This window comes from Vulpes vulpes, chromosome 10 (genome assembly GCF_048418805.1).
Source record: "Vulpes vulpes isolate BD-2025 chromosome 10, VulVul3, whole genome shotgun sequence".
NCBI lineage: Eukaryota > Metazoa > Chordata > Mammalia > Carnivora > Canidae > Vulpes > Vulpes vulpes.
This window is the reverse complement of record NC_132789.1, coordinates 57,566,523-57,810,315: the sequence shown is the minus strand read 5'-3', so window position 1 is coordinate 57,810,315 and position 243,793 is coordinate 57,566,523. Positions and strand designations below refer to the sequence as shown.

At 39.8% G+C, this 243,793-nt stretch overlaps 1 protein-coding gene, 1 long non-coding RNA gene, 1 other non-coding gene and 2 pseudogenes across 5 annotated transcripts; 3 read left to right on the top strand and 2 right to left on the bottom strand.

Annotated features, from left to right (window-relative positions):
• Positions 1–14,524: 14,524 nt before the first annotated feature.
• Positions 14,525–172,542, bottom strand: LOC112914874 (uncharacterized). The gene is made up of 10 exons (XR_011994881.1): positions 172,461–172,542; positions 170,960–171,028; positions 166,671–166,695; positions 139,837–139,990; positions 139,086–139,147; positions 129,002–129,073; positions 128,873–128,897; positions 44,868–45,039; positions 20,815–20,968; positions 14,525–19,442 (listed from the first exon to the last, which is right to left on the bottom strand). It is a non-coding gene; the product is annotated as an uncharacterized lncRNA (long non-coding RNA).
• On the bottom strand, positions 98,985–99,091 carry LOC112915087 (U6 spliceosomal RNA). The gene has a single exon (XR_003233986.2). It is a non-coding gene; the product is annotated as a U6 spliceosomal RNA (small nuclear RNA).
• Positions 125,252–126,073, top strand: LOC112914873 (14-3-3 protein zeta/delta pseudogene; annotated as a pseudogene).
• E2F7 (E2F transcription factor 7) lies at positions 171,275–213,849 on the top strand. 3 transcript variants are annotated; one of them, XM_072724435.1, is made up of 13 exons: positions 171,275–171,356; positions 173,731–173,823; positions 181,202–181,480; positions 184,443–184,611; positions 188,937–189,227; positions 190,589–190,747; positions 192,196–192,330; positions 201,747–201,932; positions 202,407–202,479; positions 205,150–205,651; positions 207,140–207,395; positions 208,982–209,403; positions 211,095–213,849. In XM_072724435.1, exons 2-13 carry the CDS (start codon positions 173,731–173,733, stop codon positions 211,299–211,301), a joined length of 2,772 nt encoding a protein of 923 aa, XP_072580536.1. In that variant the 5' UTR covers positions 171,275–171,356; the 3' UTR covers positions 211,302–213,849. The 3 variants fall into 3 exon arrangements, with proteins under 3 accessions (XP_072580536.1, XP_072580535.1, XP_072580537.1); XM_072724434.1 differs by lacking the exon at positions 171,275–171,356 and adding an exon at positions 171,679–172,456; XM_072724436.1 differs by lacking the exon at positions 171,275–171,356 and adding an exon at positions 172,649–172,851.
• Positions 192,341–196,835, top strand: LOC112914927 (small ubiquitin-related modifier 2 pseudogene; annotated as a pseudogene).
• Positions 213,850–243,793: the final 29,944 nt, after the last annotated feature.

Here is a 243,793-nt window from a genome sequence, read left to right as displayed (position 1 = left end):
GAGTATAACATGGCTGTCAAATAATTAATAACTATAGGCCTGCCTTCATGTGAGTTTAGCATTTGATTTTATAGTACATGTACAGTCCCAGGAACCCCAAATCAATAAAACTTAAAATAGTCCCAGATTGGAAAATGGCTGAGCTACCTAAAAGAAGAAAATAATCTTGCATGAAGGAATGCGTCTCTCACAAGATTCCCATATATAAAGCCCCACTAACCATGACTTCACAATCCGAACTTACAAAACACATGAGAAAACAAGAGCCCCATGAACACGGGTCAATAGAGACATAATAGCACAACATGGAGAAACAGACTGTCAAAAAATTCAGATATCAGAATCAGTGGACACAAACTATAAAATAATTATGTTAAAAATACATGAGAAATAAAAGATGGAACAAAAACTATGAGAAAGGAACAAAAGATCATTTCATTTTCTAACATTATGACAGACAAAATACACTGAATGATCCATTAATTGAAAGAATTAAAATGCTGGATACCATATAAAGAAAATATTTTTAGCACATCATTGCACTATCACAAAAGCAAAGAATCTGCAGGTCCTTCAAATGCACTGAAAATTGAAATCCTAAAAGGAAAAATGACACCAAAGCTGGCTATTGCCCTAAGGATTTCTGCTGCCTCCCTGGAGATCTTGAGGTTTCATTTAAATTTCTACATGAGACCCTTGTACAAGAGAAAACAAAAGATGGGAGTGTTGGGCCCACCTTAATTAGGAACCTAATAAAGGTTCTTAAACCGTAACACCAACCCCCTCAAGGCTACCCCTTCCGTGTAATAATGAATTTGAAATAAACCCATCACATAGAAGGGGAAATCCAGGACGTTTCCCTAATTCAGCCTTTGCATTTGGTGGAGGAGGAAAAAATCCTCTCCTAAAAATGTGTATCCATAAGCCAATATACATGCAGATTTGGTTGCAAATTCATACTACTTATATGATTGAAAAAAAAATACCTAAATGGCAAAATGAAAGGGGTTCTGGGTTAACAAAATCCTCCAAGTTACTGGCAAAAGGAAATAAGAATCCTCCTTGAGGATCTTACTTTCGACATGGGTTTCAAAAAATTCCTAAAGATGAAGACCTATGAATAATGCAGTTTACACTGAAATGTCATAAAATACATTTTAAAAAAGTAAAAGTACCATGAATGAAAGCAAGTAGAAATAACAGTTGCAAAAACAAACCCACAGAGATCAGACATTGACAATGTTCAAATATAGAAAATATTATAATTAACATATGTAAAGAATTTAATGAGAAGCTTCAATATATGAGCAAAGAATGACCAAAAAGAACCTAACAGCACCTCTGCAAGTAAAATATACAATAGTTGAAATAAAAATACTCAATGTTGATTAAACAATACATTAATAGCATGTAGCCAGGAAAGATAAAGAGACAAGAACTATGATGAGAAGTGAAAACATATAAAGTCTAGAAAGAGATGGTCGCATGTACATCTATTTAGAGTTACAAAAGGGAAAATGGAAACAATGGGAGAGAGGATCTCTTTAAAGAGATAATGCCTTGGAATTTCCAGAATTACTGGAAAAACACAAAGCCTCAGTTCAAAGAAACCCAATATCTTCCAAGTAGGATAAATAAAAAGAAATCTACATCTAGACCCACCACAGGAGAATACCAACTTAAAGGAGAGCTTAAAAGCATCCAGAGGATAATAAACACGGGTGATTGGGTGAATGTACATTTGCCAAAGGCAACTGCACAAGCCAGAAGACAGTAGAACAATATATCAACTTAGAAATAGCAATGTAAATAAATATCAACTTAGTGTTCTATACCCAGAGAGACTATCTTTGGGTGTCTTTTGTTGTTGTTGAAGATTTTATTTATTTATTGGAGAGAGAATGAAAGCTAGAGAGATTACAGAGGGAGACAGAGAAGCAGACTCGTCACTGAGCAGAGAGCCTGATGTGAGGCTCAATCTCAGGATCCTGAGATCAGGACCAGAACTGAAGGCAGTCGCTTAACCAACTGAACCACCCAGGCACCCCAAGAAACTATCTTTGAATTAGGTAAATGAAATAGACATTTTTAGACAAAACAGAGAGTTTATCACCTAAAGATCTTCAGGAAGGGAAATTCTAAGTTTTATATATATATATCAGAGATGAAAATCACATTGATTGGAACAGTGCTATCAATAGAAGCATATATAATCCTATATTTTCTAGTAGCCACATTATGATAATTAAAAACAGGTGAAATTAATTTTAATAATAGTTTATTTAGCCAACTGTATTAAAATTATCATTTTAACATATATCAATATAAAAAATTACTGATAAGATAGTTTACATTTATTTTTTCATAATAAGTCTTTGAAAAAAAAAATAAGTCTTTGAAATCCAGTGTGTCTATTTTATACTTATAACACATTGAAACTGCAATGCTAACATTTAAAGTAAAATGTAGTCCTATGAAAATAAGACGTTTATATTTAACAGAAAACTATTTTCCACTCCTTTTTAAAATTTTTATTTTTTAAAAGATTTATTTATTTATTTGACAGAGGAGAGAGCACAAGCAGAGTGGCAGACAAATAAAGAGGGAGAAGCAGACTCCTCACTGAGCAGGGAGCCTGATGCAGGGCTTGATCCCAGGACCCTGGAATCATGAACCAAGCCAAAGTCAGATGCCCAACTTGACTGAACCACCCAGGTGCCCCTCAACTCCTTTTTTTTTTTAAATTTAAATGCAAATTAACTAAACTTGAAACAACATTGAATTCCTCCGTCTTACTACATTTCAAGTGTTTGATAGCCATATGTGACTAATGGCTACCACACTGGCAATGAAGATTTGGAGACTTTGTGATTTACAGTGGACTAGTGGGGAGATATCTTGATGAATAAGAAAATTTATTTAAACATTGCTTTACAAAACAGCAACAGTCATCGTCATCTTCATTGCCATTATCATAATCGTCATTATTTTTTTAAGATTCTATTTATTATTCATGAGAGACACTGAGAGAGAGAGAGAGAGAGAGAGAGAGAGAGGCAGGCAGAGACACAGGCAGAGGGAGAAGCAGGCTCCATGTAGGGAGCCTGATGTGGGACTTGATCCTGGGTCTCCAGGATCACACCCTGGGCCAAAGGTGGAGCTAAACCGCTGAGCTACCTGGGCTGCCCCATAATCATCATTATTATGGAAGATTTATAACCAGCTAAGAACTAAATAATGGGGGAAATAGCCTATAAGGCAGAAGGCAATTAAAATGAAGGTATTTTTAAAATATATTTTTGAGAGAAAGATGAAATCCTTTAGACTTTGTAAAATTAAATATGTATGTTAAAATATATAGGGTAGGGTGATAGAAGCAAATATAGCAGAGTAGGGATCTCCAGGAACCATCTCTCCCCTGAAACACTAAAAGTTTGGCAAAACATGCCATGTAAAAGAATGATGTTGGATCTTTGCCTTATACTATGTACAAAAACTAACTCAAGATCGGTTAAAGATCAAAATTTAAGGTCGACCACAATAAAACTCTTAGAAGAGAATGGGAAAATCTTTTTCTTCTTCTTCTTATTTTTTAATCTTCTTGACCAGTAATTTTTTGGCAATGGTTTCTTAAATATGACACCAGAAGTACAGGCAATGAAAGAAAAATAGATAAACTGGATTTCATAAAAATAAAAAACTTTAATGCATCAAAGGACACTATAAAGAAAGTGAAAAGACAATTCAGAGACTGGGAGAAAATATTTGCAAATCATATATATGATAAGGGTCTAGTATCAAGAGTTTATAAATAACTCTCACAACTCGACAGCAAAAAGACGAACCCAATTCAAAAATGGAAATTTCTCCAACGCAGATATCCAAATAGCCAAGGACATGAAAAGATTCTAAATGGCATTAGTCATTAAGGACATGCAAATGGAAAGTACATTGTGACACTGCTTGCAGTATGTGATAGGAGAAATCCACTGGGATGGCTATTTAAAAAAAAAAAAAGAAGGGGTGCCTGGGTAGCTCAGTCAGTTAAGTGGCCAACTCTTGGTAGAAACTTAGATGATGATCTCATCACTTGTGGGAGAGAGTTGGGCTCCACACTCAGTGGGGAGTCTGCTTGAAGAGTCCCTCCTTCTGCCCCTCTCCCTATTCACACGTGCTCTCCCTGAAATAAATCTTTACAAAAAAGGAAAAGGAAGATGAAGATAGCAAGTTTGTACAAGGCTGTGGAAAATCTGTATTCCTTGCACATTGCTAGTAAAAATGTAAAATGACAGTGTTGTGGAAATCAATTTGGTGCTTCCTCAAAAAGTTAAGCATGGAATTACCACAGGATCCAGTAATTTCCCTCATAGGTATATACCCCAAAGAATTAAATATAGGTGTTCAAACAAAAACTTGCACAAGAATGTTTATAGTAGTTCTATTTCCAACATAGCCAAAAGGTAAAAACAGCTCAAATGTCTATCGCCAGATAAATGAATAAACAAAATGTGAAATGTCCATTCCATAGACTGTTATTCAGCCATTAAGAGAATTAGCATGCTCCTGATAACGTGCTACAACGTGGATGCACCTTGAAAACATTACACTCAGTGGAACAAGCCGGACATAAAGGACTACATACTGTATGATTCCCTTTACATGAAATGTCCGTTAACAGGCTAATCCATAGAGGCAGAAAGTTGGTTTGTGGTTGCAGGGGCTGGGGGAAGAAGGGAATTGGGAATGACTGCTTAATGGGTACAAAGTTTCCATCTGGGGTGTCAAAATTTCTGGAACCCTATAGTTCCAACTGCACATTGTGTGCAATGTGGGCCAGCTGTAGATTGTGAATGTAATTAATCCCACTGAATGTACTTTAAGATCATTACAATGATGAATGTCACATCATTTTACCACAATTAAACGTGTGTTTTAACCACTAAATGATTAGCCGAGGACATATAATTTCTAAACACAAGGAAGTAGACAAAAAGGAATAAAAAATGGAAAAGAAGCACCCGAAAGAAACTCACTGAAAAATATATTCAGTGTGATTAATAAGTTATACACTCATCTGTATGTGTATTTCATGCTTCTCTCAAAAGAACAAGATATCATTTAAAAGACCCAGGCTCTTCACAAATGTTTATTTTTAAACTGTATGGATTACACAGTAGATTAAGCAGAGCCAAAATAAAAGAAATACAAGAATCAGTAGACTGGAAGATAGAACTGATGAAATCACTGAGAAGGCAACACCATGGCATTTTAAAGAGAGGACAAAAGTCAAAGAGAAAAAAAGGTTAAAGTCTGTATCATCGGAATTCCAGGTGGGGAAAATAAAGAGAATTGCAAAGAGGTAGTATTTACTGATGAGGGATAATTTTCCATAATCGATGAGAATTCTTGTTTTTCATCCTTTCATTCAGAAAGTGCCACAAATTATGAGACAATGAATCTCTATTTCTATTGAGATTTAATATATTTGAGTCAATACAATATCCAGCATTCCTAATTTTTATCATAAATGTTTTCCTCAAGGAGCCTGGCAAATATTCATAATAAATGCTAACACACACATGCTTCCTGCAACACTTGTGCCTTTCCCAATTCAGAAATGATGTCAATGTACTCTCTTGTAGTTAAGGACTAACAATCTAAATCTATACTAGGGCCTGGTAAGCAAGTATGGTGATAATTTGGAGAAAAAATGATGTTGAACAGAGGTATTTTTTCCCTTGGTTCCAAATTCTACCTTATGTGGGAAAATTTAATGACCACTGGATCTAGCCTGGAAACTCCTCCCAAAGTTTAAACTGTATTGCTTGTTTATTGCTGAGAAAGAAATAGGTCTATCTTAGATCTGGAATATCCTCATTAGGCCAAAAATGAGGTACAAATGGAACAGCAACAGTTGAACAGGAACCATTTTGGTAAATGTGGGACGTGCGGTCATTGCAGATACGGTAGGTTGAAGAGTTACATGGTACCTATTGATCAGGTGCATTAGTTTAAAATATAGGCCTGTCTCATTTACTCTTGCCACTTAACATAAAGTTGAACCCAGTAAATTTACTTAAGTAATCGATCCACCTAACTAGCCTTTAGATTTATTACTTAAAAAATATAAAACCACCATGTACCCCGATTGTACTTTCCCTATACTTCTTGATTTGCTGTGCTACAGGACCATGCTTATTTCTTGCCACACTTTTGGGTATTGATTTATACTAAAATTCTTTTTTCATGACCATTTAAATTTCATGACCATTAAAAGAGGCCATTTAAGGTAAGCCAAGATGTACAAGCCTTCCTCCAACACACCTTTATTGATTATAATGTATATAACGTGCCATTATACCAGGAAAACAACATCCTACTAATCATTTTCAAGCATATTGCTGTGCTCCCAAGACCCTGAACTTTCCCTTTCCGCTATTAGGTGTGTTGTGAATGCTTGTTTCCACTTTAGATCATTATGCTTTGAGATTAATGATAAGAATGTTGAGCTAAACAACATTTAGCACCTGAAATTTACAAATAGAAGTTTTGCGTAAATTCAGTATAAGTAACATACATGAAAATGATTTATAGTAAAGCCAAAATTCCCTCTAGCCTGCTTACACAACCTCAACAGAACATCTCAAATCTCATATAGTCAATCCAATTTTAGATAGGCTGAGGACTGAAATTGTCAAGGAATATACTAGGAATTTAGGTCTTAATAATATCATCATCATCATCATCTTGGCTTATTGAGAAAATAACTCTGGCCTAGCCTAGTAAATCTGTGAAGCACATGTAGGTACTGAACATTTGAAATACAGTTAGTTCAAATTAAGATGTGCTATAAGTAAAAAATCCACACTAGATTTTTAAAAATTAATATGAAAAGAACAATGTGAAATATGGCATTAAAATGTTTTATATTGATTACATGGTGAAATGATAAATCAACTTTGGACACACTGGATTAAATATATTATCACAATTAATTTCATTTGTTTCTTTTTAATGTGGTTAGTAGAAAATTTTAAACGATATATGCAGCTCATATTTGTGGATTTTATTACATTTCCATTGCAAAGTGCTGTAGTGCATGGTCAAAGATAAAGTTCTTGGTCAGTCATGGCTGTTCTTTTTGACTCAAGACTCCATCAAAAGGGCACTCATTTGGATTAAAACCCCAAAACACCAATTTTTTTTTAAGTAGGCTCCATGCCCAGCATGGATTCCAGTATGGGGCTCGAACTCATGACCCTGAGATCAAGACCTGGGCTGAGATCAAGAGTCGAATACTCCTGTCTAAGCCACCCAGGTGCCCCCAAAAACACTAATTTAAATTTTTAAGTATTAGGCTAAGAGATTTAGCATACAGATTAATATTGGGGTTTTTTTTTAGAGTTTTTTTCAAAGACACGTATGATTGTGGCAATATAATTTCCAAAGACTTTAATGACATCTTGAAATTTTGGGAATCAATTTTCTTTTGTATACGACTTATCTTCTGTTTCACCTTTATAACATATACATTCTATTAAGTATACAATATGTGTATTTCTGTTAACTTAATACTTACGGAACAAGTCAGTATACAAATTATATACTTTATCCTACCTTATATTTTAAGAAAAACACTAAGTTCTAGTAACACTATGAAAAACAATTCTTGCTCTTATTATGATTGGTCTTATTTTACAATGCCATAATAAAGCCTGTGGCTGAAATCTGGTTTATACAGGAAAACATTAAAGATACTAGAGAGAAGAATATCAATTTGGCCGATTTTAAGTCATAGTAAGCTAACACTTCTAAACCTCATTATTTGCAATCAATTATCCTGCTACAGACATTACAACATTTTCCTTCATTTCTAACTTAGTAACGCCAATTTTATTTTTGTTTGCTTTTGTTCTTACATTTTACTTTCCAGTTTTCTAAATAAGAGTGTGTTTCTTTTATAATTTAGATAAATGTTTAAAGTAACAAAGCTGTATTATATCTCCAAGGAAAGAGAGTGGAGTGGACATATACAGTTTGTCACTGACTATTAATTAATCCTCCCTCTTTTCGGTATAGCCTCGGTTTTCCTTCAGGAGCTCTCCTCCCCCAGTCTCAGCCCAGTGTTTGGGTGGAGCTGGCTGCCCACCTCAGTGGTTCCTGTGTGACATCCCCTTGGCCACAGGATGGCTCATCAGAGCCAATTCAAAGTTAGTGCCCAGACTTTTACCAGGCAATCAACAGAGAGACACTCATTTTTGCAGAGGAAATAGGATGTAAATCTAGAGCCATTGTAAGTCATCTTGCACCTCTAAAAATGGAATCAAAAGCAAAACAAAGGAATAGAGACATCACCTCTTTCATCTAAAAGTGGTCCACCTTTGGACAGTGCAGATATGTGTGTCAAAAAACTACTCAGAAGTCCTTAAAATAGTTTAAGTTGGGTTTTCTGTCACAAGGTTGATTATCTAGCGAAAACACACCTACAGGGCTGTGGCATTTGTTTGAGGAACATCCTGATGAATCGGTGCCTGTTCCAGCAACCACTTTGATTAGTTGTTGCCCACATCATTCTTATTGCTAAATACTGTAAATATCACTCTGCTTTTAATAAAAATAATAAAAAAATAAAAAAATAATAATAAAATAGGACTTGGAAACATGAACAAATGAAGAATAAGGGTAACATTTTTGGTGACAAAAAGAGAATGAGGAAGGGCAAACTACAAATCTATTCACAAAGATCTAAAACAGGTACTTTTACCATCAAGTCATAGAAGATACCAACACCCTTTCAGCCTGAGCAGGTCATCTGCCCTGTTAAGATGTTTCCTCTTTCATTAAATGAACATTCAGAATAACTGCACTGCCTCTCTGGTAACAACGTAAGGGATGGAATTCATAGAGATTCTAGATAGAAACACTTCCGTAAACCATTCTATGTAAAGAAACAGTAATAATAAGGACAAGTAAATGTTTCATAAATGAAAAGTATTATTGCTACATTTGATTCCTACATCTGATTTTTAGGTTATTTATATTCCTTGTGTGTTGAAAGTATATGTCAACTCAGTTGCTTGTGTAAGGGAAGAGGTACTTTATTATTATAGATAATAGTAGTATTTCAATCTTATTGCCCTTAAAATTATTTCAGTTGTACATTCTGTTTGCAAAGTTTGTTATTCTCTCACTATTCTCTGCAATACCAATCACAAAAATATAAAGTTATTTCTACCACCACCCCTCTTTTAAAGACATTAAGACATTCTCTGAACCACAATATGTTTCAATATTATTTGTTACCTTGAACCAGATTGAACCAGATTTCCTTTTTTATGCTTTAATTTTTATACTTACTTGGTTATTCTTTTTTTTTTTTTAAGATTTTATTTATTTATTCATGAGAAAGAGAGGCAGAGACACAGGCAGATGGAGAAGCAGGCTCCATGCAGGGAGCTCGATGTGGGACTGGATCCCGGGTCTCCAGGATCACACCCTGGGCCGAAGGCGGCGCTAAACCACTGAGCCACCAGGGCTGCCCTTGGTTATTCCTTTAATGAAAAGAATATTTATGTTTTTCTTGTTTAAAATGTGACTCATTTTTGTAGAAACTTTGAAATACACACATAAAATCTGTCTAAATGATTATTATCTCGATCCCCAAAAATAAGGACTAATAACTTTAAAGGGGGTGTCTATTTTAAGAAGTATTTGTGGAATTAAAAAAACCCTTCCATGTCATTAAGTGATATTACAAGGGAGTCTCTAAGTCATATCTTAACGTGGCATTGATTACCCATCATTGTTTGTACTTGAGCATATCCCATTTTAGAAAATGAATTAGATTTCATATGAAAGGGTCAGTCACACTAGACGGTTTCTAATGTCCGCCAGGCTAGACACATGATATTTAAGTACGAAGGGGGCATGCATCCAATGGTATTGCAGCTACATGAGTGGTAACTATGATGGTAACTACTTGATGGTAACTAGGGATCCACCAAGAGTTCTAGCATACTTACTCTTTATCCCATTTCTTTTTTTAAATTTTTATTTATTTATGATAGTCACACAGAGAGAGATAGAGGCAGAGACATAGGCAGAGAGAGAAGCAGGCTCCATGCACCGAGAGCCCGACATGGGATTCAATCCCGGGTCTCCAGTATCACGCCCTGGGCCAAAGGCAGGTGCCAAACTGCTGCGCCACCCAGGGATCCCCTCTTTATCCCATTTCTTAAAGCATTTTCAGGAAAGTGGCAAATTTTTAAAATTGAACTTAGAACATGATAAAATGAAATTTATCAATTGATAGATAAAATAAGAGACCATCTGCTCACTGTAAATCTTTGGTGAGGTGCATCAGTGGTATATACATTCCCATGTTTGCCATTTTCTCTTGGCTCTGATAAGACCTGACACAGTAGTTCAAAATATGGCACCACAAAGACAAGAAATTATTTTGATCAAATTCTAGCAAGATCTTCTCTTTGACAGGAGAGGGAGGGAGGGAGGGAGGAAGAGAGAGAGAGAGAGAGAGAAAGAGAGAGAGAGAGAGAGAATCCATGGAAAATTATAAAATTCAGGGCACCTGGATAGCTGAGTCAGTGAAGTGTCTGCCTTCAGTTCAGGTCATGATCTCAGGGTCTTGGGACTGAGCCCAGAGTCAGGAGCCCTCCTCAGTAGGGAATCTGCCTCTCCCTCTGCCCCTGCCCCCGCTGGTGCACTCTCTCTTTCTCTCTCAAATAAATAAATAAAATCTTTAAAAAAAAGAAAATTCTAAAACTCAATATTTTAAAGTTAGTCATACTTTGAAATCCCTATAAATACTATCCTCCAGGGACACCTGGGTGGCTCAGTGGTTGAGCATCTGCCTTTGGCTCAGGTCATGATCCTGGGGTCCTGGGATCAAGTCTTGTATCAGGAACCGGGAGCCTGCTTCATCCTCTGCCTGTCTCTGCTTCTCTCTGTGTCTCTCATGAATTAATAAATAAAATCTTAAAACAAAATATTATCTTTAGATCTGGTGCAGGATTTAGAATGGCTCTGTCATTTGCTTTATAGACCCAGACAACTCATTTAGCTTCTTTGTGCCTCTGTTTCCTCATCTGTCAGTTCAAAAGTTCAATAAGATGGTCCTTTTCAACTCTACAATAAATATAATTCCATGACACTATTAATGAGTGCCATTAAATAGGGATGGTTGACACTACTCAATATTCATACTATTCACTTTCAACTAAGTCTTCATCACTACTCAATAACCCTTATATGTACCCCTTAGTACATTCTCCACAGTAATTGTCCCAAAGCCTCATTAATCTCGGGTCCCCAACCCATCCCACTGGGCAAATGTGGGCCCAACTAATGAATTCTCCAAGTAGACACAGATCAGCTACTAGCTACTGGTTTGTAAGAAGCAAATAACATAATGAGGATACCTCTCAGGATAGTTTTGGTAATAACCACTTGAAGCTGAAGAGCCACTACATACACACTGGTGATGAAAATCACCATTTGGAATGCAATGTTTTTTTCCACATTTTGATTCATCTGTCTTTTTTTTTTTTTACATGCATCTGTTTGATGACCAAGTGTTGGAAATAAACATAAATGCCACAAAGAAGGTTGATGATGTACCCATTATGTTAATTAAATCCTATCCCCTTATTTTTGTTCTTCTAAGAAATTGCTAAATGATCTAAGTGCTAAAATTAAATGGCTGGTCCTGAGAGTAAGGCCATTTTACAGTAACCATTGAATAGAGAGAATATGTTAAATTAAAATAAACTTAAAGAATTATACACGCTGACCAAGGTGGGAAAATTAGTTAAAATATCTGCCAAGAGAAAGTGGAAAGTTCTAAGATACCAGATGTCTCTGTGGGTTCCAAATTTGGAATTCTTTGTCGCCTTTTAAATCTTCCCTCAGAAGTACCAAGCCTTACAATGCATGTGGTTTGGCATATGGGCTGTTATTTTGCATTTCTAGACTCTGAGTCTGCCTTTTCAATCAGTATCCAAGCTATTTTGCTAAGTTCTACGATATCTTGGGATTCATGGCTCTCAAGAACATGAAGCAAAGAAATAATAATTTATTTTTTCCTCCATTTCATTATAAAAATCTGCAGACAAGATTTAAGATCCAAGAAAGCATAACTGCTATCTTTCTTTTCTTGCTGTAAGTCCTTTTGAATTTCATGTGTGGAGGGTGGGTGGGTGTGTGGAGAAATCAGGAATAAAGATGCCTCCCCATATTAAAAAAGCCTTAATTTTTTAAAATATTAAATTATCAGGGAGGGAAATTGGGATCTTCCTCTAGAGTCATATTTCCCCTTTCAACGTTTCCCTATTAAGAACCCACTGTGACACCTATACCTGATTTCAGGTAATCAAGACAATGAGGATAATGTAATAGGAAGGACAATCACTCGTTTAGTAATAATAGTCAAGTCAAAGATGAACAAGTGACAGGAGAAGAAAGAGCAATTAAAATCCAAATAAGAAAGACTTCTAACATAAAAAAAGTAAAAAAGAATAAACAAAGAAAGGAAAAAACACCTATTTTAAAACTAAGACATTCATTTTTACTTACATCTTATTTCTCTTCATTTTGGACCACAAGAATATTCAGTTTTGGTCACTAGATGGTTACCAGATTTTCTATAAATACAATCTTTAAAGAAAAACAAACGATTTACAAACAATTGGAAAAAACTGGTAAGTTATTCATGTTCAAGGGTATTTTTTTTAAGATTTTATTTTATTCATGAGAGACACAGAGAAAGACAGGCAAAGACATAGGCAGAGAGAGAAGCAGGCTCCCTACGGGGAGCCTGATGTGGGACTGGATCCCAGGGCCCCGGGGTCACACCCTGAGCCCAAGGTAGACACTCAACCCCTGAGCCCCCCAGATGTCCCTATATATAAATCAATTGTTTAAAATGTACCTAAAATCTAAATGACTAGTTTCATACCTTCCTACTTACCAGTAAGTAACATATGAATAGTGTAAAATGTCCTTTAAAAAAAATCCTTTCTTCTATCAGTGAAGAAACTGTTAACACAAAATTGAGCTTAGAACTGCTTTTTTGTAAACATGCTAAAGTACGATTTTAGAAATACTGACAAACCTCTTTGGAAAATGGCCTCTGTAAATGAAAAATCAATTCTGGCAGGATCATTATACATATTAAACATTCATGGGAAAGGTAGGACAGCTAGCAGAGTGTTTAAAAGTAGAAACAAGAGGATAGAGATGACCTACATCACAAACTATATCCTGGCAGAGGCTTACAGTTCCTGAAATTAGAGGAGATAACCAGAAGTTACCAGATGAATAGGCTTTGTCTCCCTTTTATTTTGCACCCAGACAAAAGCAGCCCTAGTTGGGAGAGGGGGGCATTGATAAAGATGTATTTTGAAACTAGGAACTCTTAGGTTTAAAAAAAAAATGAACTGAGAGAGCACATAAATATAAAGCTGTGAATTACATGACAAGTTATGGAACAATAAGTGAGACCTGCTTTCTCTCTGAACCGATAATGAGGTTTTCTGAGCAGAGGGCTAGAACCGGAGGTGAACATCCAAAGGCTCCCATTGCTGAGTCATTCCAGACAGAGGGAGAGGCTGTGGAAATCACAGCTGGGAAACTGGCAAAACTTAATTACTCAACAGCCTTCGCTACTTCTTCCTTGCCAAAGGAACCATAATGGGGAGAGGGAGTGTCAATGTGCCCAACCCCAGGAGATGACTCTGGTTTGTTTAATCCAATCTCGAGGTAATCATCTGGCCAATATTCTGTGCAGCTATGGGGGTAGGAATGGAGGAACACGTGATCCTCGTTTTGGGTAGGAATGGAGGAACGTGATCCTCTTTTTGTCAATGAGTCATGAAGTGATGCTTCTGGGAGAAATGTGTTTTCCTAAGAAAACTCCTGTTCCCCAGCTCATTCTCCTAATCAAACACGGTGTCATGAGGCCATAATGCTTCCTCAGCAGTCATCTTGTAATTTAAGATGTGGGACTGGAACCAAACATCAAGTTGAGGATGGCAGAGAAGAGAGATAGGAAACTCCTAGTTCCTTGAAGTGAACTTTGGGCTTCTTTACCAAATCTAGAACCACCTATTCCCAGACTTCTCACTGTGTAGGAAAATTAAAGCCCTTCATTTTTGAGTTCTCTGTTAAAAATTGGGTTACCTAAAAAAAAAAAAAAAAAAAAAAAAATTGGGTTACTTGCAGCTGAATGATCCTGATAGACTTAGATTGTAAAAGTAAGAAAACTCCATGATTCTAGGGTGGGACAGTCACGGTCCACTTTGCAATGGGCACCATGGGGAGAAGAGAGGAAATCCAGAAAATGTTGTGCTGATAAACAAAGGAGAGGGAATCCATGCCCAGGGGTCATCTTTGTGCTACTTCTACCTCTGAGTTCCACAATTGTGAGAGGACACATGTTTTTCATTATTAGAAGCAACACCAGTGACGGAAAAATGGTTCATAAAATAGTCAACAACTCTTCAATCAGTTCTGTGTCTTGCCTGTGACATTTTATTTCATTTGGCACTTATACCAATAAGTTTATTAGAAACAGACATTTTGTTTCTAAGAGACATCAGGGAATTCAGTAATGCCTAGAAATTTCCTAAATGATAGTTCATATATATTGAAGCCTCAGGTATGTTTTATGCTTGCATTTAAATATATATGTGTGTGTGTACCCACATGCACCAGGATACACAGGGAGAGACTGTACTAAAATCTCTAGAGAGGTTGTGGTTAAATTTTAAATTCCCCTGATTCTAAATTTCTCAAAGCAGTAAGTATCCACAGTGCCATGTACTTACTGGAGAACTAGTATTAAAGGACCTAGAGGAAACTTTTAAAACTCATTGTATTTTCTAGGTCTTTATATAACTTCCTGCTCATAGTCAATATAACTTTTTGTGTTTTTTTAACAAGCTGAGAAGCAAAAATAGGATGATGCTAATCAACATGTAAATATAACTGTAATAAGAATGTGGTTCTCTGCATAACTTGGAGCCTTATTTTGTCATCAGTCCTCTGTTCTAGCTTCGACTGTGGTATTGATTTGGGATATAAATTTTCTCAGCTCTTCCTTTCCTTGTAAAGATTCCACCAATGCTCAAATTCTGTCTTTATCCTTTTGCCTCTATTATGAGTACAAAAAATAGGCTGGAGCATCTTTTTTTAGAGTGAAAAAAGTTTTCACACTTGCATAACTCATGCAGTTGAAATGGCCTGAAATCAACAGTCCCCAGAAAAGCATCTTTGAAAAGACACCGAGGCTGAAAATCAGTAACTGCAAAGAGGTACTTTGAAAAGAATAGTAAGAAAAAGCTACTGCGAAACTGTGCTGGAGAGATAAAAATATCTAGCATGAGAAGACATTCACTTTGGAAACTTTATGGTTTTCAAAGTTTTATATGTCTGAGTTGTGTGTGTGTGTGTGTAGTTTTTTTTAATCCCTAATGTTTTCCTGGGATACAGATGTTTGAAGTTCCCAAATTGGGTCTGCAATTCTCGGGAAGAAAATTAGATTTCCAGAATAGCTTTCTCACTGAATAAAATATTAAGATAATTACTTAGACGGCAGAAGAAATGAGCAAGAATTGAGCATGTCTAAGTGCCCAAGAAAGGTGAAGGAAAGGTCTGGAGACGGGAGCAAAATGAGCAGCTACAGGAAGTAGCAAATACTTTGGGTTTGGAGGAGCAGAGAGAAGAAGCAGGTAAGTAGCAAGAGGGACTGATGGGAAAGGGGGATGATTTGGGGGAGACGAAATAAGAAGCTCCTCTCTGTGTCCCTCACACACATTCTCGGTCTCTCAGTGTGTCTCTGTATCTCTGTGTCTTATCTCTCACTCTCTACTTTCGCTCTCACACAAGTAAAGCCACGGAAGGACCCCGTCCTCCAGTCCCTGTAGGATCTGGCCTAGAACAAGGAAGGCCTGCAGTGTGTGTGGGCAGTGGTGGGGTGGAGGAGGGGGAAAGGGGGGCAGATAAAGGGAGTCTCTGTGTAAGTGAACATTCCCAAGAAAACATGACTGCTAATAGGCTCATGGACGCCCCAGGGACAGGGCCTTGGGCATGTCACTATCCACATTTGGCAGTTCTCTCCTTTACATTTCCACACAAGACTTGTGGGAATTTCTTTTTCCCTTCTCTCTGACCCATCTGGAAAATATCACAATGTCTGTGTTCACTTCCTACAGTTGTTTCCATCCTGGGGCAGAGCTAGGTTTTGCTGTTCTTTGCTTTCACGCAGACCCGTAAGGTATATCCTCACCTCTGCCTTCTTCCCTCTGCCGGCAGTCCTCTATGACCACAGAGCCTCCTATCCCCTGTTATCTTCTTTATTGAAAACAACTTTGTTGCCTAAACTTGCCCAAGTTCATATGATGTCAATGAAACCATCCTTTGGAACGCTGAGCCCTCATTACCCAGGGTCTGGTATGATTTGGATGTGCCCAGGTATGAATACGAGCCAGGGTAATCATCAGCCACTTGAACCAATCTAAAGCAATGCTTTGTCCTTGGAGTTTTGGGGATGCCAGAGTGGTCACAGGTCTGGATAGGGCTCAGCAGTAAAGGCCCTTAGCTAAAATGAATCCTGCCTAACATATATAAGAAATGTATTGGAAGGCTACGAGGGTAGGATTAATATATTCACAGAATTGACAGAAGATGAGAAAAATAAAGCTCTGTCTGGACAAGAGGGTTTAGAGGGCTGGGAAGGAAATGTCAGCAGTGGCCTCATATTAGAAACATTCATATCGTCATGAGTGAGAGCCAAAGATCACTTCTGCGTTTGATTCAATTAATTAAAATTCAAGGCCAGTAAAGACATTCCACTAGCTGAACAGAGGTTACATGTATTCTCTTGGGCAAAAAAGGGTGAGGACCAAGAGCCTCTAGCCCCGTTGAATTCCATGGGAAGGAGTACAAACCTGGATTTTCCTACCTTTCCAAACAACACACGTGGGAGAGAGATAACTCTCTACAACAAAATAATCATGCTGCTGAGAACTATAAAGAAATGCTGAATAGTCCAAAATTATACTGGTACACTACACAGAGTTTCCTGTTTCCTAAAGTTTCACTGTGTCTGGTACATGGTAAGTGCTTAGTAAATATTTGTGGAATGAGTGTAATAGCTCAGCCTTTCAGAGGCCCTAGTGAAGGCTGACCCTAGGCCAGATGATATAAGCAATTATTTATGTTCAGCCAAATATATCTGTCCATTTTCTCTCTTTCTTTTTTCTTTAACTGACCATCACATCCTACTTTTATTACCTGCCTTTATGGCAGAAAAGAGTCTTAGTGTTATTTACTGTGGACTGTTGCAATATCACAGGTATTAAAGGACATCATAGCACAATTAGCACTAAAGAGTTGAAAAGAATGATTCACATGCTCAAAGCATCCATTGTTTAGATTCAATTTGTTTGACCAGTACAATGAATTCTCTCTAGGGTCCTTCAAAAAATAATGTTCTTTTCTTTCTGCTTATTGGAACAAAGAACTTTCACTGAGAAAATGAGCACACTCCACAGCAAGCTCTTGTGGATCTAGTATTTAAGGAAGATATGTACCCTTAATTTCCATAGCATCCTTGTATTATTTACTGGACAATCACTCAAATATATTTTGGAATATAACCCTTTATGTAAGAATAGTTTTAGATAAAGGAAACTTTCCTAGTTTTGTGGTTACCTTTGACTATAAATAAAAGATAACCCTTTCTCTCATGGAAACTGATCATAATCAGTAAGTGTTATTTTTATATTGTCTTTTCCTACTACTATTTTTACAAATGTTGAAACAAATGGTTGAAAGAAATTTTGTCAATAAGAAACAATACCAGGCATCTTTGATTCCTAAGCAATGCTCTAAAAACCATTATTGATGGTTGAAGTAAAAAGATGGAAAATTATAATTATTGTATTTTAGTTATTTGAACAACAATAAACATTTAATTGTAACACAATCTGGAGAATTATTTTGGCTTTAAATATCAAAATTGATCCATGTATGCTATAATCAACTGATAAAAATGAAGAATATAAATTGGCAACCTGGACTAAAATTTTTGACAACTCCAGGTAACATAATGTACCTTATGGATCTTTATATCCTCTGTCTCCTTCAGAACTAAATTCACCTTTTCACTTAGCTCTTATAGTCCTTATTTCAATTCAATTCAACAAGATTTGTCTTTGTTTGTTTGTTTTTTTATTTATTTAGGGGCAAAGGAAGAGGGAAAGAGAGAATCGCAAGGAGGTTACACACCAGTATGGATACTGATGCAGGGCTCAATCTCACAACCCTAGATAACCTGGGCCGAAATCAAGAGTTGGACTCTTAACTGGCTGAGCCACCCAAGCACTCTTCAACAAAATTTGTTGAGTGAAAGTTTGAGTTTGGTGCTATATTAGGCAGAACAAGACATGCAGAAGAGAGTAAAATAAATTCCCTGCCCTCCAAGAGGTTATGGTCTGATAGACTAGCTGAGGCAAGTACAATGATATTGAGGCAAAATAATAAGTATCAAAGTGAAGTACAAACTTGTATCTCCAAATATAAATGGGCAATTCTGTGGAAAAGGATATAATATGTTTTCAAAATTGGCCAGTCTTCCATGACCCGTAAACCCATCTGTTGGCTGGCTGGCCGGGAAATAACTATACTGTAGAAGTAATCTGGCCATGGCCCCTGGGAAACCTCTGGTTTCAGATCCTTGTGAAGCTGGAGGAAATAATGCTTACCACCTCTCTGTTTTACAGGCTTATTCTGCCAATAAATTGTATGATAACTTTAAAGGCCCAAATTTCATGAGGACATCATAAAAATGAAATTTGGTTAGTCAATTTGACTCTTTACGGGTACATAAAAATGTTGTGAGTGCTTCCACACATTTCTTTGTATAAAAATCATCATAGGATTGAAAATGCCACCTGATATTCCCCCATAAACGCTGTAAAGAACACTGTAACATTAAATAAAAAAGGGTTTGCTCTCTGGCACAGAATTAAAGTGGGCAGAACCAGTGGTGTAAGTAAGGATAGATCCATGCCGTGAGAGACCGCTGGTCCTTTCCAGACACCAAAAAGGAAGATCAGCCTGAAGAATTATTGAATGTCTTAGAAATAAAGGCGATTACTCACCTTAGTATATAAATGTTGATCGAAGGGGTTGATGTCAAGTTAATGGCAAGATTTCAAGAATAATTTGAAAGTTGGTATATAAAAGTTGATGGAAAGAAATTGGGAAGAAAGGGATCCCTGGGTGGTGCAGCGGTTTAGCGCCTGCCTTTGGCCCAGGGCGCGATCCTGGAGACCCGGGATCGAATCCCACGTCGGGCTCCCGGTGCATGGAGCCTGCTTCTCCCTCTGCCTATGTCTCTGCCTCTCTCTCTCACTGTGTGCCTATCATAAATAAATAAAAATTAAAAAAAAATAAGAAATTGGGAAGAAAGGATCAAAGAAGAGAAAAACCAAAGAAGTTAAAAGAGAATAGGGTAACATAGGGAGCATGACAGCCATATTCAAATGTACAAAGGGCAGTCATGAGCTGAGAAGTCAGAACTTGAACAAAAGGATGTCTAGAGATAAAGTGCTGTGATTTGGGGTTGACTGGAAGGAAAACTCTCTAATGATCATGATTCTACAAAATTAAGAGTAGGCTATTTTAGAAGGCAATCATTTTCCATCACTGGCAATGCTGAAATCAAGTCTGAATAACCACATAATACTAGGAATAATAAAAGAAGAAGGAGAGGAAGAACAACCATCACCATTTTTTGAATTCCTTATCATGTCCCAGGCTCCATGCTAAGTGCTTTACATGCATTATTTTGTGCAGTCCTCACCACAACCCTATGTTGTATACTATTATTTCCATTTAAAAGAGAAGAACCTGGGGCATGAAGAATATAAATAACTTTCCCAAGGTCATATAGGTTGTAAGTAGCTAATCAGAGATTTTAAATTTAATTCTGACCCCTAAATCTATCATATCACATGCCTATCACATCTCTATCATTAGAGATGTTGAGTAAAGATTTATTTTTTAAAAAAAGATTTAAGATTTATTTATTTACTTATTTGGGAGGGAGGGAGGGAGGGGGAGAGAGAGAGAGAGAGAGAGAGAGAGAGACAACACAGAGGGAGAAGGGGAGAGAGGAGCAGACTCCCCACTGAGCAGGAAGTCCAATGAGGGGCTTGATCCCAGGACAGATCATGACCTGAGCTGAAGGCAGTCACTTAACTGACTGAGCCACCTGGGCGCCCCAAGTGAAAGATTTAAGCAGCTTTTATTTTTCCAAGGGACAGATAAATCAGTGATCTTATGCTGTTCTTGTTTTTTGTCTTTCAAACTCAGAGGTTCTATACTTCTACAAATATGAGGCACAGACAGATTAGATGACGTATGAGTGTTATGAAGCTAGTTACTGCCAGAACTGTGATTGAAACCTACTTCCTGCATCTCAATCAGTCCAGCGCTCCTTTCACAGTATCATCCTGCCTTCCAAGTATGGATTTAGGTGTAGGGAGGTGTAGGGAGAGGGAAAGCATGGACATATAATATGGCAAAATTCTCCCCAACTACTGCTGAGTATAGGCAAAACCAGAAATGGCATTTGCCCCTCACATGGCATTTGCCAACCTGTTAAAAAAAAAAAAAAAGGATGCAAAAGACAGCTTTGTGTTTCACAAGTATGTGAGAAACTCCTTAAAGCTTAAGAAGGGTTGAGATGCTGCAAATGGAAGCCATGGTGCTAGCTCCGAGAACACTTACATGGTAAGGGTAATATGGTAACTCTTCCTTGGATTTGTTGAACTCCATAGTACATGAGCTAGCTGATAGCCAAGATCTCTTGTTTCTCCCCATATTCTGTTTGAGGTAGAGTATACTTTTTGATAGTTTTTCTCCTTAAAACTTCATAATAAACCTGTCAGGGAATAAGAAATATGTTATTAGTGTATGCCCATTTTATATTTTTAAAGATTTTATTCATTTACTTGAGAGAGAGAGAGAGAGAGAAGGACCAGGGGAGGGGCAGAGGGAGAGGAAAGGAACAGAACCCCCAATGAGTAGGGATTGAATCCCTACTGGGTCAGGGCTGCATCCCGGGACTCCAGGATCACAAGCCAAGCAGAAGTGAGGAAACTGACACCCGTGAATGAGATGTAAGTGAGCCAGGCACATAGCTGGTACATGGCCCAGCTGAGAGCACGCAGCTACGCCAACTCGCAGTGCAATGCTCTTTCTCTGACACTACATTGACTTTCTTTTCTAGGCCACAAGGCAGAAAAACACAGAGGACTTCAAAAGCCAGTGCAATAGTCATATGCATGTCTTACATTTCCTTTATATGCTACTTTATTTTTCAAAAGAGAATCTGGCTTAAAGTATAAATATCACATTTTTTAATCCACCCATAGCATTTTTATGCCTCAAATGTATATCTATTTAAGTTAACTTAATGATTACAAAAGACGTATTTGGAAACTTATTATATATGTAGATTAACTTATGGGTTCATTTGGAAAAAATGAGAAATTACTAGAAAAAAGCAGAACAGACTACATTTACAAGGAAAGAGGAATAGACATACTTGTAATTTTAACATAATTCAATGGCATATCCCAGTGGAACATTATTTTTTAAATCAGTTTTTTGTTTTATAAACAACCATTTCTTCATGTACCGATAATTGAGAGTGCAGAAAGTGATTTTCTCAAGGGCAATGAAGTCTACGTCATGTGCATCATCTATTTGTAGGGCTTAGGGCCAGAGGAAGCCAACAGATTTAATAGTAAATAAACATTAAGAAGACTAATATTGAGAGTTTGAAAGGCTATCACCATATTTTTACTGAGGTCAAGGAATCCAGACTCCCTAAAAAGCAGGGTGGTAAGGAAAGGGAAAAACAGGCTTATATAAAATTGAAGACAGCAGGTTAACATTTTCTTTTCAACCTGTTTCATTGTTTGAGCATACTAGCAACTCTAGAGAGAAAGTCTCCCCACCCACTTTGAATTGCTGAAGCAAGCATGCTTAAAAGAAGGGAACATCTTTGGATTATTTCTTTTATCAACAGAAAATACACTTCTTGGTCATAAATATTAGAGACCACAAAGGCTAGCATTCAGAGCAAAACTATGGAGGAAAAAAGTCTGCTTCCGTGCCAAGGAAAAAAAGAAAAAGCTAAAAAACAAGTTAGGAATGAAAAGCCACATCGAATTTTTTAATGTAGGTAACAGATTGCTAGAGGTTATAGGCTAATTCTAACATGCTGGATACTTCCTTTCTTGAGGGTAAGTAGGTGATGGAATATAATGGATAACCTTGGGACATTCTAACCAATAGTATAAAGGCTGGGTTTCCAAGGTAACAACACAATGCATGCTCTAGACAACTAGACTGAACCAATAGGGAAGAAATAATTTAAAACAAAATAGTGCCAATGAAGGATATTACTCAGCATGGTCATAACTGTATATAGAACCCTCCCCCCTCTAAAATAAAATACTCTAAGAAGAAAATGTATAAAATCTAACAACACAAAAACATATATAGATCCTGGATGCACCCATTGGGCCAAGAGACACGAAGTTAAAAGTGTATATATATATATATTCTCCTTCTTAAAGATAACAAAATAAGGACTTTCTGGGGTTAAATAACTTTCCCAAGGTTATGCAGCTAACAAGGGGTAAAAATCATTTGACAGAGCTGTCAGGACCAGTATCTGTACACTTCTACCGAGAGGTCTCCACCTAGACCTGGGGCTGAAATATGTCAGGGGCCAAATGGGCACCTGTGTGAAGGAATCCCCATTTGTTTCAGTAGCTGAAGGAAGTTCAGTGTCATCAATTCTATATAAAGCCATTTTGCTGAGGCTGACATGATTGGATGTACTGACCTAATACCTCAGGAGAAGGACTGGGATATGGAATGGACTTGGAAGCCATATGCCTGTAAATGGTGCTTAAACCATGGGTTTTGAATGTACTACAGATCATTGAGAGGGAGAAGCCTTCGGGAAGACACTTGGCTGCCAGAAAGAAGGATCTGAATGGTAGGAGGAAAACCAGAAGAAACTGGTTTTGTTTTGTTTTGTTTTTAAAGATTTTATTTATTTATTCATGAGAATACACAGAGAGGAGAGAGAGGGGCAGAGACACAGGCAGAGGGAGAAGCAGGCTCCACGCAAGGAGCCCAACATGGGATTCGATCCTGGGTCTCCAGGATCAGGCCCTGGACTGTAGGCGGCGCTAAACCGCTGAGCCACCAGGGCTGCCCAAGAAACTGGTTTTGTAGAAGTCTCCAGCAAGGAAACATTTTCAAGAAAGAGGGAGTGGTCAACTCTGTAAAATATTACAGAAAGGTCAAATACCATTACAAAGTATTTTAACTTATACAGTATTCACAGGATAAAAGCCAACTTCAGAAACAGTCCCAAACCTGAAAACAACAACAACAACAACAACAACAAAACAAAACCAATAAGCCCTCCTGATTATAAGACTCTATCTGACATAGAAGATAATCCACGGGATATTTTTTCCATCCTAGCATTTATAAAGAAACCATCATACCCATAAGTTTGGCAGCAATTCAATTTCTACAGATAGGAAATAAGATGACATAAGCCTTTTCAGCTCTCATACAACATATAATCCAAGAATCTTAATCTTCCTCAGCCTCTTTTCCTAATTAAATGACGAAATCTCTATGTGTGTCTTACCTGAGCCCCCAAAGTCATCTTTTCATCTCCCATGCAGCTCATCATTTCCTCTTCCCTTGCACTTCATTCCTACAGTGATGTCTGAGAATAATGATGATGATACTATTAATATCAACTCCCATTTATTGAGCCCTTACTATATGCTAAATATAATGTTGAGTACTCCATAGGACTTATTTTTAATCCTCAGAACAACAGGGTCAGAGACCCAAGTCCACATAGAAGGAGGGAGCAGAGCCAGGACTCCAGTCCACAACTGGCTGGCACCCACCTGGCCTCGCCACCACTGCACCATACTTGGAAGCCTCTGCGAAGGCATGCCATGGCCAGCTCTGTTCCTGCTGCAGACGCTGTGTGCATGGCCCCCTTGCCGTACTGCATGGAGACCCTGCTATCTTCCTCTGGGTCTAAGGATAGGCTAACAGGCATCTGCTGTAAAGGCTACTATATTTGCTTCATTCACAAATAATAACTGTAAGTGGCACTTTCGCATCCTATCCCTGGCATTAATGCAAGCACGGTTCTTCATCTAAGACTTCTTGACCATTTTATGAAATAAGGCACCACCATTTGCTTCAACGTGGATGGAACTGGAGGGTATTATGCTGAGTGAAGTAAGTCAATCGGAGAAGGACAGTGTATGTTCTCATTCATTTGGGGAATATAAATAATAGTGAAAGGGAATATAAGGGAAGGGAGAAGAAATGTGAGGGAAATATCAGAAAGGGAGACAGAACATAAAGACTCCTAACTCTGGGAAATGAACTAGGGGTGGTGGAAGGGAAGGAGGGGGGGGGTGGGGGTGAATGGGTGACGGGCACTGAGGGGGGCAACTTGATGGGATGAGCACTGGGTGTTATTCTGTATGTTGGTAAATTGAACACCAATAAAAAATAAATTTATTAAAAAAAATGAAATAAGGCACCAGAGATCCAGGCCCAATGGACCCACAAACTAGTCTAGGCATGTCTGAAACCAAAAAAGAATACAACTTAGACCCCAGCTAAATCTCTGACATGTATAAATCTGCTTGAAATCTCATTTGACAGTTTTAAAATGCTGAGTTGCAGAAAGACCTGAACTTTTAAGGAAGACAAGGTTACAAAGCACTGCTGTAGGACGAAGAGAAGGATTGGGGGCTCCCATATACAAAGAATATAGGCCCGAAGCTTGGGGACAGAATGGGAAAAATTGAAAAGGATCTTTTTTTTTTTTTTTTTTTTTTTTAAAGAAAAAAAGGGCTTCAAATGTTCAAGGAGCATTAAGTGCCCAAAGGAGATCTGCCCTGCAGGGAGAGTTTTTTAAAAGAGGAATTTAAGGTGACCTAGAAGTTAAAGGGAAAGATAAGAAAAGCTTCATCAACACAAAGCTTCAGCTAATCACAGTTTACAACTTAAATTGTGAAAATTCCTTTGTTTTCTCTGATAAGAAAAATTAGGTAACTGACCCAGCCTCACTTTCACTTTGGCTATCCAGAAGTCTGGTACTGAGTTTGAGGCTTAATTATAGCAATAATAATTACAATGTGGGTCTTTTTTATATTTATTTATTTATTTTTTACAATGTGGGTCTTTACAGACTACATACTCGCTTCTTTTTCTCTTTTTGAAATCCTAGGTTTACCCTATTTCTAAATTTATATTTGTATTTACATTTAATCATTTAAAAATATGTAACTTTTGGGAGAAAAATTTTCATCATAGACAAATAATGGAAGATGATTGATATATGATGATACATTGATAGATATGTAGACTCACAGATACATAGGTGATGCCTGAGAGATCATTGACATATTGGTATAGAATACAAAGAAACTTGGCAGGCTTTGGTGATTGATTGTGAGAATAAGGATATTTAAGAACAAAAGAGCCAAAAATGACTCCCAAGTACTCCAGCTCCAGTGGCTAGGGAAAAAATGGTATCAGTCAAGACTGAAAAATACAGCCTGAGAAGCTGGGAAGGATAATGAGTTCAGTTTGTACATATTCAGTTTAAAAGGCCTGGAAGTATCCAGGAGGTAGTTAAATATATGCATCTAAAGCTTGGAGAAATGTCCTGAGCTTGAGATATACTTTTTTGGTTTTTGTTTTTTCTTTTTCCAGCAGCAGTATATATAACGTACTTTAACCTAGGAATAAAAGGAGAATGTCCCCTCTTCCTGGACTTAGCCCTAATAAGAGGAGAAAGGATTCAAGGACAGATTCTCATGAACAGCAGGACTAAAGGGGAAAACAAAATAAGAAATTGGCAAAAAGTTCTGAGTGGAACCAGGAAAGCACAGAATTTGGAAAACAAAGGGCTGAGGGTGTCAAATGAGGCAGAGAGGCCCAGTAAGAAAATAATGAAAGTACTAAAAAAATAAAATTACTCCTGACCTTATGGAAAGTAGTCTTAGTAACATGGTGGGAGCAGAAGCCACTCATTTGAGAAGGAAGGATGTGAAGAAGGGAAGGGGCCGAAGGCAGAAATCCCCACAGAAGTCAGAGGGTTTGAAGGGGAAGTTAAAAGCAGGGGGAGGCTTGTGTTTTGCCTTCTGGCTGGAAGTCTGTATGGAGACCTTGTGATAAGTGATTAGAAAGGATAAAGGAAGGTAAAGGAGTCCAGCGGCACACCCTCCAGCGTGGCACATTGGAGGGCTCCCCTGCTTTCCCCCAAAGGGTCCACAGAGGCCCTGAGAGAAGCAGTGAACCGGAAGTGGGCCTGGGGAATCTTCCCCAAGAACCAGACGCCACCAGATGCACCCCAGCCAACGCCAATGCCCGGGGGTAAGATCAGCTTAGGTGTGCTGCATTTAAAACTAGAAATGGCTCTGAGAAAACTCAAACCAAGAGCCCTGCCTCCATGCCAGGGTCTGCTAGCACCCCCTACACTGCAGTTTTCTTGAAAAAGAGGAAAAGAGAGAACTGTTCTTAAGAATGGGGAGAAATTGCCCTGATAGGGAGCATCACTTTGGCTTGAATGACCATTTATCCAAATGACAACTCTGGAACCACCACAACAAAATACTTCTAAGAGCTGGGAAAGACTCCATACTTCAAGGGGATAAACTGAAGGTTTTCAAGGGCTTTGTTTTCTGGCTCTATTTTTCCCACTATGAAGGCAATGGAGGTTGGAGAGCAAAATGAGATCACTTGTAGAAAATGGAAACACATTCTCGTTCTTGCATATGTGAACAATACTATAAAAGTTTTCACTTTTCTGTGCTTGCAAACAAAATGTCCTTGGAAACAGAGCTGGGATAATGGTGGGATCTGAGTTGAAGAGGATGATGGTAAAGCAGCTGCATGCAGTTTCCATTAACATGAAGTAGAAACCAATAGGAAAGCAGAAAACAGGGATAAGGAGGGCCAGGGTATGTCATTCCAGGCGCAGAACCCTCTGAGTGACAGGATCTTTTTTCATGAAGTTAAAAAAAAAAAAAAAAAGGACTTATAGATGCCTTTTTCTATAGAGAAGCCTTTTTCTAAGAGAATTCATCTTACAATTCTGTGGTTCTCTGCGTTTGAGGGGATGCAGCTGAAATGATACCTCCATGGAGAAGCCTGTTGGCTGTGGTAAAGCAGCAGCAAGGAGACTCCATAAAGAGAGGATGTAGGGGAGCTGGCTTATGATGGAATGAGGTTTGAATAGGGGAAGCAGCGGAGCTGGGGGCCCCTCTCATAATAGGAAGCATAGAGCATGACACTAGGCAAGAGATAACTACAGAAATGAATACGTCTGAGGGCATAAGGGATGAGCCAATTTTGACATTTCGAAGGGAATTGTGGTGTAAATGGCTTCAGTATGGATACAAGTTGAGGTCCCAGCTACAGTCGGAGGCCTTGTGAAACCAGCAATATTTGACCTAATTTGAACAAGGTCAAAGCAAGCCAATCCTCAAGGATGGACACCTGGTCAGTTGGTCTGTGGGTTCTGAGGTTGATTCAGGTTAAAGGTCCTGGGTGGGACTGATACAAATTTCTGAGTAGAAATTTCAGGCCAGGGAGCAGTCTCTGCTATCCTGAGCAGTCAGCCCAGGCTGCCATCAACCATCACCTTCTGTGGTCACAACCTCCCTCACTGTGACCAAAGCACAAATGTTTTTCAAATCACCAACCCTTCCACCATCCAAAGTCTCTTTTGTTCTCTTTCCCCAGTGACTCTGTTTTGTGAAATGTCATCTACTCTGGAGAGGCGAATATTGATCAGAAGAGAAGTCAAGTGGTTAAGAGGTAGGAAATGCATCAAAGCATTAAGCAGTAAATTCTGGGGAAACTTCACAGATTATCAGCCAGAGTTTCTAGAGACCTGTAGAAAAAGAACAAAACAAGAGCAAACTGGAAGAAATGCGAGTGGTTTGCATTCTTTTGACCTCAAAAGTGACAGCAGCCAAGGACACAGAGGGAAATGTCACCGAGTAGAGGCAAAAGTCTTAAGTTCAGTTATACATGTTCCCTTCCTGGTCGCCTCCACCTAGTCATAATGGCATCACATGAGGAAAAAGCAAATGAAGAATTAGATGATAATTCGAGGCATGGTTACTCTTAGACTTGGTAGCTTGAACTTGGAAGGAGGACTGGGGCAGTGGTGCTCAACTTGCCTGCAGATAGGAATCACCTGGGAGATTTAAGAATCTGGATTTTTTTGTAAGTCCCCCAGGTGATCCTAACAAGTACCCTAACTTGAAAACTACTAGCCTTGGGAGTATTCTGAGGGAAGTTTTTACAAGAGATGAAGAAGGGGAAGAACATGACTTCTACACAAAGGAGCTAACTTAAGCTTGTGCACATCAGGATTTCTGAGGCCCATCCATGGAAGCTTTGTTTCTCCTACCAGTGCAGGTTAAGTAAAGAAATCATGTAGGTACCTATTCTGTGGGTTCACCTGGTGCATGTAACATCATCCCCAGCAGGAAGGGAACTGGAGAACCCAGGGCGAGGAATGATGGATGTCCACACTCCTGGTATTGAGGCGTGGGGAATGCCACTTGGGGGGGGGGACCTGTGACTTCTCCTGCCGCCCATCTCATCCCTCCAGGGGCCCGGGCTCACTCCAGGTGGGCAGTAGGACAGGACACCCACATCGTGTAATGGGTAAGCACTGATTGACTCATCTGTTCTGGTTTGAAGCCATAGTACCAGGTCATGGTAAAATAACCAGCATCCATTCCACCAGGAAGGTGATGTAGAACTGAGACTCGATAAACAAACTGAAGTTTCAGTCAAAAAATGATATGGTGGGGGTTGGAAAATGAAGCTAAGGGCAAATAGGCAAAGCTTTGTCAAGATAAAATGTTCTTTCCATTCCTAAAATTTTGAAAACAATCCTCTGACCCTGCTAGATCATCTACGACCTTTAAGGACCCAGATGACCCAAGAAGGAACAACTGGTCTCAGAGGAGATAATCGCCCGCATGACACAGTCAAAGATCCACTTGCCAAATGTAATGTCAGGCTCAGGACCCTCCACAATAAAAGCGTTTGACCACATTTCGTGTGCGCTTTCATTTTATGTCTTGTTTTTTTTTTTCTTTTTTTTTAAAGATTTAATTTATTTATTCATGAGAGACACACAGAGAGAGGCACAGACACAGGCAGAGGGAGAAGCAGGCTCCATGCAGGGAGCCTGATGGGGGACTCGATCCTGGGACCCCAGGGTCACGCCCTGGGCTGAAGGCAGACGCTCAACCACTGAGCCACCCGGGAGCCCCTGTGACTTGCTTTCTTACTTGTTTATAGTTGTTATTTATTCTTAACCTGGCGATGTGACTTATTAAGTCTCCGCATGGACAAAGAAATTTAGCTGTGAAGACTTCCTCTGACATGACATTTAAATCACTCAGAACTAAATTTTCCAATATTCCAGATGAGACCAACTATTAAGCAAATAGAGCACACAGGAGGATTTAGGAAATTTACACATGGCTTTCAAAGCGTGGCCGTCGAGGTTATTTATATGAACATCTGCCTTGGCCAAGACAACAGTTTAATCTCAAAAGAGCTGATATATGTGCAAGTGACCAGCCCGGTGCCTGGTGGGTAGCTGACAGCCATATGGAAATATGAGTCTGGGTTTTACCCTTAGAAGGAAGCAGTGGACGTGATTCTAATGATCGGAAGTGAAAGCGAGAACATCTGGGAGAAGATGACTGTTCACTTTAAAGTTAGAAATGTCAAAAAAGTCTGATGGTAGGTTTTCTCTGATGCAGCAGGGCTGCTTCCAGCTGAGCTTCAAAGGCATACGCCAGAGTGTATTCCGGAGATCGGATACAAGTTACCGGCCTTCAAGCCACCATCCCCATGTCAGACAGCTTTATTGTGACCCTACTAGTATCACCTTTGTTCATCTTACCTCCTGTCTACTTTACCTTTCCAGGTTTGTGAGACTCGCAGAATGAGACACTCCTGTCTCATTCCTAAATTGCATTTTACATTTCCACCTGACATATGCTGACACCTGTGTAGTTCTGGTATTTGATAATGTTCCTTTCCTGGCTAAGTCTTGGGAAGCTTCGTTATCTAAGAACTGGCCTCACATCCAGCACTAATATGGATCCACTTCACAGTACTGGACCAAATGACTTGAATCAGACACACTCTGTAGACTTTAGACAGCAAACTTTTTAAATTCTGAAAAGAGAAAAACCATGTCCCATGCCAACTCCAAAATAAATAACAATAGTGATCAACAAGGATGGGAAACTCCTTAAAATAAGATTAAAAATATTAATATATTTAAATATTATTTTTCCTCTTTCTCTTCCTGATCTTTAAATCTTTAGAGTACCCTGAATTTGGTCCATTTTTCTTTTTTCACTGTACTCACTCTTTAAGTGATTGTATGGAATCTTGTGGCTTTAAATATATTAATTCTCTGTTGACTTTCAAAATTTATATCTGCAGGCCAACGCCTTCTTCTGGGCTCCTATGTTATATATCCTGCACCTTGACATCTTCACTTGGAGATATGTCACTTTCAAACATGACATGTCTGCACTTGGACTCTTGATTTCCCCTCCAAAGACTACTCTTTCAGTCCTGCCCATCTCTGTGGATGACACCACCATCTACCATGTTGGAAGAAACATGTTGTATGTTGTATCCATGGATCCTTTTGTTTTTTCTTTAAAAAGGCAGGAGAGAAGAAAGGAAGAAAGGAAGGAAGGTAGGTAAAGAGAGAAAGGGCTTGGGGAGACAACCAGTTAACAGGCGTATAATGTTGTATTGAGAAGCATGTAAGCAGAAACAAAATTTTAAATAGGATTTTGGTGCACAAAGCACTTTCAAAAGCTGCCTTTGGGAATTGTTTATGCTTTATTTATTGATCCAGATTTTAAACTAAATCTTAAGAATGAGAGACAGGCATCACAGAGGTCAACACTTTGAACAATGGATGATAGAGTCAGTAATGCCCTTTTAAAACATCTCTATGACCTGACACACAATCAAGCCCATCAATATTCCACTAAAGCAAACAAACAAAACAAACAAACAAACAAACAAACAAACGGTACTGAAAACAATTACTAGCTGTTTTGGAAACATGATTGTCATGATACAAAAGCTGAGTAAAGGGATCCTTGGGTGGCTCATTGGTTCAGGGCATGATCCCGGAGATCGGGGATCGAGTCCCACGTCGGGCTCCCTACATGGAGCCTGCTTCTCCCTCTGCCTGTGTCTCTACATCTCTCTCTCTCTGTGTCTCTCATAAATAAATAAATAAAATCTTAAAAAAAAATTAAAAAGCTGAGTAAAGTCAAGAATAATAGTTCACATTAAGTACAGCAGATTCAGGGTGCAGCCGTTTGTGAAATATCATCTAAACGCATGTTGGGTGATGTTTGCTTATTTGAAGACAGGTTTTAAAACCAAATCTAATGAATCGAGAGCTCCACATTTTGATTTTAAAATGTGCTGAGAAGACAAGGAAAAATCTCTAACACCTTTGCCTTTTTGCTCTCTTCACAGGTGTACAGTCATCACTGAATGCAGAGCCTTGCTCAGGAATTTAATCCCACATGATCAACATCTGGCTGTGATTAGCATTTCTACTGTCGGTTTGTCAAGACAACAGTAGAACCACTTAATTCTCTTCACTGCTCTCACGCACCCTCAGTCAAGTCTGCGTATATTTATCGGGTGTCCTTTGGTACAAGACCTTATGCTTCACCTTTGCCCAGAAGTTGGTCCTCTGTACTATCACCATCACCATCACCACCATCATGTTATTAACCTTCAACAGAAAATCAGCTACAGAGCATGAGTTTTATCAGATCATACATTTTAAAGGAGGGAATAAACTATTTTTTTGAGCATAAGTGGTACTTTGTTCACCTCCTTTAATTTCGGAGATATTTTTCTTCCTTCTTTTTTGCTCTGTCATGCTGACTCCAGCAGTTTTACCAGATACCACAGACTAATGGCTGTGGGACTGCTGCCAGTTGCCCCGTAGACATGTGCTTTCCATCGGCTTATCTTTACTCATTATTCTGTTCCTAATATCATTGTGCAAGGAATCTGAAGATTACGAAATAACAAGGTTTTCCAATATGTTGCTGTGTTTAAACATGTGATAAATTAACAAGGGGATAGTGCAATGAAAGCATTTGCATTTAATTTCCATTCAAGGCACAGAGCTAATACACCAGTAGAGAAAGAAAGCCATTTGGTTTATTCTCAAGAGTTTGGGTGAGCACAAAACTAAATAAAGCTGAACCACAACATGGTAGGATTTATTAAAACTGCATGACCAAACAGTAACGCCCTAACCAGGGACCAAACTGCTCTTTCCCCCTCTTTTTAAATTGTCAGAGCCTAGATGCAAAAATTTCCATAAATCTAGCAAAATATCACAATGAAAGAGCATTTTGTATGCCAATGTCCCCTAAATACATATTTGTTAAGGACAGTTTTCATTAAGAAAAAAAGGTGAGAGTTACACAAGAAAAGAAGAGGAGAAATGTTGATCTCATGTCAGTTATTTCACTCAATCACCTTGATCAATTCACGTGTTTTGCAGTGTTCCTTTCCCATTTGTAAAAATATTACAATAAAATAAAACTATCTTCCATGGTGAAAATAAGAAGTCTTCTGAGGTGACACTGATAAAGCATATTTAACTTTTTAAAGAGCTGTTTTAAAAGAAGTATATGAAGAATAAAGTGGGTTTTCAATTATGTATTAATAGTTCAATAGGAAAATCAACATTTCTGTAGATAGTTTGTATGGGATTTGTTGGATAGATATTGCTGCTTTGCTAGAACTAGGCACAGGTCCAAGAACAGAGATTTAAATCTTAAATATGAAACACTCCTTTGTTTTACTTTTCTCATTCTTTGCAAAGCTCATTTTGTGCCTTTAAAAATATTTACTCAAGGGATACGATCCTCAGAAACTATAACCAAGAAGTTGCCAACTTGTTATTTGAGGGGATGCCAAAAATACCCTTGCAAAAAAAAAAAAATCTCCCCATTTCCTGCCTGAAATCTAACAGTTGTGATTCACTCAGTCGTGCTGATGGTTGACATCTTCCTACAGGTGAGGAAGGAAGAAGGTAGGACTACTCAACCACAAGATCACTACGTTGTACTGTCATTCAGCCTTTGTTTCTCCATGTTATTCGTAAAGACATACTGATGTTTTCAAATGGTTTACTGAAACCCAGCTATATCATCAATATACTATGTGTTCCCAAACTTATTGAAAGGAGATTTCTTAAGAAGTTCTTGGATGAAGCTGAAAGGATGTGGTAGCTAGGGTTTCAAACAGAGTTGACAAAAGAAAGCAACTACCAACTATATGTCCCTGTACACTGGATATCCTGGGAACCCACAGAGAGAAAAATCAGATTGCCTTTTAGTGACCACTCATTTGTTTCTAAATGCTCATGTATTAAAGGATTTTGAAAAATCATATTTAGAATTTAACCAGACATTTCTATCTTTAAAAAAAAGTTAGGCCATGTACCCATCATTGACACACTCTCTTTCTCCATATCGCTCCTTCTTGCATTCTCTTTTTTTCAGTCATTATTTAGAATTTCAAAAAGTTCTAAAATGAACCTAAAAAGTTTCTTCCGCATCCTTAGACATAAATTGTTAAGGCTTTAACATTTAAATTCATCTAAAGTAAGCTGTTGTTTTCTCTTTACATCTTAATCTACAATAAACTATATTCTTCATGTTGTTTAATAAGTACTTTCCCATTTTACGACCACTGTTTATGTTGGAGAAAACAGAAACAAAACAGGAGTTAATTAGCTCTGCCTCCTTTTGTCAACTATTATCATCTGTTAACATAACCAGTTTCCTCCAAATTGAGGGTGAGAAATGAGGTCTTTGCTTTTCCTTAATAATCTTAAAGGATTAATTGACTCATTCCACTATGTGCACATATAAATTTGATTTTTAAATGCTTATCAATAAAGAAATAAAAAAGAAGTAGTGGCCCCAATTTTACATCATTCTGAAGGCACGGGTCCTATTATTTAGACAAAAATACTTTATTTGAAATCCATAATATTTTTTCAAGTTTGGATTAATTTTTATTCTTGCAATGTCCATTAGGTTCTGGGCACATACAAATAATAGGAAATTTTCCAGAATTATCTTGATGACTAGCTTTTCAGGTGTCCTTATCAAGAGGTCTCATAAAATTATTTTATATAAAAAAAAGTGCTGCTGTAACAGATACCTAAACATGCAGAGGCAGCTTTGGAACTGGGTAATAGACAGTGGCTGGAAGAGTTTTGAAGTGCTAGAAATATGGATGTTAAGGGTAATTCTGGTGAAGTCTCAGATGAAAATGAGGAGCATATTATTGAAAATGAGAAAGTGCGAGGGGCAGGGTCCCCCTACAGAGCCATGGGATGACCCTGCCAGTCCAGTGGGCCTGGAAGGTGGGACATTGAGCCAAAGAGAATTATTCTCCAGCCTTCAGATCCAATTAAATTTTTAGGTGTTGGACTTGCTTGAAATCTGTCACCCCTTCCTTCTTTCCTGTTTCTTCCTTTCAAATGGGAATGTCTCTCCTATGCCCATTTCACTATTATATTTTGGAAGCACATAACTTGTCAAGTTTCACAGGTTCACAACTGGAGAGGAATTTCGCCTCAGGATGAATCATACCTCAAGTCTCATCCATATCTGATTTAGATGATATTTAGATGAGACTTTGGACTTTAAAACTGATGCTAAAATAAATTAGGACTTTAAGGACTGTGGGTATGGAATGAATATGCTTCGCATGTGAAAAGGACATGAATTTGGGGGTTCTGGGAGTAAAATGCTCTGGATTGAATTGTGTCTCTCTCCAAATTCATATATTGAGACCCCACCCCCCAATGTGGTAGTATTTGGGATGGGCTTTTTGGAGGTGCCTAGATTTATCTTTTTTTCAAGATTTATTTATTTATTTATTTATTTTAGGGATGGAGAGAGAGGGAGAGAGATAGAGAGAGAATGAGTGGGGAGGAGCAGAGAGAGAGGGAGAGAAAATCCCAAGCACACTGTGTTGAGCATGGAACCCCACATGGGGCTGGGTCCCATGACCCTGACATCACGACCTGAGCCAAAACCAATACTTATACAACTGCACCACTCAGGTGCCCCTGGAGGTAACTAGATTCAGATGAGGTCAAGAGGGTGAGCCCTCAAAAAAGTACCAGAGAGCTTGTTTTGTTTCTCTCTTTGTCTCCCCCTGCATAAACTAGGGAAAGGCCATGTGAAGACATATCAGAAGGTAACTGTCTGCAACTCAAGGAGATAGCTCTCACTAACCAGACATTGACCCAGCTGGCACCTTGATGTTTGACCTCCAACCTCCAGAACTGTGAGCAATAAGCTCCTGTTGTTTAAGCTGCCTCATCTGTAGCATTTTGTTATGACAGCTCAAGCAGACTAATACAAGCACCAAAGTGTTATTTCTTGGGGTTCTTAATGTTTTTCCTCAAGAAAATGAGAGATAAAAACTTAAAATGATAGAGCTAAATAATAGTCAATGGTTGATAAAAAGAGATTCATTTATCCTTGAAATAAGTAAATTAAAATAGCATGTTTCCCTTATGACACAACAGTTACCTACAAATTACTAAACCATTTCTTTTTGTTATCAGCAGAAAAGTAAAAACTACAATTCTAGTAGTGATTGCTTTTTTCCCTTCACCAAAGGGACTTTTCATTTATCTCTGTCTCTCCAGCTTGTTCATGGTTCTCTGTGGCATGAATATCTGATAAAACTCAGAAAGGGATAGCAAAACTTAACTTCAATGTTTTCCTGCTGAGCTTGAGAGTGCTTTGCAGACACTAGCAAGATGAAAACCTTAGCTGTAGCATCAGAAAGGACATCTCACTTTATCCTCTCCTAAATTCCTATCTCTGTCAGGACAGTAGCTCTAGAGAAGGTACTGATTAAGAAATTCGAGGTAGGTTTTCCATCATACTTAAAGGGATTATGTCTGAAAATAAGTTCATTTGGTTTCTACATTAGCCTTTCATAGATCATAAACCTTCACTAGAATTAGTTTCTTTTTAATTCCCTTAAATTGAAGATTTTGAGGTATTGACAACTTACCCAAAAATGGACAATAGGTTAAAATTGCTAATTATTATATATGGGATAAATATATTGCCATGTAGCTTTCCCCACTCAGATTTTCCTTTTTTTAAAAAGATAGAATATTTTGGAACTATGCAAATATTGAACACCATGGGATTTTGTTGTAATTGTTTTTTAATTGCTTATGAGAGACTTCACATGATTTATGCATAAATAGCTTTGGGTGTTTTCTGAAGGCTTACTTCCAACATTATGGCTGTTCATTCATCCTCTCATGGATGGCTTTGTTACTATGGGGTCTCAACTATAATGCTAAATCAGTTTTAGAAGACATCTATGGTGGTGTCCAATAGGGTATAATGTTGAATACAGGTCAACTCAAGTGGACATAAGGATAAAGTGGGTCCTGGATTGGGAGGAAGACAGATTGCTGAGTAGTTGTTGGCAGAAGGAAGTAAGCAGATATTCAGTTACCAAGTCAAGGATCAAGATACGAACTTGGGCTTCAAAATAAGGTGACTATTCACAAGGTCATAGTGAGCTAGTATTGAGGAGTCATCAAGTCGAGTCACCTGCTAGTAAAAACACAGGTCCTTGAATCACTCCTGTCTTAAGTCAGGATTGACCTCAGAGCCTAGGTGCAGCTAAACCAACAGGAAATGTTAAGGAAGGGAGCATAGCACAGGTTGCAAAGCAGGCCCTGACGGCCCTAAACTTTCAGAGATTATCCATCAGAAAATCTCAAATGGGGCAGCCCCCGTGGCTCAGCGGTTTAGCGCCGCCTTCATTCCAGGGCCTGATCCCGGAGACCAGGGGATCAAGTCCCGTATCAGGCTCCCTGCATAGAGCTTGCTTCTCCCGCTGCCTGGTGTCTCTACCCCCTACCCGCCCCCCCCTCCCGTGTGTCTCATAAATAAATAAAATCTTAAAAAAAAAAAAAAAAAGAAAATCTCAAATGAACACCACGTAAGGATTCAGTCAGAGCTCTGCTTAGCACCAAAGCCAAAGGAGAACTTCGTGTTACCCTCAAGAAAATATAAAAAATATTTGTTCATGCATTTGACAAATGTATTGAGTGCCTACTGTTGTGCTCAGCACTCTGCTGTGGATAAAGTGATGAACAAGCCAGAAAGTACTTGTACTACTGAAAAAATGAAAGAAACAGGGCTCGAGGGGAAAAGCAGAGGACAGATCACGCAGGGTGTATAAGCCAGGTTAAGAAGGCTTCTTCTAAATGTAGAGACTTTTAGATAGACCAGTGATTGGTTCTTAGTTTTTTTGTTTATTTCAGGAAAGATCACTTGGTCACTGAGTGGAAAATAGTTTTTAGAGTGTGAAAATAACAATGAGGTAACTTGAATTATTTAAATTAGCACACACTTGACATTTGGAAATTATTGCAATGATCCCAGGGAGAGGTGTTGGTGCCCCAGACCAGGTTGCAGGTAACAGAATATCAAAAACGCTCTGTTTACATCTTTAGAGGTAGAACTAGGAGGATTTGCTGAAAGATGGAAAAATGAGGTAAGGAAAAAAAAAAGCTGAATCCAAATTTTTGGCCTAAACAATTGGATGGATGGTGATACCACAGTCCAAGATGGAGAATAATAGTGGAGGAGTAGGTTTGGGAGAAAATAACGATGGGTTTCACCTGTAACATATAAAATAGAGACACTAGCTATCCAGGAGATGGTTGGGGCTAAAGAGAACTTAAAAGTATGTCCCAGTTTTCTTCCTAGTTCTACTCTAACCTTGAAATGTCATTTGAATGTCTCCTATTTATTCATCAGTAAAATAGATATTCTAAAAATATGTTTAAAATAGAATTTGCCACATATTTGCCAATGCTTTAACATCCTTTTTAAAATTTCTTCCCTGAAGACATCTGAAAATGTGACATGGAAAATCTTTGTTTTTATGAAAATAGCTAAGCAGTACAACAAAGACAAAAGCATAGTCCCCTTAAAGATTTCTAGTTAAAAAAAAAGAAAATCATAAAAATTAATTATATTAACTAATGCTAATGCATATTTCTTATTATAAAACTAACGAAGTTATTGCACAGTTTTTTTAATTGAATTGAAAGCATATTTTCACTTTAAGACAAAAATAGCTACTGCCAAAATTAGACAGTTATGGGTATATAGCAGAAAATAAACATTTGAAAACAGTTTGGCATATGCCTATGTCCCAAATTTATACAAGCTCCGAATATTTCACACCTCCTTAAGACAAATGCAAGGTTTATGTCGAATTATTCTTTCTTTACAAAGGTGCCTCTACATTTGAGCCCAGATCTGATAAGATATATACCTCCCATGTGTAATAATAAATATTCATATGAATCATGCCAAGGAGGCTATAAAAGAAATTACATCATTCTTTTTTTTTTTTTTCCTTCTCTTGCCTCATGAGATTTTCCTCTAATTGACCACAGAGAGATAAGAGTAGCCTGGTTGAGGCATGTTATTCGATTTGCCAAGATTGATTTAACTGCTGTAGCTGAAAGGCAGCCACCTCCTCCCTCTTTTCCGCCTGTTCATTGACCTGCTGTTGGGGGGGCAGGGGGTAGGCTCCCCCACCTGGGGCTGGAGACAACGGAGATCAGCTTTCACATCTCCCATGCAGAAAATGGTCCCATTTCCATTGATCAGTTCTGGGTGAAATATAGTGCCCCGGCAAGATAAAAAGCCCTCTTATGCTGGTAAAGAAGTTCTGCAGTGTTCGAATAAGTGTGAGGGGGCATGAAAAATACTAACAGGAAGACCTGGCTGCCCTGAATCAGGTGGTGGCCATCGCAGGTGGCTTGCACTATTTCACTTACCACACCCTTGACTCTGGGGTATTCTCCATCCACCTTCAATTATCACAAAATGAAGCCACTTCATCAACACTTAATGACCGTGCATTCCCTATCCTCACTCTTCCTGTGCCTAAAAAGATATTTCTTTCTTCTTGGTAAAGAAAGCAGAGAATCTTTGGAATAATATGTCCACACTTACTTTTCTCTTACTTACTTTTTCTCTTTCTCTTGTAAAATGTAATGTGTTTGTTTACACATAAACTTGGAAAAAGAAATTTCTAGAAGGAAAGTATTGCTACATCTAAGAATAACATTCAGATATATTCCTGCTTCAAAACTTTCTAAATTATTTAGGGAGTCAAGTTTTAATAGCCAGAAATACTCCAAAAGTCAAAGTCCTACTTTAATATAACTTTTTTTTTCTCTAAATACTGAATTAGAACTGTACTGGTATTACACACAATCACATATGATGGGGTTAGAGAGACTTCCTCATTGTCATTGTCAGGATAGATTCACATTTCACTGTACCTTAGAGTGCCCTGAAGCCCAGAAGAGCAAACAAAGCTTTGCTGTTTACAGAGCTTTTATCAAGTTGCAAGGTTCTTTGTGGTCCCAGGGACCAAAATGGTGGAGGAAACAGAATAGGAACAATATGGGGCAATTTTCCACCAACTTTCTTTCTCAATCACTTACATCCACCTATCTCTTTGCCTTTCATACTAGTATCTCACCTTAAATAATATCATTCATTCCTAAAGATTTCCCTGCTGCCTATTTATTGATTCCCAAATGTGTATATGCAGATCTTTTTTCTGTACTCCAGGCTCATATATCTGGCAATCTATAGCTCCTCTCACCTTGGCTCTCCACAGCAACACCAACTTAATTTCACCAAAATGGAACTCGGTCTTTCTCTCTCCAAACCCTTCTGCTCCTCTATTCTCTAGGACAGACAACATGTCATTCCTGATAGAAACCCAGCAGATGGGCAGCCCAGGTGGCTCAATGGTTTAGCACCACCTTCAGCCCAGGGCGTGATCCTGGAGACCTGGGATCGAGTCCCATGTCGGGCTCCCTGCATGGAGCCTGCTTCTCCCTCTGCCTATGTCTCTGCCCCTCTCTCTGTCTCTCATGAATAAATAAATAAAATTTTTAAAAAAGAAAGAAACACAGCAGCAGTCATCCCAGATTCCAAATCTTTCGTCCACCCATATCTATTATATGACCGAATCCTATTGGTTTGAAATTCTTAACATCTCTTGTATCCAACCCCATACTAAGCTACAATAATAGGATTTGTACCTATAGACATAGTTAGGCATAAAAAAAAAAAAAGAGTATGGCCAGATCCACTTGGGGGGCGAAGGAGATTGGGAATGCCATCATGGAGGGGGTGATCTTTCAGCAAGGGTTTAAAAGGAGGTAAGTATGAAGGCCATTCCAGGCAGTGGTGGCAACATAACCAAGGGTTGGATGAGACAAAATTGCAAGCCTTTCAGTATGACTAGGACATAAAGCTGGGTGTTATGAGGAGAACCTGGCAAGAATGGAAGGTGAAGCAGTAGGCAAGGCCTGTAGGCAAGGCCTATGGAATATCGGTTATTCCAAGGACCTAAGCAGAGGAACAAGATCAGACTTGACTTTTAGAAAGCTCACTGGTGCAGGATAGGGGGTAGATGAGAGAGGGGACAAGGCTAAAAGAGGAAGTTGTTACTATAATTCCTCTGGCAGGAAGGTCAGTCTAAACTACAAGGGACAACAGAAAGAGGCAGTGTTGGAAATCTCTGATCTGCAGAGTAAAATAGGGCCCATGGAGCCCTCAGTGATATGAGCTCTGAGCAGCTAGTTTACACCTCCCTCTCCGCCGTCGGCCTGGCCCTCCACCTCCAGCCACTGCTTCTGGGTTCACACACACACACACTGAGTGTACAATTTTTTTTTTAACCTCTGTCCACTAGGCTTTACAGATTTGCCCTTCCCCTGCTCTTTTCCCTAAATAAGCACCCATCACATCTTCTAAGAAAACTTCTGATCCCCCTCAAATCCTAAACTTTGGTAAAGCTCCCTTCCCCACCCAGCTCATCTGATGTCCTACTTCCTCTGATATGGGACTCTTCCTTCATTTTCTCACACCACGATGATCCTCTGAAGATTAACTGCACTCCTTTTCTGATACAATTACTCAGCGCTTAACACACATGAGCTTCTCTTTTTAATGTACTTTTCATCTGCATAGTTTTTAGTTCTTAGCTCTCCAATTAAACTCCAGACCCCTGAGGGCAAAGTCCACGCCTTTCTGGTATTTGTTTGTTATTATAGGGGAGGAAAGACAGAGCTATGTCATACCTGGCTATACGTTGACTCAGCAAATAGTTTTAAAATGCTTATTGACTTCATTAACTTTTCTTTCACACATACACACACGCACATTTTTAACTCTCTAATTATATTGGATATTTGATGTCTTGGTAGTCCATGTCACAAGAGTAGATTACAGGTAAGATCGTGTTATAACAAATTTCTTTCTCATTCTTTCAACATGTATCCAAAAGTCTGTGCAGGGTCTAGAATAAACATATGCTCTATTGCAATGGACTGAATTGTGTCTTCCCAAAATTTCCATGTTGAAGCCACAACCCTCAAAGTGACTGTACTTGGAGATGGAACTTTTAGGAGATGATTAAAGTTAAAAGAAATCATAAAATCGTCATCTGATAGGACTGAAGATTTTAGAAAGAGGAAAATTGTCTTGCTTTCTCTCTACACACATATGCTCCAAGGACACACCATGGGAGGGCACAGTGAGAAGGTGGACATCAGCAAGCCAGGAAGAGAGCTCTCACTGGAACCTGACCATGCTGACACCCTGATCTCAGACTTCCAGCCTCCAGAACTATAAGAAGATAAATTCCTGTTATTTGAGCCACCTAGTCTATAGGATTTTGTTATGGCAGCCTGAACTGACTCATACATATACGAAAGCTAGGGCTGTCAGAAAGTTTCAGCGTAAGAGATTCCAGATCATTCGGAGCCTTGAAAAATAATCCTGGATGTTAAATGCCATCACATTTTTTTCAATCTGGCAATTCACAGCTTATACATTCACCACAGATAGCAACAGATGATATGGTCTTAGATGAAAAAAGCAAAATTTTAAGTGTAGACTCTCAGATAGTGATTAATGAAAATGCTTGAAAAAAAGAAAGAAGAAAGAAAGAAAGGAAGAAAGAAAGAAAGAAAGAAAGAAAGAACATTCTTGATAAGACAGTCAATTCAAGCGTACTCTTTCCTTGAAGGTCAGATTGTGGTTTCACTCCCTCTAAATGATAGCAATCAATTCCCAGTGGATAACAGGGCATTTTGTTATGTTCAAGGTATTGGAAAAGAGGCTATAGTTCTCATGGAATAGCATCCTAGATATCTAAGACCACACAGAAGATGATTGATATTGGAAAGCTGGAACTCCATCTCAATACGAATTAAAACTATTCTCTTGGGTGTACCCACTGGGAAAAAGAATATGAGAGGAAAGACCTCTCAAAAGTTTTCTTCCTATGGACCAACTAAATTCTTGGGTTATTTGTAAAATTTCTAGTGCGAAGGTGTGGTAGAGGTTATCTGGACACAGAGGACAGAAATGCTTTCTACAATACTCTGTCCCGTCAGATAGTACAGCATCCTTCTCTTGAATATGTCCATGACAGTCAAACTCCTTAACTTCCATTATTGAACACTAAATCTTAGGATCTTAAGTTTAACCAAAACATGTTTAAAAAAGAAAACCTTCTTTTGCAAACTCCTCTGAAGCAAGATAATATGATTATGTGGTTGTTAAATCTCCACAAATGCCCTTCAAATATTTAGAGAGTGCAATGACACTTAATAACTGGCTACACAAAGCCTATTCCTTTTCTGCCCTCTTGGTCCAACTCTTTTGTATGCACTTATGCTAATTTTTTAGTTTTATTACAGTCAGGAAAACTAAGTTTCTAAATGATCACTTTAATAAATAAGACTATGAAAGTGATTAACAGCTTTTAAAATTATTGTCAGTAGACCTCAGCCCTTTTTTTTTTTAAAGTAAGTTTGCAAAGGAAAATTAGAAAAATGCAATGGGGTGCCATGGGAGAAGGGAGAGTCTCACTTTTTCTTCTTTAGAGTTTCTCTTGATCATTAATCACTCAGATCCACTACAGAACAACCCAACATGAGGGGTAGGAACAGAGGAAAGAACGAAGATCCCCTGCAAAATGAACACATGAGTTCATTGTCCCATTGGATCCTCAAAGGAGTCCAGGAAACACAAAAGGTTAAGAATCACTGAGAGGAAAAGCCTTCAATCAACCTGAGACTCTAGAATGAAAAGGGTTAAATGTATTAAGTGTCACTAAGTTGGCTTAGAAAAAGAAATAAGGAGATTTCATTGGACTTTCAACCTCTGTAGACAATGGAAGGTGTTTGTTCGACTAATGTTCTAAAAACGACTTCCTGACAAGCAGTGGGCTGCAACACTTGTTCACAATAGTCTACATTTCCCACACAAGCTGCTGAGAAAATTCTGATTTCCGTGGACTGTTTCTGAGGAGTGCCATTATATTACAGTCGAGAAAAGGAGTGGGAGGGAGGAGGAAAACACTGCTTTCAATTCTCTTACAATCTATTTTTAACACGCCTGAGAAGGTTTTGAGCTATTAATGTAATGAGGCTAGATTCAAAAACAAAAAGGAGCAGTAGGGCAGTAAAGACCCAGCATGGAGGGAGTGATGCTGATTCCTTTAGGATGCCAACAGCTGTTTCAATATCACATGGATGTTTACAATAATCATTAGCCTACATTTAATCGGAGGAAATCTTGATAAAAAGCAAATGTCTCATATGAATGTGTTATCTTTGCCCCTGATATTATTTTTTCATGGCCTATGATAGTGTTTTATAACTCTCTGCTGTCCATCCACTGGTGGTGGAAATTTTACATGCTTATCAGGGGAACTTTCTCAATCCTCCACCCTGGTGGTGCTCTAGGATTTGGGTTTGGTTTCTTTTTCTTTTCATGAAAAAATAAAATATATAGACTTGATCACCATGGTTGGGACTCAGGAATGTACTGCATGCTACAACTGTCAAAGAAGAGCTTGAGCTAGTGCAGCATCATTTAAGGTCAAGACGTACTGAATTTTATAACACTGTAGTATCTATATAGTAATGCCCTGATGTTAAATTTCAAAATGACAATGCAATCAAGTCATGAGTTAGTATACAGCTGAGGACCTTAGGCATATTCATTTTTAATTATATTTTGCAAGTTCTCCCTCTCTTCATTTTCCAGAAGGCCAGCATGCCAGCCTTCCTCCTTGTTAACTAAACAGGTCTTAGTTATGAAAACTGTAATAGTAGTAATAGTAACCAACAGAATAATACCAGCTGAATTTGTTAAATATTCAATGATGATCCAATACTGAGCACTTTGTAAAGGACATCTCATTTAATCCTTGTGTGTGTGTGTGTGTGTGTGTGTGTGTGTGTTTCCATTTGCAGATGATAAAAGTGAGGTTCAGGAAAGTTCATTACTTGACAAGGCATACTACTAGTAAGTAGTAGAGCTGAAATTTCAAATCAAATTCATCTTATTCCAAGTCCCCATGTTCTTCACTCCTATGCTATACCACCTTCAACCACAGTCCTGGTGGTATACCCTGTGAATCACAAGAAATTCATATCAAGCAAGATAAACCACTTTCTTCTTAGAAAACCTTACCTGGCACCAGGACTCAGAATTTACTGCTCAGCCTCTCTAGTCCTCCAACTGAGGTGAAGACAGAAGGAAAAAAGAGGGTAGGTGAATGGAGGAAATATCCAATGGCTCTCATCCTGCTCAGTCAGCACCTTCTTATTTCATGGCCATCTTAGTCTCGATGCTATCATTCAATCTAGGAGAAGAAACTTCATGCAGTTAGTTACTCCAGCTCCTCTGAAAGGATTTTAATAATCTGCCAAATACCAAACCATCCTACTGGTATGGTTACTGCTCTGACTGTGTCAGCATACTTAGTGGAACCCTATAGAATAGAACAATGAGATTTCTTAACCAGGGTTTATTTGATTCTTTAATGTACCTTTATCATAAATGCATAGGTGTAAAAAAATAATTCATTAAAATGTCTTAAAAGAGGCATAACTTGAACTTGTCTAAAAGTTAAAAAATAATTAGAAATGAGAATAACTGGCAATGCTTTAACCTGAGAGAAAGGATGATTTTTTAAAAAATGAAGATTGCTCAGATTCATACAGAGACTCATGGGACAGATTTCTGGGTTGTGAGTCTCAGTTGTTGTGTTCGAGACTGTCTCCAGGTTCTGGTTGTTATACCCAGACTCAATTCTCAACTCTCAGCTACTCCGCTTTCTCTCCTTGACCCACTTACCTTCTGTTTTGAACTGTCTCCTGCCTACAGATTGTAGATGATAGGACAAAATTGTGATTACTGATAAATGGACAATCTCAACAATATTAAAATAAGCAAAGGTAAAAAAAAAAAAACCCTGCGATGTCTATGTCTAGTCAAAACAATGTTTAAATTTGTTTTATTTTTATGAAATAAATCCTATATACTTACCTTGAATAATTTGAAAAATAAAGAAAATATAAAGAAAAATCAGCCATATTCACAGAAACTAGAGACAGCCACTATTAATTTTTCTGTACTTCTTTTGATATTTTATACATATATGTATATATACATACATACATACATATATATATTCACTCATTCATTTAACAAAGATTACTGAATACCTACTTTGTGCCAGGCAATATTCTGGGTATTAAGGATATAGCAGAAAGAAAACAGGCAAAAAAATTTCTACCTCATGGAACTTATTTTCTAGTTGGGGAAGACAAAGGATAAAGCCCCCAAATGAATAAATTATATGGAATATTAGAATATGGGAATTACTATGGAGAAAAATATACCAAGGAAGAGGGATAGGGTGTATTGGTTGTCATTTTATTTATTTATTTATTTATTTATTTATTTATTTATTTATTTGAGACGCACAGAGAGAGAGGCAGAGGCACAGGCAGAGGGAGAAGCTCTGATGCAGGACTGATGCAGGGAGCCTGATGTAGGACTCGATTCCAGGGCCCTGGGATCACAACCTGAGCTGAAGGCAGAAGCTCAACCCCTGAACCACCCAGGGGCCCCTGGTTGTCATTTTAATTAGGGTAAGTCAGTTACTAAGAAGGTGACATTTTTTAAAAAAAGATTTTATTTATTTATTCATGAGAGACACAAAGAGAGAAGGGCAGAGACACAGGCAGAGGGAGAAGCAGGCTCCATGCAGGGAGCCCGATGTGGGACTCGATCCCAGGTCTCCAGGATCACTCCCCGGGCTGCAGGCGGCTCTAAACCGCTGAGCCACCTGGGGCTGCCCAGAAGGTGACATTTTAGCAAAAGGGTAAGAGACAAAGCCAGACATATTTCACAGAAGAACCTCAAACTAACATGAAATACAAAAATAAGTCTTTATTTCTTGCTCAGTTTTGTTGGTGACCTGTGGTAGCTTTGTTTTAGGTAGCCACCACTGGAGTGGTTTCCCTCGATATATCCCTTATTCTTCTCCTGAGATCAGTGGGATCATTGAGGGCTTTTTATGACAATGGCAGAAGCCCAAAAGGCAAGAGCCACAACTCAAGCATATATTAAGCCCTGGCTTGCTTGCACCATGCCTGCTAACAGATCACTTGTCAAAGCATATGGCCAACCCCAAGGTTAAAGTGCAAAGAAGTATTCATATGGAAAGGTAAAGATATAGGGAGAAAGTGAATCATTTTAAACAATAATCTAATCTACGACGGTCCTCCCTATCTTGTTTACAAATATCCATATTCCTCTCATATGCAAGTAATACTCGAACCCCATGTCAAATCTCCCCTCTCTCCAAATCTCATCTATTGATAACATTAGACTCCAAGTCCAGGATCTCATGACCTACATCAGGTCTCCATGTGCCACCTCTTGATTCAAAGACCCATGATCTAAATATACAGATTATCTCCTTTATCTCATCCAAAATATAATAATGGAACAAAGACTGGATAACCACAATAAAGAGGCCCATTAGAAAAGGGGGAGAATGAGAGGCGCATGGCAATCAGCAGTCCGTTAGCAGTTCTTGAAAGCCCCTGTAGATGTATTGCCATGTCTTTCTGAGGGAAGATGTTGCTTGATTTGGCCTAAATCCCAATCCCTGGAAGTTTCTGCTTTGTCTATTATTCTCAAGAACTGTTGGCAAAGCCCTCTGTGGGTGAGGTCAAGATCCTTTCTTTTCCATACTCTTCCTTGGCCACTTCTCAAAAGGACACTGGAGAAGATACCATTCCTGAATCCTGAGTTGTTTTCTCAGTCTGCTTTCTGCCCACAGAATGTTGAGAGGTAACTTTTGTATTTCACATAGTCTAAGTCCCTTTTAGTCTATGCTGAGGTTATTTTTGCCAATACAATTTCCTCCAAAATCTATGTTTTTGATTCCAACCAAGACCATTTGTCAAAAATCACATCCACAGTTCTTTCTGAGACATATCTTTCTTTCTAGGCTCAATTATATGTACTTCAGGCACATCGGCTTCTATGAAGTATAGTTAATGCAATATAATTATAATTTATTTCTCAATCACAAGTTTGCAGGCCATTGATGCAGCTCTACTTCACTGTGCAGATTCATGTTATAGGGAAGCTGGGGTGGCTTGACTCCATGTGTCCTTTATTCTCCTCTTGGCACCGGCAGGCTATTCAGAGGCCATATTTCACGGATGACAATGAAAGAAGTGCAAGCATGGCTTCCAAGTGCAACTTGAAAGGGGAATGAAAGGGTAGGAAAGGCACACAGATACCTAACCTCCTTAGTTTACATTTGGCAGATCACTTCAGCTCCTATTCTGCTTCACCAAAACCAGTGATATGGACCCACAGAGCTGCAAAAGAGCTGAGAATCCCTGGCTGGGAAATTGCTTCCCATCAACTCTACACCGGTAAAAAGGAGCTCAGATCTTTAGAACTTAATGAGCCTTTTCTACCAATATGGAGAAAAGTTTCCCTTTATAGCCTTACATAAGAAAACCTGTAATAAAATATGTAAAGTATGATGTTACTTCCATGATCTATACAGAGAGCTCATTTGTGGAAAGAAATGTAGATGTATATATGGTTCTAGATCTAAATGAATTGAGACAAAAATCTGGAATTATGTAATAACTAGTTATCAATGCATAGTGAGGTTGCAGATAGTTTTATTTTTTCACATTATACAGCTTTGAGAGATTTGTGCTTTTCAAAATTAAGTAAAATTTTTATGATGTGAAAATAATAATGTTCTATAAAAAGCTCAAACAATTTTTCTTTTTTAGAGCATGGTGACATTTGCTGCTTTCGCTGAAGATCTATAGTAAAGCATTGTCATTCTTCTTTACTTTCTCCTTAAAAAAGATTCATTCTGAAAAAGAAGTATCCATTTTTAATTTCTGTCATCTCTTTGGGAAAGATGATCATGCTTTGATTTTTGCTCTGCTACTGATCTTGGTCATTTTTTGAAAATTCTCACAAAACTCTACATTACTCTGGCTATATTGATAGTTGAGGGCATTACCTTTTCGTACACAGAAAGAGCAGGGATAATAGGTTTTCTCACTGTCATTTTATAAGGAACTATTTCAGGTGGCCTTGGTGTCAAGTCCTATGTCAGCAGATATGTTCCCAAGAGACAGAAGAGTTCAAGGCACATGGAAATTAATGTTCTAATCTTTCACTGCTAGGTCTCCATTCTGAAGAGACTCATATTGAAAAATAGCCACTGTCATCTTACATTTGGTCATCTCTACTCACAAAAGAGACTGAGTGTGTACTGCCCAAACCATTCACTTAAGTGCCTTCTCATGAGGGTAATTTGTAAAGCATACTTCAAGTATTTCCTTTATGAATGATTTCTTAGCAATAGTGAAACTGAAGGCTTCAATCACCAGAAGCCTAAATAATGAGGTTTTTGGTTTTATTCCATATTTTATTTGTCTAAATCTAATTTTTTAGGCCCAGTCTTATTTTTCTTTTTTTAATAATAAACTTATTTTTTTATTGGTGTTCAATTTACCAACATACAGAATAACACCCAGTGCTCATCCCATCAAGTGCCCCTCACCCATTCACTCCACCCCCCGCCCTCCTCCCCTTCCGTCACCCCTAGTTCGTTTCCCAGAATTAGGAGTCTTTATGTTCTGTCTCCCTTTCTGATATTTCCCACACATTTCTTCTCCCTTCCCTTATATTCCCTTTCACTATTATTTATATTCCCCAAATGAATGAGAACATACAATGTTTGTCCTTCTCCGATTGACTTACTTCACTCAGCATAATACCCTCCAGTTCCATCCACGTTGAAGCAAATGGTGGGTATTTATCATTTCTAATGGCTGAATAATATTCCATTGTATACATAAACCACATCTTCTTTATCCATTCATCTTTCAATGGACACCGAGGCTCCTTCCACAGTTTGGCTATTGTGGACATTGCTGCTAGAAACATTGGGGTGCAGGTGTCCCGGCGTTTCATTGCATCTGAATCTTTGGGGTAAATCCCCAGCAGTGCAATTGCTGGGTGGTAGGGCAGGTCTATTTTTAACTCTTTGAGGAACCTCCACACAGTTTCTCAGAGTGGCTGCACCAGTTCACATTCCCACCAACAGTGTAAGAGGGTTCCCTTTTCTCCGCATCCTCTCCAACATTTGTGGTTTCCTGCCTTGTTAATTTTCCCCATTCTCACTGGTGTGAGGTGGGATTTCACTGTGGTTTTGATTTGTATTTCCCTGATGGCAAGTGATGCAGAGCATTTTCTCATGTGCATGTTGGCATGTCTATGTCTTCCTCTGTGAGATTTCTCTTCATGTCTTTTGCCCATTTCATGATTGGATTGTTTGTTTCTTTGGTGAGTTTAAGAAGTTCTTTATAGATCTTGGAAACTAGCCCTTTATCTGATATGTCATTTGCAAATATCTTCTCCCATTCTGTAGGTTGTCTTTTAGTTTTGTTGACTGTATCCTTTGCTGTGCAAAAGCTTCTTATCTTGATGAAGTCCCAATAGTTCATTTTTGCTTTTGTTTCTTTTGCCTTCGTGGATGTATCTTGCAAGAAGTTACCATGGCTGAGTTCAAAAAGGGTGTTGCCTGTGTTCTCCTCTAGGATTTTGATGGAATCTTGTCTCACATTTAGATCTTTCATCCATTTTGAGTTTATCTTTGTGTATGGTGAAAGAGAGTGGTCTAGTTTCATTCTTCTGCATGTGGATGTCCAATTTTCCCAGCACTATTTATTGAAGAGACTGTCTTTCTTCCAATGGATAGTCTTTCCTCCATTATCGAATATTAGTTGACCATAAAGTTCAGGGTCTACTTCTGGGTTCTCTATTCTGTTCCATTGATCTATGTGTCTGTTTTTGTGCCAGTACCACACTGTCTTGATGACCACAGCTTTGTAGTACAACCTGAAATCTGGCATTGTGATGCCCCCAGATATGGTTTTCATTTTTAAAATTCCCCTGGCTATTCAGGGTCTTTTCTGATTCCACACAAATCTTAAAATAATTTGTTCTAACTCTCTGAAGAAAGTCCATGGTATTTTGATAGGGATTGCAATAAACGTGTAAATTGCCCTGGGTAACATTGACATTTTCACAATATTAATTCTGCCAATCCATGAGCATGGAATATTTTTCCATCTCTTTGTGTCTTCCTCAATTTATTTCAGAAGTGTTCTATAGTTTTTAGGGTATAGATCCTTTACCTCTTTGGTTAGGATTATTCCTAGGTATCTTATGCTTTTGGGTGCAATTGTAAGTGGGATTGACTCCTTAATTTCTCTTTCTTCAGTCTCATTTTTAGTGTATAGAAATGCCATTGATTTCTGGGCATTGATTTTGTATCCTGCCACGCTACCAAATTGCTGTATGAGTTCTAGCAATCTTGGGGTGGAGGCTTTTGGGTTTTCTATGTAGAGTATCATGTCATCGGCGAAGAGGGAGAGTTTGACTTCTTCTTTGCCAATTTGAATGCCTTTAATGTCTTTTTGTTGTCTGATTGCTGAGGCGAGGACTTCCAGTACTATGTTGAATAGCAGTGGTGAGAGTGGACATCCCTGTCTTGTTCCTGATCTTAGGGGAAAGGCTCCCAGTGCTTCCCCATTGAGAATGATAATTGCTGTGGGCTTTTTGTAGATGGCTTTTAAGATGTCGAGGAATGTTCCCTCTATCCCTACACTCTGTAGAGTTTTGATCAGGAATGGATGCTGTATTTTGTCAAATGCTTTCTCTGCATCTAATGAGAGGATCATATGGTTCTTGGTTTTTCTCTTGCTGATATGATGAATCACATGGATTGTTTTACAAGTGTTCAACCAGCCTTGTGTCCTGGGGATAAATCCTACTTGGTCATGGTGAATAATTTTCTTAATGTGTTGTTGGATCCTATTGGCTAGTATCTTGTTGAGAATTTTTGCATCCATGTTCATCAGGGATATTGGTCTGTAATTCTCCTTTTTGGTGGGGTCTTTGTCTGGTTTTGGAATTAAGGTGATGCTGGTCTCATAGAATGAATTTGGAAGTACTCCATCTCTTTCTATCTTTCCAAACAGCTTTAGTAGAATAAGTATGGTTTCTTCTTTAAACATTTGATAGAATTCCCCTGGGAAGCCAACTGGCCCTGGACTTTTGTGTCTTGGGAGGTTTTTGATGACTGCTTCAATTTCCTCCCTGGTTGTTGGCCTGTTCAGGTTTTCTATTTCTTCCTGTTCAAGTTTTGGTAGTTTGTGGCTTTCCAGGAATGCGTCCATTTCTTCTAGATTGCCTAATTTATTGGCATAGAGCTGTTCATAATATGTTTTTAAAATCGTTTGTATTTCCTTGGTGTTGGTAGTGATCTCTCCTTTCTCATTCATGATTTTATTAATTTGAGTCTTCTCCCTCTTCTTTTCAATAAGGCTGGCTAATGGTTTATCTATCTTATTAGTTCTTTCAAAGAACGAACTCCTGGTTCTGTTGATCTGTTCCACAGTTCTTCTGGTCTCGATTTCGTTGAGTTCTGCTCAAATCTTAATTAACTCTCTTCTTCTGCTGGGTGTAGGATCTATCTGCTGTTTTTTCTCTAGCTCCTTTATGTGTAAGGTTAGCTTTTGTATTTGAGTTCTTTCCAGTTTTTGAATGGATGCTTGTATTGCGATGTATTTCCCCCATAGGACTGCTTTTGCTGCGTCCCAAAGATTTTGAATGGTTGTATCTTCATTCTCATTAGTTTCCATGAATCTTTTTAATTCTTCCTTAATTTCCTGGTTGACCCTTTCATCTTTTAGCAGGATGGTCCTTAACCTCCACGTGTTTGAGGTCCATCCAAACTTCTTGTTGTGATTTAGTTTCAAGGCATTATGGTCTGAGAATATGCAGGGGGACGATCCCAATCTTTTGGTATTGGTTCAGACCCGATTTGTGACCCAGTATGTGGTCTATTCTGGAAAAAGTTCCATGTGCACTTGAGAAGAATGTGTATTCAGTTGAGTTTGGATGTAAAGTTCTGTAGATATCTGTGAAATCCATCTGGTCTAGTGTATCATTTAAAGCTCTCGTTTCTTTGGAGATGTTATGCTTAGAAGACCTATTGAGTATAGAAAGAGCTACATTGAAGTCACCAAGTATAAGTGTATTATTATCTAAATATTTCTTCAGTTTGGTTATTAATTGATTGATATATTTGGCAGCTCCCACATTCGGGGCATATATATTGAGGATTGTTAAGTCCTCTTGTTGGATAGATCCTTTAAGTATGACATAGTGTCCCTCTTCATCTCTCACTACAGTCTTTGGGGTAAATTTTAGTTTATCTGATATAAGGATGGCTACCCCTGTTTTCTTTTGAGGATCATTTGAATGGTAAATGGTTCTCCAACCTAATATTTTCAGGCTGTAGGTGTCCTTCTGTCTAAAATGAGTCTCTTGTAGACAGCAAATAGATGGGTCCTGCTTTTTTATCCAATCTGAAACCCTGCGCCTTTTGATGGGGTCATTAAGCCCGTTCACGTTCACAGTTACTATTGAGAGATATGAGTTTATTGTCATCATGATATCTATTCAGTCCTTGTTTTTGTGGATTGTTCCACTGAACTTCTTCTTAAAGGGGAATTTTAAGAATCAATAAATTAAATCTTAAAAAAAAAGAAATTATAATATTATTATCAATATGGTCACATTTCATGTGATACAAAAGCAAAACATCTCTCTCATGGAGCTCCCAGTCTTCCCCTGAATTATTTAAAATCCTGTTCTACTTTACATTACATTACTTTACATTGCCTTCTCTTCCCTATGGGAAATGTCATTTATATCTGCAACACACATGGTGGCTAATAATGTAGTTTCCAGAGTAAGACCACTTGGGTTTGAATTCTAGCTCTGCCAATTTCTAGATTGAGTAATTTACTACCCCTCTTGGCTTCAGTGCCTTACCTGTCAAATATGTAGTGAGAATTATATAAGTTTTTTGACATAAGAGCTTAGTACAGTGCATCACAGTAAGTGCACAATGAATGTCAACTATTAATTGGATGCTTCTAGATGCCACAGGTGTTCTCCTTGAAAGCTTGTCGTCCCAAATCAGGCAGATGAAGCTGCTTACTCTACGATGATCTACCACTAGCTATTACCATGCAGGTCACCTCAGTTCTCCAGTGTAGGACTATCCTACTGTCTCTAAGGGGCTAAGGTTGCAAAGGATATCCCCTAGTTAGCCACCCAGAGTTTCAGCTTTAACTCATCAGCTCTTTAAAGATCACTTCCGGTACCTTATAGAACAAGAGCCAGCATCCGCTGTGCTTGATTAGAAGTGGATCAGATAGTTACCTTTCAAACCAATGTCTGGTTCCATAAATGTCCCCATGAATTTTTTTTTTTTAGCCACCAGTTCATGACACACGAAGGTTATGATATTAATAACCTCTTTTCCCTAGAAAATAGGGTTACCTACAAATCCTGAAGAAGATTACTATCTCATTCAGGCTGGGAGACTTCAGAATGGGATGCAGACTTCTATGATGCAAAGGTGTCTACTCCCCGAAGAAGTCTCCCTAAAGATGCACCTTTAAGCATTCCACACCTTCATTTATGGAGTGAGAAGCAACTAGGTAGACTGTCTTTGATGATCCTACCATCATGTTCTCTTATGAAAACAAATAAAAAAAAACTCCCACAAAATGAAGTTCAATCTCTGTTGAGGCATATCACTACAATAAGATAAAAACATTTATTATTAAATATTTATGATTTATTAACAACATGGTAAGTACTTCATAGGTGTCATGAAGTACTTACTGTCATAGGTTAACCCACCACAACCTTCGGAGGTAAGCATCATTATTATTCTGTTTAGAGAAAAAGAAACTGAGAACATAAGTAACTTAAAACTGTACAGGTAGTTAGCAGCAGAGATGATATTCAAATGCCATATCTGTCTACTTATCCAATCTGAGACATCCACAGAGTAACAAGTGGTCCTAGTCTATGAAAATTAATGAAAAAATGTCTTCCTTTGCAATTAAAATATATTTTGGGAGTGGAAGAGTGATGGTTTAGGAGAAGGTGGCCATTAGTGTTGAATGTAATAGGTATTATGTATATAGAAAAGGATCCATGTTCATGTGGGAAAATTAGGTAGAATTATAAAATAAATTCAATAATTTTCATAGATGTTAAATAATATCTCGTTTCTCCTTAGGAAAAATTAAATGAAAGGAGAGAGTGAAAATAATTAGCTTTGAACTAGAGATGGTAATAGTTTTCTACATGCTCATAGCCTCTTCTAAATAAGTTCTTCTGACCAAAGCCTCTAGGACTCTGTTTGAACCACATGACCTGCTTCCTTCCCCTGATTGCAACTGCTGACCCAGAGAAGGAACCAGCCCACAGGTTAAAATGAATCAATCAGATATCCACTCTTAAAATTTAGAGAACTATGGCAACAGAACCAATTGGTAGTTGAGTCACATTCATGGTAGAGCATAAGAATAAAGACGCATGTATTCCAGCTGGAGTGACTCTGCTCCTCACCCTTCCAAGGGAGGCCTTATTATTTCGTTCTTGCAATAAGCTCTTTATTCAATGCTCAGAAGAGGTTTCTGTTCTTGTAACCAGATAATCTCTGACTATGAGAACATTCACTAGTGCATCTGTTACATATCAAGGTCTGTAGTATCATAAAAAGCATCCCACTGAAACGAACAAGGGGTGGTGGAAAGGGAGGTGGGCGGGGGATGGGGGTCACTGGGTGATGGGCACTGAGGGGGGCACTTGATGGGATGAGCACTGGGTATTATGCTATATGTTGACAAATTGAACTCCAATAAAAAAAATAAAAATAAAATTTAAAAAAAAAGCCCCCCATTGTTTAAGTACTTCTCTTTCCATTTAAAGATGAAAAAACTTGAGATTTGGAGAGAAAAATATTTCCAAAATCACATAGCAAGAATATGGCAAGTCAAGGATTCAAACCCTGATCTGATTCGAAAGCAATAATCTTGCTAATACATATTCAGGTATCCCCAATTATACTTATTTTATATTTGTGACATGTAGTATTGTCATTTATTATATATGATTATACATTATTTTGTATTTTGAATAAAAGTAAACAAACAATGCTTAAATTGGTGCTAACACAACTTCACAAAATTAAATCTTTCCCAAGCCATATATTTTTTTAAAGATTTTATTTATTTATTCATGAGAGACAGAGAGAAAGAGAGGCAGAGACATAGGCAGAGGCAGAAGCCGGCTCCATGCAGGGAGTCCGTCGTGGTACTTGATCCCGTGTCTCCAGGATCAGGCCCTGGGCTGAAGGCAGCGCTAAATTGCTGAGCCACCCAGGCTGCCCTTTCCCAAGCCATATTAATCCAACAAGAGACTTTTCTTGTATAATAATAATTCACAATAAATGGAATTTAAGCTTCTATCTAAAATTTAAATATCTGGAAGGAGCACTGTTCCCATCCTTTCAATGACAACAAAAAAATGTCAAGTAATCTGCAAATTCATTACTGTTATGGAAAATTTGAGGTCTTTGGGCAACACATGAACTCAAAATATAAAGAAACACAGGTGATAAGGAGCTCATTAAGCCGTTGCTTTCCTAAAGAAGACACTGGGCATCATGTAAGATGATAAGAAGAAAGCATCTAAAATTTTTAGCAAATTGCCAAAAGCCACCTATAATCTATTTAGTATGAGAATATAGTAACCCTTGGAGCCACAAACACAAAGGGAACTTTCACCCACTCACAGGCTCTTCTCCAGAGACACTATCAGGTACTCACAGGAAAGATTTGGGACAAGAAAGGAATTAGGAAAAAGCCTTTCTTGTAGAGAACATCCACTGGAACAATGGATTCTGCTCCTCATCTTCCCTTTCTTAAATTCATGAGAGAAGATACAACAAACCCTGTCACTCTTGGATAAAATGGCAAGACCTATTGCAGCTGGAGAAAAGAAATAGAAAAGAATTAATGCTGTCCCTCCAGAAAGGGCAGGAAGTCACCCTAGGCTCAGATGTTTAGTGATCTCCTGCAGATCAAGGAGGAAAAGAATCATTGAGAAAGTCTTACCCCAAACTCAGGGACAAAATACTTGCCTATGATTGTTACTTAATGAGTACACAGAAAATGGCCTATACATTCACCCAGAACAACTATGATAGCAAGCACAAGGAACAAGGAACAGCAGGCTGCTGCTGAGAGACGAACAAGAGATTGGAAAGAGACCCTGTCCAACACTTAGGCACAAAGGGAAGACCTAAAGCTGAGGGTGGCAGAGATACTGAAAAAATCCCCAGCAGCCCAGCCACCACCCTAAGGACAAGGAATTTAAAGCCTATAGTGTGCTGAGTATCACAACAGCAATGAAGACACATCCAGCTCAAATCCTGATTAGACTGACTCAATATCCCCTCTTTTTCTAAAACCAAGCAAGAAAAAAAGGTGGACATTTCCAAGCACAAATAATTATAATTTCAGTCTCTACCATACTACCTTAAATGCCCAACATTCATACAAAAAATATAAAACACAAAAAGAAAAAAAATAACAACCTGTCACAAGACAAAGTAATCAACAGATATGATCTAGATGTTGCAATTATAAAAGAATTTAAAAATGACTAATATGTTAAAAGCTCTAGTGGAGTCGACAGCATGCACAAACAATTAGGGAATTTTTGCAGAGAGATGAAAATTATGAAACCAAATCAAATGAAAATGCTAGAAATAAAAAAATATATATGGTAACAGAGATGAAGTATTACCAGGGGGCTAATCAGCATACCTGAGGCAGCTGAGGAAAGAATCAGTGAAACTGAAGATCGGTCAATAGAAATTACTCAAAAAAACACAAGGAGGAAAAGACTGTAAAAAGCAAAAAGCAAAAAAACAAAACAAAACAAAACAAAACCAGAACAAAACAGAAAAGAGAATCCAAAAGTTGTAGTAAAATATTAAGTAATCTAACATTTAGGTAATTGGAATCTGAGGAGAAGAAAGAGAAAATTGAACAGAATAAATACTGGCAAAAATAATGGCCAACAATTTTCCCAAATTTATGAATGACATCAAACATAGATCCAAAAAGCTCAGAGTACACCAAGCAGGATAAATATTTTTATTTTATTTTATTTTATTTATTTATTTATTTTATTTTAATTTATTTTATTTTATTTTATTTTTAAAGATTTTATTTATTTATTCATGACAGACACAGAGAGAGAGAGAGGCAGGCCCCATGCAGGAAGCTCAATGTGGGACTCAATCCCAGGGCTCCAGGATCATGCCCTGAGTCAAAGGCAGACGCTCAACCGCTAAGCCACCAGGCATCCCCAGGAGAGGTATTTTTAAATGCCTAGATATATTATACTCAAACTGATGAAAGCCAAAGATAAAGACAAATTCTTGAAGGCAATCAAAAAGAACAACATATTACATAAAGATTCAAAGATAAGAATTACAGCAGATTTATCAGAAACTATGTGAGTCAAAACCCCAAGCATAATCTAGAATGACAATTTTAAGGTACTAAACACAAAATAACTGTCAATCCATAATTCTATACACAGTGAAAATAACTTTCAAAAGTAAGGGAGAAATATTTTCTGAGGCAAAATAAAAAAAGAAAGTATATTTCCAACAGAAACAACTTTAAAGGGAATTCTTTCAGCAGAAGAGAATGATAGATACCAGAGAGAATTTCGATCTATACCAAGAAATACAGAGATAAGGAAACTGAATAAATGGAGATGCGTACATAATTCTTTGTCCTTCATCTTCACCTACTCTAAAAACTGTCTGGGGCACCTGGGTTGCTCAGTCAGTTAAGCATCTTCTTTCAACTCAGGTCATGATCCCAAGGTCCTGGGATCCAACTCCATGTCAGGCTTCCTGCTCTGTGGGAAACCTGCTTCTCCCTCTCCCTCTGGCATTCCCCCACTTGTGCTCTCTGGCTCACTCTCACTGTCAAATAAATAAATAAAATCTTTTTAAAACTTTAAAAAAGTTAAAAATAAAAACTGTCTAAAGCAACAATAGGATCAACATTTGATGTGTTTATTGCATATATATAAAAGCAAAATATATGACAACAGCTCAAAGTATTGAGCAGGGCAATGAATTGGGAATACACTGCTATTAGATCCTTACACTTCACATAAAGTAATATAATATTATTTTATGTAAGCTGGAATTGGTTAAAATGTATATTTTAAAACCTAAGGCAATCAAAACATTTTAAAAGATGTAAGAAATAAGTCAGTAGTGGAGATAAGATGGAATCATAAAATTCAATCTTTAAGGAGCATAAAGGGGCACCTGGGTGGTTCAGTTGTTTAAGCAACTTCCCTCAGCTCAGATCATGATCCTGGAGTCCTGGGGTCAAGTCCCTGTGTTGGGCTCCCTGCTCAGCAGGGAATCTGTTTATCCTTCTCTCTCTGCCTTCTGCCCCTCCCTCCCATTTGTGCTCTCTTGCTCTAGCTCACTCTCTCTCAAATATACAATATCAATCAATCAATAAATGGAGCAGAAAAATAAAAACAAAATAATAAACAAATAGAAAACTGCTACCAACATGGTAGATTTCTATCTAATCATATTAATAATTATATTAAATGTAAAGAATCAAAATACATCAATTAAAAAAACTGTCAGATTGGATAAGAAAGCAAGATCCTATTATAAAACTCACTTTAAATAGAAATCTATATATAGATTAAAAGAGAAAGAGGGTAATGATAACCATGAAAACACTAATCAAAATAAAACTGGAGAGGACAATATTAAAATTAGACAAAGTAAATTTTGAAACAAGAATATTACCAAAGATGAGTGTTATATTATCAAAAGAGGGTCATATCACAGGAAGACATATCTTAAATGTGAATATACATAACAAAAATGCTTCAAAAACACACCAAGCAAAACTTATAAAAGTGCAGAGAGAATTTTTAAGGCAGTGAAAATATTCTCCATGATACCGTAACATCCCCGATGGATGGATGTCACTATGTATTTGTCCAAATCCATAGAATGTATGACACCAAGAGTGAACTATAATGTAAATTATGGACTTTGGGTAATAATGACGTGTCAGTGTAGATTCACCAATTATAAGAAATGTGGGGGACGTGGATAATGCGGAAAGCTGTGAATGTGTGGGGATAGGAGATAGATGGGAAATCTCTGTATCTTTCTCTCAATTTTGCTATAAACCATAAACCGTTCTAAAAATTAATTCAATAAAAAATGCCTAATTCTTATTCAAGGAAGAATAAACAAATCCCCAATTATAAATACTTTAATAATCCTTAATCAATAATTGACAGAATTAGTGAACACAAAGTGAGTAGAGATATAGCTGACATCAAGCTTAATAGTAAAAGACTGAATGAATGCTTTTCCCCTAAGATTAAGAAAAAGATAAATACATCCACTTTCACCACTCCTACTCAGCATCATACTGGAGGTCCAGGCAAAGCAGTAAGGCAAGAAAAAGAGATAAAAAGCATACAGATTGAAAGAGAAAAAATGAAACAGTCTCTGTTTGTAGAAAACATTCTTGTCTATGTAGAAAATCCCAAAGGATCCCCCCAAAAAAGGAGCTACTAGAACTAAAAAAATTAGTAGAGGAAGGACATAGGATACAAATTCAAATGCAAAAATCAATAAAATTTCTATATACTACCAATTAACAATCAGAAACAAAACAAATAAATAGCTTGGGAAATTAAACAATATCTTTTCCCAACTGATCACTCTAACAAAGTAAAAAGCTAAAAGACTACTTAATATTTTAAATATATAGATAAAAAAATCTTAGTGTTAATAAATGTTGGAAAAGATTACTTTCTTCCTGTATGATGAATTTAAGTATATTATTCGTGTTATTTTAGAGATATCCAACATACTATTTCCTAGAAAAAAAATTTGTTTCAAATTAAATTTCCTGAGACACTTGGGTGGCTCAGTGGTTTAGCGTCTGCCTGTGACTCAGGGCATGATCCTGGTATCTGGGGGATCAAGTCCCATGTCGGACTTGGCAGAGTCTCCCTCTGCCTTTTTCTCTGCCTAGGCAGAGTCTCCCTCTGCCTTTTTCTTTTCTGCCTCTCTCTCTCTGTATCTCTCATGAATATAAATAAACAAAATCTTAACAACAAATTAAATTTCCTATATCAGCTAAAGAAATATATTTTGAGTTTCGCTGCATCATTTTCAACGGCATTTGTACTGATAGATGTTGTCCACGTCTTTATTTTCTACATTCAAAATACTATAGGAACAAAATGTTTGTTGCATGTATATCTTTTTTATCACATTTAATGATAATTTGGCTCTAAAAGCCAACCCACTGCTGTGTTGCCTACTGTATTGTAGACAACTACGTAGCAGTATGCCAAGCCTGCTCCTCCCCTGATCAGAACTGACATCACTATCCATAGCATCTTGGTCCTTCCTTTGACTAGGCTTGGAAACTTTGTCAGCACAGCCACTGCCTAACGGCCACAACCAGGCAAAAAGAGTTGACATAGAAGTTGAACCTTATTTAACATCCTAGAGTTACAACACCAAGTCCAAATTCCTTCGGGAGTTAAGCCTCTAAAGTCAGCATACCCTGGGATGCCTGGGTGGCTCAGCGGTTGAGGTCTGTCTTCAGCCCAGGGTGTGACCCTGGAGTTTTAGGATCGAGGCCCACATCGGGCTCCTTGCATGGGGCCTGCTTCTCCCTCTGCCTGGGTCTCTGCCTCTCTCTCTGCATCTCTCATGAATAAATAAATAAAATCTTAAAAAGTAAAATAAAATCTAACATACCCTGACTGCCCACGTGTCCAGCAAAATTTTCTTTGGTCCTCTCTATGCCTTCTCTGCCCCTTCTTCCACACCCAGCTCAGTCTCTACTTCAACCATAGACTCTTCCTTCAAATATTCAGATCCACAATGAATACTCACTTTTGGTTAATCAACACTACATTTTAATAGTCTGTCCTCCTTTGGAGTCATGAGTTATGCCTTTGACTCCCCAAATTAACAAGCATCCCATCTTATGATTATTTTATGATCCTCCCATCACAGAGCTGAAAGCAAAAGAGGAACTCAACAGCTACCACAGGCGAGTTTGATGAAATGGGAATGCCTAATAAAAAGGACCCTGCTGATGGTGTGTTAATAAAGAACTGCTGCTGTTTAATGTTCACTAAACATTAAGAATACTCTGCAACAACTTGTTCATATTATAAATCGTGTATTTTTTTCTTTTCCAAGCAATTTCGCATATCTTCCAAATTTCCCCACAAACATCATTGAAATGGATGTTCTGTGTCCTCATATGTATGCCAGGAAATATAAAAGGGGATGGGAGGGGCGCCTGAGTGGCTTAGTTGGTTAAGCGTCTGCTCAGGTCATGGGCTCAGGTCATGATCTTGAGTCCTGGGGTTCAGCCCCACATCAGGGTCCCTGCTCAGCGGGGAGTCTGCTTCTCCCTCTGCTGCTCCTCCCTCACACACACCCTGCTCATTCTCTCTTTCTCAAATAAATAAATAAAATCTTTTTTAAAAAGGAGGGGGGATTAGAATGAAGTGAACCAAAATGTTAATGATTAACCCTGAGGGGCACATTTACTATGGTATTTATTTGCATCTTTATTTTTTGTATTTTACAAATATTCAACAAGTTAGAGTGAACTGTTTTTATACGTGAAAAAAGAAAGTTAATTCGAAAAATATTGTCACTCTTCACTGTCTGAGGGATCAGCTCTTCACAGGTCACAGTGTCCTACAATAGATCCTTATAAGATTAATTAGGATTTTGCAAATCTTCTATTGCTTCTTGTGCTGAGAATAAAGAGCAAGATGAGATGCTGGTCACTTCACTAAAAGAAGCACAGTACCAGCACTTTAACCACCTACCCAGCCATACCCACACAAGTGTCTTTAATTCTAAAATTAGGATTTCTCTGTGGGACAATCACAAATCAAGTACTTTTTGTCAAAATCTTCTTTGACAAATTATATATATATATATATATATATATTCTTTTCATTTTATAATCTTTCTTTCTTTCTTTCTTTCTTTCTTTCTTTCTTTCTTTCTTTCTTTCTATTTTATTATTTATTCATGAGAGACACAAAGAGAGAGGCAGAGACACAGGCAGAGGGAAAAGCAGGCTCCCTGTGGGAAGACAGGGAGGACTTGATCCCAGGACCCCGGGATCACACTCTGAGCCAAAAGCAGATGCTCAGCCACTGAGCCACCCAGGTGCCCCTGTCTCTTTTCTTTCATTTTATAAATGTCTCATCACTCTTCCTCTGCTTACTCTTTGATGTCAGGGAAGCCTATCCTAGATTTCGTTAAATCAGTTGGCAAGTTTCATCTAATGACCCTAAAGGAAAAGGAATAAAACTAATTTTATCTTAGGAATATATAAAAGAAATACTCATAGAGCTTACTCTTTTGTTCCACAAACCTCAGAAATGATTATTTAAAAAGCAGTGCACAGTTCTAATTTATAAAACAGTATCTGTGGCCCCTTAAAATATTATTTTACTTATAGATTTTTAAAATATTTTATTTTTATGTAATCTCTATACTCAGTGTGGGTCTCAAATGTATAATCCTAAAATCAAGAGTCAGATACTCTATGGACTGAGCCAGCCAGGCACCCCTAAAATATTTTCATAACAGGTCATTCATACTTTGTGTTAACTTTATTAATATAGAAGTCTTGACAAATATTAATCTGTCCTTCAAACAAAAATAGAAATCAAACAAACAGAAAAGTTTCAATTTTATTTTACTACATTAACTTCACTTCTTCGTATGCATGGACATAGTATATAGTTAAGTCTAAGACCCCTAAGAACTAAAGTCAAGTAAAGGGACACTGATCTTATTTACCCAAAGAGTTCTTTTCAGTTCTGTCTCTTTGTTTGGTTTCTGTTCCACAACTGACTTTATAACTTAGTTTATAATTTCTCTATTAGCAGCAGAACCTGCAACTTTTTGAATGATCACAGTAATCCCCTAGAGCCATTGTTCACAATGATTTTTTTATTCAAATGCTGGCACCGCAGGGAGTTTTCTTCTCCAGTACATTGAACTTCTGACAGTCCATATGGTCTTAACGAATTTTCCAGGTGCTGAACACCATCCAACCTGTATTTTTGGCAGCCTACAGAGCTACTTAAGCCTGCCTTTGTCATTCATCCTAATACTTCTTATGATGTTTTTTTAGAGGAGGAAGTTTGAAGTGGTAGGTAGAAACAAGTTTTAAATGCTTATATTATCAGCACAAAAGCACTGTCAAGGAGAATTCACTTTTGAGAGAGGAAAACAAAAGCTGTTCATTTAATATCTAAAGAGAAGTATAATTGCAATATGTGTTTGAGATGTTATTATTTGTACTTCTAGATTACAGGGACAAATTTGCTGTCTTTAATCCACTACAAAAAGTAGTGCACAGTATTTCCTATCTAGCTTATAAATCTGGATAAGTTTAGGATGAGCACCTAATTAGCCCGATTGTCAACCTTGCTTATTAAGGGATTCCAAATTGATTTTAGACTGTTATCTGAGGGACGCCTGGGTGGCTCAGTGGTTAAGCATCTGCCTTTGGCCCAGGGCGTGACCCCAGGGTCCTGGGATCAAGTCCGTTGTTGGGCTCCCTGCAGGGAACCTGCTTCTTTCTCTGCCTATGTCTCTGCCTCTCTCTATGTCTCTCATGAATAAATAAATAAAATCTTAAAAAAAAAAATAGAGTGTCATCTGAACTGAATTGATTGCTAACTAGTTGATGATATGGATGGGTGGATAATATTAAGACTGCCTAGAAAGTAAGAAAGTATTTTTAAAATCTTCAAATTATATTTCAAAGTTAGTGTCCACACCTTTCCCATTTTTTTCTCAATTTATTAAGCATCTACTTTACATATACTGTCTATAAACCCTAGGAGGTAGCATGAGGAATACCTTGATTTTACAGAACAATGACTAGTGCCCAATTTTCTGTAACTCTAAAACCACACACTTAAGCACTTAGGCTATGCTTGCCCGATTTGAAAAATATATTGGTGATTATAGTGCATGTTTTTGGCATTTAAAAAAATGGCTGCCTGGAGGGAAAAAAAAACCCTCTTCATACTTTGGGTCCACAGTTGTGTAAGTCAATCTTGTGAAAGACAGAATTTCACCTCCCACTGCTGATGTCTACAAGGCCAAATATTTATTCAGCTAGGCCGCAGCCTTTGGTGCTAAACTCAACAAATTGGTCCCCCCCGCCCCCCACCCTGGTATTTTGAGTCTGGCACAAAAATTCAAAGAAGAAAAGACAGTTTAAAATTCATTTCCGGGGATCCCTGAGTGGCTCAATGGTTTAGCACCTGCCTTTGGCCCAGGGCATGATCCTGGGGTCCTGGGACCGAGTCCCACATCGGGCTCCCTGCGTGGAGCCTGCTTTTTCCCTCTGCCTGTGTCTCTGCCTCTCTTTCTCAGTCTGTGTTTCTCATGAATGAGTAAATAAAATCTTTAAAAAAAAAATCATTTCCATGTGGCTACTAGTCCAAGCTGAGATGCAACTCAGCTCCCCCAACAGATACACCAAATCTACAGCTACATATGGAGTAGTTCCCACTAAAAAAGAGTGCAAAGTAGCTGAAGAGCTATTTCACAACCAGGAATAAAAGGGTGACATTGAGGCTGATAGGCGAGATGCAATCTGTCAAAAACCCCGTCCCCAGTGAGGTGACCCACAATGGTGGGGTGATATCACGGTCCACAGCATCTCCCTAAAAGTGAGGGGTTTATGCCCCACGTTTGGCATCTCAACACTTTGGGCCTGCACCGGAGAGATGAGGGCCCCAAAACATCTGGCTTTAGAAACCAATGGGGATTTCATTCAGGACCCAGGAGGCTCTGAAGATAAGATACTCCTTTTGAAGGGCTTACACACAAACTCATGTATCATGGGACCTAGCACAAAGGCAGCAATTTGAGCACTGAGTGGATCATTTAACAGGAAAATTCATTTGTTAATTGCAAAGCACCTCTCAGAGGGGCAGGGACCAGTTGGGACTCTCTTTAGGGACACAGGTACTGTTGAGGGTGAATTTTGTACTCTTCCTATACCTTGTTAGTGCAAGTGGGAACACCCAGGCATAGTCTTGCTAAAGCTATAAGCATGCCCTGCTCCCAGCACAGTTTCCCTGCCTTAGTAAAGCCATGGGTGTCCTTAACACTCTTCCATAGCCTTGCTAAAGCTATGATTATGAGCATAATCACCCAGGGGCCACCTCTTGATTCCCTGACCCTGGTAGCCAGAGGGTCTTGCATTTCTTCTTGTCCCCACAGGACTATACCAATCAGAAAGGCAGTTCTTGGCAGGCTACCAAACCCAGGGCACTGCAGAGACAACAGACTGAAACATCCCCTAGCCCACCTATAAAATAGGCCCCGATTCTTGTTTTATACCTTCAAGGTGAGAGAAAGGCTTCAGGTCTGCCCCACATCTAGGGCTACAGAGGAACTTTCAGGGAACATAGGAGGGATACACCATCTTTGAGCCCTCCTATGGCCTCTACACAACAATGACAGCTTCCAGAAAGGATCTTACACACTCATCTGAATCCCTAAATTTTGCATCTGATGCCCAGAGGATACCTTCAGATCTCCTAGTCTGGAGGTCAGCAAGGTTTACAGTTGTGGTTCCACAGGACTGTATATATTTGCATACTTTAAGCTCTGCTGCCTGAGGACCTGGCTATCAATCATCCTGAAACTAGATGTGACTGGAATCACTGTCCTGGGGATGCTGACTGGTCTTGGCACATTCTCATCAATGGGGACCGATGAAGAATTAATCAAGCTACTTAGACAATCACAGAAGTTTAAGAGACAACCAAAAGCTAGAGTAAGGTTGAACAATAAAGTTCATTTCCTATATGAGGCCACTCCTTCATGACTGGGAGAGATAGCCATTTTACCTAATATATAGAAACAAACACAAAGAGTCATGCAAATTGAGAAACAGAAGAATATGTTCCAAACAAAAAAAAAAAAAAAAAAAAAAACAAGAAAAAAACTCAGAAAAATATCTTAATGAAGCAGAGATAAATAATGTATCTGATAAAGAATTCAAAGTAATGTTCATAAATATCCTCACCAAACTCAGGAGAATGGATGGACACAGTGAAAACTCAACAAAGACATAGAAGTATATAAAAGTATCAGACAGACATCACAGAGCTGAAGAATGCAATACAATAATGGAACTGAAAAATACACTAGAGGGTTTAACAGGAGATTAGATGAAGCAGAACAGTCAGCAACCTGGAAGACAGGGCAATGGAACTCACTCATGCAGAGTAAAGAAAAAAAAATTAAGTGAAGAGAGTTTAAGGGGCTTATAGGACAACATTAAGTGTGATGCCATTTTCATTATAAAGATCCCAGAAAGAGAAGAGAGAGAGAAAGGGGCGGAAAACTTACCTGAAAAAATAATGGCTGAAAACATCGCTAACCTATGGAAGGAAGCAGATATCCAGTTCAGGAAGCACAAAATGTTCCAGACAAGATGAGCTGATGAAATCCATACCAAGAAATATATAATTAAAGTGTCAAAGGTTAAAGAGAGGATATCAAAAGGAACATGAGAAAAACAACTTTTTTTTTAAAAAAAAAAAAAAAACTTTTTATGTATTAGAGACCTTCCATGAGACTATCAGCTGATTTTTTCAGCAGGAGCTTTGTAGGCCACTGCACAATATATTCAAAGTGCTGAAAGAAAAAACTTCCAACCAAAATTATAATTCAGAATTGAAGGAGAAATAAAGACTTTTCTAGAAAAGCAAAAGTGAAAGCTAAAGGAGATCATCACCATTAAATTGGCCTTAAAAGAAATGTTAAAGAGACTTCTTTAAGCTGAAAAGAAAAGGCACTAATTAATAACAAGAAAACATAATATGAAAGTAAAATGTAAAAATCTCATTGGAAAAAGGCAAAGATATATATATGTATCATATATATATCTCATATATATCTTTAATATACATATTATCTTATATATATTAAAAGTAGTGGATTAACCACTTATAAATCTAGCATGAAGGTTAAAAGATAAAAGTAGTAAATTTATCTATAATTACAATAATTAATTTAAGGATACAAGTAAAATATGATATCAAAAATGAAACATGGTGGAAGGAGGAGCAAATATGTAGTTTTTAGAAGGTGTTCTAATTTGAGTTGTTATCAACTTAAAGTAGACTGTTACATATATAGGCTGTTTTGTGTATATATATATTATGTATGTGCATATATATATTTATATATATACACGAGATATATATATATATATATACACATTTTATATATATATAAAAACCATATGGTACCCACAAAGCAAAACTTATAGCAGATACACAAAAGATTAATGAGAAAGGAATCTAAACATAATACTAAAGAAAGGGATCAAACCAGAAAGAAAGAGAGCAAGAGTAGAAAGGAGCTACAAAAATAGAAAACAATGAACAAAATGGTAATAAGTACACAACTTTCAATAACTATTTTAAATGTAAATGCTCTAATCAAAGGTCATAGGTGGCTGAAAGCATTAAAAAAAAAAGATCTGAACTAATCGCTGATTGTCAAATAAAGGTATAAAACTGCAAAAAAATAAAAAAAATAAAAAATAAAAAAAAATTAAAATTAAAATAAAAATAAAAAAAAAGATCTGCCTATATGTTGCCTACAAAAGACTCATGTCAAAGCTAAGGACACACACAGACTGAAAATGAAGGGATAGAAAAAGATTTTCATGCAAATGAAAATGAAAAATAAAAGCTGGGATAGTTATGCTTACATCAGATGAAATAGACTGTAAAACAAAGACTGTACTAAAAGACAAATAAAGGTATTATACAATGATAAAAGTGTCAATCCAAAAAGAGGATATAAAGGCAGCCTGGGTGGCTCAGTGGTTTAGCGCCTGCCTTCAGCCCTTGGCCTGATCCTGGAGACCCAGGATCGAGTCTTATACCGAGCTCCCTGCATGGAGCCTGCTTCTCCTTCTGCCTGGGTCTCTGCCTCTCTATGTCTCTCTCTGTCTTTCTCTGTGTCTCATGAATAAATAAATAAAATCTTTTTTTAAAAAAAGTAAAAAGAGGATATAACATTTGTAAATACTTATGTACTCAACATAGAAGCACCTAAATATATAAAGCAAATATTAACAGACCTAAGGGGAGAAATTGACAGCAATAGGGGACTTTGCCACTCCCCTTAAATCATGGACAGATCATCCAGACAAAAATCAATAAAGAAACACTGGCTTTAAATGACACATTAGACCAGATGGACTTAATACATATATACACAATATTCCATCCAAAGGCAACAGAATAAACATTCTTCTCAAATGTACATGGAATGTTCTCCCAGATAGATCCCTTGTTAGGCCAGAAAACAAAAACTCAATAATTTAGCAAGATTAAAACCATATCAATATTCTCCAACTACAAACATATGAAGCTAGAAATCAATTACAGGAAGAAAACTGGAAAAATTACAAATATGTAGAGATTAAACAATATGCTACAGAACAACCAATGGGTCAATGAGGAAATCAAAAGGGAAATCACAAAATACCTTGAGACAAATGAAAATATAAATACAACAATTCAAAATATACGGGAACAAAAAGCAGTTATAAGAAGAAACCTCACAGCAAGGCTGTCTTAAGAAACAAAAAAAATCTCAAGTAAACAATCTAGGTTTATTACCTAAAGGAATTTAAAAAAGAACGAAGCCCAAATTTAGTAAAAGGAAGGAAATAATAAAGAGCAGACTGGAAAGAAATGAAATAGAAACCAAAAAGAAAAAAGAATAAAAAATGTCAATTATACTAAGAATTGGTTCTTGATAAACAAAATTGAGAAACCTTTAGCTATAATCAAAACAAAAGAAGAAAGCAAGCTGAAATAAATAAAATCAGAAATGAAAGACAAGTTACAACTGATACTATAGAAATACAAAGGACTGCAAGAGACTATTATGAACAATTATATACCAACAAATTGGACAACATAGAAGAAATGGGTAAATTCCAATAAATATGCAATCATAAAGACTAAACCAGGAAGAAATAGAAAATCTAAACAGTTTGATTACTAGTAAGGAGATTAAATCAATAATCAAAAACCTTCCCAAAATGAGTCCAGGACCAGAAAATGTCACTGGTGAACTCTGCCAAACATTCAAAAAAGATTTAATAGCTTTGCTTCTCAAATTCCTACAAAAAATTGGACTGGAGGGAATGCTTCCAAACTCATTTAATAAGGCCAGCACTACCCTCTTACCGGCAGCAGACAAGAACACTACCAGAAAAGAAAATTACAAGCAATATCCCTATGAACAAAAATGCAAGAATCCTCAGTAAAATATTAGCAGGCCAAATTCAAGAATCCATTAAAAGGGTAATATACTATGATCAAGTGGTATTTATATTAAAGATGCAAGAATGGTCCAACATTCACAAATCAGTGTGATATATCACATTAACAAAATGAAGGATAAAAATCATGTGATCATCCTGATAGATACAGAAAAAGCATTTCACAAAATTTAAACTCCATTTATGATAAAAACTCTCTACAAAGGGGGATATAGAGGGAATGTACCTCAACATAATAAAGGCCAAATATGACAAATCCATTGCTAACATCATACTTTCTAAGATCAGGAACAAGACAACAATGCCTTTTTCACCACTTTAATTCAACACAGTATTGAAAATCCTAACCACAGCAATTAGGCAGGAAAAAAATAAAAGACACCCAAATTGGAAAAGAAGAAGTAAAACTGTCACTATTTGTATATGTTATCTTATATATGGAAAACTCTAAAATTCCACCAAAACCTGCTAAAACTAGTAAACAAAGTCAATTAAATGGCAGAAAACAAAATTAATATGTAGAATTCAGTTGCACTTCTATACACTAAAAATGAACTCTCTGAAAGAAATAGCAATATATATATAAAGAAAACAAGCCCATTCATAATTGTGTAAAAAACACCTAGTAATACATTTAATCAAGGAGGTGAAAGAAATGTATACTGAAAACTATAAGACAGTGATGGAAAAACTGAAGAAGACACAAATAAATGGAAAGGTATTTTGTGCTCATGAATTGGAAGACTTAATATTGTTAAAAAATGTCTATACTACCCAAAGCAATCTATATATTCAACGCAACCCCTGCCCAAATTCCAAAGGTATTTTTCACAGAACTAGAGTAAATAGTTCTAAAATGTGTATGGAACCAGGAAAGATCCCAAATAGCCATAAGCAATCTTAAGAAAAAGAGCAAAGCTGGAGGTGTCATGGTTCTTAATTTCAAACTATACTACAAAGCTATAGTAATAAAAACAGTATGGAATTGGCATAAAAAGAGACACACAGATCAAAAGAACAAAAGAGAGGACCTAGAAATAAACCCCTACCTATATGGCCAATTAATTTTTGACAAAAGAGGCAAGAAAATACAATGGAGGAAGAGCAGATTCTTCAATAAATGGTTTTGGAAAACTGGCATTCACATGCAAAAGACTGAAACTAGATCACTATCCTATACCATACACAACAATTAACTCAATGCATTAAAGATTTCCATGTAAGAAACTGTTAAACTCCTAGAAGGTAATATATGTGGTAAACTCCTTGACAATTAATCTTAGGGCTGAATTTTTTAATCTGACCCCAAAAGCAAAAGTAACAAAAGCAAAATTAAACAAGTGAGACTAAATCAAACTAAAACTTCTGCACAATAAAAAAAAAAAATCAACAAAATTGAAAAGCTACCTACTGACTGAGAAAATAAATTTGTAATATCCAAAATATCCAAAGAGTTAAAATCCACTATATATAAATACTCAAACAACTCAACAGCCAAACATAAACAATCTGATTAAAAAATGGGCAGAGGATCCAAATAGGCATTTTTCCAAGGAAGACATATAGATGACTAACAGGCACATGAAAAGATGTTCAACATCACAAATTTTCAGGGACATGCAAGTAAAACCATAATGAAATATCACCTCATACCCATCAGAATGGATAATATCAAAAAGAAAAGAAATAATAAGTCTTGGAGAGGATATGAAGAAGAGAAAACCTTTGTACATTATTTGTGGGAATGTAAATTGGGGTGGCCACTATAGACAACTGTGGAAGTACCTCAAAAACTTAAAAATAGAACTATCAGATGATCCATCTAGTCCATATCTTGGTATTTATCCAAAGAAAATAATTTGAAAAAATAATTTGAGATTATTATTTGGAATGATACATGCACCTCTGTGTTTATGCAGCACTATTCACAATAGCCAAGATATGGAAATAACCTAAGTGCCCTATTGATCAATGAATGGTAAAGAAATTGTGGTACACACACACACACACACACACTCACACACTCACACACTCACACACACACACACACACACACACACACGGGAATACTACTCAGCCATAAAAAAGGATGAAATCTTACCATTTGTGACAGCATGGACCTTGAGGGTATTAGACTAAATGAAACGCTTGACAGAGAAAGATAAATTTCTTATGATTTCACTTATATCGAATCTAAAATATAAAACAATCAAGCAAACAAGACAAAACTCATAGATACAGAGAATAGATTGGTGGCTATCAGAAGGGAAGGAAGGGGGCTTTGGGGTGTTGGTGAAATAGGTGAAGGGGGTCAACTGTATGGTAATGCATGGTAACTAGACTTATACTGATGATGACTTTATAGCACATACAAGTATCAGATTATTATATTGTTTGTTATATATAAGGTTATACACCAGAAGCTAATATAATGCTATACAGAAATTTACCTCAATAAAAAAATATTCATTTTTAATTTTGGCAGCATCCAGTATCTAGTTTCTTTCTTTCTTTTTTTTTTTTTAAAAAAAAAAACATTTTACTTATTTATTCATGAGAGACACAGAGAAAGAGAGGCAGAGACACAGGCAGAGGGAGAAGCAGACTCCCTGCAGGGAGCCCGATGTGGGACTCAATCCCTGGACCCCAGGATCATGACCTGAGCCATAGGCAGACACTCAACCACTGAGCCACCCAGGCACTCTAATACCCAATTTCCAGTAATGAGATAGGCAACAGAATTAAGAATCTAAGAGTCCAGAGGTGACGTCACTAGTGACACTGTAATAGGCAGATCATTCCATGATAAGATGTACATGTTTGTAGCTGCATTGTCTTGAGCCTAGTTCTGTGCCTTGTTTTCCAAACTTGTCTTGGTTAAGTTTAGTTAACTATAACCAGTCTCTGCGTCTTATATAGAGAGCTAAAGGATGATCATCTACTTACCCCTGCACCATACTACTTTGTCCCTCAGGTTTCTCCAGCAGTGATTATAGCATTATCAGTTGTAAATCCATTCTTTCCTTTTTTCTTTCAATTGTAATACCTCTGATATGTAGCTAAGCAGATGACCACTCAGCCAAAAACTACTTTTCCAATTTCCTTGGTTCACGTAACAAAATTCTGGCCTATTGGATGTGAGTGGAAATAACTGTTACAACCTCTGTGTCATGCTATAAAAAAGGAAGAAAGAAAGAGAAAAAAGTATTCTCTCCACTTCAACTTCTCCTCTTCTACTGCTGACTTAGAAAGTAGACATGATGGTGAGAGTCAAAGCAGCTACTTTAAAGCATAACCTGGAAACCACAAGTTGAGAATGGCGGAGCAACAGTGTAGAAGGATTATGGGTCCTGGGTGACATGCAGCCTTTAGCCCTGGTCTGCTTGCCCTTGGGACCATTACTTGGACTTTGTTGAAGAGCCAGTCCTGCATTCAAACTAACGTGGCCATTGGCACTTTCAACTACATCACACAATTTCTTGCCAGTTATCCTCAACCTTGGGTAGTGCTGAGGATTTCTCATGAAAAAAGAAACAGTGCTTCACATACCTCTCACTTGAGCTTTTTGACATTCAATCACATCAGCCAAATATAATAGCTACTCAGCAGTAACAGAAGTAAGAAGAAACGACAGGGGGGATGGCTCAGCCATTTTTGCCACAATGGCAGAAATGGGAGCCTCAGCGTTATGTGAAGGAACAGCAAATTCTAATGAGCATAGAAAGGTCAGACCTTGGTTTAATATGCTGCTTAGAAAGTGGTATGAGGCCTTTCAGTAGTACTTAAATAATATTGTCATGCTGGTTTTCATTCTGACACACTACCTAAATAGAAGCACAAATAAAATAAAACAGCTGTGTTGTGGTCTATGATACTCACATTTGTTATTGACAAAATTGCAGTTGAGGTTTTTTTTTTATTAATCATACTGAACAAATGTTCCAAAAGTAATTCTTTCTTTTTCCAATTAAACATAATCTCTATTCCATAAATTAAAATTAAGCAAGTTAAATGCAATGCAGCTATGGAGATCTTTCTTTCTTTTCTCAACTCACAGTTGACCGTTCCCTTGTGCATAAGATGAAAGGGTAAGGAAACAAGTGGCTTTGCTAAACATTTTGGTATGTGAAGAAACCATTACAGCATTGATGCTATGGGACTGCAATCACAGTCACATGCACATGAACCCTGCTGACTATAATAAAATGCAGTGCATGTCAGAACATTGATTTGACCCAAAGTGCTTCCTAATGGAGGTTTTACAGTGCATATATCTCTACTTTCTTTGGGGTAAAAGGAAAAACTTGGAATTTTTTTCCATCTACGGTTCATGTTCCATAGCTACAGAGAAAGAAGGAGGAGGAGGAGGAGGAAGAGGAGAGGCAGGAGAAGGAGGAAAGAAAGGAACCCTATTTCCATTTCTGCTCTGTTGCAAGAATGTAAAAGTTTATTGCTTCCAGGAGTAGAATCAAGTCATTAGTAATTACAAGCACTAAAATAACTATTGCTATTAATTTTATTTATCCACCCTAAATACTAGAAAAAATTTTAAGTGTAGTTGAAATTGTCAAAAAAAAAAAGACCCACACATATGATATATCATAGAAGTATCTTCTTGAATCATATCAATTTCCTTCCATACGTATTAGAAATCCAAGAGACTTGATAACTTCTTCCCTCTGTTCTGATACTTATCTGGACAAGTACGTATCTCTTAATAGCATGAAGATGACCTGCTAAGAGCTCAGCTGCCAAAGATGATTGCTTTAAAGTCCTTGTAATATCAGCCTAAAGCAGCCTAAGAGATGAGCAAAGGGATTAATCACAGACCTTTGAACATGGGTAAGCAAACCACAGCCAAATGGATAAGGTTTCACAAAGAATGTGTAATCTTTGGATGCTGGGGCTTCTTCTACCACATACGTTCCATAATGGCTATAAATTCCATTACCACTAAATACCCACTGGGTTCTAAGCCAAGAGGAGGAGTGAAATCCTGTCTATACAATGTCAAGGCAGCCAACTGATTCAATTTGTTTCAACAAGAATGTAACAATAATTCTATATGCCAGCCAGTAGGGTAGGTAAAAATACAGCACTGACTAAGTTACAGTTCCCAAAGTCTGCATACTTACAGACTTTTGGTGATTATAGACCTTGAAACAAATCATTTTAATGTGTAAATGGCACAGCAGTCAGCAACAGGCAAGTAGTAAAAGTGCCTGGGTTAGACAGTTTTATTTCTATGTTATTTAAATTCCCAGTGCCTCAGTTTCCTTATCTGTAAAATGGGAATAATAACTTGTACCTACCTTAGGGGGCTGTTTTGAGGATTAAAGGAGGAAATATAGTTAAATCATCCAAAAGGAAGCCTGGTTAGAGTAAATAATAACTGCGAGCTATGGTGATTGTTATAAATTGTAGAGTCCTTTGGAAACACAGAAGTGAGAATCTTTACCACACATGAGTGTTAAAGGAACACTTATGGGGAAGAGGATGCCAGGCAAAAAAGAGGGAGGTTTCTGGCAGAGGCAAAGATAATGATGAAAGACATGAGAATGTGAAGCCACATGGCTAGTCCCTCCCAGTATTTCCAAACTGCAAATTCAGAGGAAGTTCCTCAAAAGTTCAATCTGACCATTTGCTGTTCTATATATGAAAATCTGGATGAAAGATTTAGCATTTACCTGGGTATGTTGGCATCACAGGGAAAGGGGGAGTTGGGGCAACACCAGATTATGCAAACCCATAAGTAATGGGAATCCTGTGAAGCATTTTATGAAGGAAGTTGAATGATCTGATTTGTCTTCTTAAAAGATGACACTTCCTCTGCAAGGACAATGGATCAGAATGGAGTTAGAGTAGAAGCAGAGGTACTACTCAACAGGCTGTCATGGAGGTTTGAGTGAAAAAGGAACTTTAAGGGTAAAGACCTGGAATAAAGAGGGTGGATTCAAATAACATTTTAGATGTAAAATCCTCAAGACTCAATGTGTGAGTAGCTGTGCGAAGTAAAGGAGAAGGAGGCATTGAAAATGAATCCAGGGTTTATCTTTGAGAAATTGAGGATATGGCCCATTCCCATCTTCTGGAGAAAAAAAAAATGTATTTCAAGGGAAAGATCATGAGTTCAGTTTTGAGTAGTATAATCTGAGTTGTCTATAGGACATCCAAATGGAGATGTCAAGTGAGCCTTTCGACAGTTGTGTAAGGTTCTCAGAAGAGAAGTCTGGGATGGAGTCTTAAACACACACCTGATATGAGACATTCTGGTAGTAAAGTGAGATTGCCCAGGGGACAAGACAAGAACATCCTAGGATGCAGCCATAAGGAGCTTCAGCGCTTAAAGATTAAGAAGAGAAGGGGAAATCTCCAAAGGAAAATGAGAATTAGGTAAAAAGATAAGAAAATCAGAGAATTTGAGTTTCATAGAAGACAAGGAAAAGCATGTTTGCAAAAAGGAGTTGATAAAATAACCCCAAAACTAAAGAGACTTCAAGTAAAGTGGGAACTGAATATTGTCCTTTGAAATCTTTAGGTCCCTGGTGGTCTTGGCAAAAGCTGATTAATAAAATGGTGTGAGTGGAAGTAAATGGTGCTACAATGAAGAGTCTCCGGGAGATGACAAGGACTGGCTGTGAACTAGAGGAACCTGAAAGGGCAGCAGCTGGGAGGTCTTTGAGGAGCCCAGGAAGATTTGGGTGGTTTCTTTTTTAAGATAAAAGGGACTATAGTATATTCAAATCCCTGAGATCCATATACAAAATTCTCAACTTTTGAGGCACAGATCAACTATCCCTCCTTGCCAGGAACCTTTCCCAATCTAAGTTAGGTGATGTGACCACAGACAATAGTCTGCAAACCTCTATTAAATCACTTATCATGCTGTAATTATTGGTTTATTTTTTGTTTCACTCACTAAAATATAATGGATTTAAGGGCAGGGATTGCATATCTACTACCATGTCTGACATATTCAATTCATTAGTCTAACAAGGTCTAGCTCATGAATAAAACCAGTTCCATTTATCTGTTAAGCACAAATTTCTAATTTTCCCTATTAAAAAAAATATATATGGTTTGCTTCCCTCCATATCTAGGCCTTTTAAAAAACCCAGATAGTCATTCTCTCTAGCCAGACTTTAAAAAAACAAACAAAAAACAAAAAACCCATAAGAGACTCTATTTAACTATAGGGAATAAACGGAGGGTTGATAGAGGGAGATAAGTGGGGGATGGATGATGGTCTTTAAGAAGGGCCCTGGTGATGAGCACTGGGTGTTTTATGTAAGTGATGAATCACTAAATTCTGCACCTGAGGGACGCCTGGGGGGCTCAGCGGTTGAGCATCTGCCTTCGGCTCAGGTCTTAATCCCGGGGTCCCGGGATTGAGTCCCGCATCGGGCTCCCTGCATGGAGCCTGCTTCTCCCTCTGCCTGTGTCTCTGCCTCTTTCTCTTTGTCTCTCATGAATAAGTAAATAAGATCTTTAAAAAATAAAAAATAAACAAATTCTACCCCTGAAACCAATATTACACTATATGTTAACTAACTAGAATTTAAATAAAATTTTGAAGAGAATAAAAGGGCTCGATAAAAAGATTTCCAGCCTATATTTGAACTTATTGAAATGTGTTAGAACAGATAAAGCTTATCGATCAAATTTCTTCTCTAAAACTTTCATGTAAGTACCATATTTTATACATTTTTGTGTCCTCTACTGGACCCAGCAAGGCACTGAACATAAGCTAGGAGTTTCAAGAAATATTTATTGACTGATACTTCATTTATCTGCATGAAATTTTACATACACAAAGTAAAAAACACTGCCACTGAATATCGTGGCAAAACAGTGATTTGTCTTTGGTGTTAGTGGAACAGCTTGTGTCACCCATCAATCTGACAAAAGAATGTGCACACAAAACAGCAGGTAAATGAATCATGGTAAATTGGACCATCCATTTGCCACATAAAATAGATATATTGGTCTCCTTACAATATACAATCTTCTTTAGTTGTTAGGTAATTAGATTACCAGCTTAAGTTCTAATTGTTTAAATTTGTTGGTGTTGGAAAAAAATAATAAAGTTAATCTGCTCTCAGGAATACTTCTGATGGGCAGAAAAGCTGTATAGCAACATAAAATCAGAGCCTTTCCTAGGAACAACAGTTTACAAGGTGATCAATCTATTGGTTTTTAGGATGAATCCATACAGGACATCTTCCTCTTTTTGCAAAGTACAGTTATTGTATTTTGTTGCTGCTCCTACTGCCTCAGGCACAGATGTACTAACAGAGCTAAAAAGTCAGAAAAACAGCTAGAACTCCAATGTTCTAATATTCAATCTTTCTTGACTAGAGAAATCTAGCAAAGAATGACATTTCCTTTCCCAGTACATCAGATGAATGTCACTAAATGTACATTTCTGTGACAGAGGTCAGTGATTCATCTATACCTGTGTTTTCAGAAGTGAAATAATAGTTTGTGGAGGGAAAAAAAAAAAAGGAATAAGGCACATTTCAAGCTAGGAACCCAGGACAAGCTTGGTTAAAAACATTGGGTCCTATCATTAGAAAAATGATACTTGTAGATTTAAGGCAAAGGAAAACCCTTCTCTCAGTCATTCTGGCACAACTGGGGACCCAACAGAAGTTGACAATCGCACCCTTATTTCAAACTATGAAATAAGATACCATGCTGGACTAGAGCATTTAAAGTCTATGTGATGTCTGAGAAAAATGGCTACATGAACACACAAGTCTAGGTTTCTTTCCAAAATCTCACTAAAGTGACCAATAGAATATTCAAATTGGAAATGTTGCCTTTGCACCAGACACTAGAAGAGATCTCCATTGCTTCATACCAGAAATAAAAAAGAGTAGAAGGCTTCCTGTGGGAATCAAAATATTAGACAATAAATAAGAAGATAATTCGGCCAATCCTTATTAACTAAAGGACACATCCAGAACAAGGATAGAAAGCATGACTATGGTAGATTTCTTCTTTCCTGCTTTGTGGTCTAATAGCACAGGACCACAGGCCAACACTGGAAGGCTCCATTGTTTGCCTGTAGCAAAGGTAGAGCCAAAGCGGGCATGGAATTACACACATGGACTATGGGAGACAATTAATCTATAATTTGGCACAGAAACACAGCTCCGTGCCATAATCCCTACAGCATCAGCTCCCTCCCTGATCCTCTTATCCTGGTAATTTGTATTTTTGTTGATCTGGTCCTTTGCTTCTTCCCTACTTCCTTCTATCTAGATTCAGAGGACCTCCGCATAACATTTGGCAAGAACAGGAAGCATACCAATTTCTAACAGAACCCACTCAACTCCTACAAAGGCTGGCAAGCACAGGCAACCTTCTGGAAGTAAAAGAAAACTGAAAAATCATGAAACCTAAAAAATTTTGGAGTACAATTAAAGGGAAGCACTTAGAAAAATTACATATATCCACTAACTCAACAGGTACTTTTTTGGGGAACTTGTGCTCTAGGCACTGTATTAGTTTAAAAAGAGAAAACAAAACAACCCTAATACTTCCTTCCATTGTGAAAGAAACTGGTTGCCTCTGATGCTGATTTACTGCCAGAATCAAATAAACCTTTAGAAAATGACTAATCCAGGCATGAGCAAGATTCAAGGGACGACTGAGTTGACAGTACAATTAAGAGGGACAAATCAAAGATTAATAATTAGTTGGAAATGAAAACATAATCACTAAATTAAAATCACAATGGAGGCAGTTAGAAACAGAAAATCAGATCAGTAAACTCTAAGATAACTTTGGGAAATTTAGCTAGAACTCCCATGAAAGCCCTAAGAAATTTTACTATGAGAGAAAATAGGAGAAAAAGAGAAAGAAATAGGTGCTTCACCTAGGATCAATAGGGAAGGAAGAAAAGAAGGAAGGAAGGAAGGAAGAAAGGAAGGAAGGAAGGAAGGAAGGAAAGAATCAAAGCAAATAATAGAGGGAAAATTTGCTGAAGAAAGACCTTACTTCTTTGTGAAACTGACAAGCTATTTATAATATTTATATGAAAATTCTAAGGACCTAAAACACCTCCAAAAATGTTGAGAAAGAACAAAGTTGGAGAATTAACGCTATCTGATCACAAGACTTCCTTTAATGCTACAGTATTCAAGACAGTGTGGCATTGGTGAAAAGCTAGACAAATAATGCATTGGGACAGAATGGAAAGTCCAGAATGGATTCATCTTTACATGTTCTAAAGACTCCAACAGAAGCAAAAAAAAAAAAAAAAAAAAAAAAAAAAATCAATTCAATAGAGGAAAGGAAATTCTTTTTTAACAACTGAGCAGAAATAACTGGCTAGTCATATGGAGAAAATGAATCTTGACTCTTACATGCTATACCATACAAAAAATTAATTCAGAATAGATTACAAACCCAAATTTATAAGCTAAAATTATAAAGCTTCTACAAGAAAAGATAGAAAAATATTTTCACAAGTATATTTGAGGTAAGCCAATACTTTTTTACAAAGCATTAACCATTAAAAAACCCCCAAATTAAAAAAAACCCCGAAAATTAGTCTTTATTAAAATACAAAACCACTGCTCAAAATACCTAAGTAAATCAATAGGGAAAGCACAGACTGGGAGAAAACATTCACAATAATAATTTATAACAAGATATGTATATACATGTAACAATTTATAACAAGACATGTATATCCAGAATACATAAGAAATTCCTACAACTCAAAATAGAAACACAAACAGTACAATAAAAATGGGGAAAGGGGATCCCTGGGTGGTGCAGCGGTTTAGCGCCTGCCTTTGGCCCAGGGCGTGATCCTGGAGACCTGGGATCGAATCCCACGTCGGGCTCCCAGTGCATGGAGCCTGCTTCTCCCTCTGCCTATGTCTCTGCCTCTCTCTCTCTCTCTCTCTGTGTGTGACTATCATAAATAAATAAAGATTTAAAAAAAATGGGGAAAGACTTAGATACACAAATGGCAATAAGAAGGAGAATTTCGTTCAACACCATTAGACACTAGGGAAATGCAAAATAAGGGGCACCTGGGTGGCTCAGTATCTCATGAATAAATAAATAAAATATTTAAAAAAAGAAATAAAACTAAACAGCAGGTACATACTACATGCTGGAATAACTAAAATAAAAAATACTGACACCAAATGTCATTGAGGATATGGAGCAATTAGAATTCTCATACATTTTTGATGGTGGTACAAAATGGTACAACTGTTTTAGAAAATAGTTTGATGCTTTCTTACACTGTTAAAAATATACCTATCCATTCTCCATGTATTTTTCCAAAAGAAGTACAAATATGTGTCCATAAAAAGACTTGTATAAAGATGTTCATAAAAATTTGGTTTACAATAGCCCCAAACTGGAAACAACCCAAATGTTCAACAGATTTTGTATTTCACCATATATAAATTATACATCAGTAAAAATAAAACTAAAAGTTATAAGAGGAATAAAGTCTTGAGTGTGAAAATTCAATATACTTCAATTCACATACTTTATGTCCTAAGAAAACTCAATTAATAGGGGCACCTGGATGGCTCAGTCAGTTAAGTGCCTGCCTTTGGCTCAGGTCATGATCCCAGGGTTCTGAGACTGAGGCCGATGTCAGACTCCCTCCTCCTGCTCTTTCTCTCTAACAAATAAATAAATTAAAATCATACTTAGTATAATTTTCAAATTATAAAAACAAAGATGTCAGATGGCCCAAAATGGAATAAAATCAAGTTGCACAAGTTTTTCTTTTTGTAAGATTTTATTTATTTATTACATGAGAGACACAGAGAGAGGCAGAAACATATGCAGAGGGAAAAGCAGGCTCTCTGCAGGGAGCCCAATGCGGGACTTGATCCCGGGACCCTGGGATCATGCCCTGAGCCGAAGGCAGATGCTCAACCGCTGAGCCACTCATGCGTCCCCATAGTTTTCTTTCAATAGCACTTAATCATAGAGTACTATATACCACAGATTTCTTTCTTTGTTTTTTTCTAAAGATTTATTTATTTATTTGACAGAGAGTATGTGCATGCAAGTGAGGGGAAGGGCAGAGGGAGAAGGTGAGAGACTTCAAGCTGACAGCTTGCTGAGCATAGAGCCCAACATGAGGTTGATCCCACCACCCCCAAGATCCTGACGTGAGCTGAAATCAACAGTCTGACAGTAAATGATTGAAACAATAAATAAGTAAATAAATAAATAAATAGTTAAATAAATAAATAAATAATTGAAACACCCAGGCACCCCAAATGCAATTTTTTTTTTGCAATTTTCTTTCTTTCCTTTTCTTTTTAAGATTTATTTATTTATTGGGGGGGGGGTGTTGCAGAGGGAGGGGAAGAGAGAGTCCCAAGCTGACTCTGCACTGAGCACAGAGCCCATTGCAGGGCTCAATCCCAAGATCATGACCAGAGCTAAAACCAAGAATTAGACTTGAACCAACTGCACCACCCAGGTGCCCTATTTTTTTTTTCAATAACACTTAAAATCATAGACCACTACAAAATAGCATCTTTACCATTATAAATTAGAAGATAATGGGTCCAGAATTAACTATCTGGCAAAGTTATCAATGTGTGAAGACAACAACAAAAAAGACAATCTCAAATGTGGAAGAACTCAGAAAATATACCAGCCACTCAAATATCTTTCCAAAAAAGCACCTATTTTAAGCCAGTGTGAAACAATGGCATGAGAATGAGAGATTAAGGATTAACTATGAGAAAATTGTCATAAGAAACAATTAGCCAATATTAAAATTAGAATGATATATCTAAATACCAGTAGTTGTATAAGATACACACACAAAACTCATCACCAAACACAAGGTTTTATAGTAATAGGGATAATTTACATGAAATAATTCAAAACGAAGGAAAGAACGCAAGAGTCTAGGTTTATAACACTGATATGAATTTACAATGATTGGGCAGAAAGAAATAAAAGGACCAATCCCCATATTTCCAGGTAAATTGGTTACAATTTTAAGGTAACCAGTAGTTGAACTACAGTTTACATGTCTTCCAAATCACAGACTGGATTCCAAATCATTGTAGAAGATAACTTAAAATAAATTTACAAACAAAAAAAGTTTTTTAAAGGCAAGAAACACATACACATGTAGAGAAGATACAACAAAAAAGGTAAATAACTCACAGTCCTTTACTTTCAATTCTATGAAGGACTGCATAGCTGGTACACACAGGAAATGTCAGAGGCAGCTCTTATTGCATAGGAGAAACAGAAAAGCATGCTGATTTCCTATTTACCCCACTTCCATGTAATATAAACCAGTTCATGTCCCTCATAAGGCTGACCCTTGAATGTTATGAATTTGATAATTTCAATTTCAATCTCAATATATTTTTCCTGCTTTACTTCCCCCAAACACTCAACTTGTATCTCATTCCCAGAGGACGTTGCCTTCTCTTGGTTGTAGATTGTGGGAGAGAGGAAAGAGAATGGGTTCTGGGATTCAAGGAAATCAGCATGTCAGTCCAGTCTCCATCATTTCTAGCTCATTCTGACATGTATGTATTCTAATTCCAATTTTCTCCTCCATAAAATTAAGATAATACACCCCTCAAAAAGACATTATGAGAATTGAATGAGTATCATTTCTTGAATAATGAGAATGAGAGAATGTATCAAGTGGACACTGGTCTACCAGGAAGATGGCAGGGTAGGAAAATCCTAAACTTGCCCTGTCCCATGGATACAACTAGATAACACTCACATCAGCATAAATAACTCCACAACTAAAGGTAGAGAAGAGGCCACATTGAAGAAGGTAGGAAAGGTGAACAGCCATCTGGGAGAGAAAAGAACTATGGCTACCCATGGTGGGGAGGGAGCCAGTGGTTCAGAGAAGGGCAAAAACAGACTTTCACACCAAGGAGCCCAGGAGTCAGGGAGGATGAATCTCCATAATATTTGCCTTTGAAAGCAAGAAGAGCTTTCAATTTCATGAGTTCTTATAACCAGCAGGACACAAAGCCTGGAATTTAAAAAATCAGTGGGTTCAGCTCTGGTAAAGCCAGGAGGGCATTAAGAATCAGCATTTCCGTCTATAAAGAGGCAGCATGACAAACAGCCCTTGCAGATACAGTGTAGAACCAGCAGTTTCAAAAACACAGATGGGGTGGAGGGAGCAAGGTGGGCAGACTGTAGGGAGAGTTGCTTGCTTGTCTCAGAGCACAGCCTGGAGAGACAGGAATCATGGGGAGACCACTCCAGGAACAAAGGAGCTAGCAGGCTCCATTTTCCTTACCTGCCCCCCCCAGAAGAAACAACAGCCACCTGCAGGAACCAGCACTGACACTTGCTATTTGACTTGCTCACATAGAGCACCCCCTTCCACGCTGCACTGAAGTGGATCCACTCTTCCCAGTCTCACCTTAGTCCCCACGCCGTGGGGCCCCTCCCCCAGAAGACTGGCACAAACCTTGCCAACACCACATCTCTCAACCCACTCATTTTGCGGGATCTCCATTCCTGTGGCAAGCAGTGGAAGACTCACTCATAAGCAGGACACTGTGCACTGTGTTAAAATGCACTCTGCCCCTTCTGGGGACCAAGTACCACCCACACTAGGCAAAGAGAGTCTTTAAAGACAATTGGACTGAAGGAAAAAGAGGCCAGGACTCAACAGCAAAGCACAGGAGATACACATAGGAGATTCTTCCTACATGCCAGGCCCTGGGGAACAGGGGACACTGCACTGCAGGACACTACAGGACATTTCTTCACAAGTCTATTAAGACTTAATGGTCTTCACCATTAAGAGCAAGGAAAGAGGGGCATCTGGGTGGCTCAGTGGTTGAGTGTCTGCCTTTGGCTCCTGAGATCAAGTCCCACATCAGGCTCCCTGCAGGGAGCCTGCTTCTCCCTCTGCCTGTGTCTCTGTCTCTCTTTGTGTCTCTCATGAATAAATAAAATCTTAAAAAAAAAAAAGAGCAAGGAAAGAACCTGACTTTCGTAACAGAGAAACAGACACAGAGTTAGACTAAATGAGAAGACCGAGAAATATGTCCCAAATGAAAGAATGAGACTAAACCACAGCAAGAGACCTAAGTGAAATGGATATAAGTAATATGTCTGATAGAGACTTTTAAAGTAATGATCATAAAGATACTCACTGGATTTGAGAAAAGTATTAGTCTGTAGAAGTTGGGACACACAGCAATCTATGGGACAGAATATGAGTTAATTCATTAACAGACATTAGAAGTCTTCTGGCTAAGCCTTCCACGTAACTCTCCCCAGCCATATCATCCTGCCCGAAAGATATTGTCAATAACTCAATTATCTTCTCTGGGAATGAGTTCTTTTCCCCAAAGCATTGAAAGTATTCAGTGGAAGGAGGAGTTCCAGAGGAAGGCTTAACTGGTACTTTTTCCCCTTGCTTAGTAAGGAAATTTCAAAAATTCCTTATAACTATAGAGAAGCATGTAAGATATCCTCCCAATAAGGAGAGAGGTAATAAGACTTTGTGTGGTTTCTAATGTCTGTACTTTTTCTAATAAGTAGATCAATTGTTAGAGAAAAGAAATAGAATGAGGATTGATTACAAGTAAGGCTTGATCAGGAGTAGCATGGTGGTAGCCAGGGAGGAAGACAGGAAAAAGCAAAGAGAGTGGTGCTCTGGGTCTGAGAGGCAGCAGACAACCTGAGCCCAGTTCTGGGATCCCTTTAGGGTAGGGGAGATATCCAGGCCATAAATAATGGGAAGGACTGCCATGAACAAGATGAACTGGGGCCAGCCTAGAGGACCCCTCCCTGTACCTTAGTTTAGAAAGAACAACTGCCTCTCACAGTGATTCTCTGCTCACTGCTTCCAGCATGCCCCATAATCATCTTTGAGCCCTGGAGAATATGCTGGTCTGCAGCTACACTTCTAGACATCTAATGGAAGAATGGAGGCACACATCAGAGATGCTGCTCCACCTGTCGGATGGTGAGAAAGTCCGGAACCCTAGGGTCAGACTCAGGACACTAGTATTTTCTAAACCAAGGGCAGAGATGGTTGAAAACCGTGACTATGCTCTTACCAATAGACACTGGAGACTACTCTTCCCGCCTGCCCCCCATGCCAAGTGAAGTCATCTAAACTATTCAGGGCAACCCTGAATCCTATGATGAATACAACTTATTTGGGTCTTATAGACACCGATCGGGTTTCCCTGCCTCATATTCAATCCTTCTTCCAGATGACAGGCTTTAAAATACTTGATAGCAGCTATCATGCTCCCTCTGTCTTTCTTCCTCTGGGCTAAGCTTCCCTTGATCCTTCAATTAGATAATAAGCATGCCTGAATGGAGCCATTTGGACAAAATTCCCAACAGCCTCATTGAAGCAGGGAACCCCATCTGTAACCATCAGTGTAAACATTAAATAGGGAAATCCCTTTGATACTGTCTACAAGACAGCCATCAACACAGTGGGCCCTCTTAAACAAAGCCATCAGTGTTGGAGTGATGAAGATTACACAAATTAAAAAGCTGCACCCAAGTGAAAAAAAAAAGATTGTTTTGTTTTGTAAGTAAACTGTATATAATTGTTCACAATGGTTTACTAGGTACTGGTCTCAGAGTCCATGAAAAAATTGTAAGCTCTTTGAGACCAGAGCCAGGATTTCCCATTAATTCCCAATCACTTTCCTAGCTCTTTCCTTTCCTTCTAACTTCCCAATTTCCTAGCACTTTGCTACCTTGCCCAGACATGGACACACAGTTTGCACTTGATATATTCTTGACAAGATGTTTGTGGATTGACTATATGGTTGGTTTTTATTCCATCATCTTTAAAAGCCGAAGGATAGAAGTGTCTACCAAAGCCTGCACTGGGGTATACAGTCTGTGCTAAGAAACTGGCATGCAGAATGGTGGAACTCCAACATGGGATAAATTCATTTTTCTGCATAACCACCCAATTCACCAACTTCCACAAAGCTCTAATAAACTACACCCCTTATTTGATTGGCACTGGGATTATAGACCTGAAAATGGAAATGAACTTTAATTGAAGAGTGTCTTTGATTCCTGCTTTCCAAAAGGACCTATATGATCAATGAGAGAAATCTGACATGGCTTAATACAAGAGCAACTAAGGAAGAAACAATTAGAATAAGTTCAAATGTAGTTACCTATCATAAAACTAATTTAACCATTAGCATCTTTATTGAATAAATATTTATTTAATATCTGCTGCATGACACAGTACTAGCCTGAAACCCTGAATACAATTATTCAACTATTGCTAATTATAATTAGTGTATTATTGGTACAATAATTCTGCATTAGAAAAATAAACTCAAAATCCCAGTTATGACAGCAAATATGTATTTTTTCTACATTATTGCTAAGGATTCAGCTGGGTTTGAATCAAGGTTGTGTTGAGTTCTGGTTTGCACCAAGAATTTTCCTTCTGAGACCAGGAGCTACTAATATACAATCTTCACACAGAGGAATGAGAGAGGGGCAAGTGGAAACATCATGTCTCTCAAGACAGCTTTCTGTACGTCAAAGAAAGGCATATAACCAAGTACAACATCAATGCAATAAGGAAATAAAACCTGCTTACTCTTGTGGGAGGAATTAAAGGCTCACATAGCAAAAGATATGTAATTCCTTTGTAAGGATGAAGAGAAGAATTAGGAAAAACAATCCAATCTACCAAAAGGTATGACTTACACTCATGAGTTCAAGTGAGAGGAAAAAAATAAATGCACCCATAATTTAGTAGGAATTCATTAAATAGAGCTACATATACTGAATATATTTTAAGGTCATTTTTGTGGCTATTGGAAGAACAAGGAGGAAGAATGTAAGCAGACCAGTTAGGAAGCTATAACAATTGTCTAAGAGATGATGGCTTGGGCCATGATGATGACAGAGGTGACCAAGAGCATTAGAGTTAATTTATATTTTAGCAGACTTGGTCATTATTAGCTATTGTAGCGGGGGAAGAAGCATGTTTGAAGAATATCACTTTAGCTTCTGGCTTGGATAATAAGAGAAATGATGCTGAAATGGGGAAACATGAAGGGAGAGTGTTACAGTCTTTGTGATTAATCCCAATTCATTCCTTCAAAATGATTAACCTAAGCCAGTTGTCCTAAACAGGACATGTTCTTCCCCACTCTCAGGCTCTCGGGAAATGCCAGGTGGGGACTTTTGGGGTTTTCCTAGTGACAGAAAGGTATTTTTCATTAAGGGTCTTAAATGGTGAACATTCTAAAATGCATGGGACAGTCCCACAGAACAAAGGTTTGAAATGTCCTCCCTGGTCTTCCCTGAGGCACCAATATACCCCTGTTGAGAAGTCCTGGCCTAGAATTATTATGATAATCTCATTCTAATCACCAATGATTTGGTCAGGAATAAAGGTATGACTCTGTTCTGACAAGTAGGACAAACATCCTGGAGAGCTTCCATGAGAGATTTCCCTAGTTTTAAAACGGAGAAATGGAAAGAAACAGTCCCATTTCCCCTTGAACACTGGAGATGATGCCTGGAATGTCTGCAGCAGAATTAGTAGAGGCCAATCAGAAGATGCTACAGTAGATATGGAATAAGTAATTCTAGGGGATTATAATTTAGTTAGGGAGAAGTGATTGAGTAACCATGAAATAACCAGAGATATCATAAATAAATATTTACTTAATAACTTTGAGATATGGAACTGTACCGCCTACACTTTTGGAAAAGGTCAGTACACTCAAGCAGGTACTAACAAGTGTTCACTGAATTACAATTATTCAAAAACACATTTCATTTTTACAATTGTTGGCTAAAGAACCATTTTGTGAACTATATTATATGTCACCCAAGGCTACAAATTGGAAACCCACAGATATATATTTGAGTGGCGAAATGTTTCAAATTTTTTAAAATTATGCAGTTGCCAATATTTAAAAATTGGGAGATTTCACGTTAAAATCTGGACTGCTAAAAAAAAAACTGGACTGCTAGATTCACTTGAAGACATAATGGCTCTGGTCCCATTTTCCTACCTATCAACGACAAGCTGGAGCTGAGAAGAGAGCACTGCCCTCCATCCTCCAGGCTCCAATAGCAAGTTTCACCGGCATATTGAATGAGCATCCCTTAATCTCTTTGGGATTAGGGTTCACTTCTGTTCAATCAGTGGGTTGAGTCAAGTGACCCGGTATCGATATTATGTGATCCCAAAGCCTGTCATTTACAATGATAGCAAATTAGTGAAAATTCAGATTGTTTTTCCTTTCCTGTCCACGCCTCCTCCGTATTTATCCATCATACTGGCTGATGCACAGTTTAGTCTACATGTGCTGCCTGGTTGAGAAGGGAGTGGTCAAAGTCATTCTATTCAGCCTCCCTGTGGTTTGGTTAAAGATAAACCTACAGTTTTCTCTGTTTACGAAAAAGAGAACACCTTCCATTAGTAAGGTGAAAATCTAACAAATTGGGTGATCAAACAATGGTGCTCACTAGCAAAATGACTTAGCCAGCAAGAAGAACACTGGCTCATCTTTCATCTTAATACTGAAGAAAAGGGTTATTGGTTTAAAAAAATTTTTTTTTTTTTTTTGGTTTAAAAAATTTTTTTACCTGCTTAGTGACCCATTCAAAACAAACAATTATTTACATTTGAAAATACTAGATAATAACAGATACTTCTAACTGGATAGCATGACTTTCATTTATGATCTCTCATTTTCTTTTTCAGTGAAAGAATATTACCTGTTTTTGACCCCATCAAGAAGCTATTAAGAACGCATTTCCAGCTTTTGTGGCATCCTGCTGTTCTATTGACTCTGTTGCACTAACCAACAGACCTCCCTCATTCAATCCATTTAAAAGACAAACAAAGAGGTTAGGCATCAGAATTTCAGCTTATTTTCCCTTCTCACCTACGGTTTACTAAAATAAAACAGAGCTATGGTCAATAGCTTATTAAGCAACAAATGTAAATTTTATACAGGCTCCCATAAAGCTACCCTCTTCTAAACTCTAGAAACTATGTATCTGAAATACTCTTTTGCAAAGCACTATATTTACAGGCTTTGTATTGACACCTACTAGAAGATATTAATATAAAAAAGCAAGACTTGGTGTCTCCAACTGCAGAGAAAATAGGAAGCTGACTCTCCTGAGAGCAGTGAATTTGGCAAATACCCTTTATGTCATTCAACCAAGGCAATAGATGTAGTAAAGAAATGTAAATCAGTTGCTCAGACGGTCTTGGAAATACCGTGACTGTTATGGTTAACCTATAATAAGGATGAAAAATGAGATCACCACTCCATTTGTCTTCAAAAATTTTTCTGTCTTGAACATATAATATTCTGATGCCTTTGTGGCATAAATATAATGCCACTCTTTTTTATCCTCACTCAACGGTGTGTTTAAAGAGGGTGTGCAATTAGAGACAGACAGGCAGCCATAAGTAGTAATGGGGAGAATAATCTTTTTTTATTCATTCAAAGTGTCAAAGAAAAGATGACTTATGTTTTAAGATTATGTTGATTGGGGAGTCTTTTTCAGCTATAAAGAAACATATTTAAAATAGAAGAGTACAAAAAATAAAATAGAAGAGTACATTTAAAAGTTTTCAAATGCGATTATACTAAGGAGCCATTATCAAAACAAGTCTCAACTTGCACTTACAGGGAAAGATACCTTTTGCTAAGATATGTGGAAAAGTTGCTTTAGGTTCTGCATTGTCAAAGCAGTGCAGCCAGTATGTGGTGTGATCCATGACTGTAACTGTATCCTGAGCAAGACTTCACTATTCTATATACCACTTATGCTCACCCTTGAAGAGACAACAGAATTTTAATAAAACCTGAATTGATATAATAAGACAAAGTAGCACTGGCAAAAAGTCTGTCTGTCATTTTTTCAGAGGTGGATAGCTTCAGGATGCTTACTTTATCTACATTTTGATAAATTCTATTCACAATATTATCTACTACTTTTGGCCAAAGTTCCAGTGCTGTCTTTAAGCTTCAAAAGTAGAATTTGAATTCCATTATTCCAAACTGATTACTTTAATCTTTTCCACACTTACTAGAAGAATATAAGAATCCACCCTGAGTATAAATAAGCATATATTATTATATAGCACTGATGTAATCTAGAATCTTGGAATGGAGTCCATTGTTATAACTTTATTCTGGAACAAATTAGCTTATGGCATGTATAGCTAAGTGTGTTGAGAATGAAAACTTGTCCTATGAATTCTTTGTGTAAGAAATTTCTAAATGTGAAATTGGGTGATTTAATAAAATATAGATAAGAAATCTCTTAAAACTTCTTAGGGAGTAAGTTCAGAAGTAAGGTTATAGAATTTTAAGAAGACAGCAAACAAGCCTCTAAGTGTTTAGTTCTTTAATTAGATAAAAAAATATAAATCAAATACTTAACAGCTTTCAAAATTATTGTACAAATGGGGCTCCTGGGTGCACTCATTCAGGTAAGTGTCTGTCTTTGGCTCAGGTCATGATCCCAGGATCCCAGGATCGAGCACCGAGCACCGCATGGGGTTCCCTGCTCAGTGGGGAGCTTGCTTGTCCCTCTGTACTCGCTTTCTCTCTTTCTCAAGTAAATAAATAAAAAAACCCAATAAACTGGGGCAAAACATTGAAACTAACAGAATTCTTGAGTTGGCTATTAAGCCAACTTTTATTTCTTCACATGTTCATTCATTCACTTATTCAATATCTATTGAACCCTTACTACATACTAGCACCTGAAAGAAGTTTCAAAAATACTAAGCATACAGCAATTTACAAAATCATTTCATACATATAATTATATATAACTATATATCTATAAAACACTATTCTTATATTCCTTATATTCTTATGTCTATTCATAAAAAACATAAAACATGTATTAATCTAATTAGCCAGCTAGGAAAGTAAGCATGAATAGAGTCTGGCCCAGTACTTCCTCACCTAGGAGAAAAAGCTTTGGAGCTGCAATCTACCTGGGGGAGACGCTGTCACTTATGCCTTTCTGGGAGGGATTAAGAAACCAGAGCAGCTGGGACCCATTTTCAAATCTAAAACTGACATGAAAGGCTTTACATGAATGACTAAAAACTCTAAGTTCAGATAAGCTGGAAGAGCCTAAGAAAGGGATGCATTAGTCTTGGTGTTAAACCAAAGAAAATTGATTAGATCACAAAATGGGCAGGTTTCACTTATGATCCTATAAGCCTAGGCAAATGAAAAACAAAGATCTGCACCCTTATTTATCAGTCTTCTTGCATATCGTACTCAGAATATTCTTAGAGGTTATCTAAGAAATGTCACAGGCTGAACTAAAATAACCAAGACTACAATTTGTGTTGACATCTTTCGCTTTTCAAAATTTTCGACAATTTTCCACATATGCCATTCTTGAAATATAAAAGATCAGTAGCTTTTTGCTAATACAAGGTAGTATTTGCTGCTTTGTATTCCTTTGTCGTCTTCTCCTGGGAGTGCCCCTTCATTGGTTAAGTGGTACTTTTTCTTGAACATCTTCATAAACAAGAAGAGTTTAATATCAACTTACAACAGGACCTTATATTATATTCTTAGATATCAAGGTGTATTAGTCCATAGTTTAAATTTGGGTTACAGTCAAATGAGATTATAAGAGTCCTAGGAGTCTAGAGTGCTATCAAATTAAAGTGAAAATAAAGAGCTAATCCTATTTTATTTCCCATATCTCTATAAAGAATGTCAAATGATGATAGTGATGACTAAGTTTCTAGACATATGGAACATAGCACCTATGCAACAGTGCTTTGATGTTTACGAAGTGTCAATTTCTAAAATAAATATAGAAACCTACCAGTTAACACTAACACCTGCTACCATTACATTGTAGAAGCGTATAGAATTAGTAAAAATAAAGAGAAACAGTATATTGCTTAATTGTTGACAGCTAAAAATGTTTGCTTGTTAACCTTTTGCTGATTCTAGTCAAATACAGTCTTCTACTGAGCCTGGCTCCAGATTTCACTTGGCAGGAAGACCATAGTGCTATGGACATCATTTCATTTTTTTAAAATTTATTTATTCATGAGAGACACATAGAGAGAGAGGCAGAGACACAGGCAGAGGGAGAAGAAGGCTCCATGGGGGGAGCCCAATGTGGGACTCGATCCTGGATCCCATGATCACCCCCTGATCCGAAGGTCGATGCTCAACCGCTGAGCCACCCAGGCGTCCCTGGACATCATTTCAATATCACAACTTCAGGTTCTAAATTAAAGGCATTTCTATATTCCATACATTTCATTTACTTAGAAAAATTAATATTACATTGCTGTTCTCTGATGGTAGTAACATGCAATACTCATATTCTCTAAAATTTTCTTTGTATAAAAAGCCAAAGAAACATTCTCATTCATGAAGAACAGTTATTGGTGCTAGCATTTCTAGAAAGCCTACTCTCTTGCCCTTTCTCCTGTGGGTTCCAATACAGATCAAGTTTGCTTTACCTTTTTTTTCAAATAATGGGGATCAACTTAAACTATGAAATGCATGTAGAACTCTCTGGTATTGGCTGCATTAGAGCAATAGTAAAGATCCCTAATATGGTCTCACTCTATCCCAGAATTTAGACCCTGGAGCCTACCTTGGAAAAGGCGAAATCCATAAAACTATCTTACCCAAACACTTGCATGAAGCATCATGGACTATAACATCCCCCGTGGAATGCCAGAAAGAGGATGTGCATAGTTACTTTACCCAACGCATAACATGAGCCAGTGAATGACCTCCTGCCCCAATCAACATGTCCTTCTCCTTCATGTGGAAAAAACAGTGAGGGGTACAGAGAAAATTAGCACATTTTCCTTTCAATTCTGTCTTCCTTCCAGGGTTTGGGTGCAGTCCCTCTCAAGAAAATGAAAGAAAAGATGACTAAGTTGTCCCCCAGAAACTAATTTTATGGAAATGTATTATAATGATTGCATATTACTCATGCTTTTTTTTTTTTTAAAGAAAACCTATTGTTTTGCCATTATAACTTTCCAAAATTAATAGATTACACAAGATTATTTGGCCAATATCTCTCTTCTCCAATAAAAGTCACTAACAGTTATGATAAAATCAGCCATCTGTTCTATTGACTTGATAGAAAGTCATCATAGGATGTGCAAATTTTATCAATTATATCACCTCATGTGTTTTTGAATATTTGTCTAACAAGAAACTTGATTAATGGCAGCTGAGATGATCCTGAGGGATACTGGCCCATGTCATCATTGGAGGAAGCTCTCTTAGATTATTTCATGCATGCATTCACCCACCACATGACAGGTGGTGTTCAAAGCACTAGAGCAATAGGCAAGTCTCTGTTCTCATAGACTTTCATTCTGGAAGATGCTTATAGTCAATAAGTAAAAGAAATTCATAAGTGAGATAGTTTTAGGGAGTGATAGGTATAATGGAAGATACTGAAGCTACTTGATATGATAGTTACTGGAGATCCCCAACGAGAGAGGGGATGGGGAGGATGTTGGATTAAGTGGTCAAGAAAAGCTCTCCAAGGAGAAACCGTCTAGTCTGAGACCTATATTAGAAGGATGCATACAGAGTGAGTATGTTAAAGATCATAAGACACAAAGTCTTGGGGTGCCTGGATGGCTCAGTTGGTTAAGTGTCTGACTCTTGATCTCAACTCAGGTCTTGATCTCAGGGTCGGGAGTTCAAGCCCCACACTGAGCTCCATACTGGGCGCAGAGCCTACTTTAAAAAAAAAAAAAAGTCACGAAGTCCTAAAAATAAGAAGCTACTGTTTCAGCTTTTATAGAATCCAGCCTATTCCATTCTAAGAAAATTTTGCTCTATATGATGTTACCATACAGTTCAACAGCTTACTCCTTTGTAAATAACACATGGCAAGCCAGTGGGAAATGGCATATAACTAATGATGAATCCTGTGGTGTTGATCCATGATAAGGGATGAATGAATGAATCCATACCCAGTGCCTACTAAATGCGAGGCATTGATAATTGTTCTTTTATATTCTGCTCACTTTGAGCAAATACATCTTTGTTCATGTAGTGAATTCATATCAAGTTCCTCTATGTGCCAGGTACCATATTAGCATTAGAGTCAAAAATTAACCTGACACAGTACTCCCTGCAGTATACTTCTGCTCAGCGGAGGGCAGTTGACAATTCAACAGGCAATCGTGATTTGGCGTCATCAGTGCCATCAAATGAGTAAAACTGAAGTACCAGAGGTGCACATGAAGTTGCTTTTAGGCTCCTTGAGGATAGGGGTCAAGAAAAGCTTCCTAAGATGAAGTAACATTTAAACAAGACGTTAGGGATATGTAGGGAATAGCTAGGCCATTGGGCCAAAAGTAGCTTAGGGAAGAAAATAATTACAAGTCCTTCTCCATGTCTGGAGCCATTGAAGGAAATGGTCAAGAGATAAGATTGCAAAATCAGCAGTGGAAAATCACACAGAACCCTGTCTGCTGAGCTAAGAAATTTGGATTTTTATGTGGCGGCAACAGGGAACCACTAAAGAGCTTTAAGTGGGGGGAATGACATGACAGATTTGTGAGTTTTTTAAAAATCTCTCTAGCTTCAGTCTGGTGATTCCAAGGTGGGGGGGGGGGGGAAGGAGGCTGAACACAAAGTGAACATAATCCATTCAAATAGTTTGCTATAAAAATTTGAAAACCCCAACTGAGCTGGATTTCCATCCAAATCTCACAGTGCACCACTTTAAACCTTACTTATGAACTTCACTCACATTTTTAATACTCAGGTGATGAATTTAATCACAGAAGGTTGCATTGTATTATTTACTTCATGTATTTTGAAATGTGAGTTTTTCACTGAGTCAGCATGGCCATATCGCTTAGCTCAGGAAAACATGTCAATCCTTATGCCCCTCAAAACTGCCATTAACACACATGGCATCAAATTTTTCTAGGTGATGTGAAATTAAATCATGACTCTTTGCAATGTATTCTAATCAGCTACTCCATTAACTGTTTTCAAATGGTAATCAACTAGGCTCCAAATGAACAGTTATATATTCAGCTTGCTCCATGAATTCTATGAATGCATAAACCGTAACAAGTTGTAATTATATTACTTTCAGAAGTCATTTACAGCAATTGAACAAACTAAGAAAAATTCCAAGATTCTTGTGTGACAGCGCAATTAAACAATATGAACTGCAAGACTCCACTTCATATTCTAAAATTTAGTTAAGATGTATTTTCTGAGAAAAGATCGTTTTGGAATACAGACATTGTTCAGGTTAAGGCTTTATAACTTTAAATTATGGACCACCAAGCAAAATTATCAGAAAATTTTTGTTACGTGCCTTATTAAATACATTTCTCTAACAGGGAGAAATCATCTCTTTCAATACAGAGGTAGGTGTTAATCTCTGTAGCAAGAAGACTACTTGGGAAAAGCTAATTCTTACTTTTATAGTACCTACTATGTGCCAGGTGCTGAGCTAGGGACGCTATGTTTTTGACCTATGTCATCTGTTTCATACTGAATACTTGATAGAAGAACCCAACTTCCTCTAGTCAGAATCCCTCAATTTCAAGTAGTAGTTATAAGAGACTAGTAGCATTTCAATTACCTATTGCTACATAACATACCACATCCAAACCTTAGGAGTTTAAAATAACAACCACTATTTATTATCCTTCATGATTCTGTGGATTGATCAAAAAGTTCTGCTCTGTGGTGATGGCTTGGGCATTGGGTTAGTTGGAAGGTTTTTATAGGGACCTTGTTCCCATGGCAAGGAGTTGGTGTTGGCAGCCAGCTGAGAGCTCAGTTGGGAGTGTTGGCCAGACGCTTTGGTTCTTCCCTATGGAGGCCTCTCTACATGGTTGCTTGGACTTCCTCATAGCATTGGAATTGTGTCCCAAGAAGAAACATTCTAAGAGTGAGCATTCTAAGAGTATAAACCTGGCATGCAAACACTTATTGTGGTAGGTAAAAAAATGGCCCCCACAAAGATAGCCATGCTCTAATCCCTGAAACCTGTGAATATGTTATCTTCACACAAAAGAGACTGCAGATGTGATTAAGGTAGAGATGGGAAGATTAGCCTGGATTATCTGGGAGGGACCAATGTAATCAGAAGAGTCCTTGTAAGAGGGAGGCAGGAATAAGACTGATTTGAAGATGTTATACAGGTGGCTTTGAAAATGCAGGAAGGGGCCACAAACCATGCATATTCACAGGTTCTACGGATTAGGGCACAGACATTTCCGAGGTTCATTATTCTGCTTATCATATTTCTCCAAAACTGAAATCTTTGTGACAAGGAGAGGTGAGAAGTACAGCATTAGTCTACTCTGTGCCCTGTCTAGGAATAAACCCTCAAAGGAGCAATTAGCACAGATAAATGCATCATCATTCTGCTGCTCACTAGCTCCAACAGCATTCTGAGGAGACAATTTATTTGAGATGTTACTCCTCCAAAATTAGTCACAGTTGGGTATTTCATAACCGGCTCTGCTTCATCATTAAAGGGCAAGTCTCCAACGAGCAGCAATGCTGTTTTTATAATAACTCCATAAACTGCCTTGACAACGAAGAACAAAACCTGAAAATCAAGTATTCAAAATGAACACATGACATCATTTAATGGACTGTGTACCCACAGCAGTGGATACATCCCTCTTCACTCTGCAAACATTTTGCACTTTTGTTTCTGCTCTGGATCTACTAGTGGCTTTTTCATTGTCAAACGCAATGTAATTAGGGCTTCTGTGGTGAACTGTGATTACCCTCTGTTTTAAAACACGTGTCTCCTACCTATAGATGCACAGAGACTAAGATGAATAGGTAGGCGGAGACAGCTATGCTTTTTAAGAAATCCAAACGCCTTACTGATACATTTTAAAATATTAATTTTTAAAATATTGTATTGGACTCGGTTGGGGTGCCTGGTTGGCTGTCTGTAGGGCATGTGACTCGACCTCAGGGTCATGAACTCAAGCCCCACGATGGGCGTGGAGCCTACTTAAAAAAACAAAATAAAACAAAATGCTATTTAAAAATGTATTGGACATGCTTGACAAAACAAAGCTGTAAAGAAAACAAAGCTTAAGAATTAAGCTAAGGAATACTGAGATATCCCAAGTGAGGAAAATTTTATCCCAACATCTTTGTTAATTGTCATTCAAGTAGGAGAAAAATAGATAAATGAGTTGGTGTAAAGACGTTTTATATTCACTGAAATCTTTTTATGATGCAAGTTTAAATTCTGTTCCCGAAAGGAAAATTTCGGAGTGCTGCCCATACCACCACCAACGATGGAGAGAGCCTGGGGAATATTGGAACCGCCTGGGAAGAATTAAGTTTGGAAGCTTTTAGTGAACTTCATAACAGTGAGGTGGAAGGGAGCCTCCTTCTGGTCAACTACGTAGAAGAGCATGTCGGTTTTTACTGAAAGTTCTCTGCCTATGTTACAGCTGAAATTGCAACAAGCTTCTCTTACTAAAAAAGATTCTGCAGTATTAATACAGGAAGAGGAAAGAAAATAATCACCCCGAACTACCTCAGCAGAAATGTGCCCAAACATACATGCACTTCAAAGTAAGGGAAGTTCCACAGTGTTTCAACTGCTAAATAATCATTTTACACAATCGTCAAATTCCAAAGAAAACATAGCCTACACATTAAATACGTTCTCAAATTATCAGTAGGCTTAGGAACAAATTCTATAAGCTAAATAATTTGTAACTGAATTTTCAAATGACCTTTTCTTTATTAAAATATGCATTAATTTAACGTAGTCTAGATGTAGATTTCTAACTTTTTTTAGAAATAAGGGATGCTTCACAAATTTGTGTGTCATCCTTGTGCAAGGGCCATGCTCATCTTTAACGTATTATTTCAATTTTAGTATATGTGCTGCTGAAGCAAGCACTAGACTTTAATATTTATTATAATAAATGTACTATAGGAGCATAAATCCTGATTCATATATTTTAATTTACAAATCCATCAGTTTGATTAATGGAGCCATTTTTCTCTCCAATCATGTTAAATTACATCCATAGCCAGAACCCTGAAGTAAATTATGAGCTCATTCAGGAAACATCCTGCCAAGAGAGTATTTGGCACACAGTAGGCAGTCAATAAATATCGAAAACGATAAACATTTATTCTATCAAAGCATACATAGCAGTATAGATTTTCAACCGCGTGTAAACTCTTCAATTGAAATGTTAACAACAGCCCAGTCGGTCCCTCATCCAACACACCTGAGAGTTGCTTTCCCTTCCATTAATTGAAATGCATTCAGGAGAGAGACGTTAATTAATATTAATCAAGCCTACCAGGAAAGTAAGGTGGTGCTATTGCCAATGTACTCTTGAGACCATATAATCATGATTTTAGAGTCACTGCATTCTTTGTTCCTTCAGTCTATGCTGATATTTAATTGCATGTGATAATGTAGAAATAATCACTGATCGAGAAAAATCAGGTTCTACCTGAGGCCTACCTGGGTGAAGTCCAAGTCATTGTGAGACCTTATGTCCAATTTACCCCGGGTTCTGGTTTACCAGGTAATGACCCACCATGCTGCCATGCATGCCTGGCCTGTGTTAGTAGAGCCAGGCACAAGAGCCCTAACCCGTGTCCAGGAAGCAGAGGGAAGTCTTTGATTTCACTGGGAGGCCACAGGGCTATTGCTTGCATCCCCTTCTGGACCCATAAAGTTCCTATTTGTTGCAAGAGCATTTATTTGGAAAATTAAGGGACAAAGGGCTTGTTTGCTTTAAGAAAAGCAAAGAACAATCTCAATAATTTATGAGAAGTTTTATTTGATTACTGGGTCAGTGGTTTAATTTTGCATATGTTCTCATGAATGTAACCACTGTGTTTTATGTGAGGATCGTCTTGTAAACTACATGCACTGGCAGAGGAAAATCAGTTTGCAGCACCCAAGACAGTAGGGAAATTGGCAGCCATGGAAAACACCTGTAACGCTTTCCTCCCCAGCTTCACAGCTAACCACCAGCAGAGGAACACCCTTGCTCAAACACTCTCCTCGGCAGTGCTTAGCTCTTCTGTCAACCAATTACCTTCTGGCTAAATTTTGATGTGAAATAATGACAGCATTTACCCTAGTGCTATTTTGTTCAAAATATTACCTAATTTAGTAATCTGTTTCTCATGTCTCATGTGCTCCTATCAATGGCAAGTTAATTAACAACAGAGAAATTCTGTGGGGTGTGTGTGTTCGCATGTGTGCTCACACATGCATAGGTTGACTTGCTTTGTTTCAGGTGGCTGAGACCTACACTCTAAAGTGTACTTATAGGAACTTAGAGCCTTGTATATTTACCTCATTCCTATCAGGGATGGGAAATCCAACAGTGCGGACAATTCCCTCCTGAAGTTGCCATTATAATGCAAGTGGGTGCTGTCAATAAACTCCAGACAGCCTTTTTGGTTTTTGTAAGCAATCTTGGACCCTGTGGTTATCAAAGGGTTATGATAGCCCTTCATGGCTGCAGCTACTGTGTGTGATAAGAACCCACCAGATGACATGGTACTGGGCATATTCCCTTTAATCTCCTTCTCATATTGCTGAAACTATGCAAGACATATATTTTATCCCTATTTTATAGATCAGGAAAGTGAACTTCAGAGAAGTTTAAAGTGGAAAAGATGATATGTGAACCTAAATTAGCCTGACTCCAAGGTTATGCTTTTTCCACTATATGCACAGCCACTGACTTTATATACTTCTAGGATTATAGCCAGCCACCCAACCTTATTTTCTAAGCCCTGCTTTTCTGAGCAGTTAATACTCTTGAGAGACAAATGCTCTACATATAGCTTTCCAGCTAGAAGTAGACACAGTCATTTACTCACTCTGCTGAGCTAAGGCCCAGAGAGTATCCCTCCAACCACCTGAGATATCGAGAGGGTAGGAACAAGGTTTATGGAACACAATACAAATAAAGCTTCTCTCAGCCACTCCTAAGAAAAATCTGATGTGCATCATTCACTCATTCATTCAACAATTATTTCCTGAGGGACTCTTTGCCAGGCACTGTTTTATGTGCTGGACTTAAAATAATGAGTAAGAGATAGTGTTCACTCTCAAAGCACTGGAAGTATTAGGGAGACAGTCTCGCAAAAGAGCAATTTCTATGTAGAGTGATTAAAAACTACATTGGAACAAGCATGAGATTAGTAGACACAAAGCAAGGGTGACCACTTGCTATGGAGTGTTTACAACAACTTCCAGGAGAAAAATAGCATCCCAGCAGACTTTTAAAGAACAAACAATTGGTAAGCCTGGCCATTGAAGTGAGACAGTTTTCTAGGCAGAAAGGACAGGATACACACAGACCTAAAAGTGAGAGGGAACCTGCATGTTCCAAATCCTGCAAGGTCTCCTGTGTTGCTGGAGGGAGTAAGTGTAGAAAATAATGACACTGGACAGTTAAAACAGATCATGAAGGTTCTGGTGAGAAATGTTAGGACTCCATCCTAGAAGGAACATATTCCCGGACCAAAAACTTATGATTTACATCTCTTAGCCATCCTATTAGAGTCTAAGAGACCTAGGACATTGCTCACCTAACCCAACTTAGGAGCAAAACACTATTCTTATAAGATTTTTCCCTTTGCGTTCCTCACTCAGCCCTAAGGAGTAATTGTGTTGTTTTTTTTTTCCTTGGCAGTGACGTGATTTTCCAGCAGTCTCACGAATACTCATGAGAGAACCGGGAGGGAACAAAACAGGGGAGGGTTGGTGCCAAAGAGGGTGTCATTCATTTGTTCAGTCATTCATTTAACCCAGGCAATGCAGCAATAACCATTTAAAGCAGGAATTGGCAATCTATCACCTGTTAAGTATGTCCTATCACCTATTTTTGTAAATAAAGTTTTATTGGAACACACCTATATGTGTTCATTTATGCACTGTTTGTGACTACTTTCACGCTAAAAGAGTGGAGGTGGTTTGTTGTAACAGAGACAATATAGACCACAAAACTGAAAATATTTACTATCTGGTCCTTTACAGCAAAAGTCTGCTAAGCCCTGCTTAGTTGATTTAAATTCCAACTCTGCCATTTGGGCTCTGAATCTCAGTTTCCCCTTCTCTGAAGCAGAGATGATAATAATTATGTTGTCTAATAGATTTTCTGTGAAGATTAGATCATTTTATGTGCAAAGTTCCCAGCATAAAGTAAGCACTGAATAAACATTAGTTGTTGGTGGTACTTATTCCTTCACCAATATTGCAGGTATGGCTGGGAAACTGGACGAGGACTACACTGGACATTGCATCCAGTCTCCCTGGCTGCTGAGACGTTTTAATGCCTGTTGGGTAGGCACATGGAGAGTAGAGTATCCAGGTGTGGATTACGCAGGAAGAGTTAAGGCTGGGTATAGACATTTGGGAGTTAGTAACATATGATATATTTAAAGCCACAGACCTGGATGGAATCACTGGAAAAAGCATATGTGGAAAGTAGAGGAGGGCCAGACACCAAATCCAGTTGAGGTTTGTGAACATAAATTTAAAGTTAGCCTAGAAAGCACTGTTGCATTTTTTTCCCCAGCTACATTCAGTTGTACTGATCCAATGATGGAATAGGAACAAAGTTGAATTTACTCAAGGCTGGATTTCTCCCAGATCAAAACAGTAGGAGGAGTAAGGCAAAGGAGCTGAATATGTATACATGGAAATTATTTAACAATAGACCGAGAAATTTTAACCAGGTAAAGGTAAAGATGGATGTTGGCCAGTGAGATAACAGTAAAGTCAGTGGACTGGGGTTCCTAATGGCATCCAAGAATTACTGGAGTAGATTACTCTCACTTAGTTACACTGGAGTAAGTGAACTGGAGAGGTAGGAAGAGACCGTCAAAGAATAAACAAAAATAGTGATGGTGAGAAATTTAGTAAACTAATGGCTAAAATCCATAATGCGTGGGGGCGGGGGGGAGTGATGCGGAGGAGAGTAGATTGCTTTAAAAGGTGTGTGTGTGTGTAGGGGGGGAGATGGCAAAGTATATAACCTAATTCCATGTGCTTCAAAGACCAGAGGGATTAAAGAGGAAATGGAAGTAATGGTATAAATCCAGCCTTAAAGCAAAACTTGGGCACCTACCCCAAATAACTTCAGTCACAGATAATCAAATAAGAGCGAAATGCTTACATAGTAGAGGCTACATGTAAATAATGTAAAGAGAGGTCATTACTAAGGTAACATTAGCCGCTGTAAGAAATAGATACAACCCAAATGCTCAGGGGCTTAACTTGATAGAAGTTTACTTCCTGCTCAATAAACTCAATAGAAATGATCCCTTGGAAGAGGAAGGGCTCTTTTCCATGTAGTTATTCAAATACTCAAGTGGATAGAGACTCTTCCATCCTCAACACATGGTTTCTACAAACTGAAGGTTGCTGGAAGGGAGGGGGTAGGCGGATGCGGCAACTGGGTGATGGACATTAAGGAGAGCGCGTGATGTAATGAACACTGGGTATTATATAAGACTGATAGGGGATCTCTGGATGGCTCAGCAGTTTGGCACCTGCCTTGGGCTCAGGGTATGATCCTGGGGCCCTGGGATCAAAGTCCTGCACTGGGCTCCTTGCATGGAGCCTGCTTCTCCCTCTGCCTGTGTCTCTGCCTCTCTGTCTCTCTGTGTCTCTCATGAATAAATGAATAAAATCTTAAAAAAAAAAAAAAAAAGACTGAGAATCACTGACCTCTACCTCTGAAATGAATAATACGTTATATGTTAATTAATTGAATTTTTAAAAATGTAGTTTTTAAGGCTGCCATGGTTATGACATCAAGACAGTAAAAGAGAGGGAGATGAAAAAAAAAAGAGAGAGAGAGAGAGAGGGAGATGAGCACTGCATTATGGCTCAGGCCTGGAAGTGATTGACATCATTTTCTATCATTTAGTAATGTGGCTGGAAAAGGAGTCTATATTTTGTGCCCAGAAATAAAAGGAAATAAATTTGGTGACTTGCAGTAGAAGTCTAGGGAACAGTTTAATCAGGAAACTTTTGTGGAACTTTATCAGAAAAAAACAATAAATCATGGTATATTAAAAAATATCATGGACTCAGAAGTATTTGAGAAGTATTTGGCACTTGGGTGGTTCAGTCCAACTCTTGGCTTCGGCTCAGGTCATGATCTCAGGGTGGTGAGACTGAGCTCTGTGTGGGCCTCCATGTTCAGCATGGTGTCTGCTTAAGAGATTCTCTCTCCCCCTCTGCCCCTCCTGCCATCCATTCTCTCTCTCTCTCTCTCTCAAATAAGTAAATAAATAAAATATTCTTGAAATTTAGCTTTATCATATATATGAACTTGAGCAAGTCACGGAAACTTATTAATCCTTATTTATAAAATCGTGATAAATAGTTTTCTTGCCTTAAAAGGTACTCAAAAATATCAAAATAAGATATCATGTATTAATAATGTCCTATAAATTCTGAAGCACTGCGTAAATGTGAGTTATTATTACTACTACTGTGAACATAAACTGTTATCTGCCCCATTCTTGTTCCTTTAAGTTAACTATATATTCCTGTGCAAACTTGCATTATAATTTTGTAAAAAGCTGCTTCAAATACCCACATTTCTTATCCAAAATCCTCATACGTGCATTTCGCTTGTCCCCCTCAGTTCTGACTCTTGGCAAACCCAACCTTCCACTTCTCGACTTTGGTATTACACTTAATTTTCATTTTCTGCCTATCTCCTAGTATCGAGACTCAAGTTCTAAGTTTCCATCTTGTTTTGCCCTGTGACACATCTACAGGGAAAAATCTATACCTGTTAACTCCTCTGCCTTCACAGAGAGTGACCTCGGTGCTCTGCTCCATTTTCTGTCGATGGCCACTGTGCTTCTGAAAGACTCTTCCATAGTCTTTGTCCTGCACAACCCTATAGGCCACTGTTCATATAGTTGACCAAATTATTATAATGTTTTAGCAGATGGCAGCAGATATCTATCAAGACAATATCCCATCAGATAGAAGTTACTGTTTTGAAGAAAAGGCCCCTTTTCCTCATTCACCCTAAGGTACCACATGGACTTGTGGCTGATCCCTTATGTGAGGTCTAGTCCTGTCCAAATGTGAAGGAGAGTCATGTGACCTGTCCAGGACGAATAACCCAAAACTCAAGAAGACTGCACCTAAGGGATGCCTGGGTGACTCAGAGGTTGAGCATCTATCTGCCTTCTGCTCAGGGCATATATTGGTCCCAGAATCGAGTCGCACATCGGGCTCCCCGAGAGGAGCCTGCTTCTCTTTCTGCCTATGTCTCTGCCTCTCTCTCTGTGTCTCCATGAATAAATAAAATCTTAAAAAAGAAGAAGAAGACTGCACCTAAAAGGCTCAGAACTGTGTCAGAACCTTGTCTCTTAGGTAAAAAAAAATTACCAGTTCCTAATGATATAGAATTGTTGATTAAAAGAGCAATACAACAGTAAAACATGTGTTATCTATGTGCCTAAGTTCATTATTACACAAAGCAGTATGTAGATTTCCTATCTTGATGGGTTGGTTCTTTAAAAAAACAAACAAACAGAAAACCTTTGTTTCAAAGCCAAACCCAAATACTCCATTCCATCACAGTTAAAGTGAAAACAATGACCCCAAGTGTCCATGCTTTTAGACAACAATCTGCTTATCTTCTGGATCACAATTTACATTGATAAGTCTATATAACTAATGTCCAAAGATCCTCCCTAGTTGAAAACCACAGCTAAAGTCAGATATTTAAAAAAAAAAAAAAGTCAGATATAAATATACACAGTGAACAGCAGTCAAAACATAACTTTTTTTTTTTTTTTAAGATTTTATTTAGTTACTTGACAGAGAGAGAGAGAAAACACAAGCAGGGGGAGCAGCAGACAGAGGGAGAGAGAGAAGCAGGCCCCCCACTGAGCAGGGAGCTTCATGTGGGGCTTGATTCCCAGGACCCTGGGATCATGACCTGAGCCAAAGGCAGGTGCATAACCAATTGAGCTACCCAGGTTCCTCAAAACACCCATAACTTAAGAGGAATTGGCCCAAGGTAAATAAATAAGGAACATGCCTTGGCTTCTATCTATCTCAGTACATGTTAAGGAAATAATTCCTTTTCACACTACACTATGTTAATCAATTTACCTTATGTAGCCCCTTTCATCTCTGCCTATTCAATCACAATCATCTTTAAAGACACAGCTCGAAATCTACATTCTTAAGAAAACAAATAACTGTGTGACCCCATTTATATGAAGGATCTAAAGTACTCAAATTCACAGAGTCAGAAAGTAAAATGGTGGTTATCAGGAGATAGGAGGAAGGGGAGATGGGAATTGTTTAATAAGTATAGGAGATTCTGTTTTGCAGGACAAAACGGTCCTAGACACCTGTTACAAAGTAATGTGAATATACTTAACACTATTGACCATACACTAAAAAATGGTTAAGATAGTAAATTTTATGTTATTTTTTACCACAATTCCAGACTTTAACGTATGTTACAAAGCTGTAGCGATCAAAACTGTATGGTACTGGTACAAAAATGGACATCAATAGAACAGAATAGAAAACCCAGAAATGAGCCCACAACTTTATGGTCAATGAATCCTACTCAATGGGAAAAAGACAGTTTCTTTAACAAATGGTATTAGGAAAACTAGATAGTTACATGCAAAAGAATTAAACTGGACCACTTTCTCATATCAAACACAAAAATAAATTCAAAATAGATTAAAGATTTAACTGTGAGACCTGAAACCATAAAAATCCTAGAAGAGAACACAGACCTTTCTGACATCAGCCATAGCAATTTCTTTCTATATATGTCTCCTGAGGCAAGGGAAACAAAAGCAAAAGTAAACTATTGGGATTTCATCAAAATAAAAAGCTTTTGCACAGCAAAGGAAACCATCAACAAATTAAAAAGCGACCTATGAAATTTGAGAAGACATTTGTAAATGGCATATTTGATAAAGTGTTAGTATCCAGAATATATAAAGAACTTATAAAACCCCCAAAATGAATAATCCAATTAAAAAATGGGTAGAGACATGAATAGACATTTTTCCAAAGAAGATGTATATAGATGGCCAATAGACACATAAAAAGATGCCCAACACCATTGATCATCAGGAAAATGCAAATCAAAAAACTACAATGAGATCACTTCATGTCTGTCGGAGTGGCTAAAATCAAAAACACAAAAAATAGCAAGTGTTGGCAAGCATGTGGAGAAAGGGGAACACTTCTGAACTGCTGGTAGGAATAAAAACTAGTGCAGCCACTCTGGAAAACAATATGGAGATTCCTCGAAAAAAGTTAAAAATAGAACAACCCTATAACTCAGCAATTGCACTACTAGGTATTTACCCAAAGAATACAAGAATACTAATTCAAAAGGATCCATGTATCCTGATGTTTATAGCAGCACTATCTACAAGAGCCAAATTATGGAAACAGCCCAAGTGTCCATTGACTGATGAATGAATAAAGAAGATTTGGGGTACACACACACACACACACACACACACACACACACACATGCACGCTTACATACATACATACATACAACAGAATATTAGCCACAAAAAATAATGAAATTTTGTCATTTGCAATGATATGGATGGAGCCTGAGAGTACTATGCTATGCAAAATAAGTCAGTGAGAGAAAGACAAATATAATATGATTTTACTCTATGTGGAATTTAAGAAACAAAACAAATGAACATGGGGGAGGAAATAGAGGCAAACCATAAAAAAGAATCTTACCTATGAAGAACAAACTGAGGGTTGCTGGAGGGGAGGTAGATGGGGAGATGGGCTAAGTGGGTAAAGGGGATTGAGGAGGACACTGGTTGTGATGAGCACTGGGTGTTGTTCTGTAAGTGATGAATCACTGAATTCTGTACCTGAAACTAATATTACACTGTATGTCAACTAATTGGAACTTAAGTAAAAACTTTTTAAAAAAAGAAAAATAAAATTTTAAAATTCTTCATTCTTCTGAAATCCTTTGCTAGCCATCCTGCCTGAGATGATCCTGTCCTCTTCTCCCAAATTATCATCTGTCCTGTTACTTCTTGTTTAGTTGTGTGTCTACTTGCAACAACTACTTTCATCTGAAACTGTTAACTTGGTATTTTTAATATAACAAGTTTTTATATATGTGAACTTTTATGAGAAAATGATAATGAAATTATTTTAAAATCAGTGTCTGCATCTTCTGTTATATCCTCTCTGTGCCCAATAAGCACCTACCATTTTAACTAGTTGAGTCATAGCAGGACCCGTAAGATTTGGAGAGCCAAGGCTGAAATCCGATTTCAACGTAAAGGATAGTGCGAGAAACAAATAATAGTAAAAATCATCAGAAAAGACATTACTAGCAGTCAAGGACAATAAGCAGATGGTGGCCACTTTCATTTGCTCATCCTTTTATTCAATAAAAGATTACAGAGTTCCTATGTGGAAGATACATCCTCGTTCTATAGGAATAGGATACAGGATGATAAGAATCTCTGCCCTTAGGAATGTCTAATACTGTAGTTTCTGACTCTCTCCCAAAAAAAGCTGGAGCAAGAGTGGCCAGACATGTTGGTCCAGGATCTCAGGGTTAAAAGCCAGATATAGTAGAAACCCAAGGACAGAAACACATGCAAGGGAAACAAAGAGAAAAAGGAGAAGTTACGTTGGTTATCAGGTACAAGAATAGAGGACAAACGCCAATGTATGAGACAAAGACAAAGGTCAAGTAAATAGTAATGGAGCAAGAATTCATGACCAAGCCTAGACCAGGGTAAAAATTGGGTCTTTGGCCATTGTCAGAAACAGGATACCCAGATTTCTCTCTTACTGCATGCATTTCCAATTACAGTAGGTGGGTTCCCAAGAGTTAAAGGCCCCGGGTCAGGCAAAGTGGGCAAGTAGAATAAATCTACAAGCAATCAAATTAAAAATACTAAGTGCCACAGGCAGGTGCCAACTGTTATAAGATGCTGCAAGAGGCCATATAATAACATAGCAGTCAGCCCAACTCTTGATGTCAGAGTTCCTCAGTTCAAATCACAACTATGCCAGTTATTTGTTACGTAATGTTTGGCAAGATAAGGATATGTCTCAGTTTTCTCGTTTGTAAAATAGAAACAGTAACCATACCTGGTTTACAGGTGGTGTTGTAAGAATGAAATGAGTTAATTTATGTAAAAGGTTGAAGAGAGTGTCTAGGACATAGTAAGCGATATAAAAGTATTACCAATTCTGAGTTAAAAGCATGAATGATCACTTCCAGATGTAAGGTTTAGAAAAAACTTTGTATAGGAACTGGCATTTGAATTTACTAGTGAATGATTAGGTACAACTTGAATGCACAGGAAGGGAGCACAGGGGCAGGTCAAAGTGGCTCAAACTATATTTAGAGGAGAAAGAGAAAAAAGATGGTTGGAATATAGGGCATATATCAAAGAATAATAGGAGATAGAACTAGAAAGGTATTTACAGCCAGATAAGATGAATGCCAGGCCAAGCAGTCCAAACCTTATCCAGAACGCAAGGCAGAAGCACTGTGGGATTCTGAACAAGGGAGGGGTGCAATAAGAGATGAATTTGGAAGTCCTTTCCTGCACAGACCATGAAGGCACTAAAAGCTATGTGCCCAGGCAAGGAGTACAATTGCTCAGGAGAGGTATTAAGGGTCAGAGAAGAGTTGTACACAGAAGGCATCATTAAAGTCCTGCAAAATGTAGAGTTGTAAGCAAGTATCCAGGGAAGGGAAATAAATAAAATCTATAAAATGCATAATCTATTAACATACCAAGTACATGCAGTGTGCTCCTCTGTGACAACAGAGAATTGGAATCTCTGTTCATGACATTTTTTGCATCTATGTGGATTGCTCATCTCTATGCATGTTCCTTAAGAAAGAATTCAAATTCCTCCAAAATATTATCTCAGTCAGGATCCCCAATCTTATTTCTCTCCAGCCTCCAAAGCACATCCCATGCTACAGCCAAATGGTATGGCTATTCTCAACCAGTTATAAAAAAAAAAAAAAAAAAAAAAAAGACATTCTAAATCATAAAGCACCAGGAAAACTTCAGGATTTATCTATTGTTTTCTTATTTTTTTGTTTTCTTCATTTCAGGCCTTCGTTCACCCAGTTTTCTCCTCCTAGAAGAGTCCTTTTAGTCCTTTTATCTTCAACTACCAAATTCCTATTTAACCGTTGAGGCCCAGCTGAAACACTGCTTTCCTCATAAAGCCATCCTCGTGAGGAGCCATCTCTCCAGCAGGAAATGATCTCTCTCTTGTCCGTTCTCTCAGCACTGGATATATTACTCTCATATCACTAGGATTCAATGCAAAATGCAATAAATGCTATTTGTGAACATGTCATAACTATATCACTACTGATCGGTTTTCTTTTCTTTTTTTTTTTGAGAGTGTGTGGAGAGTGTGTGAGAGCAGAGGTGGGGAGGGGGAAAGAATCTGAAGCAGGCCTCATGCTGGGCATGGAGCCCAACGTGGGGCTCCCTCTCAAGACCCTGAGATCATGACCTGAGCTGAAATCAAGAGTCGGAGGCGTTACTGAGTCATCCAGACACACTCATTACCAATCAATTTTTAAAAATTGTAATTGTGGGCAGCCTGGGTGGCTCAGTGGTTTAGCGCTGCCTTCAGCCCAGGGAGGGATCCTGGAGACCCGGGATCGAGTCCCACATTGGGCTCCCTGCATGGAGCCTGCTTCTCCCTCTGCCTGTGTCTCTGCCTCTCTCTCTCTCTCTCTCTCTCTCTCTCTCTCTCTCTCTGTCTCTCATGAATAAATAAATAAAATCTTTAAAAAATTGTAATAGTGCTCGAGAGTTTACAAACACTTCTCATCTATGTATGTGAAGAATAAACCAATCCTATTAACCACTTATTATTTAAAAAAACAAGAAAATTTTTATTATTCTCATTCTTTCCTGCTGATGAAAGAACAAATGAATTACCCAAGGTCACACCACATCAAGGCTTGAGCCCAGATCCAGGGAATTTGATCCTGCATGTTCTCTCACCCGCAAAGTTCCTCCTATACTCTCCCTATGTGAACCCTTGATCTCCAAACCTCCCAGTGAAAAATTTGAAAATATGAAAAATTTCATATTTTGATGACTTTTCTCATTCTTATTTTCTTGAATCTTTACAGAAATCCAATGCTTCATTGCATCTTTATTTTAATCTTTATTGCTTTTTCTGGTTACAATAGTAACGCATGCTAACCATAAAAATTCAAATATTTCAGAAAAGCATTACACAGAAAGCAAAGAATCCTGCAATTACTCAGTTCATTGGCACTCCTGCTCTGCTAGCACCACGCCAATGAGTAGGATCTCCACTGTGGGCTACCCTCAAAGGCAGAGGTTCCAACACCTTTACCTTTTTAGTTCCCAGGTTATCATTACTCCACCTGCCATAGCAGACATTTCTGCTATCACCCACTCCATGCCTCCAGCCCATTTATGATAGAGCTTCAGGCAGCCTGACCACCTGATCAGAGGTGCAGTCAAAATGAAGCCTATTTGCCACCCTGGATACAGCAAACACGGAGGAATTGTATTGTCCATCTCCGAGGAGCAGACTGGATCCGGCCACACCGTACCCAACCACTACTAACTTAATATAGTTTTCTTAGTACAACGCTCAGCAATATAATAGATAATCTGTCCCACTTCCATCCAGGGAGGGAGCGAGGATAGAGGAATCCTCAGAATTTCACATGAATTTATAATATTCGATGACTTTCACTTAAGTATCTTGCTTTTCCCATCACTCACTTATAATAGATAGTTTTTCATTTTTCACTTGCTAGCTTCTGAGCTAGACCAAAAGGGACAATCTAGCAAAGGGGGAAGATGATTGAGTGGTACAGGCACTAATTCATGAAGTATAACATTTCTCTCTGCCAAATCCTTTCCCTTGTCAAATTTTTGCTGGAATCAATAGGTTATTTTTGGAATCGTTAAACATAGTACTGAATCAGGCAAATTATGCTATGAATAATATCACAAGAACTATTCAGAGAAAGAAAATAATAGATGATTAAGTGCCTACAAGCAGTCTTCCTAGGATAATGTTTTCTAATGAATTATATGACGTGTATATTTAGGGAACTATTTTTCTCTTGAGAGGAACGCTGCTTTATTTACTTGGGGAAAAAATCCGAATGATGCCCCCCACAAATAGTCAAATTCTTGGTTTTCAAATAAGTGTTTTCATTTAAATAACAAAGGTACAGGGAGAATAATATTCAATAATCTAATTTCATATTTTGAGGACTTTTCTCATTCTGATTTTCTTGAATCTTTACAGAAATCCAATGCTTCATTGCATCTTTATTTTAATCTTTATTGCTTTTTCTGGTTATAATAGTAACGCATGCTAACCATAAAAATTCAAGTATTTCAGAAAAGCATTACACAGAAAGCAAAGAATCCTGCAATTACTCAGAATTGCTACACTTCTACAGTCTCCAGCTATAGTTTCCACTTTTCTCAATCTGTTAACCCTCTCCTGACCTCTCGAGATCAGCCCAGTTCCTCCTTCTGTGTTACAGCCCTACCTTCTCCAGTTCACGTGCAAACATCCCTCATAATTTAAAAAATATCCTTGACCCTTCAGTATCTTCTAGCCTTACAATTGTCTCTCATTTCTTTCTCATCTGAGCATCTCAAGAGTAAGTTTTGTTTGTTTCTCAGATCACTATGATCTGATTTCTTTCCCTTCTAGCCAACTAAAGCCATAAGGTTCTAATGTCCAAATATAATAAACACATTTGTTATCTCAGAAATCCTCTCTCCAGCTTTAACACTCTTAACCTCTCCTTCCTTAAAATATGTATCTCATTGGTTTGATTACATTTCTCTGTCCTGATTCTCTTTCTGCTTCTCTGGTAATGTTTTCTTGATCTGCTTTATCATTCCATCTCCCTCTGTTTGTCGTTCTTAGGGTGAGGCTTTGTTTGTGGTCCATTTCTCTTCTTGCTCTGCATAAGCAGCATCATTTGAGTTATCTAATTGATCTCAAGGTTTTTACAACCACCTATCACTGATAAACCCAAAATCTTATCACCAGCCCCTCCCAGTATCTTCAGGTTCCACATTCACACATGTACCTGTGTTTCCCAAAGGCACCTTTAAATGGACATTGTCCAGAGTGAATTCAATCATTGCCTCCACCCTCTACCAATCCAAGAGACCTCCTGCTCTCATCCACGTGTCAGGTATTGACACCCTTGTGCACCTGCTCACCCAAGCAAGACACTGGGCATCATTTCTCACTTTTTCTTCATTTTTCTTACAGACTTAACCTTCCAAACATATTTTGAATCTGTTCCCCTTTCTCTCATTTAAGCTCTATCCTTTCTTTTATACCTCTTCATGACACTAATTTTCTAGATCCCAGTCTTGGCCCCTCAGATACATCCCATACTGCTTTCAACATAAATTTTAGAAAATTAAAATCTGATCCTATTCTTTCCTGCACTAAATGACCAATGATCCCCCTCAGCTTTTAGATGAAAATTCAAGCTCTTTAGTATCGCATTAAGGTCTTTTATAACATGGCTTCTGTAATTTTTCTACTACCATCTCACAATTTGTGATCGAGCTATGCTAAACTACTTATGATTCCCTGCATACATTATGCCCTTGTCTTTATGTATGCTATTCCTTCTTGTTTTTTCTGTTTATATTCACTTGCCTGTGTAGTTCTTACTCATTCATTTCTTTTTTAGGAGAACAAAATAAAAGTTAGCTTTTACTGTTCCTGAGGCTCAAAGGACGTGCAGACTGGATTTCTGTTCTGAGAACAGTCTATTAGACTTCTGCAGAACAAACTCCTGCTGGGGCAGAGGAGAACTAAGAAAAGCAGACAAAATATTTTTAAAGATTTGATTGAAGGCATATGAAAGATTCCAAAACAGTGAGGGTTTAAGGGACAAATATCCAAGAAAGAAGGGAAATGTGGAAAGGCGAGCTCAATTTTCCCCTCAAAGCATTTTCTGGCATGGCTTTAAGTTAGTACAGCCACTTTGGAAAACCATTTGGGAGTATCTACTAAAGCTGAACTGCTCATACCCTATAAACAAGCAATACTACTCTTAGGTACCTGCTCCATAGAAATGTGTAGCAAAAGGCTGTAGAAGAATGTGCATTAACAACATTATTCACAATAGCTCCAAACTAGAAACTGATATTATTAGAATAATGATTTACATTATACTTACACAATAGACTGCTATACAACACTGAAAATTAGTGAACTATTGCTATACACAGCAATATGAATGCATTTTCTAAGTAAACTTTGTATGAAAATGCCACATACAAGAGGATATACTATGAGACTTCATTTATATGAAGTACAAAAATAGATTAAACAAATGCATGATGTTTAAAGTCCAGAGAGTGGACTTTGTAGAGAAAGAACTGGATCCTGGTAATATTCTAATATTTGATCTGACTAGAGTTGACCTGGAGGTATACACTGTACGATCATTTGTCCAGCTTTATACCTATAATTCATGCAATGTGTGGTATATATGTTATATTTCAATAAAACAAAATGTCTTTTTTAAAAAAGGAAAAATGACATCTGTATCTAAATAGAAAATAGTATTATGGACAATTGAAAAGGGGATAGAAATATAAAGCTATGTTTTAGAGAAACAATTTTGAGAAATTATATAGCTCAGTGTATACTCCTTAAAACCTATTACCATGGGATCCCTGGTGGCTCAGCGGTTGAGCATCTGCCTTTGGCTCAGGGCATGATCCTGGGGTCTGGGATTGAGTCCCACATCGGGCTCCCCGCATGGAGCCTGCTTCTCCCTCTGCCTATGTCTGTCTATCTGTCTGTCTCTCTCTCTCTGTTTCTCATGAATAAATAAATATTTTTTAAAAATTAAAAAAATAAAACCTATTACCACTAAATTACTGGAAAACTATCAACCGCAGATAAGTGTCCAAGACATACATATTATTTACTACCACAAAGAACTCATGCAGAAATATATTTGGACACAATAAGAAAGCTTCTCTTTCCATAAAATATGCTATATTTTTCAGAGAAAGCCCAAATCAAAAATGGTTTTCAATTTTTTTCCAGCTGACATCACCTGGGAGATGCTATTCAATTTCATTTGTTTTAGCATCTGATGAATGGTTTGGACTGAGGCTGCTAGAAGGCTTTTCCTGGACTTTGTAATAGGTAACTCTGTGTCTTTACAAAATGCTTCACTGTGTATGAGTACTTAGAAGACATTCCAGGTTTCTCACATTCGTGTTTTGATACAGACAAGGACTGCATAGGCAATTCTGTGCTTTTTCAAAGTGCTGGAAAAATATTTCAACAGCTTCCAAGATTTTTTCCTAGTCTCGGAGGTCAGGAAAGAGCTTATGTTGAAAGATCTTTATTTAAAAAAAATAAGAACCAGATCAATTATCAATGTTAGATCAGTGTATTTAGATGGTAAAAATGGTATTCAAATGAGCCACTTTCAGCTGGTGGCCCAGCAGAAATAGCAGAAGGGAGATTAGCTGAGAAGATGTAGAATTAGGCATCCACTTTTTGGCTACCTAGTGCCTCTACCTTATCTCAAGCTGTGGCAATTGCATCTAACCTTCCTGTGATAGACAGACACTAAGATGGCTCCAAATTAGCCCTGCCCCCTGGTATTCATAACTCTGTGGAATTCCCTCCCTTCAGTGAGCAGAAATTGTGACCAGGGGATGCTCTGTCATGTTTGTGATTTCATCGCCTAAGATACTAACTTCCCTCTTGCTAGCAGACTCTCCCCATTGACTTTCACCCTTGGTAGCTTTGATGAAGCAAGCTTCCATACGGAGAGGCTTGTATAGCAAGGAGCTAAGGGTAGCCTCCAGGAAACAGCCAACTAGAAATTGGAAGTCTCAGTCCCATGGCCCACAAGGAATTGAATCCTGGCACCCCACAATCATGTGAACTTGGAAGAGGCTCCTTCCTCAGTTCAGCTTCAGAAGAGACCCCATCCCTGGCCAACAATCCTGATTGCAGTTTTGTGAGAGAACCTGAAACAAAAAACCCAGCTAAGCCATGCCTAGACTCCTGAGTCACAGAAACTGTGAGACCATAAATGTATGTTGCTTGAAGCTACCAAGTTTGTGGTAATTTTTTACACAGCAATAGATCATTAATACAGGTTCCAATATCTGCTTTACTCCCAGAAGGTCACTGAAATTTTAAGTGGGTTAGTCTCAGAGCAATCATAAATTATCATATTTTTAATAAGAAGCCCTAACTTGATAGGTTTTTGAATAGGAGAAAAGAGCAACATATTTCTAGAAATCAATTTTAATGCTATTAAATTCTGCCATTTTTGAGTGTCTGAGGTGAGCTGATGAACAGTAGTGAACTTCTAAACATTTCTTTTATTTCAGTTGGCAGAGACACTGTACATTTTCATAACCTGTGGCAGACAATATTTTTCAAAGGTGGCTGCAACAATATCCTCCATCCTATGTGCTGTCATGCAATGTGACCTCGCCACTCCTCCATCAAAGGCAGTCTTGTTCCCTCCTCTTGGGTCAGACCTTGTGACATGCATGTTATCAATAAAATGTGCAGAAGTGAGGCTTCATGATTTCTGAAGCTAGGTCAGTAAAAGCCACACAGCTTCTCCCTGTTCTTTTGGCAGTTTTCCTTCAGGGCACTTCCTTTCAGCTTGTTCCTTCCCCAAACCCAGCTGTTACACTGTGAGAAGCCAAAGCCAAATAAAGAGGGCATGAGTATCCTACTCCAGTGACAGAGCCAGCTGAGCCTAGCCTTTAAATTCGGTACCAGTCCCATGAGTGAAGAAATCCTTTACAGTTCCCCAGCATTTTGGGTGACCCCAACCTTGCAAGTTTTCCCAGCTGAATTTCCAGACATTGCAGAGCAGAGGCAAACTGTGATGATCAGTTTTTTATGTCAAAGTTGGCTAGGCCACTGCACCCAGTTATTCAATCAAACACAAATTAAGGTGTTGCTTTGTCCCCCTAGATATGTTTTATATCTAGTGTGGATAGATAGATGATAGATAGATAGATAGATAGATAGATAGATAGATAGTTTTATATCTATATAAGAAGGTAATTTTGTAGTCATGATTAACATCTACAATCAGTTGGCTTTATGTAAAAGACATTATCCGGGGTAATATGGGTTAGCCTAACCCAATCAGTCGAAAGCTTTCATAATGGAATAGATTCCTTGAGGAAGAAGAAATTCCACCTGTGGCCTGCAATTCCACAGGTGGAATTTGCAGAGAAACAATAGAATACAATTGAAGACAAGAAGAAATTCCACCAGTGGCAGCCACCGTCCAAGATATTGAAGCCTGCCCTTATTGAAAGCCTGCCCTGAAGGTGTCAGACTAGCTTAATTAGCCCCCACAATCATGTAAGCCTATTCTTTGCAATAAGTTTCTTAATACACATACATCCTGCTGGTGCTATTTCTCTGGTGGAGTCCTGATACATAAACCATCTGGCTATGCTCTGTCTGAATTCTTTGCCCATAGGAAACATAGCTTAATAGAATGGTTGCTTTTTTATACCACTAAGATTTAATTATTTTTTATGCACCAACAGGCAACCAGAACTCTTCCTGTTATTTAACCAATTTCAATAGAATTCTCTAAATCACAAGAAAATGCTGATTGTATGTACTTCACAGATCTCACATATTTTAGGCAAAATATAGAGAAAGTAGACCACATTCTGGACTCTGAACACATTATCATTCATTATATCACTGACATTGAAATTTAAAAGACATTTTTCTATCTTTAGTCAAGACTATATTAAAAATATACAAGACAAAAGCTATTCCTGGGGAAAGCAACTAGATTTGTAACCTGGATTTTCCCCTGTTGTATCAAAGCACCAGTTGCACAAATAATAATGATATAACATTATAGTGATGAACAGTATTTCTTTAGCCGTAGCTCTACCTTGTTTTATACAACTTCTATTCTCTAAAACTTTCCCTTCCTTATCACTCAATTTTTCTGAGAATGCCTTAATGAGGTTTCAATCAAATGAGTATAAACATGTTTTTTTTTCCTGCTTCCACCTGGTGCCTGCCACATTTCCCCACACATCAGCACCCCTTGGCGGGTGGTGCCCCAGCGCCAGGCCAGCACCTGCTGTCCATGGTGCTGATTTCTGTGCCAGCCACCCTGCCTCCTCCTGACACAAAGCTCGGCCCCATGTCACTGGCAAATCCATTAAGCCCAGATAGTGAAGCCAGAGACTCAGACTTGCATTTTGCCAGGTGCTGCCATGAAAGGTTTCGAGCCTTCCCATGGTGGTAGGGGCAGGGTATGGCTGAAACTTCAAGCATTACTAATGTGTCAGTGCCCTAAATGTAGCAAAGTTTCTTATTTTCTGTACTCACCTTATTCATCCCTCCATTTTTTGTACCATACTCTTTTTTTAAAGGGTACCAATGCAATGCTGCTTACTCTTTTTGATGTATATATTACTAATTCTTCTTTTGTGAAAATGGATTTTTACATTTTTATCTTTGGACCTCAGCTTCCTAGAGATAAACTCATAAGCATCATGCTGAAAAGCAAATTTCAAAAGCAGACAGCACATTGTACTCAAAATTGGTCCTCATTTCTGATTACCAAGCTTGCTTGTTAATTCTCTTTCTTCTTAGAATAAGCTCATTCTCAAAAAAAAAATTTTTTTTTAGAAGTTCTTGTAATAGACCCTGAGTAAACCTACCCTGATGTGTTTAATTCTAAGGTAAGTAGCACTGAGGCTTTAGCTTGGAAATGTCTATGATACCACATTTATTTAAGAATTTAGTTTAGGGGATCCCTGGGTGGCTCAGTGGTTTAGTGCCTGCCTTTGGCCTATGGAGTGATCCTGGAGTCCTGGGATCGAGTCCCGCATCGGGCTCCCTGCATGGAGCCTGCTTCTCCCTCTGCCTGTGTCTCTGCCTCTCATTCTCTCTCTCTCTCTCTCTGCATCTCTCATTAATAAATAAATAAAATCTTTTAAAAAAAGAATTTAGTTTAGTTGAAGGAAAGTTGTGAGTTCTTGTTTCGCTTTCAGAAGTGAAAAACCCAGAATCCCAGTTTTAATTAAAACATCTTATTTGGGCATGTTGACTTATTTGAATTCACTGATTCTACACTTGCAAAGAATATGTAGTTAAGGGATGGGCTTTGGAACAAGACTGAGTGTTTCCCCACTCTGCCATTTACTGGCTGTCAGACCTTGGAAAAGTTACTTAATCACTGTCTGTGCCTCAGTGTTCCTAGCTATAGGATGAGGACATTGACAGCATATACCCCACAGGATTTTAGTGGAACTTATTTTACATTAATAAGCACTACTGGCCAAAAAACAGTGCTTAATATATAGTAAGCTCTATATATGGATTTGTTAATATTATTTTTTATTTATTTAAATTCAATTTAATTAACATAGACTCATTAGTTTCAGAGATAGAATTTAGTGATTCATCAGTTGCATACAACATCGAGCACTCATTACTTCAAGTGCCCTCCTTAATGCCCATCACCCAATTACCCCTGTTAAAATTATTTAACAATTGCTGAGCCTTGTAACTTTACCAATCACCCAGGCAAAGGGCTTCTCATTTAATGACACTAGATGAGTAAGAATTGATGTGGTCTGAGCATGTGCCAATGGTTTTACTTATTTTAACACTTCTGTGCATTCTGCACAAAGGAAGGGAGATGCATATGTGCAAATTTTTGTACTTATTTGTAATAAGGCATTAAATTTTAGTACATGTCACAATTAGAAGAGTGTTTTTCTTGGGAGACGGTTTATAAGCAAACGTGTTTTATTGGCATATAAATATCTTTACTATGTAAATATAGCCATGCATTTTCACCAGCAGCTGGCATAGTTATATGGTGCTAATATTTTAGATATATATGTAGCCAACATGTGAGCTCCCATGTGTCAGGCTATATTATTTAATTATAGTCCATTGACATAAATGTCAGAATTATTCCCATTTTTAAAAATATTTTATTTATTTATTCATGAGAGACACACAGAGAGAGGCAGAGACACAGGCAGAGGGAGAAACAGGCTCCTCACTGGGAGCCCGATGTGGGAGTCCATGCGAGGACCCAAGATCACGCCCTGAGCCAAAGGTAGATGCTCAACCGCTGAGCCATCCAGGCGTCCTAGAATTTTTCCCATTTTGACCAAGAGGAATACCTCCAATGTAGACAATCCTACTCACTGCTAATTTTTATATTTCCTTATCTATTACTTAAAAATACTGAGGTAATGAATTAAATTAATGAATTAACAAAACAAAACAAAAAGGTATAAATAAAACTTGGATTCACACACACACATGCACACAAATATTCATAGAGGCTTTATTTCTAATAGCCCCAAACTAGAAACAACCAAATTCTCTTTCAATGACTGAAAAGGTAAACACACTACAGTATATCCAAATCATTAAACACTACTTCAGCAATAAAAAGGAATGAACTATTGATACACACAATAACTTGGATGACTCTCAAGAGAATTGTGCTGAGTAGAAAAAAAGTCATTCTCAAAAGATTATATATATAATTCCATTTATATAAATCTCTTGAAATAAGAAAATTCTAGATATGGAGAATGGGTTAGTAGTTACCAGAGGTTAAAAGAGGAGTTTAAGTGGAGGTAGCTACAAAATAGTAGCACAAGGAATCTCTGAGATGGAACTGCTTGGTCTCTTGGCTGTATTGGTTTCATAGGAATCGACACACAGGATAAAATTGCTTAGAACCAAGTACACACACATACAAAGGAGTAGATGTAAAGCTGACAGCAAAATATCAGTAAGATTATCAGTAGCAATCTCCCACTTTCCCACTTGATACTGCATTATATTTATGTAAGATGTTATCATTAGGAGCAACAGGGTCCAAGGCATACAGGATCTCTATTCTTACAATTACATGTGAATCTACAATTCTTTCAGAGTAAAAATTTTTACAAGAAAGAGGTGCATTTAAGAAGTTTCATAAAATATTATATAATATACCAATTTTTAAAGAGATTTATTTATATATTTGAGAGAGAGAGAGAACACAAGTAGGGGGCAGGGGCAGAGAGAGAGGGAAACAAGCAGACTCCGGCTGAGTGCAGAGCCTGATGCAGGGCTTGATCCCAGGACCCTGAGATCGTGACCTGAGCCAAAACCCAGAGTCGGGCACTCAACTGACTGAGCCACATAGGTGCCCCTAAAATACCAATTTAAAAGTGAAAAATCTAGATCTAAAAATAGTATGATTTCATTACCAGAATATTTACTATATCTGTTATTTTTAAAGGAGCAATTCCATGATTCTGCTTCAATAATTATTTAGTGACAGCCCACGGAGCTCCAGGCATAATAGCAGGCATTTCAGAAAAGAAAATATTATTTGGCCTTCAAGGATACTCTTGCGGCAGGTACTACAGTTCCTATTTTACAAATGAAGAAACAGACTGAATAATGTTAAGGAACTTGCCCAAAGTCCCACATAGAGTATGCAGCAGGTTTGGCACTTGTCCCCAGCCCGGTGCTTTTTCTAGCACTATACCAGATCAGATCTGTCATACAGAAATGTCCTAGCAGCACGAAACAACAGGATGAATTTAGGAACTTGCATGGTGCATTTTGTCTTAGGTTTTTATCATGAGAAAGGAGTAACTAACTGCTTGTTGCTACAATTCCTAAATTTTAAAAATTAACTTCAATTAATTAACATAGAGTGTATTATTAGTTTCAGAGGTAAAGTTCAGTGATTCCTCAGTCTTATACAACACCCCGTGCTGGGGCATCTGGGTGCTCAGTGGTTGAGCCTTTGGCTCGGGTCCTGATCCCAGGGTCCCAGGATCGAGTCCCACATCGGGCTCCCTGCATGGAGTCTGCTTCTCCCTCTGCCTGCATCTCTGCCTCTCTCTCTCTGTGTGTCTCTCATGAATAAATAAAATCTTAAAAAAAAATACACTCAGGCCTCACTACATCACTTACCCTCCTTAATGCGCATCACCCAGTTACTCCATCCCCCACACCCCTCCCCTCCAGCAACCCTCAGTTTGTTTCCTATGCACGATCCCTAAATTTTAGTTCACTTTTCCTGTCTTCAGCCACAAGAAAATTCTAATTACTCTCCCACCCACGTCTACAAAGAGCATCCTGGTTCTTTCCCTACACTCATTTCATAAAAATACCAAACCTGACTCAACCACTAAATCCTCTTTGCCCACCCCAACCACTGAGCTGCTGAAGATAGGAAAACAATAAATTAGTTTTCTTCAAGGAATGAGGAAGATGGTCCCTAGGGAGCTTTATAGGCCAATCTATTTATATCTCAATTTCCTCCCTCTAACATTGCAACTTATGTATCTTACTCTTTCAATGTTTGCCACATACCACTTAAAAAAATGTAAAGTTTTTTTCCTTAGATTTTCTGTTTCCCTCACAATGCAGTAGCATATATTGTTTAATATTCATATTTTCCCAAGATATTATTTCCTAGTAAAAAAAAAAGGAATCCATTATCTGATTTTTTTCAAGGTTGTCCTTGAAATATATTATATTATGCTAAACCAGAATGCAATTTCTATAAATGGCTTTTGTTTATATATGAACCAACCCCAGGAAATATATAGATCTTTCCAAAGGCAGTCCCAAAGCAGCACAGAGGTATAGGCATTATCATTATTCCCAGCCCTCCTCACCTCAATAATGGCCCCTCCTCAGTCTACAGTTACTCAAACCAGAAAGCCAGGAGTCATTATGGACACTGCTTTTTTCCTTCATCCCCATAGTCCATTTATTTATTTTTTAATATTTTATTTATTTATTCATGGGAGACAGAGAGAGAGACAGAGGCAGAGACACAGGCAGAGGGAGAAGCAGGCTCCATGCAGGGAGCCCGATGTGGGACTCAATCCCAGGACCCCAGGATCACACCCCGGGCTGAAGGCAGGTGCTAAACAGCTGAGCCACCAGGGATCCCCCCATAGTCAATTTATTAATGACATTTGTCCACTCTGCATCTGTAATACTTGCTGGTTCTTTCCCTTTCTGTCCCTTTGTATCACCAACCCTAAAGGAAAGTCCACCACCATCATTGTCAGGGGGACAATGTATTAAGTCTCTTCATTTTCCTTCTTCCTTCCTCTTGTGTCCCTTCAGTCTATTCTCCACACTGAGGCCTGAAAGTTCATATCACTCATCTAAAACTCCTCAATGGCTTCCCACGTCACTTACGATAAAACCCAATGGCCTGAACAAGACGGAGGTTTGAGAGTCCCTACACTGATCTCGGTTTCTCACTCAGCCCACCCTGTGACCACTCTCCTCTTGTCTCTTCAGCTACAACCACATCAGCTTCCCTAGATTCCTCAAACATGCCACATTCTTTCTCGCCAGGGTCTCACGGGTGTTGTTTATTGTCCTGGCACAGTCTTTCCCTTTTCTTCTCTCAAAACTGGCCATCTCCTCATCAACCTTCAAGTCTCTGCTCAGATGTCACTTTCCCAGAGAGTCTGGTGTCACCAGAAAACTTAAAAATGGTTCGCCATCAGCCCCTTGGTTCTCCCTCATAGCACCCCATTTTTTTTCCTTCAAAGACGTTTTACAATCTGAAACTACATTCTTATGTGCATTTACTGCTTTCTCTCTATTATATACATCCTAATAAGGCAAAGACTGCTTCTCATTTAATCACTTCATAACCATACCTATCATACCATAGATCATCCCCAAAATTGTTGAATGAAAGTACAAGTGAAGAAACCAAGGCTCAAAGATATACAATATTTGCTCAAAGTAGGAGTTAATAATCTTCTAAAACAGAACTAGAATCATAATCCCCTGTTCCCACCTAGCATTTGAGCCATTTTATTATACCTTTCTTTCTTTCTTTCTTTCTTTCTTTCTTTCTTCCTTTCTTTTTTTTTTTTTTTTAGCATGGGGTGCAGAAGGAGAGGGAGAGAGAGAGAGAGAGAGACTCCTAAGCGGGCTCCACGCCCAGTGGGAATCTGACACAGGGCTCCATCTCACAACTCTGAGATCATGACCCAATCAAAAATTAAGATTTAGACACTGACTGAGCCACCCAGGCACTTCTATCATACTTTTCTTTTCTTTTTAATTGACGATTTTATTTGTTTATTCATGAGAGACACAGAGATTGAGGCAGAGACACAGGCAGAGGGAGAATCAGGCTCCATGCAGGGAGCCCGATGTGGGACTGGATCCCAGGACCCCAGGGTCATACCCTGAGCCGAAGGCAGAGACTCAACCACTAGCCACCCAGGTGTCCCTATCACACTTTTCTTAAAGGAGTATGATTTATTGTAGGTTTTTGTGGCATGAAAGTATAAAAATTAAAGATATTCAGAATTCAAAACCCTGACTCCAAGGCTGTTGCATTCCATAACTAAATGAACCACATACCATCACCACTATTGATTCAGCTCTTTTGAATGTGATTATTAATTCTTAATCAGTAATTGTTCACAGTTATTTTCAAATTGCAAAAGACCCAGAGAATAGTTGCTGCTTCAATGTATTTTTCACCGATGTGTAACATCAATACGATACCTTATTTTACTGTTAAATTCAAAATAATCAACGTTCTAATGGAGAGTTAATATGAGTAACTTTTATCATAATAGCATAAATATTTTTTTCTGGTGATTCTGTGTACTGTTTCATTTGTGCTTAGTAGCCTTTTAGTTATCTTTGTGTTTAAATGTGAGCAACTCTGAAAAAGAATGAATTTTATGTGCTTCCAAAAAAAGTCAAAGATGTGTACTAAATTGGTTTGAATTGAAGTTTTTCAATTTTATATCACCTATTAATCACAGACTATACAACTTGGAAAAACTAAAGTCATAATGTTTGCAAGAAGTCATAAAAATGTCTAAGGAGGGTGTCTGTGGAGCCACTGTAGCCTGTGAGCAGCCAGATCCACGGACAGAGTCTTAGCCTCGCTGTTGCTGCCCAGAGACTGCTGAGCGCCCCTCTGTCCGCCGCCACCCACTCCGGACACAGAGCACCCAGTCATGGATGAAAATGAGCTGGTGCAGAAGGCCAAACTGGCCGAGCAGGCTGAGTGATATGATGATATGCCAGCCTGCATCAAGTCTGTAACTGAGCAAGGAGCTGAATTATCCAATGAGGAGAGGAATCTTCTCTCAGTTGCTTATAAAAATGTTGTAGGAGCCCATAGGTCATCTTGGAGGGTCATCTCAAGTATTGAGCAAAAGATGGAAGGTGCTGAGAAAAAACAGCAGATGGCTTGAGAATACAGAGAGATAATTGAGACCGAGCTAAGAGATCTCTGCAATGATGTACTGTCTCTTTTGGAAAAGTTTTTGATCCCCAATGCTTCACAAGCAGAGAGCAAAGTCTTCTATTTGAAAATGAAAGGAGACTACTAGCGTTACTTGGCCAAAGTTGCTGCTGGTGATGACAAGAAAGGGATTGTGGGTCAGTCACAACAAGCATACCAAGAAGCTTTTGAAATCAGCAAAAAGGAAATGCAACCAACACATCCTATCAGATTGGGTCTGGCCCTTAACTTCTCTGTGTTCTATTACGAAATTCTGAACTCCCCGGAGAAAGCCTGCTTTCTTGCAAAGACAGCTTTTGATGAAGCCATTGCTGAACTTGGTACATTAAGTGAAGAGTCATACAAAGACAGCACGCTAATAATGCAATTACTGAGAGACAACTTGACATTGTGGACATCGGACACCCCAGGAGACGAAGCTGAAGCAGGAGAAGGAGGGGAAAATTAACTGGCCTTGCAACTTTTGTCTGCCTCATTCTAAAATTTACACACACAGTAGACCATTTGTCATTCATGCTGTCCCACATATGGTCTTTTGTTTACGATTTATGACAGGTTTATGTTACTTCTATTTGAATTTCTATATTTCCCATGTGGTTTTTATGTTGAATATTAGGGGAGTAGAGCCAGTTAACATTTAGGGAGTCATCTGTTTTCATCTTGAGGTGGCCAATATGGGGATGTGGGATTTTTATACTAGTTATAAATGTTTGGCATAGTACTTTTGGTACATTGTGGCTTCACAAGGGCCAGTGTTAAAACTGCTTCCATGTCTAAGCAAAGAAAACTGCCTACATACTGGTTTGTCCTGGTGGGGAGTAAAAGGGATAATTGGTTCCAGATACAGGTGTAGTTATTGTGGATACTTTAAGGTTTAGAGCACTTATAAGGCTGTAGTAGAAATGGGTATCCCGTAGATACTACATGTGAACCACAAGTATCTGTGGAATACTCATTCTCAGTGTGCACATCTTTGACTACATTTGCAGAAGTGTTCCTTTAGTTGTGACCCAATTTACTCTGGATAAGGGCAGAAACAGTTCACATTCCATTATTTGTAAAGTTACCTGCTGTTTGCTTTCGTTATTTTTGCTACACTCCTTTTATTTGTATTTAAATGTGTTAGACAACTAAGAACAAATGTACAAGTAAAGATGCAGTAAAAATGAATTGCTTGATATCCATTACTTTATGTATATCAAGCATAGCAGCAAAACAAAAATCCCATGTATTTAACTTTTTTTTTTAGGTTTTTTTTTTTGTTTGTTTTGTTTTGGTTTTTTGCTTTTGTGATTCTTTTTTTTTTTTTTTTTGATACTTGCCTAACATGCATGTGCTGTAAACAGGGAAATAACTTGAGATGATGGCTAGCTTTGTTTTCATGAACAATCCAAGCATAATTGTTAAGAACATGTGTATTAAATTCATGTAAGTGGAATAAAAGTTTTATGAATGGACTTTTCAACTACTTTCTCTACAGCTTTTCATGTAAATTAGTTTCTTGGTTCTGAAACTTCTTTAAAGGAAATTGTACATTTTTAGAAATTTATTCCTTATTCCCTCTTGGCAGCTAATGGGCTTTTACCAAGTTTAAATACAAAGTTTATTATAACAAAATACTACTAATATAACTACTACTATTCCCAACCATGTCCCATATTCCTCCCCTACCCTGGAAAAAAAAAAAAAAAAGCTTTTTTTCAGAGACAGGGGATTGATTGGAAAAAAGTAATGTGTTCCATTTAAAATTTTGGTATATGGTATTTTCTAACTTAGGAAGCCACAATGTTCTTGGCCCATCATGACATTGGGTAGCATTAACCAAGTTTTGTGCTTCCAAATCACTTTTGTTTTTAAGAATTTCTTGATATTGTTATAGCCTGCCTTCAATTTTGATCCTTTATTCTTTCTGTCAGGTGCACAGGATTACCTTTTTTAGCCTTCTGTCTTGTCACCAACCATTTCTACTTGGTGGCCATGTACTTGGATAAAAGGCCGCATGATCTTTCTGGCTCCACTCAATGTCTAAGGATACCTTGTTTCCTTTGCTTGCATCCCACAAACTATTTCCCTCATCCTATTTACTGCAGCAAATCTCTCCTTAGTTGACGAGATTGTGTTTATCTCCTTGTAAGCCCTACCTATCCTGAATGGTCTATCATTGTCTGCCTTTTAAATCCTTCCTCTTCCTCTCTTTAAATAATGATGGGGCTAAATTATACCCAAAGCTCACCCTACAGACTATTTCCTCAGTACCTTGCAGAAAACACCAAACAAAAATACCATTTTAAAAGAGGTGTATTTTTTTTCTTTTAGAATGTAAGCTCCACAAGAGCAGGGACAATGTTCTATTGTGCCTAGTACACTGTAAATGCTCAATAAATATTGATGATTGGAGGCAGTGAGTCTTGATGATAAGGTTGAGAAACTGAAATCCCAAATACAAAAAAAAAATGTCTAATGAGTATTTGAATATCATAGACTTCTTTGATTTACAATTTTATAAAATTTGAAAATTGTTCTTTCTACTTTACCATATTTCTATGGAGAACAATTCCACTCAATTCTGGCTATTTTTACAGTCTCTAGGCATGTATCTATCATTGTTATAATCATTGCTTTATAGTGATCCTCTATTCTTATATATTTTATTCATCTCCTTCATTAGATCACTACTGTCTTTGAGGGAAATCACATCTACTGCTATTTCTTTTGACACTTTCCACAAAACCTCACAAAACGCTATGCCCATTGTAGCAACTTAATAAACATTGGCTCATTGCCTGAAGGAAGCAATTGACAACTCAGTCATGAAGAATTCACAGTGGTGCATAAATTTATCAATTTATTTTTTACATTCCCATGAGAGGTGATGCACCAAAATACTTTCTAATCTTAGGTGAGATCCTCTTGGTAATCAGAAAAGAAAAGGGAAAAAAAAATGTCACTTACATTTGTGGCTGGCTAATTTTGTGATAACAGGCCTTTCAGTGCATAGAAACTAAACTGCATGAATGAAAATGGAAAAGGATGTGTCTGATTGTGTGGGTTTCTTTAATTTGCTCCTTAACTTACTACCTAGATTTGGAATATTTGATGTCAATTTAGGAGACATATATTAACAACCATACTTCATAAGAGAAGAAAAACATTTCCTAAGATAATACAAAAATGCAAAACAACATTTGTTTGAAGATGGATGGGCTTTGAATCTGGATATTCCTGAGTTTAGATCTCGGTTCTGCATTTATTCATGGTGTGACCTTGCATAGGTAACTTACCTTCTCAGAGACTTGATTACCCCAACTGTAAAAGAGGAATAAAAAAACCTACATGTAGCATTGATATGAGGACTCAATGAATTAGAACCTGTAAAATGTCAAGTACTGCTAGCATGAACAAATGCCTACCTAATGTTCTTCTTAAATCTTCTTCCATAAAATCTCTCCTTTTGTTACAGATGGTAGTTGCTGGAAAGGTAGCTGATGAGGGGAAGAAATATATAAATGATCAGATAGTCGCTGCAACAGGTAGCAATCCTCCCACACCAATTTCTCCTCTCCTGCCACTCCACCTCCTCACTGCAGGCAAGGTTCATTAGCAACAGCAGTCTCCTCAAAAAAATCAAACTTAGGGATGCCTGGGTGGCTCAGTCTGTTAAGTGTCTGCTTTCAGCTCAGGTCATGATCCCAGGATTATGGGATCCAGCAGAGAGCTTGCCTCTCCCTCTCCCCCTTTCTCTGCCTGCAGCTCTGCCTACTTGTGCGTGTGCGCTCTTTCTCTGTCAAATAAATTAATAAAATCTTTAAAAAATAAAATAAAATAAAATCTTAAAAATAAAACAAAACAAACCCAAACTGTTAAGGGCCCTGAACAATATTTATCTGCCTAGTTTTCCTCTTTCCCCATAACTTTCATTCTTAAATGGAAGATAAGGTTATGACATCTGCTCACCAAACTCTTCAATAACCATTAGAGACTTGTCAGTCCCAAGTCTGGTCAATGCATCCTACCAGTCTCTCCCTGCTGCAGGTCCTCACGTGGTTCACCAGAACTCTGACCTTATAGCTTAGCTCTGGTGCTATCTTTCCCATGTAAAGAACACTCTGGCACTCCCATTTTGTAAAGTTGAACTATTTACTATAGTTCTCGTGACCTTCCATAACTAAAACCCACCCGCCTATCTACTCTTTTCTCTTGATACATCTTTTCATGAGATCAAAGAGTTGTTGGTAAGTCCTGGACATGTCCTAAACCACATGCCTTAACTATTACTGTTCTTTCCACTTGATATGTCCATTTCCACTTTCAACCATTAAAATCCTAACCTTTCTATAAAATACAACGAACACATCTTACTATTTTTGGTTTAACCTATCTTAAACTTTCTCATCCCTTCTTCCTTATCTGAACACAAACTCAACATTCAAGTTCCAAATGTGGAAGCCATTTTCTCTTTGAAGCCCTCTACAACCTTCCCACCTCCATAACCTCAAGTAGAAGTGACCACCTGACACATATTCCCCTAAGGGTCTCCCTCCATCACAGTGCTAATTTCACTTACCCATATCTCCCCCATTTACACCCCAGGGACCTCTGAAATGCCCAATCAAAACATCAAGGTTGGAAACTGCTGCTCTACATAGGAAAATTGACTAAAATTACTCAAGTTTGCAAAATACCTCATGAAAATCCCACCTTAAGGTTACAAGTATTAGTTTTTCAAAAGACTGCCCATGGGAAATATTCGATAGAAAGAAATCTTAAATATCTTCATCCAAATATGAGACTGAGGCCAGAAGGAATATGAACAAACGGGACAGAAGACAAGAAAGAGGGCATACGCATTTGGGAAAGATTAAAACTAATACATACTGCACTCAGCAAACTTTGTTGACTGTAGACTATATTCAGAGCTCTGTGCAAAAAGTTATTTTAAGAGCCTAGGGATTATGATGATATCAGATCTGAGAGCTTTTTTTTTTTTTTTTTTTTTTTAAATAAAGGCAGACTGCCACACGCAGCACCTCATCTGGATGTGTCTGGAGTCTGGGAAGCTTCATTCCCAGACTTCAGAACAAATGTGTTCCCTACAAATGGACCTTGAGAGCTTGTTTGGAGGTTCTGACACAGCTACTCCAACACCCTCCACTGAAGAACAGTCCTCTTTTTTCAGGGAAGATTGTCCTCTTTGACTGATCATACAGCTTTGGGAAGGTCACACATGGAGCACTGAGAGAGGAAGGGGACACCCGCCTAGCCAGACAGAGGGGCCAAATCAGCCCTGGTGATCGATGGAGTGACAGATGTCACAACCAGATTGCCCTCACATCTGAGAGACATTTCTTTAGAGAGAGAGATGGGGGAGGTTGAGAGGGCATGTGCACAAGAGAGAGACTCTTAAACAGCCTCCACACCTAGCATAGAGCCCAGTGCGGGGCGCAGTCTCACACCCTGAGATCCTGCTCTGAGCTAAAATCAAGAGTCTGGCACTTAACAGAATGAACCACCCAGGTGCCCCCCGAGAGACATTTTTGAGCCTAGAATCAACACGAATTGGTGACTGAACATGAAGTGGAGTGTATGTGAGAGGGAGTAATCAGAGGTGATGACTCAGAAAGCAAGAGGAGGAGGATAGTGCAGTCACTAACCAAGATAAGGAAACACAGAGCAAAGAGAAAAATGGTATGGAATATATAATGAAGTGTGTCGACGGGAGAAGGGGGGTTCCAGAGGCCACAGGTGGAAAGAGGGGCAATCAGTAAGACAAGGGCCAGGCAGGTGAGGTCAGCATGGATTGAGACGAAATGGCAGTGAGAGTTTGGGAAAGGATGGCAGGCCAAGGAAGGCATCCTTGCCTTCTGGCTGATAATCCTGAGTCACAGAAGAGTCAGAAAACTATCTCAGGGCCTGGAGGGACGTGGTAACGATGGAATAGGACAATGCATCCGAGTCTGGTTCCAGTACTCCAAGTGGGACTCTGATTTCACAGTTCTACAGTGTCCTCCTAAAAATACTTTCCTAGATGCCTTATCCTGGAGGAACTCTCACTGTGGTTCAATGTCATGGAATCACTGCTTGGGGCGTAAGACATAATCAAAGGTATCTGGCTTTCAAACTGTGCTCTATAAAGCTCTAAGGACTTCATGGAGGGGCTGCAGGGTCCAAAGAACACTGAAGGGATTGAGGTCTGAGTACCTACCCTCATCCAATCAGTGAGATACCCTCTGAATTTGTTTTACACGGGGGCTTCTCAGAAATAGGTCCCTACTAAAAAGAATTCCACAGTTAAGAAAAAAAGTTTGTTTTTTTAAAAAAGAAAAAGATTTAGAATTAACTGAAGTATCTTAATCAATAATGAATTATAACTTAAGCAATTTGTTATGCATCATAAAGCAATGTGGTTTATAAATTTTCCATAAACTACAGTAGATTTAAGAGTATCCCATTAATAATGTCACTATCAGTGACATTTCCAGCTGCATTTTTGAGTGAGAGAAAAAAGAATAATGATATTACTAGTGTAGTAAGAATTTCACAAAATCCAGCTATATTCATGGGACTGTGTTATTGATATGAAAGTTCTCCTTCATAAGTGTTGATGGGAATAAATGTTGACAACTGGTGATTTCGTGATATCCAAAGCCCTTAATACCTGTAGAATATTCAATTCACCCACTTCCAATCCGGGACCTGGGAAGAATAAATGATTCACTGAAGGCTCAGAGAGTGGTGTCCTTTCTAAGGCCCCAAAAGTCAGACCTGTGGACACCCTTATACAAAGGAGTTTCATGTAAAGGTTTCATAGTGATAATGATTCAAACAAGGCTAAAACCTATTCAGAAAAGCCAAATCAGAGCAAGAGCATCACATCTAGCAAGGAGAAAGGGAGGAGCAAATAATTGAAGTATGGGTCAGGGTGGTGAGGAAGGAGACTGACTCAAAGTAAATTCAGGCCCTTAGATGTGTGGAGCGTGGGAATGCCAAGCTTTTCGGCATTAGCCAGGGCAGGCAAATGGATGCTTGAGTCCACCTCAAAGAGCATTTACTTCTTTAAGCCTCAGCAACAATGGCTTTTTAAATCTATGCCTCAACTTAGATAAGAACTCATGGGAAGCTTCAAATAAGCAGAAGAGAAAAATACACTTTATAAGATTTGATTAACAGTATGGTTTCACAGGACCCTCAGCTACAACTGTCTGTGAAAATCATAAAATATTTACTGGTGTATCTTATTTAGGGTCGTGTTTCCGCATGTACTGTCTCAGCCCATCTTCTAGGCGTGATGAGATTTGCAAAGTAAATAAAGATAAACTCAAAATGGATGAATGATCTAAATGTGAGACAAGATTCCATCAAAATCCTAGAGGAGAACACAGGCAACACCCTTTTTGAACTTGGCCACAGTAACTTCTTGGAAGATACATCTACGAAGGCAAAAGAAACAAAAGCAAAAATGAACTATTGGGACTTCATCAAGATAAGAAGCTTTGGGATCCCTGGGTGGCGCAGCGGTTTGGCGCCTGCCTTTGGCCCAGGGCGCGATCCTGGAGACCCGGGATCGAGTCCCGCGTCGGGCTCCCTGCGTGGAGCCTGCTTCTCCCTCTGCCTGTGTCTCTGCCTCTCTCTCTCTCTCTGTGACTATCATGAATGAATAAATAAAATCTTTAAAAAAAAAAAAAAAGATAAGAAGCTTTTGCACAGCAAAGGATACAGTCAACAAAACTAAAAGACAACCTACAGAATGGGAGAAGATATTTGTAAATGACGTATCAGATAAAGGGCTAGTTTCCAAGATCTATAAAGAACTTCTTAAACTCAACACCAAAGAAACAAACAATCCAATCATGAAATGGGCAAAAGACATGAAGAGAAATCTCACAGAGGAAGACATAGACATGGCCAACATGCACATGAGAAAATGCTCTGCATCACTTGCCATCAGGGAAATACAAATCAAAACCACAATGAGATCCCACCTCACACCAGTGAGAATGGGGAAAATTAACAAGGCAGGAAACCACAAATGTTGGAGAGGATGCGGAGAAAAGGGAACCTTCTTACACTGTTGGTGGGAATGTGAACTGGTGCAGCCACTCTGGGAAACTGTGTGGAGGTTCCTCAAAGAGTTAAAAATAGACCTGCCCTATGACCCAGCAATTGCACTGTTGGGGATTTACCCCAAAGATTCAGATGCAATGAAATGCCGGGACACCTGCACCCCGATGTTTCTAGCAGCAATGTCCACAATAGCCAAACTGTGGAAGGAGCCTCGGTGTCCATCGAAAGATGAATGGATAAAGAAGATGTGGTTTATGTATACAATGGAATATTACTCAGTCATTAGAAACGATAAATACCCACCATTTGCTTCAACGTGGATGGAACTGGAGGGTATTATGCTGAGTGAAGTAAGTCAATCGGAGAAGGACAAACAGTGTATGTTCTCATTCATTGGGGGAATATAAATAATAGTGAAAGGGAATATAAGGGAAGGGAGAAGAAATGTGTGGGGAATATCAGAAAGGGAGACAGAACATAAAGACTCCTAACTCTGGGAAACGAACTAGGGGTGGTGGAAGGGGAGGAGGGCGGGGGGTGGGGTGAATGGGTGAGGGGCACTTGACGGGATGAGCACTGGGTGTTATTCTGTATGTTGGTAAATTGAACACCAATAAAAAATTAATTTATTAAAAAATAAATAAATAAATAAAAAATAAAAGACTGGATGTAGGGAACAGTTGGGGAGGGGGGGAAGGGGTGCCTGGCTACTGGGACTTGAAACTGAACTTTGCTGACAAGATACAAATTTAAAAACCAGAAACAGCATCTTCGGAGCAAGTCATTGTATACGATATAAACAAAGTTCCCTGGGAATGCAATTGTTAGAGGGCATAACACAGTGATAAAGCAAAGACAGAGCGAGCAGTTTTAACTACAGGCAGTAACCATAGGAGAGGAGTGCTCTAGAGCACTTAAGAGATAGAATTGGACACAATGGATAGACCAACACTCATTTAACTCCAGATTTAGAGTAGAAGTTGATCAAGCTTGTTAGTAAGATCCAATGTAGAGACACCAGGACCTGCCTGTCACTTCAATAAACTCTTGTTCCTCTCTGTCATATCTCCTTCATTCATATGCTTGGCAACAAAAATATTATAATAATTTATACCATCATTAATAATAAATATAATATTTAGAATAAATAGAATAATAAATAGAATAAATAGAATAATATAGAATAAGTAATTTCATTTAACTGTCATAATAAGCCAACCAGTGTCATTAGGAATAATGGTGCCAACAGGTATCTTTAACTTTCTCTCTCTCTTTCTCTCTCTCAGCCACTCTCCATTGTTTGATATGGAAAGCTGACTTTTTTGAAATGTGCTAGGCCAACTCACTATAAATTCTCCTTCCAATCAGCTTGCCAGCACAAGCCACCTCTAAATAGAAATTCTGAAACTATCTCTGATTATTATCCCTACACATGAGGAGTTAAGACTGAAAAGTTAGGTGATATGCTCAAGGTCACATTGCCAGGATTCAAATCCAAGTGCTCTGACCATAGATACACACAGAACTGGAAGACTCAGAAACCTATTCCAGTAGCCATGTGGTTTGCCCTCATGAATCTGGTAGGTCATTCATCCCCACTCAAGCAACAGGCATCCCCTGAAATGCAGTCGTCAGCTGTTACTCATTCTTGTGATTCAGCTTCCCTTCATCTCAGCACCTGTTGACTGTGTTCTCCCTCTATCACTGCTACTTCTCTTGCTGTGCCTCATCTTAAAAATTCCCAAAAAGTGAGGATCCAGTATAGTTGGTAGGTAATTATCCAAAATGGAACCCTCCTATAGTATGTTGAAACATTTGAGGAAAGCCTCTGATGTGAAAGAGATAAAACAAACAGATGGAAGAAAGCAAATTGGAAAAACTTTGCAGTGAGAAGAAAACCTCAAAATGTATTAATATACTCACAGAAATAAAGAGAAAAATATATCCAAGAACCAATAGGATGGATTTTTTTAAAAGGCTATTTGGAAATAAAAGAGTTCTTGAAAAAAAATTTTTTAAGATGATAATAGAGTTAGAGTGAATAAGCCAACAGTGGAAATAAAATGATATACTAAAAAAAGAAAATCCAATTAATCCAAAAGAAGGCAGAAAATATGAAAAATAACCAATGACTAAATGGGACAAACAAAAAGCCAATGGTAAAATGGTCAATTAAACCCAACCAGATAGTTAAATGCATTACATGAAAATGGTTTAACCACTACAATTAAAAGGCAAAGGTTATCATCTGTATTGATTGGGAAAGAAATATCCAAGTATATGTTGTGTACAAGAAGCCACTTTAAATGTAAAAATAGGTTTAAAGTAAAAGGATGAAAAAAGATGTATGATGAAAGCCAGCCAAGAGCACAAAAAATGTTTTGGTATAATTGAAATGGTTCATATACTGATTAAACATACATTGTCAATATTGACTAAACTGTTCACTTAAATGGCTGTGCTTTGTTGTATATAAATTATACACACCATATAGTTTAAACATCACCATGAAGCTGATGTTTAAAATATTTTTAAATGATTGTAGAAATTAAAAACACAATAGAAATCCTGAAATAAATATTAAGCAAATCTCTCAGAAATAGAAAAATATGGAAGTGGTGTATAGTAGAACAATGATAGGAACATCAGAGAATTAATTCAGGAGATCCAACCTCATTATATAGGGGTGTTCCAGAAGAACATGCAGAAAAAGGAAATAAAAATCAACTTCAGAAAATATTAACAGAATTGAAGGATGTGAGTTTCCAGGCTGAATGCCCAACAGGGTGGATGAAAACAGACCCACATTAAGGTGCATTCTTGTAAAAATTCAGGCCACTAGGAAGAACAAATACAAAAAAAAAAAAAAGCTTTCAGAGACCACAGGTTTTACACACAAACCATCAAAAATAATGATGGCATTTCAGCTTCTCATTAACAACAGCAGAAGCTGCGAAACAACAGAGAGATGCCTTTAAAATTGCACAGGAAAATGGTTTGCCTCCTAGAATTTTGTATCCAACAAACTATCACTCCTGACTATAATTGAGTCTGAAGGTGGAATAAATACATTTTAGAATATGCAAGTCTCAAAAACTTTGCCGCTTATCCTTTCTTTCTCAGGAAGCTACTAATGGATGTTATCCGATAAGATGCCAGAGCAGATGAAGAAAAAGACTCAGAACTGAAGAACCAGAGGTTCCTATACAAGAAAGGAGAGGAAGGAAACACCAGGATAAGATCCAAGGACAGCTGGGCAGCAGGGATTGAAAGCAAGTTTTGAAAGCCGCTGCCTAAATTTAAGTGAGTTAGAAGTTCCTGGGGAAGTTATTTCCCAAAGATGAAACTGATAGAATATCAGATGTGTTCATGAGAGATTTAGACAGCTGGGTGCGAATTGGGGCTTGAATTTGTGATAAACTCATTAAAAGAATAATCATCAACAAAAAGATAATTATGAATTCCAGGAAAATCCCGATTTGTCCATAAAAAATAATTATATTACATTACTCAAGTGTAACTAGTATTTGCATAGTTGTAGTTCTTTAAATGCATACAGATCCAATGAAATTTTTCAGTACTATGAAACTTTACTGAGAGGATGGCGGAATGGATGGATGGATGGATGGATGGATGGTGTGTGTGTGTGTGTGTGTGTGTGTGTGTGTGATTGGGGTGGGCGAGGAGGGGAGGGAAAGAGAGCTAAGTCTTCACCTCCCATAGTCGGAAAGTAGTAGATAACATCTAAAACTGAAAAATTAAGAAGTAACAATCCATTAAAGTTATTGGTGCCTTTTCACAATGAGCCTTACAGAACTTTGTTTCTTTATACAATCTCAATGTAGCACTTCGATATAAGGAAATTTTTATTTAAAAAAATATGGAAAAGCCTAAAAGATAGTTTTTAATAAGGCTAAAGCAAATTGGGAGAGCAGCAGTTAAAAAGATTTATAGGAGTGGATATCACATTGCTTCTCCCGGAATCCTTCATTCCTCCTGCTGAGTAGACGCATCACATAAAAATATGACTAGCAGTAGTAAAGCGAGGCCCTCACATAACTCGTTATATTATTCGGGAGACTGACACAGTCTTTCTCTGAAGAGCTCAGCTGTTGTACTGAGAATATTAAGCATGGAACATGTTAACGCTATGAAATTAAAAACAAGGGATGTGTATGGAAAGAGGAATGAGAATGAGAGATTACAAAGAGCAAATGAAATCAAATCTGCATTAGAAGATAATTAAGATCAAGCCCCTGAATAATTCTATAGCTTCCCCAGGACATTAATGATAGAAACTGGTAGTGTTATTAGTTTTCTCATGAACCATTCCCTCAAGAGGTCAGTATCCCCACTATTTATCACTTACATCTTTTGCTGTTCTGAAAACACTCAAATATGCTTTGACCATCTGAAGTTATCAAAAACCAATCTATGCCAGTTTACTAAGATTGCCTGAGTCTAGTTTGGGGAAATATATTATCAGAACTGCCTGTGGCTTAATCTCTCTGTTACTGGTGCTTTGCTCTACTCTTTGGAAGGCCAAATAATAAGTTAAAATAATCTGGCCTGGCTCAGTCCTGCATTCCTGGAACTTTTCTTTCTGTTTTGCCCTTTACCAGACATTGGGTCATGAACTTGGGAAAGACTGGGAATACCTGGCTATAACATTAACTCTTTGGGCTCTAAGTTTGTCTACTATTGAACGGAACTGACTAAAAATCATTAGCCAGAGTCAAGAACATCTCCCCATTCTCATTATGAGTTGGTCTGTTTATCTCCTTAGAACTCCCTTTAAAAATTAAAAAAAAAAAACACTATTTAAATAAATAAATAAATAAATAAAATAAATAAATAGCAGGGCTTGAAAAAGAAAACAGTGATAACTAATTTTATCCTGACTTTAAAATACAAGAACAAAAATAAATAAAAATAAAATAAAATAAAATAAAATAAAATAAAATAAAATAAAATAAAATACAAGAACAAAGAGAGTTTAATCAAAGAGGACCTGACATTAATTCCCTTTTATCACCCACTTTCTCCATGGTGACCATCATGTTAGACCCTTTATATAATGTTATCTCTAATCATCAATATAATTCTTTATGGTAGCTATTATATCTGTAAATTACAAGTCGAGCACACCAAAGCTTTAAGCAACACAGTCTTCCCTAGAGCACCTGATGGGCCACAGAAGCAGCGTCATCAACTGGAATCCCATCTTTCCATAATTATAATCTTCTACTGTGAGGAGGTGTGTCCTGGTAACAAAATTATACCAATTCCAAAGTTGTTGCAAGGATTAAATAAATAAAAAATAACAATACAACTAAAGCTCTGAGACCGATGCCCTAAACATATGTGTTTAATACATGTTGGCTGTTATTGAAATTATTGTCATTAGAGATTTAATAAGAATAGTAATCTTACCTTCCTTTCCTTTTTATTTCCTCTTGTCCTTTGGCCAAAAGGAAGTAAGAGATGCAATATGCCTTTAAATAGAAACGGATAGGTGGCTTCATGACTTAAAGAGATTTAATTAAATGTTCTTTCTCCAGGAGATCTTCTCTGTTGATCAGTACACAGGTCTGTAGGACAGAACCTGTTCTGAAAGTCATAATCTGGCTATTTATCCAGAATTACTACCCTGTACAAAATCTACTGTCCTGTCCGGTTTAGTTCTTTGGTAAGACTGCTACTGAAGTATTCATACTGCTTCCTGTGAGTTCCAGGGCCAGCGTCATAAAGTGATGCTTATGACTCATTCCCTTCTCTCACCCACATAGAGTAGAGGTGAGACCAAGATGAAGTTTGCATGGATTTCCAACACTCTTCCATTAGCTAACTCATAGCACAGTTCTACTTGGATAAAACAGCCACCACACTTCTAGAGGCTGTAGCAATCAGCTGCCTAAGTGCAATTATTCCCCTCAAGAGCCTTTCCTAATGTTACTTAAGCCCTCAACCAATCAGGCTTCATGCACTTATCTTACAGTTTTCCCTATGGGCTCCCTCCCACATTGTGACATATTCTTAACATTCATATAAATCTCTTCCCTTCATCCTCTCCCCACAAATACCAGCCAGTTGCAGGTGAGTTTTCTTTGTTCTCCTCACATGAGCTTCTCCACACCAGGGTCTTTAATTAAATCTTCACTGCCTTTCTGACTCAATCCCTTACCTCCCACCTCCAGGCTGTTAGTGGATTCACAGCTGCTGTAAGGCTCCTCATCTCCACCTCCTTCTCCTTCTCCTTCTCTCCTCTTTAGGCCTCTCTTGGGGTTTCTTCTAACAATGATGTGAGAAGTGAGTTCTCTGGTCTTCTCCTCAAGTGGCTGCCCATAGGAAAGATTAGAAAAGAAAAAAAATAAAAGCTCAGAATCTGGGAAATAGTATTTCATTACTTATTACTCTACACAAATACTTGCCCTAATCATGACAGTGCATAAATGAGTATAGATATAATTATTCCGTTATTAGAAAGGAACATTACAATAGTGCCTCTCATAAGACCCACATGTGTGAACGTTCATCCATATATGAATTCATCCAATAAAAATACCTGATTTGCCTGGCATGTGCTAATCACTGTGGTAATGCCAGAGATACAAAAGGGAATCAGATGGAAAGTGAATTCAAGGAGGAAGGGCCAGACTAGGACCAAGGAAGCCAGGTAAGACAATAGTGCAATAGTGTAGTAGTACAGGCAAATAATGATAAGGTCCCAAAAGAACCTAAATAGGGGCAGTGGAGCTAGGAAGCAGGGCAGAGACACAAGATAAAAGGAGAGTATATCAGAAGGATTGTGGGCATTTTTTTAGAAGGATTTGGGTATTTTTTGTGTGTAAGATTCAGGGGGAAAAGAAACAAAAGTCTAGGATGCCTTCAAGATTTCTGGATAAGACTAGGTACATGATGTTATCATTCCCTGTGAGAGCGCTAGGAAAAACCAGTTTGGAGGGAAATAATGGATACAGTTTTGGAAACTGAGATACCTATGGCACATCAAGGTGCAGGTAACTACTAAGTATTTAGATTAAAGCTAGATATATAAGTCTGTTGGGTTAAATACTTGCCACAGAGTAGAACCTCAATGTCCTCAGTGGGTAGCAAAAGCTGTTTTATGAGAATATTCAGGGAGAATGGCTTGCAAGACAAAATTACCTTCACTTCAAGATACACTAAAATGTTTCCTTAGGAACATAAACCATATTATATTGGCCTGTCACAGAACTGCTTTAACTAAATTGAATCTTATTCTGATGCCATTGTCTAAATGGAAGGTGTTTAGAAGATACAGACTCTGGGAACTCATGAGTTCATCTTCTGGAATGATGACATTGAAGATCTGATCCATATTTTTTGGAGGCCTCCTCATCCACCCCCAAGGGGAACTTTTGTTCCATCCCATTCCACCCAAGACAAACTCTTGTTCCACAGTGTTTACTATGATATGTAGCAATGGCTGGATTTCTAAACAACTGGTACCCTACGGGCATTTTTGAATGCATGACCATGATGAGATCTCACCCTCTTCTCACTGATTTCTCAAAAGCTTAAGACTAAATTTAGGACTTACAGTGTAGTTAGCTCATTCCTCCCGGGTGATATTTTCTCTCCCTTATTTTTCTTTGTTCCTTCTGTCTCATACTGATTTTATGCTACTCAGTTGTATTTTCTCATATCCTTATTAGCAGTTTTAAATCATTCCTGAGACAAGATGTATTGTTTAGAAAATATTTATTCATTTACCTCCCTTTAGACTTCATGAATCCTCAGCCTATAAATAGGAGTCACATAAGAGAATGAGACGTCCAGAGAGCACACAAAAAGAACAGAAAAATTGATCATTCACATTTTAGAATGGAAACAAGAGGAGGAATTGGCAAAGGAGACTGGAAAGAAATCACCAGATGACCCTGAGAGAACCGTGCCAGAAAATCCAAAGAAGGAAAACCGACTACAGAGAATCAAATGCTGCGGAGATAAACTATAATGAAGTCTGAAAATAGTCCATTAGATCGGATAATTAGATGATGGCCAGAAATGGCAATTTCATTGACTTGGTGGAATCAGTTGCCCAACTCCTAAGGAATGAGTCAAAGAAGAAAATAAGGATAATCTTCCAGTTACAGAGTGAATATGTAACAGAAATAAAGGGCACAGCTATAAGGAATATGTTGATGACTCTCACTGCACTGTCTAGGGACAGAATGTGGCTACACTTGCTGTGAGCATCGCATAGTGTATAGAGATGTGGAATCACTATGTTGTACACCTGAAACTGATGTAATATTGTGTGTCAACTATCCTCAAAATAAAAAAAAAAAAAGATGTTTTTAAAGATAATTCTCATGAGGCGTTTGACTCAGAAGTGAATAGGAGATATTAACAGACAGCTAGAGGTTGACTTGTGACTAGAGATGAAGTTGTTTTGTATATAAAGAGGGGATCCCTGGGTAGCTCAATGGTTGAGTGCCTGCCTTCAGCCCAGGGCATGGTCCTGGAGTCCCGGGATCGAGTCCTGCATTGGGCTCCCTGCGTGGACCCTGCTTCTCCCTCTGCCTGTGTCTCTGCCTCTCTCCTCTGTCTCTCATGAATAAATAAATAAAATCTTTAAAAAAAGGAAAGATTTGAGCATATTATGACTGCAGGGAAGAACTGAATTAAGAGAATAGGAAAGTATGGGAAAGAGCAATATGAAGCAGTGCGTCAGGTTTGGGTGACTAAAGCTTAGGGGCAAAGATTATATTAAAGATTTCAGAGTCCAGCAGGTAGCCATGCAGGTAGTTGTAATATGGGACCTTCAAGAAGAAGGTCCAAGTAAATTAACAGTTCTAATTAGAGATACATGGCACCCAACCCAAGTCTTAACCCTTAAGACTAAAGTGTTGAATTTATCATCCATGTAGATAATAAAGTCATCCAGGATCATGCCATGACATGAAAGACTATGATCCAGATGCCAAATCCTCAACAAATTTGGAGTGACCTCAATTGGACAAGCTAGACAGTAGCATGGACAGAAGGCAGTGCTCAAAATGGAGGGGGTGGGTTGCGTAAAGGTAAAAGAGAGATGGTGTGCCAGGGGCAAAGGCAATACTGAGAATAGTGTTGCCCATGGGCTCTGGACAATGGGAGGCAGTTTTAAGCAGTCTCCTGTGAGACCTCTGTGAGGCAAGGCATGGAGGTGAGATTCAGAGAAGGAACTTCACGTAGGGCAAGAAAGGTGAGAGATGAACTGCCACTCTGTTATTTTTTGGAGAAAGACTAAAGATGGGGGTTAGAAGAAAATCACACCCGCACATTACACATTCCCCATTTTCCTGAAAAAAAAAAAATGGAGAGGACTATAACACAAGCCTCCAGATGATCACCTACATGCCAGTTTAAGGATGTCCATGGGGAAAGCAGATCTGAAATGTTGAAGAGATGGAAGCTTTTCCTGACACAGTACAGTGGGTAACAGCTGCCACAGTGTTGGTTACCATGATGTGACCCAAAACTTCTATGTATTTGGAAGAGGAAGAAGGAGGGAGAAGGGTAAATAAGATGACGACATCACCAGTGAGTGTCTGATTTGTTGGGGGTGGGGGGGGATAGAGGGCGGTAGAGAAACAATGCTTTTAACGCATTAGTAAATTAAAAGTTCTAATTAGAGACACATGGCACCCAATCCTTTCCCTTTAGAACTCATTGTTTGAAGAGCTCCACTATCATCCTGGGGGAAGAAACCCTGAACTAGTTTGTAACCTTTCATAAATCAAAGAATATCAAATATACTTGACCGTCTTGCTTATAACTTTTATTTAAAAAATTAGTTTCTTTCATGTGTACAGCTAAAGAAGATACATATTAGTAGCTCCAGTCACTTTGATGCTCTCATAATTCTCAGTGAGAATTTTTTTTTCTCAGTGAGAATTTTTAAAAAGATTTTATTTATTTATTCATGAAAGACAGAGAGAGAGAGAGAAGCAGAGACATAGGTAGAGGGAGAAGCAGGTTCCCTGCGGGAGCCTGATGTGAAACTCGATCCCAGGACCCTGGGATCACGCCCTGAGATGAAGGCAGATGCTCAACCACTGAGCCACCCAGGTGCCCCGTCTCAGTGAGAACTTTTAAATGAAATATAGAAGTCCATTAATGTTTCATATGGGGTTCAAACTCTTGGGCATAGAGGGGGATCCAAGTAATCAGATTTTTCTGTAAAGATGATTTTGTATTGCATGTTATCACACTTAAATCTTACAGAGCTTTAACTTAGAGCTTTGAATACTGCACAATCCGCGTAGCAGCCAGATTGACACACTAAATCTTAATGTTTCTAAATTAAAAAGTCAGTAGCTATTTGCCAACTAAATTTTCAATCTGCTACATCAATTCTTGCATAAAAACTATACCCTGTGGAATTCTACATTTTTATAGCTCTCTTCCTCATAATGAATAATGTATATTTGATGCAATATCAAGTTCTGCCCTTTTTGCTTTAATTTTTTTATATTTATGTAATTTTGTAAGCATATAATTTTCTATAAAGCTAAAAAAAGCATTCTTGCAACAGTTATTTCCCTCAGATTAAATGTGCATTATAGAAACAATTATAATATTAAAAATATTGCTGTCTTCCTTTCACCAAAACAACCCACATCCAATTTAGAATCTGAAGCAGCCAAACTGCTCTAATATTACTATCTTATACATTTGACTTACAATAGTTATGTTTTATCCATCATAATCATCTAATTTTTAAAACTGTAAGCATCATGGAATACCTGGTTCAAAGTAGAAGCAATCATTTAAAAGGAAGTTGTTGTAAGTAGATATTCCTGAAAGTTAAAAAGTGAATGCTATTATGTCCATAGACATTTTCTGCTACCGAAGTGCAGCACTCCAAAACAGAAAACTGAACCATAGAAGTAGTAGCACAGTTTACAGAAGAAATTGGACATAAAAGTTTTTATGGTATTTAAATAAGCTTTCTCAGATCCACCATCTCTTACCTGACCAGCCAGTGACTCCTACACCATCACCCCACCCGTCGTCACCTTACCTCGACTTCCTTTTAGGTTGGCAGTAAAATCTGACAGTGTTTTCTTTTATGGCTCATTTTATTGCTATCATGCTAAAAATAAGAATAAGAATCCATACTCCAAGAGTACTTTTACAATCCTTCCTCATTTTTCTAATACTTTTGTGGGAATTCTTATAATTATTTAATCCATACCACTTAACTTATGAGTGTGAACTTAGAGTTCTAATTTCCTTCCTTCCTTCCCTCCTTTTCTTCCTTTCTTCTTTCTTTCCAAATATAAGCCAATTACTCTAACACTTTGTATTAAATGATACATTCTCAGGGCGCCTGGGTGGCACAACTGGTTAAGTAGCCAGTTCTTGGTTTCAGCTCAGATCTTGCAGTTGTGAGACAGCCCTGCCTGGGGCTCCACACTCAATACCGAGTCTGCTGAAGTTTCTTTCTGCCTCTCCCTTGGCCCCTCCTCCCACTCTCTAAAATAAATAAATAAATCTTTAAAAATAATAATATATTCTTTCCCATTGATTTTATTTTTTTTAAATTTTTTTATTTATTTATGATAGTCACAGAGAGAGAAAGAGGCAGAGACACAGGCAGAGGGAGAAGCAGACTCCATGCACCAGGAGCCTGATGTGGGAATCGATCCCGGGTCTCCAGGATCCCGCCCTAGGCCAAAGGCAGGAGCCAAACCGCTGCGCCACCCAGGGATCCCTTTCCCATTGATTTTAATGACAACTTTACCACATACTAAATTCTGACATTAATAGTTCACACCTTCACAGTGCTTACGACAGGCCAGGCATTATCCTAAATACACATATCGCCCTTACAGCAAGTCAGTACAGTACAGACTAGCTTACCTCTGTTTGATGGATATGAAATATGAAATACAGAAGGTTTAAGAATTTTCCCAAGGTCATACACTACAGTGCTCTCTTCTGCTGTGTATACCTCCTCCTGAACTCTGTTCTGTCCCATTCTCAATCCCTCAGCTGGCATCACATAATTACTGTAGCTTTACCCTACATTTTGACATCTACTAGGAAAAATACCCTTCACGATTTCTTTGCTGTTTTCTTGCTGTTCTCAATCTTTAACATAAATCGCATCATTACCTTCAGAAGTTAAAAAACTACAAATTTGAGGCAGAACTGATATCTTTAGAGCACTGTATCATTCCATCCAGGAACATGCCAAAACTCCTCATTTATGTGGATCTTCTTTTTATGCCCTGTGAAAGAATGCTAAGGTTTTCTTCATGTAAGTCTCATATTCTTGCTAAATTTATCCATAGGCATTATATTTATTCCATATTTTTTCATTATAGTCTTTGCCTCTTTCAAGAAAAATATAAATTGGAAAGTTCTGTATTCATGCATATTTCTCACATTTCTACTGAATTCTCTTAATTTGTTTCAAGAAGATTTTCAGTTAATTCAGTTGGATTTTGAGATATTTATCTTCTGAGGAGAAAGATAATCATATCCATTTCTTCCTAATATCTATATTTCTTTAGTTCTCCTGTGGCATTGCTTTGATTACGACCTCAACAACAATACTAAATAAGGCAGTGAGGCAGAAAGGATTAGTCGTCCCCAACTATATAGTCTCTTCTTCATCCATAGAAAACCCTAATTTTTACATAAATACATGACTACTCAGAAGAAGGGCTACAGTTTCTGGCATTCTTGGAAACAAAGGGTGGCCATGGAACCAATTATTAGTCAACATCAGCAGAATTATCATATGGCAACGTCCATAGCATTCTTTAAAAACAGCAAATACCACATTTGTCTCCCTTCTTCCTTACTCATTGTCCTTTTCGCCATCCTCTGCCTTAAATACTGCCTTAAATTCTGATATCTGGAACTTGAGTTGCCATCTTAATTTTTTAGAAGGAAGGCCACACCCTAGGAATGCCAGACTACGTCTGGGTACCCGAAGAGGCCATGGAGTAGATCCACTTCACCACCCTTGACTGCCTTTCTCCAGTTTTCCTGAATAAGAGAAATAAAGCCAAATCTAATCCTAACAGATATGATTGTGATAGTGATGATCACCCTTTTTCCTGAAAATAATGGAAACACTACCTGTGTTTCATTACTTGGTATAGTATTTATCATAGGCTTCTCACATATATTGTTTCTTAATTTAACAAAGTTTCCCCCTAACTCTCATTGATGAAAATTTTAAAATCAGAAATGACTATTACTTTCATCAAATGATTCTTCAGCGTTCATTTAGATCAGCACCGTTCAACAGAGCTTTCTACAGTGATGTGCTAATTCATAGCCACTAGCCATATGTGGCTACTAAGTACTTAAAATGTGGCTTGTGGGAATGAGGAACCAAATTTTTAAGATAATGTTACTTCAGTTATTCAAATTTCAGTTGGAATAGTTATGTGTGGCTAATGCCCACCATGTTGGACAGAGCAAAACCAGATGATCATACAGATATTCTCTTTTAATTGATATAAGATATTGAAATAATAGGTATAGTAATGCTAAACCATCTCTGGAACAAAATCTACTTGGTAATGCTAGATTTGACTTGCTAATAAATTGTTAATGTAATAAGATGGAGAAAATTGCATTCACCCAGATTCCTAGGGAAAGCACTATATTTGTATAGAAGAAATGCTTCATGCGTCTCTTGGGGTGGTATACCTCAAGGTATATAGGACCTTGAGGAAATGTGCAAATAACAAGGATAATAGAATTTGCTCTCCATAATGAAAGGGTATAGAATATTAAGTCCCAAACAGAAAAACTGAGAGGGACAGAGTGGAAACTGAGAGGCTGAGTACTGCACGAGGGAGAAGGAGAACAAAATAAAACATTAGTGACACTATAGAAAAGGAATTGGGAAGAAGAGAAATTGCAGGTGGAGGTGTTTCTGCAGGATTCTGCATTATTCTATAGAATAATGGGATATAATGATATCACATTATATCATGTGATATAATTCCTGTTTTGGTCTCCACACATTTTCAGTAAAGTCCATAAAGATTATTAATGTTGTAAGGTGTGTGTGCATGTGTGTTTTATCTATTGGATGTCTTCACAGATATTTTATTTCTATGTCCTTCTAGACATGTGGTAGGATTTAATTTCCTCAAACTCTTGAAATTACAATGGCTCGCATTAGCCAATAAATGTGAGTGACAGTAACATGGGTGGAAGCTCTTAGTGTCTCTACATGGTTTTCCACATTTCCTTTTCTCTGCCATGGCTGTTGGTCATGTTCCAGAAAATGGAATGTCTGGCATGTATGACCTTGAATGAGGACTATACACAGCAGGGCCCACACCCGTGTAAGGCACAGTGTGCATGGGAAACAGATCTCTGTTGTTTTAGGCCACTAACATTTTTAGATTGTTACTGCAACGTAACCCAGTCTATCCTAACCAATATGGAAATTGATAGTATGGAGTAGTGTGTTGCTGTATTAAAAAGAACCAATAAGAACACTAAAATATTTGGCTCTGGATTAAGTAATGGGAGGTGGATGGTGAGGAAAACACTGTTAGAGCATGAAAAGATGAAAATCTATTTTATGCAGTGAGAAATCATTTAACGTTAAGGTAAAGAAAACAAAGACATACAGCAAATATGAGAATTATGTCCAGAAAAGAATTGTGGTTATACTGGTACATGAAACTGACTGAAATCACGTAGGAAAGAAGACATCAATGTTTTTGAGGGTTTTGAGACTAAAAACAGTTATGGCTGTTCTAGATTTAAGACAACCATAGGTCCCAAACTTCTATGGAATGGAAAGTGGGTGAATATAGCTGCTCCAATCAAGGACATAGTCCTTGATGCCCACTTCACATATAACCAAAGGGAGGAAAAGAAAAAAAAATCTCTTAGAGGTGGAAGCTAGAAACAGTGATGAAAAATGGATGGTCAAATGCGCCAACTCAGTGTTAGTTCAAGGAAAAATCTCTACATCCAGAAAAGGGAAGCTTTTCCTACTACCCAATCCCTGTATATATTGAGTGTGTGAGGGGCAGATAACATTTTAGTTCAGAAGTCTCCAGAAGCTACACACAGTCTTGCCGTAGATTAAGAAGCATTACCTCCTTCTTGGTTAAGAGACTATCACACATTACCGAGATCCTGGACTTTGACACTCATTTTATTAGACTATTGAAATTTTGAGTAGTCTCCCTTGGATAGGAAAAAAATGTACTTTGAATGTAGAAAGAGTAAACCAAATAATTGGTGACCAGAAAGGAGTTCTCTAGTAATCATTAGGACTATTTGCAAATATTGCATTTCTTTCTACTTCCAGGATGAAGGTAGGATTGTTCTTACCCAACTTGCAAACGTTAGATGTAGACATATGACTACCTTAGCCAATGGTCTCTAAGTAGAAATTCTATATATATAATATATAATATTGTATATAATATATTATATTTTATATATAAATAATATATATTATATTATATATTATATTTTATATATTATATACGTTATATATTATATAATTTATTATTATATATATAATAGAATCTATGTGACAATGCATTAAGAGCTAGCAGTCACTAAATAATTTTCCAAATGGTTGACACTCTGAAAGCCTATATTCCTGTGTGAAAAAGTCCCCAGCTGACCTTCAGTAGAGGAAGCAAGAAATAAGCCTTCATTGTCTTAAACCACTATGAATTTGGGGTTGTTACCACAGTAAAACTTCTATATCCTAACAGATAAAATGTGGTTGGGTTTTCTGAGCACACCAGGGAAGGGGGTGAGTTCTATACTCAGTGATGCAGGACCAGAGTCATCCTGTGGAGACAAGAAGACAGATGTCTTCTGGGTTATATTCAGGATGTAGGCATCTATACTCATGTGCACTCATTGTTTTCTTTTTGTGCTATGATTTTTCAGTTTTTATCTTAATTATGCTAACCTTAAAGATGGGTAGAGAAATATTATGGGTTCCCCCCCAACCCCCATGATTTGGAATAGTGAGAGGAACAAAGGAATTATCTGTTCCTTAATTACTCTTTTAAGTTCACCTATAAAACCAGTATGATCAAAAGTATTTCACTTGCAGGTGAAAGATACCTAAATTAAACTAGCTTTAGCTTAAAAGAAGAAAAAGAAAAAGAAGAGGAAGAAGAAGAAAAAGAAAATTAAAAAAAATTTATTGCACCAGGGACTCCGGCAATGTTGGGAAATGTTCTCTTTTCTTTGATTTTCGTATCTTTATCTGAGTGAGGGGCTAAATTTGTATGGGAAGCAATAGCTGTGACCATTCTGTTATGGATTCACGTGATCCCCATTAGCAATCCAGAAGAGAACTTTTCCCACAGATACAAATACAAAGAAAGAACTCCATTTGGGTCACATGCCCCACTTTGAATTAATATATACAAAGATAGTTGCAAATATGGTTCAACATGATGGATTTGTTTCTGTGGCCAGAAATCAGCATACTGTGATTTCCTGCTATCGTAGTATCATATAATGGAGGTGAGGGAGGACTCATCCCCAAAAGAAGGAGTGGTACTGACCAATTCAGGAAAAAAAGAGAGAAAGACAACAGGCAGATACATAATTTTTAGGTTAAAAAAAAAAAAACTCCATAGATATCTGCTCTCAAAAATATGGGCTTAGCTCTGGAGGGGAACAAATCTTTGGCAACATTTTTCAAATCCTTCCACAGTCATTGGTTTTCCTAACTGTACTTGAGTCAATTTTGATAATTTATATATTTTTTAGAAAATGTAGATTTTCAACTTCGTTGGCAAAAAGTTGAACAGGCTCTGCCTTATAACGTCCATCAAAATGAAAGCCAATGGCATAATGCCAAGAGCAAATCTGTAAAAGTGATTCTCTGGGGGACAGAAATAAAAGTATTTCAAGCTGCAGCTCTCTTTTGGTTTGGCTTAATCCAGGAATAAAATTGAGTGTCTAGAGAATGGATGGACTGCATATCCTTCAGGCAATTCTCCATATATATTACTTTTCACAATTGAGCTTTTGATAGGTACTGGGCAGCATAGATTTCTAGGTTATAACCTCTGACAAGAACTTGGAGCACAAATTATTTTACAATGCTCAATTTCATATGTTTCATTGGTCAGTCAAAATGGAGAGTTGACAGTCTCATATGAAAGCTGAGACATCTAACTAGGATATATGTCTGAGGAGAAAACACAGTGTAAGTCCACAGAATAAGTACTCATGGATGGAGCCAAGCTTTCCTCAGAACAAAACAACTGAACAAAACACAAGACAGAATGACAACATGCTGTGAGAGCTGAGAGAAGCTACCATGCTGCCATCAGAGGGTGGAAAAGAAAAGGGTCATTAGGGTTTCGTCAAGGGAGCTGTCGTAGGGATGGGCATTGTGAGATGAGGGGGATTTCCATGGGCAGAAGGAAAGCAGATGAGCAAGAGAGAACTTCATGAGCATGTCCACGAGATACATTTCTTGAGAGTTTAGGAAATGGATGAAGGGATAAAACAAAGGTTGGATGAAAAGAGGGACCAAAGTATTTATTGTCCAGCCACTGTGGTGTAAGGCCGTCCAAGCCAAACACTGAATGACGTGGCAAGTGGCCCTGAGGTACCAAAGTCCCCATTGCATGTCCCAGCTCCAGCTGAGCTTTCAGAATTCAGCTTTACAAATGACCCTAGATACAATCACAGGAAGCAGAGGAAAAGTTCATCCAACACTGAGAAATATTATAATGTTGTCGTTTGAAGCCACTGTGTCTGGGTGTGACCTATCCCACTAGGTATACCCTCAGGTCCGGAACTGCTTGCCTGGCCCTGTGCTGCCCTTGTACTAATATGAGTGAAATAACGGGCCTCTTCCTGGCTCTAAATCACCCTTCGCCAAGGACCTATGATTTTTTTTTTTTTCTTCTTTCAGAAGGAGGACCTCAGCGGTGTGGGTATGGAAGGAAAGAAGTTAACAGCGCCAAGTTGTTAACTGTACTGTGCCTATTAACATTCACCTTGTATGCATTTTCTTCACTTTTCCCCACATTATAAAATGCTTTCCTTAATTATGATGTCAGTGATGCTTTCAATGACTAGATGTTCCAAATCCAAGGTTCTACATTTTTCCCATTAAGATGTACATGATGGCTGACATTTCCATGAGTGAACCCTTGCATGGGCTGATCTCATGGGCTCCAAAAGCCCACTCCACTGGCTATAAAATGCTCTCGCCTCCATTCCTTAGTGCAGCCCAGTCTGGAGGTGTGGACTTCATGAATATTTGTGAAAATCTAGAATGCAATTCAAAAATGTCCATGTAGGGGCGCCTGGGCGGCTCAGTCAGTTAAGCACCTGACTCTTGATTTCGGCTCAGGTCATGGTCTCAGGGTCCTGAGACAGAGCTCAGTGTTGGGCTTGTGCTCAGAAGAGAGTCTTCTTGAGATTCCCTCTCTCCCTCTCCCTCTGCCCCTCCCCCGATGCATACTCCCTCACATGCATGCACTCTCTTTCACAAATAAATGAATCTTTAAAAAAAGGATACTAATAAAACATCATGGGAAGTTGTTGGAATAATTTGCTCCTTGATTCAACTTTACAAGACAATGGGAGAAAAAAATACCCTGATTCTTTACTTACTCCACTCCCTTCTACATAAACTGTCCTTCCTTCTTTCACTTCTAGATAATTTAGCCTTTGATAGCCACTTGCTCTCTTTAATTCTCTCTCAAAAGGCAGCATCTATTGTTCTTTCAACTGATTCTTTTTAAAAGATTTTATTTAATTATTCCTGAGAGACACAGAGACAGGCAAAGACACAGACAGAGGGAGAAGCAGTCTCCCTGTAGGGAGCCTGATGTGGGATTCGAACCCAGGACCCTGGGATCATGCCCTGAGCCAAAGGCAGACGCTCAACCACTGAGCCACCCAGGGACCTCCTTCCAACTGATTTTGATGCACTTTTCAATGTCCTTCTATGATGGAAGACTGCATTTTATCAAATTGGTTCTTTATATGTCTCTCTGGCTGTAAGGACATGTCCAGTTACCATCTTTACTCTTCCAGTTCCAGGATCAGTACACAACAAATAGCAGGCACTTTGTTATTCTTGGCAGAACTGAAATTAAGTATGAAAACTAAAAACGTTACCTGTTTAAGAAAATGTAAGCAAAGTTAAGCAGAAGAAAATATTCTCATGATTAATTTACACAAGACCTTTCTAAGAAAGAAATGATTGGTGAATATAATTAATTATAAATTAATTGTAAAAGCAATGGTGGAGAATAATAGAAAAATGAGAACCAGAAACAGCTCAAATAAAAACAAAAATTGTGATTAATTCTCAAACATAATTAATAAAGCAGTGACAAACATTGCTTTTTTAGCTTTCTAATATCCTCTATTTTTTCTAGAACTTGAAATTTGGTTTATTTTCTTAATTTTTTTTTTTTTACTTTCGAAATCTGGCTTATAATTTGACCCTGGGCAAAAAAAAAAAAAAAAAAAAATTTTGACCCTGGAAACCATTACTATATTCCAGGTCAGCATATTATCTATTAGGGGATCCTTCGTCAATAATTTCAACGCAAGGTCTTCAATGGCAAGAGAATGGAGAAAAGGAGAACAAAATAACTGACCAGTTAGGACTTTCCTCCTTTTCCCTATCCTTACAGCCATCGAGGAAATAGAGATAAATTAGAGATTGGAGACAACTATTATAAAATTCCAGTTAGTATCTTCAGGTAACTCAGGAGCTATCATAGTCACTGGGACAAAAATGGATGTTCATGAAAAGAAAAATGAATGAAATTTCTGAAAGGAAGAAGCTCTATCAGTAATTCCAAAGCCTGCCTGACCGTAGCTCCCAAATCAGTAGCCATATTTCCAGGAAGACACCCCACTGGTCGTGCAGAAGAGTAGTGCTAGACTAAGCCGGGATCTGACGCTGATTTTGTCATCCATTTTTTAAATGACCTTTATTAAAGTATAATTTACAATTATAAATTGTATATTTATACAATTATAAATTATCATAATTTATAATATATCATATAATTATCATAAACTACACTTATTTTAAGAATACCGTTAAAAGAGTTTTGACAATTGATAACTACCACAAGTTGTAATCATCATCACTATCCAGATACAGAACATTTCCTCACCCAGGAATGTTCAGTGGCTCTTTGCAGCCAATCCCACCTCACTCCTGGACCTGGGGAACCTCTTACCTGCTCTCTCTTAGTTTTTGTATTTTCTAGAATGTCAGTAAATGGAATCACACAGTATGCATGCTTCTTTGGCTTCTTTGCTGCATATATTTTTAAGAGTCTTCCATGTTGTGTGTTCTTTTCTCTTTATTATTGAGCAATAGTCCACTGCATGCTATACCAGTTTGCTAGTTCACTCACTTGCTGATGGATCCTTGAGATGTTTTCAGTGTTGGTGCTACTATGAGTAAATCTGCAATGAATTAATGAGCAAGGCTTTGTGTTGACATGTATTTCTATTCATCTTAGGTAAATACCTATGCACAGAATTATTAGATGATATAATTGTATGCTTAAACTGCAAATTTGTTTTCCAAAGTGTACTATTTTACACTTCTTCTAGTAATATATGAGTTACAGATGCTCCACATCTTTGCCAACACTTGATATTGTTAACCTTTTTCATTTTCTTTAGTCATTCTGGGGGTTAGTAGTCATATATCACTGTAGTTTCAGTTTGCATTTTCCTGATAACTAGTAATACTGAGCATTTTTTATGTGTTTTATTGGCCACTTGTGTCTTTTTCTTTTGCCAATTATCTGTTCAAATCCTTTGCTTATTTTATTATTGGATTGTTTGTCTTCCTATTTTCGGGTTGTAAGAGTACTTTATATATTCTGGATACTGGTATCTTTTGCACAAATATTGAAAATAATTTCTCCCAGTCTGTGGTATGACTTTCATTTCTTCTGTGGTTTCTTCCAAAGCATAAAGGTTTTAATCTTTATGAAGTCTAATTTATCCTTTTAAAAATAATTTATGGTTTGTACTATCAAAGAAACTATTGCCTACTCCAAGGTCATAGAGAGTATCTCCTATACTTTCTTCCAGAAGTTTTATAGTTTTGTCTTTTACATTTAGGGCTGTGATCCATTTCAAGATAACCTATGTAAATAATGTAATATACATACTGAGACTCATTTTATTTCTCTCGATACCCTGTTATTCCAATACCACTTGCTGAAAATATTAGCAGTGGATCCATTGAATCACTTTGAAGTCATAATCAAAAATCAATTTATATTCAATTTGTATGTATATTATAATTATATATCTATGTAAGTCTGTATAATTACTTCTATATTTCTGTATAATTACATATTTTTTTCAAAGGTTTTATTTATTTATTCATGAGAGACAGGGGTGGGGGGGAGAGAGAGAGAAAGGCAGAGACAGGCAGGAGAGGCAGGCCCCCTGCGGGGAGCCCAAAGTGAGACTCTATTACACCCTGATCCAAATGTAGACCCAGATGCCCCTGATTCTTATTTTTCAAGATTGTATTGAATATGCTAGACTTTATGCATTTCCATGGAAATTTGATAATAAATTTGCCAGTATCTACAAAAAAAAGGCTACAGGAATTTTGATTCGGATTATGTTGAACCAATAAAACAATTTGGAAAATTTTGAAATTTTAATAGCATTGATTTCTACAACCCATGAAACTGATATATGTTCCCATTTGTTTAGATCTTCTTTAATTTTCCTTAGCAATATATGGTAATGTTCTAGGTGCAAATATTAAATATAGGGGGATCCCTGGGTGGCGCAGCGGTTTAGCGCCTGCCTTTGGCCCAGGGCGCGATCCTGGAGACCCCGGGATCGAATCCCACATCGGGCTCCCGGTGCATGGAGCCTGCTTCTCCCTCTGCTTCTCCCTCTGCCTGTGTCTCTGCCTCTCTCTCTCTCTCTCTCTCTCTGTGACTATCATACATAAATAAATAAAAATTAAAAAAAACAAATATTAAATATAGTTCGCTAAATTTATTTCTAGGCACTTAATTTTTGTGCTGTGTATATAGTATTTGTTTCTTTTGATTTTCCAATTGTGTATTGCTGATATAAAAAATTCAATAGAATTTTGTATATTGACATTGTATGGTGCCATCTGTCTAAATTCGCTTCTAGGAGCTTTTTATAGATTCATAAGGATTTCTTACATATAATATCATATCTTCTGAAAATAGAAAGTTTTGCTGCTTTTTCTCCAATCTATATACCTGTTATTTGTTCTTCTTGCCTGTTGCAACAGCTAAGACTTCCAGGAAAATGGTGACTAGAGGTGGTAAAAACTATACCCTTGCCCACTCCTAATGTTAGAGGGAAGCCATCCAGTCTTACACTAGTAAAAATGATGCTAGTCAGATTCTTCAGACTCCCTTTATCAGGATGAAGAAGTTTCTTCCAGTTCTAGTTTCCACAGGATTTTAAAATCATTATTGAGTGTTGAATTTTGTAAGTAATTTCACTGTACCTATGGCAATAATAATCGGATTTCACACCTTTTATTATTTCTAATATGGTGAATTACATTAATTGATTGTTGAAGGCGAAATTAATCATGTGTATCTGGGATGGGATAAATCTACTTTGTTCATGAGGTGTTATCCTATCTATATATTGCTAGGTTTGATTTGCTAATATTTTGTTAAGACTTGTTCTGTCTGTATTCCTGAGGGATTTGGGTGTTTAATTTCATTATCTTTTAATACATTTGTTTTCAGAGGAATTCTGGCCTCATAAAATGATATGGAAGTGTTCTTTTCCCTTCTATTTTCTGAAGACTTTTATGTGTGACTGGTATTATTCTTTCTTAAACTTTTGGTAGAATTCACTAGGAAGTCCATCTGAGACTAGAGTTTTCTTTGTGGGAAGGCTTTTAATTACACATTCTAATTGTTTAAAAGATATAATGCTACTCTGATTTTATCTTTCTTTTTTTATTATTTGTGACTTTCACTTCTGTTCATTTTTGTTTATTCCATTTTAGCAATGCATTTCTGTCACTAAGTCTATTTTATCTGGTGCAACTGTGTAAAAAGTTCTGTAGGCTACATACTTAGGCATGAAACTTGAAGCTTTGTTTATGCTAGTGTATCTTTATTTTCTTTTAATCTCTGCTTTTATTATACTTTTATATTTTCTTTTCTTTGGTTTTATTCCATTTTTTTCTTAAAAAAAATTTTTTTAAAGATTTTATTTATTCATGAGAGACACAGAGCGAGAGAGAGAGAGAGAGAGAGGCAGAGACCCAGGCAGAGGGAGAAGCAGGCTCCATGCAGGGAGCCCAACGTGGGACTCGATCCCAGGTCTTCAGGATCACAACCTGGGCCGAAGGTGGCGCTAAACCACTGAGCCACCCGGGCTGCCCAATTCCATTTTTTTCTAACCATATGCTTTCCTTCTTGATTTTCAATCTACATTCTTAAAAAAGCATTTATCACTATAAATTTCCCTCTAAATGCCTTTCTTGCCTGTCTTTCAAGTTTTATCATTAGTTTTTTCATTACCATTGATTCTAGGTCTATTTAATCATCATTATCATTTCTTTTTGACTTAGAGTTACTTAGAAATACATATTTTTAAGAATTCAAATAAGTTGCTTACTTTTTTTTACATTTTTGTTATTGATTTTACACTAGATTGCATTATTGACAGAAAACACGAGCTGTATGATACCCTTTGCAATTTGTTGAGGCTTGCTTTATGGCCTAGCCCATAATCAGGTGGGTTGGTTGGTTTGTTCCCTGTGTTCTCAAGAAGAATATGCATTCTTTAATCATTGGTTCTATAAACCAACGGTTCTCTATGTATCTATTAATTAAGGCTAAATGTGTGACTCAAATCTTCCATATATTCACTAAACTTTTGGTCTACAACTCAAATATTTCATTTGTCCACTTCTTGTGTTATTACATCAATTTGGCTCTCTACATTTTGAGGTATTATAAATTTTATACTGTATTTTATACATTTTATTGAGTTCTATAAAGTTACAATTAGAATTTCCCATTGAAATAAGCCTTGTATCATTACAGTGTGACTCTCTTTAACAATATTTCTTGTCTTATATTCTACTTTAATATTAACATAGGAAGTCCAACATTTTTTGGTTAATATACCTTTTTAAAATTATTTTTATCCTTTTACTTTCAACCTTAGTCTTTATGTTTCAGATGTATCTCTAACAGCCTCTGTCTTTTAGCTGATGAGTCCAATAGATTTATAGATATTGTTACCTGGACTTGTTTCTATTATCCTGTTTGTGCTTTTTCCTTTGTTGTATTTTTGTGTATTTTTTTTATTCTTTCTTCAGACAAATTATTGGTTTACTTTTATTTTAAAAAAAATTTAGGGTAGGGATCCCTGGGTGGCGCAGCGGTTTGGCGCCTGCCTTTGGCCCAGGGCGGGATCCTGGAGACCCGGGATCGAATCCCACATCAGGCTCCCGGTGCATGGAGCCTGCTTCTTTCTCCGCCTGTGTCTCTGCCTCTCTCTCTCTCTCTGTGACTATCATAAATAAATAAATAAATAAATAAATAAATAAATAAATAAAAAATTTAGGGTAAACATTATGTATCGTAAATTTGCCTTTTAAAATCACTTTTAAGTGTACAATTCAGAGGCATTAATTACATTCACAATGTTGTGCAACCACCACCACTATCTATTTCCAGAACTTTTTCATCACTTGAAACAGAAACTCTGTAACTGTTAAGCAATAAATTCTTCATTCCTTCCTTCCTCTAGCCCCTGGTAACCTTAATCTATTTTCCACGTCTATGGATTTGCCTGTTCTTGACATTTCACATAAGTGGAACCATATCATTCTTTTCCTTTTGTGTCTAGCTCATTTCATTCAGCATAGAGTCTTCTAAGTTCATCCATGCTGTAGCATGATCAGAACTAAATTCCTTTTTATGGCTTAATAATATTCCTGTGTATGTATATACTGTATTTTATTTATCCACTCATCAGTTTATGGACATTTGGGTTGTTTCTACCATCTGGATATTCTGAATAATGCTGAAATGAACATATGTGTACAAATAACTGTTTGAGTCCCTATATTCAATTATTTAGCTATATACTTAGGAATGGAATTGCAATTTGCTTTCTTATTTGGTTGTTTCCTTCTACTGATTATAGATTACAGACTCCATATCTACTCTTTATTGGTTAATTTTTAGGTAATATTTTGTATTCATAATAATTAATCAAAGCTACAGTATTTTAACCCACTCCAAATCACGTAAGGAATTTAGAAACTTAACTCTGATAGCCAACTTTCTGACTTACATAGATTTATTGTCCAGAATTAGATTCTGTGTTCTTTTTAACCCCATAAAGTATTATTATAATCATTATCAGTTGTATGCTGATATGATATGAATTAAATAACCACTGAAAGACTCTAAATAGAGCATATAACTTTAAAAAACAGGATATTTGAAAAGTGAAATCTTGATCTAAGTCTTTCAATGTAAAAATATTGATTTTTTAAGTTAGTCATCAAATAAAAATAAGGAAATAAAAATTCAAAATTCTCAAAAAAAAACACACACACAAATTTTCAATACTGTGAAGAGCAAACAAAACACCAAGGTGATCAATTTCAGCTCAAGTTTAAAATCTATGATGTAAGTTGACATTAATGTAATGTCTAATTCTGGTTTGTTCACACTTGTGTACTGATAAAAAATGATGCATCATTTACCTGACTATACTAATTGGTTTCTAAACTATGTCATTTTAAGTACCCTAGATCCTTTCCTTGATGCTTTACTTGTGGCTCCGCAGACCAATATGGCTCAACCACTTCATTGGTCAGCAACCAGTCCTCAAGTACCTAACACATGGCAGCCCATTTCTAGTCACTGGGGACAAAGGACTGAATATACAGACAAAAATGGATGCCTTCATATGTGAACAGACCTCTCCAAAGAAGACATACAAATGGCCAATAAGCATCCAAAAAAATGCTCAGTATCACTAATCACTAGGGAAATGCACATCAAAATCAAAAGACCACCTCACACTCATCAGGATGGCTATAATGAAAACAAAAACAACAACAACAGAAAATAACAAGTGTTGATAAGAATGTAGAGAAATGGGAATCCTTGTGCACTGTAGGCAGGAACGTTGAATTGTGCAACTACTATGGAATAGAGTATGGTGGTTCCTCAAAAATTAAAAATAGAACTACCATAAAAAAATAGAAATACCATATGACCCACCAATTCCACTTTTGGGTACATATGACAAATGAAAGAGATATTGTGCACCCATGTTTATAGCAGCATTATCTAAATTAGCTAAACTGTGGAAACAACACAAGTATCCATAGATGAGTAGATAAGCAAAAAATGATATATACACACTTTGGAATATTATTCAGCCTTTAGAAAGAAAGGAAATTCTGACACATGCTATAACACAGATAAAACTTTAGGATATTATGCTAAGTGAAAGAAGCCAGTCACAAAAAGAAACAAATACCATATGACTCTATTCGTATGAGGAACTTAAAGTGGTCAGAGTCATAGAGACAGAACATCTGGTGGTTGCCAGGGATGGGGAGAAGGGGCGCAATGGGGAGTTAGTGTTTAATGGGTGTAGAGTTTCAATTTTACAAGAGTTCTGGAGATGGATGGTGGTGGTGGTTGCACAAAAAAATGTATGTTCTTAAAAGCACTGAATAGTACACTTAAAAATGGTTTAAAAATGGTTAAAATGGTTAAAAACATTTATGTGTATTTCTTACCACAATAAAAAAACTGAAAAAAAAAAATTCCTTGGCATTTACACATAGAAAGAAAGGAAGTGAACAAATAAAACATATACTAGGCCAAATGGTAAAAGTGTTCTAGAGAAAAGCAAAACAGGGGAATAAGACAGGGAATGCTAGGGAAGGGGGTTGGGGAGCGGTTTGCAGCAGTCAGGGAAGACTTTACCTCCCCTGCTTAGGGGAAAACTGTGGCGGAGGGGTGGCCGCTGAGCCAGGACTACTCTTCCCAGCCTTCCTAAATCTTGGCAGAGCCACATGAGTGATTCTCACCAATCCAATTTGAGTAGACATGCTTTCTCTTACCTCTAAGCCAGGGTTTATGAACCTGATATGCCCCTCTGCTGGCTCTTCCCTTTTCTGCCAACTGAAACAGAAGAGTCTGAGGCTTAAAACAGTGCTGCCCAAGAGAAATATAATGTGAACTATATATGTTATTTAAAATTTTCCAATAGCCACATTAATACACATTTAAAAATGGCAAATTCATTTAATGCTGCATTTTTGAACCCAATATTTCCAATAATTATTTCCACGTATATTCAAGATAAAAAAATATTAATGAGATGCTTTATATTCTTTTTACCCCCCAAAATCCAGTCTGTGTTTTACACTTACAGAACACTTCCATTTTTTAAGTACTCAGGAGCCACACGGGGCACCACACCGGATAATAGAAATCCAGAATATGGTGGACAGCCACCCATCAACCAGGAACATCCACATTTTATTGTTTCATGAGAGAAAAATAAACTTCCTTTGTGTGAATCATCCAAAGGTTTGAGATTCATTCGTTACAGAAACGGATTCTTTGAGGTGGCGTAGAAAATAAAATACTAAAATATAAAGCATTTGGCTTAACATTTAAGTAACAAGTAGCACAAAAGACATGTTTGGGGCCTTGAGGGTGCGGAAAGCAGACTGCTTCTAGATATCAACCAGTAGGAAATAACATCTAAAATGAGCAAAAGTGCCCATTCAGTCATTTTGGATAAGCAGAGGTTTGCAAGGCTAAAACACAAATTGTGTTCCCACCAAGCCTCTTGCTTCAAGGGGCCTCAAGTTAGCCCCATTAAGTTAAGAGAGAAATAAGTATAGGGGCAAGGAGGGGAAGAAATAGAGCGGACTGAAGGATAATTTCTAAGAACTTTGGATGTGGTTACTGGCACATGGAACTAACTAGAAATCCTGGGAATAATGTTTCCAAAGAAATCAAGGGAATCATGTTTCCAAAGAACAGCGATCTGAGCCTTAAAATGCCTGTGACTAAAGCATCCTCCTAGGGACCTCAAATACCCCCAGCAGGACAGAGGCTGTGAAAGCTGTGCTCGCTCCAAGGAAGCTGGATTCCTTACAGCTGATCTCAGCGCCAGAAAGATCCTGGACAAGAAAGAACACCCCGAGGGTAGAGCTCAGGACCACAGCAGCCAGTGAACAAGTTCCTCCCACGCAGCAAACCCCAGTCTAATGAAGGACACCTCTCCCCCGCCCCCCCCACCGCCCCCCACTACCGCCCCGCCACCCCCGGGAAGGGAGCCTGCATAAGGCCCGCCCAGCTGGAGCCCCACAGCTATGGACCAGTTACTGCTACACACCTGCTAGTCCGCCCTTTTCCAAATAAGAGTTTCGGTGTCATCCTCTTCTTGACTCCTCATTTATGGGAGATTTATGGCAGGGGAGCTGGGCAGACAGTTTGCCTCTGAATTCAGAGGTCTCTGAGCCCAAAGAACCTATCGCCCAGAGGACCCGGACCTTGTCCTGGATGTGGCACCTGGGTGGAACGCTGAGTTGGCTCCTTTAGAGGGAGGCCACCCAGGTACTTGGTGGCCAGGTGGCAGTCTGTGCAGAAATAGCTGCTATTTGCTTCTACTCTCTACCCATGGCATTATTGGGGTGCACTATTGGGGTGCAGAACCAGGGATTATAGTCTCAGCTCCCCTTAGGCCCAGTGTATCTGTGTAGCACGCTCTTAAGAGAAAGTGAGTAGAAGTGATACCTGCTTTGTCTACTGTTTCTCCTTCCAATAGCCAGAAACAGAGGTGTCTGGGGACTGTCTAAAGACCGTGCATGCAAATGGAAGGAGCCTGGGTCCAAGAGTTGCCACATCCAGGAACTCTAGTTGGCGTTCAGGGACAACATTGTCAGACTGTTGCCTGAGCGAGATTGACTTCTGTTTTATTAAATCACTGAACCTGTAAAGTTGCTTCGCTAGAGAAGCTTGCAGTGACTTAATTAACGTGCCCTTAAGAGAAGTACAGGAGAGAGCTACACATCTCTAGATGACAAGCATTCCAGGCTAAGGGAGCAGCTCAGTAACGGCGCGGCCGCTGGGCAGCAGAATGCCAAATGTGTCCAAGGATTAGCAAGGAGCTGAGCGTGGCCGAAGCAAAGCAAACACGGGGAAAATTGAAGGTGATAAGATCAGAGTTGTAAAAAAGAGGCCAGATCCTTAAAACCTTGCAGACCAGTGTAAGGACTTTAGCTTTTACTCTGAATGGGTTGGAAAGCCACTGTAGTATTTGGAGAGGAAGAGGGACATGATTTGACATTTTAACTTGGATCACGGTGGCTGAGGCTTAGGAACAAATCGCACGAGGACAACAAATAGAGAACTCAGCTTTGAGACTAGGAAAACAACCCAGGGGAGAGATAGAGGTGGCTTGGATTTGGGAGATTGTGGTGATGGTGGTGGGGGTAGTGGGAATCAGTCGGGGTTTAGTTTCTGGCTGTACCTTTAAGGTGGTACCAAAGGCTCCCTGTCTGAAATTCAGGCATAAACAATATTTATGCTCCTGGGTGGCTGAGATCAGAAAACTACATTGCGCAACAAGAGTATGAATTCGTTTCCAGCAGCTCATAAAGCGCTTGGTGTCCTCTGGAGTGACGAGGGAATAGTATTATCGTCTTGGCACAGGTATTAATAATTAATGTGCGAAAGTAAATGAAACTAACTGAAGGCCTTACGAATGCTCTCTGAGTATCCAGCCCATAAAGAACTCCTCACCGAGGTTTAATGCTATGAAAGCATATGCATCTTCGGTGCCACCTTTTATATTATCCAGGAGATTGTCATTGGCCTTAGAGACAGGTTACTTTGGCTTCTTTCAAGCAGCCAAGTGTGATTGTTCTAAAACAAACACACAAAAATCAGCTACCTCTGAGGTCAGTTTTATAGCCACAAAATTCAGTGAAGCTTCTTCACAGGCTGCCGCATGGAGGTTTCTTTCTTATTTTTGCATTGCAAGTTTAACAAGAAAATCATAAGAGAATAGTGAAAGCAAGATCATTCTTACTATCGTGCAAATTTTAAGTCATCTCTCGCTTTTACATTTGTAATTTTAGCCCTATCCTTGCAACTTGTGGTATCGGCCACCAGTAATATGGTCTTCTCTCCTCTCCTCACATCTCCCAGTCGGGCTTCAGCTGAGCTTGTAATTGTTTCCCTCCTTTAGAGGAGTCACTAGAGAAAAAAAAAGGTAAATCATTTCTATAACTGTATTTTTCCTCGACTAGCAACTTTGCTTGGCTTACACTGACATTGACTAAGGTGAAATCTTTTTGAAATTTTTCATTATTAAAAAAAAAAACACACAAGATTACAAGAAGTTTAGGAAAAGAGCAAACACAAATTACCCTAAGTGGATACTCCAGCATCATGTCACTGTAATTGCAAACATCAATAAAATATTTAACAACCATGAGACAAGTAAAGAAATCATTAAAGTGGAAAAACACATTTCCAGAGTAAATTTCAGCAAGCTTAAGAAAACAGAAGTAGCCACGTGGGAACATAATTAAACAATAAGAAACCCAGTAAAAGTGGGCTTGAACATAGGAAGAAATCCTCCTGGAGTCAAAAGGATAGGCAAAATTTAATTTCATCAGCCAAAAAAAATGTTGAATAACTAAAATAAAGAGGAATTACACACACACACACACACACACACACACACACACGGACACGCACACACAATATTAGACCATTTTGCTATACTGGTGTAGGCCTAAGGGGGAAAAAAATAAAAGCAATAAAATATTTGATATTATTCGCAAAAAACAAAACACACAAGGAGGGGAAAATACTGTTACTTTGCTTACTTAAACTACATAAAGTATAAGATAAAGATTATGTTTTCTTGTGCATAAGGACCTACAACTTTTAAAATAACATTAAGTAGAAGAAACGTAATTTTTTGGCATTCCTTTGGCTATAACACAATCACTCTTGATGAGGCTTTTATAACAGACAACATCTGGAGAAGAGAGAAAGAAAACTTAATTAAAGTATGTCTTTAAAATGTAGACCAGAAGAGTAGGTCCTAATTTGTAGGGCCTGGTAGGTTCCTGTGTGACACGGTGTCATTCTTCAGATGGGTGTTCAGCTGAATATAAGAACAGGACAAAAGTCTCCATTCTGCTGACTCAGAAGCAGCGATTTATTTCGAAGGCCTGCTCTAGATAACCAGTCTCAAGATTTTATTCGTATCTTTTAAATCTTTGACAGGAATAATAACCTAGGGATCCCAAACAATTTTATTGTTGGTCGTGCAAGCTGCTGTTTTCCACATTATTTCTCCTTTTATGAGGAGACTCTCTCTTCCTACCTTGTTAGGAATGGAGGGTCACCTCTCATTCAAGCCTTCCTCCGGGAAGAAGAAACAACTCCTGCCTTGATTCCACTCACATCTGCCCCACTCAACCAAGCCTACCCTGAGCTCTTTCTTCTTGGGGCCTATGTCTTCATAGGCCACACTGATAGACCTATTGGAAAGCTGTGAGGTCATTAGTGACTATGCCTAAGACATGGCCATGTTACTTTGTGACTAAAGGAGTAGAGAGAGCGTCTTGGGAAATATTCATTGAAAGAGACCAGACTTTGGTCCAATCACAATGTCTCTGTCATTGTTGGGTGGAGGGGGTGGGGAAGGAGGAATTAGGAGTATAACATAGTGTCTACAATCCAGATTTGGCCTCCAGCCCGTCCCCATGCTTAGAAAAGGGATAAGAAGTTAAAAAAACAAAAAACCTACCAACAGAGATTGTTCTCACATTCCCTAGTTCAACACAGAGAGGCCCTGGCCTGATATGACTTTGCTAGGGGGTGGGAGGAGAGTGAGAGAGAGCCCCTGAGGCCACCTCCCATATTCCATGCAGCAGCAAGGCCAGTCCTAAAAGCAGTGAAGATCCAGTTCTGGTTTCATGTGATGGCCGCAGTGGCCACACCGATGGAGGCAAAATGGCATCACAGAGAACCCCCGACGTGAGTGCCAATGGCTTTGGCACCTGGAGGTGGTGGCCATGCTCCCTCCCTGGAGATACCTGCTGTCACTCGTCACTTGTAAAGGCAGAAAAAAACCAACATACGGCAGTGGAGGCCTCAGGTATCAGACAAGATTGGAAGGACCTGTTTGAGAATATGTATGACGGGGACTCCCAGAATTCATGGGGAGGCAGGAGGGAGTCTCTGAACAAGGCTATAAAGTTCAGTGTATTATATGAAGTAGTACAGAGAAATTAACCCCATTTTCTTCCCCAGGGATCCGCTGAGCAAAGATGTCTTAATGTGCTACGTGGGCAACGTTGATTAAATGATTACTCTTTCCAGGAACAGTTTACATTTTTAACAGGGACTTCCTGTAGACGGCACATTAACCTCTGTACGTGAACATTTCCCCCTGATTGCTTAGAGAAGACCTGGGCTAATGCATCTCCATTTGAGCTCAGTATTCGACTTCTCTAGTTTTTCCAAGGTGGAAGGCCCTGCATGTGATAAGGTGGCTCCGAGTTAGGAAGGGTAATATCTGTAGTATTTAAACATAAGTTTCTAGTTCTGAGCTGCTAACCCCAAAATTTTCTTTCCACCACCTCCAACCCAACTTCTTTTCAGTGCACAATGGAAAAATCTTTGTGTGGTCCTACAAACGGTTACAATGAATAAATGCTATGAATATAATGCTATTAGGTAAGCGTAGAAAGTACATTTAGCCATTTATTTCTAAGCTTCGAAGAATGAAGGTTACAAAGGTCAGTCTTTGGCCTGATATTTTTTAACATTCTCCTTACTAATGTATGTACATTAAGTAATGTAGTAAGTAGAGATGTGTTCAATTTCATCAAATGTGGAAATAAAAAATGATTTCAGCAATATTCTTATATATCCATACTAAGTGATAAGGACTTACCACCAAACAGTTTTAAGATGATAACCTAAAAAAAAAAAGAAAAGAAAAGAAGATGATAACCTAAGTATCTTTATCTAATAAGTATTTGGAATGAATTGGCAGGTTCAGAGGACTTCCAAATCAGCCCTACCACTTTATTTATTTATTTATTTATTTATTTATTTATTTATTTATTTATTTATTTATTTAATTTATTTATTCATGAAAGACACACAGAGAGAGAGAGAAAGAGGCAGAGACACAGGCAGAGGGAGAAGCAGGCTCCATGCAGGGAGCCCGATGCGGGACTCGATCCCAGGTCTCCAGGATCATGCCCTGGGCTGAAGGCGGCACTAAACCACTGAGCCACCCAGGGATACCCTATTTTTATTTTATTTTTTTAAGATTTATTTTAGAGAGAGAGAGAGAGCAAGCACACGAGCCTGAGGGGCAGAAGGAGAGGGAGGGAGATTCTCAAGTAGACTCCCCAGGGAGCACAGAGCCTGCACAGGGCTCAATCTCAGGACCCTGAGACCACAAACTGAGCCAAAATCAAGAGTCAGCCGCTTAACCAACTGATCCACCCAGGCGCCCCCAGCCCTACCACTTTAAAGAGAAAGCTGGGGCCTAGTAGAGGCAAGACTTTTATTCCACGTTACCCAGCACATTCGCCCAAACTTTGTCTAGAACTTCTCTATTCTTCAAAGCAAATTCTTTCCCTCTCTAAGGCTTTGGAAATTAAGGTGAAGCTTGTCCACCATTTTCTCCAGAATCTCAATTCCAGGGTAATGGTCAATCCCCGTTTTTACTGTCCCACCCACTGCACTCCCTCCAAACCACCACCAACATCCAAATCTGCAGCATAAATGTGGTGTCATGTAAAGGGGGCCCCATTAAATACTCTCCACCATCGCATTGCCAGAAACACCTTACCCAGCTCAAAATTCATCCTGCCTGCCGTGGTCTAGAATGTTTGTTACAGCACGACTCCCTCTCCACATCCTGGCCTACAACATGCACGCCCAACTACACACACACACACACACACACACACATGCACACCAAATAAGCTATCTTTTCATTCAGTGATAACACAAATTACGTGCTCACTAAGGAAAATGACCTTGTTGTACAGTGCGAAAGATGACAAGGAGTCTGTAAAGATAAAGAATGAATTCCTCTGTTCCCTGTGGGACATGTAAGCACAGCTTAGGCACCTCTCTTAGAACAGTTGGACATCTGGATGCAATTTGAGATGGGAGCCATAACTGCCCTTTGGTATTAATATTATCTTTTTTGTTGTTGTTTTTTATTGTTGCTAAGGCTATGAGCAGGAACCAATCATGGATTTATTCTCCTGACATTGTTTATAGTCTGCCTTCTCCAAACTTGCTAGCAGTTAGAGAAACAAATGTATCGCATTCCCAGACCCATGAATGGCTAAAGAGAGGGAGGCCATTTTAAATGAGAGGCCTCAGTATAAGAACTGATAAACTGATCCACTCCTAGAGACTTGAGAATTGCCAGGATGTGAAGCCAACGTCCCTCTGTGGCCTGCATGGACAAAAATCAGTTTCTAATTCCCTTGGTGACTGGACTTTTGAGAACAGATGCTCCACCTAGATGACGGTATTTGCAGGAATGGGAGAAAAGGACAACCATGCGAGAAAGCTGAAATAGTAACTGGACGACAGACTGTCCCATGACATGAATTCTATTTCACTACATTGTATTCTTACTGTGAAATGAAATAAATCTTGGGATTTGGGACCTCAAAAGTATAAAATATTTGCTAGTTTGAGACGTTATGGATTAAGCCCTTTTTTTGAGATTTTGTTTATTTATTCATGAGACACAGGCGGGGGGGAGACACAGGCAGAGGGAGAAGCAGGCTCCATGCAGGGAGCCTGACGTGGGACTCGATCCCAAATCTCCAGGATCACATGATCTGAGCCAAAGGCAGATGCTAAACCACTGAGCCACCCAGGGATCCCAGATTAAGCCTTTTGCACAGAGGAATGTCACATGTCGTCTGTATGTACTCTCTTGATCACAGCTCTTGCTGTTCATCCTTCTGTTATACCTCTACCTTACCCATGAGTTCTCAATGACCACCTCAACTCCTTCCAAAAACCAACGACATAGCCACAAGTCAGTAGGAGTCAGCCCTTTGCAACTCCACACCTCCTCCAAAGGGTGACACACCTGCCGAATCTTCCTCTCTTCATTGATAGCAGAGGATCCATTTCTGAAACCACAGAGTCAGAAGCACTCAAAAAAAAAAAAAAACTGACGAATAAGCATACAACCAGCATGATGGTAAGGAACAAGACACTAGGCATTGAAATTAAAATACACAAGCCCAATTCCAGAGCAGGTAAACTAGAAGTCTCTGGGTGTGGGACTCAGGTCCTGGTATTTTAAAAAATCTTCCCAAGAGATTCTCTCTCTCTCTCTGTTTTAAAGATTTTATTTGTTTGTTTGTTTGTTTGTTTGTTTGAGAGAGAGGGAGAGAGCACAAGTGGGGAGGAGAGGCAGAGGCAGGGAGAGAAGTAGACTCCTTTGTTGAGCAGGGAGCCCAATGTGGGGCTCTATCCCAGGACCCCAGGATCATAACCTGAGCCAAAGGCAGATGCTTACCCAACTGAGCCACCCTGGCAGCAACCCCAAGGGATTCTAAAGCATAGACAGGGCTGAGAACTTGGGAACTACTATCGTGTGGGTACTACAATACTGTTCCAAAGTCAGTGACCTTCCAGGTAGAGCTTATAGAGGTAGAGTCATAAAATCAGCATGAAACCTGGTGTGGGAGTGTTAAAATATGGCCCCAAATTGTTTGACATTTCTTCCATCGAAAGGTAGGGTGCATCAAAAATAAATGCAAAATGGATGAAAGACCTAAATGTGAGATAGGAAACCATCAAAATCCCAGAGGAGAACACAGGCAGCAACCTCTCTGATCTTGGCCATAGCAACTTCTTACCAGACACACCTCACTGGAGGCAAGGGAAACAAAAGCAAAAAATGAACTATTGGTACTTCATCAAGATAAAAAGCTTCTGCACAGTGAAGGAAACAATCAAAAATTAAAGGCAACTTATGGAATAGGAGAAGATACTCGCAAATGACATATCTGATAAAGGGTTTGTATCCAAAATCTATAAAGAACTTACCAAACTCAACACCCGAAAAACAAATAATCCAGTTAAGAAATGGGCAGAAGACATGAATAGACATTTTTCTAAAGAAGACATCCAGATGGCTAACAGACACATGAAAAGATGCTCAACATCGCTCATTATTAGGGAAATACAAATGAAAACCACGATGAGATCCGCCTCACACCTGTCAGAACAGCTAAAATTAACAACACAGGAAACAACAGATGTTGGTGAGGATGCAGAGAAAAGGGAACCCTCTTGCGCTGTTGTGGGAATGCAAGCTGGTGCAGCCGCTCTGGAAGACAGAATGGAGGTTCCTCAAAAAGTTAAAAATAGGACTACCAGCGATCGCACTACTAGGGATTTACCCAAAGGACACGAAAATACAGATTCGCACCCCAATGTTTATAGCAGCATCATCAACAATAGCCAAACTGTGGAAAGAGCCCAAATGTCCATCTGTTCGTTAATGGATAAAGAAGATGTGCTACACACCACACACACACACACACACACACACACACACACACACACACAGAGGAATATTACTCAACCAACAAAAAGAATGAAATCGGGCAGCCCGGATGGCTCAGTGGTTTAGCAATGCCTTTGGCCCAGGGCCTGATTCTGGAGTCCCGGGATCGAGTCCCACATTGGGCTCCCCGCATGGAGCCTGCTTCTCCCTCTGCCTGTGTCTCTGCCTCTCTCTCTCTCTCTCTCTCTCTGTGACTATCATAAATAATAAATAAAAATAAAAAAATAAAACTGATCTATCATTAAAAAAATTTTATTACTATTGTTTTTTTTTCTATAATATTTCCATGTTGGCCTTTTAAATAGGATCTGTTTTTTTTTTTTCTAGGCTGATTTATCAGCAACCTAAACAGAGTACAAAGTGAAGGACTTGACTGAGTGTTCTAAATTCTGCAGATGGTGCATTAAAAAAAAAAAAAATATATATATATATATACATATATATGGGAAGTGAAGAGTGGAGAGCAGAGCACTAGCTACGGAAAGGATAAAGAGAATTATATATATATTTATGTATAAAGAGAAGTAAATGATTTGTAGGGCAGTGTCTGTTAGGTATGCTTTCAAAAGGCTGCCTCAAATCCCAATAGCAGGACATCCTACAACATGACCTACCAGGATTCCTCAAAAGCATGGAGGAGACCGTGTCCCGCCCAGCCTGGCCACTGAAGGTAATGCGGCATCCTGGAACAGACAGTAGGAAACAGGTAAGGAAATGTGAATATCGACCCCAGTTAAGCATAACATGTCATTACCGGTTGATTAATCCCAACAGAAGCACCACACAAATATAAGGCGCTAGTAAGCAGGTACAAGTGGGTGCAGGGGAGATGGGCCCTAGGCCTCCTGTAGTCTCAACCTCACAGGTTTTCAACCTGCAAACCTGAACCTGCGGTAGCAACAGCTCACACACCCCGCCCAGCTGCCTCCGTCCGGGTTCATCTTCCCAAAAAGAAACTAAGGCTAAAAGGCGGAGGCGCTGCTGCGGATCCGGCTTCCCGGGATGGGCTAGGTAAGAAGGCTTTTGGCCCTTCACTACTGGCGACGTTCTTACAAAGGAACACCACCAGAAAACTTTTCAGGATTTACCAAAAAAAAGAAAAAAGTAAAGAAAAAACCAGCTGGTGCGGCTTGCAGTGCAGGGTCCTGGGCTACCCGGCGCGCCATCTGCTCGAGCGGCCCGGCCTGGCAGCCGCGGGGTCCCCCGCGCAGGGCGAGGACGTTCGCCGGGACAGGCCCGGACCAATTCGCCGGCGCCCGGGGGGCGGGGGGGGGGGCGAGGGGGGCAGAGGGGGGGAGGGGGGGCGAGGGGGCAGAGAGGGTGGGGGTGGGGACCCGGGGGCTGGGGGGGCGGGGGAGACCGCCCCGGGGGCGGGGGGATCGTGTTCTCCAAACTCCATCTGGCCGCCCCTCCCGGGCGGTGCCCGCAGTCTCCCAGCGCGGCAAGCCCGGGCAGCCGGCGGGCCTTTTATGCATAACAAAAGCGCCCTCCTCCCCTCCTCTCCTGCGCTCCTCCCCCCTCTGCTCTCCCCCTCCCCTCTTCCCTCCCTCCCCCTCCTCCCCCTGCTCCCCCCTTCTCCTTCCCTCTCCCCCTTCTCTCCTCCTCTCCCTGCTCCCCCTTCCCCTCCTCCCTCTCCTCTCCCCTGCTCTCCCCCTCCCCTCCCCTGCTCTTCCCTTCCCCCTCCCTCCCCCTCCCTCCCCCTGCTCTCCCCCTCCCCCTGCTCTCCCTCCTCTCCTCCCCCTCCCCCTGCTCTCCCCCCTCTCCTCCCCCTCCCCCTGCTCTCCCCCTCTCCTCCCCCTCCCCCTGCTCTCCCCTCTCCTCCCCCTCCCCCTGCTCTCCCCCTCTCCTCCCCCTCCCCCTGCTCTCCCCTCCTGTCCTCCCTCTCCTCCCTCTCTTCCCTTCCCCCCTGCTCTCCCCCTCCCCTCCCTTCCTCTCCTCCTCCCTCTCCTCTGCTCCCTCCTGCTCCTCCCTCTTCTTCTCCCTCTTCTCCTCCCCCCTGCTCTCCGTCCCCTCCCCGTCCCCTCCCGCTGCTCTCTCCCCTTCCCCCTCCCCCGCCCCTCCCCCCTTCCCGCGTCCGCGGCAGGAACGCGCTCGGGGCCCGAGGTTTCCAGGTACCCGGAAGGGGGCGGGGGCGAGGCGGCAGCGCCGGGCGGCGGCGGGCAAGAGGCGCGGCGCGGGGCGCCAAGACCCGGGGGGCGGGGAGCCGGGCCGTGCCGCCTCGCCATTGGCTGGGGCCGCCCGCCGCCCGCCGCCGATTGGAGGGTTCTCAAATTCGGGCTCAAGGCGCCAGAGGAGGTGTTTTCGCGGGGACCGCGGCCGGGGGCTGGAGCGGCGGCGCGGCCGGACGCCGCGGGGGCCCCGCCACTCGGGGCGCTCGGAGCGGGGTCTGCGCGCCTCCCCGCCCGCCCGATGCCGCCGCCCGCCCGCTGACCGCTCGCCGCGCTGCTGCCGCGCCCGCCTGGATCGCGGGGGCCCGGGGGCAGGAGGCCTCCTTCCCACGGTGGGGGTGAGCGGCGGGCGCGGGGGGCACGAGAGGCGCGGAGCCCGCGGGGGGCGGGCGCAGGGTCGCGGGGACCCCGGGGGGGCACGGGGGGCGCAGGGGGCGCGGGAGGCGCAGGGATCGCGGGGGGCACGGGGACCCTGGGGGACGCAGGGACCGCGGGGGGGCGGGGGCGTCGCGGGGACCCTGGGGGGCGCAGGGACCCCGGGGGGCGCAGGGGGGCGCGGGGGTTCGGGGGTTTGCGGGGACCCCGGGACCCACCCGGCGGCCGTCCCGCCTCCCGTGCGGCTGCTGGCGGGGATCGGGGATCGAGGCCTCGCGGCGCGGACCGTCGGGGTTCCAGCCCCCCTCCCGCGGAGCCCTGAAAGGGACTGGCCTTCCCTGCCATCTGAGGGGCTCGTTGCGCCCCTTGATCCTGGGGTTTGCTCGGGGGCCGGGAACGGGCTGCGGTGAAGCCCGGTGGGTTCCCGGCTGCTCAGGTTCCCTCCCCGCCCCCCATTCAAAACCCCCCTCGGAGCCGGATTCCTCCCAGTTCTTTGCGCCAAAATTAACTGACCCAGGAGACCCTGTACTTTCTGACAGATCTGCCCTACACTCTCCGGACTTGGTAACTTTGTTTTGTGCTGTTGCTTTTCCTAAAAAAAAAAAAAAAAAATCGCATTTTTGTCGATTTTTTTTTCATCCCAGGTTTTTAAGTAATTTCCCAGCGCACTTTAAATGTTCGTGTTCATTCATGTGCTTCAGAGTTGGGGGGGGGGGGCGGCTTTACTCCTGGGAAGGTGTGAAGTTCACGTTCATGAGCAAGTAACAAAGAGGTATCTTTTTTTTTTGGAGGAGAAAACATCTGATTGTAAGATCATTCTGTAATGTAATTGTGCATTTCAGATGGAGGTAAACTGTTTAACCCTAAAAGACCTGATCAACCCCAGGCAGTCCAGACTAGATTTTGCAATCGAAGATGGGGACAATGCGCAAAAGGTAAGTGCACTTAACAACCTTAAAGCTCTAACGTATTTAGGATGGCGATGTCGAATTCAATGAAGTGTTCCAGCGTGCCATTTGTACTTGCCTTTTAAACATCATAATTTCGATGAACGTTATAGAAATGTATTTTTTTTTAAAGGTTTTATTTATTTATTCATGAGAGACACACAGAGAGGCAGAGACACAGGCAGAGGGAGAAGCAGGCTCCATGCAGGAAGCCCGACGTGGGACTGGATCCCTGGACTCCAGGTTCACACGCTGGGCGGAAGGGGGCGCTAAACCGCTGAGCCACCCAGGCTGCCCAGAAATTACTTTTTTAAAAAATGGAGGCATCCAAACCATTATTGTTGAGTTTCTCACTCATTGTGCAGTGGGAAGAGGCTAAGTTAGATGTAATGTTGGAACCAGTTTATATGAATCGAAGATGTGCTGCAATCAAAAGTTTATAATACTTAGAGTTGTCAAGAGTGGAATTAGGTAATGCTGTGCAGGAATGGTAGAAGCCTCAGTTCCCAAGAAAATAGACCTTATACTGTAGATGCTGGATTGTGAAAGTGCTGTGAAATGTTCTTCGCACCGATGAACCAGCACCTAGCGGCTGTTCCATTCACCCAAAATTATGACCTGTGCCCTTCTTTGATATATAGGGAGATAAAATGACTTAGCTCACTAGCATACTCTGAATATTCAACGGTGCTCCTGCTGGTTTTGTACTAAGCCTTTCCCTCCCTTTTTGTATCCCTTGTGATTTTTAAGACCTTGGTTGTGCCTTCAAGAAACATAATGAAATAAAGTGGCCATAGTAATGTCCAAACTGTCACCATATCGGCTGCACTCACCAGCCAGTGCCCTACTGAAAAGGTGAATGTGTAAGCTCGTTAGTGAATGTGTAAGCATTTTTAGGCAGAAGTCAAGTAGATAAATCCAGAAACTTTGGATACAAATAGGAGCATAGCAACTTACTTCGGCATTGAACTTCTCTGGGTTCCTGGTATTATTTTCAGGTTTAGTATCAGTAGTGAAACTGCCAGGTTGCAAAGTACCTGTTATGTGGACCTTTGAAGAATGCTTGACAGCTGATAACTTTGGATAGGTGTGCTGTTGTATGTTTTTTGTAGATTTCTATTCCTAGCACTCAAAAATTTTTTCTTAGGAAAAGAAGTATACCGGAACATTACTGTTCTCAAGAGGACTTTCTAAAAATGACCTATAAGCCGTGTGAGGATGGAAATACCCAGACTTTGAAATGTATAATCAAAGTTTTGGCTTTGGGAGTTTCAGAGCTAAACTCTTTGTTTTCTTCTATAATTTGGATGGGACAGCCTTGAAGGAATGTGTATACATTTATATAAAGCCTGAGTCAGTGTCCACTTCTTTACTTCTGGGTCAGTGATTTTTTATTAAGTGCCTTCCACAAGGGCACTCTACTCTAGTTAGCATCAGTGAGTGCTATGTCCCCTTGAACTTTGACAGTTTAATGCTTGTAGAGAGAAACTCAAATTGCTCAAAAGAGATCGGAAAAGCAGTTAAAATGTCTGAAATGGAATGTATGAGCAGGGATTATTTCACCTCTCAAAGAGAAGGCAAGGGATGAGAACAGTGCTTCTGTCCAGATATTGGGGGGCATGGGTTGTCTCCTTTTTACTTTGCTATATAGTGAAGGAAGGAGGATTTTAGGGATGGTGAGAACATGGGATTTGCAGTAACATAGATCTGGGTTTGATTTCCCGCTCTGCCATTTATTAGCTCCATAATCTCGAACTAATGTTTTTTTTCGGTCACTCAGTAAATATTGATGTTCCAGGTGCTGGGATACAGTGGTTTAGGTTGCCTCACCTCTCTCAAGCCTGTTTTTTCCTTCTGTAAATCAGAGCTAATAAATAGCACCTCCCTCTTCAGGTGTTTGTAAAGCACCCAGGAATACACACTGTTGGCGCTGTCCTCGGTGGTACTGACAACTCAGAGACAAACACGTAGGCCCCTGCTCTCACTTCCCTGGGAGACTTTCAGGGTCTCAGTTGCAAAACTAACCAACTGATTGGTAAGTGCCATCATAGGACCAGGGGCAAAATGTTTGGCAAAATGAAGAAGGACGAAATAAATTCACAGGGAACCTGGGGAGATTTGGGAAGCTTCACAGCAGAGGTAACATCTGGACTAAGCCTCAATGGCTGAGGATGTTCAACCTACAAAAAAACAAGAGTGAGCGAGATGGAGATGGAAGGCAGAGGAAATAGCATGAGGTGTAGGTATTCAAGAAATGTTCAAGATATTCAGTGGCCAGAAGCTAGTCGTGCTGAAGTGCTCCTTTGAAACCCTCTGAGAGATGCCTGGTACAGCGTTTTATGGGTCAGCTGGCATTTAAAGGAATTCTTTTTCCTGACTTTCTGCATGTTGGTCAACAATTCTGAGTACTGTATTATGCATGCATCTGCTTGCTACTTGAGAATTTTTTTAAACATGTAAGAGTTTTCAATCACCCAAATCTATAGAACCTGGTTATGAGATAATAAACAGACTCTCCTCTTAAGTTATTTATGGCTCATTTAGGGAGGCCAAAGGAAGAAAATGGATGGTTTGCACACATGGGTGAGCAATAAGGATTGAGCTGTTGGGGTGCTTTGGGAAGGAGATAACAGCTCAACAAGCCAGGGCTTGAAGAAATGAAAGCTAACTTAGGCAAGTGGACAGGAGGGGAACCAGTAAGAAGTAGAAATGAGCAAGTACATTTGGGGACAGTGGCCAGACTTGGTGAGCACTGGTTTTCTTTGAAGGTCATTCACCACTTTTAAGAGTGATGAAGAAAAAAGATGTTTGATTTGAAATATGTGTTTGTACCTGTGGGATTATAGGTAGATAAATACGTGCAGGAGGCATTGGTTGCCTGGTTTTAGAATTCATGAGAGGTCCTAGCCAGATACAAATGTGGGAATGGCCAAATACAGGTTGGTTTTATTTAGTTTTTAAATTCTTTTTAAATATATTTTTTTAATTTATTGGGATGCCTGGGTGGCTCAGCAGCTGAGCGGCTGCCTTTGGCTCAGGGCATGATCCCAGAGTCCCGAGATCGAGTCCCGCATCAGGCTCCCTGCATGGAGTCTGCTTCTCCCTCTGCCTGTGTCTCTGCCTCTCTCTCTCTCTCTTCTGTGTGTCTCATGAATAAATAAATAAAATCTTTAAAAAAGATCTTTTATTTATTCATTGGAGAGAGAGCACAAGCGAGAAAGTGAGCAGGGGCAGAGGGAGAGGGAGAGGCAGACTCCCCACTGAGCAGGGTACCTGATGCAGGGTTCGGTCCCAGGACCCCGGGATCATGCCCGGAGCTGAAGGCAGACACTTAACCGACAGCCACCCAGGTGCCCCATACAGCTTGGTTTCAGAGCCATGTATGTGAGCGTGGGTAAACTATCCCAGAGAGCGCGAACAGAGAAGAGTGGAGGGCGGAGGCTGTAAGAGTGGAAGAAGAGGAACCAAGGAAGGAGACTGAGAAGAAGCAGTCAGAGAAGTGGGAAGAGAACCAAGAGAGAAAGTGTGCCATTTCCGAAGGGCTGCGTGTTTGTAGAGCACAAGGTCAGCAGTCACTGCGGTGAGGTTAAGTGAGGAATCGCGCTATTGATTTGGCAAGTGAGAGTGGGCTGGGTGAGAGCAGTGGAGCAGAACGGCCTGGTGGTTGAGGAACCCCTGGGAGATGGGCAGGAGAAAGCCCTTGGTGTGGATTACCCATTCTAGAACGTGCTCTGATTGGAAGGAGAGTAGTTGTCTGATAGCTAGCAGGAGGCCTTCCTAACATGCGGTCTTCGCAGCGAGCCCCGAGCCATCGGTGGGGTTTCAGCAGATAGTGGACAAGGTAATGGGGTAGGGCAGGTTCGAAGAAAAGCAAGTGTGCCGTGGGCACGTGCGGAATGGGCTCAATCGAGATGGACCTGGAAGAGCAGCTGGCCAAATGTCGCCAAGGGCCTGGACAAGGCTGACAGCTGGATGTGCTCCTTGAGGGGCCGGGATCAAAGCTGTGTGAGACACCCGGGCCGGGCCGTCCCAAGTGCAGAGCCCACGGCCCTGGATGCCAGGCCCAGGCGCGATGCTGACCGCGAGGTACAGGCCGCCCTCGCCGTGGTGCCCAGTGCCGTGCCTGGGGCGCCCGGGGGTGGGAGGGGCGGTGGGAGCACGCAGATCCGCAGCACCGCCTCCGGGGGGCTAGCACATCACCCCACTGCCATCTAGGATGACCCGCACAGTCCTTCCTGCGTCGGGCCAGGGGCCAGGGGTCCGGCCTTTCCGTCACTGCTGCCTTTGCCGGCATCATGACAGGCCAGGCCCCCCAGAGGCTGTGATCCTGGAGGAGTCGCCCTCTCAGCCCAGAGCCTCCGGCAAGGGCTGCCTATCAGCCTCCCTTCGGTGGCCGGGGAAGGAGTCCTGGATCCCCAAGGAGATCTCCGTGCATCCCTGTGGCCACCGATGGCGGGCCGGCCTTGCTGGAACCCTCGCTTCAGCTGGGACCCCTTCTTTTATTGATAGGGAGACTTGGGCCCAGACAGAACACACAATGGGTCCCGTATCAAAAAGACACAGAGCTGAGATAAAAACCACGTTTCCAAATTCTGATTCCCTTCCCACTTACTCATGGGGTCAGGACTGCGTTAGCCAGACAGGTGCAGCAGGGTGCACTTGAGTGCAGTGGCCTTTCTGCCCATCTGAGATCTCAGAATGCAAATCTGGGTGGCATTTTTTTTTTCTTTTGATGTGGAGGTGTGGTCAATCACAACCTCGCAGGTAACCTAACTGCCCTCCTGCTTTAAGTTTTACTTAAACTGCAGTGAAAATATATCGAAGTGTTGGAGGAAGTAATCCACCTAAAGTGTTCCTCTGTAGGGAAAAAGCAGGAGCTCCTCATTCCTATGAGTAGAGGCAGGCACCCTAGAGGCAGTGCAGGAGGAGGGTGGGTCTGTCCACCTCCAGAGCCGGGGCCACACCCTCTGCCACAGAGATATTTTTTGGAAAACTGGTTTATCAAGGCATGATGTCCTTTCAGCATCTGTAAGGGGAAAGGCACTGGGCCAAAAATTGTGAGGAATGAGACCTGTGGAACTTGCTCCCCGACCTCCAGAACTGCACGGTCTCATTAGTGAGTCAAGGTACGCACCAAAGAAAGTTAAATGGCCAAGTGACGTGCTGCATTGCATTAGCTCTGAGTGCCAGAATGAACAGTAATAAAGAAGGGAGGGAGGGGAGCAGGGAACAGCTGAGTTTTATTGAGAGCTCACTATAAGCCAGGAATTACTCTAATTACCCTCGACGTTGGTATTTTTATGAACTTCATTTCCAGTTGAGAGAATTAAGATACAGTGAAGACAAGCAGCTTGCCCACGCTCCCGCTGCTGATAGGTGGCAGAGGCAGGTAAGCTGGGCCCAGAGCCTGCATGCAGAACTACTTCCCCATACCACCTCTCTGTAGGTGCCAGTGGGGATCAGTGGCCTGCTGGGTGCCTTTTGTTGGAGCTGTGATGATGACCTCCCAGTGTGCACCCAGGACAAGATCATTTCTAGATGCAGGATTTCAGAAACCTGCTGTCAGCTGTTTCTTGCTTACCAATGACTTTTATACTGAATGAAGGTCATATGTGACCTTGGCAAGTTACTTTTCTGTGCCTCAGTGTCTTCATCTGTAGGCTAGAAAAATAATAGCAGCTAGATCACAGGATTGGATGAGGAGCTAATAGATGGAGAGTGCATAAAATGGATAATAAACACTCAATACCTTCCCTTCAGAGTTCCCTTATAGAAGACTTCATCAGAATTGCACACTAGGAGGGACGTGTCAAAAGATATGCATAGAAGCAGTGCTGGCTGCTTACTGCTGCTGGGGTGGGAAATCATCACCCCCATCCCACCTCCCTTCTTTCCAGTGACACCAGGGCAGAGCCTCACCGTGGCCAGCTGGCAGCTTCTGCTGATCCAAGTAACCATGAACTCTTGCCTGGAGGTGAATTCTGCTACAGAAAGCAGAGTCTTTTCTGTTTTCAAATGACAAATCCTTATTTTAGGGGGAAGAAGCTTGTTTTCATTACTTGGTAGTTCCAAATGTAGCTTTCATATACTTAACTCCTTGATAGTGGACTAAAGGACATAATGGATGCATCGTTGAGCTTTTCTTCTAATTATCTAAGATGGTCTACTCAAAGTGTGGTCTGAGGGCTTTGGGCTAGTCCACAAACTATTGCTAAACTGCAAAAAAGTAAGAACAGAACTTGAGAGTCAAGCAGTTAGAAAGCTCTGTAGCGATTTGATTTTGCCCCGTATGGTATCAAAGCCTATGATCAGTGGTCTCTTCCTGTTGAACAGGCGTAGATTGTTCGACCAACTCAAATGGAGACTCACAAGTGGTGGAAGTTGCAAATGAGTCCTGTGAAGTTAAACCATGTATCCGTATGTGGGAGTTTGGAAATAAAAAACCCTGGTCCTTCACCATGGACAGTTCGGAAGCTCTGCTCTAGGGAAATAATAGCCCTCCTGGTTGGTTTGAAATGTGGCATTTTGTTGGATACTTTTCGGTAGATCCTGCTACTAATTGCTATATTAGCCCCGCTGAACTACAAAAGCATAGTTGTACTGCACTAGTTAGTGCAAACTTGTAAATAAAGGAGCAATATGGACTCAACTCACAGTTGCCCTCATCATCCCCAGCCATTACAGGTATCTACCAGGGACAGATACACTCATGACTCTGTTTACAGAGATGCCATGAGAAGTATGTTTAAAAACAGTAGCTGAGGGGCGCCTGGGTAACTCAGTCAGTTAGGCACCTGCTCTTGAGTTCACTTCAGGTCATGATCTCAGGGTCCTGGGATCAGCTCCACACTTGGCAGGGAATCTGCTTGAGATTCTCTCTCCCTTCACCCCTCCCCCTTGCTTGCTCTCTCTCTTTCTCTCTCTAAAATAAATAAAGTTTTTTTTTAAGCTTTTATTTATTCATGAGAGACACATTGAGAGAGAGAGAGGCAGAGACACAGGCAGAGGGAGAAGCAGGCTCCATGTGGAGAGCCTGATGCAGGACCCGATCGGAGGACCCCGGGATCACAACCTGAGTCAAAGGCAGATGCTCAACCGCTGAGCCACCCGGGTGCTCCTAAATAATTAAATCTTAAAAAAAAAAAAAAAATGAAAGCAGTAGGTGATGGTCATTTTCTCACTGAACCACTCTTGGATTCCGTGAATCCTCCTATTTTCATTAGTCCTAGCCTGATATTTTTCAGCCCTGAACATAGGGTCTCTTTGTATCTTCATGTCTCGGTGAATCATGGGAACAAAATGCTCTTAGCTTATACCTGCCCTTTCTCTTTCTTGCTAAAAGGTCTTTTTTTTTTTTTTTTAATAGGAAAACATATTTGTTGATCGCTCAAGGATGGCCCCGAAGACTCCAATAAAAAATGAACCCATTGATTTATCAAAGCAAAAAATCTTCACTCCAGAAAGAAATCCCATTACTCCAGTTAAGCTTGTTGACCAAAGGCAGCAGACAGAACCATGGACGCCCACAGCTAACCTGAAGATGCTCATTAGTGCTGCCAGCCCGGACATAAGAGACCGGGAGAAGAAAAAGGGACTGTTCAGACCCATTGAAAACAAGGATGATGCCTTTCCAGACTCCCTGCAGGTAAACAGGCTGCACTCCTCAGGCTTTACAGAATTTTTAAATTTTTACTTGATTATTGACATGTCATAAAATTCTCCACTATTCAGTTATTCTTGAGCCAAAAGCGATATTAAACTTAATGTCTCTCTCTCTCTCTCTTTACTTTTTTTGCTATTGGGGTGGTTTAATAGCATGTCAAATGTCTGTAATGGTAAAATGCCTTTAGGTAGGTAGGCAGTATCTTTCATCTACAAATCCCTGCTTATAGATATCAAAATATATCAAAACTTAATATCTTATTTATAGCTGAAATGGAATTATGTCTCATTTTTTTCATAATGAATGCTTTTTTCTCTTCTGTATGCTACTGCCTTGACTACTCCCAGTACACATTTTTAAAATGGTCATTTTAAAAGTCAAACCATTTAGTAAGTTTGATTCAATGAAGAAGTGTGGATTTTTTTTTTTAATGCTGCTGCAAATTGTAATTTTGTTTTGACTTTGAGGGAAATTTCATTATTTTTATATATGTTCAGTTCTTTAGTTTGAGGCCTTAAAGTTAAATCATCTTTAAATTATCTGTCCTCTGGGGAACCAGGGCTATAGAATAAACAGTATATATATATATACACACTTAAAAAAATTAATGGTCAATAATTTTCACTCTCCCATCAAACTTTTTCCAAGATTTGTTTAGAAAAGTTAGTTATTTCTCCATTTTTCCTCCTTTTGGGGATTTTTTGTGCTATAAAAATTACCAAAATGAAGAAATTGGAACAGGAGAAGAGAAAAAGATGTCCTGAATCTGATTTTGCGTGTTAAAGATATTACATACATGATAAGTATATTTTATATGACCAAATATTCTATCAAAAGGTAGTGAAGAATCAATTTAAAGAAGATATTCCTCAGTAATTTTTAAGACTATAAAGGGATTCTATGCCCCAGAAGTTTGAGAACTATTGTTCTTGAGTATATACATCTAGTAGTGAAATTATTAAGTCATTGGATATGCAAATATCCAAAGTAATTGCTTTCCCAAGTGCTATTTTCATCCACCAATAATACATGAACATTTGTTGATCCACATCTCCTCTGACGCTGTTGACACTGTCAAATTTATTAATTTCTGCCAATCTAATGGGTATACAGTTGTGTATTTTTGTGGCAGTCGTTTGCTTTTCCTTGGTTACTAATGCATCTAAGCCCTTTTCTACATGTTTACTGGCCACCATGTTTTTTTCCCCCTCTTTTGTGAAGTGTCTGTTCATATTTTTTGCTGATTCTTATTGGGTTCTTTTTTTACCATGCTGATATGTAAGAGTTTATTGTATAATCTTGAAAACAAACCTTTTTGTGTTCAATGTATTACATTTCAATTTGGTGCTTGTCTTTTTTGACGTTGCTTGTAATCAGTTGTCCCAGCTGTACTATTTATGCAGTCCTTCCTCCTTGTTCTCCTAAGTTGGTAGTGCTATCTCTGTCATCTGTTTCTTGGCTGTCTTCTGTTCCGTTGGTCAATCTGTGCATCCCTACACCAATACCATGTTTTAATAAGGCTTGATATCAGGTAAAGCAAGACTCACCTTATTTTGCTTCAGAGTGTGTGGGCTATTCTCTGCTTTTTGTTTTTCTGTATATACTTCAGATCGGATTTTAATGGGGATTGCATTGCATGTAGATTAACTTGAGAAGAATAAACCTGTTTATGATACTGAGCCCTCCTATCCATGAAGATAGTATATTTCTCTAAGTTTTGAGTGCTTTTTTCTAAGATCTAAGTTTTAATATTTTATACAAATAGATTTTTGCTAGATTTGTTCCTAAAAACGTCATCATTCTTATTGCTGTTGTAAATAATATCTTTTCATTTCATTTTCTGTTACTACTGTATGGCAACACGGGTGGCTTTTTAAATGTAGTTTTGCTTTTACAGCTACCTTGCTGAGTTCACTTATTATTTTTCATAAGTCGCCTAAGATACTTATGAGTTTTATATGTAAACAGTTCTGTCTTCTGCAGGATGAAAGGTTTGCTTATTCTTTCCTAATCCCTTACCTCACTTTCTTTTTCTTGTCCTCATGCACCGGCTAGGATCTTCAATATGATGTAGAAGAGGAACAGTGATAATGGGCACCCTTATCATTTTCTGGATTTTGAGGGAATGCTTCCAAGATTTTCCCATTAAGACATGTGTTTGCTGTTGGGTTTTTATTGGTACACTTTTTACTAAAGAAGTTCTCCGTTTCTAGTTTTCTTAGGCATTTTTGAGAATCATGAATGGGTGTTAAATTTAGCAAATGCTTTTTCTGAAGCCATTAAGATCATCATATCACTTTTCTCCTTGAATTTGTTCATTGAAAAGCCTTTTACTTTCTCAGGCTTGAATTGAGCCTTTTTCAAATGTGGGTTGATGAGACAAGGACACTACTTTAGTGTACTTAAAATAAAGAATAAGGAGCAGTAAGATTTAGCTGCCCTTGTTCAGTTCCATCAACCCTTAGCCAGTTGTAAAAATAAAACACTTTGGTGACACAGTGCACGCCAGTGATCTCAGACATTTATGTCAATAGAAATCACCCAAGATCTAGATTCTGATATGTCAAGTCTGGGATGCGGCTTGAGATTCTGTATCTAACAAGCTCCTGGTGATGCTGACCTAGTGAGCACATTAGTAGCGAGGGTGTAACAAGCCATAAACAACTTCGTTTTTCATTTTTTCAGCTTTTAACCAAAAGACTCATCCTCAAGTTTCAAAGGAGAAAAAATTCAGTCCAAAGAAAACAATCAGTAAAATGTAAAGAAAATTGGAGTAGGAAATTTCGTATTTTAACCAGAATCTAGGATGGTATGGACTGGGACATCCCCCTCAATTTGCCAATAACTCATTCTCACTTCTCTATGCATTTCTCTTCCATTTTTCATGCAATTTCTCTGTTAGGAATTAACTGTGACATCTCTCCCTTTTGTCTGCCTTTTATAGCTTGATGTTGTTGGAGACAGTGCTGTGGACGAATTTGAAAAACAACGGCCGAGCAGAAAACAGAAAAGTCTAGGACTCCTGTGCCAGAAGTTTCTAGCTCGCTATCCAAGCTATCCCTTGTCAAGCGAGAAAACAACCATCTCTCTAGATGAAGTTGCTGTCAGTCTTGGTATGTATCATCAGATTACCTAGAGGCCTGTCTATAGCCACAGTGGGAAACTGGTTTCCTTGGGCAGGCCAAAGTCTTCAGATGGCTTCTCTAAGTAAAGAGCGGACTCCAAGCAGTAAGGACAGAGGAACGAGTTGAGCTTCCTTCTGTCATTGAATTTTTCATCCTTATGCATAGGATTCCAGGGAGTCTTCTAGGCCTGAGGGTCAAACAAAAAAAAATTTTTTTTCTAACCTTATAAAATATTTGTATAAAAGACTCACATTAAAAATTAATATATAATTTTAATTTCATATTATTACAGACAAGATAAAAATTAAAAGTATCTTGCTGTTTGTCCTTAATAATGCTTCTGAGAGTTCAGACCTGGCATTATTTCTGTTAATCAAACAGGATTTGAGAGCAAGAGCATTAGATTTGAAGCAATAGACTGTGATATTCACAGCGCACCTGCCAAACTAGGAGAAGCACATCTGGACATAGCTCAAACAGCTAAACCTTATAACAAAGAGGAGGAGTGCATGTGTTCACACGGCTTGGGTGTGTGTAATGTGCAGTGGTGTTGGGGTTGTAAGTAAGTAGACTGCTGCCTCAGAATAGAGACCCCTAGTGGACATTGCAGTTTGTCTCAGGGTAAACCTATTGTTGACGTAATTAGCAGAAATCACAGTGATTTGAAGGCCTGCGATGTCCCCTTAAAAAATGAGGTTGTACATACAGATAAAAAGAAAAAATCAACTAAACAGGCCTTATGATACATTATATTTTTAAATTTTTTTTTGGTTCTCTTTCTTCCCCTAGCCCTGAGAAATGTGCCCCAGTAGATGATTGTCAATCTGAATTACTCAAACTGATGACTAAAAATATTTTAGTTACTGGAAACTGAGATAATAAGGAAGCAGTGGGTTGTGATAGAAAGACCATGGGCTGGGCTTTGGGTCGGATGGGGCTGGGTTTGAAGCCCAGCCCTCCAATTTATAAGCCATGAGAGTTTTAAAAAGTTAATTAACCTTTTCCTGTCCTATAACGTAAGGATCATAGCACCTACCGTTGCAGAAACGTAGCAAAGTTGGGGATAATGTTAGCAACATGCCCAGCTCGGGACCTAGCCTGGGTAACTCTGTGACGTGGAACAGTTTCTGTTCAACTCTTACTAGATCTCTCTGCCCTCCCCAGATTGCCCTCTCAGCCTCTAGGAAGAGGAAGTATGGTGCCTCGATTGAGGAGTCCAGAAGTAAAATACAGTATTTGGCATTGGTGCCAATGAAACAAGAAGGGGAATGTGACCCACTTGAATAGAGGCTTAGGATACACCCAAACAAGGCACAGGGTCCTGGAAACTAGTCTTACAGAGGACGAGGGTAAAACAATAGCATGCAGTGTCCTCCCTGGGGTTCGTGAAGCCAGCTTCCTCCACGTACCAGCCTCCATCTGGGTACCTTGCACTTAATGTCCATGCAGGAGATAAAAGGTTGGACGTTAGAAGGCTATGTTTCTGATCCAGGGGTAGGCCTGGGGGGAAGGGCAGACAGGAAACTGGACTCCTACTCCATGTGAGCTGAAGGTGCCCATGTTATGGCTGGTAGGAGCAGAACTCCAGAGATTTTTGCAAATGGCTTCCTAATGCCTCATGATCACCCACTCCTGCCAAATGAACCTGCCATTTCTCTTCACGTGAGGTCCAAAAACGGAGTCCCTTCTTGGACGCTATTTCAGTGGCAACCACTTCTTGGGGTTCAGTCTAAACTCCATGCTGTGTCCCAGGTCACAGCTATAAGAACAGATGCTAACTAGAAATGTTCAGAGCGTTTCAATCGCATTATTTCCCAGATTGTGGTCCCATGTAGATTTGACATGGATATTACAGGTAAGAAGTTAAAGAACTAGAAGTGCCTGGCTCAGGTGGGTGGTTCAGTTGGTTAAGCCTCCAACTCTTGATTTTGGCTCTCAGGTCATGATCTCAAGATTGTCAGATTGAGCCCCGAGTCAGGCTCGGTGCTGAGCACTCAGGGGATCTACTTGAGATTCTCTCCCTCTTCCCTGCCGTGCCCACTGCTTGAGCTCGCTCTCGCTCTCTCAAATAAATAATCAATCTTTAAAAAAAAAAAAAAAAAAAAGAGGTAAAAGAACTAGGAGTGACCTCGGTAAGTGGACAATAGAACAGACTTAGAAATGAATTTATTGGGCTGAGAGATGCTCTTGAGAAGCTCCATCGAGGACTTAGGGAAGCATGATAATAACTGCTAAACCCTTGAGGGCATAACTAATGCCATGACTAGGATTAATAGGATTGTGTTGATACAGAAAGGGAAAAAACCTTCCTGACAGAGCAAGCCACTCAGTAACCTGAAGTTCTTGAGATCTGTGAAATGGAACTTTTTAGTGTACCAGCCAGGAGACCGTTAAACTCGGTCCAGATTGAAAAGATGATTATCTAGGCAGGCAGCTACCTCATTGGCTTTTACCAACACCACCTATTAAACACCCATTGTGCACATTAAACATTTATCTTACCCTCCAAGTGGTCAGAATCTTCCTTTATTTTCCCCTTCTTAGGATTTCTATCTACTAGATGGGGATTTAGCAGTTTGTATCTAATACAAAATAACAAAACAGCCCAGCATATGGCTGGCCCTGGGGTGTCTCAGTTGCATTCACATGACATTTCTAATGGGAAGGTTTATAGAATGTTACACTCTAAACAAGATGTGCTAATATATGAAAACAGACTGGAATAAAAAGCCAGGCGGATCTGGACAAGGGACTGCTGACTGCCCCTGCCAGCACCTTCCAGCAGGCATCTGGCACTGAAGCCTGAGCTTCTGAGGGTGAAGAGCTTCTCAGGGTCATGAGCCGAAATGTTCTGTTCTGATTGACTGTGGAATGTGTCTTTATGCATATGATAGAACTTTACTTCACCTCCAAAGTTTCCATCGCAATTTGCTCAATTTCTTTTGTTAAATCCTAGAAAGGCCAGAAGCTACATTCACTGAGTCGGCTCGGATTATATAACCGCTCCTGGCAAGTGAGCAGAAAGAGGGCATCTTTGTAGCTGGACCAGTTTTCTGGGAGCTGCCTGCAGCCTTTTGTTATGGGGACTTAGATGAGAGCAAAGGAGCCAGTGGGTTCCAGAAGCCTTAAGGGCCTGTTGCACAACAGGATGAGTCAGAGGAAAGTTTTAAACTCTGTTTCTGCTGTGACCTCTCATGCTAGCAGGGATTTTAGGTATTTCCAATGGTGTGCAGAAAGCATTTACAAAATAATATACAAACAGTAGATGAAATTCACACCCTGTCTTAGACCTTCTGAGGTAAGGTTAATGTAAGGTTAATCCTTGTGACCTTATGAGATGAATACGAAAGCACAGAAAGATGAAGTAACTCCCCTGGATCATGCAACTAGTAAGGGATAAAGCAGGGTTGGTTCAGATCCAGGCAGCCTGACCTCAAAGCCCCCATGCATAACGGCTATAAATATTTTTGGTAAATGTGATAGGCAGCTCATAATTCTAGCTATTTTGAGAGCGTTGGGAAAGTGCGTATACAATCGATGAACTTCATGGTCAGCCTGTATTGTACATCAAGAGTCTGTGCTTCACCACTGGGCTGTTTGGCCCAAATGCCTGTGAGTGAGAACACAGGGACAGTTATCGGTGGCCAAGATGAACAAAAGGAAACTCGTATGTTGTTCAGCCGCGGCTGTGGCTTCCTCCAGCAACTTGAGAAGGGTGCCCGAGCTCTTGACTCCTGAGTTTCCAATGCAAAATAGGAAACAAAATATTTGCCATCTGTTTTCCTAACTGGTCCATTAAGAGAGTTAAGAAGATAATTATTTCACATCATTCAAACTCCAGGAAGGGAGAGAATTGTCCAAATGAGGTGTCATGCATTGGACACAGTTTATTTTACAGTCTGCATAGTTAGGAATACAAGTCCAAATCAACCAGAAGCGTTCATCAAGTGTCCGTTAGACACAGTAGTACATGTGTTGCTCAATCCCACCTGTTTATCATGCTGAAATGTTTGTGTGGCTTACCTAACAGGTCTAAAGAACAGACATATTAGTGTTTACGTAATAGAGATAGAACTCTATCATCTGTGTCTGGGTGGGTGTTTTATCCTAGCTCTTGTTGAGGATTGGATCCCAAGAACAAGAAAGAAAAATCATTTCTGTTGCTTGCATCTTTGTGAGTTGAGTTTGTAGAGCATCTGTACTTGCTATTATACGGGATATCATGTAGTTTACAGACATGGTCCAGGCCCCCAAGGAAATTTTTACTCAAAAATGTTTGCCTGCACGATGGTCAACTTTTATTTTTCAAACAGGCGTTGAAAGGAGACGTATCTATGACATTGTAAATGTGTTGGAATCACTGCATCTGGTCAGCCGGGTGGCCAAGAATCAATATGGCTGGCATGGACGGCACAGCCTGCCAAAAACCCTGAGGAGCCTCCAGAGACTGGGAGAGGAGCAGAAATATGAAGAGCAGATGGCACATCTCCAACAAAAGGAGCTAGAGCTGATGGATTATAAACTTGGAGAACGTAAAAAAGATGGCTACCCAGATTCTCAGGATCAGCAGTTACTGGATTTCTCTGAACCCGACTATCCCTCTTGTGAGTGCACTGTAACCACCCAAGTAGTGGCAGAGGGGGAGCGATGGTCTCTTCCGTAGAAATTCACTGCTAAGGTGGGAAATGCCAGACTGATAGCCAAGGAGGGAGATGCCCTCCTGTCTACTGGAGAAAGGGAGACAGATGGCTCCCCAACCGGGCTTCCCACTTGACCTCACGTCAAGCTTATCTAGTGGCAGTTCACTTGGTATTTGCTACGTTTGGACCACAGATCGCTGACAGTGCTCCCAGTTTAGATCGACAGCTCCATGCTGACTTCTGTTTGTGAGCCTGTAAAGAATTTCTACTGTGAAAGAAGTTATCTTTTCAGAGAATTAAATTTTTAAGATTATATTTAGAGTAGATTACTTAGAAGAGAACCTTTTGGGTAGAACTTGATAAGAAAGACCGATAACCCCTCCTGTCATTTGATGCTTTTTAAAAATGTGTATCTATATTGTTCTTCCCTTCCTGTTTTAACCGTGGGCCTCCAGCCTTCTCACCCTGTTCCCCATTGCTAAGATGATAAAGTACAAATATCACTCACATTTCACTTGCAAATATAATAGGAATGGAAACATGGGCCTGGTTTTCATTAGATTTACTGCCTCGTGCCTTTTCGCTCCACCCTGTGAGCCAGTTCTTATCCTAGTCACCAGAGGAGACCACCATCTGTCGGGAATGGTTTGCCTGCCATCTGCAGCAGCACACGTCTGATCAGTGTCTCTCTCCTGTTCATTCATAGCTTATTTCTTCACTTATTTCTGAAAAGCAATGGACGAGGCAAGTGCCTACTGTGTTTCAAATATTCTAGATATTGTGGGCACAGAGATATAAAAAAAAGTTCTTGGCCTTGAGGGAGGAGTTGATGTTCTGAAAACAGTCCCTGAGGTCTGCCCAATCCTACTACCCTTCTGCATTAATCTTTTCAAAAAGTTGCTTCTGGAAAACTAACTCATGGATTGCGTTCTGTGAAGTAGGAGTATAAAGCTTTAAGAGTAGTGTCAAATATGCATTTCAGGGTTTATGCCTACTGTAGAGTAATTTTATAAGCCATGAGAAAATCCGTCTCATTTCTTGGGGTGCCTAGCTGGCTCAGTTGGTAGAACATGCAACTCTGGATCTCGGGGTCATGAGTAGGACCTCCACGTTGGATGTAGAGATGACTTTAAAAAAAGAAAGAAAAGGATAATCCACCTAATTTCTTTACGAGCCATCTTTTTGTAATGTGTGTCCAGTCGGCTTCTGCCTATAACCAGAGTGATCTTTCCATCTGCTATTAGGGTTTGTGGTTCTGGCAGACCCTGAGTACCATCTTTCATGTGGTAAATTGTTTTGATGCTTTCGTTTCATTCCCTTTGTAGCATCTGCAAACAGTAGGAAAGACAAGTCCCTGAGAATCATGAGCCAGAAGTTTGTCATGCTGTTCCTTGTCTCCAAGACCAAGATCATTACTCTTGATGTGGCGGCCAAAATACTAATAGAAGAAAGCCAGGATACCCCGGACCATAGTAAATTTAAAAGTAAGGATCTTTACCTAAATCCACTTATCACTACCACAAGGGCAGGATTTCCTATGTGGATGTTTTCTGCCTCTGAGTTTGAAAAAATAATTTTTTTTTTCTTCCTGCACCCTTGGGGCTGTGAGAGGTAAGTTAGTAAATACTAGAATCCCCATTAAAGTTCTGTCTGAAGCCTCTTCCCCAGCAGTTGGAGTGGATGGTGGAAGCAGATGCCAGCCCACAGGTGCAGGTCAGGGAGGGTGTAGGACACGTTGCATTTCTTTTTAGTATCGCTGCCTCCAAGACGATATGTCTGAGTTTTCTTTCCCCTTTTTTCCTCACCCCCCCCCCCCCCCCCCCCCGCCTACTCTCCTGATGGGTGGAGATGAAAGTTGTCTGCAGGTAAGAACCAGAGGAATGACTAGGGTAGGGTAGGGGTGGTGGGACACGGCTGCTGGGCAAGGAGAGAGCTTCCAGGTTTCACACCCAGGGCGGCTTCCTTCTCTGTCAGCCTGGGTGGAGCCAAATAACCTTGGCTGCCGGTAGCCCCTTCAAGCCCCAGGAAGCCATGAGCTCTGCTTTCTCTGCTTTTTCTGTTTCCATTGGAATTATAGCCACTGTGCAGGAGAAACACCTAGATAGAATTCAGCTCTATCAGGATTGGGAAGAAGATTGTTTCTGGGGTGAATGTTTGATGTTTCTGGACCATAATCACAGCTCCTTTCCTTGATATTAGCCTCAAGGTCAAGTGGATTTCCTACCTGGAAATTAAGTTCTTGAATAGAAATTACTCTCTGGGTATCGCCCTGCCTGTCAAATGCCTTACCAGCCCTTCTGGATTTCTCCTCTAGTCCCGGCATTTTTGAATGTCTCTCCCCAAACCTCCTAGGCTCAGGGAATGCCCACCCTCCCGCCCCCACCAGGTGGCCAGGATTCAGGTGAGGATCTGCCTGTCATCAGCACAGCTGAACCTCATAACCACCTTGAGCCCCAAAACGCTCTCATGTGCCCAGGAGCACGGCCTCACAGGAGGCTCTAGGGAATCCCTGTCATTTTTACAGGCCAGCTGCCTGCTAGAGCTGGTGCCACCACCTGCCCGGAGAAACTCAGAGCAAGCTTATGCCACGCCACACATCAGAATTACGTTTATGAAGCCTTTAATTATAGCCCGTTTCCCTCCCTTGGTGTTTTCGCAATCTCAGCGCTCCCTGCTTGTCACCAGGTGCCTCTGACAAGGGGTGTGAAGTTGTGGAAGGGGAAGGACACACTGACCTTCCCTTAGTTTGTGTCCTCAGATACATCAGATACATAAATCCCAGGTGCTTGGGTGACAGAGCCATCGGCCTCTGCTGCACCCCGCTGCTTTCTGCTGGAGCTGTGGATGGGGCCGAGGAAAGTGACCTGTCATGTAAACTAAAATGTAACGGTGTCCAGACGGCGTGACCATAACTGTGTTTTATATCTTTAAGCAAAGGTACGACGCCTCTATGACATAGCCAACGTTCTGACCAGCTTGGCTCTGATAAAGAAAGTGCACGTAACCGAGGAGCGAGGCCGGAAACCAGCCTTCAAATGGATCGGGCCTGTGGACTTCAGCTCCAGTGGTAAGGTCGCATGGTTTTGCCGGGCGTCCGTTTTATTTACAATCCCCAATTCCTTTTCCAACTCAGGCAGCTTCCACACGGTGAGATTGATCTTCATTTCCCACAACCCATGTCACTGGTCAAAACTAGACGAGTGGTGTCACTCGGGACAGTGAGCGATACAGTCCCTAAGTGGTGTGTGCGGCCGGCATCCGTACCGCAAGAAGGGAAATCCTGAGAGCTTATAACGTGGGGGTTTCTGTAAGTATTACATTCTGGCTCATTAGCATTTTTCATCTTATTCCAGCATTTCTGGATGTTTGGGATTGAGGGTTAAAAATAACACTTCTTATAAACTCTCGTTGTTTCTGCATCAGCAGAATAAAGCATTATTTTCTTTGAAATTCCAGGTAATGTGAAAATTATGTCAATTACTATCACAAAACTAATGTGTGGTAAAGATGGCCTCTAAATATAGTGTAGATATAACGAACCCCTTTTTGGTAATTTATCTAACAGGTTACAAATGTCATAATTTTACTTAACTAGAGCAAAAAGGGTATTAATTCTACTTATCTGACAGGTAAAATCTGAGCAATTGGGGACTGGATCCCACTGTACCAGCTACTTTACATATAGCTATGCTGCCTGGAAAAAAAAGCCATTAAAGTTATTTTTAAATTACCCTTCCAATTTTGGTATTAGAGGCATAAATTCCTGCCACTTAACCCAGGCTTATAAAAGATACAGCTCTCTGCCTCGCTCACAGCACATTATTCACTTAGGATCTAGATGAAACCACTTAAAATCAAGTATAACTAATTCAACCCAGCAAGTACCTACTGCATGTGGACTGTGCACAGTTACTAAATGCCAGAGGTTTAAAGACGCCATCCCCGCCTGCATGAATTCTCCAGGTTTGCCATTTTCTACTCCTTTGCCTTTGGCTTCTAGTCTTTTCACCTGTGAAGCCCTCTTCTCTTCGACATGAAAATACTCAACTTTCAAGATGGGGCTCAAATGTCACCTCCTCTGTGAAGTTTGCCCTGCTCACCCAGAGCAGACAGTCTCATGGGAGGTATTACAAGTCATAGTATTGTGCTATTGTACTTGGTGAGGTGGATGGCGTGCCATTGCCCCAGCTCTGTGCATTTGAAGCCAGACTCGGTCTTTTTTTGATTTTCGACAACTGTAATAAGATATAATTCATGTAAGATATCAGATACAATTCACATGATTCATCCATTTAAATTGTACGAGTCCATGGCTTTTAGTCCAGAGTTTTGCAACTATCACCACAGTTCCCTGGAAAACAAAGTCACCATCCCCAAAAGAATCCCTGTACACATTAGCACTCACCTCCTACTTCTTCCCAACCTCTCCCTTCTGGCACCAGGAAAAAATTAATATGTTTCATCTCTATAGATTTCCCTATAAATGAAATCATACAATACTTGGTCATTTGTGACTGACTTCTTTCACTTAGCACACTGTTGTTAAGGTCCTTCAGCCTTATAGCGTGTGTCAGTACCTCCTTGCTTTCAACCATGGAAACCATGCTGTTGTATGGATATGCCACATTTTATTTATTCATTCGTCAGTTGACGGACATTTGGATTTTTTCCACTTTTTAGCTATTTACGAATAATGCTGCTTTGAACATTGAGGTAGAAGTTTCGGTATGGACATCTGTTTGCATTTCTCATGAGCATATCCATTGATGGTTCGCTATGTTTAGCATTTTAAGGAATGCTCAAACTTTTCTAAAGAGGTAGATGCCTAATGAGTTAAAAGAAGACTCCGTCTTTTCATCCATGATCACCCTATCATACCCAGATAGTGCCTTTACTCACTTTAGTTGATTAATGAGCTTCTCTTGAAGGTATAATTAGCATGTATTTGAAAATTAGAGAAACAATTAAGCTTTACACATGGTGGCCCTGGCTCTCTGGGAACTCAGAGATGATATGGGTTACATTCTGACAGACAAGACTATTAGGTTTTGGAGGGAAGGAGAGCTTTTTAGTTCAAGGAACAGATACCGGAAAAGCAAATCTGGCATGTGTTTAGAGAACAACCACACTGATTTAAGCGGAGGGCATGGGATAGGGAATAATGACATAAAATGTGATCAGTTAGGACCACATTTTGGAAGCTCCAAAATAAACCAAGAAGTTTGTCCTAAATGTAATAGGCAGAAATGACAAAGGATCTCTCACTGGATTAAAAGAGAAGAGGAGCTCAAAGGTGGTAGTGTCATTGAAGAAAATAAGGTAGCCAGGGAGCTGAGCTGGTGTTGAGAAGTCAAGAGTTGGGTTACCATGGGGACGGCAACTGGAAGACCTCTGCTCTGATCAGGGGAAGAAGTCTTGGGACCGGATCAGGAGTCTCAGCATGATTCCTGTTCTCTCTCCGGCAGAAACCTGATATTTTTTCTGTATATCTAGTTTCATTACTGACAATACCACCATCAGCATCAACCCAGCAATTGAATCTAGAACTCCAAGTTACCGTTGATTTTCTTAATTCACTCTCCACTTCTTGAGTGGCGATTCCTCACAGGTGCACTTAATATCTCTTTTCCTCCCCTCCTTCCCACCATCCTGGCCTTTTCATTTTTTCACAGCTTTTTTGGGATCTTATGACATAGAGTAAATGGCACATCATTAAAATGACAATTTTGTAAGTTTTGCGTTATGTGCACCTGTGAAATAATCACCATAAAAAAAAAAAGAAATAATCACCATAGTCGAGATAATGAACCTATCAGCGCCCCCCGCACCCCCCCCCCCCCAATCTCCTGTCTCTTTGTAATTCCTCCCTCTATGCCCCTGTCCCCCAGCCCCAGGGCAACCACTGATTGCTTTCTTTCACTTTAGCATTACACATATTTTCTAAAATTTTTTATAAGGGAATTATATACAGTTGATGCTCATTATTCAAAGTGTCTATTTGCAAATATTTTACATACTCAAATTTTTTGATAATTCCAAAATCAATACTCACAGAATTTTCTCAGTTGTTCACAGACATGCAAAGTAGCAAAAAACACCTGTGTTCCCGGCTGAGGTAGAACAAGGCAACACCCTGCCTTCTTGTCTCTCATACTTGTTTCGTACTTGGCTCTCACGGTCTAAACAAGTGTCCTTTTCATGGTCTTTTAAGTGCCATGTTTTCACATTTTTTGTGCTTTATATTGGGGATTTTGCTGCTAAAATGGTTCCCATGTGTTGTACTGAAGCGCTGATGATTCTGAGTAGAAGACTGTAAATGGCCTATAGAGGGAATACATATGTCAGAGGAGCTTCATTCAAGCATGCGTTCTAGTGCTGTTGGCTAAGAGTTCAATGCTAATGGATCAACGATACATACTAAATAAGGTGCCTTTAAACAAACAAATATAAGACAAGGTTATGTGTTGATCAGCAAAAGTGTTGTGACCAGAGGCTGGCAGGAACCTAACCCTGTATTTCCTCTAAGCAATGGTTCAGTTTTTGCTAATTCGGTGTTCATGGTAACTTCATAGAACATAATGGCCATGAATAACAAGAACTGACTGTAGTGGCTTGTGTGCTCGTTCGATGGGGACCTGGTGCCTCTTGTGAAGTGGCAGCTGAGGAGACTCCGGCACTCGTCACGGCTGACGAAAAGCCCAAGGAAGGAGTGAAGACTGAGAACAACGATCATATTAATTTGAAGGTGGCGGGGCAGGATGGTTCTGTGGTGCAGTCTAAGATTAAGAGGCACACACCACTTGGTAGACTACTGAAAGCCTACTGTGAAGGACAGGGTTTGTCAGTGAGGCCAATCAGATTCCGATATGATGGGCAGCCAATCAATGAAACAGACACACCTGCACAGTGGGATGGAGGGTGAAGGGACAATTGATGTGTTCCAGCAGCAGACAAGGGGTGTCTACTAAAAAGGGAACCTTCTACTTTACTCCAGAATTCTGTTCCTCCAGACCAAGAAGCCATTCTCAAATAGCCATAATTTGGCTCCACCACACCCTGACCACTACAGTAGAGTTTTCTCTATTCTTTCATTTTCCCTTTCCCCATTCCTTTATTGTTCATAAAGTGACTGTGTATGTGCACAAGCATATCACTTTTTTTTTTTTAACTAAATGGCCAATGGTATGTTTTGATCGACATCAAATGGAGATGGGATGGGGAAAATACTGCTTCTGTGAAACTACCCCCTCTCTCCATTAGTGGCATGCTCAGTCAGCTCTGACCTTTATATTCCAGTAAGTTATGTTGCTCTCACTGTTTAACAAAATAAGAACAACATAAAAATCCTTGCATACCTTGTTCTATTGGAGAATTTTAATGTTTTTCATTTATCATTGTAAAACCAAGGACAATTTTATAACTTTTTTGTACGTAGCTGTTACATGTAGGGCAATCTGTCTTTATGTAGGGATAAATTACTCTAAAAGAAACAAATCCTAGATCGTTTTCCCTTCATGTCAAACGTCTTGTTGTTTAAATAAACTTCTTGTTTAAAATGAACAAAAAAAAAAAGGAATTGACTGTAGTGTATATACTCTTTATCAAGCCTCTTTCACTCAGCGTAATTCTTTTCAGATTAATGATACTGTGGCATGTATCAATAATTTATTCCTTTATATTGCTGAGTAGCCCATTGTGTGGATATATCATTTTTTAAAAAAATATTTTATTTGTTTATTCATGAGAGAGAGAGAGAGATAGGGAGAGGGAGAGAGACAGGCAGAGAGAAGGCAGCTCTGTGCAGGGAGCTCAATGCGGGACTCGATCCTGGGACCCCAGGACGGCACCCTAGGCCAAAGGCAGGCACCAAACTGCTGAGCTACCCAAGGATCCCCAATATATCATTTTTTTCCCAATATATCATTCTTTATTCATTTACTTGTTGGTGGACATGTGTATTATTTCCAGTTTGCTTTTACATGGTAAAAAAGTCACCTGTGAAACAAGCAAGCAGGTTTCTACGTGAGCAGGCTTTTTAATAACAGATTCAGTATCTTTAGCTATAGGGCTCTTCAGCTTATCTCTAGTAGATCTTTTCTTCTTTGTGTCCAGTTTGCTCTTTTTCTAGTTTCCTAAGGTAGAAATGGTAGCCATTCAATATCATTCTTTTTTTTCTAGTAAATATTTAGTGCTATAAATTTCACTGTAAGTGCTGCTTTATCTCTATCCCACAAATTTTGACATGTGTGCTTCCTTTGTCTTTCAATTCAAAATACTTTATGATTTCCCTTTTTTGTCTTTGATTCACAGGTTATTTAGATGTGTGCTCATTTCCAAATCTTTTGAGATTTTCCAGATCTTTTTCTTATACATTTCTAACTTCATTCCATGTGTGCACAGAATATACTTTGTATAACTTGAATCCTTTCAAATTTATTAAGGTTTGTTTTATGGTACAGATATGGTCTATCCACATGCACTTGAGAGAATATGTATTGTTTTGTTAGGTGGAATGTTCTGTAAATGACAACTAAGTCAAGTTGATTGGTCAAAGTCTTCTCTATCTTCACTGATATTACATTTATTTGATCTATCAGTTATTGGTAGAGGAACATTGAAGAGTTTGATTATAATTGCAGATTTGTGTTTTGCTTTTTTTTTTTAAAGATTTTATTTATTTATTCATGAGAGACACAGAGAGAGAGGCAGAGACAGAGGGAGAAGCAGGCTCCATGCAGGGAGCCCGATGCGGGACCCGATCCCGGGTCCCCAGGATCACACCCTGGGCTGAAGGCAGCGCTAAACCGCTGAGCCACCTGAGCTGCCCCATAATTGCAGATTTGTCTATTCTTTCCAGTTCTATCAAGTTTTGCTTTGTGTATTTGAAGCTGTCCTTAGGTGCATAAACATTAAAGATTGATCGCTATGTCTTCTTGGTGAATTGACCCTTTTATCTTTATGAAATGGCCCTTTCTTATGCCTGATATTCTTTGCTCTGAAATCTCCTTTATCCAATGGTAATATAACCACATCAGCTTACTTTTGATTAGTTAGCATAGTGTATATTGTTTATTCTTTTAACTATCGGTACCTGTATTAAAAGTGAGTTTCTGGTAGGCAGTATACAGTTAAGAGCTTTTTAAATGTAATCTGACAATTTCTGCTTTTTAATTGAGTTTAGACCCATTTACATTTTAATGTGATTACTGATATTTGATTTTAGTCTATCTTGCTATTTGTTTTCAATTTGTCCCATAGATTCATTGCTTTTTACTCTTTTTCTCCTTTCTTTGGGATTTATTATTTTTCTTCTTCCATCTTACTGGCTTTATTGGCTTATTAGCTTTTTTGGCTTTATTAGCTATAACTCTCTGTTGTGTTATTTTAATGGCTGCCTTAGGATTTATAGTGTGCACCTTTAACTTATCACAGACCACCTTCAAAATGATATTATACTGTTTATATTCTATAAGAACCTTACAATAGCCTACTTTCATTTTCTCTGCCTGGCCTTTGTACTGTTGTTGCCAAATGTTTTAGTGCTCTGTATGTTAAAAACTCCACAGTGCATTGTTTTTATTTTTGTCTTAAAGTCTTATGCCTTTTAAAGAGATTTTGAAGGGGGAAAAATTGATATCTACCCATGTAGTCACCACTTATGGTGCTTGTCCCTCCTTTTTGTAGATGTTGATTTCTATCTGGTATCATTTTTCTTGGCCTGATGGACTTTAACATTTCTTATAGTGCAGGTCAGCTAATAATGAATTCTTCCAGGCATCTTTATTTTGCCTTTTTTCCAGCTTTATTAAAATATACTTGACATACATCATTGTATAAGTGTAAGATTTACAGCATAATGATTTGCTTACATATATTGTGAATTGATTACTGCAGCAAGTTTAGTTAGTATCTCTTATATCAATACAATAAAAAGTGAAAGAAAGGAAAAAATCATTTTCCTTGTGATGAGGACTCTTAGGACTTACTCTCTTACCTTTTATATAGAACATATGGCAGCATTAGCTATAGCCATCAGGCCATCGTACTTATCATGTAACTGGAATTGTGCACCTTTCTCCTTTGTTTTGGAAAGATATTTTCAGCGGGTAAAGGATTCTAGGTTGAAGGTTTTTTCTTTCAGTACTTGAAAGAAGCTGCTCCACTATCTGCTAACTTGAATTGTTTCTGGTTAGAACTCTATCATCATTTGTTCTTCCATATGTAATATATCTTTTTCTCTGGTTGCTTTTAAGATTTTTTCTGACTGGTTTTAAACAATTTGCTATGTGTGCTTTGATGTACTTTTTCTTCGTGTCTCTTGTACTTGGGTTTGTTGGGCTTCTTTGATCTAGGGATTGAAAGCATTTATCAACTTTGGCAAATTTTCAGCCATCATTTTTTCAAATATTTATTTATGTCCTTTGGAGACTCCAGTTATGCTTACATTTGACTGCCTGAAGTTGTCCCACAGCCCACTGATGTTTTGTTTCTTTCATTCTCTTTTCTATGTTTCATTTTGGATGGTTGCTGTTGCTACATCTTCAAGTTCACTATTTTTTTTCTGCATCATCTAATCTGCCATTAATCCCCTGTATTTTCTTCTCCAGCATTAGTTTTTACCCCTGGAAGTCTGATTTGAGTCTTTATATTTTTGATGTCTCTACTTAATGTGTTCAGTCTTTCCTCTGGTTCCCTGAATTCACAGAATACAATGATTATGCCTGTCTTAATGTGCCTGTCCACTAATTCTATCATCTGTGTCACTTTTGAATCCATTTCAGTTGATTTGTGTCCAAACTGTGGGTTGTATTTCCCCACTTCTTTGTGTATCTGATGATTTTTAATTGTATGCCAGACACTGAGATTTCCATTCTATTGGGTGCTAGACATTTCAGTACTCCTAAAAATGTTCTTCAGCTTTGTTCTGAGATACAGTGAAGTTACTTGGAAACAGTGAACCTTTCAGGTCTTGTTTTTAAGCTTTGGTAGGCATGGTCATCAACAGTCTTTAGTGCATTATCCCCACTACTGAGGCAGTAACACCCTTTTTATTATTTTTAACCAGTAACTTAGGAGTTTTGAGATTTTTTCCATGCTGGCTACTGGCAAAGGGGAGTATTCCCAGCCCTGGGATAAGCTGCAGATGGGATATCCCAGCTGCCCTGGGATAAGCTGCATTGTACCTGGATAAGCTGCAGATGCTATTCCTTCTCCTTTTAAGTGGTTCCTTTCCTGACCTTGGGTAGTTTCCTCACATGCATGAGTGCTCCACTGAATATTTAAGGGGCAACCTTCTGGAGATCTCCAGCATGGTTCTCTTCTATGGCATTTTGCTCTGCAAACTGTAGCTGCCCTGGCTTTTCCTTGGCTTCCAGCTCCAACCTCAACTTGGGGAGACTTCCAGTCTCTGTCCAGGTTCCCTTCCCTATACTCCAAACTGGAAATGCTCAAGGCAGTAAGTGAGGCCAATCACAGGTCTCACCTCATTTGATTTCTGTCTCTAAGGATCACTGCCCTTTATCTCCTGCTGTCCAATGTCTTGAGAGCCACTGTTTTATATATTTTGTCTGATAGTTGTGTTTAAGGAAGGAGGGTAAATTTGTTCCCTGTTACTGTCTTGACCAATTTTCTTCTCATTGATTTTGTAATTTTTGATTTTCTAAAAAGATCATTTTGGGAGTTTTTGTTATGAGAAAAAGAAAACTGTGAAGGTGACTTTTTAAATGTTTTAGAAAATGCAAGTGTAGCTGACCCTTGCCATTTCTTAAGGTAGTCTTATAATTAAAATGTGCATGCTTTGAACCTAGAAAAATCACACAGATGAATGGGGTAGGAGTGACTGAGCAACAGGGACAATTTCAGGTTAAAAATATAGGCCTGGTTCTGCATTGAAAATTCTGTTCTGATTTTACTCAGGCTCCTTTAAGCATAAAATGGGCCTCTGAGGTGCTTCTGTTCTCACTGGTCTGCAGCATTTCAACCATGAGGTTTTTGCTGACCTTATTCCCTTGGTCACTTGGTAACTGAGCCTCCTATTGCAGAAGACATAATAAAGCATAATAGGAAATCAGCCAAAAGGCTGATATCAATTATTGTTAAAATCCTTAAATATGCACGTTGGGCTGAGTATGTTTGGGTTTTCCTTTGATCTCTCTGCCCAAAGAAAGCATCTGAAATATCAGGTCCATTCTAATTTGGGTTGGAGAACATCTTGCTCTACTTCTGTTGCAGTTGAGATAATTTTAAAATATATATGGATTCAGTTTCACTTTATAGTCTTTTACTAACTCTTAAAAAAATTAGTACATCAAAAGAAATTGGGGTTTAACACAAGGCTCATAGAATTCCTTTGATTGTCTTAGTTTTTAATTTACAGGGCAGCTCCATTACAATTACAGACTCTCAAAGCTATATCTTAAAAAGGCTGAAATCATCCTGAATTATAGCTCTATAACAACACTACCAATTCTCTCATTTATTTAGATGAAGAACTAGTGGATGTTTCTGCATCTGTCTTACCAGAATTGAAAAGAGAAACATATGGCCAGATTCAAGTCTGTGCAAAACAGAGGCTGGCTCGACATGGTTCTTTCAATACAGTTCAGGCTTCTGAGAGGATCCAGAGGAAAGTGAACTCAGAACCCAGCAGCCCTTATAGAGAGGAACAAGGTATCTGCCTTTTCTTACTCTGTGGACTCTGTCCATTGTGATATATCAGGCATTTTAAAATAAGCTGAGTCTAGGCCCTGCCTCTTTTTGCCACTTACGTGAAGCAGAATGATGGTTGAGGGTAAAAGAGTTGCTGACTTCACGGTGAAGGAACATGGCCCCGGTGCCTGAAACTCCTCCTAGTCCACCAGTGAAGATCAGCTGGTTTGCCAAGGTTGGTCTCTTTGATGCATGTCAGACATTCATCACATTTACCAAGCCACACTTGTTTTGTTTTGTTTTCTTTCTAATCGTTGAGGAGATCTGAATTCCCCATTAACAGCTAGCTTCTGGAAAATTCTCTTTGAACCAAAACCAGAACGGATTTGAGATAATCTTTTAATCCCTGAGCAGTGAATAAGGAGTCCAGCTATATGTAATTGGTGTGTATAAGTCTCTTGCCATATTTTGTTAGAGTCTTATTTTCCTTTTCAGGATCAGGTGGGTACTCCTTAGAAATTGGAAGTCTGGCAGCCGTTTACCAACAGAAAATAGAAGACAGTTCACAGTGAGTAGTCTTCAAAAATTCTGAATGCATTCTTTTTATTTTCTGCTGTTGACTTTGACTGCATTGGCATGCCACTCATCAGAAGGTCATTCTAGCAGTCTCATTCATGAGGTCAGCCATTTGTGTATTAAAAACTTTGTAAGTTTCCCATTTGTGCCCAACATTATGCTGGATGTATAGCATCGGAGACACAGAGTACAAAAAAATCTACCCCCTAAGCTAAATGAAAGCTTCGAGGGGAAAATAAAAACACACACTGAAAAAAGACAATTGACTATTAACGTGGTGCCGAGAACTGACGATTGTTCCCAGAGTCACATCATCACTGTGGCTAGCTTTGCTTATGAACCAGCAGGTCCCGTTCCAAAAGTTTTGTGTATATTACCTCATCTCATCATAACCACAGTCATTGTTATCCTCATTTTACAGAAAGGAAACAGAAACCCAAAGAGGTTAAATAATTTGCCCAAGGTCAAAGGGCTAAGAAGTGACAGCAGGATTCAAACCCGGGCTGGGGGACTCATGTTTGGGGTCTGATTTGGAAGGAAATCACCTATTAAAGGGAGAAAGCAGAGGAAATGCTAACGTGGGAACAAGAGAGGTTTTTCATGACAGATTTGGGAAGAAACAGATTTTGAGGTCGGATTGGATATGGGGACCGTAAATGGGATGCGTTTCGCTATAACAATCGGTACAAATAGGATGGAAAAAGGAAACATCATTCGTGAGAACTCCAAGTGTTGGAGGTGAATAGGTCAAACTGGCAAAAAAAAAAAACGAAAGCAAAAAGCTTTGAAACTTAGAAGAGGTTGGGTTTATGAGACAGACACTGTAGAACTACAGTAGGTTTCCTGGAGAGGAGCCCTATGGGTGGGGTTGAGGCGTGTCATGGTGCAGATGGAAAGGAACGGGAATCTGTGTAAGACGGTGAGTCAGCAAGACTCCCCAGAGCAGGAGGAGACCTCACAAAGACCACTGGGGCCCAGGTGATGGTGCTCTTATTGGTGGGGAGGGGAGGCTGAAGGCAGATGACTGGAGGTAGGATGGTGGGTGGGACCTCAGTGGGGGCATTTTGAGCTTCGCAGAGCCAGCAGTGATCGCTCCTTCAGAGGGACTGTGGCCGGAGAGGTTTGCTCATCTCTGCAGGCCCGGGCCCTCATTTGACTCCCAGTGGCATGTGGACAATGAGCCTGGGCAAAGTAGGGCTTACTGAGAAATCCCTGTCCTGTTTACCAGTTTTTTTTTTTTTCAAAGATTTTATTTGGGATCCCTGGGTGGCGCAGCGGTTTGGCGCCTGCCTTTGGCCCAGGGCGCGATCCTGGAGACTCGGGATCGAATCCCACGTCAGGCTCCCGGTGCATGGAGCCTGCTTCTCCCTCTGCCTATGTCTCTGCCTCTCTCTCTCTCTTACTGTGTGCCTATCATAAATAAAATAAAATAAATAAAATAAAATAAAATAAAATAAAATAAAATAAAATAAAATAAATATTTTATTTATTCATGAGAGACACAGAGAAAGAGAGGCAGAGACCCAGGCAGAGGGAGAAGCAGGCTCCATGCTGGGAGCCCCATGTGGGACTCGATCCCGGGACTCCAGGATCACACCCTGGGCTGAAGGTGGCGCCAAACCGCTGAGCCCCCCAGGGATCCCATTTACCAGTTCTTAAAGGACTCCCTTTAAAAGGATTTTCCTCATCTGTTTCCAAAAATCACGAAAAATACAAACGTTTTTTAATATTTAGAAATCTTTCCATATAAAAGGCCCAGACATTGTTTATAATGTCATATCAAGTGGGGCTTAATCTTGAATGTGTTGTGCCTAAAAATTGGAATCCTGAGCAGAATGGGACAAGAATGACAGAAAATAACTTAGCAAGTAACTTTGTTTCCTCACCCCCTGCCCACTTCATTTATCTCACAGTGGATTTGAGACAAACCAGACGTGTCCTTTAAGTGAAACTCTGGTCGAGTCTTGGCTGCCTACCTACCCAGGGCGTCCTAGCTTACGGGGCTGAGCGTGAGGCCAGCTCCATCACGTTAGAGCGGGGCAGCTGACCTTCTGTAGGCTGGTTAGTCTCTGAGCCTCACTCTTTCTCCCTCGTAAACTGGCAGGGGGTAACTACGATTAGAATTATGTAAAATCAGGGACACCTGGGTGGCTCAGCAGTTGAGCATCTGCCTTTGGCTCAGGGTGTGGTCCTGGGGTCGAGTCCCGCATCGGGGTCCCCGCGGGGGCACCTGCTTCTCCCTCTGCCTGTGTCTCTGCCTCTCTCCCTGTGTCTCTCATGAATAAATCAAAATGTTTTAAAAAGAATTATGTCAAATCATTATAATAGTATGTTAATCACGGAGAATCTGTGGGCCTGCTATGGGGTAGCACGCGTTATGTGACAACTATGTGAGGTGGAGGAGGCGGGAGGAGCCAGTCTGGGCCCTAACCTGAGATCTCCCCAAGGGCTCACCCAGGCCATCCCTAACCATGCATCCAGGTTCTGTGGTCATCCACCTCCGGGGTTGGCTGCTGGGTGCTGGGCGTCAGGGGAACACTGTAGTTCCAGCTTGAGCAGCATTATCTCGCTTCTGCTGGGGCACGTCTCTCCTTAGGAAGGCAGAGAATCAGGAGCTGGTTCAGTGAGATGACAGGACCCATTATGTGTCTTTCTCTTGCAGGGGGAAAGCCGTTGCCACTAGTAAGAGAGCGATGCCTCCATCAGGCAGCCTGGACCCTCCTGCTCCTCTCCCCGGCCTGTCTGTTGACTCCGAATATTGTGTTCACCCTTTAGCGCACCAGGTATTTTCTGTGGCCCAATTGGACCTGCAGGCTTTCCCCGCTCAGAACAGTCTGCACGGACAAGTGGGTGTCTCAGCAGCTTCGGCCGCCTCGGACGTGGAGAGCCTGAAGCCAGCCCTGCTGGCCAGCCAACCCCTGGTGTATGTGCCCTCGCCATCCCTGCTCATGCTGTACGGGAGGCTGCAGGAGGGCCTGGCCCCTGCGTCAGGCTCGGGTGCCCAGAGGCCCAGCAGAAGCTCGGGAGTCCCGGCGGACCGGCCACCTACACCCTCTGTCCAGAAGCGCCTCGGTGAGGAGAGGAAGCCTCAGGAGGAGGAGCCAGCCCCTAAAAGACAGAGCAGGGACTACGAAGACAGCCCCCTCGCTCTGGTCATGCCCAAGGTAAGGGATTTGGGTACCTAGTGACATCCTTTTAACTCAAGTTCCTTCCCGATCAGAGGCACAGAGACTAAGAAGCTCCTGAGTCTGGAATGTGAGGTCTTGCGTGCATGATGTGTATCATTAAGCCAGGACTGGCGCTGGCCATAAAATCTTGCCATAAAGTACTGCCATAAGAGAAGTCATCAAACTCCTACTTTGCATTAAATGCTAAAAGATGTTAAAAAAGAAAGACCCATAATCCCACCACATAGAGTCAATCACTGTTAACGTGTTTGTATGTTTCCTCCCTGTTTTGCTACCGCCTCCCCCCACTTTTTTATTCTTCAATGAGTTGAGATCCCTGAAATAACCATCTGAATCCAGGACGCACCTGAGGTCCAGAATCCAGCATCCAGCGTGGGTGCTGTCGGTCCTTCCGTGTCTGTGTCAGTTCTCCTCACTGCTCACAGATCCTGCTTCCCCGGCTCCAAAATGAAAGGGACAAAATTATGAGCTGCTCACACCTCCTGCTTAGTAGCCATTCGGAGGTTAATGAGACAGGACAGCGTCGGTGCTGGGTCAGCGAGGCACACTCGTGGAAATCAGTGTGCTGTTTAAGACCCTTTCTCTTCTGTTCCTTTCCCTTGCCAGAGTGAATTTTTCTAATTTTGAATCTAGCCTGGGGTTGCAGACCAGCAGCAAAAGCCTGGCTGGTATATATGTCTTAGATAACCCAGACTGGCTTTGGGCCAGTCCCACAGTTCTTACTGGGCCACCGAAAGCCTGGCATCGACACCCTTTATGCCTCAGTAGCTCTGAAATTTCTCTCATAGTCTCAACACCATGGCCAGCGCGTTATTAAAACTCCATTGTTTCTGTGCTTAAGAATCATAAGCCTGCAGGGCAGCCCAGGTGGCTCAGCGGTTTAGTGCCGCCTTCAGCCCAGGGTGTGATCCTGGAGACCTGGGATCGAGTCCCACATCGGGCTTCCTGCATGGAGCCTGCTTCTCCCTCTGCCTGTGTCCCTATCCCCCCACCCCCCGTGTCTCTCATGAATAAGTAAATAAAATCTGTTTTTTTTTTAAATTTTTATTTATTTATGATAGTCACAGAGAGAGAGAGAGAGAGAGGCAGAGACACAGGCAGAGGGAGAAGGCAGGCTCCATGCACCGGGAACCTGATGTGGGATTAGATCCGGGGTCTCCAGGATCGCGCCCTGGGCCAAAGGCCGGCGCCAAACCGCTGCGCCACCCAGGGATCCCAAGTAAATAAAATCTTTAAAAAAAAAAAAAAAAAAAAAGGAATCCTAAGCCTGCAGAAGCACATGATGTGACAGTGATGAGCAGGCTATTCTATACGCATGACTGAGACAGTGGACATAAGCAGTTCAGTGTGGCACACAGCTATCCTGGACTTGGTGGATGTGTTAGCTATTTTGAGAAAGCTGTTACTGAGATTCACTACTGGGATTTTTACTCGCTTTTCCGGTTCCTGGTTGATTGTGCTTAGAAACCTTCAGAGGCCACAGACCTCGCCTCCGCCAAGACCCTGAGTAACGGCAGATCTGGGGCCCCCGAAGACATTCACATGGAGGCCCAGGCCTCTGCTGCAGAGGAGGCTTCTGGAAAGGCCACGGCAAACTGCCTCGCTTCTTCCGAGTGGGGAAATCCTTCGAGAGACACAGAGATGGAAAAGTCTTCAAAAGAAAATGAAAGCACCAAAGAGCCCTCTTTGCTGCAGTACCTTTACGTGCAGTCGCCGGCTGGTAAGGGATGTCATCGTGTCTCAGGGCCCCTCGGGGTGGTCAGATCATAAATTAGATGTCTACATTTCTGTCCACGTCACCTGACCAGAGTGGCTCATCAGTCAGCTGCTGTTTACAAAAGGCCTCTGAATCATTTTACTCTCAGCCCTTTCTTTTCTCCCATCTACGAAATGAAGGTAAAGGCTGCCTCCTTCCCCTTCGGCCAACTCCAAGGATACCATGAAAATAATTAGGGCCCGTGATTTTTTTTTTTTTCAAACACATTAAACCTTATTTGCTAAAAAAAAAAGCACAATTCAAAAGATCATCCGATTTTTATAATTCAGCTGAATCTGATACTGGTTCACTTTACTGAACACTATGAACCTGTTGGCCACCATGTACAGCTGCAATGCTAACGTCTTGAATATCCAGAGGTACTGAGCGTGTCATTGCGGTCGAGGGCCAGGTCTGGAGTGAGAGGGCTGCACGTTAGAGCCTCTCAGTCCCTGCATGAACTTAAGTACTTCGCCATCCTTGCTGATAAAGCAGCACCAGCACTTGCACCTTTGTCATGGGGGTGCTCTCAAAATCGAACTAAATTCTAGAAGGTAATCCATCTAAAGCACTTCGAATAATAGTGTCTGACAGTAAGACTCCAGCACTGTTCATATTTTGAAATAAAGCTGAAATATAAGAGGTACCTAATTTTTAAAATATGCACCGTGTATGTAAAGCTGCTCTCGATGCAAACAGACTTGATTTTCCTGAATTTTGCATTCGCTCGCAGGTTAGGTAGGTGTTATTATTCAATTACCTACAGAACGTTCATTATTCCTTTAGCAAATACTTTTTGGGGATTTAATGTAAGCATGATACTTGGTGGTGCAGATATATTGATAAACAATAAACAGACTCAGTCCCTGCTGAATGAAAATGACAGCCCAGCACAGGGGTTTTGAGCTTTTTCTGGGCCAAGAACCTACTGACGCTGTGGTAAAGCCCGTGGATTCCTCCTCAGAATGTTTTAAAAATGCATAGAATTAAATACATAGGCTAATAAGGGAAGCCAATTAATTTGAAATACAGTTAGAAAAGAATAATGTAAATCATAGTAATAAGAAGATCTGACCGCAGGTCTCGTGTTCTCATAATTTCAAAGTCCTGATGATCTTCAAGTCCAGTAAGCACCTGCCACAGCCGAAGTCATACAGATATACCTGTGCTTTGTGCTAGTGACAAAGTCAAGGTACTCCTAACACTGTGGGCTTTGCGGCCTGTGATCTAAGTTGCAGGAAATAGAAAGATTCATTAGAAGTCCATGAAAATAAAGAAAAAATTTCTCCTAAGTTCCCTTTCCTCCTGGATCTGCACGCAGTGGACACATGTGAAATGACCTGGTCGGGGGACACGGGCATCCACCAGGTGGTGACACACTGATGAGGGGCGTCCTCCGTGGCCCGTGCCAGGGAGGAGCAGGGTAGGGAGAGCATGGGGGGAGCCAGCCGGTCGGTGGGAGCCACTTGGCAGGGCCACGGGGGACGGGATCTGGATCGGGACCTCTGTCCTGCTCACTGCCACCTTGTCCCGTTCTGCTCCCGTTGCAGGACTGAATGGCTTCAATGTGCTCTTGCCCGGCAGCCGGAACTCCCAGGCCGGGGGGGCGCCCTCAGGTCAGCTGCCCCCCCTGGGCATTCCGTGCATGGTCCTGCCGTCTCCCACGCTGGGCCCGTTTCCCGTGCTCTACTCTCCCACCGTGCCCAGGCCAGTCTCCTCTGCCGCCGGCGTGCTCCCAGGTGCGGGGCCTGTGCATTTCAGGGTGCCCGGCCTGGGATCCACGGCTCACCTCCTCATCGGCCCCGCAAACGTGGTTAACCCCAAGTCGTCCACGCTCCCCTCCGCAGACCCGCAGCTCCAGCGTCCACGCTTGCTCGGCCTGAGCCCGGAGGCACCGGGGCCACACGGCATCATCCAGCCCGGGTCCCCGGGGTGCGTGGCGCATCCCGGCTCCGCGGTGAAGCCACAGCAGGTGAGTCGCGCCCTGAGCCCGGGAGGACCGTCGTTCTGTGACCTGGGCGGCCCGCATGTCCCTAGCGTTGCTGTGAACACCATGGCTGCAGAGCAGACGCCTGAGGTCACGGTCGCCTGGTTCCCTGCTTGTCCTGTAAAGCACAGGGGCCCAAGTGGGGGATGCTGCACTTTAGAGACAAAACTACTTTTTAGTTGTCAATCTGTTCCTTAAATCAGAGGGATTTATCCTGAGGATAGTTCGGGGGCTTTGTGATGAATGCTGAATATTCAGGTGATTTCTCTGGGCTTTCACTCCGTTAGATGAATAAAAGGAGACCGCCGCGAATTTTCCTCGTTCGGCTCTAGAAACGGTTCAGGGAAACAGAAGTCTGGATGCTAACAAAGACTCCCGGCCTCTGTCGTTCTCAAAGTGCAGCATTGAGGAGGCCGTTGATAAGCAGACGCGTACGCACACGCATGGGTTTATGATCAATATTAATTAATCAGTGCTGTGTGTGCCCTAGTTGTAGTCCAGCCAATAGGCACGTTGGTTCCTCTTATGCCTCAGGCATTATTCAGAGTGGTTACTTCCTCTGTGGAGAAAGGGTTTTCTGTTGTGGCCAGAAATATCTTAAGCAAGTTAGTCGGAGGCTGGCGGTTTGCTAGGTGAAGCCAGTTTGTATTTCAACAAGGCGGTGAGGAGGAGACGTGGTTTCTGATACCCGGTTACGTGCCAGGCACCGATCCAGGCAGTGAAGGACAGTAAACGGGACAATGGTCCCTGCCCTTTTAGGGCACCTTAAGGAGATCACTATTTAACATTGACCGCGAGAGGTTACATTCTGGCAAGTAAACCAAAAGAGCCCGGACGCACGTACTGACCGTAGGCCCAGCGTGGTCTAACCCGTGCAGCCCTGTAGCATCGGCGCTCTCGTCAGCCCCACCACATGGACGGAGAAACCGGGGGCAGACCGGTTAAGTGGGCTGCCCAAGGCCGCAGGCAGGTGGTGCGGGCGCCCCGCTCCTAAGCCCTCGCTAGGCCGCCCGAGTTTCCAGGCGTGATGGGCGCTGGGCAGGAGCTCGGGAGGAGGTGGGCAGGAGCTGGGCAGGAGCTCGGGAGGAGGTGGGCAGGAGCTCGGGAGGAGCTGGAGAGGAGCTGGGCAGGAGCTCGGGAGGAGCTGGAGAGGAGCTGGGCAGGAGCTGGGCAGGAGCTTGGGATGAAGTGGGGAGGAGCTGGGCAGGAGCTGGAGAGGTGCTGGGCAGGAGCTGGAGAGGTGCTGGGGAGGAGCTGGGCAGGAGCTGGAGAGGTGCTGGGGAGGAGCTGGGCAGGAGCTGGGCAGGAGCTTGGGATGAAGTGGGGAGGAGCTGGGCAGGAAGGAGCTGGAGAGGTGCTGGGCAGGAGCTGGAGAGGTGCTGGGGAGGAGCTGGGCAGGAGCTGGGCAGGAGCTTGGGATGAAGTGGGGAGGAGCTGGGCAGGAAGGAGCTGGAGAGGTGCTGGGCAGGAGCTGGAGAGGTGCTGGGGAGGAGCCGGGCAGGAGCTGGAGAGGTGCTGGGCAGGAGCTGGAGAGGTGCTGGGGAGGAGCCGGGCAGGAGCTGGGCAGGAGGGATGCCTGGAGCTGGTGACGCCGCAGGGCAGGGCAGGGCAGGGCAGGGCTCGGCTCCCGGGCGGAGAGCGGGCGGCCTCAGCCCTGGTTTTCTGTGTGCCCTCAGTGCCCTGGCCCCGCGACCCCCGTGACCCCCAGGACCCCCAGGAGCGAGCGGCGCACACAGCGCGAGACGTTCTTCAAGACTCCGGGCAGCCTGGGGGAGCCTGTCCGTCGGAGGAGAGCGGGCAGCGCAGCCCGGCACAGCCGCTCGGCGCAGAGGCGGCTCCACATCCCCGGGCCCCCCGGGCCCCCCAGCACCCAGGCCGACTGAGGCCTCCCGGAGCCTTCACCCCCGGTTCTGCTGGTATCTCCCCGCCATGAAGCCTCTGTTTTCCCAAAAGTGACTGTTGCTGATTGTGTGGCGAGTGTCACCGGAGCCCCCGGCGGTGGTTGTGACTCCCGAAGGGCCCAGGGGCCGCCTAGCACTTACCGGGCTGAATTCTCGGTACACATCTGTGGTGCGAGAAACTTCTTTTCTGCAGTTCAAAAAAGCTACTGCTTCCTTGGGCTTCATCGGGAAGCCAGCTCCAGTCGTGAATCCTATGGTGTTATTTATTTTGTTCCTGAAATGGGATTTAGTGCAAAAAGTTTACAACGACAGCAAAATGCATGCTTTTCAGGGTATGACGACTTGAATGTTTATGCCTTTTTTTCCCCCTATAATTTGCCCTGCACTTACTTCACAGCCTACTAATAACGTGGATAAATGTATACGCGTGACGGAATGTTAAGACCACAGTAACTGTGAACGGCACACCTTTTGCTGTAACGGGCTGTGCTGACCCCGTCTGGGTAGGAGAAGCAAGAGGAGCACAGTAGGGTTTTGCTGTTCGTTTCTAAAAACCCTACCGTGTGTAGTTTCCTTCATTACATGCCCCTTGGCTTTTTTTAAATTTAAATGTTAACTGTAGAGTATCCGGTATGGATGCCTTCTAAAAATTGCTGTTTATTGAATAAATCAGGACGGTAGCAAGTGATTACGCGGAAAATTGGAACCTGGATGGGACCTTTCGGTAGAATTCTGAAGCATAATGATGTAGAGATTGACAGAGGACTGATGGGTGACCGTTTCATTTTTTCTTTTGCTTTTTTTTTTTTTATTTTTGGAAGGGTAAGAGGGAAAATTGGACACATTATGTTCAGCATCCAAGAGTCTTCAAACCAGTTATTTTTCAGAGTGTTTCTGAAAAATAAGAGTGGTGAGTGCAGGGATTCATTGTTCTAGCATGAATACAGTTCTGGAAACTATTATGCAATACCCCTTTGTTAACCCGTATGGCTTTAGGATGTCAGTAAGTAGCCAGGCTAGCTCTTTGTATTCCTAGATTTATCGATGTGTACCTCATTCTTCTCTCTTCCTTCCTCTTCTTTCTTCCCTCCTTCCTTTCTCTATTTCTTTCTTCTTTAAGCTTCTGTCTTAGATTTGGAATCTTGGTGTAGGATTCTATTTTATGTTTATTTTTGGACCCAATAAAATGTTTTATGAAATAAAAATATTAATTTAAGAGGCTCTGGGAGTCTGAGTAAAAGTAGCTTTATATTAACTACAGGATAATATTAACCTTATTACCCCCCACAAGATTTTTGAAGACTTGAGGTAGGTTAGCCAGATTAAATAAATTTGTTATTATATAAAATTTTTATCAACACTAAACTTTTAAAGTTTACAAGATGGCTTTTTTTCTTTCTTTTCTTTCCTTTTTTTTTTTACAGTCTTTTCTAGCGTTAAATGGATAAAATTATGGTTCTAATCACCAACAATCTCCCAGTAGTGATTACCCTGAGCTAATATGGGGAGTTCCCCTATTGAAACAAGCACATGTCTTTTTCAGTTAAATTATAGGACACACAGCATCTGTCTCTGCACAGGGTGCATGCATGTTCAAACCTACCACACTTAAGAACTTCCACGGAATATTTTCACTTGAGGGGGTCTACAGTTAGATGAAATCACGATCTGATTTTCCCCTCACTGTTTTTGGATGCTTGCCACTTATTACTTTAACTTCTTTGCTCTCCTTTATTATTTTTTTATTCTGTTCATATGACCATATAAACCTCAGAGAATTCATGGTTCTTGAGGGGTGTTAAGAAGCAACCCCATTAATCAGAATATTACAACTCTGTGGACCATACTCAGCAATAGAAAGCAAAGAACACATTCCTTTTGTATTCAGAACCCACTTTTAAATGTGGCTTTGTGATATGTAAAAAAATAAACAATGCGGTGGTTGTTGCTGTCAGGAAGATGTATGTTTCTTACAGAGCAAATGATGGTAGTGAGGCTGCTAAGCTAGACTTGGGTATTTGGGGTAGTGGAGAAGCAATGGCAATCTTGAGTCTATCATTGTATAACTTAGTAAAAGAAAAAAAAAATAATTGTTGGGGATCCTGCTAATGAAACGCAGCTTTGAGTTGGCACTGAGGGAGGTATGTGTGCCCTACACTGTCCAGGGTTTGTGAAACCCTTTCATTCTGGTACAAGAGTTGGGAGTATAACTTTTATACTTGAATCTACCTACCAAGTTTACATTTCTCAATTCTTTTTTGTAAGGTGCTATTTTCTGTATTTAAGTAACTTTTTATTTTCAATGTAAAGCTGCTTTCAGCTAATCTTATTGCACTGCTAGTTTTGTGTAGTTATTAATTTTATTGCTGCTTACTGCTTTTGTCTTCCTGCTACTTCGCTCTGCTCTCTTTTCTCATGGATATATTATCTATAGCTACCTACTTGTAACTTGACTACATGTAAACTGATTTTTTTTCTCTTAGAAAATTATTAAGCTTTATAAAATAGCAATAAAAATTAATTCATTTCATAAGAGTTGTTGGTTGTATTTGTGGGTGGGCCATGTCTACTGATTTCTGCAGAACCATTAACAGCTGCACCGTAGCTGACCAGGCCCTTGTGAACCAAGACCTGATCCTCCCGGTACTTCCCAAACACCAAAACTTAATGTGTCAGAATTACACAGGAGCTCGAGAGGGTAAGAGGACTATGCCCATGAGCGCCTGATTTCTACTGAGTCAGTATCTGGGGTTTGGAGCTTCCGGAGGATTCCAATGCTAATCTACTTATTAGAATCACAGGTGAATGCAGACCATGTCCCCAACTTCTCATGACATCCGCAACATTACATTGCTCATTCTAGCAATGCCTACCCTTGGTTCAAAGCCAAATTATTATTATTATTTTTTAAGATTTTATTTATTCACTCATGAGAGACACAGAAAGAGAGAGAGAGGCCGAGACACAGGCAGAGGGAGAAGCAGGCTCCCTGCAGGGAGCCCGATGTGGGACTCGATCCAGGGTCCCCAGAATCACGTCCTGGGCTGAAGGCAGGCTAAACCACTGATCCACCCGGGCTGCCCCTCAAAGCCAACTTCTATTGTTAACCCTCATTTTCAAATTAACCTCCCAACAGGCCTACTGTGGTTTTCCCTACTTTATTGTAGTTCCAGAGTCAGTCAGGTTACGTTGTCAGTCCTTCCTGCTAAATTATGAGGTGCTAGGAAAGAAAATAGCTTTGAAATTCCAGTATCAAGCCCAGTCTTGGTATTCAGAAGCCTCCAAAATGGTGACCAGAGGGTCTATAGGACCCTGCACAACAGGGGTTTGCCCTTGTTAAAGGGTTTAGCCCTTTTGCTAAGGCTGGAAGATTCAGCCCCTGCCTCTTATTTTAATTGTGACCTCTTCCTTCGACACATGACTTCCTGCCCCAGTCCGTAACCTCCCTTCTCCCAAGGCATATACAGCTGACCCTTGAACAACATGGGGTTTAGGGGCTACCGACCCCTGTGCAGTAAAAATCCCCAAACTTCTGACTCCCCAAAAACTTACTAATAGCCTATTGTTCGCCAGAAGCTTTACCAATAACGACACATTTTATATAAGTACTGTATGTTGTATTCTTACAATAAATCTAGAGAAGAGCAAATGTTATTAAGAAAATCATAAGAAAATATAGTTATAGTACTGTATGTATCAAAAAGAAAATCCATGGAAGTGGACCTGCAGTTTCTACACAGACCTCAGCATTAGCATCAGCATCTCACTAGCATGTGTTCAGCGGTAGGTTATGTTATAATGGGGTCATGCTGTTATCACGGGCATCCCCCAATACCTTCTCCATCCCCCCCTCCTTGTTTAATGGTGTCAATGCAGTGAACAAGTGGGACTCATAGTCATGAAAGCAGTTCTGTCTTCCGGTGTTCCCTTTGACCCTGTAACAACCCAGGTGTAGCCCACCTGCCCCTGCATGAACATCAGGCCGGGAGCTGTGACTTCTCTGGTTACCGTCCAGGACAGAGGTTCTATAGTCATTTTAAGTTACAAGGACAGGGGATCCCTGGGTGGTGCGGCGGTTTAGCGCCTGCCTTTGGCCCAGGGCGCGATCCTGAGACCTGGGATCGAATCCAACATCAGGCTCCCGGGGAATGGAGCCTGCTTCTCCCTCTGCCTATGTCTCTGCCTCTCTCTCTCTCTCTCTCTCTCTCTCTCTCTGTGTGTGTATGTGTGTGTGACTATCATAAATAAATAAAAAAATTTTAAAAAGTTATAAAGACAGTATCACTATATTATGCAATGAGTATTTAAAGCTTCTGCACCTGGGGCTCAAGATGAGCAAGGAGGGCATGGATCTTCGTTTCTACTGAGCATTTCCCCTTCTTCATGAGCTTGCCTAGATTTCTAACCCCAGCAAGGTCAAAGTGTGGGAACGTTTGCCTAAACTTCCTGTGATGCAGGCAATGCATTTTCCTCCAGCTGCTCTTCAGTCTCTGGTTTTCCTGCAGTCTGCTCCACACAGGCTCGTCGGCAGGACTTAGAACAGTCCCAGGCTGGCTGCATCCCCATCAGCCCATGTGTGGTGTCCTTTGCCCTGATTCTTGGAGAGAAGCTCCAGCCAAACTCACATCAGCAACTCCTTTTGCTGCCAAGGCTGCTGGCTCACCCACATCCCCTACACACACACCCATCCCCCCACCCCCCCAGCCAGAGTCAGACACCAGAGAAGAGTGAGAGGCAAGCAACACCGCCCAACACCTCCCCTTTGTGGTTGTAGGGAGGCTGAAGTGTGGAACCATGACATTAATTCTCCAAAGAAATCACAAATTCCATTTTTATTTCCATTTACTCAACGCTTTCAAGGCCTATGGTGAAGGGATTCAGCCGTTGTGTATTTTATTTGCAAAACCTGCTGGATCAGTTGTTTGGAATGCAGCATTTATTGGAATTTGGTCCTACAGCCAAGCTCGCCATTCAACATCCTGTCACGATAGTTATAAATTTCTATTCTGGGATCCCTGGGTGGCTCAGCGGTTTGGCACCTGCCTTTGGCCCAGGGCATGATCCTGGAGTCCCGGGATCAAGTCCCATATCAGGCTCCCTGCATGGAGCCTGCTTCTCCCTCTGCCTGTGTCTCTGCCTCTCTCTCTCTCTCTCTCTCTCTCTCTGTGTCTATCATGAATAAATAAATAAATAAATCTTTAAAAAAATAAAAATAAAAAATAAAAAAATAAAATAAACTTCCATTGTCCAAGATCTGCATTTTCCTCTATGACTGTATGACTGTTAAGCACTTAATATCTCATAAAAGCAATTTTTGATAGCTTTTTTTTTTAGTGTTAAGATCAGTTTGATTAGGTCAATGTATTTTCTGACCTGAAAATACTTAAGGACTCAAATAATAAACCTAAAATAGTTTTCTTCTTTCCGTCCCATTTTGTAAATAGCCTGTTAGTAATCTTCAGTTGAACTGGAGCATCCAGTCTTTCCCCAACTATGCCCTGGAGAACTCAACTGTTAATAGATATTAAAAATCAAATAAAAACGGGTAATCCCAGTTACCCATTTAAACAGTTTATCTTTACTACAGGATTTGTTTGACTTAAATTTACAAGAAGAAATATATATACAAAATTTTTAAACTGGTTTGATAGATCTTTTTTTTTCTTAAAGTGCAAAACTACAGTTTGGCAAAAGTTACTTTGAGAAGCAACAGATTAATCCACTAAGCAACCCTCTAGGACTTTCTTACTCTTCACCGAAAAGAAAATTCAATATTAGCTTCTTAAAGTCAGGGACCATAGATTATTTATATCACAGTGTCTGCCACAAAATGTGCACCCAATAAAAAAATGAGGAAAGAGCATTGCAGGATGAGTTACCACAAAGAATTAAAAAGAAAAAAAACAAAAACAAGAAAAAACCCAACAACCTTCAAAGGCTTTTTCATTGCATGGTTCTAGATACCTAACAGTTGTTAAGTAATTATAATATAGCTTGTAGTGTTTTCTTTTTTAGTTTATTATTTTTTTAGATTTTATTTATTTATTTATTTATTTGAGAGAGAGAGAGAGAGCACGTAAGTGCAGGCAGGGGCAGAGAAAGGAGGGGGACCATCCCAAGGAGACTCTGAGCCAAGCGTGGAGCCCAATGTGGGGCTCCATCCCATGACCTGAGACCATGACCTGAGCCGAAACCAACAGTCAGATGCTCAACTAACTGAGCCACTGAGGTGCCCCTCTCTTTTAGTTTAAAGAATGGCCTCTACCAAGCCAAGCCGCCAACGCTTATAAAATAAATTGAATTGTCATAACTCTGCTTCTGAGCATCCAGAGGCATCCCACGCAGCCTTCTCCTGACCCTGTTAGCAGGCTTTCCTGTCCCTTCACAGTCTGGCCCCAGCCTGCCTTCACAGCCATGCTAGAGATTATTGACCCTCAGGTTCTTTCCATTCCTCTTCCAAGTTCTTGATCACAGGTTCTGAAAGCCTGGGAACTACATTTCCCAGATGCCCTTGCTACCAGGTTCTAGCTGAGCTTCTGTCTGTTAAATACTCTCATGCAGGACTTGGTAGAGAAGAAGGAAGCTGGGGCTGTTATTCCTCAAGCACAGATTGCAGTGCCCTGAGATTCTGCAGCAACCACACGTGATCCAAATGTCTAGCCCAAGGTCATGGACCAGCTGTGATACTGGCCACAGTTTCATGCTGTTCCCAACCATATTCCCCCAACCTCTGTGTAGCAGCCATGATGACAATCTGAACCCCTCACAACAACCCCAACTTCTGTTTTCCCTGCCTTCCAGTGATTTCATGAGCACCAAATTCCCTGTATTAAAAACTTTCTGCTGGAACTACCTGGAATGTTTCCTAAATTCTACACAAATCCCAGCAGTCTCCTCTCCACCATTGCTCCCTCCTTCTCTTCCACTCACCCACTGTCTATCATGCACACATTCCTCATATCCCTTTTTGCATCCCTGCCTTTGCCCCCGCCATCCTCTCTTCCTAAAAGACCCAACTCCCACTCTCACTTCTCTTTTTCTATGGGGCTGTTTCATATGCATCTTCCAAAATCCAGTTCAAATGTTCCTCCCTCAGGAAGAAGGAGCTGGTTTCCCCACCACACTGAGACACCCTCTAAGGCAGGGATTAAGTTTTTCTTATCTACAGCCTAGCACCTTGCTCAATGAGTGTGTCAGTAAGTGGTCAACCAAGCTGAAGAGTACATAATCACACACCCTGTGACTGGGGTAGCCTCAAGTGCATTGGCAACATGAAAATGGTGAGTACAAGAAACAACAGCTTCGAACCAGCATCAGATCATGCATAGCCCTACTCCACCAAAGTCATGCTAATCATTCACTCGATAAACCTTCACCACTGGGAATGCAAACTAGCACAGCTGCTGTGGAAAACAGTATGGAGGTACCTCAAAGAGTTGAAAACAGAGCTATGACCCAGCAATTGCCCTACAGGGTATTTACCCCAAAGATACAAATGTAGTGAATCTGAAGGGGCACCTGCACCCCAATGTTCATAGCAGCAATGCACACAATAGCCAAACTATGGAAGGAGCCCAGATGTCCTCTGACAGATGAATGGACAAAGATGTGGTACAAGGGAATGCTACTCAGCCATCAAAAAAAATACTGTCATGTGCAATGATGTGGATGGAACTAGAGGATATTATCCTAAGAGAAATGACTCACTCAGAGAAAAACAATTATGTGATCTCACTCACATGTGGGATTTAAGAAACAAACAGGATCACAGGGGAAGAGAGGAAGAAATAAAACAAGATGAAATCGGAGAGGGAGACAAACCATAAGAGACTCTTAATCATACAAAATAAACTGAGGGTCACAGGAGGGGAGGGAAGCGGGGGGGACTGGGTAACTGGGTGACGGACATGAAAGAGGGCTTGGGATGTAATGAACACAGGCTATGATCTCAGGGTCATGGATCCAGCTTCACGGTGGGCTCTGAGCCCTGTGGGGAGACGGCTTGAGATTCCTTCTGCTTCTGCCCCTTCCCCTGCTTTTTCCCTCTTGCTCTCGCTCTTCAAATTAATCTTTAATAAATATATCCAGAAGAGTTTGAACAGCACTTGCTTTCTCATCATATAAATGAGGTAAGTACTGATGATCTTTCCTATGTCTTGATGGATTATTACACTCCTAAGTTTGGGTGAATTTCCAAATTTTATCCTTTGTACTTCTGAGTCCATCAACTATCTCCAAGAGTTCATTTAATGTCAAGTGTTTGCAGGCATCACTTCGTCTGGGGCATCTTCGTCCTTTTCACCATAATCGCCACTTATGCTGATGAGCTCACCTTCATTAAATGCCTGTAGCTGCATTTCTAGCATCTTTCAAGTGGTGACACCGTCAACATCCACACTGTCCACTATTTCTTCCTAAACAATGTGGCTATTCGATTCAAATTTCAATTCAAATAGTATCACTTTTTTGTTTCTTTGCCCCACTTTCACCTTTGCTGACCAATCCTGAGAAATCATTTTATTAAAATGTCATGTGTTCTCACCATCAGGTGAAAGATGCAACATGACTGTATGCTTTGCTGTCTGTGTGAACTGAGAGACTCTGCAGGAACAACGAACTGAAAGGAGTGACACTGGACATAGGTCCTGATGGGCATCTGCTTTTTAGGTAGTGATTTGTGGGCAGAAGCAGCAAAGTTTGTACTTTATGCAATTGCTTTGGTCAATATATCACATCATAGTAACTAAGATTTGAGTCCTGCTATTGGGTGAGTGGGTGGGTGGGAGGACCGGTGTTATTTACCTAAACCATAGTAACGGACGTGCGCGTATCAGAACTGTACAAAGTAAGGACTGCTCGTATATATTGTGTGATCGAAATTAATTTTAATTTTAAACCTTCATTCTACCTTGGGGCAGAAATTAATTTCAGTGAATTCAATCCCCTCCCCTCACCACCCACTCCCTGCCTCTTTCTAGAAGCAGCCCTTTCAGCAGCAAGTATTTAAAAACATATTTCAGACAGGCACCGACAACAAGGGCCTTGGGCGTACATCACTGGAGGTGTAGAGGCAGGACGACTCCAACTCATTTTTCACTCCAATCCCTTTTGTTCTGCTTTATCCTATATGCCAGTTGTATCTGACTACAGCAATTACAGTTTCATACAAGCCAAGTTCAAAGGAAGAGAAGAAACAAATCTTTGAAAGGGCCTCCAGAGAAGTAAGAGAGAACTTTCACAGAGTTCCTCCAGAAAGTCCCTCCTCATTATTGGCCCAAATTGCCTAACATGTCCATTTCTAGACCAATTATGAGCAAGGAGTAGAGCATTACCCTCATGCCTTTTAGACCCATCCCTGCAGCTGGAGTGCATGGGCTCTACAGGGGTGGGGTTGACACCTGAACAAAACTGGGGTTCTGTTAGAATGTAGTAAGCAGGAAATAGAGGTGGGCCTGCAAGAGCAATTTCCCTCCAGTCCCCCGGTCTCCCTCCAGCCATGTGGCTTCACAGCACAGGTAGGGGGACAAACCGCTTCTCAGTCCTGATCTGTTGGTTTTTGTTTTTGTTTTTGAAAGATCTTATTTATTTTTTATTTATTTGAGAGGAGAGAGAGAGAGAGAGAGAGAGAGAGAGAGCAGAGCACAAGATGGGGCAGAGACAGAGGAAGAAGCAGACTCCCCATGGAGCAGGGAGCCCAATACAGGGCTCAGTCCTGGGACCCTGGGATCATGACCTGAGCTGAAGGCCAACGCTTAACTGACCAAGCCACCCAGGTGCCCCAGTCCTTATCTGTTCAAACTGACATCAGCTGAGATGAACATTTTTTCTTCTGCTCTGTGGTCCCTCGTATTTCTTTGACATCCACGGGGACTTCCTTACACCCACTTCCACCTCCCTGGGATCTCCTACTGGGTCTTCCTCGTCCAACCACAGGCTACCCCAAGTCTGTTGGGTCTCAGGGCAAGGAAAGCTGCTAGTTTTCTAGGGTGATGGTCTTCCAAAAGCCTCCTGCATGCCTCAAGGGCCCAGAAAAGTCTTGTGAGGCTGTCTCTGACTCTGCCCAGATGGTCTCGGATAACACTGGGCATCCTGTCCTGTTAAGCCTGCCCCCCCTTTGGAGCCACTGTTTATAAAGCTTCAGCTTGGCAATCAAAGGCAATTAGCTTTTCCAACCCTGCAAGGCCACTCTAGGGAAGTGTTTCAATCATTTCGAGGACATAAATCTTAGAGAAACTCTCCTCTTATACATACAAACACATAAAAAGGTATTTATCATTCCATTTTTGTAACAACAAAAAGCTACAAAGTTCCAACAACATAGACAGTGATCTATTCACATCACATACTACTAGAAAATACTTTCAATGAAATAACCAGATTTGCACGCATCAACATAGGTATATCTAAAATACGTAATATTGAGTGGAAAAAGTAAAATGTAAAGAGACATGTACCTTTTACATTATGTATATTTTTAAAGCACTTTTGTAATAAATGTATAAAAGAATAGATGCAAAGAATACACTCGCGCATCAGGGTCATTACTTCTTGGAAGGTAGGGACTTAAAAAGGGAATGAGATGGGGCTGGTGAGGGGCTTCAGCTGCATCTACAATGTTTTATTTCTCCTTTTTAAAAAAATTCTATTTATTTATTTTAGGGAGAGAGAGAGTGCGCAGAAGCATGCATGCAAGAGGGGGAGAGGCAGAAGGAGAGGGAGAGAATCTCAAGCAGACTCCATGTTGAGAGCTGAGGCTCACAAAGGGGCCCATCTCAAGGACTCCAAGATAATGACCTCAGTCTAAACCAAAAGTCAGACCCTTAACCCACTGATTCACCAGACGCCCCTATTTCTTTTTTAACAAGGGGATCTGAAGTTGATATGGCAAATGTTAACAGTTGGTAATTCTAGAATATAAGTCCTCATGTTTTAGTTTATGTGGATTTCTACTTTTCTGTATGTTGGAAATATTTTATAACTTTAAAATTAAAATTAATATTTTTATATTTTATACATTCATATTTAATATAATAATTTTAGAAAATGATCAGCATCTCCTTACTGGAGGTTGTAACATCAGTCAGGATATCTGCTGCCCCTTCCTGGGGGAAGTCTGTGTATCCTCACCGTGTTGGACTTGGGCTCTACACCTACTTTTCCAAAGAATTGTAGATGGAAGTGATGAGGGTCCCTTTGGACTGTTTTTGGCTTTAAGAGACCACTCGTGGTTTTTTAGGGCTGTTTTTCCCTCTGCCAAGAAATCACATGTCCCAAGGAAGAGCTGTGCTGTCACCTGCTTAAGCAAGGAGCAGAGGCATAGCCAACCTGCAATGACCAAGCAGCATGAACGTAAATAAAACTTGTTCTCAAATCACTGAGATTTGAGGTTATCAGCTTAATTTAGGCTCTCCTAACTGCCACAATTTAAAAAGCATAATAAGTGAGGAATTGACAGTAGCATGGGCTTTCCAAAATCACTATTAACACCATCTCTCTTTCTTTCTCTATCGCATGTGGAAGACTAAACAAAACAAGGAATAATTATTTAAACTCGATTAATTCAACCCTGAAAACTTAACTCTGCCCACCTCAGCCCCTGCTGCCACAGCCCAATTTGGTATGAGACTTCAGGCAAGTGTCACCACAGAGAGGCTTTTGGGATAAACCAGTGATTTCAAACTGGGATGTATTAAGAATTTTCAAGGAATAGAAATACATTCAAATAATTTATAAGAAAATCGACTTCCAAAAAAAAGAAAAAAAAGAAAGAAAGAAAATCGACTTCCCTTGCATCTTCTAATTCCATTTGTATTCATTTTTAAATCATATCATAACTGATAATCTTGGTAATTTCTAAGCCTGATAAACTTAATAGCCTTGGTAACCTCTGGCCAACTGCTACTCTTGTATGACACATTATAATGTGTTGATTTTTAAAAATAATATTCTGTTCCCATCTCCCCTTTCTAAGCTCTTTCTCCCATTAAAGAAGAGTTTATGTCCCACCAGCCAAAGATTACAAAAATGCACTGTTTGGAGTATAAAATCTATGGGATGTCCATCATAGAGATGATTTTAAGTATTAGTATCTGTGCTGAGAAAGTAAACAATCCTAATGACTGGGTATCAAATCTTTTTGCAGGTCAGGGAGCTTCCAATTCATTTGCTGTCAACACCACTGAAGCAAAACTAAGCCAGTTGTTACTGATTGTTAATGCAAACAACCAAATAAATAGAAGAATAGTAGGTCATTTTGGGCAAGTAACTCAGAAATCAGTTAAAGAATTGGGTTACATTGCCTAATACAATGTCTTCTGGTCCCATTACTTATGTCTGTGAATGAAGTTTCTTGAAGCTTACAACTGGAAAAAAAATGTTAAAATATATAAGATTTGGATGCTGATTTTGATCTCTTTCCCATTCTAGCAATAATGAATATTCATCATAGATAAGTGAACTAATTTTTAAAACCCCATCTAAGATATAGATTTCTAAATAAAGCACTACTTCTTAATGCTTAATCATTATTGATCAACATTTGTAACATATTTGTGTTTTCTGAATCAATTGTGTACTAAAAAGTATAGATAACTAAAGCCTTATAATCACAGAAAAATTTTGTCATTTACATTCTAATTTATAGATTGGGAGGAAGATGGCCGAGGAGTAGGGGACCCTTGTTTCATTTGGTCCCTGGAATTCAGCTGGGTAGCTGGCAAATCATTCTGTGAACTCAACCTGAGCTCTAAGAAAAGACGTGCTGCAATTCTACAAATAGAGAAGTGACCAGTAGGGTCCCTGGGTGGCTCAGCGGTTGAGCATCTGCCTTGGGCTCAGATCCTGGTCCTGGGGTCCTGGGTTCAAGTCCCACATTGGGCTCCCTGCATGGAGCCTGCTTCTCCCTCTGCCTGTGTCTCTGCCTCTCTGTCTCTCATGAATAAATAAAATAAAAATCTTAAAAAAAGAAAAATGGTACATAAATCAAAACATATCTAGGGGTGCCTGGATGGCTCAATTGATCACGGGGTTTTAAGTTTGAGCCTCACTGGGTATAGAGATTACTTAAAATATATTTTTTTAAGAAGCTAAGTTCATTTACTAAGTGGAGAAAGTAGAAACTTTATATGAAGAAATGTTTATATGATTATATTCTTGATAGTAGCAGTAGGTTAATTATAAAGCACATTTTCAGTCCATTGACAAGAAAATTGGAGCAAAATCACTACTTTTTCTGAGATAATGGGTGATAGAGTGTTCAAAGTCTAGATGAAAAAATGTCTATTTTGCAGGTGCCTGGATGCCTGGGTAGCTCAGTCAATTAGGCGTCTGCCTTTGGCCCAGGGCTTGACCCCAGGGTCCTAGGATCAAGTCCCACATCAGGCTCCCAGCATGGAGCCTGCTTCTCCCTCTGCCTGGGTCTCTGCCTCTCTCTCTGTGTGTCTCTCATGAATAAATAAATAAAATCTTTTAAAAAGTGTCCCGTTTTTGCAAGGTGGGAGGTGCAGAGAAGTGACTCGAGGGGTCTGGGAAGACAGACTGCAGGGGGACCCTGGGGCCTGGCTGCTGCAGGTGATAGAGCAGCGGCCTGGGCCTCCAGCTCTGTGTTGCCATAGGCCAGGGCCGGGGGGTCAGTCAGGCGCCCCCTCCAAGCAGGGCCCCCCAAGCGGAAGCACCGAGGTGAATCCCCCTCTGCCTGGCAGGGCCTCCGTGTGCACCACAGGGGCTGCAGGGCCTGGAGACTCTGAGCCAAGCCCACTCCTCTGGGGGGACATCCAACCAGGCCCGCCCTTGGCAGGAGTAGCCGGGACCCCAGCCCACACCGGCCTTACCCACCCCACAGAAATGAAAATCTCCAGGGCTGGGAGAAAATAGTACAGAGAATTCAAGGATCTTTTCTCCTGATCTCTTAGCCTTTCAGCTTTAAATTTCTTTTGTCTTTTTTCCCTTTTCAGCTAGTGTCTTATTTTATCAATTCTTTTTTTAAGTCTTTTGTAATTTTCGCTTTTACATTTATGTTTTATATGTATGTATTCTTCATTTTTGTCTTCCTTTCATTGTTTGCAGTTTTATTTTTGTATGTATGTAAGTTTTTCTTTCTTTACGCTTTTGAGATCTAGTTTCTCCCAACAAACAGACCAAAATACATCCAGGACCTAGTATGTTGCTCTATTCTGTCCACCTGTTTTGATTATACTCTCTCTTATTTTCCTTGTTTGGTTTCTGAACTCTTTTGGTTTGTTTAGAATATATTTTGCTGGGGTCATGATTGATGCTTTTGTATTTTGTTATCTCATTCATCTATTCTTCTCTGGACAAAATGAAAAGACAAAAAAACTCACCCCCCAAAAAAGAACAAGATGTCGTACTGACTGCCAGAGACTTAATATGGATATTAGTAAAATGTCAGAGCTAAAATTCAAAATAATTATTATTAAGATACTAGCTGGGCATTCAAGTCCAGGAGGCACAGAGAATCCCCCTTAAGATCAATAAAAATAAGTCAACACCTCAAAATATATAATAGTGAAGCTTGCAGATTTCAGAGTCAAAGAGAAAATCCTGAAAACAGCCCAGGACAAGAGCCCTTAACCTACAGAGATAGAAACATAAGGCTGGCAACAGACCTATCCACAGAGACCTGGCAGGCCAGAAAGGACTGACAGGATATATTCAGGGTGCTAAATTAAAAAAATATGCAGCCAAAAATACTTTATCCAGCAAGGCTGTCATTCAGAACAGAAGGAAACATAAAGTGCTTCCAGGACTAACAAAAACTAAAAGAACTTTGATCACTAAACCAATCCTGCAAAAAATATTAAAGGGGATCCTTTAAGCAAAGTGAGCCCAAAAGTAACACAGACCAGAAAGGAACAGAGACAATATACAGAAACAGTGACTACAGGTAATACAATGGCCCTAAATTATTATCTTTCAATAGTTACCCTGAATGTAAATGGGCTAAATGACTCAATCAAAAGATACAGGGTACCAAATTGGATAAAAAAGCAAGATCCATTGATATGCTGTCTACAAGAGACTCATTTTAGAGCCAAAAACACTTCCAGATTGAAAGTGAACGGGTGGAGAAGCATTCAACATGCTAATGAACATTAAAAGAAAGCTGGATAGCAATCTTTATATTAGACAAATTAGATTTCAAGCCAAGGACCATAATGATAGATGAAGAGGGATATTATATTATAATTAAAAGATCTATCCAACAAGAAGATCTAACCATTGTAAATATTTTATGCTCCTAACTTGGGAGCAGTCAGTTATATAAACCAATTAATAACAAAATCAAAGAAACACATTGATGATAATATGATAATAGTAGAGGACTTTAACACCCACTTACTGCAATGGACATATCATCTAAACAGAAGATCAATAAGGAAACAAGGGCTTTGAATGACACACTGGACCAGATGGACTTCACAGATATACCCAGAGCACCCCATCCTAAAGCAACAGAATACACATTCTTTTCAAGCGCACATGGAACGTTCTCCAGAATAGTCACATACTGGGCCACAAATCAGGTCTCAATCACTACCAAAAGATTAGGATTATTCCCTGCATATTTTCAAACCACAATACTTTGAAGCTTGAACTCAATCACAAGTGGAAATTTGGAAGGAACACAAATATATGAAGATTAAAGAGTACCCTGCTAAAGTATGAATGGGTCAACCAGGAAATTAAAGAAGAATTTTTAAAAATCATGGAAATGAATGAAAATGAAAACACAACTGTTCAAAACTTTTGGGATACAGAGAGGTGATCCTAAGAGGGAAGTACATAGCAATACAAGCTTTTTTTTAAGAAACATGAAAGTTCTCAACTCCACAAACTAATCTTACACCTAAAGGAACTGGAGAAAGAACAGCAAATAAAGCCAGACAAACAAAGCAAGAGACAAAAATTAATAAGGATTAGAACAGAAGTCAATGAAATAGAAACCAAAAGAACAATAGAACAGATCAACAAAACTAGGAGGTAGTTCTTTGAAAGAATTAATAAGACCAATAAATCCCTAGCCAGACTTATCAAAAAGAAAAGAGAAAGGACCCAGATTAATAAAATGATGAATGGAAGAAAAGAAATCACAAACACCATCAAAGAAATACAAACAATTATAAGAACATCTTATGAGCAATTATATGCCAACAAATTGGGCAATCTGGAAGAAATGGATGCATCCCTAGAAATGTATAAACTACCAAAACTGAAACAGAAAAATAGGAAACCTGAAAAGACCCATAACCAGCAAGGAAATTGAAGCAGTAACCAAAATATCTCCCAACAAATAAGAGTTCAGGGCTAGATGGCTTCCCAGAGGAATTTTACCAAACATCTAAGGAAGAATTAATACCTATTCTCCTAAAAAAAAAAACAAAAAACAAAAAACAAAAAACTATTCTCCTGAAGCTGTTTCAAAAAATAGAAATGGAAGGAAAACTTCCAAACTCTTTGTCAGGTTAGCATTGTCTTGATCCCAAAACCCGACAAAGATCCCCCCAAAAAAGGAGAATTATAGACCAATATCCTGACGAATATGGATGCAAAAAGTCTCACCAAGTATATTAAAAGGATTATTCACCACAACCAAGTGGGATTTTTTTCCTGGGCTGCAGGGGTGGTTCAACATCTGCAAAGCAAAGTGAGGCACTACATTAATAAGGAATGGATGAGAACCATATGATCCTCTCAATAGATGCAGAGAAAGCACTTGACAAAGTACAGCATCCTTTCTTGATTAAAACTCTGCACAGTGTAGGAATAGAAAGAACATACTTCAATATAGTAAAAGCCATGTACAAAAATTCCACTGCGAATATTATTCTCAATTGGGAAAAACTGAGAGCCTTTCTCCTAAGATCAGGAACACGACAGGGATGTCCACTCTCACCACTATTGTTCGCCTTGTACTAGAAGTCCTAGCCTCAGCCATCAGGCAACAAAAATAAATAAAAGGCATCCAAATCAGCAAAGAAGAAGTCAAACTCTCACTCTTTGCAGATGACATGATACCCTATGTGGAAAACCCAAAAGACTCCAGCCCCAAATTGCTAGAACTCATACAGGAATTTAGCAAAGTAGCAGGATATAAAATTAATGCACAGCAATCAGTTGCATTTCTACACACTAACGCTGAGACACAAGAAAGGGAAATAGAAGAATCAATCCCATTTACAATTGCACCAACACCCATAAGATACTTAAGAGTAAACTTAACCAAAGAGGTAAAGGATCTGTACTCAGAAAACTATAGAACACTCATGAAAGAAATTGAGGAAGACACAAAGAAATTAAAAAAAAAAAAGTTCTATGCTCATGGATTGGAAGAATAAACACGGTTAAAATATCTCTGCTTCCCAAAGCAATCTATATATTCAATGCAATCCCTATCAAATTTTTTTGCAGAGTTGGAACAAACAATCCTAAAATGTGTATGGAATCAGAAAAGACCTCAAATAGCCAAAGAAAAGTTGAAAGAGAAAACCAAAGCTGATGGCATCAAAATTATGGACTTCAAGCTGTACTACAAAGCTGTGGTCATCAAGACAGTGTGGTGCTGGCACACAACAGACACATAGATCAATGGAACAGAATAGAGAACCCAGAAATGGACCTTCAACTCTGTGGTCAACTAATATTCAACAAAGTGGAAAAGAGTATCCAATGGAAAAAAGATGGTCTCTTCAACAAATGATGTTGGGACATATGAAGAATGAAACTGGACCACTTTCTTACACCATACATAAAAATAAACTCAAAATGGATGAAAGACCTAAATGTGAGACAGGAATCCATTAAAATCTTAGAAGAGAACCCAGGCAACCTCCTCCTTGACTACAGCTGCAGGATTTCCTGGCTAGACGCATCTGCAAAGGCAAGGGAAACAAAGGCAAAATTGAACTATTGGAGGGATGGGGTGACAGGATGATGGGCCTTATGGGGGGCATGTCATGTAATGAACACTGGGTATTATATGCAACTGATGAGTCACTGACCTCTACTTCTGAAACCAATAATACATTATATGTTAATTAATTACATTTAAAAAAATGAAAGTTTTGCACATTCCACCAAAGGAGCCAGCGAAAGGCCAAAATTCAGAAAATAGATAAATAAGTAAACTCTATTTATATACTTAGTTCTGTTAAGAAAAATATACATAAAAATATATGTAGCATTATATGCATAACATTTTATACTTATATAGAATATATATGTATAAAACATTAGGACATAAGTCGGCTGGGGAAGTGGAACTCAAATATAAGTTTCAGGGAGAAAAGGAATTATGTGACTATTACTCATTAAAAAAGAACTTTCTCATGTAATTTTAAAATAGTGCACACACACATAAAATCTCTATGGCATTTAGAGGCCATTGTGCATAAAGGAATGATACGGCGGTTTTATTTTAAAATGGTGATAAAACCATAGCAGGTTATATTCCTAACAACCATTTCAATTTATAACGAAGACTTTTACACATCAACCTATAAATAGACCAGAATTTTTCAAAATTATCCGAAGGGGTAAGTCCAAGAGCAAACCACCTGCAGGCCAGCACCAGGTTCCCCAGCGATGGAGCCCATCCCTCAGCCTTCAGCTCCCAGCAGGTTCCCAGCATTGTCCACCTGGTGGCAGTAGTGTCTATTTAGAAGGACAAATCTCCAAATCCAGAGGACTTCTAAATCGTCACCGTATTCCATTCCTAATCCACATGCTCCATAAACAGTTTACACATTGCGTTGGAACAACGCATGTCCACTGTAACTCACCACTGCTGAATTCCAAAGTATTTCATTAAATTTTCCAGTCATGTAACAAATGAGCTAGAGCTGTGTTTACCAGCGCTGTATGCACACATCTCTTGGCCCACCTGGGAGTGGCCTGTACCTTAAATTCACTTTTTATGCTCCTCTGTTTTTCTCTCTCCCTCTGCCCACCACACCCCCCAGCTCCAGTTGCTAAGCAACTAAGAGAGCTTTGCTGTTCCTGAACACTAACCATTAACTGCCCTCATTTTCTCTAATGAGAACATGGCTACAGCCCAAATTACCTCCTTTTCCTGAAAAACAGTGCAGGATGCTTATGACTTATGCTAATAGTAAGGCAAATCACACCCCAATGGATAGATTCAGGAAAAGGAAACCCGGAATGCTCAAGCGGCTCTGAACACACTGTACTAATAAGGATTCCTTTTTGCCTTTTTATTTTTTATTTTTTTAAACAAAGATTTACCTATTCATGAGAGGCACAGAGAGAAAGGCAGAGACACAGGCAGAGGGCTCCGTGCAGAGAGCCCATGTGGGACTCGATCCCAGGTCTCCAGGATCATGCCCTGGGTTGAAGGCGGCTCTAAACTGCTGAGCCACCCAGGGATCCCCCCTTTTGCCTTTTTAAAAAGGAATCACTGAGCACCTTTTATATGGTAGGCCTTGTGTTACATACTTCACATTTATTATTTCTTTTAATCCTCAAAATGTTATTTCTTTTAACACTCAACCCTAATTTTTAAGGGTTTATTATACCCCAGGAGAGATCAACTTTATTTGATTAATCGAGATACAAGGTATGCTATTATTTATTTAATTTTTTTTGAGTAAGGGCTGTTGATTAAAGGGAAGAGGGAACAGAAAACTTTGATAGATAGCCATTCATCAATGGTTCTTAGGCAAATATTGGCTTGTTTTTTTAATTTTAATTTTTACCTTAATTTTCCAAATAGGAAAGCTGTGACCCACAGAAATGAAATAATTTGCCTATGATACAGAGTCAGCAAATGGCCCCTTTGGATTATGTCAGACTAACACCATGCCAGCACATTGCCTCTTGTTCATCTTGAGTTCAGAATGTTGTAGGCACTACTATCTTACTACTCGTTAATTCATGAAAAGATGTCCTTTGTCCAACATGTAGAAATATGAAGGGAACTTCTGTGAAACTCTGGTAGGCTTTTCTCTATGCATGAACAGAATGTTTGTAGTCTTCTGTGTAGACTGAGTTGGACCAGCTGAAGTTTAAACCTTGCTTTGTCACTGGTATGACCCAAGAAATTTACCTCCTCACTTTGTGCCTCGGTTTTTCATCTATAAAAATGAAGAGTCTGGACCTCTTTTGTCTGAACCTGGGTGGCTCAGTGGTTCAGCATCTGCCTTCGGCTCAGGTTGTGATCCTGGGGTCTTGGGATCGAGTCCCATATCAGGCTCCCTGCAGGGAGCCTGCTTCTCCCTCTGCCTGCATCTCCACCTCTCTTGGTGTGTCTTTCATGTCTTTCACTTTAAAAATAAAGTATTTTTTAAAAATGAAGAGTCTCTACTTCATAGAGATGATTCGAAATTTAATGTCATATATTGGCAAGCATATGTCTAAACTGTTTTAACAAATAGACTCTCAAAATTCAGCATAAGAGGTTAACAGCAGTTCTGCTATCTTGGACAAATGACTTTCAAGATCACCATGAGCATCACCTCCATCTAAGTAAGCTGGAAGTGGGCAAGAGTGGGAGATGTATGTTTGCAAGGCTGGCTGGGCAATATAAAACCTGGCTGAGCACCCAGGAAGAGGACCTGGAATTTGAAGAACGCCTGGCTCTCTCTGCCCAGGATCACGTGTACATAACTGTCTCTTACCACACACCTATAATAAGAGTTCAGTAAGTATCAGTTTCTTCTCTTCCTTCTTTCCTTCCTTTCTTTTCTCTTCCTCTGTCATCCACCCCTCCATATAGAAAACATTTCTCAGATACAATCAGTTTTATGACAATATGACAACTCTTCAATTAACATTGGACTATAAAACAAAGATGAGATGGTTTTCATAGCAAACAACTTCTTGTAAAGCAACAATCTGAGCCTACTCAATAAATATTAGCTACTTTAATTATGATTATGATTTCCTCGTTTTTTTTCCCTTTTTTTATTGGAGTTCAATTTGGATTTCCTCTTTTCTAAGTCATCACTGGCTACTTGATCTACTAAACCACAAAATAAAGAAATATTCAAAACAATGCTGGATTCTCCATATTTCATTTTGTAAATATTCTAGAATATTGTAAGTTCTCAGAATCTCAAGGGCCTTTCAAGGTCAATTTGTCAAATTTCCTCAGTTTAGAGGTGAGACAAATAAAACATAAGGAAGTACTATACCCAAAATCACACAGCTAGTCAATGGCAGGGCTGAACTCTTGACATCTAGTCAATAGGAGGAGGAAAAAAAATGTATCCAGGGCCCTTATCAGTGCTCAAGAAATGGTTGTAATTACTGAAGAAGTGCATGCAAAGTGCTTTGAGAACCCACCGGAGCTTAACAGAAGCGTGGAAATAGTCCTGTTCTCCTCAGAAGGCTGATGTTAAAATGGCAATTTTATCTGGAATCAATACCATTTTTGGTTGAAGTCATTTATCAATTTCCAGTTAAACTATTTCAAGGCAAGAAAAAGACATTAGGAGAGTTGACTTTAATGGAGGAATGAAGTCAGAATTGGGGCAGGTCCAGAACAGGATGGGGGAACAGGTGTGGAAAGACAAACTTAAGTAGAACGAGGATATTTACATGGAGTGGGGACAGGGTGGTGGTGGTGGTGGTAGAGGGGCTTCAGAGGCCGAGAACCATCCTAAAGGCTTTGAACATCTAAGAGAAAGGGTCTCTCTTTAAAAATATATATATATTGTATTTATTTATTAGACAGAGATCAAGGGTAGAGGGAGAAGCAGACTCCCCACTGAGAAGAAAGCCCAATGTGACGACTCGATCCCAGGACCTCAGGATCATGACCTGAGCCAAAAGCAGATGCCTACTCGACTAAGCCCCCCGAGGCAGCCCAAGAAAGGATCTCGTTTTAACCTTATTTATTAAACACGTGAGAGCGTACATAGCAAAAAAACAAAAAACTCACAAGGCACGTGGACTGATGTCATCACACCATTTTATTTTTTTTATTTTTTAAGATTTTATTTATTTATTCATGAGAGACACAGAGGGAGAGGCAGAGACACAGGCAGAGGGAGAAGCAGGCTTCCTGCTTTTGCTGGGAATCCGGGATCATGCCCTGAGCCAAAGGCAGACACTCAACCGCTGAGCCACCCAGGCGTCCCCATCACACTATTTTATTTATTTATTTTAAAACCATTATTTATTTATTTATTCGTAGAGACAGAGAGAGAGAGAGATGCAGAGACACAGGCAGAGGGAGAAGCAGGCTCATGCAGGGAGCCTGATGTGGGACTCCATCCGGGTCTCCAGGATCACGCCCTGGGCTGAAGGTGGCGCTAAACCCACTGAGCCACCAGGGCTGCCCACACCATTTTAAAGATGAATGAATTAGTGCTTACAGAACAGAATGGTTTGTGAAAGGAAATTCCAGAGCCAGAACTTAAGTTTTGTCTTTGGACTTCAAATCCACTAAGCTTTCAACTAACATGTGCAATAGGAAAGGGAACAGTGAGTTACCAAAGACAAACTTCCTTGACTTTATAATATTACTGTTATAGGCCATGGATGGAATGTAAATATAGCCCCCATTCTCCATCCACCCTTATTTGATCATGCTCATCGCAATGTGACTGTGCTCTTCCTATCATCTGGGAAAGTCCATTTCCCTACCCCTTAAATTTGGCTAGATTGTGACTTACTCCAGCTAAAAGAATGAAGTAGAAGTGATGACATGTCAAGCAATACCACAGGAGACTGTGTGGGTGTGATCTTTTTCTGCTTTGGCCTTTTGCTCCCACCATGAGAAAAAGTCTGGGCTATGCAGGTGTGAGATGAGAGACCATCTGGTGAAGAGTTGATCTGTACAGAGACCTTTCTATACCAGGCAGCTCCCAACCAACCCATCAACCCACTGGAAACACGTGAACAAGCCCAGCCCATACCAGTCAAGCCCATCCCAGGTCGGGCCATCCAATCTGCCCAGTGGACCCATAGACTAGTGAATAATAACAAATGATTGTTTTAATCCGTTACATTTGGAAATGATTTGTTACTCAGCAACTGCTAACTCAACCATTGATACAAGGGAAGGCGAGTAATCAGAACGAGACTGAGGACCGGGCTAGTCCAACAACCCATAAAGATCCACCCACATGTTATAGGAACCCGTTAGAAATACGTGCCAACGACCTCTAGCTTTCACAGCCCTTACGTAACTGGCAAAATGGATGTTGCTCCTGCTTATGCCAGAGTCGAAAATATCCTGAAGTGAAAAACCAAAAATTACTTTTTCAGTCACAACCACACCCCCATTAAACAAAGGATGAATAACTAAAAAAAAAAAAAATTAATCCGAAAGACATCCAATAATTAGATTGTCAGGGAGCCTCTATATTTTCATTCAACTTTGCCTGCTTTGTATGTGGATCGTGGCATAGACGTGCTCTTAGGGCAGTGTACTAAATGTCCTCATTTCTTGGAAATGTCAAAAGTTAATAATAAGCAGAATACTTTCTTAGTCCAGAAATAGAAAAGTTATTAGGGCCTTCAGAGGTAAGATCAGGTCAAAACCTGATAGCTGAAAAAGATGTCTCACTCCCTGCAATCTATAAGCCTTCCTTCCTTCCTGAACAATCCATCCTGTATCACAATCTAGCCTCTGGAATATCAGTTCCAGACACCAACTTGTCATCAGACTTTGCTGAGTTTGGAGTTTGGAAGATCAAGTTTCAAGAAAACCAGGCAAAGTCATTTACGAGCTATGTGAAAGTGGAAATTCCATATGGTTTCTAACTTGTAAAAAAGTAAAATAATACTTGAAAAAAAAAACCTCCATCTTTGCCATTCAAACTTGTTTTCTTAAAGTATAACCTTTTCTGGTAGTTACTCTCTAAAAGGAAGTATTTTAAAGGTCTCTTTTGGTCTCTCTTGGAAATTAAAAGTCACTCGAGTTCACTTTTGGTCTGTGTCAGCAAGCATTTCCACATGCTGTTCGCCAGCCATAGAATGTACTGGACGCAGCCTGCCTTTCCTCAGCCCCAGGGTAGCTGGGAAAAGGAGAATGAGATGCCAGTTCCATTTTAGTTCTAGCTAATATTGAAAACATTTAAAGGGAGCATGAGGAGCTCAGCTCTCTTATGCCGAGGCAGTGGTCCCCCCACATAGGAGGAAGCCCTGTCCGTGGTCAGGAGCCTCTGCATTGGATCCCAGGCCCAGCTCCGCCATCTACCTGCTGTGTGAACCCAGGATCCTCCTCCGTAAATGGGCATCATTCCAATGTCACAGGGTGGTGTCTAGGAAGGTGTGCCGGGGGCCGCCTGGGTGGCTCAGTGGTTGAGCGTCTGCCTTTGGCTCAGATCCTGATCCCAGGGCCCCGGATCGAGTCCCCCATCAGGTCCCTGCAGGGAGCCTGCTTCTCCCTCTGCCTGTGTCTCTGCCTCTCTCAGGAATAAATAAAATCTTAAAAAAAAAAAGTATGCCAAGTACCTAATAATAAGCAACTACTTATTGAGCTGAGCACTGCACTCAACACGTGACACCTCATTTAACCCTCGGATGAGGAACTGAGGCTCAGAGGGTTCATGCTTAGGCTGCAGCTCACCAATAGCAGAGCTCGTATTGGAACTCAGATGCGTCTGGTTCAAAACCTCTTCCATCTCTTCTTCTCTCCTTTGTCAGCTTGTTACAGGGACAAGACGACACTAAGGGGGGCTGGCCAAGATGTAAGAGGGAAGGAGCTTGAACTGCTGGCTCCCCACGTGGAGAAGAGTCACTTGTTAACCTTGTTTCAGTTGTTGACTGAGAGAGAAATAAAGTTCCACTGTGCCTGAGCCATTGTAGGTTGGTCTACCCCAACCAGCATGTTGACAAGTAACCCAGGAAGATTCTGGTTGCAGGAGGGCCTGGGTGGCTCAGTGGTTGGGCACCTGCCTTCAGCCCAGGGTGTGATCCTGGAGACACGGGATCGAGTCCCACATGGGGCTCCCCTCATGGAGCCTGCTTCTCCCTCCACCTGTGTCTCTGCCTCTCTGTGTCTTTCATGAATAAATAAATCAAATCTTAAAAAAAAAAATTCTAGTGGTATTTGTCATCTGGGGCCAGAGGTCTTAGGCGAGCTTTCCCAAGTCTGGGTATCAGGACCCAGCAGGTCCTCTAGCCCTGCTGCAGCCCCAAGCCGGAGGCAGCTTCAGATTCTGCTTCTAAGTGGTTATTTTAGAAGCTTACTGTACTTTGTCTGCCTTGGAGGAGGCCGGCTCTCTGCTGTATGAAGAGAGGATTAAGTTGACCTCAAGACCGAAGAGTGAAGCAGGCAGGGCTGGGGCAGGGCTGACAGGCCACCCTGCTACCACTGCCAGCCTCCCTGTAAGCCATGCCATCCTGGTTGTGAAGCATTTTTACTGTCACACAGAACAGTGGGCACCGTTGCAGTAGCTCCGTTAAGTTATATACCTGGATGTTCCTTGCCTTCAAATCACGTCTCATAATAATCCCCCCATTTCCAACACTCTTTGCCCCACTTCCCAGGCTTGGGAAGTACAGCGGGTGGACACACAGTAACGGAGAGACAGTCTGCGGCAGAAGACCATGGAGCAGGATCCTGGCCAGCCTCTGCCTTAAAGGAGATCTTTGCTAATTATGTATGATTCACAAATGTTCCTTAAAACAACAACAACAACAACCCAACTTTCTTTTTTTTTTTTTAAATTTTTATTTATTTATGATAGTCACAGAGAGAGAGAGAGGCAGAGACACAGGCGGAGGGAGAAGCAGGCTCCATGCACCGGGAGCCTGATGTGGGATTCGATCCCGGGTCTCCAGGATCGCGCCCTGGGCCAAAGGCAGGCGCCAAACCGCTGCGCCACCCAGGGATCCCACAACCCAACTTTCTAGAGAAACACAATCCTCATGAGTGGCTTCAGCTTTGCATCACGAGTCTTGTATTAAGAGAAAACCCGACTGGTACAATTTGTTTAAACTGTGATACTTTCTAAATAAACTCTTTGTAAAAAAATGAGTATGTTAGTTGAATGACGTTGGATCGACCTGTGGTGGCTTAATCTCCCCACCCTTGGCGGAGGGACCATACACGCATACACGGGGAGTGCTAGAGCAGGGACTCAAGAGTTTGGTCTTCCATTCCTGGCAGTCTGGGCTCAAGTCCCAGCTGGGCCACAAACTAGCTGTGAGATATTATGGGGTATATTATGTGGCCTCTCTCAGCCTTGGTGGGCTAAGTGGACGTAATGAGAATCACCTAGGGCTTTCTCATGATGGAAGGGCGTTAGGACATACAGCCCTCAGCAGAACAAATAAACTCTGGGACAATCATTGCATCAGTGTAACAGCCAATTGGGTGGGAATTTCCCATCAGCTGGTCAGAGGATCCTTGGCTAAAGGGCAGAGCTGGTGACACCTAGAGCATTCCTACTCCTCAGGATGTCCTTCTTGTCTCCAGCCCACCTCCTGCATCCATCTTGTTCCCGGAGAAGTCCTTCACATGGAGCAGTAACATTTAGGGTATTACTTTCTCTCATGTCCCATCTGGATTTGATTTCTAGTCCTTGCCTTTCTTCCTTTTGACCTTTGACACATCTGGGTTTTTTTTCTTTTTTTAAAGGTATCCATCCATCATGTGATTGGTGTTATTTGACTGATTGAACTCCAAGAGAGCTACAGTGTTTCCCTGTTCCCAAGTTCTAATGCACATTTTACTGTTGGCCCAAGTATAACCACAAGTATTAAATTCTAAGCTCCTATTGCCTACTCCTCAGGGAGAGGAAACCAGATGAAGAATAATTATCTCCACAGACAGGCTTGGATATTCCACAGAGTGAAAAGGACTTAGATGATGTTACAACCGACGAGCGGTGTCTACCACGGAGGGAGAGCCTCATTCCAGTGATCCCCGTCAGCCAAGGCAGTGACACTATCTGCGTGGCCCTGGATGGTGGGAGGTTCACATCCATCCTCATTTCTTCTTAGAAGGTGGCAGCCTTGGGATCAGCCCAACAACCGGAGAGACTGTCTCAAAGGGGTGAGCCTCCCCGAGGTGTCTGCTGCAGGAGGACAACGTCTCCGGGTCTTGAAGACTTGCCTGGTCCTAACTTCTGCTTTGTGCTAGAATCTCGGGTGTAGTGGTTGGATAGTAATCTGCCCAATATACCAGATGGGTGAAATCTTTTAGTTCTCCCCTTTCGACTGCCTTTTCCTCCATCACCTACCCCCCCCCCCCAGCACCACACCTCTTCAGGGTGGTCAGTTGTTAGGTATTCATTCTCCCACTGTCAACATCCCCTCCTTCCACGTAGCCACTTCCCTGGTTAACATCATGTAAGCATTTCTACTTTGCTCTTAAGTATTTCTTGTAATGGACTAGAGAGCACAGTAAGTAGGAGGGCTGATTATACCCGATGCAATCTTGCCCCTTTTCCTTATGTTCAAGCATCCAGTAAAATGCCTTTGGCTTCTCTTGGGTCTAGTCACCATGGTCATAACCAGGCTTCCAAGTTCATGAAAATCTTCCATAATACATTAAATTGCACTCCACTGCACTGGTTTTTATTTGACTAAATTGGCTCTACTTGGTTACAGCTGTATGACGGCTACAGTATTTTCTGGAATAACTTCAACATATACTTTATTGCAAAATACTACAAACCACATTGTGTTCACAGTGACCTTCAGCTAGCACTTTAACTCTAGCAGGCCTGGCATGCCTCAACTTTTTCCTTCTCTTCTTCTATTCTGATACTCTTCAATGTCTGAGTGCAAAGGAAAAGTAGGACTTATTCAAAGAAGTGGATATAATTCTTTAGAAATTGTTATTTTAGTTTTTTTTTCTGAACCACCATTAAATCAAAGTTACTGGAATCTCTACCAAAGTTCATAAGAACTTAAGTAGCTATAAACAGTTCTCTCTTCTTTAACAATTTCTCAGTGCTGTAGATCGGGAGTTGGCAAGCTGTAGCCTCAGCAAATCTCACCTGCAGCCTGGTTATTTTTTATTTTTATTTTATTTTTATTTATTTTATTATTTTATTATTTTTATTTTTATTTATTATTTATTTTATTGTTTTGTTTTATTTTTTATTTTATTTTAATTATTTTAATTATTTATTTTTTATTTTTTTATGCAGCCTGGTTTTATAAAGTTTTATTGAAACGCGGCCATGCTCATTTGTTCGCGTATGGTCTATGGCTGCTCTCACACCACAGCAGGAGAGTGATGGCCTACAAAGCCGAAGATGCTTACTATCTGGTCCTTTACAGAAAAAAGAATTTGAACTGAGTAAGCTAGCATTGGGTTTGGGTAGAGATAAGAAAGAGAGAGAGAAAGAATTCTAAAATTAGTTGGGGAGGGTTGGATATCAGGTAAATGAAAAAGCGTACACTCTGATAATGCTTACATTGTTTACCTTACCAAGCAGAAATAGATTTTTACTTCTAAAAACTGACTTTTCTTTCTAGTGCTTACAGTATTTTGTTTATTGCTATCTCTCTTCACTAGAACGTTAGCTCTGTAACGTCAGGAACTTTGTCCTCCTTTGTTCACTTACGTAGACCAATGTGTGCTTGTGAAGCAGGAACATGAGGAGATAGGGGTAATGGCCTCAGTTCAAATTTTGGAACTAGCATCTACTAGCCATGTATTTTGGGTAAGCTATTCCTCTCTTTAAGCCTAACTGGCCTCACCTATTGTACAAAAGTCAGAAGACTGGTAACAACATATACCCAACACATTGTAGCTTCTGATACATTATTATTGGTATGGAAATATGAAACTCTAAAGTGGCGTAATTCCAGAGTTTGCGCTCCAGTTTCTGGAGTGTTTAAGGGCAGTAGCAGCTCCCCAGTTGAGATATATGAAAGTGTCCTTTAAAAATAACTTTTCATACCCAGAAATATACAACATAATAAAAATGCCTTTGGGAGATTCACAAAAATTCTTACGATTCATAAGAACGGATTCACCATTTTATCTTTGAGAAAGAAAGAGAAAATTGTTCAGGGCCCCTGGGTGGCTCGGTCTAATAAGCATCTGGCTCTTGATTTCATCTCAGGTCATGATCTCAGGATCATGAGATTGAGCCCTACGTTGGGCTCCACGCACAGTGTGGAGGCTGCTTGTTCCTTTTCCTCTGCTCTTCCTTGCTCTCACTCTTTCTCTAAAAAGAAAATCTTTTTTAAAAAGAGAAAGAAATATGTTCAATTCACTTAAATTAAAATTGGATATTTTTAAATTGGGTAATATCATGACATCCCAGTCAGACACTATAGCCAGGACTCAGAAGGGTCTACCTGAGACCAAGAACTATAAGAACCAAGGAACCTTTTCCCTTCTCTTCATCTCTGGCCCTCCTTTCTTCCCCTGCCTCCATCTACCTCTCTCTGCCTTTTGTCTTTCCTTCCCCTTCATGCCAAATTGCCTAAAGTTGCAGAGTCACTTTCCTCTGCTTTTGCAGGCCGACAATGGTTGCTGAAGTCTGGCTCCCCATGACGTCTCAGTTGACCTGCCCAACAGTAGCCATGCTTCAAAGTATGATCTGCATTGGAATCCAATGGAGGTCCTTATTGAAATGGAGGTTTCTGGGTCCCACCAGAAGTAAAGCACTGGATTCTTCCTTTTTCCCAAGCTCCTCATGATCTTTTATCCATCTGAAATTTGAGGACCACAGAACTAGAATCGTGTGCTAAATCTGAATCACACAGGAGAGAGTGAAATTCCGATTGGCCTAGCTAAATATATGCACTGGTCTCTCATCGTCTATAGCCAGAAGGCCACAGAGTCACAGATTCTGTGTGGCCATGGGGACACATATCTGGAGTAGGACACCATCCTCAGAAATAAGAATGGCTTTTGCTAACATTGCAACTGCCCCTCAACACCCAGGAAGCTGGAGAGTACTGCTGTGAGAAACATTAACTCTTCCAACATCTTATGTGTCAGCAGGAATAGTGAGTGAAGAATCACAGGAAGATGGTTTCATCTTACTTCTACCTTTCAGACCTCTCTGGGGTATTTTAATTGGCAGAACTGAATTCACTTCCGGAACCCTCGCCGCAACGGAGTTTAGGAAATGTAGTTTTAACTTTTTAACCTGTAAACTAGAAGAATGGAGTCTGGGTGGGCTAATGTATGGCATTAACACAAATGGCATTCTTTATCATTTGTATACTTTTATAGCATGAAAAGATTCAATTCACCATTTTATCTTTAGTTTTCTCCTATGTAGAAGAAGAAAAATAAAACATATTTAAAAGGATTCTGATATAAAAGTACAATTAAGATTCTTCAATTTGGCCAACCGGATGCTATAACCATCAGGTTAAAGACATGCAATTAAAATGTCAGACAAAAACCTTCCAACTCCAACACTGGTCAAAATTGGTCCAAACTTCAACCCTAAATACCACACCCTGTGCAAGTGCAGGACCCACTCCTAAATTTCTGTGGACTCCACATACTTACATTTTGAATGTCAACTTGATCTTGGGACTCCTACTTCCACATACGTTCTCTCAGTTACGTACCTTTTCAGTCCAGGTGAGAAATTTAACTCTAATTTCTACAAGATTCCACTCACAAAAAAGTTATAAGGTCTATACATTTTATCCACAACCACACAATACTGCAAGCAACTTTGAACAATAGGCATTATAGTTTGGCCACTTCAGTCCCAGGAGTTTTAATGACCTAGTCTATATTTATTTTCAACCATACGTCATCTTGTCAGCTGAACCATCTGCTCTCATCTCACTCAGAATAGTTTAGTCTTTATTAATTGACAGGAATGTATTCATCCTCAAGTAACAGAAATCAAACTACAGTGACTTAAAAAGGAGTTAATTTTTCTGATATAACAAGGTATACAGAGGTAGGCAGCACAGGGCTAATATAATTATTCTGTGATCACGTAAGCGTCCCAGGCATTGCCAGTTTTTCTTTTTTACTATGATTAGACATTATAATCTGTTCTCATGCATGTGGTCTGATGGTTACAGTATGCCTGCTGCACTTTCAAGCATCAGGGTGTTTTCTAAATTGATTCTAATGCTCAAAATCACATCAGTGTTGATCATGGTATTCATTATATACTTTCAAATACTATGAACCATAATATAACACAAAATTTTAGCACCTAAAACAATATGAATTTTTAAAAAGATTTTATTTATTTATTCATGAGAGACACAGAAAGAGAAAAGCAGAAATAAGCAGAGTGAGAAGCAGGCTGCCTGTGGGGAGCCTGATGTGGGACTCGAACCCGGGATCCCAGGATCACACCCTGGGCCGAAGGCAGTGCTAAACTGCTGAGCCACCTCGGCTGTCCAGAATACAAATTTTAGTATAAAGTTTCCTGAAGATATAACCAATTGATGATCTAATGCAGAGATAACAAAAATTTAAGAAATTATAATAAGAGCTGCTACATCTTGAATGTCTCTGTGTTATGTGCCAGGTACTGTAATAGGCATTTTTAATGCAATATTTTATTAAAACCTCATGATTCATCATTTAACAGACAAAAAGACTGAGTTTCAGAGATGTTAAGAGATTTGCAAAACATCACACAAGTCCCCCATCTAGTAAGCCTAATTTCAGACTTCATGCTCTACTTCCAAGGGCTTGGAAACTTCTGTTTTCCACCAAAATTCAAAGGCACCCCAGCCACAGTTCCCTGAGGACTTCCAATATGTGTGTGTGCATCGTGATTTTTAACATACATGAAAGAAATTGAATACACCTATGAATGTTCTACTTCAAGATATTTTGGCGGTAGTGTAAATGGTGTTATATTAGTCTTAAAACACATCCACATTTATTTGCGATAAGATAGGCTGTGGATCTATTTTTGGACTGCATTTCTGTGGCCCAGACATTATACCACAGTATGAATCTGCCTCCATTAAAAAGTCCTTTGGAAAAAAATGAGTTTAAGTTCATAAATAATGCAAAAGAGCTGGCTGTGTTTGCAGCTACATGACAAAACTGCTCTTCTGTAGGCCTCCAAAGGGCACCAGCCCAGCTCAAAGAACAAAGTCAATCAAAGCTAGACGCAGTGTGTAGTTAGTGAGCCAGCTTCAGTACTCTTTCTGCACCTTATCCTGCTGCCCCATCCTCATGGATTTCCTTGCTTTGTTTTAGGAATCATAAGAGCTCGTTTCCTTCACTACTTTGCCCTATCAAAACAAGGAAGGATTTATTAAGTGGGTATAGACATTTGTTAAATGGCTGACCCATGACGCTGCTGAAACACAGTCAAACAAAATATTACCTCATCTAGACATTTGCATTTTTCACAGTAAGTTGGAGAGGGAAAGATTTCTTCTAGTAAAGGAAATTGGCATGTGCAAAAATATGTAAGGAAATATGGAGAGAGAATGAGCATAGGGACCCTGAGAAGAGAGTAGATTTCTTTTGTTAAACCTGAAGGCAAACCTAATGAAATCCTTCTAAGATTGGGAAATGAGAATGAGAGGAATTGGCAGCCTTCTCTTTCTCCTCCTCGTTACCCCTCTCG

Excerpts from the sequence above, each read along its gene's own strand:
- E2F7 (XM_072724434.1), top strand. The coding sequence starts at position 171,815 with ATGCATAACAAAAGCGCCCTCCTCCCCTCCTCTCCTGCGCTCCTCCCC. Across the intron at positions 201,933-202,406 it reads CCCTTATAGAGAGGAACAAG|GATCAGGTGGGTACTCCTTA; the intron begins GTATCTGCCTTT and ends TTTCCTTTTCAG. Across the intron at positions 202,480-205,149 it reads AAAATAGAAGACAGTTCACA|GGGGAAAGCCGTTGCCACTA; the intron begins GTGAGTAGTCTT and ends TTTCTCTTGCAG.